The 288,358-nt window shown below is 39.2% G+C and overlaps 2 protein-coding genes, 1 non-coding gene and 2 pseudogenes across 28 annotated transcripts, besides 10 other annotated features; 3 read left to right on the top strand and 2 right to left on the bottom strand.

Moving 5' to 3' along the window:
- Window positions 14,761–14,810: a silencer, noted in NCBI's record as "silent region_18016". NCBI's record gives its function as "represses an Ori minimal core promoter by ATAC-STARR-seq in GM12878 lymphoblastoid cells {active_cell/tissue: GM12878}" and the evidence as "EXISTENCE:reporter gene assay evidence [ECO:0000049][PMID:35858748]".
- Window positions 34,428–34,980: an enhancer, noted in NCBI's record as "OCT4-NANOG hESC enhancer chr7:23958471-23959023 (GRCh37/hg19 assembly coordinates)". NCBI's record gives its function as "activates a minimal SCP1, AML or CMV promoter by ChIP-STARR-seq in primed H9 embryonic stem cells {active_cell/tissue: H9 hESC(primed)}" and the evidence as "EXISTENCE:reporter gene assay evidence [ECO:0000049][PMID:30033119]".
- LOC124901835 (small nucleolar RNA U13) lies at window positions 58,698–58,804 on the top strand. Its single transcript, XR_007060671.1, has one exon. It is a non-coding gene; the product is annotated as a small nucleolar RNA U13 (small nucleolar RNA).
- Window positions 108,364–108,864: an enhancer, noted in NCBI's record as "H3K4me1 hESC enhancer chr7:23884587-23885087 (GRCh37/hg19 assembly coordinates)". NCBI's record gives its function as "activates a minimal SCP1, AML or CMV promoter by ChIP-STARR-seq in naive and primed H9 embryonic stem cells {active_cell/tissue: H9 hESC(naive and primed)}" and the evidence as "EXISTENCE:reporter gene assay evidence [ECO:0000049][PMID:30033119]".
- Window positions 108,865–109,365: an enhancer, noted in NCBI's record as "H3K4me1 hESC enhancer chr7:23884086-23884586 (GRCh37/hg19 assembly coordinates)". NCBI's record gives its function as "activates a minimal SCP1, AML or CMV promoter by ChIP-STARR-seq in naive and primed H9 embryonic stem cells {active_cell/tissue: H9 hESC(naive and primed)}" and the evidence as "EXISTENCE:reporter gene assay evidence [ECO:0000049][PMID:30033119]".
- STK31 (serine/threonine kinase 31) lies at window positions 121,319–243,750 on the bottom strand. Of its 9 annotated transcripts, none has more exons than NR_048542.2 (24): window positions 243,497–243,613; window positions 241,687–241,725; window positions 241,546–241,598; window positions 236,253–236,351; window positions 226,517–226,591; window positions 224,583–224,741; window positions 217,936–218,294; window positions 216,754–216,928; window positions 201,000–201,115; window positions 199,358–199,517; window positions 190,909–191,031; window positions 184,658–184,837; window positions 184,076–184,192; window positions 182,708–182,827; window positions 181,554–181,685; window positions 172,312–172,413; window positions 170,169–170,249; window positions 168,229–168,354; window positions 167,199–167,324; window positions 166,908–166,994; window positions 165,703–165,852; window positions 162,886–163,008; window positions 138,620–138,688; window positions 121,319–121,696 (listed from the first exon to the last, which is right to left on the bottom strand). NR_048542.2 is itself a non-coding variant. In XM_011515449.4 (24 exons), exons 1-24 carry the CDS (start codon window positions 243,655–243,657, stop codon window positions 121,466–121,468), a joined length of 3,072 nt encoding a protein of 1,023 aa, XP_011513751.2. In that variant the 5' UTR covers window positions 243,658–243,687; the 3' UTR covers window positions 121,319–121,465. The 9 variants fall into 9 exon arrangements, 8 of the variants coding, with proteins under 8 accessions (XP_011513751.2, NP_001247433.1, NP_116562.2 ...); XM_011515449.4 differs by having other exon boundaries at window positions 241,687–241,733; window positions 243,596–243,687; NM_001260504.2 differs by having other exon boundaries at window positions 241,687–241,733; window positions 243,062–243,613.
- Window positions 125,439–125,939: an enhancer, noted in NCBI's record as "H3K4me1 hESC enhancer chr7:23867512-23868012 (GRCh37/hg19 assembly coordinates)". NCBI's record gives its function as "activates a minimal SCP1, AML or CMV promoter by ChIP-STARR-seq in naive H9 embryonic stem cells {active_cell/tissue: H9 hESC(naive)}" and the evidence as "EXISTENCE:reporter gene assay evidence [ECO:0000049][PMID:30033119]".
- On the top strand, window positions 142,190–142,593 carry TPT1P7 (TPT1 pseudogene 7; annotated as a pseudogene).
- Window positions 158,315–158,515: a silencer, noted in NCBI's record as "peak6439 fragment used in MPRA reporter construct". NCBI's record gives its function as "represses an SCP1 promoter by STARR-seq MPRAs in K562 erythroleukemia cells {active_cell/tissue: K562}" and the evidence as "EXISTENCE:reporter gene assay evidence [ECO:0000049][PMID:32103011]".
- Window positions 229,241–229,768: an enhancer, noted in NCBI's record as "OCT4-NANOG hESC enhancer chr7:23763683-23764210 (GRCh37/hg19 assembly coordinates)". NCBI's record gives its function as "activates a minimal SCP1, AML or CMV promoter by ChIP-STARR-seq in primed H9 embryonic stem cells {active_cell/tissue: H9 hESC(primed)}" and the evidence as "EXISTENCE:reporter gene assay evidence [ECO:0000049][PMID:30033119]".
- Window positions 229,769–230,296: an enhancer, noted in NCBI's record as "NANOG hESC enhancer chr7:23763155-23763682 (GRCh37/hg19 assembly coordinates)". NCBI's record gives its function as "activates a minimal SCP1, AML or CMV promoter by ChIP-STARR-seq in primed H9 embryonic stem cells {active_cell/tissue: H9 hESC(primed)}" and the evidence as "EXISTENCE:reporter gene assay evidence [ECO:0000049][PMID:30033119]".
- PCMTD1P3 (protein-L-isoaspartate (D-aspartate) O-methyltransferase domain containing 1 pseudogene 3) lies at window positions 232,023–232,722 on the top strand (annotated as a pseudogene).
- Window positions 243,751–250,582: 6,832 nt separating the features above from the next.
- On the bottom strand, window positions 250,583–273,633 carry FAM221A (family with sequence similarity 221 member A). Of its 18 annotated transcripts, none has more exons than XR_428081.4 (8): window positions 273,549–273,633; window positions 269,160–269,333; window positions 264,373–264,563; window positions 262,236–262,442; window positions 255,533–255,640; window positions 252,964–253,046; window positions 251,611–251,736; window positions 250,583–251,138 (listed from the first exon to the last, which is right to left on the bottom strand). XR_428081.4 is itself a non-coding variant. In XM_011515369.3 (8 exons), exons 1-7 carry the CDS (start codon window positions 273,611–273,613, stop codon window positions 251,668–251,670), a joined length of 897 nt encoding a protein of 298 aa, XP_011513671.1. In that variant the 5' UTR covers window positions 273,614–273,633; the 3' UTR covers window positions 250,583–251,138; window positions 251,636–251,667. The 18 variants fall into 18 exon arrangements, 13 of the variants coding, with proteins under 13 accessions (XP_011513671.1, XP_016867623.1, NP_954587.2 ...); XR_002956430.2 differs by having other exon boundaries at window positions 252,964–253,043; XM_011515369.3 differs by having other exon boundaries at window positions 251,636–251,736.
- Window positions 272,830–273,079: an enhancer, noted in NCBI's record as "active region_25739". NCBI's record gives its function as "activates an Ori minimal core promoter by ATAC-STARR-seq in GM12878 lymphoblastoid cells {active_cell/tissue: GM12878}" and the evidence as "EXISTENCE:reporter gene assay evidence [ECO:0000049][PMID:35858748]".
- Window positions 273,410–273,699: a silencer, noted in NCBI's record as "silent region_18015". NCBI's record gives its function as "represses an Ori minimal core promoter by ATAC-STARR-seq in GM12878 lymphoblastoid cells {active_cell/tissue: GM12878}" and the evidence as "EXISTENCE:reporter gene assay evidence [ECO:0000049][PMID:35858748]".

Here is a 288,358-nt window from a genome sequence, read left to right as displayed (position 1 = left end):
TGTTGGATTTGGTTTGCTGGTACTTTTTTGATGATTTTTGTGTTAATGTTCATCAGAGATACTGGCCTGAAGTGCTTTTGTTTTTGTGTTTTGTCTTTATCTGGCTTTAGTATGAGGGTGATACTGGCCTCATAGGATGAGGTGGAGAGAATTCCCTCCTCTTAGACTTTTTTGGAATCATTTTAAGAGAATGGTATTTTTCTTCTTTGTGTGTTTAGTAGAATTCAACTGTGAATCCATCCAGTCCTGAGCTTTTCTTCGTTTGGAGACTTTTTGTTACTGATTGAATCTTGCTACTCAACATTGGTTTGTTCAAGTATCTATTTGTTCCTGATTACATCTTTGTAGGTTGTATGCTTCTAGGAATTCATCTATTTCCTCTAAGTTTTCCAGTTTCTCAGCGTATAATTGTTCATAATAGTCTCTGATGATCTTCTGTATTTTTCAGGTATGAGAAAAAGGGTATGTTTCCTTTTTCATTTTGTTTATTTGGGTCTTCTCTCCTCTTTTTTTATTTTATTATTATTATACTTTAAGTTTTAGGGTATATCTGCACAATGTGCAGGTTAGTTACATATGTATACATGCGCCATGCTGGTGTGCTGCACCCATTAACTCGTCATTTAGCATTAGGTATATCTCCTAATGCTATCCCTCCCCCCTCCCCCACCCCACAACAGTCCCCAGAGTGTGATGTTCCCCTTCCTGTGTCCATGTGTTCTCATTGTTCAATTCCCACCTATGAGTGAGAATATGCAGTGTTTGGTTTTTTGTTCTTGCGATAGTTTACTGAGAATGATGATTTCCAATTTCATCCATGTCCCTACAAAGGACATGAACTCATCATTTTTTATGGCTGCATAGTATTCCATGGTGTATATGTGCCACATATTCTTAATCCAGTCTATCATTGTTGGACATTTGGGTTGGTTCCAAGTCTTTGCTATTGTGAATAGTGCCACAATAAACATACGTGTGCATGTGTCTTTATAGCAGCATGATTTATAGTCCTTTGGGTATATACCCAGTAATGGGATGGCTGGGTCAAATGGTATTTCTAGTTCTAGATCCCTGAGGAATCGCCACACTGACTTCCACAATGGTTGAACTAGTTTACAGTCCCACCAACAGTGTAAAAGTGTTCCTATTTCTCCACATCCTCTCCAGCACCTGTTGTTTCCTGACTTTTTAATGATTGCCATTCTAACTGGTGTGAGATGGTATCTCATTGTGGTTTTGATGTGCATTTATCTGATGGCCAGTGATGGTGAGCATTTTTTCATGTGTTTTTTGGCTGCATAAATGTCTTCTTTTGAGAAGTGTCTGTTCATGTCCTTCGCCCACTTTTTGATGGGGTTGTTTTTTTCTTCTAAATTTGTTTGAGTTCATTGTAGATTCTGGATATTAGCCCTTTGTCAGATGAGTAGGTTGGGAAAATTTTCTCCCATTTTGTAGGGTGCCTGTTCACTCTGATGGTAGTTTCTTTTGCTGTGCAGAAGCTCTTTAGTTTAATTAGATCCCATTTGTCAATTTTGGCTTTTGTTGCCATTGCTTTTGGTGTTTTAGTCATGAAGTCCTTGCCCATGCCTATGTCCTGAATGGTAATGCCTAGGTTTTCTTCTAGGGTTTTTATGGTTTTAGGTCTAACGTTTAAGTCTTTAATACATCTTGAATTCATTTTTGTATAAGGTGTAAGGAAGGGATCCAGTTTCAGCTTTCTACATATGGCTAGCCAGTGGTCCCAGCAACATTTATTAAATAGGGAATCCTTTCCCCATTGCTTGATTTTCTCAGGTTTGTCAAAGATCAGATAGCTGTAGAAATGCGGCGTTATTTCTGAGTGCTCTGTTCTGTTCTGTTGATCTATATCTCTGTTTTGGTACCAGTACCATGCTGTTTTGGTTACTGTAGCCTTGTAGTATAGTTTGAAGTCAGGTAGTGTGATGCCTCCAGCTTTGTTCTTTTGGCTTAGGATTGACTTGCTGATGCGGGCTCTTTTTTGGTTCCATATGAACTTTAAGGTAGTTTTTTCCAATTCTGTGAAGAAACTCATTGGTAGCTTGATGAGGATGGCATTGAATCTGTAAATTACCTTGGGCAGTATGGCCATTTTCACGATATTGATTCTTCCTACCCATGAGCATGGAATGTTCTTCCGTTTCTTTGTATCCTCTTTTATTTCATTGAGCAGTGGTTTGTAGTTCTCCTTGAAGAGGTCCTTCACGTCCCTTGTAAGTTGGATTCCTAGGTATTTTATTCTCTTTGAAGCAATTGTGAATGGGAGTTCACTCATGATTTGGCTCTCTGTTTGTTTGTTATTGGTGTATAAGAATGCTTGTGATTTTTGTACATTGATTTTGTATCCTGAGACTTTGCTGAAGTTGCTTATCACCTTAAGGAGATTTTGGGCTGAGACGATGGGGTTTTCTAGATATACAATCATGTCATCTGCAAACAGGGACAATTGGACTTCCTCTTTTCCTAATTGAATACCCTTTATTTCCTTCTCCTGCCTAATTGCCCTGGCCAGAACTTCCAACACTATGTTGAATAGGAGTGGTGAGAGAGGGCATCCCTGTCTTGTGCCAGTTTTCAAAGGGAATGCTTCCAGTTTCTGCCCATTCAGTATGATATTGGCTGTGGGTTTGTCATAGATAGCTCTTATTATTTTGAGATACGTCCCATCAATACCTAATTTATTGAGAGTTTTTAGCATGAAGCGTTGTTGAATTTTGTCAAAGGCCTTTTCTGCATCTATTGAGATAATCATGTGGTTTTTGTCTTTGGTTCTGTTTATATGCTGGATTACATTTATTGATTTGCATATATTGAACCAGTCTTGCATCCCAGGGATGAAGCCCACTTGATCATGGTGGATAAGCTTTTTGATGTGCTGCTGGATTCATTTTGCCAGTATTTTATTGAGGATTTTTGCATCAATATTCATCAAGGATATTGGTCTAAAATTCTCTTTTTTGGTTGTGTCTCTGCCCGGCTTTGGTATCAGGATGATGCTGGCCTCATAAAATGAGTTAGGGAGGATTCCCTCTTTTTCTATTGATTGGAATAGTTTCAGAAGGAATGGTACCAGTTCCTCCTTGTACCTCTGGTAGAATTCGGCTGTGAATCCATCTGGTCCTGGACTCTTTTTAGTTGGTAAGCTATTGATTATTGCCACAACTTCAGAGCCTGTTATTGGTCTATTCAGAGATTCAACTTCTTCCTGGTTTAGTCTTGGGAGGGTGTATGTGTCGAGCAATTTATCCATTCTTCTAGATTTTCTAGTTTATTTGCAAGGAAGTGTTTGTAGTATTCTCTGATGGTAGTTTGTATTTCTGTGGGATCGGTGGTAATATCCCTTTTGTCATTTTTTATTGCATCTATTTGATTCTTCTCTCTTTTCTTCTTTATTAGCCTTGCTAGCGGTCTATCAATTCTGTTGATCCTTTCAAAAAACCAGCTCCTGGATTCATTAATTTTTTGAAGGGTTTTTTGTGTCTCTATTTCCTTGAGTTCTGCTCTGATTTTAGTCATTTCTTGCCTTCTGCTAACTTTTGAATGTGTTTGCTCTTGCTCCTCTAGTTCTTTTAATTGTGATGTTAGGGTGTCAATTTTGGATCTTTCCTGCTTTCTCTTGTGGGCATTTAGTGCTATAAATTTTCCTGTACGCACGGCTTTGAATGTGTCCCAGAGATTCTGGTATGTTGTGTCTTTGTTCTCGTTGGTTTCAAAGAACATCTTTATTTCTGCCTTCATTTCGTTACGTACCCAGTAGTCATTCAGGAGCAGGTTGTTCAGTTTCCATGTAGTTGAGCAGTTTTGAGTGAGTTTCTTAATCCTGAGTTCTAGTTTGATTGCACTGTGGTCTGAGAGACAGTTTGTTATAATTTCTGTTCTTTTACATTTGCTGAGGAGAGCTTTACTTCCAAGTATGTGGTCAATTTTGGAATAGGTGTGGTGTGGTGCTGAAAAAAATGTATATTCTGTTGATTTGGGGTGGAGAGTTCTGTAGATGTCTGTTAGGTCCTCTTGGTGCGAAGCTGAGTTCAATTCCTGAGTATCCTTGTTAACTTTCTGTCTCGTTGATCTGTCCAATGTTGACAGTGGGGTGTTAAAGTCTCCCATTATTATTGTGTGGGAGTCTAAGTCTCTTTGTAGGTCACTCAGGACTTGCTTTATGAATCTGGGTCCTCCTGTATTGGGTGCATATATATTTAGGATAGTTAGCTCTTCTTGCTGCATTGATACCTTTGCCATTATGTAATGGCCTTCTTTGTCTCTTCATCTTTGTTGGTTTAAAGTCTGTTTTATCAGAGACTAGGATTGCAACCCCTGCCTTTTTTTTGTTTTCCATTTGCTTGGCAGATCTTCCTCCATCCTTTTATTCTGAGCCTATGTGTGTCTCTGCACGTGAGATGGGTTTCCTGAATACAGCACACTGATGGGTCTTGACTCTTTATCCAATTTGCCCGTCTGTGTCTTTTAATTGGAGCATTTAGTCCATTTACATTTAAAGTTAATATTGTTATGTGTGAATTTGATCCTGTCATTATGATGTTAGCTGGTTATTTTGCTCGTTAGTTGATGCAGTTTCTTCCTAGCCTCGATGGTCTTTACAATTTGGCATGATTTTGCAGCGGCTGGTACTGGTTGTTCCTTTCCATGTTTAGTGCTTCCTTCAGGAGCTCTTTTAGGGCAGGCCTGGTGGTGACAAAATCTCTCAGCGTTTGCTTGTCTGTAAAGTATTTTATTTCTCCTTCACTTATGAAGCTTAGTTTGGCTGGATATGAAATTCTGGGTTGAAAATTCTTTTCTTTAAGAATGTTGAATATTGGCCCCCACTCTCTTCTGGCTTGTAGAGTTTCTGCCGAGAGATCTGCTGTTAGTCTGATGGGCTTCCCTTTGTGGGTAACCTGACCTTTCTCTCTGGCTGCCCTTAATATTTTTTCCTTCATTTCAACCTTGGTGAATCTGACAATTATGTTTCTTGGAGTTGCTCTTCTCGAGGAGTATCTTTGTGGCGTTCTCTGTATTTCCTGAATCTGAATGTTGGCCTGCCTTGCTAGATAGGGGAAGTTCTCTTGGATAATATCCTGCAGAGTGTTTTCCAACTTGGTTCCATTCTCCCCGTCACTTTCAGGTACACCAGTCTGACGTAGATTTGGTCTTTTCACATAGTCCCATATTTCTTGGAGGCTTTGTTCGTTTCTTTTTATTCTTTTTTCTCTAAACTTCCCTTCTCGCTTCATTTCATTCATTTCATCTTCCATCACTGATATCCTTTCTTCCTGTTGATCACATCGGCTCCTGAGGCTTCTGCATTCTTCACATAGTTCTCGAGCCTTGGCTTTCAGCTACATCAGCTCCTTTGAGCACTTCTCTGTATTGGTTATTCTAGTTATACATTCGTCTAAATTTTTTTCAAAGTTTTTAACTTCTTTGCCTTTGGTTTGAATTTCCTCCTGTAGCTCGGAGTAGTTTGATCGTCTGAAGCCTTCTTCTCTCAACTCGTCAAAGTCATTCTCCGTCCAGCTTTGTTCCGTTGCTGGTGAGGAACTGCATTCCTTTGGAGGAGGAGAGGCGCTCTGCTTTTTAGAGTTTCCAGTTTTTCTGCTCTGTTTTTTCCCCATCTTTGTGGTTTTATCTACTTTTGGTCTTTGATGATGGTGATGTACAGATGGGTTTTTGGTGTGGATGTCCTTTCTGTTTCTTAGTTTTCCTTCTAATAGACAGGACCCTCAGCTACAGGTCTGTTGGAGTTTGCTAGAGGTCCACTCCAGACGCTGTTTGCCTGGGTATCAGCAGCGGTGGCTGCAGATCAGCAGATTATCGTGAACCGCAAATGCTGCTGTCTGATCATTCCTCTGGAAGTTTTGTCTCAGAGGAGTACCCGGCCGTGTGAGGTGTCAGTCTGCCCCTACTCGGGCGTGTCTCCCAGTTAGGCTGCTCGGGGGGTCAGGGGTTAGCGACCCACTTGAGGAGGCAGTCTGCCCGTTCTCAGATCTTCAGCTGTGTGCTGGGAGAACAACTGCTCTCTTCAAAGCTGTCAGACAGGGACATTTAAGTCTGCAGAGGTTATTGCTGTCTTTTTGTTTGTCTGTGCCCTGCCCCCAGAGGTGGAGCCTACAGAGGCAGGCAGGCCTCCTTGAGCTGTGGTGGGCTCCACCCAGTTCGAGCTACCCGGCTGCTTTGTTTACCTAAGCAAGCCTGGGCAATGGCGGGCGCCCCTCCCCCAGCCTCACTGCCACCTTGCAGTTTGATCTCAGACTGCTGTGCTAGCAATCAGTGAGACTCTGTGGGCGTAGGACCCTCCAAGCCAGGTGCGGGATATAATCTCCTGGTGCACCGTTTTTTAAGCCCGTCAGAAAAGTGCAGTATTAGGGTGGGAGTGACCCGATTTTCCAGGTGTCGTCTGTCACCACTTTCTTTGACTAGGAAAGGGAACTCCCTAGCCCCTTGTGCTTCGCAAGTGAGGCAATGCCTCGCCCTGCTTTGGCTCACGCACGGTGCGCTGCACCCACTGTCCTGAGCCCACTGTCTGGCACTCCCTAGTGAGATGAACCCGGTACCTCAGATGGAAATGCAGAAATCACCCGTCTTCTGTGTCACTCACACTGGGAGCTGTAGAACAGAGTTGTTCCTATTTGGCCATCTTGGCTCGAACCCCCTTCTCTCCTCTTTTATTTGTTACTTTAGCTAGCGGTTTATCAATTTTGTTTATCTTTTCAAAGAACTAACTTTTGTTTTGTTGATGCTTTGTGACGTTTTTAGTCTCATTTCATTTAGTTCTGCTCTGATCTCTATTACTTCTTTTCTTCTGCTAATTTTGGATTTGGTTTGTTCTTGCTTTTCTACTTCCTTAATATGCACTGTTATATTGTTAGTTTGTAATCTTTCTACCTTTTCAGTGTAGGCATTTATTGCTATAAATGTCCCTCTTAGCACTGCTTTTGCTATGTCCCACAGGTTTTGGTATGTTATGTTTCCATTTTCATTTGTTTCAAGAAAATTTTTAATGTCCATACTAATATCTTCATTGAACCAGTGATCATTCAGGGGCAAGTTGTTTAATTTCCACTTATTTGGACAGTTTCCAAAGTTCCTTTTTGTGTTAATTTCTAGTTTTATTCCATTGTGGTCCAAGAAAATAACTGATATGATTTTGATATTTTTAAATTTGTTGACACTTGTTTTGTGGACTATGTATCACATGATCTGTCCTACAGATTATTCCATGTGCTGATGAAAAGAATGTATATTCTGCAGTTGTTGAATAAAATATTCTGTAAGTGTCTATTAGGACCATTTTGTCTAAAGTTCAGTTTGAACCCAATATTTCTTTGTTGGTTTTCTGTGTTGATGATCTATCTAATGCTAAGAATGGGGTATTGGAGGCTCCCATTGTTACTGTATTGCAGTCTATCTGTCTCTTTAGATTTAGTAATATTTGCTTTATGATAATGGGTACTCTAGTGTTGTATGCATATATTTAGAATTGTTATGGCCTCCTGCTAGATTGATCCCTTTGTCATTACATAATGACCTTATTGGTCCTTTTTTTACTGTTCTTGATTTAAAGACCTTTTTATCTGATATAACTATAGCTACTCCTGCCTGGTTTTGCTTTCCATTTGTGTGGAATATATTTTTCTATCCCTTTACTTTTAGTCTATATGTGTCTTTACTATTAAGGTTAGTTTCTTGTAAGCAGCATATAGTCAGATGATGAGGTTTTTTTTGTTTTTTTTTTTAATTTTATCCATTCAGCCATTCTGTGTCTTTTAAGTGGAGAATTTATTTACATTAGAGGTTATTATTGATATGTGAGGCTGTTCTTTCCTGTCTTATTATTGTTTTCTGGTTGTTTCATATATTATTTGTTCCTTTCCTTTTTCTTACTATTGTCATTGTGGTTTAGTCGATTTCTGTAGAGGCATCATTTGAGTCCTTTCTTGTCCTCCTTTGTGTAATTGCTTTACTAGTGAGTTTTATACTTTCATGTGTTTTCATGATGGTAAATGTACTTCACTTCCAGGTTTAGGAATCCTTTGTGCATTTCTTGTAGGACTGCTCTAGTGGTAATGAATTCATTCCATACTTGTTGTCTAGGAAGGATTTTATTTCTCCTTCATTTGAGAAGGATAATTTTGCTTGGCTGGCAGTTTCTTTCTTTTAGCACTTTGAATATACCATGCCATTCTCTTCTGTCCTGTAAGGTTTATACTGAGAAATCCAAAGTTAGTCAAATTGATTTTCCTTTATAGGTAAGTAGATACTTTTCTCTTGCTGTTTTGTAGAATTTGGTCTTTGTCTTTGACTTTGAACAGTGACTAAGATGTGCCATGGAGAAGACCTTTTTGTATTATATCTGCCTGGAATACTTAGCCTTCTGTATCTTGATGTCTAAATCTCTTGTTAGACTTGAGAAGTTTTCTTCTGTTATTTCATTAAATGGGTCTTCTACTTCTTTGTCTCTTCAATCTCAGTAATACCAATCATTAAAATATTCAATCAGTTTATGTTGTTCCAAATGTGATTAGTGTTTTGCTGACTTTTTTTATTCTTTTTAAAAAAAGTTTTGTCTGACTGGATTACTTCAAAAAACTTTCAAAAGGTGTGGGACCCAAGACTTATATTCAAGTTCTGCGATTCCTTCTTCTGCCTGATCTACTTTATTGCTGAAGATTTCAATGTATTTTGTATTTTTTTCAATCAATTCTTCCGTTCCAGAATTTTTATTTTGGTTCTTTTTAAAAATATGTATCTCTTTTGTAAATTTCTCATTCATACCCTGAATTGTTTTCCTAATTTATTTGTATTGTTTTTCAGAATTCCCTTATATCTCACTGAGCTTCTTTAAAATCAATATTTTGAATTCTTTATCAGGGACTTTGAAAACTTGTTTTGATTCAAAATCAAATTACTGGAGAATTATTGTGTTCCTTTGGAAGTGTCATATGTCTTTGCTTCTTCATATGTCTTGTGCCCTTATGTTAATATCTGTGCATATGGTGTAATAGTTGTTTCTTCCTATTTTTGAATTTGTTTGGCAGGGCATAACTTTTTCCTGAAGATATATCTATGGCATCAGTTATACAGGGCACACTGACTTTGATTCTTCATGCATGCAGTAGTGTAGTCTCTGTATGATTTCTTTGGCTCTAAACATTGTCAGTGGTGTCTGTGATATCCTCAGTAGGTTAGGGCATGGTTATTAGTGGAGGCTGTAGTGAAGTTTTGCTGATGACTGAAATGCCAGGTGGGCCAATCTTCAATCTCTGGTGGTGGTAGTGGTGGGATGAGTATGCCTATCTTTGTGCCCCAGGGTAGTGTACACTGGCACCTGTGTTTACAGTTGCTGGCAGGCCAGGTCTTGAGCTTTCAGGTGGCTTGCTTGGATGTCAGCAGTGGCAGTGGTGGACTGGGTAGGTGGGCAGGTGCTTAGGCCTCTGTGCAGCCAGTGTGGGATGAGGAATGGCCACAGCAGTGGCGGGACAATTTTCTGGGTCCTGAATGGTGTCTATTGATGTTGGCAGAGGCTGCGATGAGCTGAGTAGACCAGTCCCCAGGTCCTCAGGTGGTGCTTGCAAGTAGGTGCAAGCTGAGGTGATAGCAGCCAAGAGTTTAGTCCCAACCTTAGGCCCCTAGGAGAAGTGCCCAGGTGCCCAAAGTTGTGGATGGGGCTGGCAATCCCCAGGACCCGGGGCTATATGCTCTGTCTGAGAGGGGATAAAACTGGGCTGGACAGGCTTGTGCTCAGGCCCCCCAATGGTGGCAGCAGGCACCAGTCATCGTTGGCAGGGGTGGAGCAATCCTCGGGCCCTAGGCAGAGTGCTCAGGTGAGGGGTGGTAGCAGCTGCACTGAAGCCCTGCCACTGGGAGGATGGGGCTGCCCTTGGTGGCCACAGCCTGGGCCACTGGGTAGGGAACATGTGTCTCTTTCACACACTAGTCCCAGAAGGGCTTGCCCCCACCCTAGTGGTGGTACTTCATGCCTAGCTCATACATCAACCCCAGCTGCAGGAGCTTCCACCAAGCTGACAACCAAATTCCAGGGGCAACTCACACTCTGCTCGCTTCCTGGCACCAGCAGCTGCAGCCCATACCTCACTCATTTCTTAGCCCTGCCTATGGTAGAACTCCCAGCATGCTCCCCAGCCTCAGGAACAACAGCTCACGTTTCTGTAATGCCTCAGTTCTGGCACCATTGGGCCCCAGAACAGTGTGCAGTCTGCCAAAGACTAGGTTTAAAAATGGCATCTTGCTGTATTATCTGTTAAGGTCTCAGAAAAGGTGTGGGACCCAGCAGTGGGAACTGGAGAAGTTACATCCCATGGTCTTCCAGCAGCTCACTGGGTTCGTTTCAGGGGTTGGGAGGGTCATGTGGTTCTCCTATGGCCAGAACTGTACAGTTCCATGGTGGGACTGTGGGCTACTGGAAGAGTCTCTCACTCACCCTTTCCCCACATTACGAAGTTGCTCTAAACCAACAAATGTTTAGGGGGATTAAATTGCCCATTCACATTTCAGTTACATTCATGGAAAATATACAAATTAGGGAACTGAAGACTCTACTCCATGGGCTCCATTTTCTTAATAAGTAAATTAAGGTAACTGGATTAGATACGGGATGACAAGCCCTTCTGGTTTAAACAAAAGTTTAAAACCTTCACAGACCTTATATTCTAGCAAAGAACACAGATAGTAAGCAAATAATCACAAATGTGGTGAGTATTTACACAAGACTTATAAGTATATAACACATGGGCTTAACTTGGCGGGGGGGTATGTAGTTACAGTTGAACAATACTCGCCTTTGAAAGAGATATTTTAAATATTCGTGCCAAGACCTGAAGTAGCTGGGAAAGAGGGGGGTCAGGGAAAAGGAGTTGGAAGAGTCCATTCCCAGCAGAAGGGGCAGTGTGTGTGAAGCCCCAGGGTGGGAGAGAGTCTATGTTAGATCCAGAGGGCAGCAGGTAGAGCAAGAGGGCTAGGCAGGGCTGGATTATATAAGGTCTTGTTGCTTATGGCAAAAATATAGGGTATTACCCTATAGGCAATTGGAAGCCTCTGCAGGGATTAAACAGGGGAATGTCATTAAAAGATCATCTGCCTGCAGAAGAGAGAGAGAATGGATGGGAAGAGGGTGACACTGAGATCAGCAGACCAGTTGGGTGGTTAAGGTGATAATCCAGGAGTAAGACCAGGGTCACAGCAATGGGATGCAGAGAAGCAGGGAGATTCAAGAAAGATATATGTAAAGAAGAATGAACAAGACTTGGTGAGATTGACAGGCTATAGCAGGTAAAGAGAACAGAGGGGCCAAGGAAGACTTGACCTTTCTTCTTTGTGTAACACAGTAGATGTTGATATTTACTGAGATCAGATACTGGGAGAAGAAAACAGACTTGAAGGAACATACGGTGAACTCTATTTTGGCCAGATTTTGGCCAGATTTGTAAGGCATCCATACAGAGAAGCCAAATAGATAGTTGGATAGATAGGCCTAGATCTCAGAATAAAGGTCTAGGCTCTGTTGTTTACTAAATGGCAAGATTAATAGATTCTAGAAGTGCGTAAGAGCCAATATTATTCCAACAGTCAGCAAATTGACCTTTAGTTCAAGGTGGGAGATGCCATAAGCTCTCCCAGAAGCAAAGAGACTTAAGGGCAGTGACAGGTAATTCCATGTGCCTAATGCCAACTAGACAATGATCTAACCTTGGTTCTCTAACAGTAGAACATGCTCATCTAAACCAAAGACTCAAGAGTCATTGGAGAATTGAATTATGGCAGCTTACATTTATTAAACCAATACTACATAACAAGCCCTACATATTACCTTATTTATTACTGTGGGGATAATCATTGTAAATAGTTGTTGATATAGCCCTGAGTTCATATTATCTATCTTATCTTTTTGTTGGGTTGTTATCTGTTATCTCACTCAATCCTCAAAACAACTCTATGAGGTAGGCATTATCATCATCCCCATTTTATACATGAAGAAACTAAGTTTCAAAATTATGAATGACTAACCCAAGACACTTGACAAGGGAGTGCAAATGCCATGATGCAAACCCAGACCTGTCTGACTCCATAGCTCTCCTCCTAATCTCTAGGCAACAAGCTTCCAGAAAGTTAACCTAGCAGATGGATTTTTTCTTTCCCTGAGGTTTAAGAAACAAGCTCCGAAGCAAAACAACTAGTCATTCTGCTAAGCCTCCAAGTGTCCTGTCCATACTGTCATCTCCTATTAAGAAATACAGTCAGGAAAGATGCTACTAGCAGGAAAAGGTCTACTTTACAGTTACAGAATGAAATTGCCAAAAATCCAATTTTTCCAGCCCACTACAGCATATGGTCCTAGGGAGCCCAGGGCCAAAAACAAGTCGGTATTGCTTATTTTTCAAACCTCCCCACACCTAGAAGTATTGCAGGCCATCAGACAACAGTCACGTATCTCAATGTAGCAGTGGGAGAAGTCACTTCCTCGGTATGTGACCTTGGACAGGAGACTTAATTTGAACTTTAGTTTTCTAATGTGTTCAATGGGGCTAATGGTGGTGTTACTTTATTTCAATAATGGCTAGCCATACCATAGGGCTTAATACAGACGAGGCACTGCTCTAAACACATTGCATATATTAATTATTTCATTTTTCCCTAACCCCACAGGATACACTGAGTATTATTATTATTAATCTATTATTATCCCCACTTTACAGATGAGTGAACGAGGGAAGGAAGTTCAGTAATTTGCCTAAGTTTGCTAGCAGTCAAGTTGCTTAACAGAACTAAGACTCGACCCCAAGCAATCTGAGAATGACTCGCCACCAAACTACACAGCTTCTTCATGCTGTGAGGATTAAATGAGATGATGTATGTAAAATATTCTAGCACATACTATATGCTTTATTAACACTATCCCATTATTTTTATTATAATTATTATGATTTAAAAACTGAAGCACAGGATGGTATTTAAGACTGAGGCATAACAGCACAATTTCAGAGTAGACTTCCAACCTTTCTTAAGTTGCGTGAAAAAAAGAAACATTATTTACAAGCAAGACTCTTAAAACCCATCCTGGAGGAATGGTACATTTTTAAGCATCCCATTTAGAAAAGCAGTTCAGTAAATGCCAAGGGAGCTGAATGGCACTGTGGACCAACTGCTGAGGGAATTCCCCAAACAACTATCTGGAACACTGTCTTCAGGGGATCATCAATGCACTCATCCTTGCAGTCTCTGCCTCCCTACCTGACAAACTTGAGAAATTGTCACACTCTTTTTTTGAAGGAGAAGAAAATAAAACTAATTAGAAAAGCCTTCTATTGCAATGTGAAGCCTACTTTTAATCCTAAACTTAGAAGAGGTAAGGCAGGACTGTGACTGTGTGTAGAGGCTTTTATGTTCTTCCCACAGCAGGCTCCTCCTAAAAATGTAATGATATCCCCTGAGAGTAGTGTCCTCTGATAACCACATTTAAAGCAGACTCCTCAACTTATCCTCCTTTATTCCATCGTATAACACAATCCCTAATTACATCATTTAACTTCTGTTTCTCATCTATTTATCCCAACACACACCTCTATAGAAAAGCAAGTCCCCTAGTCTGTTCAGTCTGCAAGGGTTCTGTCTTGTTCACCAACATATCCCCAGTACCTAATACATTTCAGTAAAGGAATAGAAATTCCAATCTCTATGAACATCTTTGAAAAACATTTAAAGACGTCCAAATGTACAACCCACAGCAATCACTACAAAAATACCCTTTCTTTTCCTACTCTCAAGCACAGTGTTGTCCAATAGAAATACACCACTAGGTACCAATGTAATTTTAAATTTTTGGTAGCCACATTTTATTATTTATTTATTTATTTATTTATTTATTTATTTATTTATTTTGAGACAGGGTCTCACTCTGTTACCCAGGCTGGAGTGCAGTGGTGTGGTCCCAGCTCACTGCAACCTTGACCTTGACCTGCCAGGTTCAAGTGATCCTCTTACCTCAGCCTCCCAAGTAGCTGGGACTACAGGAACATACCACCACGCCCAGCTAATTTTAGTAATTTTTGTAGAGATGGGGTTTTGCCATGTTGCCCAGGCTGGTTTTGAACTCCTGGGCTCAAGCAATCCACCCACCTCAGCCTCCCAAAGTGCTGGGATTATAGGTGTGAGCCACCATGCCTGGCTATAGCCACATTTTAAAAAATAAAAGTAGAGTGACATCAGCAAGATGCCTGGCATCTCTACTCCCTCCCACAAGAAAGGACCAAGGCAATGAAAACACAGCTAAGATTTGACTGGCATGTCTAAGGGAGAGTGCTGGAGTGCAGCAGTAGAGTAGAGGCACACTTGTAGTGATTGGAAGTCCAGGAGAGCAACATGGAGGCACGCAGCCTCTGTAGCCCCATCTCCTCCACTCAGATCAGATCAGCCTGGAGATAGGAGGGACATTTGTGGGGAAAAGGTAAGCAGAAGATCCCTACCAGCTCTCATTGTCACTGCAAACACCTATAGTCCTTACTACAGGAGAATCCCACAGTCCTCACAAGCCCTGAGTCCAGTTTGGAGAACTTTCAGGAATTCACATGGCTGCATGGTCCTGGATTAGGAGCACAGGGTGTGTACTCCCTATCCACCCCTGACCGTGAACCAAGCTGCATATGCCCTCAACCTGAGAAATAGCTCAGTGAGCCCTCTCCTGGCAAAGCTGCAACACTGTCACCACAAACTCTGTCACCCTAGGCCTCTGAGAAACTCACAAATGCCACTAGTATGGATTACAGCTGAGGAAACTATACGGAGACTACAACACTGCATCCATCTAGAAGCAAGGCCAACACAACCCAGTGAAATGACAGGCCAACACCCATTCCAACGAATAAGGACTTCCCCACAAAACCTACTCCAGAAATTTGGAAGAAGCAAATATCCAGCTACATAAAAATCCATGTAGGAACACAATCATGAAAAAGCAAAGAAACATGTCACTTCCAAAGGAAAAAATTATTCTCAAGTAACAGACCCCAATCATAAGGAAATATATAAAACGCCAGAAAAATAATTCCAAATAATAATCTTAAGGGAACTCAGTAATAAGAATAATAAAAATAATTCCAAATAATAATCTTAAGGGAACTTTCTTACAAGAGAAAACAGAAAGACAATTCAATGATATTGGGAGGAAATTATTATCTGAATCAGAAATTCAACAAAGAGATAGATATCATTTTTAAAAAGCAGAAATTCTAGAGCTGACGAATTCAAGGAATGAAATTTAAAAACACAATCAAGAGCTTCAAGAAATGAAAAAACACAATCTAGTATAGAACAGAATACACCAAGCAGAAGAATGTCTGAACTTGAAGACAAGGGTTTTGAAATAACACAGTCAGACCAAAAAAAAGAAAAAAGAATGAAGAAAGCCTACAGGATATATGACACACCATTAAACAAACAAATATTTGTATTATAACATTCCACAAAGAGAATAGACATGAAAAAGTGAGGAAAACTCAAAATAGATTCAACTTAAGCAGGTCCCCTCCAAGGCACATTATAGTCAAATTGTCAAAAGACAAAGATTTTTAAAAGCAGAAGAAAAAAGTATTAAGTCACATATAAGGGATCCCCACTAGACTGGCAGGAGATTTCTCAGCAAAAATCTTACAGGCCAGGATAGAATGGGATGATATATTTAAAGTACTAAAAGAAAAAAAAATTGTCACCCAAGAATATTGTACCCAGGAAAGCTATCCTTCAGAAATGAAGAAGAAATAAAATCTTTCACAAAAAAATAAATAAATACTAAGGGAATTCATCACCATTAGACTGGCCTTAGAAGAAATGGGAGTCTTACACATAGAAGTGAAAAGAGGGTAACTAGCATCATGAAAACATGGAAAACTATAAAACTCATTGGTAGAGCCAATACACAAAGGAGAAAAAGAAAGAAATCAAACCTTAACATTACAGAAAATCACAGGCAGACAAAAAAAGAAACAATGAGAGAGGAAGTAAGAAAGAAAGATACACAAAACAATCAGAAAACAATCATTAAAAATAACAGGTGTTAAGTCCTCACATTTCAATAAAAAATTTAAGTGCAAATGAATTAAATTCATCATCTAGAAGAGATATACTGACTGAATAGATAAAAAACAAGACAAAGCTATTAGGCTGGTGCAAAAGTAATCACAGTCTTGTCATTTTTAAAAAAGTAATTTAAAAAACTACAATTTCTTTTGCACCAAACTAATATATGCTGCCTACGAGAAATTCATGCCTCCTGTAAAGACACACATGCACTGATAATGAAGGAGTGAAAAAGATATTCCATGCAAGTAGAAATCAAAAGTGAGCAGGAGTAGCTATACTTATGTCAGACAAAACAGACTTCAAATTAAAAACTGTAAAAACAAAGAAGGACATTATATAATAATAAAAAGATCGATTAAGCAAGAGAATATAGAATTGTAAATATATATGCACCCAACACCAGAGCACCCAGATATCTAAAGCAAATATTATTTGATTAAAGGGAGAGATAGACTCCAATACAATAATATAATAGTTGAGAACTTCAACACCCTACTCTCAGCATTAGACAGATCATCTCAACTTAAAAGCAACAAAGAAACATTAAATTCAAACTTCACCATAGTCCAAATGACCCGACAGATATTTATACAACATTTCAACCAACTGCTGAAGAATTCACTTTTTTCATAAGCACATAGGACATTCTCCAGAATTGACCATATGATAGGACACAAAACAAGCCTCAAAAAATTTAGAAATATTGAAATCATATTATGTATTTTATCTGACTACAACAAAATCCTTCACATCAACAACAAGAAGAACACTTGAAACTATATAAATGCATGGAAATTAAACAGCTTTCAAACGATCAATGGGTGGAGGAAGGCACTAAGAGTAAAATTTTAAAATTTCTTGAAACAAATGAAAACGGAAACACAACCTACCAAAATTTATGGGACACAGAAAAAAACAGAATTAAGAGGCAAATTTATGGCAATAAATGCCTATATCAGAAAACTAGAAGGATTTCAAATAAACAACCTAATGATGCACCTCAAGCAACAAGGAAAGCAAGAACAAACCCAACTCAAAATTAGTAGAATGAAAGAAATAGTAAAGATCAGAACAGAAATAAATAAAATTGAGATTAAAAAAAAAGATTGGCTGGGTGCAGTGGCTCATGCCTTTAATCCTAGCACTTTGGGAGGCCAAGGCAGGCATATGGCTTGAGTTTGAGACCAGCCTGGGCAACATGGTGAAACCCTGTCACTACAAAAAAGTATAAAAATTAGCCAGGTGTGGTGGCATGCACATGTGGCATGCACAAAAAAAAAAAAAAAAATCAACAAAACAAAAAACAAGGTTTTTTTTTGAAAAGATGAACAAAATCAACAAAACGTTAGCTAAATCAACTTTTGAAAAAAGAGAAAGACCCAGATAAATAAAATCAGAAATAAAAAAGAAGACATCACAATGGATACCACAGAAATACAAAGGATCTTTAGAGACTACTATGAACAGCTATGTGCCAATAAATTTGAAAAGATAGAAGAAATGGACAAATTTCTTGATGCCAACAATCTACCAAGATTGAACCAAGAAGAAAGAAAAAACCTGAACATAACAACAACCAGTAAAAAGTCTTTGACAAAGAAAAGTCTAGGACTGGATGGCTTTACCACTGAATTCTACCAAATCTTTAAAGAAGAATTAATACCAATTCTTCTCAAACTATTCCAAAAAATTGAAGCAGAAGGAATTCTCCTTAACTCATTCTACGAGGTCAGCATAACCCATTACCAAAACCAGACAAGGATATAACAAAAAAGAAAACTACAGGCCAATATCCCTGATGAACATAGACACAAAACTCTCAACAAAATACAAATTTGGTTTAGCAAACCAAACCCACCAACATGCGAAAAAGATAATACACCATGATCAAGCGGATTTATCCCAAGAATGGTTCAACATATACAAATCAATAAATGCCATATATAACATCAATAGAACGAAGGACAAAAACCATATGATTATCTCACTAGATGCAGAAAAAGCTTTTGATAAAATCCAGTGTCCCTTCATGATTTAGAAACATCTTAATAAATCAGGTAGACAAGGAAAGTACCTCAACATAATAAAGGCCATATATTGATAAACCACAGCTAACATCTTACTGTCCAGGGAAAAGCTAAAAGCTTACACTCTAAGAACTGGAACAAGATAAGGATGCCCACTCTCACTGCTTTTATTTGACATAGTATTGGAAGTCCTAGCCAGAACAATTACGAAAGGGGAAAAAAAAAAGTCATCCAAATTGGAAAGAAGGAACTCAAATTGTCCCTGTTTACACATGACATGATCTTATATGTACATAATCTGAAAGACTCTATCAAAAAAACTCTTAGAACTGATAGACAAATTCAGTAAAGTTGCAAAATACAAAATTAATATACAAAGATTAGTAGCACTTCTATACACAAACAATAAACTAGCTAAGAAATTAAAGACAATAAAAAAACTACAAAATACTGATGAAAGAAATTGAAGAAGATACAAACAAATGGAAAGACATCCCATGCTTATGAATCAGCAGAATAAATATTGCTAAAATGACAATACTATCTAATCTACAGATTCAATGCAATCCTTATCAAAATATCAATGACATTCTTCACAGAAAGAGAAAAATATCCTAAAATTTGCAAGAAATCCCACAAAAGATCCAAATAACCAAAGCAATCCTGAGCAAAAAGAACAAAGTTGGAGGTATCACACTATTAGACCCCAAAATATACTACAGAGCTGTAGTAACTCAAACAGCATGGTGCTGGCATAAAAAGAGACATATAGACCAATGGAACAGAATAGAGAACCCAGAAATTAATCCACATGTCTACAGGCAACTGATTTTTGACTAAGGTGCCAAGAACACTCATTGGAGAAAGAACAGCCTCTTCAATAAATGATTCCAGAAAAACTTGATATCCATTTGCAGAAGAATAAAACTAGACTATTCACTTCTTACCCTATACAAAAATAAATTCAAAGTGGATCAAAGACCTAAATGTAATGCCTGAAACAATGAAGCTACCAGAAGAAAACACAAGAAAAACACTTCAGGACATTAGTCTGGGAAAAGATTTTATAAATAATTCAAAATCACAGTTAACCAAAGCAAAAATAAACAAATGGAATTATATCAAACTGAAAAGCTTCTGCACAGCAAAAGAAACAACAAAGTAAAAAGATAACCTACAGAGAGGAAGAAAATATTTGCAAACCACACATGCAATGGGATTAATATCTAGAATATAAAAGGAACTCAGTCATCTCAACAGCAAAAAAAAAAAAAATCCAATTTTAAAATGGGCAAATAATTTGAACAGATATTTCTCAAAATAAGACATACAAATGGCCAAAGAATGTATGTAAAATGCTCAACATCATCAGGGAAATGCAAATAAAAACTACAATGAGGTATCATCTCACTCCAGTTAGGATGACTTTTTTTTTTTTTCCAGACAGTCTCACTCTGTCTCCCAGGCTGGAGTGCAGTGGCACAATCTCAGCTCACTGCAACCTCCGCCTCCTGAGTTCAAGTGATTCTCCTGCCTCAGCCTCCTAAGTAGCTGGGATTACAGGCACCCGCCACCACGTCCGGCTAATTTTTGTATTTTTAGTAGAGATGGGGATTCACCATGTTGGCCAGGATGGTCTCAAACTCCTGACCCAGGTAATCCCACCTCGGCCTCCCAAAGTGCTGGGATTACAGGCGTCAGCCACCACAGCCTGCCAGGATGACTATTATTAAAAAGAAAAAATAACAAATGCAGGTGAGAATATGAAGAAAAGGAACTCTTACATGCTGTTGGTGGGAAAAGTACAACCACTATGGAGAATAGCATGGAGGTTCTTTAAAAACAAAATACTAAAAACAGAACTACCATATGATCCTGCAATCCAACTACTGAGAATTTATCTAAAAGAAAGGAAATGATTATATCAAAGAGACTTGGGCACCATCATGTTTATTACAATGCTATTCACAATAGCCAAGATACAGAATCAAACTAGGTGTCCAGCAACAGATGAAGGATAAAGAAAATGTGGTATATATATACAATGGAATACTAGTCAGCCAGAAAAAAAAGAATGAAATCCTGTCATTCATGGCAACATGGATGGAACTGGAGGACATGATGTTCAGTGAAATAAGCCAGGAACAGAAAGTTAAACACTTCATGTTCTCACTCACATGTGGAAGGTGATAAAAGTTGATCTCATAGAAGTAAAAACTAGAACAGAGGATACTAGAAGCTGGGAAGGGTAGCAGGAAGGAAGGGACAAGAAGAGATGTGTTAACTTTAACACATCTTTAATCCAGATAGATAGGAGGGTAAGTTCCAGTGTTCTATACCACTGTAGCTTGACTCTAGTTAACAATAATATATAAATAGCTAAAAGGAAGATACTGAATGCTCCCAATACAAAGAAATGATAAATGTGTGAGATGATGGATATGTTAATTACCCTAATCTGATCTCCATACATTACATGTATCAAAATATCAAAATGTATCCCATGAATATGTACAATTATTTTTTGTCAATAATACAATTTCTTATAAAGTAGATAAACAAAATTAATTTTAATAATGCATTTAATTTAATCTAATATATCCAAATTATTGTCAACATATAATCAATTTTTTAGTTATTAATGAGATCATCTCATTGGGCCAGCCACACTTCAGGTGTTCAGTAGGCACATGTAGCTAGTGATTACATATTGAACAGCACAGGTCTAGCACCTTAAAACTTCCAAGAACCTCTCTCTCTTTCACATCTTAGGAAAGCTCTCTGTGTACTTGCTGTTTCTTCTGCCTAAAATTTCCACTCCTTTCTCAAGAGGCATCTCCTCATTGCTTAGGTATCCAAACTGCATTATTTATTGCATATCTGCTGTTTAAGAGCTGTCACTCTCCATTAGAACATAACCCCCCTGAGGCAGAGACCCCCAGGGTCTAGCACAGTGCCTGGCATACAGTGGCCCTTAATAATTATTTTTGAATGAATGGATAAATGAATCCATTAGATACCATCCCTTTCCTCCCTTGCATCTGCCTTCCTAGAGGGCACAGACACACTCCAATTTAGTGCTACCCTGGGGAGTGTGAATCATATTAGGCCGTCCCTGGCTGCTTTTGTGCAGGGTTTTGATCATTCGTGGTCACCGAACCCCTTTGACAGTTTGTGTTATCTATGGACTCCTTCTCAAAATAATGTTTTTTAATGCATAAAATAAAATTCACAGGATTACAAAGAAAACTGATTAATTATATGTAATTATAGTTGGTAATTTTTCTTAAAAATTGTGGTATAGTAATATTACTTTTTATTAATGCATTAAATAACAGGACCCTGCAATGAGTCTAACAGCTTCCCTAATTTTGCAGTAGTGGTGAGGATACATAATATCTTGAGATATCTGTCAAACTATTATATAATATGATATGAAAACATTTCTAACTCTTATGGGTGACAAAATCTTAAGTGCTACTAATATTACTCTACTCATAATTGAAGGAAATGGTACAATTCAGTTAGGAAAAATAAAGAGGATTTTTTTCCCATACGAGTTCACAGATTTTCTTGGATTCTATCCCCTTCTTGGCATCCATGGACCCCAGGTTAAGAATCCCTACTTTATTGTGAGAATACAACCCCTCAATTTTGTCCTTTTTCTGCTCAAAGATTGGGAAATTAAATAGAAAATGCCTCAGTGCTCCTTTCCACTGCAGTCTGGGAGTGCGGGTTAGCTGATGCATGAAAAGTAAAAACATTCTGTCCAGGTAGCATACATACTGGTCAAAAGCATGAATTTTAGACTCACACTAGCCTGGCTCTGTCACACCCTAGCTCTTTGCCCTGGGGCAAATATCAGCCTCTCTGAACCTCAGCTGCTTTACCTGTAAGATGAGACAAGACTTTCTACTCACAAGATGGGCAGCAGGATGATATACAACAATGAATGTACCAACAGCTGGGGACTACACACGCACTTAGCAGATGTTCCCTGGTAGTGTTGTTGCTGCTTCTGTCAGCCCAACCCTGCTTCACCCCCTTCCTCTGATAACAGCTCCAGTATCTAGCAGGTTCTCCACACTGAATTCCTGAAGTTTTCTAACTGGCATCACTTGCCATCTTTGGTCTGCACTTAGGTAGGCTCCTTCATTGGCTCCCATCAGACCTCATGCCATGGCGGAAAGCAATTGGAGTTATCCAGGCCGGAGCTGGCATCCGGGAAGTCTATAGGTAGGTGAGGTTGGTCAAGTTATTTTACCCCTCAGGGCCTCATATTAACACTATTAAAAACAGGCCTCCCTCGCAGTGCTACCATGAGAATTAAGTGAACATACCATTTTGTACAATAAATGCTAATTATGTCTTTTAGATATTTCTTCAAATAGAAATAAATTACTAAAGGAAGCACTCAGGTATAGCAAAAGTTGTTGACAGAAGGGAACAATAAGAAAACAGGCTTTGTCACAAAAACTTCATTTCATTTTCATTAATTTAATGTTTTTCTGACTTCAAGTTTCCTAGCCACAACCTCCAACCAAACACCTATGGAAAGATAAGACTCCCCAGTAAGAAGATGGAAAGCCCCCTATCCCTACCCCAATTATGATGAGGGCTAGACTGTGCTGCTGGCAAGTGAAATGTTAGTTTTGCTTTGGGGGCAAAGGGAAAAGTCAAATTTCTCTCAGGGTGGCGAGAACACCTCCATGAGCAATGTGATTCACCCTGAGCTGTCCTGTAACTCAGGGTGGTTTTGTTTTTTTGTTTTTTGTTTTTTTTTTTTTTGTTTTTTTTTGTTGTTGTTGTTGTTTTTAATGGTTTCTAGGTAGATGGGAAAATATTAATAAAAGCTAGCTCTCAGGGGCTAGTCTCAATACTGTGAACACATAACCATCATCTCCCTAACCCACCTCCTCTGTCCCCAAACTACAGGGAAAGACCATGCATTTTGGAAACAAATGTGGGCTTAGAGTCAGACAGATCTGGATTTATGTCCCAGCTCAGTCACTTACCACCTGGATAGATTTCAACAAGTTCATTTTTTCTGAGCCTCAATTTTCCACATCTGCAAAAGAGAAAACACTGTTGTTATGGAGATATTCTGGGGACTAAAGTTTCCATAGATAAAGCACCTGGCACACAGAAGGTATTCGGTAAACAGCAAATAATACTACATCACATGAACCACAAGAGTTGAAAAGCAGGGCACAGTGACACAAAAGAAAGAAGGTGACAAATCATGGTACAAGGAAGGATGGCAAGAAATCAAAATGAGAGACTGGATTGCCAAAGGAATTTCAGTTTATTCAGTGCTGCTGTGAAATAGAAAAGAATGTAGAGATGATTAGAAGGTAATTTTATGTAACACAAAAACAACTTATTCATTAGCACAGGACAGAGCAAGAGACGAGAAGTGACCTGCACAGGAGGACGATTACAGATCTCACCCACAGCATCTGAACAGGCATCTCATCACACATCACATCTCACAACAGCCCTGTCCAGCCCTCCCTGTGCACGTCCTTGCTCACCAAGAGGCTTGGAAGGGAAAGGCAAAGTAATGGCAACAATTAAAATGCTAGAAAAGAGTAACTGAATTGTCACTATTTTTTTGTTAATCAGGTTATTTTTAATTGTTCAATTTCCCTTCCCTGACCTTTGGGACCCTAATAAACAGTGACAGTCTAAAGCCCTAAGCATACACGAAATCTATTAATTTTTCATTATTTAATTCTATTTCCAGTCCTCTTTTCCCTTGCAGATATAAATAGGAAGATATTAGTGCCCAACAGCAAATAAGAGGTTTCTTTTTGCTGTCATATTCTAACCGGAGTCCCGGGAAGCTCTATTCTTGATGAATACTTCTTTTTTCTACCCTTTTTTGCCTACTCCCTGCATCCTCTTCCTGTCTGCAGTCACACTCCCTACTCTCTTCCCTAGACAGCTATGTTGCCTAAAGGACTGTGAGGAGAGCCAGGCCTGAGACCCACAATGACAAAAGAAGGAAGATGAAGAGGTGACAATGGCTCTTGCCATGTGCAGGGCATTATTCTAGATCCTGCAGGGGAAGACAGGGATGGCCCACCAGACACTTACATTCTCCTTATCCTACACAATGAAGTCAAACGTCCTTGCTTCACCAATACACAGAGGCTCCACAATGTGCCCTCAACCATCAATTCCAGCCCCATCTCTCCCCTCTTTTGCTACCAACACACAGACTAGAATCCAGAACTAACTCTGGGTCCTGGTTCTTTGCATGGAGCTGTGCTACATCTGAAAATGTGGGACAAAGTGAAGCTTGACTCCAACACTACCTCTTACAGGCTGTCTTCTTGGGCCAATTTATTGACCTCCCTGGGCCTCAGTTTCCTCATTTGCAAAATGTGGCTAATACTTTCACAGGACCACATGAAGATGACATGAGATGACACGCCAAGTGCCTCATATGTGAATGAGGAAAAACTCCTACTAGAGGCTCACAGCTCCCTGCTGGGTTAGATGCGGGTAGGACAAAGGGAGGGGGAAAGAAGCTCCCTATTAAAAAACATTTTTCTCCCATATTAGTAAGCCAATAAGAGATTCAATTGTGTCAACAATCTCTTATTACAAATGCAAATCACCCCTGTGTTAAGCTTATCAATTCCCACCTTTGTATAAATTATTTAAATCAAATCAGTACCTTCCAGAGTTTGAGATTTCAGTGTTGTGATTATGATGCAGAAGAGCAAGGTTATTTTTAAAACCTTTTTAGGAGGTTGCCTCAGTGCTCCTTTCCACTGCAGTCTGGGGGCGGGGGTTAGCCGATGCATGAAAAGGAAAGACATCCTGTCCAGGTAGCATACATACTGGTCAAAAGCATGAACTTTGGACATTCAGAGCACAGCAACTAGGTGGCTGGAAGTCAGGGCTGGGTTGGGGAAAAGAAAATAGTAGAGGGTAGAGGAAGGACGAGAATCCTGAAAGTGAAGCAGAAGGCCATGACATACCAATTTGTCCCACTTTGTCACTGTGCCTTGGGCTCAGATGGCAGCTGGAATGCTACTGACAATCTCCAGGCCTGCTGCCTTTGGCTCACCAGCAGTGGATTGAAACATCCGGATGCATTTGTCAGGCTGTCCTGTCAGCTTCCTCATGCAGCCAGACTTCTTAGTATAGGCTCTTTCAACTCCCACCAGCCCAGGTGCCTCCCACATAAAACCCTTCCCTGTCCCTTACAGAGATGACATTAAAAGTATGGAAAGAGAAGTGAGGGAAAGGACGGAGAGCAATGAGCACACATAAAAGTAGGTCAGAATCCCCCTCCGCACTCCTCCTTCACAATCCGTGCAATATTTCCAAACCAAAGGACTGTAGGAATGCATCCCCCACATTGCACACATGCTCCTCAGCATCTTGCATGTATATGGCATTTCATATGTTTTCAAACCATTTGATTTGAAATAACAGACGTGCGAGCAGATTGTGAGCAGAGCAGGTAGGACTATCCCCATTTAAAATAATGAGGAGATTATGGTTCAAAAATGTTGGCCCTTCCCCAAATTCCAACTGCTAATTAGAAAGTAGGCCATTTTGGGACCCAAGTCTCTTGATGCTTCACTGCAAGATAGCGGGATTCAAATTTTATATGAGGCCTTTAAATGACTACATCTCAGGGACCTGGATGGGAAGTCTCTACCTGCATGAGGCTATGTGCAGGAACTACAGGTTTCAAACCCTGCCTCTGCCAGTGACTACTCATGAAATGTTTAAGAACTTTCTCTGTGATCATTGACTTTCTCATCTGTCAAATGAAGTGGGTGTGGACAATCTTCTGACTTTAAAGCACACATGTGTGTATGTTTGCATAATGTGGGGGCAGCAAGAAGTGCTGGGAAGGGAAAAAACAGAAAGGGTATAGAATAGATACTTGACACTTGTGACTCTGCATAATCTCATTCACCCACTATATTCAATATTCTGTCAAATGTTCTGAGTCTCTGCAAGACCTGAAATAGACTCAAATACTGGCAGCATTGCCAGCAACCCACGGTGAGGCTCATCACCCTTCTCTTCCCATTCAGGACTCTGTCTCACAGATACCACTGACCCCCATCCCTAAAGAGCAAACAAGGTAGGACTTGGCCACCCTCAGTCCTAGTGCCTTGGCCATCAGATACCAGCAGATACTCTTGGCCACCCTCAGTCCTAGTGCTAAGCAAGCAGATACCAGCAGCATTGGTTAACCAGAGGGAAGAGACCCTAGAAGTGAGCTCAGGACTTACAGGCAGAAAAGCCGGGGCCTCAGATATCACAACAAGGTCTAGAAGAGAGGCGTGTTCTAGGCGGGTGCATCCATTTGGCCCTGTGAGGAGAAGTGTTGCATGGGGGCCAGAATGGGGCCTCTAAAGCATAGGCTCAGGACAGCAGCCCCATGGCTATGGTCTAAGGGTAGCGTTGCCCATTGCTATTTGCTCTTCTCCATCTCCAAATATCTTCTCCCAGTTCCTGTTGCTGGCAAAGTTCATTCATTAAGACTTCTTCAAGTATAATGCAGATAAAGAAATTGCTTTGTCCTATCCAATCACCCAATGATTCCTAGTCTTGCTTTCATGCAAATATCTTCCATTATCTTGAAAAGGAAGGCAAGGAATTCTCAAAAATCATTTTTACCATAATTTAAATTAATCTTAATTTAAAAGGTAAAGTGCAAATTTATAAGAGGCAAAAGGTGGAAACAATCCAAATGTCCCTCACCAGATGAACTGATAAACAAAATGTAGTATTATATATACACACAACAAAATATTGACGCATAGAAAGGAATGAAATTGTGATACATGCTACAACATGGATAAGCCTTGAGGACATTATGGTAAGTGAAATATGTCAGACACAAAAGACAAGTATCGCATGATTCTACTTACACGAGGTACCTACAACGGGCAAATTCATCAAGAAGGAAAGTAGAAGAGTGGTTACAAGGGACTGGAGAGAGAGGGGGATGTAGAACATTGTGTAATGGGTGCAGAGTTTCTGCTTGGGACGATGAAACAGCTCTAGAAAAGGGCAGTGTTGATGGTTGCATCACAGTGTGAATGTACTTAATGCCACTGAATTGGACACTTAAAAATGGTTCAAATGATAAATACTGTGTTATGCATATTTTGCCACAGTAAAAAAAAAAAAAGATAAAATGCTACACAGTACCCTCAAGGTTTTCTGGAGAAGAATGACAAAGAAGAGAAGACTCACGCCTGTAATCCCAGCACTTTGGGAGGCCAAGGTGGGCGGATCACAAGGTCAGGAGTTCGAGACCATCCTGGCTAACACGGTGAAACCCCATCTCTACTAAAAATACGAAAACAAAAAATTAGCCGGGCATGGTGGCGGGCGCCTATAGTCCCAGCTACTGGGGAGGCCGAGGCAGGAGAATGGCATGAACCCGGGAGGCAGAGCTTGCAGTGACTAACTGAGATCGCGCCACTGCACTCCAGCCTGGGTGACAGAGAGAGACTCCATCTCAAAAAAAAAAAAAAAAGAAGAGAAGCGACAGCTCAAAATCAATTTTCCAAAAACAGTGTCACCTCCAAAAAGACTGGGGGTGCTTCTTGCTATGGTCTGAATTTGTTTCCCCAAAACTCATATGTTGAAAATCACCAATGTGATAGTATTAATAGGGGGAGCCTGAAGGGGGTGATTAAGTTACAGGGAAGAACGCTGATGAATGTGGTAGTGCCCTCATAAAAGAGGTTGAAGGGAGCCGCTTTGCTCTTTCCTCATGTGAGGACACAGCAGCAAGGCACTATTTTGAAGCTGGAAGCAAGCCCTCACCAGACACTGAACCTGCTGGCACCTTGATCTTGGACCCCCCAGGCTCGAGAAGGGTAAGCAATAAATGTATAGTATTTATAAATTATTCAGTCTAAGATATTTTGTTATAGCAGCCCTAACAGACTGAGACACCTTGGGAAGTCGTATAATATTTCAGCATCACCCAAGTGTCACATCATTCTTTTGCTCTCTTTATTTGTACCTTGTCCATTATCCCAAAAGTCTGCATTTATATAAGTTGGTTCTTCCTCTTTTGCTGTTCTGCACCACAATATCTTCAGTAGAAAGCAAACACCAAATTAAAAACCACACTCAGACCAATGCTAAACTCAACTTTGTTGCTAAATCAGTCCTAGATTACAGAGCTAAAACCTTCACCAACACCTAGCATTAGAATTAGCCATGGTTTGGGGTTTCTTTTTAATTTTCAGCTTTTATGGCTTTTCGAATTAAATGAACCCTCTGCACCCACACTCATTCTCAATAGGTACAGAAATTTCCACTGGCACTCAGAAAATGATGACACATTACAGATGTAACTGCTGAAGCAATTATCTCTTTGTTATTTTAAAATGGCCACACGCCATTTTTAGCCAGGTCTTAACTGCCACAGCGGGAAATGAGGCCATCGTCTAATTAATTTTTATCTCAATTATCTGGGCAGCTGCCTGAATCCTGATCTTCCGTTTGTCAGTGGAAATATGACATGATTGGAAGAGGTATATACATGAAAGAATATGGGCTCAAAAAAACTTTAATAAAACTGCCTAACTTCTCCCTTCAGTAATCCCTTCTATGCTCATCTCTACTCCATATTTACCTTCTTAAACTTGTTCCTCAAAGCGTGGTCCATGGACCTCCAACACCAGCATCACCCAGGAGCATTGGAAATGCAGCAGCATCTAGGGCACCACCCCAGACCCACTGAATAAGAATCCCAGTTGCATCCTGTTCCCTAGGGGATTCCTGTGTACAGTACCGTTTGAAGAGCCCTGTATTAGCTTCCTGTGGCTGCTGTAACAGATTACCACGAACTTGATGGCTTAAAACAACAGAAATTTAATCCCTCACAGTTCTTTCTGGAAGCCAGATGTTCAAAATTTGTTTTTTTGTTTTGTTTTGTTTTGACCAAAATAAAACAAGATGTTGGCAGGCACACATTCCCTCTGCTGGCTTGAGGAGAGAATTTGCTCCTTGCCTCTTTCAGCTTGTGATGGCTGCTGGTATTCCTGGGTTTCCAGCCCAATCTCTGTCCCTATCTTCACATCACTTTCTCCTCTATATGCATCTCAGCTCTTTCTCTGCTCCGTCTCTTATAAGGATGTTTGTGATGGAATCTAGGGCCCACTTGGTTAATCCAAAATAATCTCATCTAAAGATCTTTAATTTAAATCATATCTGCAAAGACTCTTTTTGTAAATAAAGTAACATTTACAGTTTCTAGGGATTAGAATGTGGATATCTTCTGGGGAGCCATTTTTCTGCCTATCACAGTCATGCGTCTGGAAAGTTTTACTTTCACATGCCAGTCAGAATATAATGACACTACATAAATGATCTGTATAAATCACTTGTATAAATATCATCTCCAAACATAAATTTAGTAAATTTAACAAAAGGCCATCCTTCAAAACCTATTGTCAGCAAAGAAGCATTGAAGTTTCAAAGACTGCTCTGTGAACCAAATACAAGGCCTCTGAAGTTTCATTCTATTTGCAGCTCATAAACATATCCCTTACTTGCCTGGAATGCCTGTCAAACATTCTGATTTCTATGTCCCAACCCAGGCCTCCCAAATCAAAGTCACCAAGAAAGGGCCTGGGAATTTGCATTTTAAAAAGGCACTCTAAGGTGATTCTACCCATCCGTTTGAGAAACCCTGCTTAAACCAACACTTCTCATCCTGCACTGCACGTTTAGGAAATGTCTTAAAAATACTGAGGCCCAGATCCATCCAGACCAATTCAAGCTGATTCTCTTGAGGCGAGTATTTTCCAAAGCTCCCCAGAGATTTTAACTTGCAGCCTGGCTTGAGACCCACTGATTTTACCTCTCTGCGCCCAGTTACGAGTTAGAGGTGACTTAACAGACCCAGGCAAACCACTCATGAAACTATCTGGGCTGCTGCCCTTTTCAGAATACATGTTGAAGGGCCCTTCTTCACAGGATGGGTCACGCCTATGACAAGGCAATTATGAAAGTGCTTAGGAAAATCAGCCCTGCAGGAGTTCTCACCCCAGCCATGAGAAGCCATGGACAAATAACATTCACCACCCACTCATAAGCATCCTGCACCAGAGAATAAAGCCGTGCCCAAGCAATCCTTTCACCCAACCCAAATTCCATCCTACTTTATGAAGAGGAACTTATTTCTCTTCTTCTTCACCTCCCTCCCCAATCTCCACCACGCCACATACACTTTCTTCTAGCCCCACAATACCAAAGTCATCAAGGTTTTAAAATTTTTAATGTTTTATTTAATACATTGAAATGTTCCCTACTTTCATGTAAAGATGAAAAGTTTATGTCTTTGGTCTTTCCCACAGAGTGTTATTGTCTAGCTGAGGAGCACATTGGCCAAACGATAACAATTGAAGTCAAAAGTTCTGCAAGGAACTAGCAGAAATCAGCAGAACAAGGAAAAGGGTGTGAGAAGGAGAGAGTAGTAGCTCCTGTTGCTATAGGGAAGAATTTGTGTTCAGTGGAAAATTATGCATTATCTACAACTCACTCTTCCATGTTATCTGATTCTGAGACTACAGAGGCTATTCATCAACTCTAAATTATGGATAACTGATAGTAATGCAAAATAATCTTTGTCTATAAACAGGAAAATTCTGTCCTATACAGTAAAGAAAAAAAAATTTCAGTTGAATTGAATTTTTGAAGTGAGGACTTCCCTCCCCACTCAATGGGGGGGAAAATTGCCTTGATTTGCATGTTCACATCAATTTTTCTTTATTCCATACAAATTTGTTCTTTTTATAATTTTTCCTTTGAACCAGTTATAATATCATGATAAATACATCCTTAATGAATGTTTATTTTTATAGTTGCATAAAAGTTACGATTTTACCCTTTTTTGAAAATTCTCTTTTAACATTGATCATGACCACTTTAGATGCCAAAGAGGACAAGACCCACAATGACTGCTCAAGCTTATAGATAAACCCTAAAACAATCAGATGAAGGTAAAGAGATCTTGCCTCTGGGAATGAGTCTTTTAGACTATCCCAGGCCTCTAGCCCCAAACTTGTTTTCTCCTGGCTCCTTCATTTCTAGCCAAGGGAGCAATCACCACCTAGGACCACAAACTGTTCTCCACCTGTGAAGCTGAATGCAGGTACAGAATGTATCAGAGCAAGGGATTCTTCTCCCTGGGACCTTGTTTGAGAAGAAGTCTTGACTGTTTAAATCAGCTCTCTCCCACAAGGGGCTGTGGTGCTGTTTATAGGTGCCCACAAAAACCTGGAGGTTTAGAAACAATATCAGGAACAATGGCCAGTGGTGTTTTCTCCAAGCCCACAAGGATAGTAAAGGTAATGTGAGAGGGTAGGAAGTTTCCCAAAACGAAAAGAAAAAACTAGCTGTGGGGAAAATTACAGAATTAACCTAACTGCATGACATCACCTAGGTTAGTTATATTTAAAGCATGATTCTATTTATCTCATGACGATCAAAATTACAAATATTTCATCAAGAAAATTTTAAGCCACTATTACCTCATTCAAATAATTTGTGCCACACATACACAATATTTTAGTTATGATATATGTATGGTTGCTTTGATCTAAATTTTCCCAAGGTCTCTGAAATTAGTCTTACTCTTCGATCATATGATTCTCTACCCAAGGCCTCATCATCACCCCAGATTTGTTTATCTCCAAAGTCAGTATTTCAACCATGTAGCTCTTCAATCACAATCTTTTTGTTTTCCAGCTGGTTAAGATGATCCCACAACTTTTTCTTCAACTTTGTTGGTGTACCTACCATCGAGCCCTCCACTTTCTCCCTATCCACTGGGGTATCTCTCTACTTCTCCTTATCAATTACCTCCTTCCTGTCTTCTCTTCTGTCCCTCTCTAGCTTTGATTTCATTATTATTTTAAGTCATATTTTACAAATATCCTATACTCCCTTGCCCCTCTGCCTCTAAATCCCACTTCTCTAGCAAAATCTGTAACTCAGATGAACCCAACTACCATTTTCTTCAAAACTGTACCTGGGGATCTAAGGGATGCTGGGAAAATCTCATAGCTGGGTTAGTTGGTGGCACTGTACATTATATTGAAGGCCAATCTCAACCAGATCCTCAACTTGACTTCATAACCTCATCACATGGCTACAGACAATTCCCTGCCCACTCGCACACCTATCTCAAATGTTCTCTCTTCTCCTATTACCTGTGACTCCATCAAATCCCTCCCTTGCTCTCAGCAAACAATGCAAGGTCACAGGGAAGCAGGAGTCTTCAGATGCAGAGGCCATCGATATGCTGATGACTCCCTAATTCAAGCCTCCAGCCCTGGCCTCCGTATAAGCTCCAACCCCAAAATCAAACTCTTGATCATCCCCCTTAAAAAACTGTGGTCCTCTTTCAGTTCCCCATCTCAATGACTGGCACCACAATCAATTTCATTGGACAAAGCAGACATTTTCAAGCCATCCCTTTTACATCCTTCCCCCCAGCCTGAAAATTCATTTCCTCACCAAGTCCTGCATTTTGCTTCCTCTTTACATGTCAAATGAATCCACATCTTTCCATCTGTATTGCCATCTCTGAATTGCCATCCCTAAGCTGTTATCTTGCCTTGCCTAGGCTCTTGTTTGATAACCAACCACTACCTACAATGCAAGTGGCTCGTGGGCAGGCACTTTCACAGTAAATCACTCAAATACACAAGGCCTGGAAGAAACAAGACTTGCTGGATTGGCCACTGTAAAAGAGCTTATTTATTCAACAAATACTTTTTGCATTTCTACTCTGGTCTAGACATTATATTAGATAATGGAGAAAATATGATCTAAGAGTTCCTCCTCAAAAAAACTCACCATCTAGAAGGTAGTGGGAGCACTCAGTCAACAACAATAATATAAAGCAGAATACAAACATTCTGTAAGCAAAATGCTGGGGCAGGGAGGATGGCAGGTACAATTTAAAGAAAGAACAAATCCCAGACAAATGGATGTTTAAGAAAAACTTCATGAAGGAGATGGTGTCAACACACAAAGACAGGGTAGATGGACAATGAACACATTATAGGAGAAGTTGAGTTTCTAAGCAAAGAAGTAAAAGCCAGAAAGTACAGGGGAAAAAATTCAACCCGGTGATCACGGACTAATGAGAGATGGAGTTAGAATGGAAGAGTTGTTGGAAATCCACTGGGAGAAATTCAATGGGGCATGGGAAAAACTTCAAACAGAGGGTTTCTCTCTTTAAGTGGCTTTGCTTTAGGTGTAATTAACATTTTGAGTGACTTAGCTAAAATGAGGGAATGCTTTAAGTCTATGCCACTCCATGCAGACTTGGGAATGAATTAAGAAGAGCCCTGTTGATGACATCTATGCACTTGGTACTTGTATTGGTCATACCTGAGACTGGGCAATTTATAAAGAAAAGAGGTTTAATCGGCTCACGATTCCACAGGCTGTACAGGAGGCATGATGCTGGCATCTGCTCAGCTTCTGAGAGGCCCCAGGAAACTTACAATCATGGCAGAAGCTGAATGGGAAGCACACATATTACATGGCTAGAGCAGGAGCAAGAGAGGGGAAAGGGGAGGTGCTCACACTTTTAAATGACCAGATCTCACGAGAGCTCACTCGCTATTGTGAGGACAGCACCAATGGGGAAATCTGCCTCCACAATCCAATCACCTCCCACCACACCCCACCTCCAACATTGGGGGTCACACTTTGACATGAGATGTGGGCAATGACACAGATCCAAACCATATCAGTACTCCATAGTTTCTCACAGCAGATGTAAAGAGGAGATGTGCCTGCAATTTCTACATTCTTAGATCTTCACAGTATTTAGATTGGCACCTAAGAATCCAACTGTAGTGCCTAACAGATCAACGTTGTCCATTCCTTCACATAATAACTGTGACTGGCCTGTTCTACTGTTCTTTCTCAGAGGGAAGAAAACACATTAAACTTCTCTATCAAAGAAGCCATAGGCACATGGGCTTGTGTAGTTGCCTGAGTTACCCACAATCAGAGCCGAAGAGATACCCACAGCAAGATCAGGACAGAAGAGAGTAGCACTTAAGCTTCACAGGTGGTATTTCTTATTCTTTTTATCCCTGGTGCAAAAAAGCAGAATGCAAAGAAGCAAATTATGGCACAGTGTTGGGGAAAGGGTGGGACATGGGAAGTAACTAGACAGCAATATGCCACCACATCTTCTCCCTCACTGCTGGCAGATGTCACCAGTCAATCAAAACATCTTTTCCCACAGAGTCTAGCAATGGCCTCGAACCATTTCTGAACTTACCACTCCAGAAAACCACTGCCAATCAGTCAAAGTTGGCCCACAAGAACAAATGTTTTTTCCGTTCTTAGAATAACAGAAAGAAAATCACAATCTGTAGATCTGTGTTCAAACCCATTCAGACTGTTCCTAGCTATGTGGCCATGGGCAAATTCCCAATTCTCTAAGCCACAACTTTCCCACAGCTTTGAATGGAGATAACAACTTTGCCCTTACCACCTGCCAGAGTTGTGGCAAAACTCAAATGTGACAGTGCATGGAAGAATGCTTTGAAAACAGCAGGGCTCTATAGAGGTTAGATGTTCTCCAGATGGGAGGCATTACTACTTGTCACTTCCAGAACATTCCATGTGCCCTGCCCAGAGCACATTCCTTAGCCTTGGTTAGCTGCCTGCAGGGTCACATGTGAAAAGAAGCCAGCAGGAGGAATTCAGCAACTCTCTGCTGTCCTTTGCACCTTTTCATCTGTTCTTCCTCATCCAAAGCAGACAGCATGTGGACCAGCCAGACTGCCATCTTTACTACAATTCTCCTGGCAGCACAGAATGGCCCGTGCCCAAGGAGCTGAACTTGAACTCAGCTGACTGGCTGAAGCCAGTCAGTGCTTAAGGGTTTGTAACAAATGCAAAATGCAACCACAGCTGTAGCTAAAGAAAACAATTTATAGCAGATTAAACAATTAACTTTTGAATAATAATTTCATATGAATTTATTTTGCATTTTGTGATGGTACAAGGTGCTCTGTGCAGATGCTTTCCTAAATTAATGAGGCACAGGGATTATCTAAAAAGAACCATTTGGCTGGAGGTTCTGGAGTTTTCCTCAGCAGGCTAAAGTTGGATGCCAGTGAAACTAAAAGTTGGAATGATTATGTCCTTGCAGAGAAAGTAACACCATGAAGAATGCTGCCAAGAGCATCCAAGGAGCAGCACCAAGACTGCAGGAGCCCTGTTCATGTTCCCAGCATGCACAGTGCACAGCTTCCTGCCATTTTTATTCTGAGATGTGGAGAATGAATTATAGGGGCAAGTGCAGAGGCAGATAGATAGACTTAGGAGACTATTGGAACAATGCAGATAAAGATGATGGCAGTGCAGGGGGAAAGGGGACTGAATCAGGGAGGAGGATTGACCAGATGTATTAATGGATCAGATGGAGGAGATGAATGAAAGGGATGAATTGAGAATGGCTCTAATGTTTTTAGCTTGAATAACTGGATGGATGGAGGTGGCATTTACTGAAACAGGGAAAACACAAAGGAGGTGTGGCTGAGAATCCAGTTTTATCTTGAGCATTGAGAGGGTTTTTCCTCCTGACATCAAATACATGGTCTTTTCCCACACCACTTCTCCAATTTTCCAACACCAACGAAGTGTCCTATAATTCAATTCAATTCAGATGCTAACTACCTAGAGTTTAGCTTCAGACTCCGCAGTTTAAGGGCTCAATCCCAACAGACTGCCCTCACTTCATATGCCAGGCACAAGTATCAGGTCACCTGTACTTGACCTGATACTTACTAAATTGGAGGTTCCCACGACCCCCTCCTAGTTTTAATAATTTGCTAGAATGGTTCACAGAACTCAGGAAGCCACTTTACTTATGTTTATGAATTTATTATAAAGATACAGCCAGGTACACAGGGCAAGGTCTAAAAGGGTCCTAAGAACAGTGTCTTTTGTCCCTTGTGGAATTGGGGTATATCACTCTCCTGGCACGTGGATGCGTTCACCCACTCAGAAGCTCTCTGAACTCTGTTTTCAGGGGATTTTATGGAATTTTAATTATGTAGTAATGATTGATTAAATATTGGCCATGGGTGATTGACTGAATCTCTAGCCCCTCTCACTTCCCTAAAGGTTACATGCATACATAAAAGTTCCAAGGTTCTAATCAAGGTTGGTCTTTCTGGTGACCAGCCCCCATCCTGAAACTATCCAGGGGCTTGCCAAGAGTCACCTCATTAGTACACAAGATGTTCTGTAACCCTTATCATGCAGGAGCTCTGGGTTCTAGGAGCTCTGTGCCAGGAACCAAAGACAAAGACCAAATATCTTTCTATGATACCACAGGGATGTAAGTTTCAGATGCTGTCTCTACTATTCTATATAACAGGTAGTCATATATGAAGCTGGGGCTCAGGGAGAAATCAGAGGCTAGATTCAAATTCTATCTCTGCTGCTTATTAGCATCTGTGACTATTAATAGGTACTTAACCTCTCCACATCTTAGCTGCTTCATTTCTAAAATGTAAATAATAACCAGCTTGCAGGGTTCTATAAAACTAAGAAAGAGAGCATGTAAAGCTACTGTTCATTCAAAAAATATGTGTTGAGCCCCTGCTATGTTCCAGGAACTATTCTAGGTGCTGGAAATAGAACATGGGACAAAACAAACCAAAGCCCAACCCTCATAAATTTACATGCCACTGGAGAAGATCGACAATACAAAAATAAATAAGAAAGTATGCACCATGAAGTTGGTGGTAAGTGCTACAGAGAAAAATGGGGGGAAGAGGAATGTCATCATCTCAAATAGAATGGCCTGACTGAGAAGAGCACAGGTGAGCAGACACCTGAGCAGGTGAGGGAGAGAGCCATGAAAATATCTGTAGAAGAGCATCCAGGCAATGAGAAAAGCAAGACAAAGAGACCTGAGGTGGAAGCCAGTGAGGCCAGAGGTGGCCCACTCAGAAGGGATGGCCGCTGCTCAGAATTCCAATAGTGTTCATTGTCAGGATGGCCCATGTGACATGCATCCTAGGCTACTGCTTTCCAGAGGTACATTGCTGTAACTCCCAACTTCATTGTAATCATTTACCTGCTCTTTAACTCATTAAAGAAGAGCCCAGAATATTTTTATACTGCCATTCCTGTCCCCCAGCCAAGTGCCTCAGACATGGAAGAGCAATTGTCATCTGGAACCTGACCAAACACATAAACACACACACACAAACAAGCAAATTGCCGACTCATCCTACTTACTGAAATATTAGTCTCTTCGCTTAAGTTTCCTCGTCTCCACCAGAAACTAAGTTATTTTGAATTTATTTGCATTAAGGAGTATTCACTCTTGGGGAATACACTTTTAACATGGCATTCTCCAGCAAGCCTGGCTTTCCTGAAACTCCTACGACAAGGACGACTGCCTATATTAGCTGCATCAGCAGCTAACCTAACCCTGGAAAGAATGAACCTAAGTCCCACACACCTGAATGCTTTAGCGTGCAGGATGCTTTATTAGCAACACGTTTTCTCTGCTGATCATAAACATCTGCTGTTCCAAGGACCATAATTTGAGGAGCAAGCTTCTAGAGAACTAGAAATGCCTGTGGAGAAAGTTAAAATAATAACCAGTCTTCAAAATGCTCTGTGAGCAAAGAATAGGCACTCCAGTGACAATAGTCACTACCATTTATTGAGCACTTACTATCAGCCAGGAACTGTGCTTAATGCTTTACTTACCCCAGCTAATTAAGTTAAATCTTCACCATACCCTTGGCAAGGTAGATATTTGCCCCATGCTACAGAGGAAGAAGTGACATCTCAGAGGGAGGTTAAGAAACGCCAACCTCAGTGAGGTGTAGTTACTGGCCCAATGTCAGGCTACTGAAGGGTAGAAGTAGGATTTGAACCCAGATCAACTAGTATTGAAAATAGCATATCAAATGTATATGCAACAAAGATCCAACAAGGGATCTCATTCTAAAAGTCAAGCGAAGTTCTTTTTGCAGAAATGAAAGGCTTGTCCTTACTGGTAGCCATGAAAAGCTAGAGCTGAGTACCTGGTCTGATTGAGACCAATGCCCAGGACAGGAGGGAGAGGCATGCTGAGAGCCTGGCCCCCTTCCACAGGAGTGAACTGACAGACGAGTTGGACTTTGGTGCAAAGCACTGGAGTTTTTCCCCATGAATTAGCCATGGGTGCTCGATGCTGATGACTGAGAACAATTATACTGCTCACAGCAGATGGAAGCATATGGTGCCAACCACAATGAATCAATGCGTCACAGCAGCCAGGCTCTCAGATACGATTTAGAAAATGTTGCCAAACAATGATTACGATATTAACAGGGGGATGGGGCCAGCAATTAACATCTTTCAGTCAATCACTTACAGCACTTTTTAAAAACCTTTATCCAATAGCTATTGCCACGGCTTCAGTTTATAGACAGAAAAACAGAGGTACAAAGCAGTTTGCCTCAATTTACAGAGTAAGTCATTGACAGAATTTGTGGGGTTTTTTGGGAGCCTAATACGTAGATTTCCTCTTCTGCCTGGGTCTTGAACTAATCAAGAAATAAAATGGCAGAGGCAGAGATGGAGCACCAAATACCATCTTTATTACAGATAAAGCTAGGCTGGAAGACAAATGGCCTGGCTGACTCCCTTATAACCAACTTGGAGGGGCCACCTGAGGGGAAGGTAAAGCTCCCAGGGTCATTGGCCCCATGGTCTGGATGGATGAGAAAGGAGAAATCCCCTGCTCTCAAGACCTTGGTTAGATAGATTAACTCCCCAAGTGAAAAACATGGCTCAAACAAAGGCTGTTGCCAAACAGGTAACTCACTTAATCTGCTTAAGAAGTTTGTCTATTTAGGGGTGTCACTCTTTTTGTGATTTTTCTCTTCAGGGTCTTTGAGTCAATTATATTGCTGTAATTGGGAGAGGGGCTTCCATTAAAGGGAATGAATATTATAATACCACTGCCAATCATCCCAAGAACAGGTTGACCCTGGCAGGAAATTAGGATTCAGGGAGACAAGCCCAAGATTGAGATGAGGATAAAATCTCTTCTCTCAGGCAAGAGATAATATCCAAGCAGAAGATCCTGTCCCAGTGTATTAGTCCGTTCTCATGCTGCTACAAGGACATACTCACGACTGGGTAATTTATAAAGGAAAGAGGTTTAATTGACTCAAAGTTCTGCAGGGCAGGGGAGGCTTCAGGTAACTTATAATTGTGACAGAAAGGGAAGCAAAAATGTCGTTCTTCACAAGGCAGCAGGAGAGAGAAGAATGAAAGCTGAGTGAAGGGGGAAGCCCCTTATAAAACCGTCAGCTCTCAGGAGAACTTACTGTGATGAGAATAGCAGCATGGGAGTAAGTGTCCCCATGATTCAATTACCTCCCACCCGCTCCCTCCCACCACACATGGGGATTATGGGAACTATAATTCAAGATGAGATTCAGGTGGGGACACAGCAAACCACATCATTCTGCCCCTGGCTCCTCCAAAATCTCATGTCCTCACATTTCAAAACCAATCATGCCTTTCCAACAGTCCCCCAAAGTCTTATTCCACCATTAACCCAAAAGTTCAAGTCCAAAGTCTTATCTGAGACAAAGCAGGTCCCTTGTGCCTATGAGCCTGGAAAATGAAAAGCAAGTTAGTTGCTTCCTAGATACAATGGGAGTACAGGCATTGGGTAAATACTCCTGCTCTAAACGGGAGGAATTGGCCAAAACAAAGGGGCCACAGGCCCCATACAAGTCCAAAATCCAATAGGGCAGTCATTAAACCTTAAAGTTCCAAAATGATCTCCTTTGACTCCATGTCTCACATCCAGGCCACATGGATTCAAGAGGTGGTCTCCCATGGCCTTGGGCAGCTCCACCACCCCTGTGGCTTTGCAGGATACAGACCCCCTCCATGCTGCTTTCACGGGCTGGCACTGAGTGTCTGTGGCTCTTCCAGGCACATGGTGCAAGCCGTCAGGTGATCTACCATTCTGGGGTCTGGAGGACAGTGGCCCTCTTCTCACAGCTCCACTAGGCAGTGCCTCAGCAGGGACTCTGTATGGAGGCTCCAACCCCACATTTCCCTTCTGCACTGCCCTGGAGAGGTTTTCTATGACAGCTCTACTCCTGCAGCAAACTTCTGCCTAAACATCCAGGCATTTCCGTATATCCTCTGAAATCTAGGCAGAGGTTCCCAAACCTTGATTCTTGTCTTCTGTGCACCCCCAGGACCAACACCACATGGAAGCTGCCAAGGCCTGGGGCTTGCATCCTCTGAAGCAATGGCCAGAGCTGTGCCTTGGCCCCTTTTAGCCATGGCTGGAGCTCAAACAGCTGGGACACAGGGCACCATGTCCCAAGGCCACATAGAGAAGGGGGACTCTGGGCCCGGCCCATGAAACCATTTTTCCCTCCTCAGCCTCTCAGCCTGTGATGGGAGGGGCTGCTGTGAAGGTCTCTGACATGCCCTGCAGACATGCCCTGTAGCATCATTAGGCTACAAATTTTCCAAATTTTTATGCTGTGCTTCCTCTTGAACGCTTTGCCACTTAGAAATTTCTTCCAACAGATGCCCTAAATCATCTCTCTCAAGTTCAAAGTCCCACAGATTTCTAGGGCAGAGGCAAAATGCCACAAGTCTCTTTGCATAGCAGAGTGACTTTTACTCCAGTTCCCAAAAAGTTCCCCATCTACATCCAAGACCACCTCAGCCTGCACTTCATTGTCCATATCACTATTGGCATTTTGGTCAAAGCCATTCAACAGGTCTCTAGGAAGTTCCAAACTTTCCCACATTTTCCTGTCTTCTTCTGAGCCCTCCAAACTGTTCCAACCTCTCCCTGTTACCCAGTTCCAAAGTCGTTTCCACATTTTCAGGTATATTTATGGCAGCACCCCACTCTCTGTGGTACCAATTTACTGTATTAGTCCATTTTCACACTGCTATGAAGAAATACCTGAGACTGGGTAATTTGTACAGGAAGGAGTTTTAATTGACTCACAGTTCTGCATGGCTGGGGAGGTCTCAAGAAACTTACAATCATGGTGGAAGGGGAAGCAAACACATCCTTCTTCACAAGGCAGCAGGAGACAGAAGAATGCATCAGATCTCATGAGAACTTACTATCACAAGAATAGCAGCAAGGGGGTAACCACCCCCATGATTCAATTACCTCCCACTGGGTCCCTCCTAACACACATGGGGATTATGGGAACTACAATTCAAGATGAGATTTGGGTGGGGCCACAGCCAAACCATATCACCCAGGAATGACAGAAAAGGAAGTATACATGTTTCTGCCTGCTCACTCTTGAGATTTGTTTCCAGGGCACTATCAATGCTGTCTGGTCCGACTCTTTGTCAATGCTGTCTCAGCAACCAAGCAAGAAGAGTAAACAAAATCTCACTGAGAGCTGGACACCACAAAAGCCATTACAGCACTGAGCAGATACCATCAGCCTGAATGTCAAATACAGCCGCACCAAGTCCATAGACCAAGCCTCACTAACTCTGAGCATCACCTTCTCTCTTTAGCCCCTGACCTGCAGCCTGTTACTAAGTCCCCTACTAAGAGAATTCCAGAATTCCTTAAGGGAAAAAAAAATCTTATGCCCCACTTCCAACTGAAATATTCCTCTATTCCACCCAACTGAAGATAACTTTCACAGTTTACTGCAGACATGTACTTTAAACAGAAGCAGTTTAGCTTCTGGTTGCATTAAACCTTTGTTCTCCAGAATAGTTTCTTGCGTTTATCTTTACATAACCAGAAGGCCTACTGAAGTGTTGCTGTTGTTGTTATAGGAGTAATCTGCCCCCAAAAGTCAAGTCAGACTTCCATCTCTAGGAAAACAAAAAGGGTACAATCTTTAAATAACTATTGCTAACCTGCATCCAAGCCTTTGCTTCTACCCCACAAGGTTTCAAAGAATATTAACGATTCCATCTAATTCCATTACAGAAGGCCTAGTCCTATCTCAAAGTCGAGTACAGACACAGACATTTTTCTGTTTCCCTCTGACCCTAATAGAATGTTTATATATTTGGAGCACTCTCTGTCAACATATTTTTATGCCTCAATATCTCCAGGAAAACAATAAACTCTGTTAGTAACAGCACCTCACAGACTCCAACAGAGTTTCATTTTGGAGAATATATAAGGTCTGCAATACACAGACCTTACAAAGACAAAGCAGAATTTTGAGAGGTGAATATTTTCATAGCTGAATTGTGTCTTAGTCTGTTCAGGCTGCTATAACAGAATACCTTAGACTGGGTAATTTATAAACAATATTAGTTCATTCCTCACAGTTCTAGAGGCTTGGAAGTTTAAAATCAAGATGCCAGCAAATTCAGTATCTGGAGAGGACACATTCCTCATACATGGCAGCTTCTATCTGCCTTCATATGGCAGAAGGGGTGAACAAGTTCCCATGAGCCTCTCTTCTTCTCCAAGGCCCCACTTCTTACTAATGTTGCATTGGAGATTAGGTTTCAACAAATGAACATGGGGAGGAACACAAACATTCAGAACATTCCACCTTGGCCCCCAAAATCCATATCCTTCCCACATGCAAAATACATTTATTCCATCCCAATGGTCCCCAAAGTCTTAACTGGTTCCAGCATTAACTAAAATCTAAGTCCAAAGTCTCATCTAAATATCATCTAAATTAGATTTGGGTGAGACTCAAGGTATGATTCATCCTGAGGCAAATTTCTCTCCAGCTGTGAATCTGTGAAATCAGAAGTTATACGCTTACAAAATACAATGGTGGGACAGGCACAGGATAGATATTCCCATTCCAAAAGATAGAAATAGGAAGGAAGAAAGGGGTGGCTCATCCCAAGTAAGTTCAAAACCCAACAGGATGAACAATCTTAAACCTTAAAGATGCCCCACTTCCGGACACACTGGGGAAAAGGTTAGGTCTCCAAGGCTCTGGGCAGCCCCACCCCTCATGGCTTTGCTGGGCACAGCACACACAACTTTCCCAGGTTGGAGTCTCCTGCCTGTGGTTCTCCCAGCCTGGAGTAGCAGTGGTTCTACCATTCTGGGGTCTCAGGGATGGCCCCACTCCCATGGCTTTATGAGCTATTGTCATAGTAGGGTCTCTGCAATATCTTCTCCCCTGTACCATTTCTCTGCCTGGGCTCTGAGGCTGTCCAGAGCATCCTATGAAATCTAGGTGGAGGTAGCCATGACCCCACAGCTCATGCGCTCTGAGCATCCATGGTGATGACACCTCACAAACACCGCCAAGGTTTACTGCCTGTGTCCTCGAAGGGACAGCCACTGTGGACTGCACCACACTTGGGCCCACTGGAGCCACACCTGGGCTAGCTGAGAAGCACTGCACCAGAATGCAGGGAACAAAGACTTGAGGCAATACTGTGCTGTGAGGTCCCACAGACTCTAGAGGCCCCTCTTTTGACATGTCATGCACAAGACATTTCAGTCAATGACAAACTATACACAATGGTGGTCCCATTAGATTATAACACTATATTTTTACTGTACCCTTTCTTTTTTAATTTTTAATTTTTATGGATACATAGTATGTATATATATTTATGGAGTACACATGATGTTTTGATACAGCCACATATTGTGTAATAAACACATCAGAGTAACTGGAGTATCCATCAACTCAAGCATTTATCACTTCTCTGTGTTAGGAACATTGGACTTTTTCTATATTTAAATATGTTTAGAAACACAAACACTTACTGTTGTGGTACAGCTCCCTACTTATTCAGTACAGTAATATGCTGTACAGGTTAGTAGCCTAAAGCAATAGGCTATACCATATAGTCAAGGTGTAGCAGGCTGTACCATCAAGGTTTGTGTAAATACATTCTATGATGTCCATACAATGATAAAATCACCTAATGACCCATTTCTCAGAATGTATCCCTGTCATTAAGGGATGCATCACTGTAGTTGATCTAGTCTGTCCCCCAGTCCCTTGGCCCCCTGGGCTTTTGAGTAGAGTGGCAGCCCAGATGATCTCTCTGAAATGCCCCAGGGGTCATTCTTCATTGCCTTGATGAATAACACCTGGCTTCTAGTCTGACCACGTCTTACTAGTCTCTTTATGAAATAGTCACTTGGCCACACTGTTTCATTTTTTCAAAAGAATGAAAAGCATTCTTTTTCATTTTTTAAAACATGGCCAGGTTGACAATTTTCCAAATATTTAAGTTCTTCTTTCCTTTTGATTATAAATTTCATTTTTAATTTGTTTCTCCCTTCTCACATTTTACTTTATTAACATAGAGAAGCCATGCCACACCCTCAACACTTTGCTTAGGTATTTCTCCTACCAAACATCCTTTCTTCTCACTCAGAAGTTCTACCTTCCACAAAATACTAGAATACAAACTCAATTCAGCCAAGTTCTCAGCCACTTTATAAAAAAGATTGCCTTTCTTCCAATTTCCAATAAGATGTTCCTCATTTCCATCTGAGACCTCATCAGAATGGCCTTTGCCATCCATATTTCTACCAGCATTCTGTGCATGATCTCTTAGGTAATCTCTAAGAAGACGGAGGCTTTCTCTACATATCTCTTCTGAGCCCTTATAAGAATCACCCTTACTGCCCTGTTCACTTCAATGTAGGTTTTTTCTAGCATGCAAACTCCAAACTCTTCCAGCCCCTCCCCACTACCCAGTTCCAAAGCTGCTTCCACACATGTAGGTATTTGTTATAGCAACACCCCACTTCTTGGTACAAATTTCTGTCTTAGTCTGTTCAGGCTGCTATAACAAAATACATTACAGTGGATAATTTATAAACAACAGAAATGTATTGCTCACAGTTGTGGAGGCTGTGAAGTTCAAAATCAAGATGCCACCAGATTCAGTGTCAGCTAAGGACCCATTCCTCATACATGGCAGCTTCTTAGTGTCCTCACATAGCAGAAGGGGTGAATAAGCCCCCTTGGGCTCTTTTATAAGGGAACTAATCTCACTCACGAGGGTTCTGCCCTCATGACATAATCACCTCCTAAAGGCCCCACCTCTTAATACTATTGCATTGGAGATTAGATTTCAACATGAATTTTGGGGAGACACAACATTCAGACCATAGCATCCCTCCACTTTCAACCCTCACCTTCCCCAAAATAAGAATAAGTTCTTGGGAGGCTCTAACTTACTGACTTTCCCCCTCTCAATATTTAATCAGCTTCATGTGTTTATTTCAAACTTTATCACTTCAAAAGTTCAAGTCCTTCTGTTACATTAATGTCTGGTTTCATTTTTCTTTATTCTCTGTTCAAACAAGTTGTTAAAGTCTATAGTTAAAGAGGAGCCATATAGAGAAGGCTAATGCTCATTTCATTAGAAAGAACTAAATTTTACATTTGTAGAGTAGAAACACTGCCTCAAAACATAGTGATCTCTGATTCCTTCTACATTCTCCTTAGCTTACAGATATCCTGAAAATGATACGCATTTGGTAAGCAAGGAAGAGTGCTATCCTACCAAATTTACTACAAATTTGAAGACTTCTTCTGGTTTTTCACGTTTAATTTTCTGTTTTTTTTGTTTTTTGTTTTTGTTTTTGTTTTTGTTTTTGAGACAGAGTTTCACTCTTGTTGCCCAGGCTGGAGTGCAATGGCGCAATCTTGGCTCACCGCAACCTCCACCTCCCAGGTTGAAGCAATTCTCCTGCCTCAGCCTCCCAAGTAGCTGGGATTACAGGCATGAGCCACCATGCCCAGCTAATTTTGTAATTTTAGTAGAGACAGGGTTTCTCCATGTTGGTCAGGCTGGTCTCGAACTCCCGACCTCAGGTGATCCACCCTCCTCGGCCTCCCAAAGTGCTGGGATTACAGGCATGGGCCACCACACCCAGCCTTCACTTTTAACTTTCAAAATGAAACAGTTGTATCAGGAATACTCCTCCGATAAACAAGACCAATATATGGAAATTGTATTATATAAAAGAAAAATAAATGCATATTCACTTTGTAAAATAACTTATCCAGTGAATTTCTTTACTAGCAAGTTTCCCCAGTACTTCAAAAAAATGACACAATATATTTTGAATTTTGATTTTTACACATGGGAGGACAGACTTATATAAAATGAGGTACAACTACAGCCGTAAAGAAAATTCTTCCCCACCAATTCACCAACCCTTCTCTATACATTAATATATTTACGTACATACTCGTTCTAATCATGTGTATCCTAATGTATATAGAATATGAGTAACTGCACAAGTATACAGTTGCTATCTGCTATTTGGATAATTGCTGCAACACAACCTGTTTTCCATATCACACTAGAAGAGACTGAGCTGAAATGTCAGTTTTCAGAATAAACACTTTTAAGCATCTTACTTGGTGAGTTAGGAGTTCAGTATCTCAGGTGCCAAAGGGCTCTGACCTAACATTTGCTCATTCCTAGAGAAAACAGTTATGTTGAGTCACAGGCAGAAAGATAAGGAAAACACTTTTAGTTCTCAAATTAAGTTAGTCACTCGTTTTGCAACTGCATTCACGTCTGACAGCCTTGATAGACAAATATTTCAGGAGAAACTTATATAAAGAAAATAAATTGCCATTTGGCACTTTTCATGCCTGGCACCCTCAAGGAGAAGAAGACCCCATCTTTATTCCACAAGCAGCACTTCCTGCTGCTTTGTTCTTTATTTAGTTCTCTTTAAAGTTCAGCAGCATTTTAATTCTTTTTCAAATTCTCCAAAATTCTAAACCATTCCATACGTGACAGAATTTTAAATAAATCCTCATAGTTTCAAAAGTATAAATAAAGTCCTGAGCCACCACTGAAAGCAGCAACCAGTGTCTTTGTCAGGTACCCTTGCCTTCAGGCCCATCTTGATGTCCTTGGCTAGCACCATCTCTCCCTTCCCTCAGGCCACAGCCACCTGCTGCCTTCCACACACTTGGGGCTCCTAGTTTCATCCGCTATGTCTGCCTGCTACAGACTGCATCTCTCAGCACTGAATGCATTGCGTTGCATACTCTCATCCACCTTTCCTTTTTCCTAACAGGATCCTTACCTTTTTTTTCCCCAAAAATTCACTCCTGCTCCACACAGTCATGTTCTTCAGGGAAGCTAACTCCATTCCCAGCTTTCAAGCGGTGGATCTGATTAGTGTGAGTAAATCAGTACCTAGCAGTCTCCCGGTGACTATCATGACTTAAGTTGGCCCAATCAAACTGAAGGGAAAGACAGTTGGAAAAGCAGTTTTTTTCTCACTCTCCCTTCCCTCTTCCGGACGTGAATAAGGAAGCATGAGGCCCTACTTGTCAGTGGCAGCCCTCTTGTGACCATAAAAAGAACCATCTTCAGTTTGAAATTGATGTGGAAATATCTGGGATGAATTCTTGATGTCATTGTTGAGCCACTAATCATACTCCTCTGAAGCTCACCTGACTACTGAACTTCTTTCTTGTAGCACTTCTCAGAGGCTTTACCATTCCAAAATACACTGTGGCCCTTCAAGAGGGAAGTGTGGTAGTCTGCCCTTCCCAACCAGATTTGATCACGCAGCCCTGTCTCTCTCAAGGACTAGTGTTCCACGGAACTCAGCTTGGGGAACACCACACTGTGGTCATTTTAGGATTATCTGGGGCCAAAATTTCTCCTGACATGCTGTCAATCACCAGCTACTAAAGAGCTGGGGGTAAAGAACACACAACGTAAATCCTTAAACCCAAAATGTCCTGCTTGAGATATACACTATGTGTTAATAGTTTGGACACAATCCAAATTCCACAATCACCTAATAATTTCTTTTTCTAAACCAAGTCAATACTAATTTATTAAATTATATATTTATTTTATTCACAAATATTTGGCATGATTCCTCTGCCCCAAATATTAAAATATCAACAAAAACAAGGCTTACTTCTGCCTAACATTCAAAGCCATCCTGATCTGACCCTTCCCTTATTAGCTGTTTGTCACAACTCCCCAGCCCAGTCTTCACCTTAGACTCATTACTCTCTCCCATCTCTTGAGTCCTCAGCTCAGATCCCAAATGCAGCAGCCTCATCCTTTCCAATTTTTTTTTCAGGTCTGGAATTGCAAATTAATTTTAATTATACATTTAGTTATATAAGCAATACATTAATACATGCTCCTTATAAAAATCTAAATGCTAGGCTAACATCCCCTTTGATAGCCCCAATTGTGGTTCTTTTCCTGCCTCTACAAAAGTAACCACTGTTATCAGCTTTATGTGTAACCTTCCAGACCTTTTTCTGGGCATTTATACACACATATATGGACCCACAGAACACATGCAGGCATCTTCCATTCTATTTCTGCTCACTGTCCTCACCTTGGTTATGGACAGCTTTAAGGTCCCGGAAGCCAGGAGAGGTATTGAGAGGTGACAGCATGCTGGCAGCCCTCGTGGCCCTCACTCGCTCTCGGTGCCTCCTCGGCCTCGGCACCCATTCTGGCCGTGCTTGAGGAGCCCTTCAGCCCGCCGCTGGACCATGGGAGCCCTTCTCTGGGCTGGCCGAGGCCGGAGCCGGCTCCCTCGGCTTGCGGGGAGGCATGGAGGAAAAGGCACGGGCGGAACCAGGGCTGCGCGTGGCGCTTGCGGGCCAGCTAGAGTTCCGGGTGGGCGTGGGCTTGGCGGCCCCGCACTTGGAGCCGCCGGCCCGCCGGCCCCACCGGCCCCGGGCAGTGAGGGGCTTAGCACCTGGGCCAGCAGCTGCAGAGGGTACACCAGGTCCCCCAGCAGTGCTGGCCCACTGGCTGTGTGCTCGATTTCTCACTGGGCCTTAGCTGCCTCCCCGAGGGGCAGGGCTCAGGACCTATAGCCCGCCACGCCTGGGTCTCACCAGCCCAATCCCCCCCACAACTCCCCCCAACACCCCAATCCCCCCGCCCCCACGCCGCCACGCCACACTGTGGAAGCTTTGTTCTTTCGCTCTTTGCAATAAATCTTGCTGCTGCTCACTCTTTGGGTCCACACTGCCTTTATGAGCTGTAACACTCACTGCGAAGGTCTGCAGCTTCACTCCTGAAGCCAGTGAGACCACCCACCCGGAGGAACAAACAACTTCAGACGCGCGGCCTTAAGAGCTGTAACACTCACAGCGAAGGTCTGCAGCTTCACTCCTGAAGCCAGTGAGACCACGAACCCACCCGGAGGAACAAACAACTTCAGACGCGCCGCCTTAAGAGCTGTAACACTCACAGCGAAGGTCCGCAGCTTCACTCCTGAGCCAGCGAGACCACGAACCCCACCAGAAGGAAGAAACTCTGAACACATCCGAACATCAGAAGGAACAAACTCCGGACACGCCGCCTTTAAGAACTGTAACACTCACCGCGAGGGTCCACGGCGTCATTCTTGAAGTCAGTGAGACCAAGAACCCACCAATTCTGGACACAGTATTAGCTCCTAGAAACTGGGATCAAGGAAAAGAGAAGTACAACTTAGTCCCTCTGGAAAAATGGATAATACACAGCATCCACTGTTACACCAAAAATGTCATATTCTCAGAGGGCAAGAACCGGACAGCAAAGCCCTCTCACAGTAATGCATGGAGGAGAGAAGAGGAGCTATGGGGTGTTAGGAGCAAGGCTGTCAGGATCCCTGAAGAAGCATTATGATGTGGTTTGGATTTGTGTCCCCACATCTCATGTTTAATTGTAATCTCCCATGTTGGAGGAGGGGCCTGGTGGGAGATGATTGGATCATGGGGGTGCATGTCCCCTTTGCTGTTCTTGTGATAGTGAGTTCTCACCAGATCTGGTTGTTTTAAAAGTGTGTGGCACCTCCCCCCCACGCCCTCTCTCTTCTGCTCTGGTCACGTAAGATATGTCTGCTTCCCCTTCACCTTCCACCAAGATTGAAAGCTTCCTGAGACCTCCCCAGCCATGCTACCTGTGCAGCCTGTGGAACCATGAGCCAATTACACCTCTTTTCTTTATAAATTACCCAGTCTCAGCTATTTCTTTATAGCAGTGGGGGAATGAACGAACATAACTTACAACCTGGATCGGATGTCACAGGGCAGCAATGGTTTGACGTAGGCAACACTCCAACCCTCATCAACATTGTGCAGTCCAGCTCTTCCCTGGGATCTTCTTCACAAGCCACACTCCACTCCCCCAGCCCCTCTCTACTTCCCACCCCTTCCGTCTGGAAAGCTGGGAGAGCTGCCATTTTGGATTTGGACAGCTACTTCCCAAATGTCCAACCAAGGGAAAGTGGGGAAAGAAAAGAAGGCCCACCCATGTTTAAAGTGGGTTTGCCTGTTCCTTGCCCACTCTTCATCGTTACAGCCAAAACCGTTCTCTCCTGAGTTTGACAGAAACACTCTTAGGACAAATGTGCTAATAGTGGCATGTTTTCCCCCAGGATCAGAGAGAGAGCACAACTGGGGGTGAGGTGGAAGGGACCCCCTGATGAAGTGGCAGTACAAGGGGAAAAGGGTGCTGAGCAAGAGTCAGACACACATCTGCACTGGCTCCCATCACCTCCCTCCCCACGCACTCCACCTTCCCCCTCATTTCCTGCACTGAGCCTTTGGTTATGAAACCTCTTTTGTTAATATCCACTAGATGTATTTGAATAAAATAACAAAATAGCCAAGTATAAATGTAAAGTTTCCATTGAAGATGACCTCACTAGATTCACAACTCCTTCAGAACAGCAAAGCCCTGTGTGAAGCCAGCAGAGTGGGTGAGTGGGAGCTTCACCTGGGTTCAGGCAATGCTTTTAATTGACTACAATCCTCAATTCGGGCTCATGTCCCAGAATACAAGGCAAGGCTGCTCTCTTCTGGTCATCTAAGACCTCTGCCTTTTCTTTTTTTTCTTTTGAGACGGAGTCTCGCTCTGTCGCCCAGGCTGGAGTGCAGTGGTGCGATCTCTGCTCCCTGCAACCTCCACCTCCCAGGTTCAAGTGATTCTCCTGTCTCAGCCTCCAGAGTAGCTGGGCTTACAGGTGCCTGCCATCACACCGGGCTAATTTTTGTATTTTTAGTAGAGATGGGGTGTCGCCATGTTGGCCAGGCTGGTCTTGAACTCCTGACCTCAGGTGATCCGCCTGCCTTGGCCTCCCAAAGTGCTGGGATTACAGGCGTGAGCCACTGTGCCCGGCCTGACCGCTGCCTTTTCATAAAGAAAATCCAACAGCAAAAAAGAATACATATATATTTGGAATTCTGCCCAGCATAATAATTTCTGCCTTCCTCCCTGACTTCATGTCCTCCCTCTGTCTCCTCCCCCACTCTGTCCCTCACTGTCCCACTCACAGGTGATGCTCCTTCCTGGTTTAGGCCTTTGCACACGCTGTTCCTCCTGCCTAGAGTGCTGCTCCTCCTGGTCTCTGCATGACTATTTCTTACTTGCCATTCACACTAAATGTCTTGTCTTACTCTAAATGTCATCTCTCAGGCCTTTTCTGGATTTCTGCTCCAATATAGTCACTTTTTTATATCTATTTTAGCTTTCTGCATAGAACCTAGCAATATCTGATGTTTTTCTTTTTTCTTTTTGCTGTTGCTGATGTTGTTTTTTAATTGTTTGACTTCTAGACTAGAATGGGAATGGGAATTTGCCTTGTTCATCCCAGCATCCCAGACATCTGAAAACAGAGCCTAGCATAAATAAGTATTGAATGAGTGCATCTTTGGACCTGCAACTTCACATGTAAGCCCTTGCCTAATCCTCCTTCTATCTCAAAGCTTGTTTCTCATCCTTCCCTCCAACTCATGCTTTCCTCCAACCAGACTCATTTATTTAAAGTTCTCCTTTCATGCATGCTGTGTTGTCTTCCATTCTTTTCCACATACAGTCATGGGCCACATAACAATGTTTCACTCAATCATGGGCCACATATATGACAGTGGTCCCATAAGATTATAGTACTGCATTTTGACTGTACCTTGTTAATGTTTAGATGTATTTAAATCCATTGTGTTACAATTGTATTGCCATTGTGTTACAATTGCCTACAATATTCAGTACAGTGGTATGCTATACAGAGTTGTAGCCTAGACACAATAGGCTATACCATATAGCCTAGGTGTGTAGTAGGCCATGTCATCTAGGTTTGTGTCAGTACACTCCGTGATGTTTACACATTGATGAAATTGCCTATCAACACATCCCTCAGCATATATGCCCTTTGTTAATCGACATGTGACTGTACTGTTCTCTCCCTTTTCTGTTCCCCCACTTGCCTGAAACCCTAGCTTCTCCACCTAGCTGAATCCTTCCTGTCTTTTAGCTGTTAGATCAAACATCACCTTCTTCAAAAACAGTCCCCATCTACCTCCTTCCATCCTCAGCCAGGCTACAAGTTTCTCCTCTGTGTTGGGAATTCTCTGCTTGCATGTACCAAATTATTTATGTCATTGTTCTGGTTATGTGTCTATTTACTCCTATTTACTCTCCTAGAGATTGAGATCATGAATGGGGATCATGTTAGTTTCCATACATCTGCAGCCCACTGACAGGTGAGTACTCAATAAATGGCTGCTGAATGAATAAATAGAAAACATGTAAATATTTGAAAGAAAAGAAAGAAGAGCAATAGAAAGAGGCTCTGCATGGTGGCTCACACCTGTAATCCCAGCACTTTGGGAGGCCGGGGCAGGTGGATCACTTGAGGTTAGGAGTTTGAGACCAGCCTGGCCACCATGGTGAAACCCCATCTCTACCACAAATACAAAAAATTAGCTGGGTGTGGTGGTACCCGCCTGTAGTCCCAGTTACTTGGGAGGCTGAGGCAGGAGAATCGTTTGAACCTAGGAGGCAGAGAGTGCAGTGAGCCAAGATCATGCCACTGCACTCCAGCCTGGAGTGCAGACAGAGTGAGACTGTGTCTCTAAATAAATAAAGGGAGGGAGGGAGGGAGGAAGGAAGGAAGGAAGGAAGGAAGGAAGGAAGGAAGGAAGGGAATTACTGAAATGCAAGAGAAAAGACTTCATCTAAATCTTTTAGATTTAGAAAAAAAATCCTGAATGAGACCTGAGAAACATCATATCAAAGTTAGGGGGATCTAAGACCTGCAGTGACCCTCCTTCATCTATTCCACTGGTTTTGATGCAATGATGTAGAAACCTACTAGATGTAGCCTTTTCAAACTATTTCTATTTATTATAAAATTATTGAACACAGCAAAAGATAATCCAGTATAAAATTACCTGACATCTAAACTAGGCCTTCCTGTTAATATACATACACCATGTCTTTGGGGTAGGAGTAGAAGGCCACAGTAGTAACCTATAGGTGGGATCCATGATTGTGCACTATCACCCTGTAGGTATGGATGTGTGCCCTCACCAATCCACAGGTGCCTAGGCTCTCACTGGGGGTTGGATTCAGTAGGAGGGCTCTCATTAGAGCAAAATCAAAAATCTTTCTCCAGAGGCTCACCCTCCCAGCTCAGGCAAGGGGATGGAAACAATGTATCCCTGCAGCAGGAGCAAGTATCATGAAGGTATGAACGTTTGAGATCTTATAATTAATGGACACCTCTTGGTTGTCCTGGTTCTGTATATATATACTGTTTCTGTTACCCCAACCATATGATTGTAAATCTTATGTATATGTAAACTAAGCAACCCCAAAGGATTGGTTTTAGCTGTAGTTTTTATGTATATACAAATTAGACAACCCAATGTCAATTCTAGATATGGTTAAGCAGACTTCCAGAGTAGGCTTATTCGATACCCCCATGCATGTGGCTAGAGTTTTACATATTCACGAGTTAGGCAACCCTAGTATGTAGCTCCTAATAAGATGTGGTATTTCCTTTCACTGGACACAAGCAGCTCTTATAGGTTAGTATGATAAGATAATGAGACCAGGAAGGGCGCGGTGGCTCACGCCTGTAATCCCAGCACTTTGGGAGGCAGAGGCGGGCAGATCACAAGGTCAGGAGATTGAGACCATCCTGGTTAAGACAGCGAAACCCCGTCTCTACTAAAAATACAAAAAATTAGCCGGGTGTGGTGGCCGGCGCCTGTAGTCCCAGCTACTCGGGAGGCTGAGGCAGGAGAATGGCGTGAACCCGGGAGGCGGAGCTTGCAGTGAGCCGAGATTGTGCCACTGCACTCTAGCCTGGGCGACAGAGCGAGACTCTGTCTCAAAAAAAAAAAAAAAGATAATGAGACCAGAACTAGGACTATGTAATCACACACATACTCTATGCAGCGGAGGCTGTAACATACACCACATAGTCTTCCTTCTCTTATAGAGAGAAGTACACATATGATCTATTTCATTCTGCTCATAAAAGTGATAAAGGGAGCCAAAGGACTCGAGGCTCCTTCCCAGGTCTATGATACCTTGCATCGATCCTCAACAAAGTAGTTTCCTTTCTATCCTCCTTTATTTCCTGGTGGTACCAAGGGTATGAACTGGGATAGACAGAAAGGGTTTCTCAATGACAAATTCTGCTTCCATGACATAAGTTCTCTGCCCTTGACCACCTAAAACTTCTAATTGGCCAATTTCTCTCCTTGATGTCTTAAGAGAAAAAAAGAAAAGTAATAAAAATTACAAGTCAGAAGGTTTATGGCCCATGTCAAGCAACATCTTTCTAAGAAGATGGAATCAATACTGATGCAACCCATAGCCATATAATATAAAGCAAAGAGATGGATTTCCCCAAGATTCATGTAGGCCTATTAGTTTCATTTCTGTAGTTGGGCCTCATATGTGAAAAGTCTCCAACAGGGAGAACTAATCATCTAGAGATATAATATCCTAACTTTTCAAATACAGTCATGCATCATTTAATGATGGGGATATGTTCTATAAAATGTATCACTAGATGATTTCATCATTGTGCAAACATTATAGAGTGCTCATACACAAACAGATGGCAGAGCCTACCACACACTGAGGTTATATGGTATAGCCTAGTGTACCTGGCTACAACCCTGTTGAGCATGTTACTGTACTGAATACTGTAGGCAACTGTAACACAATGGTAAGGATTTGTGTATCTAAACATAGCTAAATGTAGAAAAGGTACAGGGAAAATATGGTATAAAAGATTTAAAAATGATACATTTGTATAAGGCACTCACTGTGAATGAAGCTTGTAGGACTGGAAGTTGCTCTAGATAAGTCAGTGAGTTAGTGGAGAGTGAATGTGAAGGCATAGGGCATTACTATAGTACTGTACTACAGTAGAACACTACTCCAGACTTTATAAACACTGTACTCTCAGGCTACGTTAAATTTATAAAAATATTTTTCTTTCTTCAATAATAAATTAACTTTAGCTAACTGTAGTTTTTTGACTTTATAAACTTTTTAATTTTTTAATTTTCAATTCATTTGTAATAACATTTAGCTTAAAACACAAGCACATTGTACAGTTACACAAAAATATTTTCTTTTTTTTTTTTTTTTTTTTTTGGAGACAGGGTCTTACTCTGTCACTCAGGCTGGGTGCAGTAGTGCAATCACAGCTCACTGCAGCCTCAACCTCCTGGGCTCAGCTGATCCTCCCACCTCAGCCTCCCAGGTAGCTGAGACCACAAGTGTGCACCACCATGCCTGGCTAACTTTTGTATTTTCTGTAGATACGGGGTTTTGTCATGTTGCCCAGACTGGTCTTGAACCCCCGGGCTCAAGCAATCTGCCCACCTCAGCCTCCCAAAGTGCTGGGATTATAGGTATGAACCAGTGCACCAGGCCTATTTTCTTTTTTATAGCCTTATTCTATAAGCTTTTATCTATTTTTAATTTTGTTTTTAACTTTTTAAACTTATTTGTTAAAAACTAAGATACAAACACGCACATTCATCTAGGCCTCCACAGGGTCAAGATCATCAATACCAGTGTCTTTCACCTCCACATCCTGTCCCACTGGAAAGCCTTCAGGGGCAATAACACTCATGGCGCTATCATCTCCTATGAGAACAATGCCTTCTTCGAGAATACCTCCTAAAGGACCTGCCCGAGGGTGTTTTCATAAGTAAAAGGTGTACACAGTAAAATAATAAGAGGTATAGTAAATACATAAATCCATAACATAGTCATTTATTATCATCAAGTGTCATGTACTGTACATAATTGTATGTGGTAGACGTTCACGTATCTGGTAGCACAATAGGTTTGTTAATACCAAGGGTCACCACAAACACAGGAGTGATGCATTGTGCTTTGAGGATACAATGGCTATGACATCACTAGGCGATAGGAATTTTTCAGCCTGATTATAATCTTCTGGAACTACCTTTGTATGTGAGGCCATTATTGACTGAAACAGCCTTCTGCAGTGTATGACTGTACCTGCATTTACTACGGTAGGAAAATACACCGTGCCCTGGGAATCCTGGGCCCACACTCCCCAAGAGCTACATGGTTGTGGGGCCGTGTGGAGTGAAGAGGTCAGGAGGAGAACCAAGTCAAGGTATAAACATGGCACATCTTCCTAAAGCTCAATTTTCTTCAGAGATTTAGAGAGGAAAATTATGTATATGTATGGTATAAAAACAAAGTTGAACATAAAGCTGCCCTTGCCTGAAGGTATTTGACGTGCCTTTTTTTTTTTTTTTTTTTTTTTTTTGAGACGGAGTCTTGCTCTGTTGCCCAGGCTGGAATGCAGTGGCGCTATCTCGGCTCACTGTAAGCTCCGCCTCCCGGGTTCACGCCATTCTCCTGTCTCAGCCTCCGGAGTAGCTGGGACTACAGGCGCGCGCCACCATGCCCAGCTAAATTTTTTTTGTATTTTTAGTAGAGATGGGGTTTCACCGTGTTAGCCAGGATGGTCTGGATCTCCTGACCTCGTGATCCGCCCACCTCGGCCTCCCAAAGTGCTGGGATTACAGGCGTGAGCCACCGCGCCTGGCTAACATGCTTATTTTTTATGAATGAAACGTCAACATCTAGTCTGGCTAGTAAAGAGATTCAGGAAGGAGAGGGTCATTATTGATGATGGAATGAATTATTAATGGATGTAGTTCATCATAATGTTTAATGCAACATGTTCATGAATTTTAAAGATTAAATGAAGCATTTTTATTTATGTATTTATTTTAGAGACAGGGTCTTGCTCTCCTGAGCTCAGACTGGAGTGCAGTGGCGCAATCACAGTTCTCTGCATCCGCAAGTTCCTGGGCTCAAGGAATCCTCCGGCCTCAGCATCCCGAGTATCTGGGACTACATCTGCAGGCCGACACAGCTGGCTAATTTTTTTGTAAAGACTAGATTTTGCCATGTTGCCTAGGCTGGTCTCAAACTTCTGGGCTCAAGCAATCCTACCGCCTCTACCTCCCAAAGTGCTAAAATTAAAATCGCATGCATCTAGCCATTGTGGGTGTGCTGCAGACAATTTCAGGTTTTGACCCCAGCCCCTACTTTTCCCAACCCCAGTCAGGCTGGTGGTCACTCCCCTTTGCCTTGGGGTATTTTGCAGTGGAAAAGTTTAAGAAGTATTGAATGCCTGTGGATTTTCATAAACATTGAATGAGGGCTGAAACCAAAAGGGATATTTGTGTATACTTTAAATGTAGAGAAAATTTAACTAATCAGAACATAGCATCTCTCCATTCTAGAGTCTGTCCTTCCTTCTTTCTGCTACACCACAGTCTCTCCCCAGCAACTCCTGCAAAAAGAAACCCACACGCCTCCAAACATTCTGAGTCAGCAAAGCTTTATTTGCACTGATGATAATGTGCACCATACATGGACATATCCATCTACCCCGACGTCTAACAAACCGGGCTGGGCACCTCTGAGGATACAAAGATGAGTGTGGTGTTATCCCTACCCTAGAGAAATTCACAGGCATGTAAGGAATCCAGCTATCAATTTTTAAAAGATTTTATAATGTGATAAATTCATTAAAAAGCCACAAAGTGCTGCAGGAGCAGAGAGGGGAAAAAAAATTCCCTGCTCTACAAGGGCAGGATAGTCAGGGACGATTTCTCAGATGAATCAGCATTGGGGGCTCCACACTTCCGGGGTTTTTGCAGCAGCAAAGTGAGCCTCCTGGGTGGAATCAGATGTGCCCTAGAAATTCGTCTGCCAAGCTGATTCTTCCTCACAGCCCTCCCTCACTCCAGTCCTAAGTGCTCCCATTGCCTACACTTCCCTCACAGCCTATTTTTCTAACTTTTAAATTATATTATCATTGCACAAGTATTTGTTGAACATCTTCCCTGTGAAAGGCTCACCTTGCATAGCTTTTAGTCTAACATTTAATACTCCCAAGAAACATATTTTCTACTCCTACTTTACTCATTGAGGCCGACAGAGGATAAATTACTTGCCCAAAGTCATGGCCAGGATGTGGCTGTGCTGGGTTTCAGACCCAGATCAGTCTCCACTCTTTCCATTGCACCCACTGTTTCCCTTGGTTATAAAGCTGCCCTTGCCTGTAGGCATTTGACATGCTTACTTTTATAAATGAAATGCCAGCATCTAGTCAACATCTAATAAAAAGATTCAGGAAGGAGAGGGTCATTTTTTATATTAGAATGGATTTTTTAAATTTTTTCTTTCTACTTTTACATGTTTCAAAAAAATTTCATCTCCATCCTTTTGTGGTTCAAGAGCGTGATGATTGGGTTTTCACGCTCATGTGTGAGAAGTGCCTCCCTCGAATCTTGTTATGACTCCATGTTGGCAAATTATGTCTGAAGTGAAAAAAAATTTATCTTAGTTTGAGAATGTATTATTTATAAATTGGAAGTTGTGCATTATTTATTTATTTCTACTGAAAGAAGCAGTGCCATGCATAAGGAGATAACAGAGAAACCCAAATTAGGAGATGGGTAGGGAGGGAGCAGTGCAGAGTACGAGGAAAAAAAAAAGCCAGAGATATAAAGTGAGTATAGAGTGAGGCAGCTTAGCGGAAAAGCTCACACGGCCCAATCTTGATGTCCTTTGAAATTTAAAAGACTCAGAAACAGTATCTAGAAAATGCTGATCTAAAGCCACAGGGGCATCCGACCACAAACCACATCTGGGAAATGTCAGAGAAGCAAGGTCCTCAAACCCTGAGTGTAAATGGCTCAACCAAGCAACCCCTGGGCGAGTGAAACTCTGAGTTCACAATACACAGTCATGCTCAAAAGAGTGCCCAGCAGCACGGTTCTGCCCTTCCATGAGGTGGAGAAAGAGCTTTCACTTGTGTCTGTGGCCCTGTCAGCTCCTCCAAGCTTGGATGCAAAGCCGAAGCTGGTAACATGCTGCCCCACCCCCCTATACCCACCAGGCCCAGGGTGACACTAACGCTGCCTCAGAGCGAGGGTGTGTGACCGGCCAAAAGGGGATGACAAAAGTCAACAATCCAGGGGTCCAAACATGAAAACATCCTCCCCTTGTGAAATCTCTGCCTTCTGTTATGTGCCTGAGGATGATCAGAGGCAGCACTTCCACTGCCACTTTGTCAGAGAACATTTCTCAGGGAAGGTCTGCCAGGGCTTTCTGCCAGATGCCTCCTGCTCTGACTGAGGTGGCTCAAGAAGCCATCTCAAGCTAAAGACCTGCCCACAGGGAAGTTAATATGACGTTTTCAACTCCTATTTGATTTCTACTCTATTTCTGTGAGGTCCTTTTCAAACCTATGTGGGTTCATTAAATGCTCCCATAGACCTACGTGAGGAGGAAAAAACTAGTAAGCCAAACAGGCCACGTCATTCTTTCTTCCATAGCTGCCATATCAAAGGGCTGGTGGATGTGGTCATAGTTGCCATTTCCCAGGAGCTGATATCACAGAGGAAAAGAATTTTATTTAAGGCAAAAAAATAAAAAAAAAGCCAGCAAATTTACAATTTTATGTTTCCAGGAAGCAGCAAATGCCAGGGGCTAGATGCAGATAAGATGATCTGAAACTAAAAGTGCAGCAGGGATAGCCTATCTCCCGGTCCATTTCTAAAATTCCATCTACTGATAAAGAATTGTCAGGTGAAGAAAACCTCAGACTTGCACCTGTGCAAAAGGGAAAGGGAGCCAGTAGTCAGACTGAAAATCAGATCAGAAAGTATCAGCAACATTCCAGGAAAAAAGTTGAGAGAAAAAGAAAATGTTACACACACACATACACACACACACACACACACACTGCATCAGGGAGTAGTCCTGCTGGTCAAAACAGATGCATAGCTCTGAGGTATGATTAATCCTTGCTTCTGTAACCTCAGCAACACAAAGGCTGTTTTCCACCCAAACCCTGGAGAGCCTGTCAAAATGAGTTAGACTGGATCTCCTGATCCAGTTCTCCTGTTACACAGTTGAGAAAAGTGACATGCCACAAATGCAGAGTGCTCAGGGCACTGACAAGAGCCCTCCACATGTGGCAGCTTCTGTCCCTGCTCGGTGGCAGTTACAAGCAAACATTTTCATATTTCTAGGAATGCTTCTTACACAGAAGGTGAAATCCATCCCTCTCAACAGTCATGACCCTGAGAAAATGAGCCTAAGCTGTCAGATCCGCCCGTGACCTGAAGTCCATAGGGACTATCTTCGCGCTCTCACTCTGCCCGAGGGTCTCACATGCAGCCTGTCTCTCTTCTTACTCTCTAAGTGATGTTCCTCATAGTAATGACTGTTTCTCAGGAAGAGTCCATTGTCTTCTCTTCTTATTTTCTGTGTGCTTCTCTTCCATCTAGCTCACTTTCCCATAGTAGACGCACTACAGGAAAGCAGTAGTATGAAAAAACACCTCACCACAACACAGCGTTTCCCCAAGACGGGGTTATCCAAGAGCACAGGGAGGGCCCACAACAGAGGAGATATCGTTTTAAAATTGTACCTGTGTTAATTCAAATAGGCCTATCACGGGGTCTGAAATTCTACCATTAATGATGATTTCTAGAATACAACAGAGTCAAATGTGCCCTTATAAAATAAAATACTACAAATAGAAAACACTGAAAGTAGTTATTAGTGCAAAGCAATTAATTTTCTCAGCTATTGGATGACTGTGTGGGAATCTGATAGAGGAAAGAACAGGCTAGACATTGGAGACCCGGAAGGGTGGGAGGTAGGGAGGAGGTGAGGGATGAGAAAGTACTTCATAGGTAAAATGTACATTTGATTCAGGTGATGGATACACTGAATGCCCAGACCTCACGACTGTGCAATATATTCGTGTAACAAAACTGCACTTGTATCCTTTAACTTAATACAAATAATTTTTTTTTAAGAACAAAAAAACACTCTTAGAACTTCTACAGCAACCCAGGAAATCCCTGCTCCAGCCCAGCTCTTCCCAACTGTTCTGCCCTGGTGCTCGGGGGTTCATGAGATGAGGCTGAAAGTACCCTGATAGGCAGCATCAGCTTTGCATAGGTTTTATGCTTAAATACAACACTAAACTCTCCTCAGCCTGGCAGGCCTATTGTTGCTCATCACTGGCCTTTAGCTCCTGGCCATTTCCCAGTTAAAATCAGTAGTGCCCTTCCTGGAAAACTTCATTTTCCTTCCAGCCACTCCCTGACAAATATCTTTTATCTCCTTTCTCTCTCTCCTGCCTTCCTCCCTCCTCTCCCCTCCTTCCTTCTACTAACCATTCTCCAAACTTCCTCTCCTTTATTAGGCAGAAATGGGATGAGTTACACCATCAAACATACCACATGAAGCATCGTCTCAAATGGATTTCCAGTGAATTAAGAAAAACTTGGATATAATATTTCTTGTATTTCCACTGAGCTCATAAAAGCCCAGGTTTTAGTCTGAAAACATTGCAGATAGTAAGACAGTTGGAACTGAACTGACTGCCTAAGGATTGCACCGAGCTCTGCCAGTACGGGCACAGGGTGGAAAATGCATGCACTTCAGAGGCTGCTGGCCTAGGGAGTCAGAAACAACTGGACTCAAATCCCAGCTCCACCTTAATAGCTATACAACTTTGGAGAAGTTGTTCAGTCTTTCTGAACCTCAGTTTTCTCATCTCTAAAATGGAATAACAATTCTTCAGAGTTGTACTAAATGAGTCAATAAACGTAAAAGAATATATTAAATGAATGTAAATAGAGTCTTTTAAAAAAAAATTGCTTTCCTCTCTTCTTCCTGGTCAAGGTATCATTGGTTTCTTTTGATTTTGAGAGCAGAGAGCTGGTCCCAGTTCCATTTTTATAATCCTGGGACTTCAATCAAAAGTATGTGGCTTCTTATACTGGCACTGGATACCTTGGGCTGTAGTAAGATGAAACCAATGTCAAATAAAGGACATGGTTTCATCAGATGAAAACTCCTGCTCAAGCTCCATATCACACCTCTCCCTATCTTTACTTCTTTAAAAAAAAAAAAAAAAAAAAAAGGTCTATTTCAACGAATAAAACCAGCCTAAAATCACCTCCTCTCTAAAGCTATGTTTGATCCATTCTTCCCACTGATTGATTCATTCAAAACTAGCATCCCTCTATATATACAAAAGATTGGTTCCAGCCCCTCTACCCCTGCCAACCTCATATATACCAAAATTCTCACATACTCAAGTCCCACCGTTGGCCCTGTGGAGCCCGAGTACAGAAAAAAAACAGCCTGCAGCCATAAAAAAGAATGAGATCTACCAGGTGCAGTGGCTCACACCTGTAATCCCAGCTCTTTGGGAGGCTGAGGTGGGCAGATTGCCTGAGGTCTGGAGTTCGAGACCAGTCTAGCCAACATGGTGAAACCCCATCTCTACTAAAAATCCAAAAATTTAGCCAGGCGTGGTGGCATGCACCCGTAATCCAGCTACTTGAGAGGCTGAGGCAGGGGAATTGCTTGAGGCAGGGAGGTGGAGGTTGCAGTGAGCTGAGATCGTGCCACTGCACTCCAGCTTGGGCAACAGAGTGAGACTCCATCACACACAAAAAAAGAAAGAATGAGATTGTGTCCTTTGCAGGGACATGGATAAAGCTGGAGGCCATTATATTTAGCAAATTAACACAGGAACAGAAAACCAAATACCACATGTTCTCACAAGTGGGAGCTAAATGATAAGAACACATGGACACATAGAGGGGAACAACACACACTGGCATCTTTCAGAGAGTGGAGGTTGGGGGAAGGAGAGGATCAGGAAAAATAACTAATGGATACTAGGCTTAATACCTGGGTGTTGAAATAATCCATACCCCCAAAAAAAAACCCATAACACAAGTTTACCTATATAGTAACAAACCTGCACTTGTCCTCCTGAACTTAAAAGTTAAATAAAATAAATAAAAAGAAAAAAGAAGCCATCCATATTCTTGGGTTTTGAGATGAAGAGTTTATGGATGCTTATATTCAAGCATAGTATCTACTTTTTTTAATTCCATGAATACTGTCTTCCATCTGCATGTGGTTGAAAAAAATCCATGTAGAAGCGGACCCACACTGTTGAAATCCATGTTGTTCAAGGGTCAACTGTAATTGAATGCCCTCTGTCCCTATTAGACAATGTGGATTAAATGGTGAGAAAAAAAGAGAGACATGAGCCCTGCCTTTCAGGAGTAATTACACATTTACAGATAGATCTCTTCCACTAGACTCCAGAGTCAGGGCCCAGCATTCTATATTCCAAGCTTGGCATACAGTGGTCAAAGAAAAATTCTGAATGAATGAATGATTGGTTGATTTCAACATTTCATGAAAGTCGTGCTTTTCTAAAAAGGAGAAATCAGATCTGGTTTAACTATGTTTTTACTTTTAAAAATCAGTATCTTTATTTCTGGTACATTTTTAGTTGATTGGCTTCCATCTTAGTCTACTTAGGCTGCAATAACTAAATACCACAGGGATTTATTTCTCACAGCTCTGGAGGCTGAGAAATACAAAATCAAAGTCCCAGCCAATTCAGACTCTTTCTGTTTTACAGATAGATGCATTCTTTCTTGCTGTATCCTCGCATATGGACAGACAGAGCTCTGGCTTCTCCTTTTCTTCTTATCAGGACACTAATTCCATCATAGGGGCCCCACCCTCATGATCTCATCTAAACTTAATTACCTTCCAAAGGCCCCATGGCCAAATGCCATCACATTGGGGGTTGCAGCTCCAACATATGAATTTGAGGAAACTTAGACATTCAGTACATAACAGCTACAATCTTTCTTTACACAACACAGGGAAACTAGAAGTTTCCAGGGGAGATTTTCAAACAATAATTAGTTTGTTTAAAATAAATTTTAAAAGAAAAGAGAGGTTTCCAGGGACAAAAACTATGTTTCATGGAAAAATCAGAGCCAGGAGTGGTGGATTCTGACACTAGCTCTGCAACAAGCTATGTTAGACTTTGGTCAAGTTACTTTACTTCCTTATTCCTGAAAGAGGAGCTGGACTGATGATCCTTGGGCTCCTCTCCAGTTCTGCCATGCTAGGGTTCTCATGGGTATCTACCCTTAAAGATTATTTTTTAATTTGAGGGTCCCTATTGTTACCTTTCCTCACTAATCTCTGATACAAATTGAAAAGAATCCCACAAACAATAATGATGGCTGTTTTCATTCAAGATGGCCCCATCCATCAGGGAAACAACAGCCCTCCACTCCCCCCACCCCACCCACATGTGTTACCACCAACATGTGTTGCCACCCCACCAACATGTGTTTAGTTGGAAAGAAAAAAACAGAAACCAAATCGAAGCTCTTTCAGAAGGTACTTTGAACTAGAAAAAAATACCTAATTCCACTTATATAGGAGATACTTCTTAAGAGTTTACAGATGCTTATATTCAAGCATAGTATCTATTTTTTTAACTCAACACCAAAACCATACAACTCAATTTTTAAAAAGACTGAGACTGATGTAGTGCTGTAATTGACATACACTTTTTTTATTTTGAATTCTGCAAATGTGTAATTGCAGTCAAGAAAAATATACCCACAGAATCTTCAAAGAACAGAAAGCCCCTGGTTGAAGACCTACTACATAAAATATTCATGTTACTAGTTCAGGTTTCCTCTCTGTGTTTCTCCAAGATAGCCTTAATCTCAACTGGAGATTTTAATAGAGGTAGATTGGCAATAAAAATTAAAAGGACTCCTCTCTGTCCCCCTGCTGTTTTCTATTAGCAAAGTGCATTACATCGTATTATTTTCCAATGTTTACTTAAAAGAGCTAATAAATATTAGATGGATACCTCAGCTAACAAGAATGGTGACCACAAAATATTGAACAGCTGAAGATTAGAATTTGAACAAAAAAAGTTTACATAAGCCATACTTCCGTGCATGTAGGCATCCCAGCCCCCATTGATTACAGTATATACTGTGAAATCACATAGGAAAGCAAAGCAGATTTATTCTCTTTTGCATTGAACCCTACAGTTATTTCCTTTTTGCTGGTAGATTGTGACTCTGAAGTTATAAGTGTGAACTGTGAAATCAATAATAAAATTACAAATCAGCAGGCAAAGTGCATATCAATAAAATTGTCCATTCTTGAGCATCTACCACCTGGCAGACCCAGGGCCAGAACCTTGCACATGCACTGCCTCATACAAGTCTCACAGCACTGTAAAAAGGCAGCATTATCTCCATTTTACAGGTGAGAGATCTAAGAGAGGTCAGGCAACTTCTCCAAGGTCACACAGTTGGTAAATAATAGACACCCAGTTCTGGTGGATTCCTAAACTCATATTTGCCCCTGTAAACTATGAACAGGGAACACAGGTGCCATCGAAGACACTGAGGGATAGAAAGACACCCTCTCCTATGGATTGAATTGTGCCCCTTCAAAATTCATATAGTGAAGGCCCAACATGATTGTATTTGGAGATAGGGCCTCTTTGGAGGTAATTAAGATTAAATGAGGTCGTGGGGTGGGGCTCTAACCCAATAGGATCAGCGTCCTAATAAGGAAAACCAGAGTTTCCTCTCTTATCTCTTCAGGGAACCCACAAAGAAGAGGTCATGTGGGCACACAGTGAGATGGCAGAAGATTACACACTTGAATTGTGGCTAGTGAAACTGAGATTGCTGTTAAGTGTAAACACTAGAGTTCAGTCTTGGTATTAAAAAAAGAATATAAAATACTTTATTAATAATATTTATATTGATTACATGTTAAAATAATTTTTTTTTTTTTTGAGAAGGAGTCTCGCTCTGTCGCCCAGGCTGGAGTGCAGTGGTGCGATTTCGGCTCACTGCAAGCTCCACCTCCCAGGTTCACACCATTCTCCTGCCTCAGCCTCCCAAGTAGCTGGGACTACAGGCAACCACCACCATGCCCGGCTAATTTTTTGTATTTTTAGTAGAGACGGGGTTTCACTGTATTAGCCAGGATGGTCTCGATCTCCTGACCTCGTGATCTGCCCACCTCAGCCTCCCAAAGTGCTGGGATTACAGGCGTGAGCCACCGCGCCCGGCCTAAAATAATATTTTTAATATATGAGGTTAAATAAAATGTATTATTATATTTAGTTTCACCTATTTTTTTTAATGTAGCTACTAGAAAATTTAGAATTACATATGTGGCTCCCATTATATGCAGATTGGACAGCACTAATCGAGAATACATAGTTAACAGGAAGAAAAATAGATTTCAGAATGACCTAAGTACAGAAGCTCCTCTATTTATAAGCAGATCAGATTCTGAAAGGCTGGTTCTAAGTCCATGTGTTGTGACTTCTAAGTGAGGTTGTCAATTGGTCCTCCTGGAAACAGATGCCAAGAAGGTGTTAGAAATACAAAAGATGTATTGGACATAATGCCAGCGAAAGATAAAAGAAAACCTTCAGTCTATGATGTAGGGCTGAGTCCTATACAAGGAGAAGGGAGGGGAAAGAGAAGAGGGTAGCAGGAGGCTCAGACTACAGTGCAGCTCTTAGGAAATTCTGGCCAGCCCAGTAGGGAGCTCTGGCAAGCCCTTTCATCACTCCTGATGCTGCCTGGAAATCAGATGGACAAAACTCTAAATCTGAATCAGATATTGAAGGCATCTGCAACTACGGGCTATCAACTTACTGCACTCCTTGTGGCCAGTTCTCTTAAAGAGAGATCTGATAGGCACACCTCCACAGTCACCACAATGAGCAAGTGGGCTTTCACTTTGCACTCCTCGGATATTTTCCAATAAATAGGAAATATCTGCCCCATCCCCAAAATTTCCTGTCTCAATATACCTCCATTCATCCAGTGGGTTGTTACTCTGACTAAAAACTAGGAGTCATCTCTGATTCCTTTCCTTTGCCCGCACTAATCATCTTCAGTAAGTCCTGTCCCCACTGCATTCAAAATGTATCCTGAATCTTACCAATACCACCTTCATCACAGTAACTCTAGTTCAAGTCATTTTCTCTCTCACTTGAGTTACTCAGTAAACTCCTAATTGGTTACTTATTTTAATGCTTGAAATCAACAGTCTGTTCTCCACAGAATAGCCAGAGCAATATTTTTAAACCATAGATAAGATTATGTCACTTCTCTACTTAAAATCCCCCAGTGTCCTCCTGAATGACATAAAATTCAGACTCCGTGCCATCTAATACCTTGCCACATTACCAGGGAGCTCGTTAGAAAGACATCATCTTGGACCCCACCCCAGACCTAAAGAATCAGAGGAGAGCCCCAGATGACTGATGTGCACATGCAAGTTTGAGAAGCATCCTCTCCTACCAACCCCGTCCTCAGTCATTACACATTAGCCACATGATCCCCCAGCTGTTCCTTGAACACACTAAGTACGTCCTATCTCTAGGCCCTTCCACTTGCTGTTCCTCCTGCTTGGAATACTCTTCCCCAAGATCTTCACACTCCTATTTACTGTCATCATTCAGTTCTTTTCTCAAATGTTACCTGCTCAAAGAAAATGTCTCTAATTACCCAAAATAATCCTCCCTCCATCTCAAGACATACTGTATCCCCTTTATCTGCTTTATTTTTTTCATGATATCTATAAGCACCTGAAATTTTTGTCTACTTATGTATTGCCTGTCTCTCACATTAGGATGTAAGCTCCATATGAGTAACAACTTATTTTGTTCACTGTTATAATCCTGGTGCTTTAAAAGGTGATTGGGACGTGGTAGGTGCTTAATTAATATTATTTGAATGAATTAGTAAAAAACTGAGTGCAGGCCAGGCTTGGTGGCTCATACCTGGAACTCCCAACACTTTGGGAGGCCAAGGCGGGAGGATTGCTTGAGCCCAGTAGTTCAAGGCCAGCCTGGGCAACATGGAAAGATCCCATCTCTACAAAAAAAATACAAAAATTAGGGGGGCAAGGTGATGCACACCTGTAGCCCCAGCTAATCAGGAGGCTGAGATGGGAGGATCACTTGAGCCCAGGAGGTCAAGGCTGCAGTGAGCTTTGTTTGTGCCCCTGCATTCCAGCCTGGGCAACAGAGCAAGACCCTGTCTCAAAAGAAAATAAGAAAGAAGGAAGGAAGGAGAAAAGAAGGGAAGAAAGAAGGAAAATGAGTGCATATGTGAATGTGCCTCTCTTTACTACGGATATGTGCTTTGTCAAAAATGTGGAAAATTGTTGAAACAAGTTTCTGCCTAATCTTTTTTTTTTTTTTTTTTTTTTGAGACTCACTCATGGAGTCTTACTCTGCCGCCCAGGCTGGAGTGCAGTGGCGCAATCTCAGCTCGCTGCAACCTCTGCCTCCCGGGTTCAAGTGATTTTCCTGCTTCAGTCTCCCGAGTAGCTGGGATTACAGGCATGCACTACCACACCTGGCTAATTTTTGTATTTTCAGTAGAGGTGGGGCTTCACCATGTTGGCCAGGCTGGTCTCAAACTCCTGACCTCAAGTGATCACCCGCCTCAGCCTCCCAAAGTGCTATCATCTGCCTAGTCTTTAACTATCTCTGCGAATGTAGTATACGATGCCTTAGCCACTATAGAACCCAAATTTTTCATTTCACTACTCACTTTAATAGACAGTATATCCAAAAAGGCTTTAAATCTATGGGATAATTCATGATTTATGAGGCTAAAGTCTCAGAAGAACTGTTATATGTTGAGCCTCTAAATTCCTCAACAAAATCCCAGCCTTCACCTGATTTAATATTATGCTAATATGCATCCAACATGGATGTTGGCCTCTGGTCACAGGTAAGTTTTTCCATTTTTCCAGCCCTTAATGATTATTTTATTATTGAACAGTATTATAGCTGAAAATCTTAAAGACACAAAAGGCCTTACAGTGAAAAGGCCTTCTCCTTCCCAATTTTGTCCTCCCTATTGCCCTCCCCAACTGCACCTAATGCTACCTATTTCTCATAGAGATATTCTACACATATAAAAGAGAATCTTTTTGTATATATTTTTATTCTTTTTCTTACAGAAATGATAATATATTATTAATGTTCTGCATCTTGATCTTGCTTAGCTTAACAAATTAACATGAAGGCTATTCAATATCAATACATAAAGAGCATCCTTGTTTTTTCAGATGTTCGTAGTTTTCATCATATGGATCTATCATCATTATTTATCTGGTCCCCTTTTGTTGGGCAATTTGTTTGTTTGTAGGCTTTTTATCTATTACAGAGAAAGCCACAGTGAATAGCTTTGTGCATGAATTATTTCATACAGGCCTACTTACCTACTTTTGTCCACTGCACAGGCATGACATTTGTATGTTGCAGAATTTGTTCTTGGACCTTCAAAATCAATCCTACCATTAAACAGTAATCTTATGTACCTCTTTTCTTACCATTTCATTATTTTTCTTCTTTGCTTTCATCTTCACCCTAATTGCATTCCTCTATTAACTAGAACTGTCAACATTCTTTCTGTTTTGCACTTAAGAAACATGACAGCCAGGTGTGGTGGCTCATGCCTGTAATCCCAGCACTTTGGGAAGCCAAGGCAGGTGGATCGCCAGAGATCAGGAGTTCAAGACCAGGCTGGGCAACGTGGGGAAACCCCGTCTCTACTAAAATACAAAAATTAGCCAGGCATGGTGGCGTGCGCCTGTAATTCCAGCTACTGGGGAGGCTGAGGTAGGAGAATCGCTTGAACCTGGGAGACAGAGATTGCAGTAAGCTGAGTCACACCATTGCACTCCATCCTGGGCAACAAGAGTGAAACTAGGAAGGAAGGGAGGAAGGAAGGAAGGAAGGAAGGAAGGAAGGAAGGAAGGAAGGAAGGAAGGAAGGAGCGAGCTAATAATATTCATATTCAACTTCAAAACCAGGTAAAAAGACCAGCACACATGCTGAACACTGATAAGTAATGTAGTGACTACACACAACAACTGCTTCATCATCTATCTGTTGAAGGAGGTCATGGATTATATACTTTGGCTCTGGAGTGCAGCTATGTTCCTAATCTGTGATATTCAAGTAAAACTATGGGTAAAGGAGCTTCTATAGCAATAATAAGGACCACATCTTCTTCATAGTAAAGCCCCTAAATTCTCAGAGCCTGTCTATGATTGGTTTATAGGCAACTCTAATGAGTAACATTCTCTGAGTTTTCTCACCAGAAAATTAAGAGTAGCATGTAATAAAGCTAGAATCATACACTGATAACAGCCAGAAGTGATGCTTTACAGCGAAGGTGAAGCATCTAAACCATGAAAACATAAAATAACTCTAAGACCATTTACTATAGAAGAAATAGCCCTATGCAAGTAAAATGCTCCTGAGGGTGCTACTTACCATATTATAGCGCAGTAGCTGATGAACCAGAGACACTAAGACACTAAATTATGCTTACTCTTTTCAAGAAGGCACAAAAAAACAGCATGAACAACGAAACACAAAACACAAAACAAGAAACACAAAAGTATTTTGTCTACTTCCAAAAAATAGAAAATACCTTGAGAAGGCTTTTCATATTATATTATTTCATTCAATCACCAATCACTTTGGATAGACATTATAGTTCTCATGTTATAGACATGATTCAGAGAACTTAATGATTCCAACGTCCTCACTTTTTACCACAATAGCACACTGATATGGTTTGGATCTGTGTCCCCGCCCAAATCTCATGATCAATTGTAATCCCCAGTGTTGGAGGTGGGACCTGGTGAGAGGTGATTGGATCAGGGAAGCAGTTTCTTATGGTTTAACACTGCCCCCCTTGGTGCTGTCATCACGATAGCGAGTTCTCACAAAATCTGGCTGTTTAAAAGTGTATGGCACTTCCCTCCACCTTCCTCCTGCTCTGGGCATGTGGGGTGCTTGCTCCCTGATTCCCTTTCGCCATGATTGTAAGTTTCCTGAGGCCTCCTTAGAAGCTGAACAGATGCCAGCATCATGCTTCCTATACAGCCTGCAGAACCATGAGCTAATTAAATCTCTTTTTTAAATAAATCACTTAGTCTCAGGTATTTCTTCATAGCAGCATGAGAATACAAAAAATTGATACTGAACAGTGGAGCACTGCTGTAAAGATACCTGAAAAGGTGAACGTGGCTTTGCAACTGGACAACAGGCAGAAGTTGGAAGAGTGTGGAGGTCTTAGAAGACAGGAAGATGAGGGGAAATTTGGAACTTACTACAGACTTGTTATAATAAATTGTCGTGACCAAGATGCTGATAGTGATATGGACAATGAAGTCCAGGCTGAGGAGGTCACAGATGAAAAAACAATAGATTTTGGAGGGGACAGGGCAGAATAATACGGTTTGGATCTGTGTCCCCACTCAAATCTCATGTTAAATTGTAGTCCCCAATGTTGGAGGTGGGCCTGGTGGAAGGTGACTGTATCATGGGGGTGGATCCTTCATGAATAGTTTAGCACCATCTTCTTGGTGCTGTTCTTGTGACAGTGAGTGAGTTTTCCAAGATCTGGTTGTTTAAAAGTGTGTGGCACTTCCAACCCTGCCCCCCTTCCTCCTGCTCTGGCCATGTGAGATGCTCACTCCTCCCTTGCTTTCTGCCATGAATGTAAGTTTCCTGAGGCCTCTCCAGACTCTGAGCAGATGCCACCATCATGCTTCCTGTACAGTCTGCAGAACCATGAGACTATTAAACTTCTTCTCTTTATAAATCACCCAGTCTCAGGTATTTCTTTAGAGCAGTGCAAGAACAGACTAATACACATACATTGTCTCTCTTGCCATGCTCACTGCTACATTGTGGATGAAACTGCTATGAATTGACCCAGGAACTTAAATCCCTGTTTATAACACCATTTCTGTGGGGAAAATGGTGACCCTGGTCAAATAACCTACACGCGAACTTTAAAAGCCCAGCTTATTCACCCCTTGTGTTCCTCCTGTGGTACATTTGTTACTCCTTAAAGATCTACCTAGCACAATGCAGGTAAAAGAAAAGGCTCCACAAATAAGGGTTTATAGCTACTTTCCCATGTCTTATTACCATCCATTTACTGCCATGTTACTATCCATTTAAACTCCTGTTTGGGGCAGATCCTTATAATTTTCTAATATTTGGTGTAAATGTTCTTTTTATGGACATAAGATATCTTCATCAACTATGTGTTATATATACAATGGATAAAAGCATTTTCTTTCTTAGATTTACTGGCAGAAGTTTTTCACCTAAAATAGTGTCAGACACACAGTAAATGCTTTAACGATTGCCAATCAGTGAACGCATAAATTAATGAGTATACAGTGTGGCTTACAAAAGGCAACTCAACTTTGGCAAACTGGTTAGCATGGGAGATCAGAATCTGGACATAGACCAATTCACTGAAAATCAATTCACTGAATGGGCAATTTGTCAACGTTATGCCCAAACTGAAACAAATTGTTGAATTAACCATCTGACAAATTAATCATTTGGTAAACAGATGTTGACAAACTAGTTAATAGATAAATTGGCCACTTGAAAAATCAGCCACTGTTTTTAAAGCACTTCTTGAGCAACAACTGAGGCTTGCCTTTTAAAAGCAGGGATTTAGCCTGGACTGCCTCTGTGGAAATGTCCATCTGATCAAGGATATATCAAAGTCCATCTATTTAAGTTCTCCTCTCCTCCACCTAGATGACCCTTCTCTTCCCTATTTTGTGTTCTTCCACTCCTCTAGCTACTGCCTCCTGTCATAATTAATCTCCCATTCTCTTATCTCTAGTATATGCCTCCATCATTCCTGTCAGGTCTACACCTCTGGGCACAAAATGTTGAATGTTTATGTCCTTTCTGCTGTCACTTCTACTTACCCTAGTTCTGCCAAAACCCACCTTCTACATTGTGAATTTTTTGAGGCAAACATCTGTAGAGAGGGAAAAAAAAGTATGTCTCAATAAAATGCTACGCATTGTCCAGAGGATATACCTCCAGGTCATCTGATTCTAGCCTTTCATTCCTGAGTACTGTCTGCATACATCACACTGTGCTAGATTATCTGATTCTAGCCTTGTTCATTATCTTTGAGTTGTTTTCCAACTATGTATAAGTATGTCTACTCTTTGAATTCTCTTCCAACTAGTTATAACATCTGCCTAGTCCCTTCATTGAATGAGCTAAGTAAAGTCTTCAACACATGTTCATTTTCATATCTGTATAAGAATCATTTTACCCTTTTTTGAAAATTATCTTTTAACACATTCCTTTTTCCTACAGCCTACTTATATTTGCACAGTATTAAGAGCATTATCACAGTCTATAGTCTTGAATTACAAGCCAGGGTACCTTGGCTCACTGGTGACCTTTGACCAATTGCTCCCAGTGCTTATGGTTTCTTCTTTGCCTTCATTTTTATTATAATTTATTATAATGAAAATATTTACAAATAGTTGACTCTCTTAGCTATTTTTAAAAGCTTTATTGACATATAATTTATACACCATACAGTGTACCATCTAATGGTTTTTAGCATAGAGCTGTATAACCACAGATACAAATCAATTTTAGTACATTCTCCTCACTCCAAAAAGAAACCCCATATGGATTAGCAATAATTCTTCATTTACCCCTGTCCCCCAGTTCCCTGGCAACCACTAATATACTTTCCATTTCTATGAATTTACCTATTCTGGATATTTCATATGAATGAAATTATACTATCTGTGGTCTTTGTAACTGGCTTCTTTCACTTAGCATGTTTTCAAGGTTATTCCATGTTGTAGCATGTATCAGTACTTGATTTATTTTTATGACCAAATTATATTCCATTATATGGATAGACCACATTTTATTTATTCATTTGTCAGTTGATGGACATGTAGATTGGTCTACTTTTTAGCTATTATGAATAATTCTGATATGAATGAGCATTCACAGACAAGTTTGTGTGCGTGTGTATGTGTGTGCCTGTGTGTGTGTGTGTGCGTGTGTGTGTGTGTGTGTGTGCTTTTATTTATCTTGGGTGTATACCATGAGCTGGGTCACATGGTACATTTCACCTTTTTGGGAACTGTCAGACTGTTTTCCAAGACAACTGCACCATTTTACATTCCCTCCAGAAATGTGTGAGGGTTCTCATTTCTCCACGTCTTTGCCAACACTTGTCTATCTTTTTTATTGTAGCCATTTTGGTAGATGTGTCATAACTTAGGCTTTAAAGTTTACATGATTGACTTAATTTTCTTTAATTTTCACGATTTTTTCATTGTTAATTATTTTCATTGCAACCACAAGTTTCTAAATACCCTGTAGAAAGTTTTTTGAGGGAAAGGTAGAATGTACATCCCATGGAAATCATTAGTGACTACTCATCCTACCTTTCTTACTCCTTTCCTGACTATCCATGAAGATATTATCATTCTCTATTACCATTATCTATAGAGGCTCCATGTCATCTAACTTAATGTAAGAGGGTGAGAGAAGCTGGTCTTATGCTCATTCCTAACACCATTTTTGAACCATGTAATTGACACATATATCTCATTTCTTGACACAGAAACCATTCTTATATATGCTTCTCCTCAAATGACTGTTGCTACTGCTTATCACCATGTGGAAAATACTATTAGTTATCCTCCAGGACTCATTCTCTCCTACTTCCCTTATTAATAGAATACTCAGTTTCATCTGGCCACACAGTTACCCAGGTAAAAAACACAATCTCAGTCTCTCTTGCACATGACCACTCACCTGTCCTCCTATGGCCACATGACTGGAGATTATGTGTACAATGTCTGAAACATTGTCTTACAAGGAAAAAATATATCTTTCCCTTTTTTTTCTTCTTTAACAAATGTAGACACAAAGATGGTGAGCCATCTTTGACCATGCAGATGAGGGCACAAGATGCAGATGGCTGGGCAGCAAGAGAGGAGTTTCAGTCCCTGACACCTTGAAACTTCCTTGCATCTTTATTTACTTATGTTCAGATTGCTATATGAAAGAGAATAAACCTCTGTCCAATTTAAGTCACTGTTATTTTGGGTCTATGTTATGGCAGCCAAATCTGGGCCCGAGTAATACATCCTGTCACCATAACTACCCCCACACACACTTCCTAGCTACTTTCAAACTTCCCAGATAATGGTTTTGCTCACCACTCCATCTTTTACAGACCGCTTTAGTGATCACATACCCACCTCTGTTGGTGAGGTCCTTTACTCTTGATATTTCTCAGCCTCTCTTATTCAACAGATTCTGCACTTCCATTTCATATCAGTACAGTACCAGCATATGCCAACCTTAATCAGCTCCTTATCACTTCTTGTAGTGTTTATATTTACCTTTTATGTAGCACATTCCTGAAAATATCATTTCCCCTTTTGAGTTAGGGCTGTTTTCTTTCATTTCCCTCTTGAACTTTTCAAAAGAGCAACCCACAAATGATATCCCTCACTTTTCTCCATATACTTCCTGTATTAATCATGATTCTTCAGAGAAATAACCCAAAAATATAAATATAGAAATAGATACAGATATACATCTATCTAGATCTACAGAGAGAAAGATTGATTTTAAGGAATTAGCTCACATGATTGTGAAGGCTACAAAGTCCAAAACTGAAGGATAGGCTGGCAGGCTAGAGACAGACTGCAGTTAAAGTCTGAAGGCAATTCAACGGGCAAAATCCCCTCTTCTCGTCTTTTTTTTTTTTTTAATAAGGTTGGTCTTCAACTGATCAGATGAGGCCTACTCACATTATGGATGGTAATCTGCATTACTTAAAGTCTTCTAATTTAAGTGTTAAACTTATCTAAAGGATACTTTCAAAGAAACATCTAAAATAAAGTTTGATCAATTATCTGGAGACCATGGCCTGAGCTGACCATCATACTCTCCCCCTTTAATTCCATTAAATCTCATTTCTGTTCCTTCGGTGCTACAGAAATTGTACACAACCCCACAATTACCAGAATTAAGCTGGAGATTATAAAACCCTAAATGAATCCAAAATTTTAAATGTTTGGTATATAACCTTTTTTCTGGGGAAAGAGTCCATCAAATTCTCCACAGATTAAAAATCATCATCCTAATAACTGAACCCAGTAGTCTTTCCCATCATCCTCCTCCTTAACCCATCCGTGACCTCTTGTACTCCCTCTGGTTGTTTAAGAAGCCAATAAGAAGAGCTTTTGCACAGCAAAAGAAGCTATCATCAGAGTGAACAGGCAACCTACAAAATGGGAGAAAATTTTTGCAATCTATCCCTCTGGCAAAGGGCTAATATCCAGAATCTACAAAGAACTTAAACAAATTTACAAGAAAAAAACAAACAACCCCATTAAAAAGTGGGGGAAGGATATAAATAGACACTTCTCAAAAGAAGACATTTATGCAGCCAACAAACATGAAAAAAAAAGCTTACCGCTGGTCATTAGAGAAATGAAAATCAAAACCACAATGAGATACTATCTCATGCCAGTTAGAATGGCAATCATTAAAAAGTCAGGAAACAACAGATGGTGGAGAGGATGTGGAGAAATAGGAACACTTTTACACTGTTGGTGGGAGTGTAAACTAGTTCAACCATTGTGGAAGACAGTGTGGCAATTCCTCAAGGATCTAGAACCAGAAATACCATTTGACCCTGCAATCTCATTACTGGGTATATACCCAAAGGGTTATAAATCATTCTACTATAAAGACACATGCACACGTATGTTTACTGTGGCATTGTTCACAACAGCAAAGAATTGGAACCAATCCAACTGCCCATCAATGATAAACTGGATAAAAAAATGTGGCACATATACACCATGGAATACTATGCAGCCATAAAAAAGGATGAGTTCATGTCCTTTGCAGGGACACGGATGAGGCTAGAAACCATAATTCTGAGCAAACTAACACAAGAACAGAAAACCAAACACCACATGTTCTCACTTGTAAGTGGGAGTTAAACAATGAGAACACATGGACACAGGGAGGGGAACATCACACACTGGGGCCTGTCGGGGAGTGGGGGACTAGGGGAGGGATAGCATTAGGAGAAATACCTAATGAAGATGATGGGTTGATGGGTGCAGCAAACCACCATGGCACGTGTACACATTTGTAACAAACCTGCACGTTCAGTACATGTATCCTGGAACTTAAAGTATAATTAAAAAGGTGTTTTTTTTAAAAAAGCCAATAAGGTCCAATTAATTGTTCATATCACTTCAATTTGATTTCTGTCACTGGCAACCAAAGGAGTCCTGACTAACCCTCCTAGGGTTAGTTTCTTAGTCCACTGATCCTCTTGCTATACATTTTCTCTGGGAGGTTTTTTTCCTGCTCTCATAGCTTTAATTCTACCTCTGAGACAATAGTTTAGAAAGATCTTGGGTGTTGGAGCATTTTGACCTCAGTTTATATTCCAGCTCTGCCACTTTGCACCTGAGCAAGTTTACTTAATCTCTGAGTCCCTAATCTTCATCTATGAAGTGGAGTCAATAAAATCTACTTTATAGAACAAATCATGTTTCTCTCTCCACCTTCCTTTTCTAAGCAGACGACTCCTAGGACAAGGCCTTCAGCTTTCACTTATCTATCCACACTCAAGTTCAGCCTTTCTCTCTGCCTGCCAACTATTTCCATTCAGACCTTATGCCATTACATGTTTAGCCTGCCTAAAGGTAAGGCTATGACCTCCTCAAAATCACTTCCTCCTCCTCCTACTGTTTCTCTCCATGGTGTCACTGTCCTCCAAAGCAAATCTTCTTTGACTCCTGTCTCTCCCTCAACTTCCTTACTCAACCAGGCACCATGCCCCCTCATTCCATCCTTTGGGATGTGTCCCTTTCTTTTCATTTCCATGACACCATTATAATCTACGTCCTAATTACTTCAAGCCTAAACTGTTGTCTCTTGAGCCCTTTCCATGCCTCTACAATCTATCCAATACCAGGTTAAGGATCAGAAAACACTTTCTTTGACCATGTTGTTTCTCTTTTAAAGTGGGACCTCAAAGACTGCAAGATAAAAAACAGACTCTCTAGCCTGGTATTCGAGGCTGTGCATGATCTGATTCCAACTCATGATCTTCCTTCACAAACCTCCTACTTTAATCAAATTAGTTTTTAACTTATCCAAAACACACCTGGTGCCCACCCCTTCACATCATAATACGGTTCGTCATCCCACCCTCTATGAACACTTGCCACTCCTCTCTAACTACTCTACCCCTTTCTATCTTTTGAGATCCATCCAAATTACCATCTACTCTGTAAAGCCATTCTTGATGATCCAGCCTAAAGCAAACTCTTAATCCTCTGAAGGCAATTTAGCCTCAACATAATTGTATTAGTCAGGGTCCCAGCAGGAAACAGATGATATACTATAATTAGGATAATTAGAGGAGAGTTTAATAAAGGACATTTTATAAAGGTGTGAGCAAGAAAACCAATCAACCATCAAGAGTCAAGGCCTTCTGTGTGAGGGATATAGGCAGTCACCAGCAACCATGCAGAGAGGAAAACTGGTAGTTAAGTAACCCAACTTTGCTTACCTTCCTCCCTCTTATTTCTTACCAGTATTCTCTATTAAATCCAACCAGGCACCAGAGGTTAGAGAAACCCATTGATGTAATCAACTACCACAGCACAGAACAAAGAGTGGAGGAGTAGAACATGGATCTAAAGGAATAAAGATACTTAGCATAGTAGACTACAGTACAAGTTCTCTAGTCCCTCCTATGAAATTATATCAAAAGTATTTTTAAACAATTTATTCTTAAATCCATCAAAAACAAAATGGATTAGAGAGTGGATAGATAAAGCAAATATGATAAAGCAAGTACGGTAACATGTCAATCATAGAATTTAGAGCTGGGTATATTGGTGTTTACTACAAAATTCAACTTTATAATACAATTAAAATTTTTCATAATTTAATACTTGGGAAAATGTGTTTTTAAAAAGCAGTGAATACTTTGCTGTGAAGCATGTTTCAAAAAGTATAAAAACTTTTTAAAAGAAGCAGTGAAACTTTCCTATCTACACTATCTTTTCCTCCATACTCTTTATATCTTAAATGTAGCTTCATATCTGTTTGTCATAACCAGGCTACTGAAACCTCACAAGTAAAGTTATTTGGAAAGGACCAGGAAACAAAATATTTAACATGTAGTAGTTGTCGTTTAACATCTTTTAAATATGTAAATGCTTCTTCCACAATAGATATCCTAGTTCCATTATATCAGCTTTCCTCTAGTCCTAAAACCTCAGGAAAGATAGAGATAATAGAGATAGAGAGATAGAGATAGAGATAGAGATAGAGATGGAGACAGAGATAGAGGTAGAGATGACAGAGATAGAAAAAGAGACAGTGAGATCATTTTTAAAAGAGTGGCCTGAGGGCGAACAAGAATTCGAAGATAGACTACCCATAAGATGGAACTTGGCAGTATAAGTGAGCTTTCACCCTCAGTGTTTCCAAAGCTATTACCATCAAAAATCAATTATGAAATACTTGTATGCCTCCTAAAAGCCAGAATGTAGAAAAGACTGATGGTCTATAAAAGTCCAATGGCTACCTCCTACTGGATAGATATCCATTTTGCAATTCCAAGTACTACCATAGGAAGAATTCTGGGGGAAAATGTGACAAACTTTAATTACATTTAAAAAGAGATCACTCACTCCCTGCCGTCTTCTCTCATCTCAGTGGCAGTGCAAAACAGATCACTGATTTTTCATAATACTGTGGTCACATTTACATCCCTAATGAGGAACTAATCTTACCTGTTATGACATGTCTGTCCTCTCCTATGAGGGCAGTAATAGAACACAATTGTGTTCTATCCTGTGTTCCCAGTATCTGGCATACTGCTAGGCACATGGTTTAGAAATGACTTACAAATCTTTGGGGATGTATTTTGAATTTACAATACCACAAAGATGTGGGGAGGCAGCATGGTGCAATAGAGGATGGAGAAATTAAGGAGAAAAGCTCACTAGGCATGTGCAGGGAATAGTGTGCCTCCTGTGAGGCCAGCTGTCTTCCAAGCCAGCTGCCCAGGCAGCATTCTCTCCATAGCGGGCTAACTTCCTTTCAGTTTGACACATCAGGTTTTAAGACAGAATAAAACAGTCAATCAAATTATAGTTATGTGACCATAGGAAAGGACATTTCTGAGTTTTCTTTCTTCATTGGTAAGGTGAGGAGTTCATGGTTTGTATGGTAAGTGTATGTGTAACATTATAAGAAACTGCCACTCCATTTTTTAAAGTGGCTGCAGTATTGTACATTCCCAGAAGCTCCAATTTCTTGCCAACATGTAGCATTGTGAGCCTTTTGGGTTCAATTAGAATCCTTTCTAATTGATGTATAATTTATCTATCCTCTTTGTGAAATGTCTTTTAAAATGTTTTGCCCCTTTAAAAAATATTTTGGGTTGTTTATCTTAATACTGAGTTGTAAATGTTCTTTGTATATTTTGAGTATGAGTTGTTTGTCAACTAGGTGTACTGTGAATATTTTCTGCTAGTCTATGGTGTGTATGCCCTTTCATTTTTGTAACACTGTCTTTTGAAGGACAGATGTTTTTAATGTAATAAAGTTTATTTTATCAATTTTTTAATGGTTCATGCTTTTTGTGTTCTAAGAAATATTTGCCTATCCCAAGGTCACAAAAACAAAGACTTTTTTTAATGTTGTCCACCAGAAGTTTTAGAGTTTTTATGTTCACATTTAAGTCTATCATTCCTTTAAAGTTAATTTTGGTGTATGGTAAGAGATAATCACTAAGGTTCATTTTTTCCCCAAATGACATTCAAGTGTTCAGCACCATTTTCTGAAAAGACTGCCTTTCCTGATAGGGTTATATGGGCATTTTTATCAAAAGACAATTGACTAAGCTGGGTGTGGTAGACAGCACCTATAGTCCCAGCTACTTGGGAGACAGAAGCTGAAGTGGGAGGATTGCCTGAGCCCAGGAGTTCAAGGCCAGCCTCAGCAATATAGCAAGACCCTTTCTCTTAACAAACAAGAAAAAGAGGCAACTGACCAAAATGTGTGAATCTAGACTCTTTATTCTCTTCTGCTGATCTGCATGTTTCTATCCTAATGCTAATACCACACTCTTGATTACTATAAATTTACAGTAAGTCTTGAAATCAGGTAAGTCCTCCAACTTTTATCTTTTCTTTCAAAATTATTTTGGCTGTTGTTAATCCTTTCCTTTTCCATGTAAATTTTAGACTCAGATTATCAATTTCTGCAAAAATATATCTTGCAATTTTAATATAATTAAAATCAATTTGAAGACAACGGACATCTTAAGAATACTGAGTCTTTAAATACATGACATTATTTAGGTCTTTTAAAAAATTATCTACTCGATGTGTAGTTTTCAGCATACAGGTTCTACAAGTATTTTGTTAAGTTTATTCTAAGTATTGCACATTTTTGGATGCCATTATTAGTATTGTTTGCTTAATTTGAATTTCCTATTGTTGATAGTATATAGAAATACCATTGATTTTTATGTGCTGACCTTGGATCCTGTAACCTTAATAAAAAACTCACTTATTATTCTAATAGCCTTTTTTGGAGATGCCATCAGATTTTCTACACAGACAATTATGTCGTCTCTAATTAAAGACTACATTATTTCTTTTTTTCCAATATTTATACCTTCTATATCTCTTTCTTATTTCACTGGCTAGAACCTCCAGTGTAAAGTAAAATAGAAGTGGTGAGAGTAGGCCAGGCACGGTAGCTTATGCTTGTAATCCCAGCACTTTGGGAGGCTGAAGCGGGCAGATCACTTGAGGTCAGGAGTTTGAGATCAGCCTGGCCAACGTGGCCAAAACCCCATCTCTACTAAAAATAAAAAAATTAATTGGGTGTGGTGGCACATGCCTATAATCCCAGCTACTTGGGAGACTGAGGCATGAGAATTGCTTGAATGTAGGAGACAGAGGTTGGAGTGAACCAAGATTGCACCACTGCACTCCAGCCTAGGCAACAGAGCGAGACTCCGTCTCAAAAAAAAAAAAAAAAGGAAGTGGTGAAAGTAGTCTTATTCCCAATTTTAGAGGCAAAGTATTCATTCTTTCACCATGAGAAATGATGTTTTTCATAAATGTCCTTAATCTGATTGAAGAAGTTCCTTCCTATTCCTAGCATACTGAAAACTGAAATCATGAATGGACGTTGAATTTGGTGAAAGATTTTTTTTTCTGCATCTACTGAGATGATCATATAGTTTTCCCCTTTTAGTCTGTTAATATGGTAAATTTTATTGATAGATTTTCAAGTATTGAGCCAACCTAGATTTCCTGTGATAACCTCCATTAGAGTGTGACATATTATCCTTTTTAGGTATTGCTGGAATTGATTTGCTAATATCTTTGTTAAAGATTTTTGAATCTATGCTCCTGAGAGTTCTTGATCTGTAGTTTTCTTGTCTTGTAATGTCTTTTTCTGGTTCAGGCATTAACATAATTGTGCCCAACCTCATTAAATTAGTTGGGAAGAGTTACTTTTTCTTCTATTTTCTGAAAGATATTTGTGTGCGATTGACATTATATCAACATTAGATATTTGATAGAATTCCTCTGTGAAGTTATTTGTGTTGAGTTTTCTTTGGTGAAATGCTTTGAATTATGAGCTCAATTTGTTTAACTGATAAAGAGCTATTCTAGTTTTCTATTTCTTCCTGAGGGAGTTTTGGCAATTTGTGTCTATCAAGGAATTTGTCCATGTTAGCTTTTCACGTATTCAATGGTTAGGTTTAAATTTACTAGCATAAAGCTGTTCATAATACAATCCTGTAAACCTTTTAATTTTCATAGTATTTTAGTGATGTTCCTATTTTCATTTCTAATATTGGTAACTTGTAACTTCTCTTTTTCTCTTTATCAGTCTAGCTAAAAATTTATTAATTGTATTGATCTTGTCAAAGAACCAGTCTTGGGCTTCACTCACATTTTTATATTGTGCTTTCTTTTTCATTTTATTGATTTCCACTCCTTATTACATCCATCCTTCTACTTCCTTTGGGGTTAATTTGCTCTTCTTTTCCTAGTTTCTTAAAGTGGAAAATTAGATCATTGATTTTAGACCTTCCTTCTTTTCTACTATAGGTATTTAAAGCTGTAGATTTCCCTGTGAGCATTGCTTTAGCTTTTTTCTGAAAATTTAGATCTTATGTCTTCATTTCCATTCAATTCAAAATACTTCCTAATTTCTCTTGTTGTTTCTTCTTTGCCTTGTGGTTTGTTTGAAAGTATATTGATTTCTCAATGTTGAGCGTTATTTTCCCAGATCCCTGTCAATGTCCCTGAAGCATGGAGCATTACAGTTTTTGTTAATCTTGTCCCGAACCTGTTTATCAGCTTAAGGAGTTTTGGGGCTGAGACGATGGGGTTTTCTAAATATACAATCATGTCATCTGCAAACAGAGACAACTTGACTTCCTCTCTTTCTATTTGAATACTCTTTATTTCTTTCTCTTGCCTGATTGCTCTGGCCAGAACTTCCACTATGTTGAATAGGAGTGGTGAGAGAGGGCATTCTTGTCTGGTGCCAGTTTTCAAAGGGAATGCTTCCAGCCTTTGCCCATTCAGTATGATATTGGCTGTGAGTTTGTCATAAATAGCTCTTATTATTTTGGGATATGTTCCAAAGCATTCCTATACACCAATAATAGACAAGTAGAGAGCCAAATCATGGGTGAACTCCCATTCACAACTGCTACAAAGAACATAAAATACCTAGGAATACAACTTACAAGAGACATGAAGGGCCTCTTCAAGGAGAACTACAAACCACTGCTCAAGGAAATAAGAGAGGACACAAACAAATGGAAAATAATTCCATGCTCACGGATAGGAAGAATCAATATCATGAAAATGGTTATACTGCCCAAAGCAGTTTGTAGATTCAATGCCATTCCCATCAAACTACCATTGACTTTCTTCACAGAACTATTTTAAAAAACTACTTTAAATTTCATATGGAACCAAAAACGAGCCTGTATAGCCAAGACAATCCTAAGCAAAAAGAACAAAGCTGAAGGCATCATGCTACCTGACTTACCTGACTTCAAACTATACAGTAACCAAAACAATATGGTACTGGTGCCAAAACAGATATATAGACCAATGGAACAGAACAGAGGCCTCAGAAATAACACCACACATCTACAACCATCTGATCTTCGACAAACCTGACAAAAACAAGCAATGGGGAAAGGATTCACTATTTAATAAATGGTGCTGGAAAAACTGTCTAGCCATATGCAGAAAACAGAAACTGGACCCCTTCCTTACACCTTATACAAAAATTAACTCAAGATGGATTAAAGAGTTACACATAAAACCTAAAACCATAAAAACCCTAGTAGAAAACCTAGGCAATACTATTCAGGGCATAAGCATGGGCAAAGACTTCATGAGTAAAAGACCAAAAGCAATGGCAACAAAAGCCATAACTGACAAATGGGATCTAATTAAATGAAAGAGCTTCTTCTCATCAAAAGAAACTATCATCAGAATGAACAGGCAACCTACAGAATGGGAGAAAATTTTTGCAATCTATCCCTCTGACAAAGGGCTAATATCCAGAATCTACAAGGAACTTAAGCAAATTTATAAGAAAAAAAAACAACTCCCATCAAAAAGTGGACAAAGGATATGAACACACACTTCTCAAAAGAAGACATTTATGCAGCCAACAAACGTATGAAAAAAAAGTTCATCATCACTGGTCATTAGAGAAATGCAAATCAAAACCACAACGAGATACTATCTCATGCCAGTTAGAATGGTGATCATTAAAAAGTCCGGAAATAACAGATGCTGGCAAGGATGCAGAGAAATAAGAATGCTTTTACACTGTTGGTGGGAGTGTAAATTAGTTCAACCATTGTGGAAGACAGTGTGGCGACTCCTCAAGGATCTAGAGCCAGAAATACCATTAGACCCAGCAATTCCATTACTGGGTATATACACAAAGGATTATAAATCATTCTACTGTAAAGACACATGCACACATATGTTTATTGCAGCTCTATTTACAATAGCAAAGACTTGGAACCCATCAATGATAGACTGAATAAAGAAAATGTGGCACATATACATTATGGAATACTATGCAGCCATAAAAAAGGATGAGTTCACGTCCTTTGCAGGGACATGGATGAAGCTGGAAACCATCATTCTGAGCAAACTAACACAAGAACAGAAAACCAAACACTGCATATTCTCACTCATAAGTGGGAGTTAAACAATGAGAACACATGGACACAGGGAGGGGAATATCACACACCAGGGCATGTTAGGGGGTTGGGGGGAAGGGGAGAGAGAGCATTAGGACAAATACCTAATGCATGCGGGGCTTAAAACCAAGATGATGGGTTGATAGGTGCAGCAAACCAACATGGCATATATATATCTATGTAACAAACCTGCAGGTTCAACACATGTATCCCAGAACTTAAAGTAAAATAAAATAAAATTAAAAATCAAAAAAAGAAAAAAATCTTGTCCTTAACCTTGATCTTTAGGTTGCTTCTAAATTCTGTTAATTTGGGGAACTTTAATTATTAACTTAAGTTTGGAATCCAGACTCCTGTTCCACCCTCTCCTACAGCCAGGTCACCCAACTAACCTAACCCTGCTATTGCCTCCTAGCTTCCAGAGTAACTAAACAAACAATATTCATGAAATTAAGTGACCTATGGCATATTTACTTAAAGTAGTACCTTTAAACCCATTTTTAAAAGACTTATGCAGACTTTATAATATGAAAAAATAGCTATAATATAGGCTCAACCAAAAAGAATTACATATACAATATCATAACAACAGGGTATTTAAAAAAAAAAAAAAAAAGAAAAGCTATGCATAGAGAAACAATGGAAAGGAAAACACCAAAATGTGAAAAAATAATTTTTAGGCGATTGAAATGTGGTATTTTATTTTCTCTTATTCCCACTCTTTTAAGTTTTTCTATATATATATATACACTTTTAATAATTAAAAAAGCATCCAAAATATAACTTTAAGAAACAAAAAAGTCTAAGGAATAACTTAATACCATTTGTGTATTAATTTTTTAAAAGCAATACAGACATAATCAAATATTCCTTTGTCACCTCAGTCAAAATCCTTACATTGTCAAAAGTTCTACCCAGAAGTTGATTTTCAACTTCCAGGGTGCTATAGTCTTCAAAGGCCTCAGTTTCTTTATTACTAGAGGCCAGCTGTCCCTTTGTCTCAGCACCCATTGCTCTCTTTACTCCTTGCTGTATAGGATTATGTTAACATAGGCAACAACTCATCAGTGTACCACCAACCCTTCACAGGGGAGCCATCACACATGCAAAATTTATTTTTGCTACAAGTAAGGATATAAAGATACATACTGCTACAAGGTATATTAGACTTATAGGTTATGCAAGAGATTAATTCAGAGAAGATACAACTTGCTTCAAGTTAGCTATAAGAAACATGATGCAGCATCTGGCCAGTAATCAAAACAGTTCATGATTTACTAGAAAATGTGACAACCGAATGCCTCTGAGAATGCAGGAAAATGTAGACAAATGGTCAACAGCCTTAAACGGTAATCATGAAATATACAGTAACTGTAATATGTATTTTCTATTTCCCAAAACTTTAAGATAAAAATTATATCCATCCTCTAAGTCCCTCAAATGATCTGCAAAAATTCTACTCTGCAAAAGTGTATAACAAATACAAAGTTTGGGAACGCTGAGGGTAACCCTTCTTTTGAATCCCACCACGTTATGGTGCCTCTGTCAATTACAATGTCTCCCTTTCTCCCAAACTTTGATAATAAAGAGTGAAAGCAAAAACCATCGAGCATATCTACTGTGTCTGTTTTCCCCCAAATTGGTGTAATTAGTTCACTTGAATATTTTACTCAAGCTAGAACTGACAATTTCACATTCTATATTGAAGTTACTAGCTCTACAGAGATGGTCCCTAGAAATGACTTTAGCCTGAAAAATTAGCTTCAATTACAGACCGTTTCTATTAAAGAGACAATATTCCTACAACAGAACATTTTGATAAAAAATTAAACATGCACAGAGGTAAAAATGTATTTCTTTACAAGTGTATAATCTACCAGTCATTCAAGAAAATGGTCTGTAAACTTGAAAATAACAAGCTTCTAAGTTACCAAATTAGTTAAGTAATATATGGCTTGATATCTAGGGTAAGAACATTTCCTGTACAGAAGCTATCCTATGCCACATCAAGAAAACAATAAGGGAGAATAATCTACATTTTAACTCTCTCAAAAATGTAAGGGCAGTGAACAGATTCACAAAAATAGTAGAGCTGTACTTCATTTTATACTCCTCTTCTAAGATAGAGAGTCTTCGATAGGTTTGCTGACCCTATGATTGCTGGAAGATATACCATTTTAGGATTAGTGGCACTTAGAAAGTGATTCTTGTCTCTTTTTTTTTTTTCCCACAGATATGCCTTGCCTCAACAACCATACTGAAGACTCTCTAGGACAAAGACTTATAACTCTTAGTGCCTTCAGCATCTATCCAGTGTTCTACACATAATTTCAATTATGATCAATGTGATTCTTGCCAAGAACCTAGTCTCTTGTGCCTCACTTTCCTTCCTCCTATGTAAAAGAGGAATAACAGTTACACTTTAAAGGGTTGTTGTGAAGATTAAATTAGATAATGCAGGTGAAATGCCTGGTACCCAGTCCACCTCATGCACTGTGCTAATTGATTCTACACGGCCTTTAATTATGAAACAAAATAACATTTCCACACTCTATAAATTTTTAAAGAAGGTGAGAATTGAAAGTAATAGATTCAACTGACAGCCAAAGTGTGCTTTTAAATCAACTGTTGTATCAGGGTCTGAGAGTTTACTTGGTAACATCAAAGTTATCTATGGCTACTCGGGTTCAGACTTTCACTCTAAATGTGCTCATGTTATAATAAACCACATCCCTTCCCAATGTGCAAAAATACAATGAAACAATTTTGTCAAGCACATTACTTAGTAATTTATTTTAAAATAACCTTTAAGCACAACTTTAAACACACTATGAAATAGGGGGAAGGTGATCATTTAGTAGGGAATAAAGTTTGTTTGTTTTAAAGAAAAAGAAAAAAAGCTTGAAAATTTTTATAGCAGCCCAAAAGAAATTATCTAGGTTTTGCTCTGAAACAAATTTTCATCACATATTTATCTGCTATGTCTGACGCTTATGTGGGGGGTTAAAAAGGATGTAGTGAAATAAAATTTTGTGAATCATAGATCGGATGGCAGAAGATGATGCAAGCCATGACTCAGGCAAGTACAATAATCATGATCAAAATTATACTTGCAATTTGTCATAGCAATTGTAATTTGCAAATACCAGTTGTTTGCCATAAATGGAGCTGATATCAGATAAAAATGAATCATGACGTTCAAGGAAAAGCAAATAAATGTCAAAACATTAATCTGCATAATATTTTTGGGGCAGTTATGAAAACATGATGGTAAGAGCTTGGTACCTTAACTTTCTCAAGAAATATTTCATGTTTCCAGAATATCAGCAATTTAAACTAACTTTTAACTAGTAATGGAAAAATGGGGGGCAAGGAGAAAAAAGAGGGGAAAGAGGAGGGAGGAAAGAAAGGAAGAAAGCGAAGGTACACAAAACAGGTATGCAATATAGACATTACTTACCTTTCAAGGAAATGAAGGGGAGAAAAGAGCATCAAAGTCCCAGCCCTTAAATATATAATGATTCTTCCTTATAAATAAGTATAATTTGAAAGATGACATGTAAAAGCAGAACACAATTATAAAAATAGTAAGTCAATAATTTAATTCTTGAGCTAGGTAAATTTGTGATCTTGTTTCTCTGGAATCTTCCCTTTCCTGTAAATAAATAGGAGTCCTTCTAAAAACAACAGCTCTAATATTGTTCATCTTCTCCTTTGATGAATCTTTCCACCATCCTATCAGATATTCAAAAGCATGACACTAAATTCTTTGAGAGAGACATCTCCTTTATTTACACTAAAATTCTCCCAGGACCTTTTACTCTAAATAGCGTCATTTTATTTAAAAACCTACTGTTTCAAATATAGCTTATTAAATATCTCCTTTAAAAAAATACTATAAATTGGAGAAAATTCTTTCATCTGGTTATTCCAGTCGTTTACTTGGCCATATTACTGGATTTTTGCCTCTATGATTTTATTTTCTGGTAGGTAGAAACAAATTGGCAGTTGATGACACCCTGCATAGAAAGAAACCCAGGATTCCTTAAAGGGGAAGAAAAAGAAAAGATCTTGTTGGTTAAAATTGATTATAAAAATCTATTTTAAGTAGTTTAAGGCTCTACTTTCCTTTAAAAATAGCTATTTTTCACAAATAAAACCAGAAAAATATTTTCATGTTGGAGCAATTTTAAAACTGTAAAGATTATTTAAAATTGATCCTGTTATTAAAAGAAAATTTAAAAATGGAACAAGCACATTCTTAAGGAGTAGACTTACCAATTGTTACAAAATAGCCTTCAGTCAATTTCAAATCATTCTTTCCATTTATTCATTCACAAATATTTACTGAATGCCTGGAATTGTTCTACATACATTTTCAAACCTTATGGAGTTTATGTTTAAAAAGATATAGACATCAATCAAACAATCACACTAAAGAAAAATTCGAGTTGTGATGAGGTTTTGTTATACAAAAGAAGTCTGAATATTTGAATGTCCATGACTAACTTAAATATTTCTAAAATTAACCTTTCAAACAGCTGCTGACATAAACATGTTTGCTGCATAAGCCAAAACTTATTACCTTGAGGCTGTGGAGTAAGAAAGTCACACTCCAGGTAAGAGAAAACGTGGTGGAAGCTTTTGAACAATAAAGAAAATATATAACCTAAATCAAATCCTTGAAATCCTTCAAGGAAGCAGGTTTTGATTCTATATCAAGGTTTATATAATTACTTTACATCTTAATGAAGGTTAAATTTATTGTACTCTCCCTCACCCAAATAAACAAATCAAGTTTGATTTCATTTAGAAGTTGCCTTTCCTAAAACCCTCCCTGCAGATGCTTATCACTGAATGCTGTGGTCCAGAGCTACACCTGGTGGCCATACACAAACTTACAAGAAACCATTCTGATCCTCAACAGAAGTTTAAAAATTACCCCTCTGTTAATCAAAAATCTCTCAAGACAGCAACAGGTTATTTCTTGATAGCTGGGGAAAGTTGAACTTTTAATGGAAAAAAATGGAAAAATGTTAAGGTAGATAGTTATAATAAAGTATAACACCATGTTAATGGTAGAATGTAAGTGATGGGTATATGGATATTCACCAAATTATTTTAACTTTCCAGTATGTTGGGAAATAGTCATTATAAAATATTGAAAAGTAAGGATTTAAATTAAGAATTTTGCACCCATTTTTTTAACCAGAAATACCTTTTAGATATTGTTTCCTTTATGTACTAGCATAATGTGTGTCTTCATAGTTCATGCTGTGTAATAGTCTATTATATTGCTGTACAATATTTTATGAAAAAATTCACTCATTCCACATTTATTCAATTTCCAATTGGACATTTACACATGTGTATTTTTGTTTCTATTAAGTCATGTTCCTAAAACAAACTTCTAAGAATTATGTCATTGGGATCAAAGGAGATCATCATTTTTATGGCTTTTGAGACATATGACCAAGCTACTTTCTACCAAGTTCACACTGTTATCACAAATGGAAACATACACCAATTTTAACCAATATTATAGGACCTAGACATTTTTAGATTTTACTGCTTTACTAAGCATGAAATACAATCCAAAGGTTAATTTGTACTTCTTGGAATTAAAAAAAAAATTACATATTTATTTTTGTACTTATCTACTGGAATCTCAATAATTTCCTTGTAAATTTGAATAATCACTTTATGTGCTTTAACTATTAACCTTTGTCTCCTAAACTCATGTAAGTTTTCCTGGTCAACTGCCATACTTTAGTTATTTTCACTATGGTGACTTTTATATACTCTAATCTGTCAATCTTAACCTTTGTGATACCATTCAAAGCTAGGAAATATACTATCACTCCATGAATGTGACAAACACTCTAAAAATTTTTTTGTTTTAATTAGTCAATGTCAGAGAGCAAAGCTCCCTTTAAGAAGATAATGGGGAAATAATAATATGGCTGGTAAAATTGAGAGCACATTGTCTCAGAGCACTGTATTTCTAAATGTGGTTCCCCCATATTAGCTCATTTATGCCTAGTGTTCCATTATTGGAACGCTAAGCTTGGAGTTATTTCATATCCTACTGAGAGGTGAAGCCAGCTGGACTTCCTGGGTCAAGTGGGGACTTGGAGAATTTTTCTGTCTAGCTAAAGGTTTGTAAACGCACCAATCAGCACTCTGTAAAAACGGACCAATCAACACTCTGTAAAACGGACCAATCAGTGCTCTGTAAAATGGACCAATCAGCACTCTGTAAAACAGACCAATCAGCAGGATGTGGACAGGGCCAAAAAAGGGAATAAAAGCTGGCCACCTGAGCCAGCAGTGGCAACCCGCTCAGGTCCCCTTCCACGCTGTGGAAGTTTGTTCTTTTGCTCTTCATAATAAATCTTGCTGCTGCTCACTCTTTGAGTCCACACTACCTTTAAGAGCTGTAACACTCACTGTGAAGGTCTGTGGCTTCACTCCTCAAGTCAAGCGAGACCACAAACCCACCAGAAGGAAGAAACTCCGGACACATCTGAACATCTGAAGGAACAAACTCCGGACACCCCATCTTTAAGAACTGTAACACTCACCATGAGGGTCCGCAGCTTCATTCTTGAAGTCAGCAAGACCAAGAACCCACTGGAAGGAACCCATTCCAGACACATTTTGGCAACCACGAAGGGACTACCACCAAGCAGTGAGTACCATCGGACCCCTTTTGCTTGCTATTCTGTCCTATTTTTCCTTAGAATTCGGAGGCTAAATACCGGGCACCTGTCAGTCAGTTAAAAGTGACTAGCACAGCCGCCAGACTAAAGACATGGGTGTCAGGCTTTCTGGTAAAGGACTCTATAACAACCCCCAACTATTTGGAGTTGGGAGCGTTGGTGTGCCTGGAACAAGCTTCTGCTTTTCCTGTACTTCTGGGCTGAGCTGAGGGTCAACAGAGAGGAAAGCCATTCAGCTCCCAGGTCCTAACAAGTTGGTTGACCCTGCGGCCAAGAGCAGAACTCTCAAAGTCATGTCGCCCAAGTGAGACTCGACCATCTAACCTATCTATGCTGACCCTTGCCTCCTGGGTCCTAATGCCTCTCAGACAAACTTCCTCTCACCTCTCTTCTCCAAGGCTAGTCCTGCTTCTAAAAACCACTCCCTGTCTCTTGTGCTTTTCTAGTTTCTCCTGTAAGAATGATTTCCAGTATAAACCTCAGGACTCTGTTCCCTTCTTTAGGCACCCAGGCTCACCAATCAGAAAGGCATAATTTTTGCCCAAAGCCCCATTATAGGGGGGACTATCTGGAATTTTAGGATCCCTCCTCAGACTAGCAGGCCTAACAAAAGCTATTCTTGAAGCTAGGATGTGGGGAGCTTCAGAAATGGTATCTTTCCTATTCACATAAGTGAGAACAAAAGGTATCACTCTTTCAACCCTGGAGATCCCTTCCCTCCCTCTGGGTATGACCCTCCACTTCATTTTTTGGAAATAACATCTTTATAGGTCAGTGGTAAGGTCCCAATACTAACAGGAAAATGCTTAGGACTCTAACAGGTTTTTGAGAATGTGTCAGTAAGGGCCACTAAATCCAACCTTCCTTGGGCCTCCTTGGGGTCTAGGAGGAAAAACTAGTGTTTCTGCTGCTGTGTCGGTGAGTGCAACTATTCTGATCAGCAGGGTCCAGGGACCATTGCAGGTTCTTAGGCAAGAGGTGTTTCTGCTGCTGCATCGGTGAGCACAACTATTCCAATCAGCAGGGTCCAGGGGCTGCACCATTGTGGGTTATTGGGCAAGAGGTGTTTCTGCTGCTTCATTGGTGAGTGCAACTATTCTGATCAGCAGGGTCCAGGGACCATTGCGGGTTCTTAGGCAGGGGGAGAAACAAACAAACCAAAACCGTGGGCAGTTTTGTCTTTCAGATGGGAAACACTCAGGCATCAACAGCTCACCCTTGAAATGCATCCTAAGCCATTGGGACCAATTTGACCTGCAAATCCTGAAAAAGAGGCAGCTCATTTTTTTCTGCACTATGGCTTGGCCCCAGTATTCTCTCTGATGGGGAAAAATGGCCACCTGAGGGAAGTATAAATTACAACACTATCCTGCAGTCTGACGTTTTCTGTAAGAGGGAAGGCAAATGGAGTGAAATACCTTATGTCCAAGCTTTCTTTTCATTGAAGGAGAATCCACAACTATGCAAAGCTTGTAATTTACATCCACAGGAGGACCTCTCAGCTTACCCCCATATCCTAGCCTCCCTATAGCTCCCCTTCCTATTAATGATAAGCCTCCTCTAATCTCCCCTGCCCAGAAGGAAACAAGCAAAGAAATCTCCAAAGGACTAGAAAAACCCCTGGGCTATCAGTTATGTCCCCTTCAAGTTGTAGGAGGAGGGGAACTTGGCCCAACCCAGGTACATGTCCCCTTCTCCCGCTCTAATTTAAAGCAGGCAGACCTAGGGCAGTTTTCAGATGATCCTGATAGGTACAGAGATGTGCTACAGGGTCTAGGGCAAACCTTCAATCTCATTTGGAGAGATGTCATGCTATTGTTAGATCAAACCCTGGCCTTTAATGAAAAGAATGCGGCTTTAGCTGCAGCCCAAAAGTTTGGAGATACCTGGTATCTTAGTCAAGTAAATGACAAAATGACAGCCGAAAAAAGGGAAAATTCCCTACCGGTCAGCAAGCCATCTCCATACTGGGACCTCAACTCAGATCATGAGGACTGGAGTCGTAAACATCTGTTGACCTGTGTTCTAGAAGGACTAAGGAGAATTGGGGAAAACCCATGAAATACTCAATGATGACTACCATAACTCAGGGAAAGCAAGAAAATCCTTCTGCCTTCCTCGAGCTGCTACAGGAGGCCTTAAGAAAATATACTCCCCTGTCACCCGACTCACTCGAGGGTCAGTTGATTCTAAAAGATAAGTTTATTACCCAATCAGCCGCAGACATCAGGAGAAAGCTCCAAAAGTGAGCCCTGGGCCCTGAACAAAATCTGGAGGCATTATTAAACCTGGCAACCTTGGTGTTCTATAATAGGGACTAAGAGGAATGGCCCAAAAGGAAAAGCGAGATCAGAGAAAGGCCACGGCCTTAGTCATGGCCCTCAGACAAACAAACCTTGGTGGTTCAGAGAGGACAGAAAATGGAGCAGGCCAATCACCCGGTATGGCTTATCAGTGTGGGTTACAAGGACACTATAAAAAAGATTGTCCAATGAGAAACAAGCCACACCCTTGTCCATGTCCGCTATGCCAAGGCAATCACTGGAAGGTGCACTGCCCCAGAGTGCAATGATTCTCTGGGCCAGAAGCCCCCAACCAGATGATCCAACAACAGGACTGAGGGTGCCCAGGGCAAGCACCAGCTCATGTCATCACCCTCACTGAGCCCCAGGTATGTTTAACCATTGAGGGCCAGGAAATTGACTTCCTCCTGGACACTGGCACGGCCTTCTCAGTGTTAATCTCCTATCCTGGACAACTCTCCTCAAGGTCTGTTACCATCCGAGGAATCCTGGGACAGCCTGTAACCAGGTATTTCTCCCACCTTCTCAGTTGTAATTGGGAGACTTTGCTCTTTTCACATGCCTTTCTTGTTATGCCTGAAAGTCCCACACCCTTATTAGGGAGGAATATATTAGCCAAAGCTGGAGCTATTATTACATGAATATAGGGAACAAGTTACCCATTTGTTGTCCCCTACTTGAGGAGGGAATCAACCCTAAAGTCTGGGCATTGGAAGGACAATTTGGAAGGGAAAAAATGCCCGCCCAGTCCAAATCAGGCTAAAAGATCCCACCACTTTTCTTTATCAAAGGAAATATCCCTTAAGGCCTGAAGCTCATAAAGGATTACAGAATATTGTTAAACATTTAAAAGCTCAAGGCTTAGTAAGGAAATGCGGCAGTCCCTGCAACACCCCAATTCTAGGAGTACAAAAACCGAACAGTCAGTGGAGACTAGTGTAGGATCTTAGACTCATCAATGAGGCAGTAATTCCTCTATATCCAATTGTACCCAACCCCTATACCTTTCTCTCTCAAATACCAGAGGAAGCAGAATGGTTCACTGTTCTGAACCTCAAGGATGCCTTCTTCTGTATTCCCCTGCACTCTGACTCCCAGTTTCTCTTTGCCTTTGAGGATCCCACAGACCACATGTCCCAACTTATGTGGACGGCTTGCCCCAAGGGTTTAGGGATAGCCCTCATCTGTTTGGTCAGGCACTAGCCCAAGATCTAGGCCACTTCTCAAGTCCAGGCACTCTGGTCCTTCAGTATGTGGATGATTTACTTTTGGCTACCAGTTCGGAAGCCTCATGCCAGCAGGCTACTCTAGCTCTCTTGAACTTTCTAGCTAATCAAGGGTACAAGCGTCTAGATCGAAGGCCCAGCTTTGCCTACAGCAGGTCAAATATCTATGCCTAATCTTAGCCAGAGGGACCAGGGCCCTCATCAAGGAATGAATACAGCCTATACTGGCTTATCCTCACCTTAAGACATTTAAACAGCTGCAGAGGTTCCTTGGAATCACCAGCTTTTGCTGACTATGGATCCCTGGATACAGCGAGATAGCCAGGCCTCTCTATACTCTAATCAAGAAGACCCAGAGGGCAAATACTCATCTAGTGGAATGGGAACCAGAGGCAGAAACAGCCTTCAAAACTTTAAAGCAGGCCCTAGTACAAGCTCCAGCTTTAAGCCTTCCCACAGGACAAAACTTCTCTTTATATGTCACAGAGAGAGCAGGGATAGCTCTTGGAGTCCTTTCTCAGACTCGCGGGACAACTCCACAACCAGTGACATAACCTAAGTAAGGAAACTGATGTAGTAGCAAAAGGCTGGCCTCACTGTTTACAGGTAGTTGCAGCTGTGGCCGTCTTAGTGTCAGAGGCTATCAAAATAATACAAGGAAAGGATCTCACTGTCTGGACTACTCACGATGTAAATGGCATACTAGGTGCCAAAGGAAGTTTATGGCTATCAGACAACCACCTGCTTAGATATCAGGCGCTATTCCTTGAGGGACTGGTGCTTCACATACACATATGTGCAGCCCTCAACCCTGCCACTTTTCTCCCAGAGGATGGGGAACCAATTGAGCATAACTGCCAACAAATTATAGTCCAGACTTATGCCACCCGAGATGATCTCTTAGAAGTCCCCTTAGCTAATCCTGACCTTAACCTATATACTGACGAAAATTCATTTGTAGAGAATGGGATACAATGGGCAGTTTATGCCATAGTTAGTGATGTAACCATACTTGAAAGTAAGCCCCTTCCCCCAGGGACCAGTGCCCAGTTAGCAGAACTAGTGGAACTTACCTGAGCCTTAGAACTGGGAAAGGGAAGAAGAATAAACGTGTATAGAGATAGCAAGTATGCTTATCTAATCCTACATGCCCATGCTGCAATATGGAAAGAAAGGGAGTTCCTAACCTCTGGGGGAACCCCCATTAAATACCACAAGGAAATCATGGAGTTATTGCATGTGGTGCAAAAACCCAAGGAGGAGGTGGCAGTCTCACACTGCTGAAGCCATCAAAAAGGGGAAGGAGAGGAGAAAACAGCAGCATAAGTGGCTGGCAGAGGCTGGGAAAGACCAGCAGAAAGGAAAGACAGAAAGAGACAGAAAGAGAGAAAGAGGAAGAGACAGAGACAAAGGAGGAAAAAAGAGAGAGGAAGAGACAGACAGACAGAAAGTCAAAGACAGAAGGAGAGAGAGAGAGGAAGAGACAAAGAGGGAGTCAGAGAGAGAGAAAGAGAGAGACAGAAAGTCAAAGACAGAGGAAGAGACAGACAAAGGGGAGTCAGAGAGAGATAAAGAAGTCAAAGAGAAACAAAGATGGAAGTAGTAAAGAAAAAACAGTGTACCGTATTCCTTTGACAGCCAGGGTAAACTTAAAACCTGTAATTCATAATTGAAGGTCTTCTCTGTGACCCTATAACACTCCAATACCACCTTGTTGTCAGTGTAAACAAGGGCATAGCCCAAAAGCACTGAGGCCACTGACAACCTGTAGCCTTCCTATCAAAAATCCTTAACCTAGCAGGTTTCCTAACAGGGGATCTAAATCTTAATTAATTACCATACAAAGGTCCAACCAGACCTAGGAGGAACTGTCTTCAGGACAGGACTATAGATGCTTCCTCCCAGGCGATTAAGGGAAAAAGACACAATGGGTATTCAGTAAGTGATAAGGAAACTCTTGTAGAAGCAGAGTTAGGAAAATTGCCTAATAATTGGTCTGCTCAAATGTGCGAGCTGTTTGCACTCAGCCAAACCTTAAAAGTATTTACAGAATCAGGAAGAAGCCATCTATACCAATTCTAAGTTAATATGGACTGAACGAGAACTTATTAATAGCAAAGAATAATTGAAATCCCAAACTTACAAGGTTTTCAACAAAAGCACAGTTTGCTAAAAGTTAACTGTGTAACATGTATTATCCTACTACCACAAACTCTCAAATGATTTCTCAGACAGTTTGCAAGAAACAATGAAACCTATCCTTACTCTACAATCCCAAATAGACTCTTTGGCAGCAGTGACTCTCCAAAACCACCAAGGCCTAGACCTCCTCACTGCTGAGAAAGGAGGACTCTGCACCTTCTTAGGGGAAGATTGTTGTTTTTACACTAACCAGTCAGGGATAGTGTGAGATGCCACCCAGCGTTTACAGGAAAAGGCTTCTGAAATCAGACAATGCTTTTCAAACTCTTATAGCAACCTCTGGAGTTCGGCGACATGGCTTTTCCCCTTTCTAGGTCCTGTGACAGCCATCTTGCTATTACTCGCCTTCGGGCCCTGTATTTTTAACCTCCTCGTCAAATTTGTTTCCTCTAGGATCGAGGCCATCAAGCTACAGATGGTCTTACAAATGGAACCCCAAATGAGCTCGACTAACAACTTCTACTGAGGACCCCTGGACCGACCCACTGGCCCTTTAACTGGCTTAAAGAGTTTCCCTCTGGAGGACACTACAACTGCAGGGCCCCTTCTTTGCCCCATCCACTAGGAAGTAGCTAGAGCAGTCATCACCCAATTCCCAACAGCAGTTGGGGTGTCCTGTTTAGAAGGGGGATTAAGAGGTGAAGCCAGCTGGACTTCCTGGGTTGAGTGGGGACTTGGAGAACTTTTCTGTCTAGCTAAAGGTTTGTAAACACACCAACCAGCACTCTGTAAAAATGCACCAAGCAGCACTCTGTGTCTAGCTAAAGGTTTGTAAATGCACCAATCAGCACTCTGTAAAAACAGACCAATCAGCACTCTGTAAAATGAACCGATCAGTGCTCTGTAAAATGGACCAATCAGCAGGATGTGGGCAGGGCCAAATAAGGGAATAAAAGCTGGCCACCGGAGCCAGCAGCAGCAACTCACTCGGGTCCCCTTCCACACTGTGGAAGCTTTGCTCTTTCGCTCTTCATAATAAATCTTGCTGCTGCCCACTCTTTGGGTCTGCACTACCTTTAAGAGCTGTAACACTCACTGCGAAGGTCTGTGGCTTCACTCCTGAAGTCAAGCAAGACCACGAACCCACCGGAAGGAAGACACTCCAGACACATCTGAACATCTGAAGGAACTCCAGACACACCATCTTTAAGAACTGTAACACTCACCACGAGGGTCTGCAGCTTCATTCTTGAAGTCAGCAAGAGCAAGAACCCACCGGAAGGAACCAATTCCGGACACACTACAGCTCAAGGTCATCACCAAGATCTGGTTTTTCACAAAAAACATTTGCAACTTCTGGCACAAATGGGTTAGCTACATCAGAGATACTTAAGGTACTTGTTATACATATAGATTCCCAAGTCCTATCTCTGATGTACTGAGGCAGAATCTCTAGGTAGAGACAATAGGGAGCTGCATTTTTAATAAGATAGTCAGGTGACTCTTACATAGATTTAGGCTTGAAAATCACAAACCAGAAGATTCCATGTGAGTCACACACAGTGGGATTAATGGAAAATAAGGAAACAACATAGATGCCTGATAATCAGGAGTCACTCAAATATTTATTGAAATAACACATACATATGACTTTTCCTTACATAACAGCTTTTCACAATCTAAGTCACTTACCATAAAATTTGCCCTTTTAAAAAAATAAATAGTTCAGTGACTTTTAGTCTATTCAGAGTTGTGAAATGATCACCACTATATAACTAGAGAACATTCCTATCTCACACACACACACAAAAAGATCCTATGCCCATTAGCAGTCATTCCCTCTATTCTCTCCCATCCCCAATCACCAAGCTACTTTCTGTCTGTACAGATTTTTCTTCTGTGTGCCTTGGCCATCATTTCCCAGAAAACTTTTGTCTAGCCCAAGGTCACAAAGATTTATGACTCTATATATTCTTCTAAAAGTTTCATAGTATTAGCTTTACATTTATGTTTACTAATCATTTTGAATTAATTTTTGCCTATAGTGTGAGATGGGATTTCAACTTCATTCTTTTACATGTTGATATGCAGTTGTCCCAACACTATTTGTTGAAAAGACTTTTTTCCTTATTGAATTGTACTGGTACCTTTGTCAAAAATCAACTAACCAGATATATAAGAGTTTATTTACATATATGTAAATAGAAACAGAAACTCTCAATCCTATTCCATGGATCTATATGTCTATCCTTATACCAGTACCACACTGTCTCAATTATCTTTGCTTTGCAGTAAGTTTTGAAATTAGAAGTGTTATTCCTCCTACTTAGTTATCCTTTTTCAATATCATTCTGTCTATCCTAGGTCCACTTGTAACCAACTCAAGTCTGGCTGCTCACTGCTCAGAAGTCAAAGCAGGAGAAGCAAGCTGTGGTAAAAGGAAAGTAGCTTTTCTTGATCATGCTAGCAGATGGGAGAATGGCCAAGCTCAAGCCTCAGAGGAACCATATCAGCCTTTTGGGATAAGTAGGGGGGTTTCAGAAGGAAAACTTGGTGTGGAAAATATGCAGGAGTGGTGCAGGAGGGTACAGGTTTGCATATCTTGGCTATTTTAAGTAATTGCTTGTCTGAAGGTCCAGACTGCATCATCTTGACTTCGCCCAGTGGTGGTGGACTAATCGTTCATAACTCCCCCTAAGTGGGAGGATTCCACAGCTGTGTCTCTATGCCTGCTTTGTTTCAAAATTAGCCTCTGAAATTTCTAAGTGAGCACATAATTAGATAAGTGAGCACTGTGCACAGAGTGCCTGGTGGAAAAGGGAGAGAAATTAAGAGTTTTAAAGTACAAGGCTACATTTAAAGTACAGGGTTATATTCTGAGATTAGAAAAGAAGGGGAAAAAAGTTTCAAAATGCATTTTCAATCTAAGCTACTCAGTTACACATTCAATTTCCACATGAATTTTAGGATACGCTTGCCAATTTCTGTAAAAACAGAAGCAGAGATTTTTACAGAGACTGCACTGGATCTCTAGATAATTGAAGAGTATTGCCATCTAGTATCTTCCAATCCACTAACATTTCTTTCAGTTTATTTAGGTCTTCTTTACTTTATTTCAACATGTTTTGCAGTTTTAATGTGCAAGTCTTATACTTCTTTTGCCAAATTTATACGTACACTTTTTCCTTTTTGATGCTATTATAAGTCAAATTTTTAAATGTCATTTTCATATTGTTCTAGTTCACTTTCATATTGTTGCATTTCTATAGAAATGAATTTTTGTATACTGATTTTATAAACTACAAGCATGCTGAACGTATGAGTTCCAAAGTTTTTTGTGTATTCCTTAAGATTTTCTATATACAAGATCATGTCACCTGCAAATAGCAACAGTTTTACTTCTTCCTTTCCAATCTGGATGCCATTTATTCCTTTTTCTTGTCTAATTGCCCTGGATAGAAACAACACTACAATGTTGAATAGAAATGGCAGGAGTGGACATTCTTTTCTTGTTCTTTATCTTATGGGCAAGCATCCAGTTTTTTACCATGAAGTATAATGTTAGCTATGAATTCTTCGGCTATTTTTAGTTTGTTTAGTGCTAGCTGTGGGTTCCTTGCTATTTTTCATTTGTTGAGTGTTTCCATCATAACAGGGTGATGGATTTTAAGTGCATTTTCTGCATTTATTGAGATGATCATAGGTTTTTGTCTTTATTCCATTAATATAGTGTAAATACAGTGATTGGTTTTCAAATACTAAACCAGCCTTGCATTCCTGAGACAAATGCTACATGTTCATGGTGTATATTCCTTTTTAAATGTTGCTAGATTCAGTTTGCTAGTATTCTGTTAAGGATTTCTGCACCTGTATTCATAAGACATTTTTGTAGTTTCCTCTTCTCGCGATTTGTCTACCATTGGTATCAGGGTAATATTGGCCTTATAGGATGAGCTGGAAAGTGTTCCTCCTCTTCTGTTTTTCAGAAGAGCTTGTGAAGGAATAGTAGTAGCTCTTCTTTACATGTTTGGTAGAATTCACCATGTAGTCATCTTGGCCTGTGTTTTTCTTTGTAAGAATTTTCTAATTACTTATTCCCTCTCTTTCCATGTTACAGGTCTCTTTATATTTCCTACTTCTTGTATCAGTTTTATAGGAATATAACCTTTCTAGGAATTTGTCCATTTCATCGAGGTTCTCTACTTTGTTGGCATGCCATTGTTCATAATATTCCCACATTATCCTTCTTATCCCAATAAGTGTGTTAGGCTGTACTTGCATTGCTATAAAGAAATACTTGAGACTAGGTAATTTATAAAGAAAAGAGATTTAATTGGCTTGAAGTTCTGGAGGCTGCACAGGAAGCATGGTGCTCGCATCTGCTTGGCTTCTTGGGGAGCCTCAGGGAGCTTTCAATCATGGCAGAAGGCAGAGAGTAGAGCCAGCATCTTACATAGTGGGAGCAGGAGCAATGAGCAGGACAACACCCAGAGGATGGTGCTATATCATGCAGAAGAAATCTGCCCCCATGATCCAATCACCTCCCACTAGACCACACCAATATTGGGGACTACAATTCAACATGAGATTTGGCAGAGACTATATACTCAGAGTCACAATACCCCCTATTTGGAAGATCAATATTCCTTATATATCACTTAGGTTTATAGATAAGCCCTTTCTTTCATTCTTCATTTTAATAATTGGAGGGTCTTGTCTTTTTTTTCTTAGTCTAGCTAAACTTTTCCCAATTTTGCTGATGTCTTCAAACAACCAACTTTTGGTTTTACAGATTCATCTCTATTTTTTTATTCTTTATTTCATGTGTTTCCTCTCTCATCCTTATTATTTTCTTCTTTCTGCTCACTTTGAGTTTAGTTTGCTCTTATTTTTCTAGTTTCTTTTTTTATTATTATACTTTAAGTTCTAGGGTACATGTGTACAACGTGCAGGTTTGATACATAGGTATACATGTGCCATTGTGGTTTGCTGCACCCATCAAACCGTCATTTACATTAGGTATTTCTCCTAATGCTGTCTATCCCTCTCACAGCCCCCTACCCCCCGACAGGCCATGGTGTGTGATGTTCCCCACCCTGTGTCCAAGTGATCTCATTGTTCAATTCCCACCTATGAGTGAGAACATGCAGTGTTTGGTTTTCTATGCTTGTGAGAGTTTGCTCAGAATGATGGCTTCCAGCTTCATCTATGTCCCTGCAAAGGACATGAACTCATCCTTTTCTATGGCTGCATAGTATTCCATGGTGTATATGTGCCACATTTTCTTAATCCAGTCTGTCATTGGTGGACATGTGGGTTGGTTCCAAGTCTTTGCTATTGTTAATAGTGCCACAATAAACATATGTGTGCATGTGTCTTTATAGAAGCATAATTTATAATCCTTTGGGTATATACCCAGTAATGGGATTGCTGGGTCAAATGGTAATTCTAGTTCTAGATCCTTCAGAAATAGCCACACTGTCTTCCACAATTGTTGAATTAATTTACAATCCCACCAACAGTGTAAAAGCATTCCTACTTCTCCACATCCTCGCCAGCATCTGTTGTTTCCTGACTTTTCAATGATTGCCATTCTAAATGGCATGAGATGGTATCACATTGTGGTTTTGATCTGCATTTCTCTGATGACCAGTGATGATGAGTTTTCATATGTTTGTTGGCTGCATAGATGTCTTCTTTTGAGAATTGTCTGTTCATATCCTTTGCCCACTTTTTGATGGGTTTTTTTTTCTTCTAAATTTGTTTGAGTTCTTGGTAGATTCTGGGTATTAGCCCTAGTCAGATGGGTAAATTGCAAAAATTTTCTCCCTATCTGTAGGTTGCCTGTTCACTCTGACGGTAGTTTCTTTTGCTGTGCAGAGGCTCTTTAGTTTAATTAGATCCCATTTGTCTATTTTGGCTCTTGTTCCCATTGCTTTTGGTGTTTTAGTTATGAAGTCCTTGCCCATGCCTATGTCCTGAATGGTATTGCCTAGGTTTTCTTCTAGGGTTTTTATGGTTTTAGGTCTAACATTTAACATCTTGAATTAATTTTTGTATAAGGTGTAAAGAAGGGATCCAGCTTCAGCTTTCTACATATGGCTAGCCAGTTTTCCCAGCACCATTTATTAAATAGGGAATCCTTTCCCAATTGCTTGTTTTTGTCAGTTCTGTCAAATATCAGATGGTTGTAGATGTGTGGTGTTATTTCTGAGGCCTCTGTTCTGTTCCATTGATCTATATATCTGTTTTGGTACCAGTACCATGCTGTTTTGGTTACTGTAGCCTTGTAGTATAGTTTGAAGCCAGGTAACATGATGCCTCCAGCTTTGTTCTTCTTGCTTAGGACCGTCTTGGCAATGCAGGCGTTTTTGGTTCCATGTGAACTTTAAAGTAGTTTTTTCCAATTCTGTGAAGAGTCATGGGTAGCTTGATGGGGATGGCATTGAATCTGTAGATTACTTTGGGCAGTATGGCCATTTTCATGATATTGTTTCTTCCTATCCATGAGCATGGAATATTCTTCCATTTGTTTGTGTTCTCTTTTATTTTGTTAAGCAGTGGTTTGTAGTTCTCCTTGAAGAGGTCCTTTACATCCCTTGTAAGTTGGATTCCTAGGTATTTTATTCTCTTTGTAGCAATTGTGCATGGGAGTTCACTCATGATTTGGCTCTCTGTTTGTCTGTTAATGATGTATAGGAAAGCTTATGATTTTTGAACATTGATTTTGTATCCTGAGACTTTGCTGAAGTTGCTTATCAGCTTAAGGAGATTTGGGGTTCAGACGATGGGGTTTTCTAAATATGCAATCATGTCCTCTGCAAACAGGGACAATTTGACTTCCTCATTTCCTAATTGAATACCATTTATTTCTTTCTTTTGCCTGACTGCCCTGGGCAGAACCCCCAACACTATTTTGAATAGGAGTGGTGAGAGAAGGCATCCTTGGCTTGTGCTGGTTTTCAAAGAGAATGCTTCCAGTTTTTGTCCATTCCGTATGATATTGGCTGTGGGTTTGTCATAAATAGCTCTTATTATTTTGAGATTCCTTCCATCAATACTTAGTTTACTGAGTGTTTTTAGCATGAAGGGCTGCTGAATTTTGTCAAAGGCCTTTTCTGCATCTATTGAGATAATCATGTGGTTTTTGTCATTGTTTCTGTTTATGTGATGGATTATGTTTATTGATATGGGTATGTTGAACCAGCCTTGCATACCAGGGATGAAGCCAACTTAATCATGGTGGATAAGCCGTTTGATGTGCTGCTGGATTTGGTTTGCCAGTATTTTATTGAGGATTTTTTCATCGATGTTCATCAGGGATATTGTTCTAAAATTCTCTTTTTTTGTTGTGTCTCTTCCAGGCTTTGGTATCAGGATGATGTTGGTTTCATAAAATGAGTTAGGGATGACTCCCTCTTTTTCTATTGATTGAAATAGTTTCAGAAGGAATGGTACTAGCTCCTCTTTGTACCTCTGGTAGAATTTGGCTATGAATCCGTCTGGTCACGGACTTTTTTTGGTTGGTAGGCTATTAATTATTGCCTCCATTTCAGAGTCTGTTATTGATCTCTTCAGAGATTCGACTTATTCCTGGTTTAGTCTTGGGAGGATATATGTGTCCAGAAATTTATCCATTTCTTCTAGATTTTCTAGTTTATTTGCGTAGAGGTGTTTATAGTATTCTCTGATGGTAGTGTGTATTTCTGTGGGATTGGTGATGATATCCCTTTATCATTTTTTATTGAATTTATTTGATTCTTCTCTCTTTTCATTAGTCTTGCTAGTGGTCTATCAATTTTGTTGATCTTTTCAAAAAACCAGCTCCTGGATTCATTGATTTTTTTGAGGAGTTTTTTGTATCTCTATCTCTTTCAGTTCTGCCCTGATCTTAGTTATTTCTTGCCTTCTGCTAGCTTTTGAATTTGTTTACTCTTGCTTCTCTAGTTCTTTTCATTGTGATGTTAGGGTGTCAATTTTAGATCTTGCCTGCTTTCTCTTGTGGGCATTCAGTGCTACAAATTTCCTTCTACACACTGCTTTAAATGTGTCCCAGAGATTCTGGCACATTGTGTCTTTGTTCTCATTGGTTTCAAAGAACATCTTTATTTCTGCCTTCATTTCATTATTTACCCAGTAGTCATTCAGGAGCACATTGTTTAATTTCCATGCAGTTGTGCGGTTTTGAGTGTGTTTTTTTTTTTTTTCAAAGGAGACTCACTCTGTTGCCCAGGCTGGAGTGCAGTGGCATGATCTTGGCTCACTGCAAGCTCCAGCTCCCAGGTTCACACCATTCTCCTGCCTCAGCCTCCCAGGTGGCTGGGACTACAGGCACCCACCATCACACCTGGCTGATTTTTTGTATTTTTAGTAGAGACAGGTTTTCACTGTGTTAGCCAGGATGGTCTCGATCTCCTGACCTTGTGATCTGCCTGCCTCAGCCCCCCAAAGTTCTGGGATTACAGGCGTGAGCCACCATACCCAGCCTTGAGTGAGTTTCTTAATCCTGAGTTCTAATTTGATTGCACTGTGGTCTGACAGTTTGTTGTGGTTTCTGTTCTTTTACATTTGCTGAGGAGTGCTTTACTTCCAATTATTTGGTCAATTCTACAGTAAGTGAGATGTGGTGCTGAGAAGAATGTATATTCTGTTGATTTGGGGTGGAGGATTCTGTAGGTGTCTATTAGGTCTGCTTAGTGCAGAGCTGAGTTCAGGTCCTGGATATCCTTGTTAACCTTCTGTCTCGTTGATCTAATATTGACAGTGGGGCGTTAAAGTCTCCCACTATGGTGTGGGAGTCTAAGTCTCTTTGTAGGTCTCTAAGGACTTGCTTTATGAATCTGGGTTCTCCTGTATTGGGTGCATATATATTTAGCATAGTTAGCTCTTCTTGTTGAATTGATGCCTTTACCATTATGTAATGGCTTTGTCTCTTAAGGTCTTTGCTGGTTTAAAGTCTGTTTTATCAGACTAGGATTGCAACCCTTGCTTTTTTTTGTTTGTCTGTTTTCCATTTGCTTGGTAGATCTTCCTCCATCCCTTTATTTTGAGCCTATGTGCGTTTCTGCACGTGAGATGGGTCTCCTGAGTACAGCACACTGATGGGTCTTGACTCTTTATCCAATTTTCCAGTCTGTGTCTTTTAATTGGGGCATTTAGTCCATTTACATTTAAGGTTAATAGTGTTATGTGTGAATTTGATCCTGTCATTATGATGTTTGCTGGTTATTTTGCCCATTAATTGATGCAGTTTCTTCATAGCATCGATGGTCTTTACAATTTGGCATGTTTTTGCAGTGGCTGGTACCAGTTGTTTCTTTCCATGTTTAGTGCTTCCTTCAGGAGCTCTTGTAAGGCAGGCCTGGTGGTGACAAAATCTCTCGGCATTTGCTTGTCTGTAAAGGATTTTATTTCTCCTTCACTTATGAAGGTTAGTTTGGCTGGATATGAAATTCTGGGTTAAAAATTCTTTTCTTTAAGAATGTTGAGTATTGGCCCCCTCTCTTTTCTGGCTTGTAGGTCTAGGGTTTCTGACGAGAGATCTGCTGTTAGTCTGATGGGCTTCCCTTTGTGGGCAACTCGACCTTTCTCTCTGGCTGCCCTTAACACTTGTTCTTTCATTTCAACCTTGGTGAATCTGACAATTATGTGTCTTGGAGTTGCTCTTCTCAAGGAGTATGTTTGTGGCATTCTCTGTATTTCCTGAATTTGAATGTTGGCCTGCTTTGCTAGGTTGGGGAATTTCTCCTGGATAATATGCTGAAGAGTGTTTGCCAACTTGGTTCCATTCTCCCCATCACTTTCAGGTATACCAATCAAATGTAGATTTGGTCTTTTCACATAGTCCCATATTTCTTGGAGGCTTTGTTCATTTCTTTTTACTCTTTTTTCTCTAACCTTGTTTTCTTGCTTCATTTCATTAATTTGATCTTCAATCACTGATACCCTTTCTTCCACTTGATCGAATCAGCTATTGAAGCTTGTGCATGTGTCATGAAGTTTTCGTGCCATGGTTTTCAGCTCCATCAGGTCATTTAATGTCTTCTCTACACTGTTTATTCTAGTTAGCCATTTGTATAATCTTTTTTCAAGGTTTTTAGCTTCCTTGCGATGGGTTTGAACATCCTTCTTTAGCTTGAAGAAACTTGTTATTACCGATCTTCTGAAGCCTACATCTGTCAACTCGTCAAAGTCATTCTCCATCCAGCTTTGTTCCATTGCTGGTGAGGAGCTGCAATCCTTTGCAGGAGAAGAGGCACTCTGGTTTTTAGAATTTTCAGCTTTTCTGCTCTGGTTTCTCCCCATCTTTGCGGTTTCATCTACCTTTGGTCTTTGATGTTGGTGGCCCACAGATGGGGTTTTGGTGTAGATGACCTTTTTGTTGATGTTGATGCTATTCTTGCTTGTTAGTTTTCCTTCTCACAGTCAGGATCCTCAGCTGTAGGTCTGTTGGAGTTTGCTGGAGGTCCACTCCAGACTGTTTGCCTGAATATCACCAGAAGAGGCTGCAGAACAGCAAATATTGCAGAACAGCAAATACTGCTGCCTGATCCTTCCTCTGGAAGCTTCGTCCCAGAGGAGCAGCTGCCCATATGAGGTGTCTGTCGGCCCCTACTGGGAGGTGTCTCCCAGTTAGGCTACAGGGGGTCAGGGACCCACTTGAGGAGGCAGTCTGTCCGTTCTCAGAGCTCAAATGCCATGCTGGGAGAACCACTGCTCTCTTCAGAGCTGTCAGACAGGAACGTTTAAGTCTGCAGAAGTTGTCTGTTGCCTTTTGTTCAGCTATCCCCTGCCCACTGAGGTGGAGTCTAGAGGCAGCAGGACTTGTTGAGCTGGGGTTGGCTCCGCCCAGTTCGAGCTTCCCAGCCACTCTGTTTACCTACTCAAGCCTCGGCAATAGCAGAGGCCCTTCCCCCAGCCAGGCTGCTGCCTCGCAGATCCATCTCTAGACTGCTGCACTAGCAGTGAGCAAGGCTCCATGGGCGTGGGACCTGCCGAGCCAGGCATGGGAGAGAATCACCTTGTCTGCTGGTTTCTAAGACTTTGGGAAAAGTGCAATATTTAGGCAGGAGTGACCCATTTTTCCAGGTAGTCTGTCACGGTTTCCCTTGGCTAGGAAAGGGAAATCCCCCAACCCCTTGCGCTTCCCAGATGAGGCAACATCTCGCCATGCTTCAACTTGCCCTTGTGGGCTGCACCCACTGTCCAACTGGTCCCAGTGAGATGAACCAGGTACCTCAGTTGGAAATGCAGAAATCACCTGTCTTCCACGTCGATCACGCTGGGAGCTGCAGACTGGAGCTGTTCCTATTCGGCCATCTTTTCATATTTTTCTAGTCTCTTGAGGTGAAAGGTTAGGTACTGATTGAGATCTTACTTTTTAACATAGGCTTTCTCTGTATGCACTGCTGTGGCTGCATAAGTTTTGATATGTTTTTGTTTTCATTCATCACAAACTATTTTATAATTTGCCTTATTTCTATCTATGACTTTTGATTATTTAGGAGTATGTAGTTTAATTTTCATATGAAAACTGTAAATTTTCTAAATTTCCTTACTGATTTCTAATTGCATCCCAAAGTGGCTAAAGGATATGCTTTTTATGATTTAAATCCTTTTAAATTTATTAAGGCTTTCTTTAGTCCAAGATAGTGGATAGGAGGCAGGACTAGCATGCCTCTCCCATTTGGACAGACAGAATAGTGCGTGAAGATTCAGATTGTGAACTTTTGTTCCTAGAACCAATGCAGGAATGTATCAGGAAAACTGAAAGAATTCACAGATCCTTTTAAAGAAGTGGCACACCACTGCAAACTCCATGAAATATGTGAAAAACTGAGTTCCCAACGTGTGAGAGAGGGAGAACTGGCTGGGCATGGTGGCTCACACCTGTAATCCCAGCACTTTGGGAAGCTGAGGCAAGATCACCTGAGGTCAGGAGTTCAAGACCAGCCTGGCCAACATGGTGAAACCCCATCTCTACTAAAAATATAAAAATTAGCTGGTCGCGGTGGCAGACGCTGTAATCCTAGCTACTTGGGAGGTTGAAATAGGAGAATCGCTTGAACCCAGGAGGCAGAGGTTGCAGTGAGCCAAGATCACGCCACTGCACTCCAGCAGCCTGGGCGACAGCACTCCAGCCTGTGTGACAGAGTGAGATTCTGTCTAAAAAGAAAAAAAAGAGAGAGAGAGAGAGAGAGAACCTACCTCTGAACATACATCCCCACTGGGGAATCTGAAAATCCAGATCACAGGAGAATGGTTTAACCTTACCTAGAGCTGGAATGGATTTAGGGAGTGGCACAAAAATAAAAATAGAAGCAGCAGCAGGAAGAGCCTTGTGGGCACTCCCAGTCTTCAGCTCGAGAACAAGGAAGCCATGCCTGACTATACCTCACAGGGACCTGTAGGGAAGGCAGGCAGCAGAATTAGGGAGAGGTCGCAGGGTGAAAGAAACTCCCAACTGAATTTTGTAATAATTTTGAGTGGGCACAAACCCCTTGAATGGAATCCGGGAGGGAAGGGAAACTGCAGCAAATGTGAACGTGAGTGTGGGGTGCCCAGCATTACCAGTAGACGGGGAGCGGCAGGGCTCAAAAACCATGCTTGCTTTCCCAGCAGGGAAGATTATGACCTGGGGCAGGTCTGAATTCTGTGCACAGGCTGCCTGGATCTAACTTGGGGCTGTTAGCAGGGCACTGCAGGAGTGAGACTGGCCTTGCCAACTGCATGGGAGTTGGGTGAGGCCTTTCACTACCAGCTAATCCCCACTCCCCTGGTGAGTTCTTCTGCACAGCAGAGGCAGCCATACTCCCTTCTGGAACATAACCCCACTGATCTGAGAACCACCTTCCCATCCCCTACAGGGCTGTGACAAGCCCCACCCAAGGAGAGTCTGAGCTCAGACCCACTTAACCATGCCCCAACCTGATGGTATTTCTCTACCCAGTCTGGTGGGCACAAAACACATAAACTCTTGGGAGCGTCATGGCCTCACCCATCACCTGAGAAACCAGAATACTTCCCCTGGCCAATGTAGGGCAAGCTCAAATCCCAATACTACTACTGCAGCTGGTGCTCTCTTGCAAGTGCTACCTCCCGGCTGGAGGCCAACTAATTCAGGCCATTATAGCAACTCTTGGCAGAATAACACTGCTCCCAGGAAGAAGAAAACAACAGCTAACATCACTGCCTGCAACAGCCTGGCTAGCCAGATGTCCTGAGTCTGTCCACATGGCAACTCCACAGCTAACACAGCCAACATTTGAGAAAGCCAGCAAACTAAGCCTATCTACAACCAAGGAATCTCACAGCCTACATCACTACGCTGCCACCTCCATCAGAGCAGGTGCTGGTATCCACAGCTGGGAGACCTGAAGACTAGCCACATCTTTGGACTCTTTGCAGACATTCCCTAGCACTAGTCCAGAGCCTGATAGCCCCACTGGATGGCTAGACCTAGAAGAGTAATAACGATCACTGCAGTCCAGCTCTCAGGAAACCCCATTCCTAGGAGAAGGAGGAGAGCACCCTATCAAAGAATCACCCCATAAGACAAAAGAATCTGAAAAGCAGGCCTTGAGTTCCAGATCTTTCTGCTGGTGAGAAGTTTCTCACAGCAGAGTCACAAGTACAGTGCTGGGTGCAGAAGGGAAAGTCTGCACCTCTACCTCAATAGGCAGGCAGCCTCTGTGACCAGGAAGGGCCTTAAAGAAGGGGTTCTTGTTCTCCCCTGGCACTCTACTACAGACGTAGCTTGGACTTCCCCACGGGAATGCAGCATCAAGGCACCTATAGACAGCCTTTGTGGAACAATCCAGGGTAAGCTCAGCCCCAAAAGAAGAGCACCCCCTAGATTCAACCCTACACGAGAGACAGAGACACAACTCCTCCCTACTTGGAACATCAACATTCCTATACATAAAAAGAGGTGCCTGTCTCATCTGAATAGCCGAAACACTAGGACAGAAGTGAGGCTGTGAGGGGAATAACTTTCCTGCTGGCCTGGCAGGGGAGCTCAGGTAGCTCCCACTCTTCATCCTGATAAAACCTCAGCACATCTAACTGAGAGCTTCCCCAGCTACCCTCATCAAGGCTGGGACCTCAGCCCACTGTTAGATATTACATCTATCTACCTGCCTTAGCTACAACCAGTGCTTACCCAGGGATACCTCCCCTATTGGCCTGAAGCCAGAATCAGCTCAGCAAATTAAAAACTGAGAAAAAATTAAATAAATAAATAAAACATACACCATGAGAGAACAATATAAGCTCCAAGAGATCCCTGTCATTCCAACTCCATAGGAGACAGTGAACCTGCCCACACACCAAGAACATAACTACTACAACCAGCATCAGGGAAAGCCAGCACACAAAGACTCTCCATAACTAGAGAACTCATACAGTGTCTTCACCCCTACAAGCACCAAGAATCAAATTAGGCTAAAACAAACATTAAAGTCCAATCCTTAAGGGAAAATATGAAATTCTTAAACACACACACACACACACACACACACACACAGTTCCATCAAAAATTTCAAGAACAATCTGAAGAAACAGGCTACCCAAAAGAAAAGGATCCAGAAAAGTAATTCTGGTAATATGACAAAACAGGGTTCTATAACACCCCCAGAAGATCATATTAGCTCTCCAGCAATGGATCCAAACTAAGAAGAAATCTCTGAATTGCCAGAAAAAAAAAATTCAGAAGGTTGATTATTAAGCTACTGAAGGAGGTACCAGAGAAAGGTGAAAACCAACCTAAAGAAATTAAGAAACAATACCAGATATGGATGAAAAAAATTCCAGACAAGTAGATTATCATAAAGAAAAAACAATCACAACTTCCAGAAATAAAAGACATACTTGGGAAAATCCAAAATACAGTGGAAAGTTTCAAAAATAGACTAGAACAAGTACAAGAAAGAACTTCAGAGCTCAAAAACAAGGCTTTCAAATTAACCCAATCAGACAAAGACCAAGAAAAAAGGATTAAAAAATGAACAAAGTCTCCAAGAAATATGGGATTATGATAAACGGCCAAACCTAAGACTACTCAGTGTTCCTGAAGAAGAGAAATCTAAAAGTTCGAAAAATTTATTTAAGGGAATAACTGAGGGAAACTTCCCTGGCCTCGCTAAAGACCTAAACATCCAAATACAAGAAACTCAAAGAATTCCTGGGAAATTCATCACGAAAAGATCACCAAGACGTGTAGTCATCAGGTTATCCAAAGTCAAGATGAAGGAAAGAATCTTAAGCTGTGAGACAAAGCATCAGGTAACATACAAAGGAAAACCTATCGGATTAACAGCAGATCTCTCAGCAGAAACCTTACAAGCCAGAGGGACTGGGGTCCTATCTTTAGCCTCCTTTATCAGAGTAACTCTCAGTCAAGAATTTTGTATCCAGCAAAACTAAGCTTCATAAATGGAGAGATAAAGTCTTTTTCAGACAAACAAATGCTGAGAGAATTTGCCACTACCAAATCAGCACTACAAGAAATGCTAAAAAGAATTCTAAATCTTGAAACAAAACCTCAAAATACTCCAAAATAGAATATACAATTATGCCAACAACTAAGACATGGTAAAGCTTATCATTTGCTGAGATAAAAGAGAGATGCTAACAAGAAATGTAATAAATGTTGGCATTAAATACACACTAAAATGACTTGGCACTGATAGGAATTGGACCAGAGGAGGATTCCCATAAGTTTGAGGGAAAGTTTATACTTCTTTAAAACTGCAAAAGGACAGTTTAATTAGAAGAATAATGAGCCTACAAAATTGAGTCCATTCTATTGGGACAATAAAACTGGAGGAAAAATCTTTCCCACATGTAAATGGGAACTTGTGGTTTTAAGAAACCACATCAGGTCCTCAAGTTTACTTTCATTACTAATTTTTTTTTTTTACTGGATGAATTTTTTTTTTTCTTGCCAACTTTCATTTTAGATTCAGGAATACATGTGCATGTTTGTTACGTGGGAAAATTGCATGTCATGGGGGTTTAGTGTACAGATTATTTCATCACCTGGGTAAGGAGCATAGTACCTGATGAGTAGTTTTTCAATATTCACCCTCCACCCACTCTCCACCTTCAACTAGGCCCCAGTGTCTTCTGTTCCCTACTTATATACTCAATATTAACTCCCACTTATAAGTGAGAACATGAAGTTTTTGGGTTTCTGTTCCTGTGTCACTTTGCTTAGGATAATGGCCTCCAGCTCCATCCATGTTGCTGTAAAGTACATTATTTCATTCTTTTTATGGCTGTTTAGTATTATACGCTGTATATGCACCACATTTTCTTTATCCAGTCCACCACTGATGGGCATCTAGGTTGAGTCCATGTCTTAGCTATTGTGAATCTTAATATTCATAATACTTGTGCAAATACCTCATCCTTCTCTTCCTTTCTTTTGGTGACATAGGTTATTGCTCTTATTATAGCTTATTACATGCTGCATCACTCAAATACTGCCTACAGGGCAGTGAACATCACTGTCTGCCTTTGCATTGGCTTTATGCTTATGTTCCATGATGATAAACATGCATGTGCCCTTATGGTAGAGCAACTTAATTTGGGCATATACCCAGTAATGGGATTGCTGGGTCAAATGGTAGTTCTAAATTATTTGAGAAATCTCCAAACTGCTTTCTAGAGTGGCTGAACTAATTTACATTCCTACCAGCAGTGTATAATAAGCATTCCATTTTCTCTGCAGTCTTGCCAGCATCTGGAAGTTTGTGTTGCTTTTTTTTTTTTTTTTCTGACTTTTTGGTAATATCTATTGTGACTGGTGTGAGATGGTATCTCATTGTGGTTTTGATTTGCATTTCTCTAATGATTAGTGATGCTGAACATTTTTTAATATGCTTGTTGAACATGTGTTATGTTTTCTTCTGAGAAGTGTCTGTTCATGTCCTTTCCCCATTTTTTAATGGGGTTGTTTTCTGCTTGTTAATTTAACTTCCTTACAAATTCTGGATATTAGAATTTTGTCAGATGCATAGTTTGCAAATATTTTCTCCCATTCTGTAGGCTGTTTATTCTGTTTTCTTTTGTTGTGCAGAAGCTCATTAATTAGGTAACATTTTTCAATTTTTGGCTTTGTTGAAATTGCTTTGGGAGTATTATACGAAGACGTATAATATCTTTGCCAGGGGCTACATCCAGAATAGTATTTCCTTAGTTTTCTTCTAGGGTTTTTATAGTTGTAAATTTTACAGTTAAGTCTTTAATTCCTAAAGTTGATTTTTTAACATGGTAAAAGAAAGGGCTCCAGTTTTAATCTTCTGCATATGGCTAGCCAGTTATCCCAGCACCACTTATTGAATAGGAAGTCCTTTCCCCATTGCTTTTGTCGACTTTGTCAAAGATCAGATGGTTGTAGGTGTGCAGCTTTATTTCTGAGCTCTCTAACCTGTTCCCTTCAGTCTCTGTGTCTCTTTTTGTACTAATACCACACAGTTTTGGCTACTGTAGCCTTGTAGTGTAATTTGAAGTGAGGTAGTGTGATCCCTCCAGCTTTGTTCTTTTTGCTTAGCATTACTTGAGCTATTTGTGCTCAGTCTTGGTTCCACATGAATTTTAGAATACCTTTTTCTAATTCTGTGAAAAATGTCACTGGTAGTTTGACAGGAATAGCATTAAACCTGTATTGCTTTTGGCAGTATGGCCACTTTAACAATATTGATTCTTCCTATCCATGAGCATGGAATGCTTTTCCATTTGTTTGTGTCATCTCTGATTTCCTTGAGCAGGGTATTGCAACTCTCATGGTAGATATCTTTCACCTCCCAGATTAGTTGTATTCCTAGGTATTTTATTCTTTTTGTGGCTAATTTTACCTCTCTCAAATCCACCCACTGAACTTCCTTACTTTTCTTGGCCTGAAATGCCCCTCTTCCAGTTTCAAACAAGCATATATCTACTGTCTTCCTCCAAAATGAGTCAACTGTCTATTCCTCAACCTCATCATCTTTCTTTTCCCTTCCTCTTCTTTTGGTGACATACGTCATTGCTGTTACTATAGAATATTGCATGCTGCATCACTCAAAGACTGCCTACAGGGCAGTGAATACATTTGCCTGCCTTTGCATTGGCTTTATGCATATATACACGTATTTCAAGAGACATTTATTTCATTACACAGATACATGTAATTTGTCTCTTCTCACCACCCATTAGTATTTTCATTTTAAGACATAAAATTTTAAAAAAAATTACCTTATCCCACAAAATCTGATCCTCACACTAGTTTTATAAGAGAGAGGTTGCTACGTATTATGTGGGGGAAAGGGGAGTTATCACTGTATATTTGGCAAACACTGGGCTAAATAAAACTAATCAGGTTTCTTTCCTATAGGACTTTTTAGAAACTTTACTGTCTAACATGCATGACCAATCTGTAACAGCCCAACAGGTTCTTCTTGCCCATTGCCTAGATAGAGCTGACTTATCAAGACAGGGGAACTGCAATAGAGAAAGAGTTTAATACACATAGAAGCAGCTAAATGGGAGTCAAAAGTTTTATTATTACTCTAATCAGCCTCCCTGGAATTTCAGAGGCTAGGGTTATTTAAAAATAGTTTGCTGAACAGGGGGCTATGGAATGAGAAATGCTGATTGGTTGGTAGGGGATAAAATCATAGGGAGTCTAAGCTGTCCTCTTGCACTGAATCAGTTCCTGGATGGGGGACCACAAGACCAGATGAGCCAGCTTACTGGTCTGGTGGCACCAGCAAATCCATCAGAATGCAGGATCTGAAAAAATATCTCATATACCAATCTTAGGTTTTACAGTAGTAATGTTATCCATAGGAGCAATTAGGGAGGTTAGGAACCTTGTAGCCTCTGGCTGCATGACTCCTGAGCCATAATTTCTCATCTTGTGGCTAATTTGTTAGTTTTACAAAGTCAGTCTGTACCCCAAGCATGGGAGGGGTTTGTTTTGGAGAAGGGGGTTATCATCTTTGTTTCAGAGAGAAACTATAAACTAAATTCCTCCCAAAGTTAGTTCGGCCTATGCCCAGGAATGAACAAGGGCAGTCTGGAGATTAAAGGCAAGATAGAATTGCTTAGGTCAGATCTCTTTGACTGTCATGTTTTCTGACTTGTATAACTTCTGCAAAGGTGGTTTCAAATCTCCAACTTAGCGTTCATTTCATAAACAACAAATCACAGAACTCATTTTTGTGCTGAGACTCCCCAAAAGCTAGTCTTCAGAAAACACTTAGAAAATATAGCTCTAATACTTTATTTAAAATAGTGAATGTTAAAAAAAAAAAAAGGAGTTTATCCTTGTTCCCGTTAATTATCCAAGTTTGCTTTAAATCTACTGCTGTGCTTTTACTACTGAGTCAACTGAAATTAAATTCTACTATAAAACAGAAAAGCTGAAAGGCTGCAAAGACTTGAATATGTGGCAATATTTCCCTTTAGTATTCACAGAATGACTTAAAGGGCTTATTAAAACACAGATTGTTGGCTCTACCCCTCACCCTGAGATTCTTACTTAGTAGGTCTGCAGTGGAGCCAAAAATTTGCATTTCTAACAACTTCCCAGGTGATGCTGAAGCGGCTGATACAGGAACCACATTTTGTTTATTCTCTCAACATAAAATCTCAAGGCTAGTACAGAGGCTCCAGAATGATGACCAGCTCCTTCTAACTTGCTGTTCCGCCAACCTAGCTCATGGCTTGCATCCTCAAAATCACCTCATGATCCAAGGGAGCTCCTCCAATTCTAGCCATCGTGTTAGCTTCAGGGTAGTAGTAAAGGAGTGAAGGCAAAGGGAACATCTCCCAGCCTCGTCACCTCCTTTTTAGGAGCCTTATTTGCAAAAACTTAGTCAAAAGGCCTCATTACAGAGAAAATGGCAAAGATACTCTTGCTGAGTACATCAACAGTCCAAATAATACTAGGGATCTATAACTAAGGAAGACTGGATATTGAATAGGTAACAAAAAAACTCTGCCATACTACTTAAGTCTACATATACTCCAATTACCAAGTCCTACTGATTTTGCCTCCCAATTATTTTGTAAGTTTGTCCTGTAGGTTTCATCTCTAATTCTACTTCTCTAGATCTTGCTTTAATCATCTCTCCCCTACTTTATCATAATTGCCATCTAACTAGTCTCCCTACCTACTATCCTGATGATAGGTAGAAGATGGATTTCGAGCGAGCTAAATCTGCTTATAATTCTTCAATAACTCCATATTTCCTATAAAATAATTAGGTATAAGCATTTTATTATTTCATATGAAGCCCTCATCTACCTATTCCCTGCCTTTTACTTCATACTACTTAAGACAACAAACTGTTTCTCCCTTTAGTGATTTCATGATGTTTTCTCTGCTATTAAGATACTCTTGTGCCTGTAATCCTTCTACTTGGGAGGCTGAGGTGAAAGAACTGCTTGAGCCCAGGAGTTCAGGATTACAGTGAGCCATGAGTTCACCACTGCAACTCAACCCTGAGTGACAGAGCAAGCCCCTGTCTCGAAAAAAGAAAAAAGAAAAAGATACTGCTGCTACTCTCTTTACCATTTCAACTAATCCTCTAAGATTTAACCAATATACTACCTTCTCCAGAAAGATTTCCTTGACAACCCTCCTCCATAGGAAGAGTACTACTGTATAATCTCATCAAGCCCAGAGCTGTCACTGGATATTCCATGTTGTATTATAATCTGTTTGTATCTCTGGATTTCTCAATAGATGGTAGTCTTCATAAGTGTAAGGACCAGTTTTATGTATTTTTATATTTCCAGAACTGGATACAAAGCAGATTACAACTATTATTTGTTGAATAAAAGCATGAGCCTTCATATCCAGCTAGCCAGTACACTGAAAATCTGCATAGGACTTGTCAAGCAATGCAATATCTTTTCCTATCACAAGTATCACATTCTAATTACTCAATTTCAAAAGATAATTAGAATCAGAATATCCTTCTTTAATAACTCTATATTAGTCTGTTCTCATGCTTCTGATGAAGACATACCCAAGACTGAGTAATTTATGAAGGAAAGAGGTTAAATGGACTCACAGTTCCACATGGCTGAGGAGGCCCCACAATCATGGCAGAAGACAAAGGAAGAACAAAGGAACATCTTACATGGTGGCAGGCAAGAGGTCTTGTGCAAGGAACTCCCATTTATAAAACCATCAGATCTCATGAGACTTATTCACTACCACAAGAATGGTATGGGGAAAACTGTCCCCATGATTAAATTATCTGCACCTGGGCCCACCCTTGACACATAGGGATTATAACAATTCAAGGTAAAATTTGAGTGGGGAGACAGCCAAACCATGTAATTCCATCCCTGGCCCTTCCCAAATCTCACGTCCTCACATTTCAAAACCAATCATGCCTTCTCAACAGTCCCCCAAAATCTTAACTCATTTCAGCATTAACTCAAAAGTCCAGAGTCCAAAGTCTCATCTGCGACAAGGCAAGTCCCTTCTGCCTGTGAGCCTGTAAAATCAAAAGCAAGTTAGTTACTTCCTAGATACAATGGGGGTACAGGCATTGGTTAAATACACCTGTTCCAAATGGGAGAAATTGGCCAAAATAAAGGGACTACATACAAGTTTGAAATCCAGTGCTCCATGCAAGTTCAAAAGCCAGCAAGGCAGACAAATCTTAAAGCTCCAAAATGACCTCCTTTGACTCATATCCAGGTCACACTGATGCAAGAGTTGGGTTCCCATGGCCTTGGGCAGCTCTGCCCCTGTAGCTTTGCAGGGTACAGCAACCACCCCCCACCCCAGCTGCTTTCACAAGCTGGTGTTGTCTGCAGCTTTTCCAGGTGCAAAGTGCAAGCTGTCAGTGGATCTACCATTCTGGGGCCTGGAGGGCCGTGGCCTTCTCCTCACAGTTCCACTAGGCAATGCCCCAGTACGGACTCTGTGTGGGGCCTTTGACTCCACGTTTCCCTTCCACACTGCCCTAGCAGGGGTTCTCCATGAAGGTCCCACCTCTGCAGAAAACTTCTGCCTGGACATCCAGGTGGTTCCAAAGATCCCCTGAAATGTAGGTGGAGGTTCCCAAACCTCCATTCTTACTTCTGTGCACCTGCAGGCTCAATGCCACGTGGAAGTTGGAAGTTGCTAAAGAGTTGGAGCTTGCACCCTCTGAAGCCATGGGCCGAGCTGTACCTTGGACCCTTTTAGCCACAGCTGGAGCAGCCAGGATGCAGGGCACCAAGTCTCTAGGCTGCACACAGCAGGGGGACCCTGGGCCCAGCCCATGAAACCATTTTTTCCTCCTAGGCCTCTGGGCCTATAATAGGAGAGCCTGCCACAAAGGTCTCTGATATGCCCTGGAGACATTTTCCCCATTCTCTTAGTGATTAACATTTGGCCCCTCATTACTTATGCAAATTTCTACAGCTGGCTTCAATTTCTCCTCAGAAAATAGGTTCTTCTTTTCTATCGCATCATCAGGCTGCAAATTTTCTGAACTTTTATGCTCTGCTTTTAAACATAAGTTCCAATTCCAAACCATATCTTTGTGAATACATAAGACTGAATGCTTTTAACAACACCCAGGTCACATCTTGAATGCTTTGCTACTTAGAAATTTCTTCCACCAGATGCCCTAAATCTCTCTCTCTCAAGTTCAAAGTTGCACAAATCTCTAGGGCAAAAATGCTCCCAGTCTCTTTCCTAAAACATTGCAAGAGTCACCTTTATTCCAGTTTCCAACAAGTTCCTCATCTCCATCTGAAACCACCTCAACCTGGACTTCATTGGCCATATCACTATCAGCATTTTGGTCAAAGCCATTCAACAAGTCTCTAGGACGTTCCACACTTTCCCACATCTTCCTGTCCTCTTCTGAGCCCTCCAAACTGTTCCAACCTCCGCCTGTTACCCAGTTCCAAAGTCACTTCCACATTTTTGGGTATCTTTACAGCAGCACCCCACTCATAGTACCAATTTACTTTATTAGTCTGTTCTCATGCTGCTAACAGACAAACGTGAGACTGGATAATTTATAAAGGGAAGAGGTTTAATGGACTCACCGTTGCTCACATGGCTGGGGAGGCCTCACAATTGTGGTGGAAGGTGAAGGAAGAGTAACAGCATGTCTTACTGGTAACAGGCAAAAAGCTTGTGTAGGGCAATTCCCCTTTATAAAACCATCAGATCTCATGAGACTTGCTCACTACCATGAGAACAGTATGGGAAAAACCTGCCCCCATGATTCAATTACCTCCCACCAGGTCCCTCTCACAACACGTGGGGATTATGGGAATTACAATTCAAAATGAAATGTGAGTGGGGACACAGCCAAACCATATCAAACTCCAAGTAAACTAAAGTTCAAAGCATACAAACTATTTTGTGCATAGCCAAACATCTTTATTTTTCACAACCTGAATACTAAAGATACAACTCAACTAGTCCCAGAACATTTCTAGATATTTCTGTGTATTAACCAAACCAAAGTTTTTAAAAAGAACCTCTGCAACAACAACAATAATAATTTAACAATCAAAGTTGGCTTCACCATTTCTTGTCTTCTCCATACATTTATCCAAGTTCTCCGTCTTTATTTCTTCTTCCTTTTTATATAGGGTGTATTCAGTATCTTTTTCTGGGTTTGGAACTGATTGCTCCTTTGGCATCAAGAAACATTCAGCATTTAAAACTTGTTCAGCAGTCATTGAACTTCTATAACATATCAAGCTACAGAGGAGGGATTTGACTTTATCATCCTGCAAGGAAAAACAGGTGTTACAAAACAAAGGAACAAAAGGACAAATCTGTAATGAAGAAGGAAGTGGACTTATTTTTTCAATAAATACAGTCAGGAAGGAGGGGTTTCAAGATGACTGACGAGGTATCTGGTACTCCCCTCAACAAAAAAAAACACCAAAATAATGAGCCGATAATCACACTGCAAATAGATCATCTGGCTGGGCACAGTGGCTTATGCCTGTAATCCCAGCACTTTGGGAGGCCGTGGTGGGGGGAATCACCTGAGGTCACCTGCGGTCAGGAGTTCAAGACTAGCCTGGCCAACACAGTGAAACCCCGTCTCTACTAAGAGAGTTGTATACTTGGAAGTGAAAGAACAATATCTACCATTACAAAACACATATAAACTCCACTGGTAAAACAAACACACAAATAAAAGAAATAATTCAAGTGTTACCACGACAGAAAACCACCAAACCACAATGAATAAGAGAGAAAATAAGAAACAAAAGATACACAAAACAACCAGAATCAATTAATACAATGACAGAAATTAACCCTCATGCATGTATCAATGACAGCCTTGAATGTAAACCAGTTAAACTTTCCACCTAAAAGATATAGACTGGTTGAAAGGAGTTTTTCTTTTTTTTAAATGACCCAATTGTATGCTGCAAAAAGATGGGAAAAGATGTTCCATACAAAAGGAAACCAAAAGCAAGCAGGTGTAACTATACTTGTATCAGGTAAGACAGACTTTAAGTCAAAAAGAGCAAAAAGTGACAAAGAAGGTCATTATATAATAATAAAGGGATCAATTCAGCAAGAGAATGTAACAATTCTAAACATATACATGGATCCAACAACAGAGCACCCAGATATATAAATCAAATATTATTAGATCTAAAGGGAGAAACAGACTCCACCCAACTCTCACCACTAGACAGATAATCTAGAGAGAAAATTAATTTTAAAAAAACTGATTTTACACTGCACTTAAAAACCAAATTAACCTAACAGATATTTACAGAACACTTTACCCAACAGCAACAGAATACACATACTTCTCATAAGCATATGGAACATTCTATAGGAAACGACCATATCTTAAGCCACAAAACAAAGCTCAAAAAATGTTTTAAAATTAAAATCATATCCAGTATCATCTCAGACCACAATGGAAAACTAAAAATCAACAAGAGAAACTGAAAACTATACAAACGCATGGAAATTGGCCAGGCACGGTGGCTCATGCCTATAATCCCAGCTCTTTGGGAGGTGGAGGCAGGTGGATCACTTAAGGTCAGGAGTTTGAGACCAGCCTGGCTGACATGGTGAAACCTCGTCTCTACTAAAAATACAAACATTAGATGAGTGTGGTGGCAGACACCTATAATCTCAGCTACTCAAGAGGCTGAGGCAGGAGAATTGCTTGTACCCATGAGGCAGAAGTTGCAGTGAGATGAGATCACACCACTGCACTCCAGCCTGGGCAACAGAGTGAGACCCCCAGCTCAAAAACAACACACACACACACACACACACACACACACACACACAACATGGAAATTAAACAACGTGCTGCTGAATGACCACTGGGTCAAGGAAGAAATTAAAGAGGGAATTAGAAAATGTCTTCGAGCAATCACTGGTTCAAGGAAGAAGTTAAAGAGGGAATAAGAAAATGTCTTAGAACAATTGAAAATCAAAGCAACATAACAAAACTGATGAGATATAGCAAAAGCAGTGAGAAAAGAGAAGTTTATAGCAATAAATTCTTCTATCAAAAAAGGAGTAAGATTACAAATAAACAACCTGATACATATTAGTAGAAAACGAAGAATAACGATGGGAGCAGAACTAAGTGAAATACACTAAAAAAAATACAAAGGATCCACAAAAAAAATTTTTTTAAAAGATAAACAAAATCAATAAACTGCTAGCTGTACTAAAACTTTAAAAAAGCTGCAATAAACACAATCAGAAATGAAAAAGAAGACACTATGCCTGATATCACAAAAATACAAAACATAAAATTAGCTAGGCGTTGTGGCGGGCGCCTGTAGTCCCAGCTACGTGGAAGGCTGAGGCAGGAGAATGGCATGAACCCGGGAGGCGGAGCTTGCAGTGAGCCAAGATTGCACCACTGTACTCCAGCCTGGGCAACAGAGGGAGACTCTGTCTCAAAACAAACAAACAAAAAAATACAAAACATAAAGACTATTATGAATAACTATACATGAACAACTGGAAAACCTAGAGGAAATATATAAATTCCTGGACACATACAACCTACCAGGTTTGAATCAGTAAGAAATAGAAAACATGAACAGACCAGTAACAAGTAACGGGATTTGGTCAGTAAGAGAAAGTCTCCCAACATAGAAAAGTCCAGGACCACAGAGCTTCACTGCTGAATTCTACTGAACTTTCAAAGAACTAACATCAATTATCCTCAAACTACTGCAAAGGTTCAAGAGGCGAGAATTCTCCCTAACTTGTTCTACAAGGCCCAGCCCACCATTACCTTGATACCAAAACCAGACAAGGACACAACAACAACAAAAAACTATAGACCAGTATCCCTGATGAACACAGATGCAAAATTTTTCAACAAAATACTACCAATCCGAATCCAACAGCACATCAAAAACATAATACACCATGATTAATTAGCATTTATCCCAGGGATGCTAGGATGGTTCAACACACCCAAATCAGCGACATGATCCATCACATCAACTGAACAAAGAGCAAAAACCATATGGCAAACGATCTCAATAGACACAGAAAAAGTATTTCATAGATTAAAACATCCCTTTATGATAAAAGCTCTCAACAAACTAGGTATATAAGTAACACACCTCAACAAAATAAAGCCTATCTGTAACAAAGCCACAGCTAACATCATTACTAAATGGGGAAAAGAAAAGCAATCCTCTAGTGAGACACAGTGGCTCACGCCTGTAATCCCATCACTTTGGGAGGCCGAGGTGGGCACATCACGTGAGGTCAGGAGTTCAAGATCAGCCTGACCAACACAGTGAAACCTCGTCTCTACTAAAAAATACAAAAAAAAAAAAAATTTGCTGGGCATCATGGCGGGCGCCTGTAATCCCAGCTACTTGGCAAGGCTGAGGCAAGAGAACTGCTTGAACCCAGGAGGTGGAGGTTGCAGCGCGCTGAGATCACGCCACTGCACTCCAGCTGGGCAACACGAACGAAACTCCATCTCAAAAAAAAAGAAAAACAAAAAAAAAGAAAGAAAAAGAAAAACATTCCTCTAAAGAACTGGAACAAGACAAGGATCTCCACTTTCACCACTTCTCTTCAACACAGTCCTGGAAGTCCTAGTCAGAACAATCAGGCAAGAAAAATAAAAGGAATCCAAATTGAAAAAGAACAAGTCAGGGGGTGGAGCCAAGATGGCCGAATAGGAACAGCTCCAGTCTACAGCTCCCAGCGTGAGCGACGCAGAAGACGGGTGATTTCTGCATTTCCAACTGAGGTAACGGGTTCATCTCACTGGGGAGTGCCGGACAGTGGGTGCAGGACAGTGGGTGCAGCGCACCATGCGTGAGCTGAAGCAGGGCGAGGCATCGCCTCACCCGGGAAGCGCAAGGGGTCAGGGAATTCCCTTTCCTAGTCAAAGAAAGGGGCGACAGATGGCACCTGGAAAATCGGGTCACTCCCACCCTAATACTGCGCTTTTCCAATGGGCTTAACAAACGGCACACCAGGAGATTATATCCGGCACATGGCTCGGAAGGTCCTACGCCCAAGGAGCCTCGCTCATTGCTAGCACAGCAATCTCAGATCAAACTGCAAGGCGGCAGCGAGGCTGGGGGAGGGGTGCCTGCCATTGCTCAGGCTTGAGTAGGTAAACAAAGTGGCTGGGAAGCTCAAACTGGGTGGAGCCCACCACAGCTCAAAGAGGCCTCCCTGCCTCTGTAGGCTCCACCTCTGGGGGCAGGGCACAGACAAACAAAAGACAGCAATAACCTCTGCAGACTTAAGTGTCCCTGTCTGACAGCTTTGAAGAGAGTAGTGGTTCTCCCAGCACACAGCTGGAGATCTGAGAACAGGCAGACTGCCTCCTCAAGTGGGTCCCTGACTCCCGAGTAGCCTAACTGGGAGGCACCCCCCAGTACGGGTGGACTGACACCTCACACAGCCGGGTACTCCTCTGAGACAAAACTCCCAGAGGAACGATCAGGCAGCAGCATTTGTGGTTCACCAGTATCCACTGTTCTGCAGCCACCACTGCTGATACCTAGACAAACAGGGTCTGGAGTGGACCTCCAGTAAACTACAACAGACCTGCAGCAGAGGGTCCTGACTGTTAGAAGGAAAACTAACAAACAGAAAGGACATCCACACCAAAAACCCATCTGTACGTCACCATCATCAAAGACCAAAGGTAGATAAAACCACAAAGATGGGGAAAAAACAGAGCAGAAAAACCGGAAACTCTAAAAATCAGAGCCTCTCCTCCGACAAAGGAACGCAGCTCCTCACCAGCAACTGAACAAAGCTGGACAGAGAATGACTTTGACGAGTTGAGAGAGGAAGGCTTCAGAAGATCAAACTACTCCAAGCTAAAGGAGGAAGTTCGAACCAATGGCAAAGAAGTTAAAAACTTTGAAAAAAATAAGACAAATGGATAACTAGAATAACCAATGCAGAGAAGTCCTTAAAGGACCTCATGGAGCTGAAAACCATGGCACGAGAAATACATGACGAATGCACAAGACTCAGTAACCGACGCGATCAACTGGAAGAAAGGGTATCAGTGACGGAAGATGAAATGAATGAAATGAAGTGTGAAGAGAAGTTTAGAGAAAAAAGAATAAAAAGAAATGAACAAAGCCTCCAAGAAATATGGGACTACGTGAAAAGACCAAATCTACGTCTAATTGGTGTACCTCAAAGTGACGAAGAGAATGGAACCAAGTTGGAAAACACTCTTCAGCATATTATCCAGGAGAACTTCCCCAACCTAGCAAGGCAGGCCAACATTCAAATTCAGGAAATACAGAGAATGCCACAAAGATACTCCTCAAGAAGAGCAACTCCAAGACACATAATTGTCAGATTCACCAAAGTTGAAATGAAGGAAAAAATGTTAACGGCAGCCAGAGTTTAGAAAGGTCGGGTAACCCACAAAGGGAAGCCCATCAGACTAACAGTGAATCTCTCAGCAGAAACTCTACAAGCCAGAAGAGAGTGGGGGCCAATATTCAACATTCTTAAAGAAAAGAATTTTCAACCCAGAATTTCATATCCAGCCAAACTAAGCTTCATAAATGAAGGAGAAATAAAATACTTTACAGACAAGCAAATGCTGAGAGATTTTGTCACCACCAGACCTGCCCTAAAAGAGCTCGTGAAGGAAGCACTAAACATGGAACAACAGGTACCAGCCACTGCAAAAACATGCCAAATTGTAAAGACCATCAAGGCTAGGAAGAAACTGCATCAACTAACAAGCAAAATAACCAGCTAACATCATAATGACAGGATCAAATTCACACATAACAATATTAATCTTAAATGTAAATGGGCTAAATGCTTCAATTAAAAGGCACAGACTGGCAAACTGGATAAAGAGTCAAGACCCATCAGTGTGCTGTATTCAGGAAACCCATCTCACGTGCAGAGACACACATAGGCTCAAAATAAAGGGATGGAGGAAGATCTGCCAAGCAAATGGAAAACAAAAAAAGGCAGGGGTTGCAATCCTAGTCTCAGATAAAACAGACTTTAAACCAACAAAGATCAAAAGAGACAAAGAAGGCCATTACATAATGTTAAAGGGATCAATTCAACAAGAAGAACTAACTATCCTAAATATATATGCACCCAATACAGGAGGACCCAGATTCATAAAGCAAGTCCTGAGTGACCTACAAAGAGACTTAGGCTCCCACACAATAATAATGGGAGACTTTAACACCCCACTGTCAACATTAGGCAGACCAACAAGACAGAAAGTTAACAAGGATATCCAGGAATTGAACTCAGCTCTGCACCAAGAGGACCTAATAGACATCTACAGAACTCTCCACCCCAAATCAACAGAATATACATTCTTTTCAGCACCACACCACACCTATTCCAAAATTGACCACATACTTGGAAGTAAAGCTCTCCTCAGCAAATGTAAAAGAACATAAATTATAACAAACTGTCTCTCAGACCACAGTGCAATGAACTAGAACTCAGGATTAAGAAACTCACTCAAAACCACTCAACTACATGGAAACTGAACAACCTGCTCCTGAATGACTACTGAGCACATAACGAAATGAAGGCAGAAATAAAGATGTTCTTTGAAACCAACGAGAACAAAGACACAACATACCAGAATCTCTGGGACACATTCAAAGCAGTGTGTAGAGGGAAATGTATAGCACTAAATGCCCATAAGAGAAAGCAGGAAAGATCTAAAATTGACACCCTAACATCACAATTAAAAGAACTAGAGGAGCAAGAGCAAACACCTTCAAAAGCTAGCAGAAGGCAAGAAATAACTAAGATTAGAGCAGAACTGAAGTACATATAGACACAAAAAACCCTTCAAAAAATCAATGAATCCAGGAGCTGGTTTTTTGAAAAGATCAACAAAATTGATAAACTGCTAGCAAGACTAATAAAGAAGAAAAGAGAGAAGAATCAAATAGATGCAATAAAAAATGACAAAGGGGATATCACCAGTGATCCCACAGAAATACAAACTACCATCAGAGAATACTATAAACACCTCTACGCAAATAAACTAGAAAATCTAGAAGAAATGGTTGAATTCCTCGACACATACACACTCCCAAGACTAAGCCAGGAAGAAGTTGAATCTCTGAATAGACCAATAACAGGCTCTGAAATTGAGGCAATAATTAACAGCTTACCAACCAAAAAAAGTCCAGGACCAGATGGATTCACAGCTAAATTCTACCAGAGGTAAAAGGAGGAGCTGGTACCATTCCTTCTGAAACTATTCCAATCAATAGAAAAAGAGGGAATCCTCCCTAACTCATTTTATGAGGCCAGCATCATCCTGATACCAAAGCCGGGCAGAGACACAACCAAAAAAGACAATTTTAGACCAATATTCTTGATGAACATTGATGCAAAAATCCTCAATAAAATACTGGCAAACCGAATCCAGCAACACATCAAAAAGCTTACCCACCATGATCAAGTGGGCTTCATCCCTGGGATGCAAGGCTGGTTCAACATATGAAAATCAATAAACGTAATCCAGCATATAAACAGAACCAAAGACAAAAACCACATGATTATCTCAATAGATGCAGAAAAGGCCTTTGACAAAATTCAACAACGCTTCATGCTAAAGACTCTCAATAAATTAGGTATTGATGGGATGTATCTTAAAATAATAAGAGGTATCTATGACAAACCCACAGCCAATATCATACTGAATGTACAAAAACTGGAAGCATTCCCTTTGAAAACTGGCACAAGACAGGGATGCCCTCTCTCACCACTCCTATTCAACATAGTGTTGGAAGTTCTGGCCAGGGCAATCAGGCAGGAGAAGGAAGAAAGGGCATTCAATTAGGAAAAGAGGAAGTCCAATTGTCCCTGTTTGCAGATGACATGATTGTATATCTAGAAAACCCCATCATCTCAGCCCAAAATCTCCTTAAGCTGATAAGCAACTTCAGCAAAGTCTCAGGATACAAAATCAATGTGCAAAAATCACAAGCATTCTTATACACCAATAACAAACAAACAGAGAGTCAAATCATCAGTGAACTCCCATTCACAATTGCTTCAAAGAGAATAAAATACCTAAGAATCCAACTTACAAGGGATGTGAAGGACCTCTCCAAGGAGAACTACAAACCACTGCTCAATGAAGTAAAAGAGGATACAAAGAAATGGAAGAACATTCCATGCTCATGGGTAGGAAGAATCAATATCGAGAAAATGGCCATACTGCCCAAGGTAATTTATAGATTCAATGCCATCCCCATCGAGCTACCAATGACTTTCTTCACAGAATTGGAAAAAACTACTTTAAAGTTCATATGGAACCAACAAAGAGCCCGCATTGCCAAGTCAATCCTAAGCCAAAAGAACAAAGCTGGAGGCATCACGCTACCTGACTTCAAACTATACTACAAGGCTACAGTAACCAAAATAGCATGATACTGGTACCAAAACAGAGACATAGACCAATGGAACAGAACAGAGGCCTCAGAAATAATACCACACACCTACAACTACCTGATCTTTGACAAACCTGACAAAAACAAGCAATGGGGAAAGGATTCCCTATTTAATAAATGGTGCTGGGACCACTGGCTAGCCGTATATAGAAAGCTGAAACTGGATCCCTTCCTTACACCTTATACAAAAATTAATTCAAGATGGATTAAAGACTTACATGTTAGACCTAAAACTATAAAAACCCTAGAAGAATAACTAGGCAATACCATTCAGGACATAGGCATGGACAAGGACTTCATGTCTAAAACACCAAAAGCAATGGCAACAAAAGTCAAAATTGACAAATGGGATCTAATTAAACTAAAGAGCTTCTGCACAGCAAAAGAAACCACCATCAGAGTGAACAAGCAACCTACAAAATGGGAGAAAATTTTTGCAACCTACTCATCTGACAAAGGGCTAATATCCAGAATCTACAATGAACTCAAACAAATTTACAAGAAAAAAACAAACAACCCCATCAAAAAGTGGATGAAGGATATGAACAGACACTTCTCAAAAGAAGACATTTATGCAGCCAAAAAACACATGAAAAAATGCTCATCATCACTGGCCATCAGAGAAATGCAAATCAAAACCACAATGAGATACCATCTCACACCAGTTAGAATGGTGATCATTAAAAAGTCAGGAAACAACAGGTGCTGGAGATGATGTGGAGAAACAGGAACACTTTTACACTGTTGGTGGGACTGTAAACTAGTTCAACCATTGTGGAAGTCGGTGTGGCAATTCCTCAGGGATCTAGAACTAGAAATACCATTTGACCCAGCCATCCCATTACTGGGTATATACCCAAATGATTATAAATCATGCTGCTATAAAGACACATGCACACATACGTTTATTGCGGCACTATTCACAATAGCAAAGACTTGAAACCAACCCAAATGTCCAACAATGATAGGCTGGATTAAGAAAATGTGGCACATATACACCATGGAATACTATGCAGCCATAAAAAAGGATGAGTTCATGTCCTTTGTAGGGACATGGATGAAGCTGGAAACCATCATTCTCAGCAAACTATCGCAAGGACAAAAAACCGAACACCACATATTCTCACTCACAGGTGGGAACTGAACAATGAGAACACATGGACACAGGAAGGGGAACATCACATACCGGGGACTGTTGTGGGGTGGTGGGAGGGACAGCATTAGGAGATACACCTAATGCTAAATGACGAGTTAATGGGTGCAGCACACCAACATGGCACATGTGTACATATGTAACAAACCTGCACGTTGTGCACATGTATCCTAAAACTTAAAGTATAATAATAATAAAAAAAGAAAAAGAAAAAGTCAAACTGTCCCTCTTTGCAGATGACATAATCTTCTATCTAGAAAAACCTAAAGACTCCACCAAAAAGCTTTTAGATCTGATTAATATAGTAAATCGCAGGATATAGAATCAACATGTAAAAATCAGTAGCATTTCTATAAACCAATAATGAACTAGCTAAGAAAGACATCAAGAAAGTAATCCCATTTACAACAGCTACAAAATAAATATATTACCTAGGAAGAAATTTAAACAGAGAGGTGGAAGATATCTACAAAGAAAGCTACAAAACACTGATGAAAGAAACTGAAAAGGACACTAACAAATGGAAAGACACTCCATGCTCCTGGATCAGAAGATTAGTATTGTTAAAATGCCCATACTACCCAAAGAAATCTACAGATTCAAAGCAATCCCTATCAAAATAGCAATGTAATTTTTCACATAAATAGAAAAAAATCCTAAATTTCATGTAGAACTAAAAAAGAGCACAAATAGTCAAAACAGTTATCAGCAAAAAGAACAAAGGTGGAGGCATCACACTGACTTCAAAATATCTTACAAGGCTATAGTAACCAACACAGCGTTTTATTAGTATAGAAATAGATATATGCACCTATAGAATAGAATTGAAACCCCAGAAATAAACAGCCAACCAATTTCCCACAAAGGCACCAAGAACATATACTGGGGAAAAGACACCCACTTCAATAAATGGTGCTGGGAAAACTGGATAGCCATACGCAAAAGAGTAAGAGTAGACCCTCACCTCTCACCATATATAAAAATCAATTCAAGATTGATTAAAGACTTAAATGTAAAACCCAAGACTATAAAAATACTAGAAGAAAACATAAGGGAAACACTTCATGACATTGGCCTAGGCAAAGATTTTTATGGCTAAGACCTCAAAAGCACAGGCAACAAAAACAAAAAGAGACAAATGGGACTATACTTAACTAAAATGCTTCTGCACAGCAAAGGAAATAATCAACAGAGTGTAAGAGACAATTTGTTGAATTGAAGGAAAAATTTGCAAACTATTCATCCAACACAGGACTAATATCCAGAATATACAAGAAACTCGACAGGGAAAACAATTCCATTAAAAAGTGGGCAAAGGACATAAATAGACATTTCTCAAAAGAAGGCATACAAATGACCAATAAGTATATGAAAAATGCTCAACATCACTAATCATCAGAGAAATGCAAATCAAAACCACAATGAAGTATCATTTTACATCAGCTAGAATGCCACTATTTTAAAAAATGACAAAAAATAGCCAAATACTATTTTGAAAAATCTCCACAAAGATGTGGAGAACAGGAAACTGTTATACATTGTTAGTGGAAATGTAAATTAGTATAGCCACTATGGAAAATAGTACAAATATTTTCCAAAAAACTAAAAATGGAACTATCATACAATCCAGTAATCCCACTACTTGATAGTTATCAAAATAAAAAGGAAATCAGTATATGAAACCTGCATCCCCATGTTTATTGCAGCACTATTCACAATTACAAAGGTAAGGACTCAACCTAAGTGTCAAAATATTTGATATTCATCAAAATAAAAAGGAAATCAGTATATGAAACCTGCACCCCCATGTTTACTGCAGCACTATTCACAATTACAAAGGTAAGGACTCCAACCTAAGCGTCCATCAATGGACAAATGGAAAAAGACAATGTGGAACACTATTAAAGAAATATAAAGAAAATGTGGAATACTGTTCAACCATAAAAAAGGAATTAAATTCTGTCATTTTCAGCAACAAGGATGGAACAGTCATTCTGTAAAGTGAAATAAGCCAGGCACAGAAAGACAAATATCAAATGTTCTCACTCATATGTCGGAGCTATAACAGTTGATCTCATAGAGGTAGAGTTGAATGACAGATACCAGAGACTAAGAGAATGTGGGTGAGGTGGAAGGGGGTGAAGAGAGTTGTTTAATGGGTACAAACAACCAGGTTGACAGAAGAAATAAGTACTAGTGATTGATAGCAGAGTAGGATGACTCCAGTTAACAATGTATTAAATATTTCAAAATAGCCAGAAGAGAGGACTTGATATGTTCCCAAAACATAGAAATAATAAATAAGATAATGGATACCCTAAATACCGACTGTCATTAACACATTCCATACAAGTTACAAAATATCACATATACCCCATAAATATGTACAAATATTATGTATCAATATGAAATAAGTAAGTACAGTCAGCACTCCCTATCTGCAGTTTCCACATCTGCAACCAAACAGATCAAAAACACAGTATTCTCAGGACTCAACACCCACAGATACAAAGGGCTGATTTTTCATATGCATAGGTTCCACTGGGCCAACTGTAGGACTTGGGTATGCGTAGATTTTATCTGTACCAATCCCCTGTGTATACAGAGGGACGACTGTACTTTTTGGTGAAATGGAATGCCTCCAATACTGAAACAATGGAATTGAATTATGGGGAAAAAGTGTAAAAGGAAAAAAATCATAGCTGAAATCTCTCAAAAACAAGTGAAATACGAACAAATAAATTTTATTACTTCCTTCTCCCTCTTTTAACAAGGTACTGGTCAGAATTTGACACTATTAAAATGTCACACTGAAGCTTCTCTGTCTGGAAGGGTAAATTTCTTCATCTAGTCAACTATTTCTGGTTTTGGTTTTTAAGTGATCACTCTCTAGGATCACCTCTACTGCTGCTATCATTATCACCATCATTATGGGAGCTAGAATTTATTATATCCCTCCATTTCAAAGGACATTATTTGTATTAGAACATGTAAATGATCCTGTAATGTTGCTATTCCATTATTTGACACCTTAGTATACCTTTTATTTGCCTCTTATGATTACTCCAACCAAAGCACATATCAGACTGAATAAAAATAATCTGTTTAACTGCTGGTCAGGCAGGCACTTTGGGAGGCCAAGGCAAGTGGATCATTGAGGCCAGGAGTTTAAGATCAGCCTGGCCAACATGGCAAAACTCTGTCTCAACCAAAAATACAAAAATTAGCTGGGCATGGTGGCGCATGCCAGTAATCCCAGCTACTCAAGCTGCTGAGGCAGGAGAATCGCTTGAACCTGGGAGGCAGAGGTTGCAGTGGCTGAGATCGTGCCCCTGCACTTCAGCCTTGGCAACCAAGCAAGACTGTCTCAAAAAAAAAAAAAAAGGAAAGAAATCATCTGTTTACTGCTAGTGTCTGCATTACACTCTAAGATCCTTAAGATTTGAAATTTTAGTTTGTCACTTCATCTCCAGAAAGTAGCAAAAAACAGTATCTGAATATAGCAGACATTCAGTAAATATTTGATAAATGAATGAATGCCAATGTCTGTACTCTACAGAATATGTTTTTAAGAACATTTAAAGATAGTTACCTTCCCTAGGTGCAAACAATTAAATATTACAAAATCCAAATGAGAAAAAATAACACATGCTCCTGAAAACCACAAAAGTAGATCAGGAACAAAAGTCTTATTATGGTCTTCAACAAAAATGACTCTCATAACAAATGGGACAATTTTCCCTAAGTTGACTTAAAAAGTTTATATTAATCCAATAAAAATATAATTTTTTTCCTTGAGACCAAACAAGTTAATTATAAAGATGTCTTAGAAGAATGACAACCAAGAATAGCCATGAAAGCTGATTTTAAAAATAGCAATGAGGGCCAGCAGTGGCTCACACCTGTAATCCCAGAACTTTGGGAGGCTGAGGCAGGTGGATCACTTGAGGTCAAGAGTTCAAGACCAACCTGGCCAAAATGGCAAAACCCCATCTCTACTAAAAATACAAAAATTAGCCAGGTGTGGTGGCATGTGACTGTAGTACCAGCTACTCGGGAGGCTGAGGCACGAGAATCACTTGAACCTGGGAGGCAGAGGCTGCAGTGAGCTGAGATCGTGCCACTGCACTCCAACCTGGGACTTCGGACTTTATTTTTTTGTTGCTTTTTGTTGTTTTTTTTTTTAACAAAACAAAAAAGCAGTGAAGAAGGAACTAGCCCTATAAGTATTAAAAAGCTACTATAAAGTCTATTTTAGTTAAATGAGTGAGGCACTGGGATATGAATAAACAAACCAATGGGATAGAAAAACTAAAAATATACCCCTGTACATACAAAATTTTCTGCCTGAACACACTGATCAATCTTACTGTGACAATCAAACACCAAATGATCCCCCTCATATGACACAATAATATAAAATATACTGCCTGTAAAAACTGAATGTAAATTTAATTAACCTCTGTATCTACCACTTTTTTCAACTGGGGAAAAGAGAACTATGAAATAATACCATAAGGATGCAATCAGCCAACTCCAAAGTATGGAAAATGAAATCATTTTTTTCACATAATACATGGCATGGAGAAAAAGAGTTGTGGGGGAACTTTATAGCTCAACAGAGATTAAGAGATATATTAACCCAATACAGGTAGATCTTGTTGATATGCTAATTTCAAAAAAGCAACCATTTAAAAATATATTTAAGACAATTAGGGAAATTTAAATATAATATTACAATTTGTTAATTTTATAAGGTGTGATAACTGTGTAATATATGTTGTAAACTAAATCTAAAGCAAGCAGAAGGATAGAAATAATAAAGATTAGAAAGTAAGAAAATAGACAACAGAAAAACAATACAGAAAAATTAATAAAACCAAAAGCTAGGTATTTAAACTTATTTGGACTAACGAAGAAAAAAAAGAGAGAAGACTGAAACTGCCAGAATCTGAAATGAAAAAGGGGACACTACTGAACTTAGAGAAATAAAAATAATTATAAAGAAAATATGTACAACTGTATGCCAACAAGCTAGATAACTTAAATGGAATGGACCAACTTTTAGACACAAACTACCAAAATCAGCATTACTCTACTTAAGCAGAGGCTGAAGGCCATCTCTTGGGGATATTATTGGAGGGATTCTGAAGGATGAGAAGGGTGTATTAATTATCCTCTAATAACTCTCTCAACTACATGGTTCCATACATTTATATTCTTCTCCATTTGTGGTATGGTATCTGTAAGGTGCTGACTACAGAGCCTTGACTTGTTTTGCAGCTATGTGTGAACACAAAATGTAGGTAAAGGTAATTCCATTCCCAGCACTAATAACTGACTCAGATCACAGAAGCAAATACTATACAAGCCAAGATTTTTATAATTTGAACTTGCTTATTACTCAATTTATAAATCTTGCTTACTTGTTCAAATTTCTAAATTATTAATCTCATTTTCAATGCCACAATCCTTGAATCCATGAGTAGCTACCCACATTAAACGGGGACTGTGTATTTACATTTACTTTCATTATACATATACCTAGCTGCATGCCTAGCAAGGCATGATTACTTGCAGATTACAGGCAGATTATTATTATTATTTTTTTTTTTTTGAGACAAAGTCTTGTTCTGTCGCCCAGGCTGGAGTGCAATGGCACAATCTCGGCTCACTGCAACCTCTGCCTCCCAGGTTCAAGTGATTCTCCTGCCTCAGATTCCCAAGTAGCTGGGACTACAGGCACCCGCCAGCACATCCAGCTAATTTTTTTGTATTTTTAGTACAGACAGGGTTTCACCATGTTGGGCAGGCTGGTCCTGAACTTCTGACCTCAGTTGATCTGCCCACCTCGGCCTCCCAAAGTGCTGGGATTACAGGCGTGAGCCACCATGCCTGGCCAGATTACATTTTAGAGTAAGCAGACTTCTAAGATTGCCCCAAGACCCCAACCTTCTGTTATTCATAACTTTACATAATTCTTTCCTCTTGGACCTAGAGAATTGCTTTAGAGAGAATACTATCAAAAACTATGGGATATCACTTATATGATTTTGCTATGAAAAACTGTGACTTCTGTCTTAGTGAACAGAGTCTACTGCCTTCTCTGCGTATACATTTCAATGAAACACGCTGCCATGATGGAAACAGGGCAAAGGATTGAGGGCAACCTCTGGCCAACAACTAGAGAACAACTGAGGTCCTCATTCTAATAAACTGAAAGAAACAGAATCCTATGAACAAACATGTGAGGTTAGAGGCATATTCATCTCCAATCGAGCTTTAAGATGACTGTAGCCCAGCCAACATCTTAACTGCAACCTTAAATTAACTGAAGCAGAAATCCCAAATAAGCTGTGTCCAGATTCCTGACTCACGAAACTGTAATATAAGTTTTAAGTTTAAACTAAATTTCAGGATAACTTGGTACAAGGTAATTTTTCTATCAAACCTGAAAGCAAGGGTTCTGGATGTGCACTTTTGGTGAAGTTGTAACCTCTAATACAGAATTTCTGGTATTTTTCTATCTAATAGCAATAAATTTTTATCATAGCCTTTTCAAAACTGTAAACCATAGTCAACCTTCTTTGTTATCCCCTTCCACAGAGATAATCAGGAAGTGTAACACAAAGTTTTATAATCTCACAAAAGTTGTCTGAAATGCTTTTTACTGCTACCCAAGAAGTGTGGCAAAGCTCCTTAATATCATTTCTAAGGTATGTTTTTTTAAAATGATTTCGTGGGACATTAGAAGGTATTATACAATATTTGTGTGGTCAAATAAGGAACTACTGAGTTTAACAAAATTATATGTACTCTTTCATTGTAATCTTAACTCAAAATAGCTAAGAACTTCCAGAGTCTGATCATTATACTCTTATAGACTCATTTACTGCCATATTTATCCTCTTTATATCTAGTCATACTGAATTCCCCCTTTCTTTGCAGAACTAAAAATCAGCTTCCCCCCAAGTACTTTTTTTAGGGGCTTCATTATTTTTAAATCTTTATGGGCATACTTATGAAGTACATGAGATATTTTAATACAAGCATATGATGTGTAATAATCAAATCAGGGTAAATGGAGTACCCCCAAAGTACTTGCTAATTACTCAACTTATAGATGTTAATCACTTACTTGTTCACATTTCTAAATTATTCATTTCATTCTCAATGCCACAATCCTTGTAATCCTAGCACCTGGTTCAATTCCTATCACAGAAATAGCTACTCAAAATATGTTGGCTGAATACATATGTGAATGACAAAGATATAGTTAGGTACTTACAAAAAACTAAGTTATAATAAAACATTATTTTACTATAATATGATCTTGAAACACATAGTAAACAATATTCTTCCCTAATTGTTAGATTATTTATATAATCTGTGTGACAAACAACCCAGCAGAGTAACCCTGGTGTATTAATTAAGTGGTGTTAAGTAGGGCACCTGAATTTTTTTCAATACTTCATTTATTGCAAATGTTAATTTGGATTCTTAGAAAAACTGGAGGACAACTTTCAGTCAGATATCTAAGTTTATATTACTGCATGTGTTTCAAACCAGTAAATGTCAAAAAGGTCACATACCAGATGAAACTGATCCACTTTGGGGATTCCATCTTTATTTATCTCAAACTCCTGATTTTGAACAGAAAGCTGTGAAAGAAAGTAAGAATGAATAAATGTCCAATGTATTAATACGCCAATCTATAGAAGAGTCAACTCTGGAACTTCAGATCCTGGTGACTAGAAAAGAGCTTACTTAAAGAAAGCACATTAACTCTCTTACAGGGTAAAAGCACTTTCATTCTAATTACAAGCAACCAAATGGTTCCTGGGGCTCCTAAAGTACCGATCAGAGGGGATGTACACACTATAAACACTTTAATATTTCCTCACCTTATAAGAAAACGTGTTAGAACTTGGTAGCCTATATTATGTTAGCCTCACCAATACTCAAAAATTAGGTACAAAGAAAATAAATCAGGCAAGTTTCTTTCTACCATAATATCTAAACTTTGTTCAAGAAATATAAGCTAAACTTAAAAAAAAACTTCAGAAATCAGGGGGATGCAAAAAATAAATTAATTAAATTTAATTTAAAAACATGGAGAATTTTTTACATACACAAAGGTATTCTGAGTCCCACATATTCATCCCCTAGCCCTAACAACCATCAGCCAATGACCACTCTTACCCTATGAACAAACGCATATATATTATCTTTGAGGCAAATCCTATGTATTTCATAATTTCACCTATAAATATCTTAGTACATATCTCTAAGAGACAGTCTTTTATTTTTACACAATCATATCATTATAGGAAAAATACTTTTATACAAAATACCTAGCTTTCAAAATTTGAGTAATCTCATATCAAATTAGTTTACTTTTTTAGTTTATTTAAATCCAGATCCAAATAAGTTCCACCCATTGCAATTAAAAAATGAGCAAAAGGGCTTTTGGTCTCTTCCTGTTCCTCTCCATTAAGTACAATTATAAAACCTGAAAATACCATAAAATATAACCAAAGGAAAACACTGAAAGGTTTAAAAAAGGAAGAAAAACTAGTTGAAGACCCCAGGACTAGAGGAACAACATAGTAACAGGTTGTCTTATAACCCTCCCAACTGAAAAAAAAAAAAAAATAAGTGAGCCAGATCTGATGTTTCCCAACTCCTAAGCCTGCAACAGAAAGCAGCCCAGGTAGATTCATTCTTCTCTTGAATTTAATAGGATTGCCATCAACACCACCATGTGAGGCCAGAAGAAACAGCAAGAAGGTTCAACTGGAAACCTCCCTGTCAATAAGCAGCCAGGGGAAGCATTCACCATCCTCAGCAGCAGCACCACCTGAGACACCAACGAGGCCACAGGCACCAACAAAGGAAAACCACACCACAAGCAGCTGGTCCAGTAAATACACTCTGACACCCATAAGTAGGGGGATCCCACCATAACAAGGGATGGTTCTGGAGGTATTCTGCATCGGTCATAGGAAAGGAGAGATCCTGCCACAACTAGCACCCAGCTCAAGAAGCTTCATCCCATAGACCAGGGTCTCCATTCCCATACTTAGAAGCACCAGGCAGTTCAGCCTTGAAAAGTTCCTTTCATTCCCTCAAACACCATCAGCAGGGACCACTGGAGGCCCAGCAGCACGCAACAACTCAAGCAGATCAAAATATAACTGAAAAGTTTCTGAAAATTAGATTGTCGTTAAAACCACAGTTCAAAAAGTAGTCCAGGACCTCTGTTTAAACCTAAACAAGGTGACTGCCTGCTAAAATAAAATTTTCAGTAGGACCCAGAATCTATTAAAATAGTATCCAAAATGTCCAAGATAAAATTAAAAATCACTTGTCATACAAAGTACCAGGAAAACCACAACTTCAACGAGAAACTGCAATCAACACCACAATGAATCACATAATTATCTGACAAGAACTTTCAAGCAATGGTCATAAAATGCTTCAACAAACAATTATAATTTCTCTAAGGTAAATAAAAAGAAATTTCAGCAAAGAAAAAAGTTATTAAAAAGAATCACATGAAAGTTACAGAACTACAAAGTACAATAACCGAAATCTTAAAACTGGATGGGATAAATTGAAATGACAGAAATGACAGAAGACAAAATCAGTGAACTTCAGAACAGATCAATACAATCTGCTCAGCCTGATCAGAGAGAAAACAGACAAAAAAAAAAAAAAAAAAAAGAACAGAGAGCCTCAAGGACCTGTGAGACAATAACAAAAGATCCAACTTTCAGAGTCTCAGAAGAAAAGGAAAAAAATAATGGGGCTAAAGGAGTATTTTAAAATAGTGACTACAGATGAGTGAGTAAAGAAACGGTGGTGTGTATGTATGTGTGTGAGTACACATATACACATACATACATATGTACACACACATGCATACAACAGAATATTCAGCAATAAAAAAGAATAAAATCATATCTTTTGCAGCAACATGGATGGAATCGGAAGCCATTATCTTAAGTGAAACAACTCAAAATCAGAAAGCCCAATACTGCATTTTCTCACTTATAAGTAGGAGCTAAATAAAATGTGCATATGGACACAGAATGTCGAATAAAAGTCACTGAAGATTCGAAAAGGTGGGAGGGTGGGAAAGGGGTGGGGTATGAGAAATTACTTAATGAGTACAATGTACACTGTTCAAAATTACACTAAAAGCCCAGACTTCACCATTAAACAATATACCTGTGTAACAAAACTGCACTTGTTCTCCCTAAATCTAGAGAAATTTAATAAAAAAAAGTTTAAGAAAATAATGGTTGAAAAGTTCCCAAATTTTGAAGAAGATTAAAGAAGATGTGCAAACCCCAAATAGAAAAAAATCTTAAAAAAAAAAAAAAAAAGGAAAGGAATGAAAAAAGATGTTTGGGAAAACTAAAGACAAAGAAAAAATCTTGAAAGCAACCACAGAGAAATAAAACACTACCTATAAGAAATACTACCTTGTATGATAAACGTTTATCATATGAAATTATGGAGACCGAAGGAAGTAGCACATTTTTCAACTTTTAAAAGAAAATAACTCTCAACCACCACAAATTCTATGTCCAGTAAAACTATCCATCAGTAATGAAAGTGAAATCAAGATGTTCTCAAATAAGGGAAAACGAAAGGAATTTGTCACTAGACACAATCTTAAAGAGTGGCTAAAGGAAGTACTTCAAACAAAAAGAAAATAATTTTTTAAAGGAGTCTTGGAGCATCAGGAAGGAAGAAATAACAATGGAAAAAAACAGAAATATGACTAATACCACAGACTATCCTTCTCATCATGAGTTTTCTAATCATATATGATGATCCAAACCAAAATTACACCACCATCTGATACTCAAGACAATGATATTTAAAAGTGGGGAGAATAAAGGAACCTCAAAGGAAGTGAGGTTTCTATACTTCACTCAAAATGGTGAAATGCTGACATCACTAGAATGTAATAAGCCACATATGTATATTGTAATACCCAAACCAACCACTAGGAAAACTGTAAGAGGCAATACACTCAAAAACACAATATACTTTTCTGGATGCTTCCTATTCCCTGGAGTGCCTTTCCAACTGCACCATACTTGCTCCAAGCTCCAGGCTTCTGCTATAAGCGAGCACTGCTATCATCTACCTCCAGCCACCATCATGATTATCTCTGACAATTACAAGATCTGAGATACTGCAAACAGGCTGTGCCTGGAGGGGGAGAGGAAGATGGTCAGTAAGACATAGGGTAATATTGATGACTTGCTCATTGGTGGAAATGCCTCTACTGAAGGACCCAAGGGTGAAGGTACTGAAAGCACAGTAATCACTGGTATTGATATTGTCATGAACCATCACTTGCAGCAAGCTGGCTTCATAAAAGAAGCCTACAAGATGTATATGAAAGATTACATTAAATCAATCAAAGGCAAACTTGAAGAATGAAGACCAGAAAGAGTAAAACCTTTTATGGCAGAAGCTGCAGAACAAATCAAGCACATACTTGCTAATTTCAAAAACTACCAGTCCTTTACTGGTGAAAACATCAATCTAGATGGCACAGTTGCTCTGCTAAACTACTGTAAGGATGATGTGACCCTATATGTGATTTTCTTTATGGATGATTTAGAAATGGAAAAAAATTAACAAATCTGGCAATTACTTTGGATCTATCACCTGTCATCATAAATGGCAGGTGCTTATCATCTACACAACACCCGGCCTTTAGACAAATGGGAATAATGTCATCTTGAGTTTTTCATTTATTTTGACCATATTTATCTGGAGTACAGGTGTTGTTTAAAAAAAATAAGACATCATGTAGGTGTGTGTGTGTGTGTGTGTGTATATACACACACACATATATACATATATTTTATGTATATTTATATATAAATATATATTATACATATTTATATATAATATATATTTATACATATTTATATACAAATATATATTTATACATATTTATATACAAATATATATACATATTTATATATTTATATATAATATATATTTATATATTATATATTATATATATCTATTTTATATATATCTATTTTATATATATCTATTTTATATATATCTATTTTATATATAATATCTATTTTATATATATTATATATTTTTATATATATAATTTATATATTTTATATCTATTATATATATTATATATATATATATATAAAAAGATGGACTCTTAAAATTTTTTCAAGTAATGCACAGGAAGGGAAAAAAAGAAAAAGAAACAAGAAACAAACAAAACCAGTAATACAATGGTAGAAAATTTTTTCAAGTAATGCACAGGAAGGGAAAAAAAGAAAAAGAAACAAGAAACAAACAAAACCAGTAATACAATGGTAGATTTAAGCCCTAAAATATCAATAATTACCCTAAATGTAAATGGCCTAAAAACCCCAATTAAAAGACAGAGATCAGCAAGAGTAAATAAAAAACAATGCAACTATATGTTATTTACAAGAAACTTACTCCAAATTCAACAATGTAGGTACCTTTGGAGTAAACGGATGGCAGAAGATATACCATGCAAACATTAATGTTGAAACACAAGAATGGCTGTAATATCAGACAAAGTAGACATTAGAGCAAAGAAAATTACTACAGAAAAAGAAGGATATTACATAATGATAAAAGTATCAATCTACTAAGAGGACATAACAATCCTAAATATGTACATATTATACAAGATGACCTTAAACCACAAGATAGAGTTGAAAGGAGAAATAGGCAAGTCTACAATTATAGCCAGGGACTTCAACTCTCAGTAACTGACAAAACAACAGTCGTGCTGTTTAACAGCAGGAATACATAACAGGAATATATTCTCAGAAATGCATCATGAGGCAATTTCATCCTTGTGTGAACATCATAACAAATGTACTTACACAAACCTAGATGATATATCCTACCACACACCTAGGCTATACATGTAGCCTACCGCTCCAAGGTTACAACCCCATATTGTATGTTACGGTACTGAATTACTTGCACTGGGGAAGGAGCACTTTAATTCTCTGAAATAGGAGGCAAAGATAGAAGACTGGGTAAACAGATAATGTAGTCCCTTGAACAATGTAGATTTGAACTGTGTTGGCCCACTAACATGCAGATTTTTTTCAACCAAACATGGATGGAAAAATACACTATTAATAAGACATAAAGCCTGCATATATAAAAGGTCCACTTTTCGTATTAGCAGGTTCCACAATACTCACAGTGGGACTTTGCGCAGATTTTGGCATATGTGGGGGTCCCGAAACCAATTCCCTGTGTATACTGAGGGATGACTGTAATTTGTAAGTGCTCAAATTTGATGAAAAGCACATAACATGATCTCAAGTTTTTCAGTAAAATAAGAAGTAAGATCATCTGAGAAGAATGAGGATAGGATTTAAGTGGAGAATTGATGAAAAGGTTTAAAATAATTGTTGAGAGGAATGTGAGAATGAGGTGGCTGTGAGGAGGTCAAAGAACCAAAAGAAAGCACCAAGGGCTCAATTAAAGTAATGCAGTGCAACAGCATTCAGCTCCCAAGGTACAAGAGCATGCAAGGGGTTCCAGCCAAGGAGTAGTCACATTTCACATCAACCTTTCCTCTTAAAAAAAACAAACAACTCTAGCTATAATACAACACAGGAAAACCCTAAAAGATGGAAAGAAGAAGGTGAAGTAGCTAGGACCTTGCCACTTGAGGAACAATATAATGGTGAGTTCCCTGGGCTTTCTTTTTGCCCCCCTATATCTCTGATGGGGTCCTTGAGAAGTCTGCCACCCAGAAATGCCAACAGACACAGGCACACACACACACACACACACACACACAAAAGCTCCAAGAAAAGCCTGCTTCCTGTAGCCACAGGACTGGGAAGAGGGTGGCCTAGCAGAACAGAAAACTGTAATAGGTAATATACCCTATTCCAGTCACACACCAAACGAAAAACTGCCCCCTATCCCATCCGTAGTATTAGTAGTGCTGAGTGAGGAGCTGGACTTTCAGCCCTACCCAGCAGCAACAAGTCATGGGAAGTCATCCCTTTGCTTCCTCCACTAGCATGGTATCCATGAAGCCAAACAGGGAACTGAACTTCTACTTCCACCCATCAACAGAGGCAGAAGACAGCAGTGAGAAACAGCACTAGCTGTCACTCTACAGTCTGGGATACTGTCAGTGGGACTCAGAACAGGGCTTACTTCCACTCCCACCCAGCAGCCAAAAAAAGTGAAACAAAGCAGTGTGAAGTAGTACGAGTCAGCATTCAGTTTTTCATTGCCCACTCCCCACGGTGTTGGCAGGACCCACTGGGGAGTAAAACTTCCACTCTCACCAGGTAGCAACAAGGCACAAGAAGGTGGAATAAGGTGGTGGTGAAACAGTTATAGCTAACACTTTGCTCCTCCTGGTCTCCCGGTGTCAAAAGAACTCAATAAAGTGCTGAATTTACACTCCCATCTGTCAGCAGCAAGGAGAAGTAAGGCAGTACAACTGGGCATTCCACTTTTGCTGGGGTGATGTCAGCAGAGCCCAGTGGGGAACTACATATCTAACCCCATCTGGAACTGCATACTATACCTAAACAGGGTGGCTGCCTACAAAAAATATATATATATATATATATTAAAAAGGATTCATAGTCTCACAACATAATAACCCAAATGTTTAGGGTACAATAAAAAATCACTTTATATCAAGAACCAGAATAATCTCAACTTGACTGAGAAAAAGACAACCACCGGACACCAAATAGAACAGATGTTGTGATTATCTGAGAAGGATTTTAAAACGGCCATCATAAAAATGCTGCATAGAGCAATTACAAACACACTTAAATTTTTAAAATAGAAAGCAAAGAAACAGAAGACAGAAGATATAAAAAAGAATCAATTGGAAATTTTATAACAGAAAAACAGTAATCAAAAATGTTAAAACTCATTAGGTGGACTGAATGATAGAATAAATATGACAGGAAAGCACTAATGAATCTGAAGATGAAAAAATAGAAAATAACCCATTTGAACAACCATCATTACAAAAAAAAACACCCTGATAAACAGAGCCCCAAGAACCTGTGAGACAATAAAAGACAGAAAATTTGTATAATCAGAGTCCTAGAAAAAGAGGAGAAAGGGTGGGGGGCTAAAATGCATTTGAGTAAATAATTGCTGAACTTCCCACATTTGTTGAAAAACATAAGCCCACAGGCTGAAGAAGCTGAGAAAACCTCAAACAGAATAAACTTAAAGAAACACATGCCACTACATACCATAATAAACTTAAAACTAAAGAAAACAAAAATCTTGAAACTGGTTAGAGAGAAATGTAATATTACCTATAAAGGAAATGATTCAAATGACAGTGAATTTCTCATCAGAAACCATGGACACCTAAAGAAAGTAGCACAATCTTTTCCAAATGCTAAAAGAAAAAGAACTACCAATCCAGAATTCTATTCCCAGTGAAAATATTCTTCAGAAATAAAGGTGACATCAAGATGCTCTCAGATAAAGGACACTAAAAATTTGTCACCAGTAGACTTACCTTGAAAGAATGGCCAAAAGAAGTTATTAGGATAAAAATGATAAAAGGAGAAATGCTGAAACATTAGAAATTTTAAAAAGAATAAGAATAAAAATATGGGTAAATAGACTATCTTAAAAAACAAAAACAAAAACCTTGAAAGGTGAACCTCCTCCAAGTTCTCTGCATTTGGATCTGATAAGACAGGAATGACCAGTCTAAGGTTCTTGATTGGCTCTCAAAGCAGTTTCAGAAATATTAATACACGAAATTCCTGTACAGGGAAGGGTACTAAAGAGATTAGTGAGTCCGTCCATCCTGTATCTCTCTTTTTTTTTTTTTTTTTTTTTCTGAGACGGAGTCTTGCTCTGTCACCCAGGCTGGAGTGCAGTGGCGTGATCTCTGCTCACTGCAAGCTCCGCCTCCCGGGTTCACACCATTCTCCTGCCTCAGCCTCCCCAGTAGCTGGGACTACAGGTGCCAGCCAACACGCCCGGCTGATTTTTTGTACTTTTAGTAGAGACGGGGTTTCACCATGTTAACCAGGATGGTCTCTATCTCCTGACCTCGTGATCCACCCGCCTCGGCCTCCCAAAATGCTGGGATTACTGGCGTGAGCCACCGCGCCCGGCCCAACCTGTATCTCTTAATCCTCCTACATTCAATTCTACAATAATGAGTTCTATTCCCCAGTCTGCTTCATTATGATGTTAGAATCATAAAACCTCTAGATTTTAAGGGGCTGCTACCCATGTTCCTTTCTCTCCATTTATCTTAGTTAGCATATTCCTGAGAGGCACTGCTAAGGTTCAGAGAAGGTGGGAGAGCTTATCACAAGTCACGTGAGCTGGTCCTCAAGAAAGGACAGCATATGGAACATAACTTTCCCATTGTCTCTTATTTTTGGATTACACATGAAAACCAGGTATCACGTGTGAAAAGTGTACCTGTATTCCAAACAAAAGTATTAAATACATCCACGCAAGACTTTGTAAGCAGAGAACTTCTTAAAAAAACAGCACATAGGAGACAAGCCTAAAGATGCCTAAAAGGGGAATAATATGATACAAGGGACTTCATAGTGGTCAATGCCATGACATTTACTGGTAACTTATTTCCCAGCCCTGGGTTCCCTTCATCAGTTGTTCATCATTGGCTTCAGTGAAGACTGCCTTCCAGGCTTAATAATATGTGATGTGAAGGCAGAAGGTGGTCTTGCATGGAGCCTCGAGACACTAAAATTCTGAAATGGGGCATCACTCAGGTACTTCCTCTCTGACACACAAAATTCTCATATCTATACTTTGGATAATAACATACTCCCTCACATGCTTGTTAGGAGGGTGTAATGAGATAAAACTTTCTAAAGCAGTTAGTTCCAAACATGTTCTATGTGCTCTCACCAAGGGAGGATGTTACCACCATGTTATAAAGAGACATAATAATGTCCTTAAATTAACAAATATGGGCTGGGCACAGTGGCTCATGCCTGTAGTCCCACCATGTTGGCAGACAAAGGTGGACAAATTGCTTGAGCCCAGGAGTTTGAGACCAAGCTGGGCAACATGGTGAAACCCCATCTTTACAAAAAAAATTCAAAAATGAGTCAAGAGTGGTGATACAACCTGTAGTCCCAGCTACTCAGGGGGCTAAGGCAGGAGGATCACTTGAGCCCAACAGATTGAGGCTGCAATGAGCTGTATAGTGCCACTGCACTCCAGCCCAGGTGACAGAGCAAAACTCCATCTCCAAAAAATAAAAAAATAAAAAATAAAAACAAATATGTTTGGTCACACTCTGTTAAAGAAATAAAATGTAATGCCTTTAAAAAAGTTATTGACGCATAGAAATAAAACTTTTTAAAAAGGAGAAATGGGGCTGGGCGTGGTGGCTCACGCCTGTAATCCTAACACTTTGGGAGGCCGAGGCAGGTGGACTGCCTGTGCTCAGGAGTTCGAGACCAGCCTGAGCAAGATGGTGAAACCCCATCTCTACTAAAACACAAAAAATTAGCCAGGCATGGCAGCGTGCGCCTGTAATCCCAGCTACTCAGGAGGCTGAGACAGGAGAATCGCTTGAACCTAGGAGGCAGAGGTTGCAGTGAGCCGAGATCACACCACTGCACCCTAGCCTGGGCGACAGAGCAAGACTCCGTCTCAAAAAAAAAAAAGAGAGAGAGAGAAATGAGAAAGAATGTTTTACTCACAAATGGCAGGCCATAGCTTATCTAAAATTGAGTTTTTTCCAAAAAGACTAAACAGAAGAACAGGAGTAAATGGGAATATAAGGCATAGTCTGGGAATTGTATGATAGGGTCCAAGAATGAGTAAATAAAGAAAAAAGCTAGAAGGCTGCTGATAAACTGGAAGAAAAGAGAGACAGTAAATAAACCCACTGGAGATTTAAGATTAGCAGACACAGTAAATGAGAGGACAGGAAATCCTGTTAGGAGAAAAATATAATGGATTGGACTCTATTACTTTTGAAAAATAACAATTGTAGAGATTCACAAAATCCTGGTTTGGGGAAGTGACTGAAATTACATAAAGGTTTGGGTCTCACGTTATTAAGAAGGTCCAGAAATGCAAAGTTAGGTTCACTGGGTGATCAGTATGACCACTAACATCTCCTAGAAATATATTAAGAGTCGGAATAAAATCTTCATGCAAGGTTTTAAAGAATAAAATGATGTACATGGGGCCATAAATGAGAGGTAAGTAAATGAACTCAGGAAAAAAACATGGAACTATTTTTTAAAGCCTAATACTTCAGCATATAACTGTGGCTAAAATTTAAACATTCATTCAACTAATATTTGAGTGCCCACTTTGCACCAGGCACAGTTCTAGGCATTTGAGGATATAGTGGCAAACAAGATAGATAAGCTACTCCCAAAAAGCTTCCACTCGAGTGGTAGAAGCAGACAATAATAAAGATAAATAAGTGTATAATATGGTAACAGAAAAATAAAGCAGGAAAAAATGCATTTTAGGGAAAGCAACACTGAAAATGTGTCTCTGAATAAATAAAAGGGGGACAGACGTGGTAGTTCATGCCTGTAATCCCAGCACTTTGGGAGATCGAGGTGGGAAGATCGCTTGAGCTCAGGAGTTTGAGACCAGCCTGAGCAATATAGTGAGACCCCATCTCTTAAAAATAAATAAATAAATAAAAATAAACAAAGAAAGGGGGCCATTCTCTTCTTTATATTCAACTTCTTCACAGCAGTACTCCTCAACACACACAGAAACACAATTCTTTTTCAATGTAACATCAGACAGAACTGTTATACTTTTTAAAAACTGGCTTCTAGAAAACACCTTTAAGATTTCCATAATAACCTAAAAATATAGTGAAGAACCTTAATACAAATGGTGTCATGATAAAACTATAGTCCATGTATTTCAGTTAAAAGATATAGAAAACCAAATACTCTGTGTTCTCACTAAATGTTGAGAACTCATGAACACAAAGAAGGGAACAACAGACACGGGGCCTACTTAAGGGCAGAGGGTAGGAGGAAGGAGAGGGGCAGAAAAAATAACTATTGGGTACTAGGCTTAGTATCTGGGTGACAAAATAATCTGTACAACAAGCCCCTGTGGCACGAGTTTATCTATATAACAAACCTGCATATGTACCCCCAAACCTAATTTAAACGTTTAAAAAAAGATATGGTTTATTACTGAAGGTAATAACCCACAACACTTGAATTGTCCATTGTTTTGAATTTTCTGTAGGCAGTCTTCAGAACACTTCATTTAATCTGGATCTCATAAGAAAAATGATCTAAAACCACAGTATCTTTGATATGCCCAAAATATCTAGTTAGTATTCTAGAGCTTTGCTATCAAACTATTACTTTTTTATTATTGCTATTTCTAAAATTTTTTTAAAGACAAAGTGACAGTAATCCCTTCATGGCCTTGTAAATAAAATCTTTTGATAATGCTTCCAGTTTAACTCTGAATATTACCTTTTTAAGCACAGCCCTTGGATCTTGACTTTTTGCCCTTTTATATATTTTACACTATGTGCTTTCATAATAAATTGCCCAATTCTTTGAGGAGGAAGGTCAAAGTATACACAGCCTTTCGTACCAAACTAACTTTACTATCAAAAAAATACTGTTGTAAAAAAGAACTTGACCAACTAGAAAACAAAAATTTTTAAAAAACACAATAGCTTCCAAACATGAAATTCTTAGGTATAAATCTAACAACACATGTATAGAATCTGTAAGCCCAAAATAACAAAACGTTGATAAAAGAAACCAGAGAAAATTTAAATAAATGGAGTTCACAAATTAAAGGCTCAATGTAGTAAAGATGTCAATTCTCCCCATATTGATCTACAGATTTAATGCAATTCCAATCAAAATCACAGCAGGGCTTTTGTGCACACAGACAAGCTGTTTGTAAAATATACATGGAAAAGCAGCCAGGCGCAGTGGCTCACTCCTGTAATCCCAGCACTTTGAGAGGCCAAGGCAGGTGGATCACTTGAGGTCAGGAGTTCGAGACCAGCCTGGTCAACATAGTGAAACCTCATCTCTACTAAAAATACAAAAATTAGCCGAGTGTGGTGGCGGGTGCCTATAATCCCAGCTCCTCGGGAGGCTGAGGCACAAGAATCATTTGAACCCGGGAGGCAGAGGTTGCAGTGAGCCAAGATTGTGCCAGTACACTCCAGCCTGGGTGACAGAGTGAGACTGCGTCTTAAAGACAAACTGCCCCATAAAGCTTCTTGGCGCTCCCCTCAAACGTCTCCGTGCTGTCCACCCTTCCCCCAAGCCTCTTTACATTTCTAAGCCCTTATCTAGGCACCACAGTGAAGCCAGCAGACTTCACTTATCAGACCTTGCTGGATAAACAAACCCCAATTACGAACCATCTGGACCGCACAGCGGGAGGTCGTTGGAAGAATAAACAAACTTTACCTACACCTTCCTGAAAGTTCTGCTACCACAAATGTCACAAGGTGATATGTGACAAAATTAACCAGCAAACAACCCTGGAATGCGGCCACACCAAAGAACTCCCTCAAACTCCCTTCTCCAATATAAACCCCTCATTTTGTAAACTCAGGGCTGCCTCCTCTGAGTGAGGTGAAGCAGCCCCTCAGGTTCAATAAACTTACGCGCCTGACTTTAGGTCTATTTTTCCTTTCTCTCGGCTGACCTTACACGTCTCAATAAAATAAAATAAGGTAAGATGTAAAATATAAAATAAAATATATACAAAAAAGGAAAGATAGCTGAATAGCTAAAATCTGAAAAAGAATCATACTACCCAATTTTAAGACATACTATAAAGATACAGTAACCAAGACAGTATGATGTTGGTAAACGGATAGACACACAGATCAACAGCAGAAAGAGTCCACAAACAGACTCACACAAAAATGGCCGATTTATTTCTGACAAAGATACAAAGACAATTCAACAGAGAATAACACTCTCTTAAAAAAATGGTGTTGTAAAATTGGACATCCATATGCAAAAACATGAACCCTGACATAAACCTCCCACCTTACACAAAAATTACATCCAAAGAGATCTCAGCTCTAAATGTAAACCATACAACTATAGAGCTTTTAGAAGAAAATATAAGAAAAAATATTCAAGTCTTTGGGTTATGCGAAGAGTTCTTATACACAACACTAAAAGCATGATACATAAAAAGAAAACAATAATAAATTAAACTTCAAAATTAAAACCCTTTTCTCTGCAAAAGACACTGAAAAGAAAATAAAAAGAAAAGCTACAGGCCAGAAAAAAATCATTGCAAATGACATCTGATAAAGGACTTCTATCTAGAATGTATTTATGAATGCCCAAAACTCTACAGCAATAAAACAAAAATCCAATTAAAAAACAGGCAAAAGACAGACACTTCACCAAAGAAAATACAGAAAGCCAATAATAAACAAACTAAAAGATGCTCAACATCATTATCTATTAGAGAAATTAAAACCACAATGAAACACTACCACACACCTATGAGAATGGCTAAAATAGAAGATAATAACAATACGAGGTGCCGACAATGATGCTGAACTGAAACTTTCATAAATTGCAGGTGAAAATCAAAAACAGTACAGCCACTCTGGAAAACAGTTTGGCAGGTCCTTAAAGAATAATACATACGATTACAATCTGACCCAGAAATTTCACTCCTGGGTAATTACCATAGAGAAACAAAAACTTACGTTCACATAAAAACCTATACACACATGTTCACAGTAGCTTTATCTGCAATAGTCAGACACTGGAAACAATGCAAATGTTCTGCAACAGGTGAACAAACAAATTTGGTATGTACATACAACAGAGCACTATTCAGAAACAAAAAAGGGAAAAACTACATTAGACAACTTGAATGAATCACAAAAGATGATTCACATGCTGAATGAAAGAAGCTAGACTCACAAAATTATATACTGTATGATACCACTAATATGATATTATTTTTATTTATATTTTTTTCTATTTTTTCTTTTTTTTATATACTTTAAGTTCTGGGATACACGTGAAGAACGTGCAGGCTTGCTACATAGGTATACATGTGCCATGGTGGTTTGCTGCACCCATCAAACCATAATCTACATTAGGTATTTCTCCTAATGCTATCCCTCCCCTAGACCCCCACTCCCCAACAGGCCCCACTGTGTGATGTTCCCCTCCCTGTGTCCATATGTTCTCATTGTTCAACTTATGAGTGAGAACATGTTCACTTATGAGTGAGAACATGAGGTATTTGGTTTTCTGTTCCTGTGTTAGTTTGCTGAGAATGATGGCTTCCACCTTCACCCATGTCCCTGCAAAGGATATGAACTCATCATTTTTTTAAGGGTGCACAGTATTGCATGGTGTATATGTGCCACATTTTCTTTATCCAGTCTATCACTGATGGGTATTTGGGTTGGTTCCAAGTCTTTGCTATTGTGAACAATGCTGCAATAAACTTAAGTGTGCATGTCTTTATAGTACAATGATTTATAATCCTTTGGGTATATACCCAGTAATGCGATTGCTGGGTCAAATGGTATTTCTGGTTCTAGATGCCTGAGGAATCGCTACACTATTTTCCATAATGGCCGAACTAATTTACACTCCCACCAACAATGTAAAGCGTTCCTATTTCTCCACATCCTCTCCAGCATCTGTTGTTTCCTGACTTTTCAAAGAGTGCCATTCTAAGTGGCATGAGATGGTATCTCATCGTGGTTTTGATTTACATTTCTCTAATGACCAGTGATGATGAGCTTTTTTCATATGCTTGTTGGCCACATAAATGTCTTCTTTTGAGAAGTGTCGGTTTATATCCTTTGCCCACTTTTTGATGGGGTTGTTTTCTTTTTGTAAATGTGTTTCAGTTCTTTGTAGATTATGGATACTAGACCTTTGTCAGATGGGTAGATTGCAAAAATTTTCTCCCATTCTGTAGGTTACCTGTTCACTCTGATGTGTTCACTTCTGCTGTGCAGAAGCTCTTTAGTTTAATTAGATCCCATTTGTCAATTTTGGCATTTGTTGCCAGTGCTTTTGGTGTTTTAGTCATGAAGTCTTTGCCCATGCCTATGTCCTAAATGGTATTACCTAGGTTTTCTTCTAGGGCTTTTATGGTTTTAGGTCTTAAGTCTTTAATGCATCTTGAGTTAACTTTTGTATACGGTGTAAGGAAGGGGTCCAGTTTCAGTTTTCTGCATATGGCTAGCCAGTTTTCCCAACACCATTTATTAAATAGGGAATCCTTTCCCCATTGCTTGCTTCTGTCAGGTTTGTCAAAGATCAGATGGTTGTAGATACTTCTGAGGCATTACTTCTGTGGCCTCTGTTTTGTTCCATTGGTCTATATATCTATTTTGGTACCGGTACCATGCTATTTTGGTTACTGTAGCCTTGTACTATAGTTTGAAGTCAGGTAGCATGATGCCTCCAGCTTTGTTCTTTCTGCTTAGGATTGTCTTGGCTATACGGGCTTTTTGGTTCCACATGAAATTTAAAGTAGTTTTTTCTAATTCTGTGAAGAAAGTTAATGGTGGCTTGATGGGGATAGCACTGAATCTACATATTACTTTGAGTAGTATGGCCCTTTTCATGATACTGATTCTCCCTATCCATGAGCATGGAATTTGTTTTCCATTTTTTTGTGTCCTCTCTTATTTCCTTGAGCAGTGGTTTGTAATTCTTCTTGAAGAGGTCCTTCACATCCCTTGCTAGCTGTATTCCTAAGTATCTTACTCTCTTTGTAGCAATTGTGAATGGGAGTTCACTCATGATTTGGCTCTTTGTCTGTTACGGGTGTATAAGAATGTTTGTGAGTTTTGCACACTGATTTTGTATCCTGAGACTTTGCTGAAGTTGCTTATCAGCTTAAGGAGATTTTGGGCTGAGATGATGGGATTTTCTAAATATACAATCATGTCATCTGCACACAGACAGACTTTGACTGTCTCTCTTCCTATTTGAATACCCTTTCTTTCTCTTGCCTGATTGCCCTGATCAGAACTTGCAATAGTATGTTAAATAGGAGTGGTGAGAGAGGGCATCCCTGTCTTGTGCCAGTTTTCAAGGGAATGCTTCCAGTTTTTGCCCATTCAGTAAGATATTAGCTGTGGGTGTGTCATGAATACCTTTTATTATTTTGAAATACATTCCATCAATACCTAGTTTATTGAGAGTTTTTAGCATGAAGGGTGTTGAATTTTATCAAAGGCTTTTTCTTGCATCTATTGAGGTAATCATGTGGTTTTTGTTTTTGGTTCTGTTTATGTGATGCATTATGTTTACTGATTTGCATATGTTGAACCAGCCTTGCATCCCAGGGATGAAGCTGACTTGATTGTTGTGGATAAGCTTTTTGATGTGCTGCTGAATTCAGTTTGCCAGTATTTTATTGAGGATTTTTGCATCAATGTTCATCAGGGATATTGGCCTGAAATTTTCTTTTTTTGTTGTGTCTCTGGCACGTTTTGGTACCAGGATGATGCCGGCCTCATAAAATGAGTTAGGGAGGATTCCCTCTTTTTCTACTGTTTGGAACAGTTTCAGAAAGAATGGTACTAGCTCCTCTTTGTACCTCTGGTGGAATTCGACTGTGTATCTGTCTGGTCCTGGACTTTTTTTGGTTGGTAGGCTATTAATAACTGCCTCAATTTCAGAACTTATTGTTGGTCTATTCAGGGATTCGACTTCTTGCTGATTTAGTCTTGGGAGGGTGTATGTGTCCAGGAATTTTTCCATTTCTTCTAGATTTTCTAGTTGATTTGCATAGAGGTGTTTATTGCATTCTGTGACGGTAGCTTGGATTTCTGTGGGATCAGTGGTGATTTCTGCTTTATCATTTTTTATTGTGTCTATTTGATTCTTCTTTATTAGTCTGGCTAGTGGTCTATCTATTTTGTTAATCTTTTCAAGAAACCAGCTCCTGGATTCATTGATTTTTTGAAGGGTTTTTCATGTCTCCAGCTCCTGCAGTTCTGCCCTGATCTTAATTATTTCTTGTCTTCTACTAGCTTTTGAATTTGTTTGTTCTTGCTTCTGTAGATCTTTTAATTGTGATGTTAGGGTGTCGATTTTAGATCTTTCCCGCTTTCTCCTGTGGGCATTTAGTGCTATAAATTTCCCTCTAAACACTGCTTTAGCTGTGTCCCAGAGATTCTGGTACATTGTGTCTTTGTTCTCATTGGTTTCAAAGAACTTATTTATTTCTGCCTTAATTTTGTTAATTACCCAGTAGTCATTCAGGAGCAGGTTGTTCAGTTTCCATGTAGTTGTGCAGTTTTGAGTTAGTTTCTTAATCCTGAGTTCTAATTTGATTGCACTGTGGTCTGAGAGACCATTAAGATTTCCATTCTTTTGCATTTGCTGAGGAGTGTTTTACTTCCAATAATGTGGTCAATTTCTGAATAAGTGTTATGTGGTGCTGAAAAGAATGTATACGCTGTTGATTTGGGGTGGAGAGTTCTGTAGGTGTCTATTAGGTCCACTTGGTCCAGAGCTAAGTTCAAGTCCTGAATATCCTTGTTAATTTTCTGTCTCGTTGATCTGTCTAATATTGACGGTGGGGTGTTAAAGTCTCCCACTATTATTGTGTGGGAGTCTAAGTCTCTTTGTAGGTCTCTAAGATCTTGCTTTATGAATCTTGGTGCTCTTGTATTGGGTGCATATAATATTTAGGATAGTTAGCTCTTCTTGTTGCGTTGATCCCTTTTCCATTATGTAATGCCCTTCTTACACTTTCTTGATCTTTGTTGGTTAAAATTCTGTTTTATCAGAGACTAGGATTGCAATCCCTGCTTTTTTTTTTGCTTTCCATTATCTTGGTAAATATTCCTCCATCCCTTTATTTTGAGCCTATGTGTGTCTTTGTATGTGAGATGAGTCTCCTGAATACAGCACACTGATGGGTCTTGATTCTTTATCCAATTTGCCAGTCTGTGTCTTTTAATTGGGGCATTTAGCCCATTTACATTTAAGGTTCATATTGCTATGTGTGAGACATTCTTAAAAGCACAAAACACAGTGATAAAAGGTCAGTGGTTGCCAGCGTTTAAGGGTTGGGAGGAGGCTGTGACTACAAAGGGATGGCACACAGGAATTTTCAGGGTTATGGAACTGTTCTGCATCCTGGCTGTGGCAGTGGTTATTACACTAATCTATAGGTGTGTTAAAATTCATAGAATGTATACAAAAAAAAGTCCATTGTACAAGTTAATCTAAAAATAAAGTTTTTAAAGGACTTAATCAACAATACATAAGAGTAGAAAATCAGACAATATATTTACTCATGGAGCTTTTTACTATCATTTAAAGGAAATAGGTGGAATAAAAACTGCTATTACCACACTTATGGGATATCTTATGAGTCCTCCCAGAAACAAAAAAAAAAACTTGATATGTTTACTTTCACCCTTCTGATATAAAGAATAGATTACTGAAGCATTGATGAAAATCATGCTAGTTTATTTCCATGAGGGTGCTGGTTCAATGAAACCAGACAACTTTAAATATACATGCAGGCATAGGGCTAAAGTCATGAGAACAGTATGGGGGAACCACCCCGTAATTCAAATATCTCCACCTGGGCCTGCCCTTGACACACAGGAATTATTAAAATTCAAGGTGAGATTTGGGTGGGGACACAGCTAAACCATTATCATTCCACCCCAGGCCCCTTCCAAATCTCATGTCTTCACATTTCAAAAACAATCATGCCTTCTCAACAGTCCCCCAAAGTTTTAACTCATTTAAGCATTAAGTCAAAAGTCCACAGTCCAAAGTCTCATCTGAAATAAGGCAAGTTCCTTCTGCCTATGAGCCTGTAAAATCAACAGCAAGTTAGTTACTTCCTTGATACAATGGGGTACAGGCATTGGGTAAATACACCTGTTCCAAATGGGAGAAATTGGCCAAAACAAAGGGGCTACAGGCCTCATGCAAATTCAAAATCCAGCAGGGCAGTCAAATCTTAAAGCTCCAAAATGATCTCCTTTGACTCCATGTCTCACATCCAGGTCACACTGATGCAAGAGTGGGCTCCCACAGCCTTGGGCAGCTCTGCCCCAGTGGCTTTGCAGGCTACAGCCCCGCTTCTGGCTGCTTTCATGGGCTGGCATTGAGTGTCTGTTGCCTCTCCAGGCACACAGTGTGATCTGTCAGTGGATCTACCATTCTGGGGTCTGGAGGACTGTGGCCCTCTTCTCACAGCTCTACTAGGCAGTACACCAGTTGGGGCTCTGTGTGGGAGCCCCAACCCCTCATTTCCGTTTTGCACTGTCTTAGCAGAGTATCTTCATAAGGGCTCCACCCCTGCAGAAAACTTCTGCCTGGACATCCAGGCATTTCCATACATCCTCTGAAATCTAGGTGGAAGTTCCCAAACCACCATTCTTGACTTCTGTGCACCTTCAGGCTCAAACCACATGGAAGCTAACAAGGCTTGGGGCTTGCACCCTCTAAAGCCATGGCCTGAGCTGTACCTTGGCCCCTTTTAGCCATGACTGGAGCAGGTGGGACACAGGGCACCATGTCTGAAGGCTGCACACAGCAGGGGGACCGTGGGCCCAGCCCATGAAACCATTTTTTCCTCCTAGGCCTCTGTGCCTGTGATGGGAAGGGCTGCTGCGAAGCTTTCTGACATGCCCTGGAGATACTTTCCCCATTGTCCTAGCGATTAACATTCAGCTACTTGTTACTTATGCAAATTCCTGCAGCTGGCTTGAGTTTCTCCCAGGAAACGGGTTTTCTTTTCTACCACATCATCAGGCTCCAAATTTTCCTAACTTTTATGCTCTGCTTCCCTTTTAAACATAAGTTCCAATTCCAAACCATATCTTTGTGATTACACAAAACAATGCTTTTAAAAGCACCCAAGTCACCTCTTGAACACTTTGCTGCTTAGAAATTTCTTCCACCAGATGCTCTAAATCATCTCTCTCAAGCTCAAAGTTTCACCAATCTCTAGGACAGGGGCAAAATGCCACCAATCTCTTTGCTAAAACATCAAGAGTCGCGTTTATTCTAGTTCCAACAAGTCCCTCATCTCCAGGTGAGACCACCTCAACCTGGACTTCACTGGCCATATCACTATCAGCATTTTGCTCAAAGCCATTCAACAAGTCTCTAGGAAGTTCCAAACTTTCCCACATCTTCCTGTCCTCTTCTGAGCCCTCCAACCTCTGCCCATGACGCAGTTCCAAAGCTGCTTCCACATTTTCGGGTATCTTTACAGCAGCATTCCACTCTCTGTACCAATTTACTGTACTGGTCCCTTCTCACACCACTAATAAAAGACATCCCCAAGACTGGGTAATTTATAAAGGAAAGAGGTTTAATTGACTCACAGTTCAGCATGACTGGGGATTCCTCAGGAAACTTACAATCATGGCAGAAGGGGAAGTAAACACATTCTTCTTCACATGGGGGCAGCAAGAAGTGCCAAGCAAAAGGGAAAATGCCCCTTATGAAATCATCAGATCTTGTGAGACTTACTTCCACAAGAACTGCATGGGGGAAACTACCCCCATGATTCAATTATCTCCACCTGACCCCACCCTTGAAACATGGGGATTACAATTCAATGTGAGATTTGGGTGGAGACACAGCCAAACCTTATCATCTGGCTTCTTTCTCTTGGCAGAATTATTTTAAGACTCACCTATCTTACTGAGTTATATTTATAGTTCAATCGTTTTATTCCTGAGTAGTATTCCAATGGATAGACACATACATAGCAGACTGTTTTTCCATTCATCTGTTGATGGACTTTGAGTTGTTTCTAGTTTTCATCTATTACACATAAATTCTTTCAATATTTACATACAAATCTTTGTGTGGACATATGCTTTCATTTCTCTTGGCTAAATATCTAGAAGTGGAATTGCTGGGTCATAGGGTAGGAATATGTTCAACCTTTTAACAAACTGCCAAATGTTTTTCAAAGTGGTTGTTCCCTTTACATTCCCCTGGGCAATATATATGAGTTCTAGGTACAACAGATCTAAGCAACCGTTGGTACGATCTTTTTAATTTTATACATTATAGTGAGTAGTATAGTGGTATCTCATTTTGGTTTTAATCTGTAGTTCCCTAATGACAAATGGTGTTCAGAGCATCTTTCACATGCTTACATGCCATGTGGACACCTTCTTTGGTAAAGTACCTGTTCAAATATTTTGCCCATTTCTTAACTGGGCAGTCTTCTTAGTATTGATTGTAGGAGCTCTTGATAATCTGGATATAATATTTTTGTCAGATATATGTTTTGCAAATATTTTCTCCTAGTCTGTAGCTTGCCTTTCATTTTTGTGACAATGTCTTTAGAAGAGCAAGGTTTTCCATTTTGATGAAATCCAAATGATTTTTTTCTTTTAGAGTTGATGTTTTCTGTGTCCTACTTAAGAAATCTTTGCCAAATCGAAAGTCAAATATTTCATCCTATGTTTTCTTCTATAAGTTTTAGACTCACGTTTTACATTTAGGTCTGATACACATTTTGAGCTAATTTTTGTGCATGGTATAAGAAATGAATCAAAATTTATTCTCTACATATGGTATGAGTTGGCCTGTATCATTTTTGTTGAAGATTCTCCTTTTACCCAGAGAACTGCCTTGGCATCTTTGTCAAAAGCCAGTTATCATACATGTGCAGTCTATTTATATTGTCTCTATTCTGCTCCATTCATCTGGACATCTAACTTCACAGCAGTATCACTTGTGTTTTTAGAAACAGGGTCCTGCTCTGTAGCCTAGGCTGGAGTGCAGTGGAGCAGTCATAGCTTACTGTAGCCTTAAACTCCTGGACTCCAACAATCTTTCTGTCTCAGCCTACCAAGGAGCTAGAACCACAGACACGCCATTACACCCAGCTAATTTCTATTTTTTGTAGAGACAGGGGGTGCTCACTTGTGTTGCCTAGGCTAGTCTTCAACTCCTGGCATTAAGCAATCCTCCTGCATCAGCCTCCCTAAGTGCTGGGATTACAGTTTTGAACCACCACTCTAGGCCTACATTGTCTTAATTTCCTAGAATCTATTAAGTCATAAAATCAGGTAGTTTGGGTCCTTCAATTTTGTTCTTTTTCAAACTTGTTTTGGCTATCTCAGATCCTCTCCATTTTTATATTAATTGTAAAATCTAATTGTCAATTTCTGAAAAAATAAGCAAAATCTACCAGCAATTTTGTTGAAATTGCATCGAATCTATAAGCCAAGAACAACTGATATCCATACAATGTCTTCTAGTCCATGAGCATGGTGTATCGCTCCATTTATTTATGTCTTCTTGAGTTTCTCTGAACAATGCTTTGTAGTTTTAATAGTGTGCAACTCTTGCACATCTTTTACTAAATTTACCCCTACAAATTCCATATTTTAATACTTTTGTAAATGATTTTTAAATTTTAATTTCCTATTATTTGTTGCTTATATAAAAACACAATTATATTGAAATTAAAACTGCTATCTTTCTAAACTCATTTGTTCTAGTAGCTTTTATGTACATTCTCAAAGATTTTCTACATAATTAAGCATGTCATCTGCAAATAAAGACAGCTTTATTTCTTCATTTTCAAACTCTATGACTTTTATTTCTTTTTTTGACCTTATTACACTGATTGGAACAGAGATCAGCAAACTATATGGCCTCTGCACCAAACTGATTCCACTACTTGTTTTTGTACAGCTGCAAGCCAAGGGTAGTTTTCACATTTTTAAATGTTTAATAGCAAACTGAAGGAATACTATTTCATGCACATGCATACTACATGAAATTCAAATTTCAATATCCATAAATAAAGTACTACTGGAAAAGAGCCACACTGATTTGTTTACATACTGTCTATGGCTGCTTTCATGCTATAGCAGCAGAACTCAGTACTTGCAACAGAGACCATCTGGTCCTTTACAGAAAATGCTTGCTGGCCCCTGGGCTGATAAGAATAGTCTTCCTTCTCTTAATACTTAATCCCTCTTAACTCTTGTTTTTCTAACAAGGAGATTATTTTTATTTATGTGATCAACAAAGATAAGGTTTTGTCACACTCAAGACTTTGGAAAAAGAGGCATTCTCTACGTAAAATAGCAGTACAACATGAAACAAGCTTTTTATTTTTTTGTCTTCCAACTTTTATTTTAGGTTCAAGGGGTACATGTGCAGGTTTGTTACATGGGTAAACAGTGTGTCATGGGAGTTTGGTGTACAGATAATTTTGTCACCCAGGTAATCAGCCTAATACCTAACAGGTAGTTTTTCAATCCTTACCTTTCTCCCAACCTCCACCCTCAAGTAGACCCCAGTGTCCCTTCTTTGTGTCCATATGTACTCAGTGTTTAGCTCCCACTTATAAGTGAGAACATGCAGTATTTGGCTTTCTGATCCACAGTAAATTCGCTTAGGATAATGGTCTCCAGCTCCATCCAACTTCTTAATTCTTAAACTATGGATGAGAAACAGCTATTTGGTCTACACTGGAAGCAGGAATATACCCAAGGCTTATTTAACATTTATTTTCCATATATGCATGAACTGCTTTCAGATTAATGTAGGACAAAATCATCTTCACTGTTAATCTTGACTTCAACAGAACCAAGACAATAGCATGATACCTAAAATATACATCAAGCCAATTTGTAGAAAGTACACAATAGGTAATAGGAAGCATATCAATAGTTTTTGTTAAAACTTAAAGTTCTACTAAAAGTCTGCTGCTTTTTATTTTTAAGGAGAATCACTATAAAATCATCACTTTATATACTGAAATATATATATATATGATCTATTTCAACAAAAAAATAACATACCCATAATAAGAGGCAGCCATAAGCATATAAGTCTGAACCTGGAGAAGCAGGTTTTCCCATTTTCAACTCAGGTGACATCAAACTCAAGTCACCAACCATCATGTTCACCGAGGCTCGCTGACTCTGCAAAAACAATATTTTACATATTTCAGATACAACACAGTTGAGGTGACTTTCTGTGAAGTACTCTGCATTTAATCAATACAAAAAACAAATTCATTTTAAATATTTCATTCCCTTGCTTTCAAATATTTTTACCAATTTCTGCTATTATAAATTGCTCTTAAAATCAGTCTAATAAATTAACTATGGGACTTTTTTTTACATTCACTTTGTAGACTTGAACAGATTTAATACTAACAACCACTTATTCTGTGATTAAACATTTGATACTCTTTTTAAAAAATAAATTTCACAAGAGTGAGCAGCAGTGCCATGTTCTAATTCTGAAAATTCTAAATAATTCATTTAAGAACTGAAATCCTACAAAGCACTTTCCTTCCTTACTGATCATTCTCTAAATATACCATTTCTAACATGTCAAAGATGATCAGTGACAATAGCATGAATCCTATATTCAGGCAGATCTTGGTTACAATTCCCCACTCTCCTATTTATTTGCTGTGGGACCGAGGGCTTTAACCTCTTTTTTGTCCATTTTTAAAATTTATTTTTAATTTTTATGGGTACATAGTAGGTGTAAACCTCTTTGAGCCTGAATTAATTTGTAAAATGGAAATAATGTCTACCTTACAGAGATACAATGCCTAGCATGTGTCACTAAGTGCTATCTTTTTTCTAGCTACGATTTTGATCCTTGCTTCTCAAAGTATGGTCCAAGGGCCAGGAGCTACAGCATTAACTGGTAGCTTGTTAGAAATGCAGATGATCCACTGCAGAAATGCTGAATATTAATTTGCATTTTAACATGAACCCCAGGTGAGTTGTATGCACTATAAGGCCTGAAAAGCAATGATCTTGACCTCAGACTACTTTTCAAATTTATCTTCCTGATAACCACTTCAATCTGAAAATTGCATGGAAAATGTAGCAAAAGGTGAGTTTGATCAATATTTCAGAATAAATATTTTTAACTGAAAATTAAAAACAATGTTTTGGGGAATAATAACAGATGACGAATGACTAAAGAGTAATTATTGTAGTCATATCTATAATTATGCAAATAGTATGCTCAAAAGGTAAACTAACCAGAACCCCTGAAGGTTGAGATCTTTCAAAATTCATAATTTAGTTATATTTCTTAGGATATCTTAATTTTGTTAAACTAATGTAATAAAGTAAATATTTCAGAAAATCAATCTGTATAAATCCTGTACAATCCAGCTTTTGATTACAGTTGCAGTTTCATTTTCTCATCTTTTTGAGCTACCATATCAAAACCATTAAGACTATATATACTCCAGTAGCATTACACTATGACTTGCAGATGACCAAAGTATAAAAGCATTATAACATATACTAGTCAAAGGGAATTGCTCAGATAATAAAAAATATTGGCAAGGATGTAGAGAAAACAAAATCCCTATACATTACTGGGAAGAATATAAAATGATGTAGCCACTTTGGAAAACAGTTTGGCTCCTCAAAAAGTAAAACAATGTAACCCAGTAATTCCACTCCCAAGAGAAATGAAAACATGTCCACACAAAAAATATTGTATGCTAAAGCTCATAGCAGCATTATTCATATAACCAATAAGTATAAACAACCAAATGTCCAGCAACTGATGAATATATAAACAAAATGTGGTGCATCCATACAATGAAATATAATTTGGCAATAAAAAGGAATGACATTTTGATACAGTCAATAACGTGGATGAACTCTGAAAACACTATGCTAAGTGAAATTAGCATAAAAGGCCACATATTGTATCATTCCATTTACATGAGATGTCCAAATAGGCAAATCCATAGAGACAGAAAGTGTATTCGTAGTTTCCAGGCTTGAGAAGAAGTGGGAAATTTGAGTGACTGCTAATCAGTATGGATTTTCTTTTTGGGAATGTTAATAATGTTCTGGAATTCAATACTGGTTATCACTGCACGACTTTGTGAATGTACTACAAACTATTAATGAATTGTATACATTATGTGAATTGTATCTCAATAAAGCTGTAATGTTTAGAAAAATAATTACTGATTTGGCCACTCCACATTGTATACATACTTCAAAACATCATGTTGTATATGATAAATATATACAATTTTTATTTCTCAATTAAAATAGAGAATTGTTTCCATTATAACGACAAAAAAATCACAACATGCTCTTAAATTGTGTGATTTTGCTATCTCTACAAACTGCCTATTCTGAGGTAATATGACACTGAATTAACAGCCATTAGAGGTGAATCAGGATTTAAACTAAAAAGTCCAAGGTTCCCCGGTTTCTAAAAATGCACATTATTAATCAAAAAACAGCAAAGTACGTATATGTAAATTGTATCTATAGACGGAGGGACACCAGTGGAGAGAGGTTTAGGAGATGGCCACCTAGTTTCCTTACATGTTTCCTAGCAATTAAATGTTTCCTAATGATGACAAAATTATTAATGTTGTCAATGCCATTGAGTATATAATGTCAGGTAGCTCCTAAGACTTATGGTTAAAATACACAATACTCCTGCTGTTCTAGCATCTAGCTGAGGGCAAATAGTTGCTTATACTACATGACACAGTTTAACTGAAGACAAAGATCCTATAATAAAGTATTATATTATATATAAGTGCTGAACTACTGCTTAATAATATTAAATAAAGTCTAGAACCTATTTGTAAAACCATGATATCTTACCACAGATTTGGTGAAGTCAAAATCTCCAACAATTCCTTGTTCACGGTTTAAAGCAAATACATTGTTCTGATGAAGTGATCCATGAATTATGTCAGCCTTATGCAATGTATGCAGACCCTGGGCAACACCTTTCATGACCTTTAAAGTTTCCTATAGATAAGTACACATAAAAGAAGTGAGGAAGTAGGCAAATCATTTTAATCTTGAAACTGTTCTCTAATTAAAAGACTGCTCTAGAAGTGAGTAAAGTTTCCTCGAAATGAACCATTAATAAGAATACAGCATAGAGAAAGACCAGATGAAGGCTTGATTTTGTAATGGTGATACCATGTGTGCCTGTGTGTGTTTGTGTGTGTGTGTGTGTGTGTGTGTGTGTGTGTGTGTGTGTACAATCATACCTTTTGGGCACCAGGGACCGGTTTCATGAAAGACAATTTTTCCATGGATGCAGGGGGTTGGTTTCAGGATCAAACTGTTCCACCTCAGATCACAGGCATTAGATTCTTACAAGGAGTGCGCAACCTAGATCCCTCACATGCACAGTTCACAATAGAGTTTATGCTCCTATGAGAATCTAATGCCTCTACTGATCTTACAGGAAGTGGAGCTCAGGCAGTAATGCTTGCTCACCTGCCACTCACCTCCTGCTGTGCCGCCCTGTTCTTAACAGGCCACAGACTGGTACCAGTCTGCGACCTGGGGTCTGAGGACACCTGTTCTATCATCTCAAAGAAGACTTGGATTACAAATACCAACCATGTAAAGTAGCTATAAGAGACTGAAACAGTGTTACTCCATAAGAAGAATCAGGGCCTCCTTTACTGTTATTACTAATCCTAAACTTACAATGACAAAAATTAAAGCTGCCACTTAAGCACTTACAGTACCAAGTGCTATATTAGGCAGTTCACATACAGCACAGCTTAGCAGTTGTAAGTTTGGGCTTTGGAACCAGAAAGACTTAATTTCGAGTCCCAGCTCTACCTCTGGCTAACGGACCCTGTGCAAGTCACTTAATCTAATCCCTTTAACGCTTTTTCTCATCTATATAACACGATAACTTCTATCACAGGCTTGAGGTGACAAATAGAATACCATGAGTCAAAATTTTACAAAATACATAGCATGTAGTATGCCTGAATAAATATCAGGTGTTATTTTCTCATTTAATACATCCATGGAAATAAATAGTGCTTTTTACTTACTTCTGAATTTAAAGGCATGTTGGCTTGAACAGCATTCAGGTTTGCCCTAGGGTAGTATGGGACCATCAGATAAGCCATAGGATCAGACTAAGAAGCAAAACAGAGAATGTGACTCCAAGTAAAAACTTCTTCAACATATTTTTAGCATACATTGATTCTATGGGATAATTTTTCTTTTATGTTAAGGGGAATGAACTGCTGCTCTAAAACCTGGAGCTAAAATTTATTTTAAATAAAATAGTTTCTGCAAGATAAAATGGTTTCTGCAAGAGATTAGCATAAGAACTTTACCTTACATAAAAACAGGAATATCAATGGCAGTAACCCTGAGTCTCCTTCAGCTTCTCTCCAAGCTCTATGGTAGGTGGCTGCTCTCTCAATCACCTTGGCTTCTGTGTCAACATCCACAGAATAGCCCTTGTACCAAAGAAAGAGGCACTCGTAATTCCAAGATGAAAATCTCATTATAATTATACATCATTCCAATTTAAACATAATTCATTATTTTAAGTTAAATCAAATCTAATTTTATTTTTTAATTTTATAAGTACTTTTCTATCTTCTTTGAATGCTATAATTTGGAAAAGGAAAGTGCAATTCTACCTGTAGCCTGCTACACATTCTAGAATGTGTAGCAACTAAGGCCAAATTAATTATCTTATTATCATGATTAACAGTTTCCCAGATCAATGAGAAGAAGAAATTAAAGAGTAGAAGATTGTACTGATAACACAGCTGAGATTTCAAGGAGAAATGTAAGAAAATCAAGAATTTTAAAAAGATATTGGATGACTATAATAAGTTCACCCAAAAAAAAAGGAAAGTATATCCTATTAAGGACATATTCTATTTAGGGAAATGAGGGAAACTTTATTTTTTTTTCTTGTGAGACAAAGCTTTATTTAATGACTTTTATATACTTATTTTTATTATTATACTTTAAGTTCTAGGGTACATGTGCACAACGTGCAGGTTTGTTACATATGTATACATGTGCCATGTTGGTTTGCTGCACCCATTAACTCATCATTTACATTAGGTATTTCTCCTAATGCTATCCCTCCCCCTGCCCCCCACCCCATGACAGGCCCCCACGGGTGATGTTCCCCGCCCTGTGTCCAAGTGTTCTCATTGTTCAATTGAGGGAAACTTTAAAAGTGAAAATTAGTTCTGGCAACCAAACTACAAGCACAATTATCATGCCAGTCAACTTATACACTTTAGAAAACTAACAGTGAGGTTTTTTCTTTCTTGAAATGTAACAGCACCACTATCCTTTATGCTGCTGAATCTCCCACAAGTAAGAAGAAGTTAGACTTACCTTTAACAGAATTATCTGCCCATTAACCTCAGAACGTACCAAAGGACGCTTGCTGCTAAGTTCCTTCATGGGCTCAGCATCAAGAAGATCTCGTTCCAAGCTCATTGTAAGGAGACCACCAGAGTTCTAGGCACAAGTTTTTATCACAGTTAAAGAATCCAAACAATCCCAGCACTTAAAAATCATCAAAATAATTAGTTACACGATATTAAATGACTTGGACACCATCAACTGTACTGGAAAAACCAACAAAATTAAAATCTTTAAAACTGTGTACTTTCTCCAGTTCCTGGCTCTTAAACTCCTCCTACCCAAAGTGTAATCACCATACATTTAATTACTGCTATAATTTTAGAACAGATTCAGGAAATGACTAGAATCAACCAGACATGCATCCTAGGATCCCTAATGTTTACTTGAAAAACCACTTATGTTTCCTAAAAAATACTAAAGTAACAACTGATTGGGACGGGGGTGAGGAATGAGGGACTACATATTGGGTTAGTGTACACCACTCAGGTGATGGGTGCACTAAAATCTCAGAAATCACCACTAAAGAACTTATCCATGTAACCACAAAACACCTGTACCCCAAAAACTACTGAAATAAACATTTGTAAAAAAACAAAAAATAAATAAGGTAAAATAATGACAAAAATGTAGGTATCAAATGGGAAAGATTAGTCCAAAAATTATGACTACCATGAAGTAATTCTAACACCTCTGCCCCTGTTTGGAGTCCTCAAAAGTGAAAATGGCTTTCAATAACTAATTTTACTAGATATTTCTGCTACTTTTTAAAAGGAATAATTTTTCACACTAAAATATGATCATCAACATTTTAAACAAAGCTAAGTTTTACTGTGGTGCAGTTTCAGTAAGAGGCATTGTAGAATTGTTTTCTGGGTTTTTTTTTTAAGTCTTGTCGGTACATTTAAGTATTCTACAATACATAATCAACCTACAAAAAATTCCTAAGCATACATTACAGTTAAACATCAGAAAGCCATTAAAGACTTCAATAAACCATGAGTCAAACCTTTTATAATCTTCCATAATAAAGTAGATTAGCATATTTTTAAATATTAATTTTCAAGTCCCATGTGGCAGTACATACTTATTTGCCCACACTGCATAAGGTAATCACTAAGCTAAATAGTTGCAAGAAAAAACTCACATCATTTTAAAGTCTAGTCTAGAAAGAGTTTAGAGTAATTATTTAAGTTAGGGAACTTTAATCTTAAATATTTTTTAGAATAAACTCACATGTCTACACAAATATCCCTCTCTGTACCATATTTAAGCCATTATAATGGACTTCGTGACAATCTTAATGAATAAATACCTCATCTAGGCCCTCACTGTAGAAGGCAATATAAATCGCAGGACTAACAGATTCAGGACTAACAGATTAGTAAACCAGTGTTTACTAATCCTGCTCCCTATGGCCCCTATTTAATATGCTGATCTCCAGCTTTTGAATCCTGCCTACCTAGAAAACCATACCCACCTCAACATCTCTACCTTAACCAACCTCTCTAGAATTTTTTCCCAGACTGCTTTAACTTAAAAAACCCATTGTGCTCAAATCCCTCAGGGCTAGCAATATCTTGTTTTTATCCTAACTCTTGAAATAGCAGTTAAAATTTTATTTTGTCATTTCAAAAAGTAAACACCTATAATTCAAATAAGTGTCATGCAATGTACTGAATGAGGATGAGGAAAGCAGAAAAACGGATAATGCAAATTTACATAAAAATACAAATATATACCATGCAACTATTAAAGGGTCATAAGAAAAAGTTCTAATACCCATAAAATATTCATCAGGAGTATTTTTATTTAAAAGATACTATAAGTTTAACACTGACACAAATTTAATATTATCACTTTTCAACACCCTCTGAAGAGTAGTAATTCGCAAGGGAAACAAAGTTTACCATGTATTTGAGTAATCCTATTTCAGGATGAAGCAGAGGCAGCTCAGGGAACCATTTCTGTGCCAAACTAGTTAGCATCTCCTAAAGTTAAAAAAAAAAAGTTTTTAACTGTAGATCAATATATATTCAATTTTGACATGTTGCTCTTCAGGAAAATATATCAGCATCTACCTTATAACATATCCAGTAAGATACATAATCACTGATTTTGCCTTCTACTTCAAGAAATAACAAGTGAAAACCACGACTCACCTTGCATCTGCTAAAGCAAATTAAACATGGCCTGAGAAGGACTCCGTACTTCTATATTTGAGTCCTTGTGGATGAACTGCAACCTAGCTTAACAGGCAGACGAGACTGAAAATGTAACTTAGCAGTGTGGACCTATAACAATAGCTGAGTCTTGGCCAATCCCAGCCGCCATACTTCAACCACTTACAGACTGCTAAGTGTTCAAACTGTGTTCAAATAAGGCAAACACCAATCTGTAACCAATATAGCTGTTTCTGTACCTCGCTGCCAATTTCTGAAAGCCACTTTCCTTTTTTCGTCTATTAATTTGTTCTGACCACAAAGCATCCCCAGAGTCTCTCCGAATATGCTGTGATTCAGCTGCCCAATTTGCGAATTGTTCATTGCTCCTTTAAATTTAAGTTGGCTGAAGTTTTTTTTTTTAACCCATCTAAACTACCATCTTACTAATTGAAGAAAAATTTAATTACCAATTTTAAGCTTTGGATACATACATAAGCACAAATCTTGCAAGGTCAAAGTCCTCACCCACTTCCAAACTAAAATGAAAATGTCTGATAATATTTCAATTTGAGGCATAAAACTGTCATTATTTCTCAAAATATTAAGAACACAGTGACATTTTAAAATAACAGCTGTTTCGTTAAGAAAAATTTTTAAAGCCTAAGAGAAAAAACACATAGCTCTACATAAGTAACTTTGAAATAAATGTGAAAATTGAGTACCCTCACGAAAGAAAAGCCACTTATCACATATTTATTAAGCAAAACTTCTAAACACTTGTCAAATCATTGCAAGATCGCTATTTTAACCCAAGGTCCATAAGGTATTTACATATACGCAGATGAATTTGCTAAAGAAAGCATGACACTTACCTATTGTTTTCACAGTATTAATATTATTACTTTCTTTTCTTTTCTTTTTTTTTTTTTTTTTTTTTGAGACAGGGTCTTGCTCTGTTGCCCAGGCTGGAATGCAGAGGCATGATCATAGCTCAATGCAGCCTCAACCTCCTGGGTTCAAGCAATCCTCCTGCCTCAGCCTCCAAAGCAGCTGGGACTACAGGTACATGACACCATGACCAGCTAATTGTTGTATTTTTTGTAGAGATGGGGTCTCACCATGTGCCCAAGCTGGTCTCAAACTCCCGGGCTCAAGTGATCCGCCCGCCTCGGCCTCCCAAAGTGCTGGGACTACAGGTGTGAGCCGCCATGCCCGGTCAGTATTTTTACTTTCAAAGCACTGTTTCTTAACTAACTTCTTCCTGGTAACATCTCCCAGATATAAAATACAATATTCTTCCATTTTAAAGAAAAAATACAATGACTTATTTTCCCAAGCTCACAAAAATCAGTGGTAAAAATAGAGACTTAAAAGATGTAACTTCTCCTGCCCCCAAAACCAGGTAGACTTATTTTGTTACATTCTTCAACTAAATTATGTGCTCCATTAATGTTTTCACTGCAACATTATGGGAAAATGACGTTGATGTAAGGAAAAGGTCTTTAGGTTTTATGTTAAACAGAAAAAAGGCAATATGCAAAAGTGTGTCTGTGCTATAATCTCAATTCTAAAAACAAACAAAAAAATACTAAAAGAAAGTCAAAAGTTAACAGTGATTACTACTATTATCACTGAGTGGAAATATTACAAGTGATGTTTTTCCTTCTTTACAATTTTCAGTTATTTCCACACTGGTACAATGGTCAGAATATTTTGTCATGTGAAATTTATTTCTAAATTTACAAAAATCTTACCAGGTCAATATATATATAAACTTTCTATATAATACCTCTAGCCTTGTGATTACAGTCCACTTCATAAAACGGGTATTTAAATTCAATTTCTAGAGTAAAACCTAATGTAAAACTTCAAAGAACCAAATACTTACATATTCCTCTCTCTCATGATAAATTTCCTGAAAGACATTATTGCGCAGCTGAGTTATTTCTTCTTTTATTTTCTCAATTTGAGAGCCATCAGGATCATCTGACTTGAATCAGAAAGAAAAAGTGTTTTTTATTAACATAGAGAAAACAAGTCTTCTTTTAAGAATTCAAGTTCTATAGTAAATTACTCTGTGTGGTTTCTATGTATCCTTCAGTACCTAGCACATAAAAGACCCTTCTAATACTTGCTGAATTAACTTAGGTCAATTTATTCTAACAATGACTTTTCTGAAACCTAGAAAAAGGAATTACAAAAAGTAAAGACATAAAATCAATTATACAGATTTTTCTTGTCTCTTCATCTGCTGTAGATTTTCTCTAAGATAAAGATGGCCAACTGCCATTCGAACAAAAGAAATGTTAATAATAGCAACCAGAATACACCTGAATTCCCTAGAATTGTCTTCTACATGATATTTAGTTAAAAACAAAACAAAAGGATGAGTAAATGTGTGAACTGTCTCCAATGATAATACATAAGCCACCTTAAAAAGTATGTATGCTTTTGTGAAAGGAAAATAAATCTTGTGAACTTTAAATCACTAAGCCAAAGGAAAAAGTCAAGCTGGGAACTGTGTCAGGCAAACCAGCTTCTCATTTTATTCCTAAATAAGATAGCTACAACCATAAAAACCCTGCACACCTCTCTCACAATTTGCTCAGTAGGAAATTCCTTATGGGTCTCAGGATCTTCACCCTAAAACAGTTCTGTTGAATTTTACCCTGACAAGGTAAATTGATGGCTTATTTTCTCAGGTGCAGGACAAAGGACAGAACTCTAAGTCATCATCCCTTTGCTCAACTGAGACAAATGCATATCTGATTCCTTCCTCTGATGTAAAAATGCAGATTCACTGAGCTAGTGACTATTCCTCTACCCCTCTCTCAAATGTAAATAGTGTATTTGCTGAAAGGTGATCAAGGATTAAAGAATTCAAACCATCTGTCTCTTATCTACTCACATCTTTTTAAAATTTCTTCCTCTTTCCCCAGTATCCATCCTTTCCCTTTTAAATATTTAAGCCCTCAAAATCATCTCTGAGAAAGGCACAGACCTGCCTCCCAGGCATGCATCCTTAACCTTGGCAAAACAAACTTTCTAAATTGATTGATACCTGCCTCAGATAGTTTGGTTTACACTTTAAAAGTCAGATTTCAAGGATCCAGATACTAAGATGGCCAAATAGTAACAGCTCCGGTCTGCAGCTCCCAGCGAGATCAACAGACAAGGTGAGTGATTTCTGCATTTCAAACTGAGGTACCCGGCTTATCTCACTGGGACTAGTTAGACAGTGGGTGCAGCCTACAGAGGGCAAGCAAAAGCAGGGTGGGGAGTCACCTCACCCAGGAAGTGCAAGGGGCTGGGGAACTCGCTCTCCTAGCCAAGGGAAGCCATGAGGGACTGTGCCATCAGGAACGGTTCATTCTGGCCCAGATACTATGCTTTTCCAACAGTCTTCACAACCCACAGAGCAGGAGATTCCCTCAGATGCATACATCACCAGTGCCCTGGGTTTCAAGCACAAAACTGGGCAGACGTTTGGGCAGACACCGAGCTAGCTGCTGGAATATTTATTCATACCCCCCTTGCACCTGGAATGCCAGCAAGACAGAACCGTTGACTCCCCTGAAAAGAGGGTTGAAGCCAGGGAGCCAAGTGGTCCTGCTCAGCAGATCCCACCCCCATGGGGCCCAGCAAGCTAAGATCCACTAGCTTGAAATTCTCACTGCCAGCATGGCAGTCTGAAGTCAACCTGGGTCACTCCAGCTTGGTTGGGGGAGGGGCCTCTGTCATTACTGAGGCTTGAGTAGGCAGTTTTCCCCTCACAGTGTAAACAAAGCCACCAGGAAGTTCAGACTCCACGGAGCTCACCGCAGCCCAGCAAAGCCTCTGTAGCCAGACCGCCTCTCTAGATTCCTTTCTGGGCAGGGCATCTCTGAATGAAAGATAGAAGCCCCAGTCAGGGGCTTATAGATAAAACTCCCATCCTCCTGGGACAGAGCACCTGGGGGAAGGGGCGGCTGTGGGCATAGCTTCAGCAGACTTTAATGTTTCTGCCTGCCAGCTCTGAAGAGAGCAGCGGATCTCCCAGCACAGTGCTCGAGCTCTGCTAAGGGACAGACTGCCTCCTCAAGTGGGTCCCTGACCCCCATCCTCCTGACTGGAAGACACCTCCCAGCAGGGGACGACAGACACCTCATACAGGATAGCTCTGGCTAGCATCTGGCAGGTGCCCCTCTGGGATGAAGCTTCCAGAGGAAGGGACATGTAGCAATCTTTGCTGTTCTGCAGTCTCCACTGGTGATACCCAGGCAAACAGGGTCTGCAATGGACTTCCAGCAAACTCCAGCAAACCTGCAGCAGAGGGGACTGACTGTTAGAAGGAAAACTAACAAACAGAAAGGAATAGCATCAGCATAAACAAAAAGGACGTCCACACAAAAAAAAACACATCCAAAGGTCACCAACATCAAAGACCAAAGGTAGATAAATCCAAGAAGATGAGAAAAAACCAGCACAAAAAGGGTGAAAATTTCAAAAACCAGAACATCTTTTCTCCTCCAAAGGATCACAAGTCCTCGCCAGCAACGGAACAAAACTGGATGGAGAATGAGTTTGATGAATTGACAGAAGTAGGCTTCAGAAGGTGGGTAATAACAAACTCCTCCGAGCTAAAGGAGCATGTTCTAACCCAATGGAAGGAAGCTAAGAACCTTGAAAAAAGGTTAGACGAATTGCTAACTAGAATAACCTGTTTAGAGAAGAACATAAATGACTTCATGGAGCTGAAAAACAAAGTATGAGAACTTCATGAAGCATACACAAGTATCAATAGCCAAATCAATCAAGCAGAAGAAAGGATATCAGACATTGAAGATCAACTTAATGAAATAAAGCATGAAGACAAGATTAAAGAAAAAAAATGAAAAAGAACAAAGCCTTGAAGAAATATTCGACTATGTGAAAAGACCAAACCTACGTTTGACTGGTGTACCTGAAAGTGACAGGGAAAAGGGAACCAAGTTGGAAAACACACTTAAGCATATTATCCAGGAGAACTTCCCCAACCTAGCAGGACAGGTCAACATTCAAATTCAGGAAATACAGAGAACACCAAAAACCTACTCCTCAAAAACAGCAACCCCAAGACACATAATTGTCAGATTCACCAAGGTTGAAATGAAGGAAAAAATGTTAAGGGAAGCCAGAGAGAAAGGTTGGGTTACTCACAAAGGGAAGCCCATCAAACTAACAGCAATTTCTCTGCAGAAACTGTACAATGCCAGAAGAGAGTGGGGGCCAATATTCAACATTCTTAAAGAAAAGAATTTTCAGACCAGAATTTCATATCCAGCCAAACTAAGCTTCACAAGCAAAGGAGAACTAAAATCCTTTATAGACAAGCAAATGCTGAGAGACTTTGTCACAATCAGACCTGCCTTATAAGAGCTCCTAAAGGAAGCACTAAATATGGAAAGGAACAACTGGTTCCAGCCAATGCAAAAACATACCAAATTGTAAAGACCGTCGACACTATGAAGAAACTACATCAACTAATGGGCAAAATAACCAGTTAGTATCATAATGACAGGATCAAATTCACAAATAACAATATTGACCTGAAATGTAAACAGGTGAAATGCCCCAATTAAAAGACAAGGACTGGCAAATTGGATAAAGAGTCAAGACCCATTGGTGTGCTATATTCAGGAGACCCATCTGACGTGCAAAGACACACCATAGGCTCAAAATAAAGGGATGGAGGAAGATTTACCAAGCAGATGGAAAGCAAAAAAAAGCAGGGATTGCAATCCTGGTATCTGATAAAACAGACTTTAAACCAACGAAGATAAAAAAAAATAAAAATAAAGAAGGGCATTACATAATGGTAAAGGGATCAGTGCAACAAGAAGAGTTAACTGTCTTAAATATATATGCACCCAATACAGGAGCACCCAGATTCATAAAGCAAGATCTTAGAGACCTACAAAGAGAATTAGACTCCCACACAATAATAGTGGGAGACTTTAACACCCTACTGTCAGTATTAGACTAGACAGATCAATGAGATGGAAAATTAACAAGGATATTCAGGACTTGAACTCAACTCTGGACCAAGTGGACCTAATAAACACCTACAGAACTCTCCACCCCAAATCAACAGAATATACATTCTTTTCAGCACCACATCACACTTATTCTAAAACTGACCACACAGTTGGAAGTAAAACACTTCCTGGCAAATGGAAAAGAACAGAAATCATAACAAACAAGTCTCTCAGATCACAGTGCAATCAAAGTAGAACTTAAGATTGAGAAACTCTCTGAAAACCACACAACTACATGGAAATTGAACAACCTGCTCCTGAATGACTACTGGGTAATTAACAAAATTAAGGCAGAAATAAATAAGTTCTTTGAAACCAATGAGAACAAAGACACAATGTACCAGAATCTCTGGGACACAGCTAAAGCAGTGTTTAGAGGGAAATTTATAGCACTAAATGCCCACAGGTGAAAGCGGAAAAGATCTAAAATCGACACCCTAACATCACAATTAGAAGAGCTACAGAAGCAAGAACAAACTAATTCAAAAGCTAGTAGAAGACAAGAAATAACTAAGATCAGGGCAGAACTGGAGGAGATAGAGACATGAAAAACCCTTCAAAAAAAAATCAATGAATCCAGGAGTTGGTTTTTTGAAAAGATCAACAAAATAGATAGACCACTAGCCAGACTAATAAAGAAGAATCAAATAGACACAATAAAAAATGATAAAGGGGATATCACCACTGATCCCACAGAAATCCAAGCTACTATCACAGAATACAATAAACACCTCTATGCAAATCGACTAGAAAATCTAGAAGAAATGGAAAAATTCCTGGACACATACACCCTCCCAAGACTAAATCAGGAAGAAGTCGAATCCCTGAATAGACCAACAATAAGTTCTGAAATTGAGGCAGTTATTAATAGCCTACCAACCAAAAAAAGTCCAGGACCAGACAGATACACAGGTGAATTCCACCAGAGGTACAAAGAAGAGCTAGTACCATTCTTTCTGAAACAATTCCAAACAACAGAAAAAGAGGGAATCCTCCCTAACTCATTTTATGAGGCCAGCATCATCCTCGTACAAAAACCTGGCAGAGACACAACAAAAAAAAAGAAAATTTCAGGCCAATATCCCTGACGAACATTGATGCAAAAATCCTCAATAAAATACTGGCAAACTGAATTCAGCAGCACATCAAAAAGCTTATCCACCAAAATCAAGTCAGCTTCATCCCTGGGATGCAACGCTGGTTCAAAATATGCAAATAAGTAAACAGAATGCATCACATAAACAGAACCAATGACAAAAACCACACGACTATCTCAACAGATGCAGAAAAAGCCTTTGATAAAATTTGACACACTTCTTGCTAAAAATTCTCAACTAACTAGGTACTGATGGAATGCATCTCAAAATATTAAGAGCCATTTATGACAAACCCACAGCCAATATCATACTGAATGGGAAAATCTGGAAGCATCCCTTTGACAACTGTCACCAGGACAAGCATGCCCACTCTCACCACTCCTATTTAACACAGTATTGGAAGTTCTGGACAGGGCAATCAAGCAAGAGAAAGAAATAAAAGGTATTCACATAAGAAGACAGGAAGTCAAATTGTCTCTGTTTGCAGATGACATGATTGTATATTTAGAAAACCCCATCGTCTCAGCCCAAAATCTCCTTAAGCTGATAAGCAACTTCAGCAAAGTCTCAGGATACAAAATCAATGTGCAAAAATCACAAGCATTCCTATACACCAATAATAGGCAAACAGAGAGCCAAATCATGAGTGAACTCCCATTCACAATTGCTACAAAGGGAATAAGGTATCTAGGAATACAGCTAACAAGGTATGTGAAGGACCTCTTCAAGGAGAACTACAAACCACTGCTCAACGAAATAAGAGAGGACACAAACAAATGGAAAAAATTTTCATGCTCATGGATAGGAAGAATGAACATCATGAAAATGGCCATACTGCCCAAAGTAATTTATAAATTCAATGCTATTCCCATCAAGCCACCACTGAATTTCTGCACAGAATTTTTTTAAAACTACTTTAAATTTCATATGGAACTAAAAAAGAGCCCAGATAGCCAAGACAATCCTAAGCAAAAAGAACAAAGCTGGAGGCATCATGCTACCTGACTTTAACTATACTACAAGGCTACAGTAACCAAAACAGCATGGTACTGGTGCCAAAACAGATATACAGACCAATGGAACACAAAGAGGCCTCAGAAATAATGTCACACATCTACAACCATCTGATCTTTGACAAACCTGACAGAAGCAAGCAATGGGGAAAGGATTCCCTATTTAATAAATGTTATTGGGAAAACTGGGAAAGCAATGGGGAAAGGATTCCCTACTTAATAAATGGTGTTGGGAAAACGGGCTAGCCATATGTAGAAAGCTGAAACTGGATACCTTCCTTACACCTTATACAAAAATTAATTCAAGGTGGATTAAAGACTTAAATATTAGACCTAAAACCATAACAACTCTAGAAGAAAACCTAGGCAATACCATTCAGGACATAGGCATGGGCAAGGACTTCATGTCCAAAACACCAAAAGCAATGGCAACAAAAGACAAAATTGACAAATGGGATCTAATTAAACTAAAGAGCTTCTGCACAGCAAAAGAAACTACTATCAGAGTGAACAGGCAACCTACAAAATGGAGAAAATTTTTGCAATCTACCCATCTGACAAAGGTTTAATATCCAGAATCTACCACGACTTAAACAAATTTACAAGAAAAAAACAATCCCATCAAAAAGTGGGCAAAGGATATGAACAGACACTTCTCAAAAGAAGACATTTATGCAGCCAACAGACACATGAAAAAATGCTCATCATCACTGGTCATCAGAGAAATGCAAATCAAAACCACAGTGAGATACGATCTCATACCAGTTAGAATGGTGATCATTAAAAAGTCAGGAAACAACAGACAGTGGGGAGGATGTGGAGAAATAGGAACACTTTTACACTGTTGGTGGGACTGTAAACTAGTTCAACCATTGTGGAAGACAGTGTGGCAATTCCTCAAGGATCTAGAACTAGAAATACCATTTGACCCAGCCATCCCATTACTGGGTATATACCCAAAGGATTATAAATCATGCTACTATAAAGACACATGCACACGTATGTTTAGTGTGGCACTATTCACAATAGCAAAGACTTGGAACAAACCCAGTTGCCCATCAATAATAGACTGGATTAAGAATATGTGGCACATATACACCATGGAATACTATGCAGCCATAAAAAAGGATGATTTCATGTCCTTTGCAGGGACATGGATGCAACTGGAAGCCATCATTCTCAGCAAACTATCACAAGGACAGAAAACCAAACACCACATGTTCTCACTCATAGGTGGGAACTGAACAATGGGAACACTTGAACACAGGAAGGGGACCATCACACCCCGGGGTCTGTTGTGGGGTGGGGGGTGGCAGGGAGAGAGACAGCATTAGGAGAAATACCTAATGTAAATGACTAGTTAATGGGTGCAGCAAACCAACATGGCACATGTATACCTATGTAATAAACCTGCACGTTGTGCACATGTACTGTAGAACTTAAAGTATAATAATGAAAAAAAAAACAACATAGGCAACATACAAATACACACACACACACACACACACTCACACACACACACACAAGTCAGGAAACCACAGATGCTGGAGAGGATGTGGAGAAATAGGAATACTTTTACACTGTTGGTGGGAGTGTAAATTAGTTCAACCATTGTGGAAGACAGTGTGGCAATTCCTGAAGGATCTAGAACCAGAAATACCATTTGACCCAGCAATACCATTACTGGGTATATACCCAAAGGATTATAAATCATTCTACTATAAAGACACATGCACATGTAGGTTTACTGCAGTACTGTTCACAATAGCAAAGACTTCGAACCAACCCAAATGCCCACCAATGATTGAGTGGATAAAGAAAATGTGGCACATATACACCATGGAATATTATGCAGCTATAAAAAAGGACGAGTTCGTGTTCTTTGCAGGGACAAGGATGAAACTGGAAACCATCAGTCTCAGCAAACTAACACAGGAACAGAAAACCAAACACCGCATGTTCTCACTCATAAGATGAGGTGAACAATGAGAAAATATGGACACAGGGAGGGGAACATCACACACTGGGCCTGTCAGGGGGTGGGGGTCTAGGGGAGGAATAGCATTAGGAGAAATACCTAATGTAGGTGACGGGTTGATGGGTGCAGCAAACCACCATGGCACGTGTATACCTATGTAACAAACCTGCACATTCTGCACATGTATCCCAGAACTTAAAGTATAACAAAAGTCAGATTTCTCCAAAAGTTGAAAAATCAGACTAAAAAAATCAACTTCCCCAAAGCCCAGAATAGAATAAAACTAGAAAGTTCTTCAACTATGATATTAGTTCTAGAATAGTCCTCCGCTCCACCCCCAATTCAGTGCTCAGAAGTAGAAGACAGATAATTCAAATTGGATTAAGGCATAATACAGATCCTTGTACATAAATCAAATCCTCAAAGGAACACAAAGTTTACTATCTTATTCACAAAGTTTCAAGCCTAAAGGAAGAAGTTAGTCCAGATTAGGGCATCCTAATCCTCTCCAGTTCTATTATCATATAAAAGCAACTTAAAATACTTGCAAGAAATATTACATCTATCCATAAAAAGGGAGTTAACAAAAGATACCATGATCTTAAAAATACTTTATGACAAAACGCTACCTTCGAGGGGGTACCCTGTCACCTGCATGTAGCAAGTTGGTATTACAATAAACATTCTAACAGTCCAAACTAAAAGAGCTTTTAAAATTATTCTAAAATGTTCATGTTACTAAGAACCAAGGCAGCCTAGGAAAATGTTTTTAAAGAATATTTAATGATATAGGAAAATTTTTACACTATTACTGTAATCTCAATTTTATTTATATACACAGAAAACAAGATAAAGTATATAAAACAAAATGTGAATGTAATGGCTCTCTTATTGTAAAGAGTGTATTTATGCATTATTTTTATGAAGCAGAGACCAAGTAAAATGAGATGCACATAAAGATCAGTAAGAAACAACTGTTTCCTTACCTCTTCCAAATTACTCTTTTCAACCAATTTCCATCTGAGTAGAGCTTTTAAGCTTTTCAATGTCTTCTTAATGGATAGCAAGTGATCCACACTGGGACTCTTATTTAAATATTCAATAAGCTGCTTTTTAAACTAAGTAAACAAAAGTTACGTATTTTCAAACACATAAGAAAAGTATTTATTGAACAGTGATCATTTATTATTTCTCTGTTAAGATTCAACTAGTATTTACTGAGTTCAGACTGAAATACCAAGAAAATCTATAATTTTCAACAAGACAATTCAATAGATTTCCTTTTTAATCCATGTTTCTATTTAGAAGAATATCAGTTCCAGCACTCAAAGTAACAAAGACAAAAGTAATATTTCAAACTGAGACATACAATAAAACACACATTGTTAGTATGGATGAAAAAGGAATTTCTAGTGAGGATGTAAACTGAAATCATCTTTCCCAAAAGTGGTTTGAAAATATGTATCAAGTTTTAATTAATAATGTCCATTCCTTTTAACTCAGTAATTATAGAATTTAGAAATCTGAGAAATAAAAACAAAAAATTATGCACAAACATATGTACAGTGTTATTTATGGTAGGAAAAATTGGAAGTAACCTTAATGTCCAACACACATGAAAGGTTAATGTTGTTGTACATCTACATAGGGATGAGGATTTAGTCACTCAAGATGACAGTATAGAAAAATCATATAGAAAAATGTTCATAATATACCATTAAATGAAGAAAGTATGTTTGAAGTAACTTAAAAAACAATGCAATGCATATATATATGCTCACAAACATACAGATGCACATCCAGTGAGTAAATACTCTAAAACTATCTCTTAGGCTAAGGGAATTATAAGCAATGTTTTATTTCTTATCTTTCTGTATATAGCAAATTATCTACAGTAGACTCATACAGGCAAAAAGAAAATGATGTTAAAAATTGTGGTTCTCATGGACATAATAAAATATTTAAAACAATAAAAAATTTGATATATTTATATCATCAAAAATCACCATTTCCAGTTGACAGTGAATTCTAGTAATAACAATTTACTGACACTGAGTATTAAACAACAATAGAAAAATTTAAGTACTGAAAAATTCAAATCATCAATTTATAAGATCAATAAGAGAAAGCACAATCAAACCTCAATACTGTCCTTGTACTTAGCTTGTACTGTGGCAATGAGCCTTTCCTCTGAATGAATCTTTTGCAGTACTTGACTATATGTATTTGAAATTATCTCCTTGTCTGCATCACCTTGATCCTAAATGAAATCACACACATAGAATTATACACAAAGGAATATCCAAAACAGCTAAGGCCTCCAATAACAATAGATAAACTTCAAAATTATGCCTTTAACAGATTTCCGCAGTGATTTCAAAACAGTTCTTAAACACAAATGTTTTCCTAGTCAGAAGATAGATAGATATCAAAGATGTTCATATGGCAGCCAGGCAACATAGTGAGACCAGTCCCTAAAAAAAAATTTTTAATTAGCTGAGCACAGTGGTATACACCTGTAGTCCTAGCTACAAGGGAGGCTGAGGCAGGGAGATTAAGGAGTTCAAGGCTGCAGTGAGCTAGGATCACATCAATGCACTCCAGCCTGGGCGACAGAGCAAGACACTGTCTCTCTAAAAAAAGCAAAGCCATTCATATGGGAAACTTTACCCGTATTACACCATTATTCCCAAAGCTGTGTAGAATAAGAGCATTAATGGAAATCAGGGATACTAATATGCTAAATATAAGAACTATAAACAATATATAGACCTTCAACACTTTACTTTTAGAAATCACCTGTTAACAACTACTACTAAAATCAAGTCTGACAAAACTATCTACATCAGGACTATTTAACAATATAAAACTTCTTAATGTATTTTTAATGCCAATATGAGTAAAATTATAAAAAGTAAAAAAAAGAAAAAACAAGTAAAATGAGAAGCCTAACCACTGAAACATTGGAAAGCAGCCTGAATAACTGGGAAGAGTCCCAATGAGCAATAATTAAAATTACAAAACACCCTTTGGAGTAGCTACACTAATTTTTACCTTGACACTGTAACAAAGAATATACACAATGGAGAAAGAAAGAGGATGACCACTCCATCTTGTGTGTCAACTTTCAGAGCTCTCTCAGATTTTAAGTTTTCACAAACTCTAAGGAGTCTCTTCTTATAGTCATTTGGTATGACGCATTCAAGAATCAAAATATAGACAAGATTGTCCACTCAAATTAAGAGCAGTTTTCTTAGAATTAAACAGATTTTTTATGTGAAATGTCCTATTAAAACAAAAATGTCACCTAAGAATAAGACTTTGCATGGTGTCTGGATTAGAACTAGACATTGTTACTCTTTCAACAAGCCTATTAGAAGAAAGCTAAGATCAGTCTTAATACTTTCTAACTAGCAAGAAAAACTCTATTATTGGTTAATACTTTCTAACCATGAAAGGAAACCACACTGCTTCAAAGGAGGCAATAATAAAGAATATCGATACTCACAACCAGAGCTATCTCCAGCTCTTTGCAGACACTTGACTCAGTCTTCTCTAGGATTTCATCAATATTATCCATTGCGTCTTCTGAAATCAGTGATCCTTCCACAGATAGGTCAAAAACCTCATTTGCAAAAATAAACACATGAAATATCTCATTTAATTCAATCAGCATTCATCGTGCCTTAATACCTGAAGCAGAGTATTAAGCTATACCCTGGGCAATGTAAAAGAACTAGGAATGCAGGAAAAAAAAGTGCCTACCCTCATAAAATTTATGCACTGAAAGGAAAAGGTACATACACATAGCATACTGTAAGAAAATAAATAAATGGTTAAAAGAGGAAAGAGGACAATCCTTAGGAAAAGCTGAGAAAAAGGAGGAACAAGACCGATATGATTTTTTTGAGACTAATAAAAGGAGCAATCTGACTAAAAGCTAATAAAGAACCTTGACTGGTAAGGTGGCAATTTTAAATCTGATACATAGTAGGTAGATGATGTCAGCTCTTGAACAAAGCGCGTGATTTTTAAAATATATATTCCCTGGTTTATGCTACAAACACAACCGGGCAGGAGCTTTTATTACCTTTAAGGTTCTTTGGAACCATGCTACAAGACGGTGCAGAGAAGCGTCTGTTTCACTTCTAACACTGGTGAACTCCTCTCTTTTATCACACTTCCAGTCATAAAATTTTTTAAGTATTTCATCAGAATTTGCTCCTTCTTTGGCTTGTCCATACACTGCTTCTAAAGAGACTGACAAATCCTGCAGAGAGATATACTTCTGTTTATTAAAGTTTATTAACTAATTCAGGATTCGAGCACTGTGTTAGGATCTAAGGGGTAGAAAAGCAGTATGCTGAATCCCCATTCTTGAGAATTTCATAAATACAACTTAGAATCATCAGATAGAGATGAAAACACAAAACTACCTAGAAGGTGGTTTATTTGGACCATAACAGTAAAGTTTATTAAGTGAATTAGTTACAAATAGAAAGCTTTATATCCTTATGGTTTTTAATTAAGTAGACATTACCCTGTTTTCCCTAACTTTTTGTATAAATTTATTAAGTACAAGAGTAATTTTGCTACATGGATATATTGTGTAGTGGTAAAGTCTGGGCTTTAGTGTATCTATCATCCAAATGTACATTGAACCCATTAAGTAATTTCTCAACATCCACCACTCTCCACCCCTAATCACCCTTCTGAGTCTCCTTTGTCTATCATAAGAATCACTACTGTTTGTCCTGGCATGAAAGTTTCTAAGACCGATTGCCAAATAAAAATAAACTACACGCTAAAATATACAAATAATTCTAATTAAGTAAAGACATTAAACATATATATGGACAATCATGCATCACTTAACAACACGGATATCTTCTAAGAAATGCATCGTGAGGCAATTTCATCATTATGCAAACATCATGGAGTGTACTGATGCAAACCTAGATGGTATAAATTTACTACACAACCAAACTACATGCTATAGCCTACTGCTCCTAGATATAGCATGTTACTGTGCTGAATAATGTAAGCAATTGTAACAATGATTGCCTATGTAAACACAGAAAAGGTACAGTTAAGTACTATAATTTTATGGCACCACCACCATATATGCAGTCCATCACTGACCAAACCATGCAGCCCTTGACTGTACTTAAAGGCATTTTTTTAATGAATTGGCCTGGCTGGGTTTGTCGGGGCAGGTGCACAAAAAAAAAATAACAGTAACAATAAAATTTTTTAATGTAATAAAGAATTGGAAAAGACAAGATAGGCACAGCCTGCTAGCTCTCTCCAGAAATCAAACCCTAGAAATTTTACAGAGATAAGAAAAAAAGCTTAAGAGATCTCAGAAGTTTTTAATCACAAAACTCTGAGAAATCTTAGGCAGAGGATGGTTGGTGTTTAGCATTGAATTAACAAAGTCCCTACAAGTGAAAGAAGGACTGTGTCACAGCACAGAATTACCTGTGGGAAAAGAAAACTTTTTTCATAGGCTCTTCTCTCTCCCTCACATCAGAAAGAAAAACAGCAGCACCATCAAGAGGCAACAGGTTTATGCAAGTACAGCACAAGAACACAGATGAGGCAAAAACTGATAACCAATACAGAAGAGCTGGCCAGCCCCTGACCATTCTCTTTCCTTCACTTCTCCCCTGAATATCTGGCAGCATTTACATCTAAGGGTGGTAGTGCCTGGAAAGGAGCAGTAGCTGAGGCAGAGGGAATAGAGGTTTGCTGAAGAGTAGGACAGACCACCCAGGAGAGAAGCAAAGAGGAAGTAGATAATCCCAGATGGCAACATCAGAAGCTAGACCCTTAAAAATAAAAATAACCCCATTCTATTCCCTAAACCTATCCAAAGTCTTAAAAGTTGTGGTCCAGACTTTCACTCTTCCCTAGGCCCTTCATATAACTACACAACAGCAAAGAACTAAGGTAGCTTATAGTTCCAAGGGAATATGAGATCTTGAGGAGAGATAAGAAGAGGATAAAATGGTGTGAACAGCACAAGCACTCTGAAAGAAGTATAAAAAACTAAGCCACTTTATAAAAAGGAAGCAAAATCAGTGTCAATGGCCCAGATAACAGTAAGAACTCAAAAATAAGCATAATAAATATTCTCAACAAAAGAAAGAATATTGGAAACACAAAAGCCAAGTACTTATAAATAAAAAATAACCAACTGAAGATATTAAATATAAAAGAAATAATCTTTGACATACAAAATGCAATGGATTGGCTAAATGGCAGAAGGGACACAGCTAGAGGATTAATTCATTAGCTACATGGTTAAGTCAAGGATCCCTCCAAAAAGACACCAACAAGATAAAAAGATTGTATTTATTTATTTAGTTTAACCCACCTCCTACATAAGATAAAAAGATTTTAAACAATAGATTAGCCATTAAAATATGTAGATAACAGAAATAGAAGCTGAAATATCTATCAGAAGTCTCAGAATAAGAGAAAAAATTAATGGGGGAGAGAAGTATCTCAATAAATAATTATCAAGTATTACCTACAATTAAAGAAATATATAAAACCTCAGACTGAACTGGCTCAGATTCAGTCAAAACATAAACATGTTCTGATGCAACTTAAGAACAAAGTCAAGAGAAAATTTTAAAACTTCCAGAGGGAAAAAAGATCACAGAAGAACAAAGATTAGACTGATAACAATTATGGAAATAAGAAGGCTGGGCACTTTGGCTCACACCTGTAATCCCAGCACTTTAGGAGGCCAAGAGAGGCGGATCACTCGAGGTCAGAAGTTCGAGACCAGCCCGGCCAACATCGTGAAACCCCATCTCTACTAAAATTAGCCGGGCACAGTGGTGCATGCCTGTAGTCCCAGCTACTCGGGAGGTTGAGGCATGAGAATTGCTTGAACCCAGGAGCCAGAGGTTGCAGTGAGCTGAGATGGCACCACTGCACTCCAGCCTGGGTGAAAGAGCAAGACTCTGTCTCAAATAAATAAAGAAATAAAATGATAGAAATGAAACAATAGATTATTATTGTCAAAGGTGTAAAGGAAACATGGCCTTTGAACTTGCTATTTTATAGTCAGCTAAACAACTATTTGTATTTGAGATTGAAATGAGATATCCTGAAATATCAAATAACTCGCAAAATCAAATACACAAAGATTTCTTTGAAAGCACTCTTAGAGAAAATATTCCAATATACAGAGAAAGCCAAGAGATAAACGACTTATGAAATAAGAATGGAAAAATAACTCTAAAGTCTATTTAACTGAGCTATCACACACAATATCTATAATAACCCGTGACTAAAATCCTAGACAATTGTGGTAGGTTCACTGGTTGGTTTGGGGAAGGAGGTAGAGAAAGAGAGGAAAGACACCAAAGGCAGATAAGAATGTTCTAAAGTATTAGAAGAGTGGCCGGGCACAGTGGCTCACGCCTGTAATCCCAACACTTTGGGAGGCTGAGGCGGGTGGATGACTTGAGGCCAGGAGTTCAAGACTAGCCTGGCCAACATGATGAAACCCCATCTCTATTAAAAACACAAAAATTAGCCAGGCCTGCCTGTAATCCTAGCCACTCATGAGGCTGAGGAAGGAGAATCACTTGAACCCAGGAGGCAGAAGTTGCAGTGAGCCAAGACTGTGCCACTGCACTCCAACCTGGGTAACAGAGTGAGACTCCATCTCAAAAAAAAAAAAAAAAGTATAAGAGGTGTAAGTTAGAAAAAGAGAGAAAAAGAAACGATGATAAACAGAAATAAGTTTTAATAAAACAGTAATTATAAATATGTAAATTAAGTTACCAACAAAAAAGATATACGTTGGGTGCTTTCAAAAATTAAATCCATTAGTGTGTTATCAAGAGGTTATTTCAAAACGTGAATACAAAAGGTTAAAAATAAAGGGAGAAGCCAGGTGCGGTGGCTCACACCTGTAAATCTAGCACTTTGGAGGCCAAGGTGGGTAGACTGCCTGAGCTCAGGAGTTCGAGCCCACCCTGGGCAACATCGTGAAACCCATCTCTACTAAAATACAAAAAATTAGACAGGCATGGTGGTGTGTGCCTGTAATCCCAGCTACTAGGTAGGCTGAGGCAGGAGAATCGCTTGAACCCGGGAGGCAGAGGTTGCAGTGAGCGGAGATCGGCCACTGCACTCCAGCCTAGGCGACAGAGCGAGACTCCATCTCAAGAAAAATAAAAATAAATAAAATAAAAATAGAAAAAAAGAAAAGATGTTGCAGTGTTAACCAAAAAGAAAGGTGGGATACGAACTTAAAAGGCAAACAAAAAAATTTTTATTTTTTAAAATCTAAGTGAAAAAATAAGATTACATAGTAGTTAAAAAGAAAACATTTTTATTATTATTTTTGACTTTTAGTTTAGGTTTGGAGGTACATGTGAAGGTCTGTTACATAGGTAAACATGTGTCATGGGGGGGATACACATTTTTAAATACATTACAATCATGAATACCTTAACACCCAACAATGTGGCGCTGAAATACTTTGAACAAGAACCAAAAGAACAATAGGGACAAATAGGGACAAACCTATCTATTTCAGATATATGTAACAAAAATATCTCAAAGACTGATATACTGAACCAACCAAAACCTAAGCAAGTTTTAGATATATCTAAAACTGTACACCAAGAAAACCGAGAATACAATTTCTTTTTGAACTTAAGAAGACCAGTCACAAAAAATCAAACATGTATTGTATGCCACAAAAGAAGTCTAAATAAAATGCTGAGGAAATCAGAAATCAAGAACTTTCATTTATTTGACCTTCATTATAGAAATATCTTTCTTGGATACTTGAAAAATATAAACTATTTCTCAGCAAAATAAAGAGAAGTTTAAAGAATATTTTGGTGACCTGAGGGAATACTAGAAGTGGAGACAAGCCAGTTAAGGCAAAAAGTCTTCTAGCATTGAACTTTTAAAAGAAAAGAGGTTTAAAGATGATCTTAATTACAGAACCTTAACCTACATTTACTAACAGTGAGAAGAAATAAACCTTTAAGGGACAAAGTAGAAGCTGCATTGTGGAAAGCTAAATTCTTACTATATTACTGCCCTTTTATATGCAAGGCTTACTTCAACATTCTGGAAGAACTTATACTATTTATGCAATTCCAATTAAGAAAATGTTTCAAACCAGGGCTCCAATGGTTCTTAAGCCATGTGGTGCATCATCAAAACTACATCTTCATCCAGCAGGACAGAAAGAAACAATGCCCAGATGTCCCTGAATATCTTCTTCTCCAAATTTCTAGCAAGCTTACTCCCTGCAGTCCACAACAAGATCGATATTAGCTACTGGTCAGCTTAGTACTAGGGTAACTGACCAAAGCAGTAAAAATTCAAAGATACATAAAAGGTAAAAGGACTAGAAGAGAAAAGATTAAAGAGTTATTGTTTTCAAATGAAAACACTTGAAAATGAAATGAAAACATTTGAAAATGAAAACATTTCAAATGAAAACATTAGAAAATGAAAACATTTCAAATGAAAACATTTGAAAACACAGAAAGCAGAGTATCAACAGACAAATGAGAACTAAAAGAGAGATCAGCAGAGTTATCAGAGAAACACCAGTACATAAAAATGAACAGTATTCCTCTATTCAATCAAAACTAGGAAATGACAAGATAATATTCATAAAAGCAATCAAAAGCATAAATAAATAAAAGTTAAATGAAGAAAAAAGCATGAGGACTTATAGAGAAAAATTTTAAACAATATTAAAGGACAAAAAAAGATCTGAATAAGTAGAGAGAAACACTATTATTAGGTGAAATTACTTAACACTGTCATGTTCATTCACCCCGAATTAAAGTCATTCCTGAGCTGGCAAGACAGAGCTGAAGACAAGATTCCACCATATCATATAGCTATATGTACTACAGTACTCTAGCCTCTGATCACATCAGGGAGAAACTTCCCTGGTCATGGAGCCTAAAAACCCTATAATTTATGGATCAGAGTTGATCCCTTCTCCCTGTAACATGTGGTCCTACTACATTTTCTGCTAGAATGCAATGGACGATAGGGACCCACATACCTGCTACTGCTCCTGTCTCCATTAATTTCCCCAGTGAATACTGGAGTCCCTAGCCATTTTACCTTGTTTGCAAGATAGATATGCATATAAACATAGCCACAAAATATATTAATATAAACTTTTAATCCCATTAAAAAGAAATCAGAATTCAGGAAACAGGAAAAACTTTTGCAACCATCACAGAACAATCTAAAGTCTTAAGGTAAATGCTAATTTCACTTCTTAAATAAACTTACAATTTAACGTATATTTAATATATTTTTAATTCCAACCTGCAATGTTTTTAAGCGTTTATTAAGAGATGACTCATCAACTTCCAGAATAAAATCTTCTACTGACATGTACAGCTTCTGCTGCATTTCATTTCTTTGGGCAATCAAAATATTCCCTTCACTCTGGAGGAAGAAAAAAAGAATAACCATCATTAATACATCAGGTCTTTTCCGCATATGACCTATATGAAAAAAAGTGATCTCCAAAATTAACTTTATATTCTCCAAACATTATAGCACTTAGGACATTTCTCTCCTTAGATCAACAAAATGACAAAAAAACTTCCTTTCTCTTAATTAAAAATAAAACATTTAAGTTCAACAACTCTGATCTAATTTTTATTTTTCCCATTATTTCTGCAACAATGAAATTTTTGTTTTTCTTACAGAAAATTATATAAGTTCCTACTAATTACATATGGCCTCTTTTCTATTCCCATCCCATTCTCAACTCCTTCAGCTACTCATCCTTCAAGATACACTTAAACACCAGGATAAACCCTCCAATTTGTCCAACAGGCTGTGTTTGGAAATACATATGTGAAAGATATCCAAGAACTCTATGCATTTTCTTTATTATAGCACTTACCATACTGTATTAAAACTATATATTAATATATCCATCCTGTACCCAAGAAAGAAAGAAAGGATATGTCTTTTAAAAATTTTTATCTCGGGGTGGAGGGAGGGGGGAGGGATAGCATTAGGAGATATACCTAATGCTAAATGACGAGTTAATGGGTGCAGCACAGCAGCATGGCACATGTATACATATGTAACTAACCTGCACATTGTGCACATGTACCCTAAAAGTAAAATAATAATAAAATGAAATAAAATAAAAAAGTTTTAATCTCTATTACCTATAACAGTGTCTGGCACATACACTTAAAAGCCTGAATTTTAGGATATTTTTTCTTGCATAAGCTCAACCAGATTATTTTAAAACTATAAATAAAACTATAAAATGTATTATAAAACTATAAAACTATAAAAGCCTGAATTTTAGGATATTTTTTCTTGCATAAGCTCAACCAGATTATTTTAAAACTATAAATAAAACTATAAAATACATTATAAAACTATAAAACTATAAAAGCCTGAATTTTAGGATATTTTTTCTTGCATAAGCTCAACCAGATTATTTTAAAACTATAAATAAAAAAGAAAAGACCTCAAGTAAAGCCTACTGTTTTCATCATTAAAAAAAAAAAACATCTGGGCACGGTGGCCCACGCCTGTAATCCCAGCACTTTGGGAGGCCGAGGCAGGCGGATCATGAGGTCAGGAGATCGAGACCATGGTGAAACCCCATCTCTACTAAAAATACAAAAAATTAGCTGGGCAGAGTGGCAGGCGCCTGTAGTCCCAGCAACTCGGGAGGCTGAGGCAGCAGAATGGCACGAACCCGGAAGGCAGAACTTGCAGTGAGCCGAGATCACACCACTGCACTCCGGCCTGGGCGACAGAGCGAGACTCCGTCTCAAAAAAAAAAAAAAAGCATATGGCCACATGGCAATCAAGTTAAAGAACTATGCAAAATACTTGAATAAAAGTTATCAATTCTAAACCAAAATAAGTACAATAAGGGAAATAAAATGACGATTTCATTTGAGTGGCTATTATGATTATATATTTAGCCAATAATCTACACTTCCATCTATCAAGTAAACTTTAAGTCCGGAAACACAAGCAGTAGTAGAAAAAAAAAATTCTGCTTTCAAAAAAAGTCACATCTGTACTCATAGGATAGTAAGTGCTAAAGCTCCATCCTGAATACTTTCACTATGCTCAAACCACAAAAACAAATAAGGCAGGTTTTTTTACATCTTTTCATCTTACATGAAAATACATTAAGAAGTATTTTAATATCAATAGTGTGGTTTCAATGGAAAAACAATAGGCTTTGCTGTCAGACATGTCTGGGTTCAAGTTCCATATTAACATTTAGAACTAGGGTACGGGCATGGTAGCTAACACTTGCAATCCCAGGACTTTGGGAGGCCAAGGCAGGAGGATTACTTGAGCCAAGGAGTTCAAAACCTGTCTGGACAACATGGTAAAACCCCGTCACTATAAAAAGTACAAAAAAATTAGCCAGGCATGGTTGGTAGTACACCGCCTGTAGTCCTAGCTACTTGGGAAGCTGAAGTGGAGAATCTCTTGTGCCCTGGAGGTTGAGGCTGCAGTGAGCTGTGATCGTGCCACTGCACTCCAGCCTGGGTGACAGAGTGAGACCATACCTCAAAAAAAAGAGTAATTTTTTAATTTTAAAAAATTACAACTAGGTAATCTTGAACAATTTCCTTACCCTTGTAAGCCTGTTTCCTCACTTATAAAATGGGAGCAAATATGCCCATTTTAAAAGTTAATGTAAGAAAATGTTTATAAACACACTGCCTGTGTTTCATAGAAATTAAAAAATTAATCATTCTGCTGTCATCTTCTTTCTCCCATAATCAGAAGTGATCAGTTAGAATCTAATACGTAAAATAACCAAAATCAAATCCCTTCTCCAAACTAAACATTCCTGGCATTTTCAAAAGCCTAGTTATCCTGCTCATACTTCTCATTCAGAGGCAGTCAGGCTGCCAACTGATCAACCTAGGTATGACTAGGGAGTAAGATTTACAGGGTATAATCCACAGAGGCAGAAACCACAAATATTTAAGATGGAACAAGTCCAAACACAACAAGTATAGAGCTCACAGGTGCTAGGGAAAGTTATGGTGGTTGTAGGGAATGGTTTACAAGAAAAACAGGAAGTTCTGTTCAGCCCAATACAATAAATTAAAGAAAACTGCAACAGGAAATAAATATACTTGTACCTAAGCTAATAAAGAATTTATGTAAAATATTTCATTTTCACACCCCTACTCACACACACAAACAACTACCTCCCAACAATAGGTGACTCAGACACTAATTAATAGTAAGGCAGAGTCTTACATGCATAAAACACACCACTCAGACCAGAAAAGTTCCACATTAGCATGTATGAAAGCCACTCTGGTTTACAAGCCTAATGTCCCTCAAAAGCCAGTATCTCTTGTAACAACTCCATAGGTATAGCTTCCAGGGTCCCTCAAGGGGCATGTTTAGTTACAAGAGTCCACATCAAGTATTTGTAGTTTGTAGTTTCTCCCAGTACAGATGCAGTTTGACAATCATAAGTTATACTTACCATAAATAATGTTGCCTAGTAACACAGTTGAAATATTTTATCACATTACCAAGGGAACAAAGAGAGGGAGTTAACCAAAGGTAAAGTTTTCATGCAAAAAGGGAAAAGATTTTGCTACCCCTTATCCACAATCACCAGTTGTCTATTACACCTTTCTTATAAGGCAATAAATGAAGGAAATTATTAATATGAAGATACTGTAAAAGTTAAAGGTTTTACACAAACTATCATTACAATATCTCCAGTTCCTTGTCTTTCTAGAAAGATAACATTTCCTGAGTTCTAATTTGATTACACTGTGATCTGAGAGACTGTTTGTTATGATTTCAGTTCTTTTGCATTTGCTGAAGAGTGTTTTACTTCCAATTATGTGGTCAATTTTAGAATAAGTGCCATGTGGCACTGAGAAGAATGTATATTCAGTTGATTTGGGGTAGAGAGTTCTGCAGACGTCTATCAGGTCCACTTGATAGAGAGCTAAGTTCAAGTCCTGAATATCCTTGTTAATTTTCTGTCTCGTTGATCTAATACTGACAGTGGGGTGTTAAAGTCTCCCATTATTATTGTGTGGGAATCTAAGTCTCTTTGTAGGTCTCTAAGAACTTGTTTTATGAATCTGGGTGCTCCTTGGGTGCATATATATTCAGAATAGTCACCTCTTCTTGTTGAACTGTTTCCTTTACCATTACGTAATGCCTTTGTCTTTTTTTATCTTTGTTGATTTAAAGTCTGTTTTATCAGAGACTAGGACTGCAACCTCTGCTTTCTTTTGCTTTCTATTTGTTTGGTAAATTTCCCTCCATCCCTTTCTTTTGAGCCTGTATGTGTTTTTGTGCGGAAGATGGGTCTCCTGAATACAGCACACAGATGAGTCTTGACCACTTAGCTAATTTGCCAGTCTGTGTCTTTTAATTGGGGCATTTGGCCCATTTACATTTAAGGTTAGTATTGCTCACTCAAAACCACACAATGTCATGGAAACTGAACAACTTGCTCCTGAATGGCTCCAGGGTAAATAATGAAATTAAGGCAGAAATCAAGAAGTGCTTTGAAACCAATGAGAACAAAGAGACAATGTACCAGAATCTCCAGGACACAGATAAAGTAGTGTTAAGAGAGGAATTTATAGCACTAAATACCCACATCAGAAAGCTAGAAAGATCTCATATCAACACCTTAACATCACAATTAAAAGAACTAGAAAGGCAAGAGCAAATGAACCCAAAAGCTAGCAGAAGACAAGAAATAAGATCAGAGAAGAATTGAAGGAGACAGAGACACACACACACAAAAAAAACACTCCAAAAAAAAATCAATGAATCTAGGGTCTGTTTTTTAAAAAAAGTAACAAAACAGACCACTAGCTAGACTAAGAAGAAGAGAGAGAAGAATCAAATAGACTCAACAAAAAATGTTAAAGGGGTATCACCACTGACCCCACAAAAATACCAACTACCATCACAGAATACTATAAACACCTCTACACAAATAAACTAGAAAATCTAGAAGAAATGAATAAACTCTTGGATGCCTACACCCTACCAAGACTAAACCAGGTAGTGTGGGGAAAAGAAAGGCAGATCAGACTGTTACTGTGTCAATGCAGAAAGAAGTAGACGTAAGAGACTCCATTTTGTTCTGTATTAAGAAAAATTATTCTGCCTTGAGATGCTGTTAATCTGCAACCCTACCCCCAACCCTGTGCTCCCTACGACATGTGCTGTGTCGACTCAAGGTTTCATGGATTTAGGGCTATGCAGGATGTGCTTTGTTAAACAAATGCTTGAAGGCAGTATGCTTGTTAAAAATCATCACCACTCCCTAATCTCAAGTACCCACGGACACAAAACACTGCAGAAGGCCGCAGGGACCTCTGCCTAGGAAAGCCAGGTCTTGTCCAAGGTTTCTCCCCATGTGACAGTCTGAAATACGGCTTCGTGGGAAGGGAAAGACCTGACCGTCCCCCAGCCCGACACCCATAAAGGGTCTGTGCTGAGGAGGATTAGTAAAAGAGGAAGGCCTCTTTGCAGTTGAGATAAGAGGAAGGCATCTGTCTCCTGCTCATCCCTGGGCAATGGAATGTCTCGGTGTAAAACCCGATTGTATGTTCTATCTACTGAGACAGGAGAAAACCACCTTAAGGCTGGAGGTGAGACATGCTGACGGCAATACTACTCTTTAATGCACCAGATATGTTTATGTATGTGCACATCAAAGCACAGCACATTTTCTAACCTTGTTTATGACACAGAGACATTTGTTCACATGTTTTCCTGCTGACTCTCTCCCCACTATTACCCTATTGTCCTGCCACATCCCCCTCTCCGAGATGGTAGAGATAATGATCAATAAATACTGAGGGAACTCAGAGACCTTTGCCGGCGGGCGCGGGTCCTCCACATGCTGAGCGCCGGTCCCTTGGGCCCACTTTTCTTTCTCTATACTTTGTCTCTGTGTCTCTTTCTTTTCTCAAGTCTCTCGTTCCACCTGACGAGAAACGCCCACAGGTGTGCAGGGGCTGGCCACCCCTTCTGGAAGAAGCTGAATCCCTGAATAGACCAATAACAAAAACTCTGAAATTGAGGTAGTAATTAACAGCCTACCGACCAAAAAAAGCCCAGGACCAGACAGATTCACAGCCGAATTCTACCAGAAATACAAAGAACAGCTGATACCATTCCTTTTGAAACTATTCCCAACAACTGAAAAGGACGGACTCCTCCCTAACTCATTTTATGAAGCCAGCATTATCCTGATACCCAAACCGGGAAAAGACACAACAAAAAAAGAAAACTTCAGGCCAATATCCCTGATGAACATCGATGCGAAAATCCTCAATAAAATACTGACAAACCGAATCCCGCAGCACATCAAAAAACTTACCCACCACGATCAAGTCCACTTCATCCCTGGGACGCAAGGCTGGTTCAACATACGCAAATCAATAAACGTAATCCATCACATAAACAGAACCAATGACAAAAACCACGTGACTATCTCAATAGATGCAGAAAGGGCTTCGATAAAATTCAACATGCCTTCATGTTAAAAACTCTCAGTAAACTAAGTATTGACGGAACATATCTCAAAATAGTAACAGTTATTTATGACAAACCCACAGCCTCAAATTGAATGGGCAAATGCTGGAAGCATTCCCTTTGAAAACTGGTACAAGACAACGATTCCCTCTCTCACCACTCCTATTCACCACAGTATTGGAAGTTCTCGACAGGGCAATCAGGCAAGAGAAAGAAATAAAGGGTATTCAAATAGGAAGAGAGGAAGACAAGTTGTCTGTTTGCAGACGACATGATTTTATATTTAGAAATCCCCATCGTCTCACCCCAAAAACGTCTTGAACTGATAGGCAACTGCAGCAAAGTCTCAGGATACAAAATAAATGTGCAAAAATCACAAGCATTCCTACACACCAACAAGAGGCAAGCAAAGAGCCAAATCATGAATGAACTCCCATTCACAATTGCTACAAACAGAATAAAATACCTAGGAATACAGCTAATAAGGGATGTGAAGGACCTCTTCAAGAAGAACTACAAACCACTGCTCAAGGAAATAAGAGAGGACACAAACAAATGGAAAAATATTCCATCCTCATGGATAGGAAGACTCAATATCATGAAAATGGCTATACTGGCCAAAAAATTTTATAGAACCAATGCTATTCCCATCAAGCTACCATTGACATTCTTCACAGAATTAGAAAAAACTATTTTAAATTTCATATGGATTCAAAGAAGACCCCATATAGCCAAGATAATCCTAAGCAAAAGGAACAATGCTGGAGGCATGATGCTACCTGACTTCAAACTATACTACAAGGCTACAGTAACCAAAACAGCATGCTACTGGTACCAAAACAGACATATAGACCAATGGAGCAGAACAGAAACCTCAGAAATAACATCACACATCTAAAACCATCTGATCTTCGACAAACCTGACAAAAACAAGCAATTGGGAAAGCATCTCCTATTCAGTAAATGGTGCTGGGAAAACTAGACATATGCAGAAAACTGAAACTGAACCCCTTCCTTACACTTTACACAAAAATTAACTCTAGATGGATTAAAGACTTAAATGTAAAACCTAAAACTATAAAAACCCTAGAAGAAAACCCAGGCAATAGCGTTCAGGACATAGGCATGGGCAAAGACTTCTTGACAAAAACAACAAAAGCAAATGCAACAAAAGTCAAAATTGACAAATGGGATCTAATTAAACTAAAGAGCTTCTGCACAGCAAAAGAAACTATCATCACAGTGAACAGGCAACCTGTTCTCCTGAACAGAAGAAAATTTTTGCAATCTACCCATCTGACAAAGATCTAATATCCAGAATCTACAAAGAACTTAAACATATTTACAGGAAAAAGACAACCCCATCAAAAAGTGGGCAAAGGATATGAAGAGGCACTTCTCAAAAGAAGACATTTATGTGGCCAACAAACATATGAAAAAAAGCTCAACATCACTAATCATCAGAGAAATGCAAATCAAAACCACAAGAAGATACCATCTCATACCAGTTAGAATGACGATCATTAAAGTCAGGAAACAATAGATGCTGGAGAGGATGTGGAGAAACAGGAACACTTTCACAGTGTTGGTGGGAACGTAAATTAGTTCAACCATTGTGGAAGACGATATGGCGATTCCTCAAGGATCTAGAACCAGAAATACCATTTGACCCAGCAATATCATTACTGGGTATATACCCAAAGGAATATAGATCATTCTACTATAAAGACACATGCACACGTATGTTTACTGCAGCACTGTTCACAATGGCAAAGACTTGGAACCAACCCAAATGCCCATCAACGATAGACTGGATAAAGAAAATGTGGTACATATACACCATGGAATACTATGCAGCCATAAAAAGGAACGAGTTTATGTCCTTTGCAACGACATGGATGAAGCTGGAAGCCATCATCTTCGGCAAACTAACACAAGAATAGAAAACCAAACACTACATGTTCTCACTCGTAAGTGGGAGTTGAACATTGAGAACACATGGACACAGGGAGGGAAACAATACACACCAGGGCTCGTTAGGAAATGGGGGGGTGAGGGAGGGAATTTAGAGGACAGGTGCAGCAAACTACCACGGCGCATGTATACCTATGTAACAAATCTGCACATTCTGCACATGTATCCTGTTATTTTTTTTAGAAGAAATTAAAAAAACACTTCCTTATGTTCAACAGATAAAAACCACAATAGAGAAAAATTCCCAACTCACCACATATTCACAAGTTTTAATATTCTCCTGAGCCAGACTGTATTCTGCCCATATTATCTCTAATCCATTCAAAGAAGCTGGAGTAGTAAAGCACCCTTCATCCAACACTTGTATAGCATCTGAAAGGTCTTTTCCGAAACGGACACTGATGTCGACATGCCTATTTTTAAAAACATCAAAAAGAAGAAGATCAATAAATTAGAAAGCTGGTGTGAGAAAAAGTTACACTTTAATAGTAATGGTCTAAAAGTTAGTGTTTACAGCACTGGCTTTGAAGGGGTACCTTTTAAAACTTTATATAAAATCATGTATAACTTATTTTTTTCAGTCCACATATTTTTATGCAGACATGCATAATTTAATATAAACTTTTAATTAAAAAACAACTGTGGATATACTAATTTCATGACATAAAAAATATGAAAAAATTAAAAATTTTTTAAACTATAAAAAAGGCAACTTCGAAAGTCTGCAGAATTTGAAATGGTATCAAATGAACCTTCAATTTTTGGTCTACAGATAATTTACAATGTCTAAGAGAAAAGACATATAAGAAACCCATAGTATCATAGGCTAATTGATCTAAACAAGAGTTAAGTTCCTATGGCATATTTTTAGTCACAAAAACAGCACTTCCAAATAAAGACCCAAAACATTTCTAATATTAAACACTAAAATATACGTGTCCTATACACACATTTAAGAAAAAGCAATAAAAACAACAAAGATAATTATTTACCCAAACTTTGGTGAATGAGTGGGTGACAGTAGGGTTAAATCAAGGAATAAATGTTTGCAAGCGAAAATTCTAAGAAGCGCCCCCTACCACCACAGGTTCAAAAACAAACAATAACAAACGTAGTGGGCTTGCTGAATGCTTTCATGTCACATCGCTTATTGCAAAGGCATCTGTATGATTCTTGCATACTTCACAAATTTTTATTTTATGATAATCTGTATATACTCATTCACTCATTCATTTTCCAACCCGCTTATTCCAATCCAGGGGTTGCAGGTGGCCACATCTATCTCAGCAGCTCAGAGCATTAAGGTAGGAACCAATCCTGGACATGACACCCTTGCATTGCAGGGCACACTCACCCTCATCCACACACTCACTCATACTGGGACAATACAGACACACCAATTCACCTAAGTGGGATGTGAGAGGAAACCACAGTATTCCAAGAAAACCACCCAAATATGGAGAGAATGTGCAAACTCCACACAGACAGTGGGGCTCCAGCTAGGAATTGATTTTCTTCTTCAATGTTATAATGAAATAATGTTGAATGAAAACACGTTATTCAAGGACATGCTGTACTCCTGAAAATAACCCCAAGCAAAATAACTGGATATGGTAGTTTCCCATCAAACTATCACTTAAAAGCTATGTTGCTGTTTTTTCAATTTCAGTCTCAGTTATAACCTTAGAACACTCTAGCTCCAAGCAGTGACAGTAGAAACCTGACAAAAACAGTATAAAATTCATCTCAGAAATAACTATCTTTCTCTCTTTGAAGTCATAAAAATACAAAGGTTAAATTTTAAAGCAAAAATGGCAAGCACACAATTTAAACAAAGCACCAATTGATTAAAAATTAGTTTAAAATATCCTTCTGAAAAATATGCTTTTACCTACCTCATTTCTTTCAGTATTTCCATCTTAGCTGCCAGATTTTTCATTCTGGTATCTATATAGGTCTTCAGAGTGTATTCTAAGTGGTTAGTCAAATCCACAGCAGCTGCCTTCTCTTGCTGAAACAAAGAATAAACACATTCTCGTGAGACCCAAATAGGAAACTGTATTTCTGCTATAATTTAAATAATTTTTGGCTGGGCACAGTGGCTCATGCCTGTAATTCCAACACTTTGGGAGGCCAAGGAGGACAGATGGTTTGAGCTCAGAAGTTTGAGACCAGCCTGGACAATGTGGCAAAACCCCGTCTCTACGAAAAAATACATGGGTGTGGTGGTGCATGCCTGTAGCTTAGCTACTTAGGAGGCTAAGGTGAGAGGATGGCTTGAGTTAGGGAGGCAGAGGTTGCAGCGAGGCGAGATTGTGCCACAGCACTCCAGCCTGGGCAACAAAGCCAGACTCTGTCTCAAAAAAAAAAAAAAAAATTCCAAATTTGAATAAAATATAATAGAATCTAGCTGCTGATTTTTATTTCAAATTAATATTTATTTTTAACTGCTTCAATTAAATAAAGAATGAAGGCTTCAATGATTCTAAACAAACTATACATTATCACTCCTGGCACAGCTTTTTGGAATTTATTCATTCATCATCTTTTTTTGGTGCTATGTCTTTTTTTAAATTGTGGTAAAATATACATAACATAAAATTTATCATTTTAACCATTTTAAAATGTATAGTTCTGTTGCATTAGGTACATTCATATTGTTGTGCAATCATCAGCACCATCCATCTCCAGAACTTTTTCATCTTTCCTAATTAAAACTCTATCTCTCAAACACTACTCCCTATCTCCCCTCCCCCTCCCCCAAGCCCCCAGAAACCACCATTCAACTTTGGGTCCCTACAGATTTGACTGCTCTAGGAACTTCGAATAAAAATACTATATGCAAATATGCCTGTATTAATGTCAAGCAACAACTCCCTTTGGCACAGGGAGTATTTTCTAAGCAATAAAGAGAGACATTTCATAAAGATAAATGGGTCAATTCATCAAAAAGATCCAACAATTCTAAATGTATATTTGCATAATAATAGAACTTTTTTTAAAAAAATCACAAAATCTAATAGAACAAAAGGGAATAAAACAGACAAAACTACAATAATATTTAGATTTCAGTACTTCTCTCTCAGTAGTTGATTGAATAAGTAGAGAAAGAATCTGTCAGGGTCTAAAAGACTTGAAGTCCACTATCAACCAATTCAGCCTAATATTTATAAAACACTTCACCCAACAGCTATAGGATACACATAACTTTTAAAAATGCATGAAACATTTCCAGGCAGACCATATGCTGGGTAATGAAACAAATGTCAATCAACTTAAAAGGACTGAAACCATTCAGAGTATGCTCTCTGATACCAATAAAATTAAATTAGAAATCAGTAACAAAATATATTGCAGGAACCACTGAGTATTTATCCAAAAGAAAGGAATTAACATGCACTCCTAAGTTTACTGCAGCACTATCACAACATCAAAGACATGGAATCAACCTAAGTGTCCATCAGTGGATCAAGAAAATGCAGTATATACAATGGGATACTATTCAGCCATAAAAAAAGAATGAAATCCTGTCATTTGCAGCAACATGGATGGAACTGGATGTCATTCTATTAAGTGAAATAAGCCAGGCACAGAAAGAAAATATTTTACATTCTTGTTAATATGTAGGAGCTAAAAAAAGTTGATCTCATGGAGGTAGAGAGTGGAATGATAGATACCAGAGGCTAGGAAGGATGTGGTAGGGATAGAAGAATAAAGAAAGTTTGGTTAATAAGTACAAACACGCAGTTAGATAGAAGGGATAAGTTCTAATGTTTGATAGCAGATGACTACAGTTAATGATGTATTGTATATTTCAAAATAGCTAGAAGAGAGGTCTTGAAATGTTCCCAACACACAGAAATGATAAATCCTTGAGGTGATCGATATCCTAAATACCTACACTTGATCATTACACATTCTAGGCATATGACAAAATATCACACATACACCAGTAAACATATACAAATACTATGTACCAAGAAAAAAATAAAATGTATATTGGGGAAATCTTCAAATTTGTGGAAATTAAGCAACATGCTTCTAAGTAGCTCATGGTTCAAACTAGGATTCACGAGGAAATGTTGTAAATATGCTTCACTAAATAATAAACAAAACATATCAAAATTTGTGGTTTGTAAATAAAGCAATGCTTAGAAAGAAATCTTTATCTCTAAAAGTATATTACAAAAGAACAAAAGATTTAAAACAATAATATGGGGACTTCAGGTTTTGGTTTCACATGTAAGGAGCCTGGAAGTCACTATGCCATCCTAACACATATTAAAAAGCTGAACAAAGTGGAAATCAACAACTTTTCTCAGATCTGTAAGAAAAGGTGAGATAGGTAGGGTCACTGGGAAAACTGCTACTCCTAAAATTAAACAGACAGACAGGGATACAGAGAATCACAACATACTGGAACAGAAATTTCTACAGGAAGCAGTGCCTAGATAGGAAAACCTGGACTGCTGACAAACTGCTGGAAACTAGGTGTGGGCACGACTGAGAGTTGAAAGCTCCAGGGGCATCCAGTCATGGGGGCCCCCATGCTTTTGTGAATTTTACCTCCAGGAGCTAGATCAGGTTCTCACAGTAAATACAGTATCATACATATCATCGCAGTAAAATCCCCTCATGTTTCCAGCAGTGGCGGGGGGGGAAACAAACCATTCTGAAATATCCCAGAGCACTCTGTACTTCTTAATAAGATCTACCCTGAAAAGAAACCAGTTAAGCAGAGCCTAACCTGCTGAGGTTTCATCAAAGCCTAACTGACCTGGGGGATGGAAATATCCAACTCCAGCCAGCTCTATCCTTCCACATGGGAGGAGGTAAATACCCAATTCCATCCTACTCTAGCCATCCTATCCCACCTAAAGGGGGAGGAAAAAATTGAGAAATGCTTGTGAATTCATGGGCCAGAGACATAGACTCACAAAAAGACTGAGACCTAATCACAGGACTATACAACACATCACTCCCGCGTACATCTTACAATTACATTATTAAAGACATATTTAAACCAATTGCTTTTTTACCTGATATATCATATACAGTTATCAAGAAAAAATTACAGCTAGGCACAGTGGCTAATGCCTATAATTCCAGCACTTTGGGAGGCTGAAGTGGGTCAACTGCTTGAGCCCAGGAGTTCAAGACCAGCCTGGGCAACAAGACAAAATGGTCTCTACCCCCAAAAAAAAAAAAAAAGCAAAAATTAGCCAGGCATGGTGGTGCACACCTGTAGTCCCAGTTACTCAGGAGGCTGAGGTGGGAGGATCACTTGAGTCCGGGAGGTGGAGGTTGCAGTGAGCCAAGATCACGCCACTGCATTCCAGACTAGACAACAGGGCAAGACCCTGTCTCAAAAAAAAAAAAAAAACAAGAAAAGAAAAGAAAAGAAAAAATTACAAGGCATACTCTAGGGCAAAAACTACAGTTTGAAGAAAGAAAACATTCAGAACCAGATGTAGACGGGATGTTGGAATTATCAGACAATGAATTTAAAACAATTATGATTAATATGCTACGCATCATAATGGAGAAAGTAGATAGCATGTAGTAACAACAGACGGGCAATGTAAGCAAAGAGATGGAAATCCTAAGAATGAACCAAAAAGAAATGTTAGATATCAAAACACTGTAACGGAAATCAAAAATGACTTCAACATCCCTCTATCAGAGGTGGACAGATCTAGCATGGAAAAATCAGTAAAGATACATTTGAACTCAACACCAATAAATTGGATATAATTAACATCTATAGTGTACAGTTGATAATTAACATCTACAGACTACAGCTGACTCTTGAACAAAGCAAGTGTTAGGGGTGCCAACCCCCAACAGTCTTGAAAATTTATGTATAACTTTAGATTCCACAGAAAGCTAATTACTAATAGCCTACTGTTGACCAGAAGCTTTATTGATAAGACAAGCCATCAGTTAGCAAGTATTCTGTATGTTATATGTATTATATACTGTATTCTCACAGTAAAGTAAGCCAAAAAAAAGAAAATGTTATTAGGAAAAGCATAAAGAGAAGATATATTTACTATTCATTAAATGGAAGTGGATCATCATTAAGGTCTTCATCCTCCCTCATCTTCACATTGAGCAGGCTGAGGACAGGGAGGAAGAGGAGAGGTTGGTATTCCTATCTCACCGATGGCAGAGAGGGAAGAAGTGGAAGGGGAGGCTGGAGAGGCAGGCATAACTGATGTAACTTTTATTTAAAATATCCACATATAAGTGGACCCATGTAGTTCAAACTCATGTTCAAGGGTGAACTATGCTTCATCCAATAACAGCAGAATATACATTCCTGTCAAGATCACATGGAAGATTCACCAAAATACGCCACCACATTCTGGGCCATAAAACACACCTTAACAGAGTTAAAAGAATAGAAACCGTACAATGTCTGCTCTCAGGCCACAGTAGAATAAGCTAAAAATCAATAACAGAAAGATAATTGAAAAAAATCTCAAAACATGTAAGGATTAACCAACATTACTAATAACACATGAGTCAAAGAAGAAATCTCATGACAAATTTAAAAATACTTTCAAGATAAAAATACAACTTACCAAAATTTGTAGAACGCAGCACAGGCAGTGCATTGACAAAAATTTACAGCATTGAAATGCGTATATATTAGAAGTGAAAAGAAACTAATATTAATAATCTAAGTTTGCTTCTTAGGAAATTAAATCTCCTTTAGCAAATTAAATCTTAATATGCAAAAATAGGAAAGTATAAATCAATCAATTTGAAAACAGGAAATCAGGAGAGAAAAACCAGCAAAACCAAAAGTTGATACTTTGAAAAGATGAATAAAATTGGTAACACTATAACCAGGCTAATAAAGGAAAAAAAGACAGAGGACACAAATTGCCAGTATCAGAAATGAAAGAGAGGGCATCAGTACAGATCCAATGGAAATTAAAACTTAAAAATATTATGAACAACTCAAGTCCCACAAATTTGATAACCTAGATTAAATGAACTAATTCTTTGAAAGACGTAATCTGCCAAAGCTCACACAAAAATAATCTGAACAGGCCGGGCATGGTGGCTCACACCTGTAATCCCAGCACTTTGGGAGGCCGAGGCGGGTGGATCACGAGGTCAGGAGATTGAGACCATCCTGGCTAACATAGTGAAACCCCGTCTCTACTAAAAATACAAAAATTAGCCGGGCATGGTGGCGGGCGCCTGTAGTCCCAGCTGCTTGGGAGGCTGAGGCAGGAGAATGGCGTGAACCCAGGAGGTGGGGCTTGCAGTGAGCAGACATCGCGCCACTGCACTCCAGCCTGGGCAACAGAGTGAGACTCCGTCTCCAAAAAAATAAAAATAAAAAAATAATCTGAACAGACTTATTTCTATTTTTAAAATTGAATCAACCATTAATAACCTTCCAAAACAGAAAATGTCAGGCCTATATAAGTTCACTGGTAAATTCTACCAAACATTTAAGGAAAAAACTATACCAATTCTCAGTCATTGAATAGAAGCAGAGGAAATACTTCCAAACTCATTCCATGAGGCCAGCATCACCCTAATACTGAAATCAGAAAACAACATTACACAAAAAGAAAGCCACAAACCAATATATGTCACGAACATATATGTAAAAACCCTCCAAAAAATTAGAAAACTGAATCCAACAATGTATGAAAAGAAACATAGTTGATGCCTGAACAACACAGGTTTGAACTGCACAGATCCACTTACAAACAGATTTTTCTCAAAAAGTTACACAAGGTGTGCCTGCCTGGTACACCTTGTATAACTTATTGAGAAAAAAAAGTAAAAAGTTTAATTTATTTTAAAATAATTTTAACTTATTTTTAAATAAGTTAGTAAGTTAAATAATTTTAACTTATTTTAAAATTAAATAATATTAAGTTAAAATTATTTAACTTATTTATCCCTCCACCTCTTCCATCTCTGTCACCTGTGAGACAAGACCAACCCATGCTCTTCCTCCTCAGCCTACTCAACATGAAGACAATGAGGATTAAGACTTAATAAAACGTAAATACATTTCTTCTTCCTTATGATTTTCTTAATAATATTTTCCCTTCTCTAGATTACTTAATTGTAAAGATACAGTATACAATAAATATAACACACAAAAACGTGTTTGTTAGATTACATTATTTCAGACAGGGGCTTCAAGATGACTCACTAGAGGCCACTGTTATTTGCCTCCCTCTGAGAAAAGAGCCAAAATAGCAAGTAGATAATCACACTTCAAATAGATCATCTAAGAGAGAAATGGGACTTCAACAGAGAAGTGACAGGAAACACATAAAGGAAGGAAGGAGAAAGAAGAGAAGCAGCCTTCTTGGCTGGGAGCCTGGACAGGCTCCTCAATGCATAGAAGGGGTAAATGAGAGACCCCAGTGGCCCATATTCTCACTGCAAACTCCTGCAATTCTAGCCACGAAAGGGACCTTTGATCCTCATGTGCTCTGAGACACAGAGAGCTGCCCAGAGACTACACAAGTATATTGCTCCATACAGGGAGCTCATGTTGGGTCCCATACACCCACCCCCCAATCCTAAGCAACTACAGCATGCTGCCATTTTGTGTGCCCAGCCCCAAGTAGACTGCATCATGGTCTAGGGCCCAACATCCCCTACAACTCCACAACCCTGGAGCAAAGCTGACATCTCCTGCCCACAGCCACCACTGCAGCTGGCTGCAAGTACCCGCGAAGAGGTAGGAGCCACTGGCAGCAACCCTGTTCCCTACGGCAGAGGAACAGCCATACATCTTGATGGCCCTGAGGAAATGCTATCCTGCTTGCAGCCACCACCACTACTGGCTGCTGCTGCCACAGAATCAAAACACAAGCCACTGGCAGCCACTCTACGCCCAAGAAGGGCAACCATGCATTTTCACGGACCCAGAGGAAAGGCTACCCCATCCCACAACCACCATTGTCACTAGCTGCTGCCACACCTGAGGCCAAACTGCAAGCCACTGGCAGGAACCCCAACCCCACCAGCAGAAGGGTAGCCATGCATCTTCACATGACCCAAGGGAGGGCTACCCAACCCAGAACCTGAGGCAATGCTAGCTGCTGCTGCCACCAGTGTCAAAGTGTGAGCCATTTACAGTGACCCCGCTGCCCTAAGCAGCAAAGCTGCTGCACATTTTCACACACCCAAAGGACAAACTTTCCCACCTGCAGCTGCTGCCCTTGCAAACTGCCTCCACTGGAGCAAATGTAAGAGCAAAGTACATGTTCACCAGCCACCTCCACACATCTGCTGCCAGTGAAAGCAACCTCACCCTCCCCAGTGACAGGGCTGCAAAGCAACCACTGCCACCCCCACTCAAGCATTCCACTGGAAACCTGGGCATCATCCTGCACCTGCCTACCGCAATCAGAGTCTGCACTCACCACCTGGACCTGAGGACAGGTCCACTCTACCCAGCTCCATAACCCCTCTCACCAGTGTCTGAGCACACCACCCAAGGCCCTGGGTATCACCCAGCCCAGTCCACCATTGGTACCTCAACACTCCTCCCAAGGGCCCAAGGTCAGGCCTACCCAACCTGCCACTACCAACACAGCTGGCATCCACTTGCACATGCTACCTGTGGGCCTGACTGACCCACTCAGCACATCACAGCCAGCACTAACACCAGTGTAGACCACTTGGAAAGCACAGGGTTGTCAAGCCATTGCTACTATCACCCACATCGTGCCCACTGCCTAAGAGCCCAAGAACACACTCACCTGTCTGGCCCACCACTGCTGCTACTAGCACCCAAGCAAGACTCCTGGAAACCCAAGCACTGGCCAACCTGGGCTTTCTAACAGTAGTGCCAGCATGTGCTGTCCTGGAAACCAAGGACAAGCATACTTGGCCTGGCATTGCCACCATTGGGGTCTGAGGACTGGCAAACATGGCATTCCTTTACCCAGCAAAACTTCTCCGCAGCCCCCACTAACAACCACACCCTAAGCCATTGAGGAAATCACAAACGCCACTGACTATTCACATCCAAAGGAATCATACAAAGACTATGCTACTGCATGAACCCAGAATTAAAGCCAAAGGGCCCTACCCAACCAACACCATGGGTACATCTTCAGGAAAAGATCCTCCCCTACAAAATTATTTCCAAAAAATTGGAAGAAGCAACTGTTACACCCAATGCACAAATATCAATGTAACAAAAGAAACATGAGAAGACAAGAAAATATAACTCCAAAGGAAGTTAGTAATTCTCCACCAACAGATCATAATCAAAAAGAAATTCTGAAATTCCAGATGAAAAATCCAAAATACTGATTTTAAATAAGTTCAGTGAGATAAAAGATAATTCTGAAAAATAATATAAAGAAATCAGAAAAACAATTCAGGTTATAAATGAGAAATTTACCAAATAGGTATCATTAAAAAAAAAAAAAGAAATCCTAGAACTAAAGGATTCACCGAATGAAATACAAAATACATTCCAAAGCTTCAACAATATACTAGATCTAGGCCTGGCATGATGGCTCACGCCTATAATCCCAGCACTTTGGGAGGCTGAGGCAGGAGGATCACTTGAGCTCAGGGGTTGAGAAGAGCCTGGTCAACATAACAAGACCTCATCTCTAATAAAAATTTAAAATATTAGCTCAGCATGGTGGCATGCACCTGTAGTCCCAGCTACTCAGGAAGCTGAGGCAGGAGCACTGATTGAGCACAGAAGTTGGAGGCTGCAGTGAGCTGTGATTGTGCCACTGCACTCTATCCTGGGCAACAAAACAAAACCCTGCCTCAAAACAAAACAAACAACAACAAAAAATACTAGATCAAACAGAAGAAAGAATTTCAGAACTTAAGACAAGACTTTTGAACTAACCCAGTCAATCAAAAATTTAAAAAAAGAACAAAAAAGAATGAAAAAAGCCTACAAGACATATGAGACACCACACTGCAAACAAGTATTTGAATTTTCAATGTCACAGAAAAAGAGAAAAAAAGGGATCAAAAACTTCTTATATTTAATAAAATAGCTGAAAACTTCCCAAGTCTAGCAAGAGATTTAGACATTCAAATAAAAGAAGTTCAGAGATGCCTAAACAGATAAAATTCATAAAGGTCTTCTCCACAGCATATTACAGTCAACCTGTCAAAAGTCAAAGACAAAGATATTTCTAAAAACAGAAGGAAAAAGGCGTGTCATCAATTATAAGGAAACCCCCATCAGATTAACTGTAAATTTCTCAGTAAAATCCTTACAGGAGAGAATGAAACAATATATTCAAAGCGCTGAAAGGAAACTGCTAGTCAAGAATACTATATCCAGCAAAGTTGTCTTTCATGAATGAAGAAGTAGTAGTCTTTCCCAGGCAAGCAAAAGCTGAGGGAATTCATCAGCACTAGACCATCCCTACAAGAGATGCTTAAGGGAGGGCAATACACAATCTGTGATCATAAAAACACATGAAAGTTAAAAACCCAGCTGGACGCAGTGGCTCACGCCTGTAATCCCAGCACTTTGGGAGGCCGAAGTGGGCAGATCACCTGAGGTCAGGAATTCAAGACCAGCCTGGCCAACATGGTGAAACCCCGTTTCTACTAAAAAGTACAAAAATTAACTGGGCATGGTGGCAGGTCCTTATAATCCCAGCTACTCAGGGGGCTGAAGTAGGAGAACTGCTTGAACTTGGGAGGTGGAGGTTGCAGAGAGCCAAGACCGTGCCATTGCACTCCAGCCTGGGCGACAGAGCAAGACTCTGTCTCAAAAAAAAAAAAAAAAAAGTATAAAACCCACAGAGTAAAGCAAACACACAAGTAAAACAAGAAAGGAATCAAATGTTCCCACTACAGAAACACACCAAACCACAATGATAAACAATGAGTGAGAGAGAAAATAATCAAGATGGCCAACTAGATAGTGTGTGCCTTTTCCACAGGGAAGAATCAGAAATAGTTAAGTAGACACATTTTGAACAGACTAAGAATGAATATTTGGATTCACCAGAGAAGAGAGAGAAAGCCCCAGAAGTAAGAAAGGAGAGGGTTTGAGGAAGCATGCCTAGCCAGAAACCAGCTGAGAGCTGGGAAAGGCTACTGTACGCAGGGAAACAGTAAGAGAAAAATCCCCAGAGCTCTGAAACAAGCATTTACAACATTGGCTATAGGAGAAACCCTCGATCCACTAGGGCCTCACACCTCACATATGGAGCTGCCTAAAGATCACACAAAGACATTGTTCCAGAAAAGGAATCCACACAGAATCCCACAGGCACCCAAGTCTGGAGCAGCCTCAGCAGGGAGCCACTTTAAGAGTTTAGATACCAGGGACCTATAGACATGGCTGCAGCCACTGTACTGCTCCAAAAAAGGAGAGGGAGAACAAGCATGCCCATGCACCCCCAGGAGGATACTTGTCACCCTGCTACAAGCTGCTGTTGAGACTGAGACATAAGTAGATCATACTCCATACACCTTCTTGCTCATGCTGCTTGGCTGGGTGGTGACTCATTCTCTCTAGCCCCATGCCCAAGGCACCATTTTCTGAGTTCAATGCTGGGCTGAGTCCTGCCCTTGGCCTGAGTTTGGGCTGACACAGCCCCAGTCACTGCCCAGCAAAGGACCAACAGGGAAACCAGGCTACCCCACACATATCTATAGAATACCCACAGCCCTGCAATGGGCTGCTGTGAAACTGAGACACAATCAGACTACACTTCCCACAGCTTTTTGCCCATGCTGTTCACCAGGGTGGTGCCCCAGTATCCCAGGGCACAGGCCAAAAGTGTCACTTGGAGAGTTTAATTCTGAGCTGTGGCCCAACTTTGGCCTGACTTTAGGCTGACATGACTGCAGCTGCTGCCCAGCCAAGAAGGGGCAGAAAAGCCAGGCTCTCCTATGCACACCTGGGACAACACCCAAAGCTCTGCTATAGGCTGCTGTGAGACTTACACTTGAGTAGAACACACTCCCCACTGCTTCATATCCACACTGCTCACCTGAGAGGGGCCCCACCCTCTCTAGTTACAATACTACAGATGGCACCCTTATGAGAGTTTAGAGACATTGTTTGATGCCTGGCAGCAGTAGCCACAGCAGACATTCTAGTCTCTGGTCAGAGACTGGGGCACCTGCTCTGGAACAAAGGAGTCTCTTTGTTACCTGTGTCCCTGAAATTATTGGTAGAGCTTGATACTAGGTGAAATATCTGATTAATGATAGTTTCATCAGCCAATCTTGATGAGGGTGATTCAGGTTACATGAGAGTATACATACGTCAAAATTTATCAAGTTCTACACAGTATTTGTGCATTTTTACTATATGTAAATGATATCTCAATATAGCATTAGAAAATAATATTTCCTAACCCTATCAATTAGACATTCTATAACCTAGAAGCAAAGACTAAAGCAATAGCTATATATATCCCTAGCACCCAAAGTCTGGTATCTAAATACCTCTTGCCACTAAAAAGAACTATAGCTTGGAGAAATAACTTTTCCAGGATTAGGGTAGGAAATGCAGATGAGTATGGAACATCTTGTGACACCAGAAAACAAGGAAGCTATCAGACTACTGGAATCACATCAAAAGGACAGAGCAACAACTTAAAGAGACTTCCAAAGAGTATAAGATGGGCATCAAAAAGAATAATGGCTGCAGTGAATTAAAACACTCAAATATGTTTAAAATTCATTAGTTCATAATAATACTTAAGGAGAACAAATAACCCTTGCTGGTCAACACTGGACAATCCTAGGGAATAAACTTATTTTTCTGAAAACATGTACATATAAAGGGAATGAATAAAGTATTTATCTTGCCTTTACTGAACAAACTAGGCTTCAGCATGACTAAATAGTTGAAATTTTCCAGCTAAGAAATACAGCACCTGGCCAAAAAAAATGATGAGTTAATGTCCTTTGTAGGGACATGGATGAAGCTGGAAACCATCATTCTCAGCAAACTATCGCAAGGACAAAAAACCAAACACCGCATGTTCTCACTCATAGGTGGGAATTGAACAATGAGAACACATGGACACAGGAAGGGGAACATCACACATCAGGGACTGTTGTGGGGTGGGGGGAGTGGTGAAGGATAGCATTAGGAGATATACCTAATGCTAAATGACGAGTTAATGGGTGCAGCACACCAACATGGCACATGTATACGTATGTAACAAACCTGCACGTTGTGCACATGTACCCTAAAACTTAAAGTATAATAATAAAAACAAAAAAAAGAAATACAGCACCTGATGAAAACATGCTTGCAGACAACAACCATCGATGGCTGCAAAAATCATTAGGTCACAGATTAATGAAAAACTTAATAATGGTGATTTATCCATTATGAATATCAGCTGTTATGATGTCAAAAGGACACAGAAGCTAATTTAAAAAGACTTCAAAGGGGATAATGTGTGCATCAAAAAGAAAAAAAATGGCTTCAGTGGATTAAAACATGTCAAATGTGTTTAAAGTTCATTAATTTAGCAAGGCATGGTGGCTCGCCTGTAGTCCCAGCAACTCTGGAGCCAAAAGAGGAAGGATTGCTTGAGCCCAGAAGTTTGAGACCAGCCTAAGCAACACAGCAAACCCTGACTGTACAGAAAATACAATTCCATGCTCGTGGACAGGAAGAATCAATACCATGAAAATGGCCACACTGCCCAAAGTAATTGATAGATTCAATTCTATTCCCATCAAACTACCACTGACTTTCTTCACAGAACTAGAAAAAACTACTTTAAATTTCATATGGAACCAAAAAGAGCCCGTATAGCCAAGACAAACCTAAGCAAAATGAACAAACCTGGAGACATCACGCTATCTGACTTCAAACTATACTACAAGGCTACAGTAACCAAAACAGCATGCTACTGGTACCAAAACAGATATAAAGATCAATGGAACAGAACAAAGGCCTCAGAAATAACACCACACATCTACAACCATCTGATCTTCGACAAACCTGACAAAAACAAGCAATGGGGAAAGGATTCCCTATTTTATAAACGGTGTTGGGAAAACTGGCTAGCCATATGAAGAAAACTGAAACTGGACCCCTTCCTTACACCTTATACAAAAATTAACTCAAGATGGATTAAAGACTTAAATGTAAAACCCCAAACAGTAAAAACCCTAGAAGAACACCTAGGCAATACCATTCAGGACATAGGCATGGGCAAGGACTTCATAACTAAAACACCAAAAGCAATGGGAACAAGAGCCAAAATAGACAAATGGGATCTAATTAAACTAAAGAGCCTCTGCACAGCAAAAGAAACTACCATCAGAGTGTACAGGCAACCTACAGAATGGGAGAAAATTTTTGCAATCTGTCCATCTGACAAAGGGCTAATATCCAGAATCTACAAGGAACTTAAAATAAATTTATAAGAAAAAAACAACACCATCAAAAAGTGGGCAAAGAATATGAACAGGCACTTCTCAAAAGAAGACATTTATGCGGCCAAAAAACTATGACAAAAAGCCCATCATCACTGGTCATTAGAGAAATGCAAATCAAAACCACAATGAGATACCATCTCACTCCAGTTATAATGGCGATCATTAAAAAGTCAGGAAACAACAGATGCTGGAGACGATGTGGAGAAATAGGAACACTTCTACACTGTTGGTGGGAGTATGAATTAGTTCAACCATTGCGGAAGACAGTGTGGCAATTCCTCAAGGATCTAGAACAAGAAATACCATTTGACCCAGCAATACCATTACTGGGTATATACCCAAAGGATTATAAATCATTCTACTATAAAGACATATGCACACATATGTTTATTGCAGCACTATTTACAATGGCAAAGACTTGGAACCAACCCAAATGCCCATCAATGATAGACTGGATAAAGAAAATGTGGGCTGGGCACAGTGGCTCATGCCTGTAATCCCAGCACTTTGGGAGGCAGAGGTGGGTGGATCACCTGAGGAGTTCGAAACCAGCCTGGCCAACATGGTGAAACCCCGTCTCTACTAAAAATACAAAAATTAGCCAGACATGGCGGCGGGTGCCTGTAATGCCAGCTATCAGGAGGCTGAGGCAGGAGAATCGCTTGAACCTGGGAAGCAGAGGTTGCAGTGAGCCGAGATCATGCCATTGGGGATATAAATAAGGCAAGTTTGAGTTTAAAAAAAAAAAGAAAAGAAAACACAAAAATTAGCCAGGAATGGGGCACATACCTATAGTCCGAGCTAGGCAGGAGACTGAAGTGAGTGGATTGCTTGAGTCCGGGAGGCAGAAGTTGCAGTGAGCAGAAATTACACCACTGCACTCCAGCCTAAGCAACAGAGCAAGATGTTGCAAGACTGTCTCAAAACAAACAAACAAACAAAACCAAAATACTCTGAATGAGATTTGGGGAGCTTCTGGGTTGATAAACACATCCATGACCTGGGAGGGTGGCACACTCAGAAAGGGCATGGAAGCTCTGTACCTCCTGCCCCAGTACCTTGCCTTATATATATCTTCCATTTATTTGGCTGTTTCTGAGTTATATCCTTAATAATAAAACTGTAAGTATAGCACTTCCGTGAGTTCTGTGAGTAGTTCTAGTGAATTATCTAACCTGAGGGAGGGTCATGGGAAACCCCGAATTTATAGTGGGGGGGTAGATATGCAAGTAGCCTGGGGACCCCATTTGTGGCTGGCATCTAAAGTAGAGGCAGCTTTATGGAACTGAGTCCTTAACTTGTAGGGTATATGCTAAGTACAGGTAATGTAGTGTCAGAATGGAGCTGAATTATTAGACACCCAGTTGGTGTCAGAGAATTGGAGGAACTAGTGCAGGAACAACAGATTTGGTGTTAAACACACATACACACACACACACACACACACACACACACACACTTATCAACCACACTGTATCCCTGGGGGGGAAAATTTCTGAACTAAAATCTGAGCAAATCTGGAGACGTGATTACCATAAAAGAAGACACACGTGGAGATCAAGAATCCAGTTAAGCAACACAAGGAAACACATTAAAGCAATTTAAGAGAAATATCAACCAAAATGCAATGTATGTGCCTAACTGGGATCCTGATTGGAGAAAACTACAATCAACATGCCTACAATCATGTGGCATTCATGACACAATATGGCAAATTTGAATACTGCCTGGATATAAATAATATTAAGGAATTATTGTTTACTTTTAAGTATGAATAGTATTATTATTACGGTTTTTTAAAGTCCTTTTCTATTAGTCATACATACTGAAGACTATGAAATAATATGAATGGGACTTCTTCTAAAATAATCCAGGAAGTGTAAATTTTTAAAAAGATTGGCCATGTGTTATAATTGTATAAACTGGGTGATGGGCACATGAGAATTAATTATTCAAGTCTCTCTCCTTTTAGAATGTTTGAAAATTGCCTTAGTTGAAAAGTTTTTAGAACATAAAGGGAAATGTAAATGAGAAATTATTAAATTTGCAAACATCCAATGAAATCCAAAGATGATTAGTCTGGAGTATATGAAAAAAAATTCACCTATAAACAAATACAGGGATTAGCAAAGGAGAGAATGAGGTGGGGAAGGAAAGGAAAGTGACAGAAAAATAAATAGCAGCAGATGAGTACACAGATTTCCCAGTTGGACACTCTTCACCTTAAGCCACTGAACATACCTGCAGCTCCTGGGCAATCTGCTCTACTTTCAATTCTAACGCCTTATAACTTTCAAGAAGAGCGTCCTTCTCTGTTTTAAGTTTTTCATTTTCTTCAATCAGTTTCTGGTCCTGCTTAATTTTTTCCAGGCTGACGTTAGACCCTAAATTAAAGTCACCAACAGCCAAACTTTCCCTATAAAAACAAATTCATTTATTTTGACAAACAAACTGTATAAGGCTGACACAGAAAACAAATCTAAGTTATCTTGGTCCTTTTATGCCACAATATATCTGAAAGTTAATTTTGAAAACTAAAATATTTACCTAGTTCATAATATTAAAAAATAATTTAATGCAAACAAGATTTTATAACTGAAGTCGTAATTCAATAATGCCTCTAATTCTCAAAAAAAAATATTCCAACTTCTTCATAGCACTATCAACTACAGAGAACAAAGTAAAAAGCATTTCTGTATTAGTTTTTTTCCAGTCCCTCCTGTGATCCCCCCCCCGTGATCCCCCCGTCCTGTGATCCCCTGTGATCCCCCCGTCCACCGCCTCCCACCCCCATTTGACAGTTTAGCTCCTAAAGCACTGATGAGATCCCATCAAACAGCTATGTCATCCAAGATACAGCATCATGGCTTGGACCATGATATAGAAGACTGTTTTGATACATATAAATATCAAATCTGGATTTCTGCTTCAAGTTGATAATTTAAAATTATCTAAAAAGTAAAGTATTCGGAATAATCAAACTCCATCACAAGTTTTCACAAGAAGAAGAAAGAGCCTCACTTTTATTAAAAAAGTAAAGGCAATTTCCTGAAACTCTTTAAAATATTCCTAAAGCCATAGGAAGAACTTCAAATCTTATCTGAAATTCTGACTTTGCCTGAATAATTCAGATTTAGGAGCAGATTTTTATTTTTGATAAGTGTATTCCAAATAGTTGGCATGAAAAGTTGGTATGTAAACTTTAAAATAATTCAGGAGTTATTTTTCTTTCAAAATAGCTTTTAATGAAAATATCCCTGCTAAAGCAGAGAGGAATACATTTGAGAAAAACAGAAATATCAGCATCAGCCCTTAAAATCACTGACACAGTAAAGGATTCCAAAAGCATAAGCCTTAACTTCTATTCTACTATGACAGGGACCTCTACCATCAATTAGAAATTAGTGAAGACTAAATTCTTACTTTGGAAATGTTATAAGATTGCCTGCATCATTTTCATCCTTCAAGTCAAGAGTCATTTTCTCACTTAAGTGCCCCTTGGGCCTGCTGAAGGTTGACTGGTTTGATCTATGCCCCCACAAAGGAATGGGGCTTTTGAGGTTCCTGAGAACAAGTTGACCAGGATCCAATTTTTTTTCCTCACAGATGTCAGTTCTGGAAGCAAGTCTGCATTTCTCTGCAAATCCTTTCTTAAGCACCTCTTCCCCTATATCCACACTGCCATACTCAGCCTGAGCAATAACTGTTCCATCTTCAGAGGTTGCTTTAATTCTCATTTTTATTTCCTTTTCAAAAATCAAGCTCCCCAAAAAGGTTGTGCCCTAAGAAAGAAGAAAACATAAACCAGCTACACCAACATGTTTCTCTTCCCTTATTTTGTTCCTACCCATTTTTTCCAAGCATCATATTTCTTCATTCTAAAATCTCTATATTACTTTGCTGTTGGCTATAATATGCAAATATGCATCTCCACGTATATGAATGTATTCCAATTACACACTTGCTAAAATCAAGTAGAGCTAAATACTTGTACAGGCAGCCACCTTTATAAATCTAAAAATGTATACTAAGTAAATATCCTAGAATAGTTTTTTTTAACCCAGCAGATTACATTGATTACTTTGGCCCCAACTAAATATAATGGTCTCCTGAAAAGCAATAGCGCATAAAAATGAATCTCTGATATCTAGAAAAGGTACTCGATTTTACAAAACTTTGAAAGTTTTAGAGGCAGAGTCAGGAACTCTGGTTTTAAAGTAAGACGAGCAGAAGCAAAAAAAGCCACAAACCGAAAGCACAAAATACGAACAAATTCTTTAAAAATCAACAAACTGAAATTATAAAATGTGAGGTGTCACAAATACATATTCAAAACTTTGTTTTTCTTCTTTTTTGAGACAGAATCTCACTCTGTCGCACAGGCTGGAGTGCAGTGGCACAATCTCGGCTCATTGCAACCTCTGCCTCCCCGGTTCAAGCGATTCTCCTGCCTCAGCCTCCCCAGTAACCGGGACTACTGGCACACACCACCACACCTGCCTAATTTTTCTATTTTTAGTAGAGATGGGGTTTCACCGTGTCAGTTGAGCTGGTCTCAAACTCCTAACCTCAAGTGATCCGCCCACCTCGGCCTCCCAAAGTGCTGGGATTACAGGGGTGAGCCACCTCGCCTGGCCTTCTACATTCAAAACTCTCTTAAATAGACTTTTGCTTAAGAGGGCTACAACTGTACAACTGGCATATGAGAAATTAGGTGCTTGCTAACTTTGAGCTACTGAATATCTATCAATAGAACTAAGCAAAGATACACCTAAAACATATTTGGGATTGGAACATATTGAGACTTAATTTTAATAAGAACTTATCTACTCCTCCATAAAACTGTAATTACTAAAATTACTTTGACACAATCTAACTGCTCTTCCCAAATTTCTCTAGGTTATTTTCCTGAATTTCACCCTGTGCGTACTATAAAGGAAATTAAAAGTAAGTATTCTTTTTCGGAATATATAAAGCATAAACTTAAAACACAAAATGGGTAGGTACAGCTCAAATTTACTGGTTCACAACTTCCTTGAAATAGGGACATCATCTGATGAAACGTATCTCTCTTAGAAGGTGGAGCTGTATTTTTAGCTACATTCCCACTCTATAAATACAAAAAACAATATAGTTTATGCAAACAAAGCAAACCGAACAGGACATCATACCCGTAATAATCAGACAAACAAGAGTGTAAAAACACACTAAAAACCACAAAATACAAACCGGTCACATTTTTAAAAGAAATAGGGGGTGTGGGGAAGTCAAGGTCCAAGAAACTAAATAACATTTTTAAGAACTATTTTCTCTTCAACTACACAGTAGTATAGAGGGTAAAATTGAGACCGATGTAGGAATTCTTAACCTTTTTGTGGCCATGGGGCTCCTTTATCAGTCAGGTGAAATCTTTGGACTTTTTCTCAGAATGTTTTTAAATGTATGAAATACATAGGATTACAAAAAAAATTATTTCATTGGGACACATTTTTTTTTTATTTTTTTATTTTTTGAATGGAGTCTGGCTTTGTCGCCCAGGTGGGAGTGCAGTGGCGCTATCTCGGCTCACTGCAAGCTCCATCTCCCAGGTTCACACCATTCTCCTGCCTCAGCCTCCCAAGTAGCTGGGACTACAGGCACCCACCACCATGACCAGCTAATTTTTTGTATTTTGTAGTAGAGATGGGGTTTCACCATGTTAGCCAGGATGGTCTCGATCTCCTGACCTCGTGATCCGCCCACCTCAGTCTCCCAAAGAGCTGGGATTACAGGCGTGAGACACCGCACCCAGCTGACACATTTATTTTAACAACAGGTTGAGGATACCTGGGCCTACAAGGATGCATCTGAAGGGGCAGAGAAGGAGACTCAAACTACATATGCTCAAGAATCACCAACTATCACTACCCAAAAAAAAAAAAAAAAAGAATTTTTTAGATGGGGTCTTGCTATGTTTGCTCAAGCTGGTCTTGAACTCCTGGGCCCAAGCAATCCTCCCACTTCAGCCTCCTAAGTAGCTGTGATTACAGGCACACACCCTGTGCCTAGCTGAAAAAATAATTTTTTAAATCCACAAAACACGAAAATACTTTAGGTTAACAAACACACAGGTTTTATAAATTTTTCAAGGCATAAAATTCCTATAATACTTTAGGTTAACAAAAACACAGGTTTTATAAATTTTCCAAGGCATAAAATTCAGAAATACACACATTATATCAAGAGGTTTGAATTCACCAAGAATTCAATATATTATATCAATATATTATATCAATTATATCAGTATAAATAACAAATACAGTCCAGAAGTTATCACCAATCAAATGGGATCAAGCAGGCAAAGCTAACAACCTCAAAATATAACTAACTGAAATATATGTTAGGATTTTAATCAATTAGATGTAGTTTTCCAGTTAACCTCTTTCACATAAAAACCCTTGCTTTCAACTCTTATTATCAAAAGTCTATCTAAAATTCAAGAACAACTTCTGCCCCTAGGAAGTCTTTGAAAATTATTGCTGGTATATGTGGAATTATTAATATTTCAAGAAACCCTGTCTTTGGGCAATACGTGAATTCAAATGGAAATAACCTATTGTCTACAAAAGTTTCAATTACCTAAAGCTGAATGTTCTAAAGGTCCATTACTCCTTGCATAGAATTTTTATGCAGAAATCTAATTTTAGATTTCTCTCTGAATTCAAATTCATTTTAGTTACAGTCACCAATCACAATTAGTATGAAGTGGTTCAAACAGATTCTCCCTGAATCATATATAATCATAAACACAGAACCCTGAACTTGAAATAAAATCTGAGTCTTCCTCAGTTCCAACTAACAAAAAGAATGACAGAGTATATGATACATGGGTGTTTTAATACTATACCAAAAATATGTATGTTTTCTCTTTATATATAATACATATAAACATTTAATTTTTATCATAAGAAATATATTTTCCACTAACCCTTATGAGCTGGAGATATATACCTGCACTTAAAAAATATATTTAGGCATTTAAAAGGTATAAAACTTAACTTTTATCTTTTTTTTTTCAGACAGGGTCTCACAGCCTTGACCCCTCAAGCTCAAGCAATCCTCCCACCTCAGCCTCCTGAGTAGCGGGGACTACAGGCATGCGCCACCATGCCCAGCTAATTTTTTTGTATTTTTTATACAGACAGGGTTTTCCCATGTTGCCCAAGCTGGTCTCAAACTCCTGGACTCAAGCCATCCACCCACTTCAGCCTCCGAAAGTGCTGGGCTTACAGGCATGAGCCACCGCACTGGACAAAACTTAACTTTTTAAAATAAATCTGGTCACTGGTTTAGAACATAAGGCTTTCAATCATTAAAAAAGATGAATGTCACTTTTTAGAAATATATTTCATTCTGTTTTCCAAACTGGTAAGCTTCATTCAGAAACAAGAAAGGATCACTTGCTTTCTACTTTATTCCTCTGAATTCTGCCTGTATATATTAGAAAACAAGCTAAAAGGCCTTTAAATTGTTAAACACAAATTCCAAGCTCTAGCTCTCATTCCCTTACCCTACATATAATTTTTAAAGTCAGGCATGTAGGACTAGTAATGTAATATTCTCTCGATCTTCAGCAAACTACCATTCTGAGCATCAATTCTGACTGTGCTGCAGCATAGCGTGAAAGTGTTAGTTAAAAAAATGTGAAGGAATTTCAGTGCCCAGGACACCTTCTGGAAAAGGGGAAGGAAGGAGGTATTTGTGTTGTTACTGAATCCCTGCTGTTCATCTATTTATTCAAATGTTAGATAAACTAATGCTCATCTAACACCTACCTGGCAGGGAAATTAGGCACAGAAAAGTGAATACTTATCTCTACCAAACTCACTAAGCTTGTAGGGGAGGAAAAAATTACAACTTTATAGGCTTTATATACGGAGTGACTAAAACACCACAGAGGACCGGGTAAGTGGGTATTAGCAAAGACTTCATATAGAAGATTAGAGTTGAGCTTTGGGCTGAGAATTAATAACTAAACACGGACTTTCTAAGCAGAGCTATTCAAGAATAGCTCATTTTTTTCCAGAAAACATTGTGTGCCAATTAGCTTAACTCTAATCAATGATCTTTTTACTGAACTAAGCATCCAAATACAAATGTTTAGCCGGGTGGCTCATGCCTGTAATCCCAGCACTTTGGAAGGCAGAGACAGGGGGATCTCTTGAAGTCAGGAGTTCAAGACCAGCCTGGCCAACATGGTGAAACCCCACCTCTACTAAAAATACAAAAATTAGCCATGCGTGGTGGCGGGTGCCTGTAATTCCAGCTATCAGGAGACTGAGGCAGGAGAATCGCTTGAACCCAAGAGGCGGAGGTTGCAGTGAGCCGAGATCATGCCATTGCACTCCAGCCTGGGCAACAGAGCAAGACTTCAACCCCCAACCAAAAAAAAAAAAAAAAAATATATATATATATATATATATAAATGTTTATATACAGTACCATATATAAAGAATCTTTGAAACATACAAAAACATTCTCAGCTGCAGTTTATTAATTCAGTTCTAAAATTAACTTTTTTTAATGTCTTTTTCCCCCTTGATTCATGTGTGTTTCAATCAACACAAATCTGTGCATTTTACTATGAAAAGAACAACAGACTTGAGTTCTAGGCCTAGCTCTTCCCTAGTTAGCTTCACGACTTGAAGTCATTTAATTATTCTAGACTACAATTTCCCTATATGTAAAACAAAGTGAGAGCAGATAATATTCTAAGGTCCGTAAACAAGATTTTAGAGTTTTATGCATGCAAGAAATCCAAAACAAGCCTCCCCAACCTTGGTCAAAGCATTTATATTAAAGAAGAAAGTAACAAACTTTAGATTTTAAACCAGAAACTTGGGGTGTAATTTTATAATATCTATATTTCATGTTTATGAAAGCCTGAGTTTCATGTACAGAAATGTTTTTTATAAGTAACTACATAGCAGACAAAACTATACCCAACACACCTACAAGATTCTCAAAGAAAAATAGAGGCAATTTTAATTAATTTCTTTATAATGCTTACAATGATTAAACTGTTTTCCACATGAGCTACTTGAGCTGCTATTATAAATAAGAATTACAAATCTGATTACTTTCCAATGTAATATCTCTCACCAGCATTACCATTTACCAAAAGAATCATCTTTGTATAACAGATTTTAAAAGAGGTAGAATTCCTGTAAGACTACCCCTGAAATTATCGAACGTCTTCCAGAATTAGGTTACCAACCCAAAATTCAATGGAAAGTAATATAAACTAGAATCCACATAAGCAAAACATCCACTGCCAATTATTACATCAAACAGTATGAGCCTCTGCCAAAATAATACAATCTGATTAATTATAACCCCATTAATTTCAAATTTGTGGTATTTATGGCCAGGACTAGGTAAAGATCACTTTTATTTAATAAATACTTTCCCAAAACAATTATAGAAATAACTGTATTCATTATTTTCTCCATCATATAAGAGACTATCCTTGGCTGGGCGCAGTGGCTCATGCTTGTAATCCCAGCACTTTGGAAGGCCAAGGTGGGTGGATCACCTGGGGTCAGGAGTTCGAGACCAGCCTGGCCAACATGGTAAAACCCCAACTCTACCAAAAATACAAAAATTAGCTGGACATGGTGGCACAGGCCTGTAATCCAGCTATTCGGGAGGCTGAGGCAGAAGAATTGCTTGAACCTGGGAGGCAGAGGTTGCAGTGAGCCGAGATCACGCTACTGCACTCCAGCCTGGGCAACAGAGTCAGACTCTGTCTCAAAAAAAAAAAAAAAAACAAAAAGAGACTATCCTTTTAAACATTTACATCAGAAGGAAACTATTTACATATATTATATATGTGTATGTCATTCTTATCTGTTCAATGTTTACCTAGCAAAGATGAGCATAAATATATAATTGCTTTCTAATTATAATTCCTATTTTTCACTAATTTATACAGACTTTTATATTAAAGTAAGATTTAACTATACCTACATTTTGTTTCAAGCACATAGTTTTACTTTCATTAGCAAAAATATTTAAAATACGTGACTTGCCTGATCAAACTGGGTAACTTCTTGATCAGAAGGAATGTGTAGTCCCCAAAGTTTATACTTTTTGGCAACACTAGAAAACTGCAGCTCCAAAGGAATTTCAACTATATCAGATCGATTTAGAATTTCAGTATTTCCATAGTCAATGTACCTCACCAGACACTGGAAAAAATAAGAGACAAATACGAATACTGACCCCAGATTAAATGTTTCCAAAGAAACCACCAATTTGCTGCTCTCTGTTAATGACCTGTATATCAAAATAGCATTCTTACCTCAAAATGACAAAATACATTCAGAAACAGATTTCTAATATCTTCAAAATAAAAAAAAAATCCACAGTCCATGAAATTACAGTGATTTCTTTACTTGTTACTAGTTAAATTCCAACAGTACCATTTCTCATTAGGGTGCTTTTTGTTTTTAGACAATTGATATTTTAAATAAACATCAGCCTATGAAGCTTACAGCCCTCTCCTGTTTCTCCTAATGTTAAAATCAATCAACATTCAATTCAATTTCAAGTTGGAAAGAATAAAATCTGAAAAGAAAGGCAAAGTTATCAAACTTCCTTTGACACAATTAAACTCACTCCAGGTAGACCATGTAAACTAATCAGATTCACCACCCTTACCTCCAGCTCTACATCTGTTTAAAAAGTAAAAAAGAAAAATAGTTATTACAAGGTCAAACATCATGCTGCCCTTTAATTTAAAAAATTAAAGCCAACTGAAAAACATATGTAAAATATCATCTCCAGTTGTCAAATTATGGGAGAAAGGTCAATTAGAAAGTTCCATTCCACTAAAATAAACCATTTTCTATGACAGCAAAAAATGAAATTTTTTTAAACCAAGCTATTCAGAATATTAATCAAATTGTCACATCTTAGCATCTTATCACACCAAAGAAAATATTTCTGAAACATACATATTTTTAACTTTTTCTCTTTTATCCTGAACCACTTTCCCTGGTTCAGTAAAAACATACATATTATAATTTAAGTACAGAAAGGAGGTGTAGAAAAAACACCAAAGGAAATCTTACAGAGGTGCTTTCACCCAGCCTGCAATATGCAACTGTCACCAAACAGCTATTCAGAATTCTGTCTCCCTAAATCCTCTTAAAAATCCTCCACAAATTCACAATGTCAAAAAAAAAAAAAAAAAAAAAAAAAAAAGCTTAACACAAAGAAAACTCACCACATTTAACCCAGGCATAAGAAAGTGGCAAGCCAATCATTATTATTAACAATATTCACATCAACTAAATAAAAGATATACCTAACTTCAGAAGAATCAATCAAAATGTTCTTCTCCTACTTATAAAGCTTAATAAAATGAACATTTAAAAGTTACTCAAGAACCAAATATAATTATTAAGATCTGAGGCAGGCTGGGCACAGTGGCTCACTCCTGTAATCCCAGCACTTTCGGAGGCTGAGGCGGACGGATCACCTGAGGTCAGAAGTTCGACCAGCCTGACAAACATGGTGAAACCCCGTCTCTACTAAAAATACAAAAATTAGCCAGTGTGTTGGTGGGCGCCTGTAATCCCAGCTACTTGGGAGGCTGAGGCAGGAGAATAGCTTGAACCTAGGAGGCAGAGTTTGCAGTGAGCCAAGATCGTACCACTGCACTCCAGCCTGGGCGACACAGAAAGACTCCATCTCAAAAAAAAAAAAAAAAAAAAAAAAGAACTGAGGTAAAAATAACTAGTCACCAAAAATAACCTACATATTATATAATCTATTCTTGAATAATCTGAGGTGATTATAAAACAACATGTTTTTTAGCAATTAATTTCTTCTGTGTTTTAATCACTGAACCAGGTATCAGTACTACGAATAAGCAATGAAGGGCTAAATAAGCATCAAATTTTTGAACCACAATAAATATTTCTTAAAGCAAAAAAAAACTGAACACTTAATTTCCTGCCTTTTCAACGCTGATGATTTTCAGTACTTTGCATCTGTACCAACACTGATCTTCAGAAAATAATCCACCATAAATCTACAAAGAGAAAAGAAAGCAAAATTACTTGGCATTTAAAGCATGGTGAACAGATCAGAATAAAGGTTAGCATTTAAGCTCTTCCTATATGTCAATAAGTACTTTATATATAACTCATTTAATTCTCACAATCCTATCAGGCAGGTACTTTGTTTATGCCACTATGTATCCAAAGACATAAACTAGTAAACTGCAGAACCAAGATTCAAACTTCTGACTTCAGAGTTCATTATGCTATTCTGCATCTCCAAAATGAGGAGGGAGGGGTATAAAAAGCAAAAAAAAAAATTTTTTAAGGCACAAGCATCAAACACTTAAAATCACACTATTATAATATCTGAGGCGATAATTGGTACAATTTTTTTTAACATAAACATGGCAAGTACATGCCACGTAAGTCTAACTCTCAACTATAGTGGAATTCATATTTCCTACCAAGCAAGAAAGATTTCATACTTTTTACTTTACGTATAAGGACATTAGTCCTATTAAGTAGATAAAACTAAATTAGATAATATCTTTAATACTGTACTTTATTTTATATCTCAATTGAATGATGTTTAATAAAAGAATAAAGAGAAAATTTATGTACTTTCAATCATTTTCTTTTCTTTTTTTTTTTTTGAGACAGGGTCTCATTCTGTCGCCAGGCCTGGAGTGCAGTGCAGCAGTCATGGCTCTCTGCTGACTCAACCTCTCCAAGCTCAAGTGATCCTCCCACCTCAGTCCCCACGGTAGCTGGGAACATGGGCACGCACCACCACGCCTGGGCTAAGTTTTGTATTTTTTTTTTTTTTTTTTTTTTTTTTTTGTAGAGGCAAGGTCTCACCATGTTGCCCAGGCTGGCTTTCATTTTCTCGAACTTCAAAGTAGCCTTAGCACTACTGGCACTTGGGACCAGATGAGTCTGTGTTGAGTGGCAGAGTGGGGCTGTCCTCTGTCCTGTGCATTGTAAGATATTTACCAACATCCCTTCTGGCCTCTAGACACTAGATGCCAGTAGCACCACTTCCAGTTGTGACAAGCAAAAACGTCTCCAAACACTGTCAAATGTCTCCTGAAGGTGTCTATGATTTAGATGGATATCATTTGGATATCATCCACCAAATCTCATGTTAAAATCTGATTCCCAATGTTGGAGGGGGGCCTGGTAGGAGGTGATTGGATAGTAGAGGCAGATCCCTAAAAACGGCTTGGTGCCATTCTCGTGGAAGTGAATGAGTTTTCACTCATAGTTCCTAAGAGAACTGGTTGTTGAAAAGAGCCTGGCACCTCTTCCTCCCTTTGCTTCCTCTCTCACCATGTAATCTACAGACACTGGCTCCTCTTCACCTTCTAATATTTGTGGAAGCACCCTGAGTCCCTTGTTAGAGTTGTATAAAAAGCAAAAAGACTTTTTTTAGAAGACACAGGCATCAAACACTTAAAATCATACTATTTTAATGTCTGAAGACATAATTGGTATAATTTTTTTAAAACATAAACATGCGAAGTACATGCCACTTAAGTCTAACTCTCAACTATACTATGTTGGAGTTATGCTTTTTGTACAGCCTACAGAACCATGAGCCAAATAAACCTCTTTTCTTTATAAATTACCCAGTCTCAGGTATTTCTTTACAGTAACAAAAATGAAGTAAGCCATGATTGGATTGGGAAGGATACAAAAATCACTGCAGGCTGATAACTACTTTTTTTGAGATAAGGTTTTACTCTGTTGTCCAGGCTGGAGTGCAGTGGCATGATCATAGCTCACTGTAGCCTCAAACTTCTGGGCTCACACAATCCTCCCGCTTCAGCCTCCCAAATATCTGGGGTTACAGGCACACATACCATACCTAGCTTTTTTTTTTTTTTTTTTTTTTTTTGTAGAAACAGGGTCTCACTATGTTGCCCAAGACTGGTTTTGAACTCCTGGCCTCAACCAATCCTCCTGCCTCGGCCTCCCAAAGTGCTGGGATTACGGGCATGAGCCCCCATGCCTGGCCTTAACAGCTTTAAATCATACATTCTCAACTGGGGCAATATCCCTAAGGGGAATAAAAGTGGTCCTTATGGAGAGTTGGAAATCTTAAACACTACAATGGTCTGTAGCCCTCCAAAGTTCAACCCTACTGATAACATAGTTATTATATACTGTATATCTGTAGTATTAAAATATCTGAAGGGGAGAAGGCCCATTAGGCCATTAGGGAGAAAACAGGTCTAAAAATGCTCCTTAGGAGGGAATAATGAGAAAAATGGCTGAAGAATACTGCTTTAAGTTATGGATTATAAAATTAATTTCAATGTATCACTCTGAACTAGGACAAATCCACAGATTTATTTTATGAAACCTAAACACCAAACCTATTCACCAAAACAATAAAGAACACATAAATTCAGACAAACAAATAAATAAATAACAATTCAAAAGCTACAAAGGATAAGTGTATTCAATTCATAATTAACTCCGGTTTCTTCAGCTAACATTAAACAACTAAAGGGCAAGAGAGAGCAGTAATAGTACGGTACTCTCTCTCAACCCTGGTAAGAAGACAGGGGTAAGTAGCAAAAATAGCTGACAATCAACAGTCCTAACCAATTTCAATCCCTGCAAAAGACTGCATCATCTTTAATTAAGGCTTTGTAATAACATCACAATATGATTAATAATTTGGTATAAGGTAAGCGACAGATATGCAATGGTTTATTGCAAACCAGGTGAGGCAGGGCTGGGAACACTTGTGTCCAAGAATAGAGCTGGTACTGTAATGCCTAACCTTGTTTTTACTCTAACTCGCTACTTTAAATTTTGTCCTGTTTGTCTCTTTAATCACCTAGCCTTGCTTCTCAAGTAAGACTCTCTCTAGCTGGGAAAGCCGGACAAACTCCAATTGACCCCTTAATTTACAAGACACTAAGGGCTCCTTACCCAACCTCCTTCCGCAAGGAGTTGACCTGTGTAAGCAGATCCTCAGCATTTCAAAGGAGCCCAATTAACTGATAAGGTACTGGCACAAACAATGTATGAAGTTCCCAGGATTTTTTTCAAAGAGATAACAACATAAAGCCTTGAGTTCCTGTCCGGCATAGCATTTATATCTAATTATAATGAAGGATTTAGAGCCCTGCACCTGGTACCTTGCTTTTTGTAACCATTTGTCTTTTAAATTGTTTATCTCTCTGTAACCATTTGCTTCTTTTGATTCTTGCATGTTTTTACTTCTGTAGAATTACTGCATTTGAGTTCCCCTCCCCTTCCTAAACCAAGGTATGAAAGTTAATCAAGCCCCTTCCTCCGGGCCGAGAGAATTTTGAGCATTAGCCGTCTCTTTGGCCGCCAGCTTAAATAAAGGACTCTTAATTCGTCTCAGAGTGTGGCGTTTCTCTAACTCGCCTAGGTATAACAGTACTCAACAAAGTGAAGAATCTGAAGTTCGTGGCTCTGTTAGTGTAATACAACCACCAAAACATGTAAATCTATCCCAGATAGACTTATCTGTTCTCATGACATAGTGAAAACTATATATTCACTCTCATTGTGCCTGGGCCCAATCTTCTCCTCCCACAACTCCACTATTCATAGCCTATGACCCTTCTACATGGTGGCAGAGGGAGAGAACCATTTAGATCACTAAGGAAAACTGACAAAGTATAATCCATTTATGAACAATCAGAAGTAGCTGATTAATCACTTAATTACTGACACTTGTTTAAATTTTTGATAAGGTAATTAATTTTATATTCAATAGAAGAAAAGGAGTATGTCTTAATTTATAACAATATTAAACACAGTCATAGGTCAGGCACAGTGGCTCACACCTGTAATCCCCCCATAAAAAAAATTTTAAAAATTGAGGAATGAGTTGGCTCCAATGATGGGTCTCAGATGGGCTAATTTTTATAGACATAGTCTCTGAAAGAAATCTGTCAAGGAATCATATAGAGACACTTATCTGCATGCTCATTCTCCATTAATATAGAAAGGAGAATTGGCATTAGACTGTTTCAGCAAATAAAAGTAAAATCAAGATTTATAAAGAAAAGAGGAGAGAGAGGTTCCAAGATGGCCGAATAGGAACAGCTCCAGTCTGAAGCTCCCAGTGTGAGCGACGCAGAAGACGGGTGATTTCTGCATTTCCAACTGAGGTACCGGGTTCATCTCACTGGGGCTTGTCAGACAGTGGGTGCAGCCCACGGAGCAGGGCAGGTATCGCCTCACCCAGGAAGTGCAAGGGGTCAGAGAATTCCCTTTCCTAGCAAAGGGAAGCCATGACAGATGGTACCGGGAAATTCGGGACACTCTCACCCTAATACTGCACTTTTCCAATAGCCTTAGCCAACAGCACACGAGGAGATTATATCCCACGCCTGGCTCCGAGGGTCCCATGCCCACGGAGCCTCGCTCACTGCTAGCACAGCAGTCTCAGATGAACTGCAAGGCGGCGGCGAGGCTGGGGGAGGGGCGTCCGCCACTGCTGAGGCTTGAGTAGGTAAACAAAGCCACCGGGAAGCTTGAACTGGGTGGGGCCCACCACAGCTCAAGGAGGCCTGCCTGCCTCTGTAGACTCCACCTCTGGAGGCAGGGCATAGCTGAACAAAAGGCAGCAGAAACTTCTGCAGACTTAAACGTCCCTGTCTGACAGCTTTGAAGAGAGTAGTGGTTCTCCCAGCATAGACTTTGAGATCTGAGAACAGACAGACTGTATCCTCAAGTGGGTCCCTGACCCCCGAGTAGCCTAACTGGGAGGCACCCCCCAGTAGGGGCAGACTGACACCTCATACAGCCGGGTGCCCCTCTGAGACGAAGCTTCCAGAAGAACGATCAGGCAGCAACATCTGCCATTCCGCAATATTTGCTGTTCTGCAGCCTCCGCTGGTGATACCCAGGCAAACAGGGTCTGGAGTGGACCTCCAGCAAACTCCAACAGACCTGCAGCTGAGGACGTGAAGGTCCTGACTGTTAGAAGGAAAACTAACAAACAGAAAGGACATCCACACCAAAACCCCATCTGTACGTCACCATCATCAAAGACAAAAAGTAGATAAAACCACAAAGATGGGGAGAGACCAAAGCAGAAAAGCCGAAAATTCTAAAAATCAGAGCGCCTCTTCTCCAAAAGAACGCAGCTCCTCGCCAGCAACGGAACAAAGCTGGATGGAGAATGACTTTGATGAGTTGAGAGAAGAAGGCTTCAGACGATTGGTAATAACAAACTTCTCCAAGCTAAAGGAGGATGTTCAAACCCACTGCAAAGAAGCTAAAAACCTTGAAAAAAATTAGACGAATGGCTAACTAGAATAAACAGTGTAGAGAAGTCCTTAATGACCTGATGGAGCTGAGAACCATGGCACGAGAACTACGTGACGCATGCACAAGCTTCAGTAGCTGATTTGATCAAGTGGAAGAAAGGGTATCACTGATTGAAGATCAAATGAATGTAGAGGATCATGCCTGTAGAGGATCAGTTAACGCAGAACTGGACAAAACACTTGGGAAAGGAAAAATATCCTTATTGTGTCATTTGCTCCACTTGTGCAGCCAAGTAAGAATGATAATGGTAAACCAGATTCTGTGGGACTCCCTCCCTGTGCTGTCAGGAATCCACAGGGCTTGGCTTGTATTTACATTCGACGCACACTTAGAAATTTCATAAATGATGAGATGCAGGCCAAGGGGATTCCGCAAAGGGCTCCACCCAAAAGGAAAAAAAAAAAGAGAGTTAAACAGAGAACTAACACATACATATTTGTGGGTAATCAGCTTATTCCTCAGCCTCTGGACAGAGAGGAGGATGAAAAAATGGAAGATAACAAAGAAGAGGAAGAAAAAGATCACAGTGAAGCAATGAAGCCAGAGGAGCCACCTCAAAATTTACTGAGAAAAAAATCACAACGCTGCCCCTTCCTGAATCTTTAAAAGCTTACTTGACATATTTTAGAGACAAATAGTTTAGATCAAGGAGAAAGAATGCCACCAGTAATTCCCTTAGTCTTGAAAATGTAGCGTTTGTTAGGAGTTAAGAGAGAGAATTATTTCTTTCATCAGAGCGAATTATAGTGGAAAAAAGCAAAACTTGTTTCTGTCAGTAACAATAATAATGTAAAAGAATCCCTTTTATAAAATCTATTTTTCTTTAAATCTTGGAAGAATGCTGTTTTAGCTCAGAGTGATATCAAAGTGGAATGAAACAGTAATCAAGACTTGTGTACTATAAATCCTTTTCTGATTCCTTACAGATTTGTAGTGGTAAGGGTTAGATTTAATTTTATATAAGGTTTAAATAATCATCAAGCTTATATAATGTGATCTGAATTGCAGTTGTTTGCATTTCCTCTATAAAAACTTTCTCTAATAAGGAAATCAAATGCTTTGTAGACCTATTTACCTTACTTTTGTTGCAGTCACTGTTGCTGGGATGCTGTACATATATTCCGGGGTAATATATGGGTACAAAACTGTACAAGATATTGAATAATTTAGCTTTAAAAAATCCCACAAATTTTATGAAATTTTACAGTCCTGCTACTTCTGCTTTTGAATCTCTTGCCAGAAGACATGGGTAAAATATCTGCTTCTCTCATTTTAAGAGCACAGCCAAGTGAATTATTAAAATAGAAAGTATACACTTAATACAGCTCTTAGTTTGTATGGACCCTTTACATTTTCAGTATTTTTTCTTTAATGAGGTTATCTTAACTCTCTAGCATTTTAAAAGTGTATTTAGAATTGTTTTTCCTGTAGTTCACTATATAAAGCATTTGGTTTGAAAAAAAAATTGTTACGTGTGACTCTTGATAAGACACAGAAAGAGTGAAAGAGCATGAGTGATGGCCACCTTCCTGGCTGTCTCTAAGTAGCAGGGTAGATATGATCCCAGATGCACTTTAGCAAACGGAACTTCCAACTTATCTGAGTATTTATCTTTGACAAGGTAGGGCTAAGCTTGCCTAGATTTGCTTTGGATCTTTCTAGTATAAGAAATATTCACAGAAATTGTTTGTTTTCAAAATCCTGTTCTGAAACATATCGTAATCTTTGGGACCCATGCCATGTTCATTTCACTTCTTCCCATATTTTTCGTGTTTCTTTTGGTAAAATTATAATGGCTTTCATTTTGTACTTAATATCACACACGTAAACCATCCATCATTTGAGCTTTATTGTAGCTTATCAGTGATAAAAACAGGCAGTAACTGCCATTGTTTGTTTGTTTTCCTAGTAAGGCCTGAAAACAGACATTCTTTGTTAAGAAGGTGTACAATGTAACATATTTACTAGTATTACATGGATTATATATTTCTTAAAGGGAAAAAATTTGAGAGTATCATGGACTACCACCAGCATTGTTATTACAGTAGTTGCTCAGATTTGGTTAAGGAAGCCCAATCAATGTATAGTGAAAGTATTATTATATCTCTGCTAAGATTCAGATATTGTTTCAAAAATCTCAGCTCCAATAATTCCACACACCTAAAAACAAGTGTTTATACTCATCTAAGCATGAAATTGTCCCAAGTAAGTGAGGATATTTCAGTAATGTGAAAGATACTTTCATGGAAGGTATCTGTTTTATACCAGTGGGTGGGGTGGTAGAATTGGGAGTATTTCTACAGTTATTCTTAGATGATTACTGAAATGCCCCATCTCATTTCTATTTAGGAAAGGAAAAATCAGTTTCATACTACTGTTGTCACCTGTCAGAAATGTTCACTTTATTTTGAGTTAAATGTTGCTTTAGAAGTTTAATCTTGAATTCCTGGTGACCACATGTTTATATCTGGAAAACTTGTGGAGAGTTATCATCTGCCCTTTCCCCCACTTTTTTTTTGGTTAGAGCTTCTGTTTAGATGTGTAAAGACAAATATTCTTAAATGATAATTTTACTATTTAGGAGGGAGTTTTTGTTGAGGATATATTTGAAGATTGGCTTTTTCATATTGTCTTTCATTCTTTGGCCTTGGCAAAGTGTACAGTAGATTTTCATGATCATTGCATACTTTTTGTCATTGAAATATATCTTTTATTTTTTAAATGCATTCATTTTACAGTTGTGACTTTATCATTGACTTTAAGAGGTAGAAACAAAAATGAAAATTAAAGTGAAAAAAACATACAGAATGCCTACAAATCAATCAAGACAAATAACCTAATTTAAAAATGGGGAAAAGATGTGAATAGGTACTTCACAAGACCCCTTCCAAAGGGCTAATAAAAATATTAAAACACAACCTCAGTACACTAGCAAAGCAGGGGGCTGGTGAGGATATCGAGGAACTATAACTCTCATAAATTGCTGATAAGAATGTAAATTGGTTCAACACTTTTGCAAAGCTGTTTGGCAGTATCTACTTTGGCAGAAACATGTCTACCCTACAATTTAGCAATTCTACTCTAGATATATGTGCAAAAGAAATGAGTCAATACATCCAGCAGAAGACTTATATAAGGATTTCACGGCAGTTTCATTCAGAGTAGTTAAAAACTGCAAAAAATCCAAATGCCCATCAAAGGAGAACAGATCGATAAATTGTGTTATATTTATACAATGAATGTTAAATAGCTTAAAAAAGAACAGACTACCAATACACTAATACACACAACAATATAAATGAATCTCAGAAATTATGTTGAACAAAAGAAGCCAGATACATACAATAAACTACATACTCCATGATTTAAGAACAGACATACGAATCTATGGTGATAGTATCAAAATGAGGGTTATACCTCTGATGGAGAAACTACTGACTAAGAATTGACTGAGAAGGGGCCCGAAGGAATTTTCTGAAATGATAGAACCATATGTTGATCTGGATGGTGGTTACATGGATACATACACACGTAAAAACTCACCAAGCTATATACTTAGGATCTTAAGAGATATATACCTTACTGTATACAAGTTATAACTCAGTAAAAAAGAAAAAAGCCAAATTGCTCTGCATAAAGATGCATCTTACAAATTTTTTGTGAATCAAAGTCAAATGCAAGGAATCTAGTTTGTTCACCACTGCATACTTACTTAATGCTTAATACAGTGCCAGGTACATGGCAGACAGTACATACGTTTTCTTCACTTTTGTTTTTTTGGCTAGAATAGTGTAGCTTTTAATTCTACTTTTCCTATTTTTAACTGTAGTAAACTATACATAACATAAAATTGACTATCTTGACCATTGTTAAGTATACAGTTCAGTGGCATTAAGTACATTCATACTGTTCTGCAACCTTCGCCACCATTCATCATCCATCTCCATAGCTCTTTTCATGTTGTAAAACTGAAACTCTACACCCATTAATCAATAACTCCTCATCCTCAATCTTCCCCCAGTCCCTGATAACCATCACTCACTTTTTCTGTCTCTATGATTTTGACTACTCTAAGTACTTCATACAAGTAGAACCATAACAGTATTTGTCCTCTTGTGACTGGCTTATTTAGCTAATGTCCTGAAGATTCATCCATGTTGTAGCTTACGTCAAATTTCAAGACTGAGTAATATTCAGTCCATAAGTATTTTTGAATTAATAAATATACCATAACAGTAGTTTATACAAATTCCAAAAATCAGCCTCTTCTTTTCAAATATACCAGGAACTCCAAAAACTAAATATCTAAGACACAGGAAAGCTGACAGGAGGAATGAAATAATTATATTCAAGAATATGGCTCACCTTGTTTGGGTCAAGATTCCCCAAAACTGAACTGGCCTGGGGGCAAACTTCAGACAGTGAGCAACCAATCTTCATGATATCCTTATTTCTATTGATACTCTAGAAAGATTAGATATAGTATAAGATACAGTAAAATATTATTTTACAGTGTTACACGCTTGAGGGTTCTAAGCATGATAAACTTAAAAGATTTTAGGCCATTAGAAATTAAATCAACTTCTTATGCCTGTATTTTTTCATAATTTAAATGAGTTATTTATAAGAAATGAGACTAGGCCATAGAAAAAGTTTACTTCCCAATGTGTTCAAATTAGGTAGAATTCAAACAAGATACCAAATATAATTAAATCATATGGAAAGGATTCCTTAAAGATTGATTTGATTGCAGAGCTCAAACTGGGAAATAAAAGATGATCCTGGGACATTTGATGGTGCCAGAAAGTAAAGAAATGCTAAAAAAAAAAAAAAAAAAAAAAAAAAAAGCAGGTTGCGATGGCTCACACCTGTAATCCCATCACTTTGGAGGGCCGAGGTGGGAGGATCATTTTTGAGCCCAGGAGTTTGAGACTAGCTTGGCAATGTGGTGAAATCCTGTCTCTACAAAAATAATACAAAAGATTAGCCGGGCATGGTAGTGTGCACCTATAGTTCCAACTACACAGGAAGATGAGGTGGGAGGATTGCTTGAGCCCAGAAGTTCGAGACTGCAATGAGCCATGAGCACACTACTGCACTCTAGCCTTGGTGACGGAGACCCTGTCTTGAAAAAAAAAAAAAAAAAAGTGCTCAAAAAAAGAATAGGAGACGTTTAAGGACAAGTACCAATCTGTATTCTTTGGTGAACTTTGTCCCAATGGCCAAGGCTGAATAATTTAAACAACAAAATAAATTATGATAGCATAGGATTATAACCCACGGAATAAATATCCTTGAGTTTATATTAATATAAATAATTGAATAAATAAATGGCAGAGAAGAGACAGCTCTTCCTTACAGAAGAATTCCAATTAATAAATGTGGAAGGAATGAGGGGAATAGAAAATCATCATTAGGCAAGCACTAGAGCAATAAACAATAAAATTCGTGGGTGAAAAGTTGAACAGAAACTGGATTAGACAGCCACAATAAGTCTCCTAAAACATTAATTAATTACAAAAGAAAAGAGTAACTTTACAGCGAAAAAACCTGGAAGTTGCCACCTTACCCAAGTGAATCAAGGTTATCATCAATAAGAAGGTATATCACATCATGAAACCCCAATATGATATACTGAGAGGACTACAATATCACTTCTGTGGAACTCTTGCTAATCTATTCATAAGAAATCATCAAACAAACCCAAATTAAAAGATACTCTACAAAATAACTAATATTCATCAGAAGTGTCAAAAGTCTTGAAATACAAGGAAAAACTGAGGAACATTCAGAGGTTAAAGGAAACCAAGGATACACAACTAAATACAATTTGGGATTCTGTATTGGATCCTGGAACACAAAAAGACAAAAAACTGCTAAAATTTAAATAAGGGCTGTAGTTTAGTTAATAGCATTGTACTAATGTTAATTCCCTGGCTTTGATCACTGTACTGTGGTTATATAACACATTAGCATTAAAGGAAGCTGGGTGAAGAGTATACAGAGCCACATTCTAGCCTCTGTACTAATTTTGCAACATTCCTGTAAGTCAAAGTTTCTTCAAAATAAAATGTTAAATATATATATATGTTCTAAAGAAATATACCAACAAAATATTCAATAATGCTAGAAAGAACATGATTATCCGTGATGACTGAAAAAAAACTCTGAAAGAGCAGTTCAAAGAACATCATGATGAATATCAAAGTCTCAGCATAGAACAGGAACTGAATTTAAACTGACCCTGAGAAACAAGAGAAGCAGCCTTTGTGAACAAACCCCTGGAATCAAAATATTCCATATAACTATATTTTTTCACTATACAGACTAAAACAAATAGGAGCTCTTTGTTTGTTTGTTTGTTTGGTGCAATCTCAGCTCACTGCAGTCTCAATCTCCTGGGCCCAGGCAATCTTCCCACCCTCAGCCTCCCACATAGCTGGGAACACAAGCATGCACCACCATGCCTGGCTAATTTTTTTTTTTTTTTTTGTAGCGACAAGGTCTTACTGTTGCCAAGGCTGGTCTCAAACTCCTGGGCTCAGGCGATCCTCTCACATAGGTCTCCCAAAGTGTTGGGATTACAGGCATGAGCCACCATGCCTGACCAGAAGCTTGTTCTTTCAAAGAAACAGGTGGAGTCAAATACGTCAGATTCCTTCAGCTGCCACTCATCCAATCTGAAGTGTTTGCTTATAAGTGGTTTATAAGGCAGAAGCCCACAGGGCAAAAAAAAATGGAGAATACACGTGAGCAGATTTTCATCCTAATCTGCCTACGCGTATTTCCAAATCTCTAGTCTTCTCTATGCCTATATCCCACCATAACCCCAACCAAATTTGCCAATTTGCTTATTGAAATAACCACTACATTCATTTATATACCATTAGTAGTTTTAATGTTTAATCTTTTCATGCGCATGTTTCCTGTTTTAAACGTTCTTCTACAAGAGCCTCAACTTCATGGTTTAACTCAGAGGTTGGCAAATTACAGCCGCCTGTTTTAGTAAATAAAGTTTACTGCATCACAGCTACACACACTCATTCACATTATGTCTATGGCTGCTTTGCACTATGTTGGCAGAATTGAATAGCTGCAAAACAAACTGTATGGCCTAAAAATGGTAAAATACTCATCATCTGATCCTTTACAAAAAAAAAACTGCTGACTCTTGAATTTGCTCCAAATTCAATCAACATATTCACAAATAAAGTAAACTGAAATCAAAGTCTAGAGCTGCACTAGTGAATACAATAGCCAATACCCACTTGAAATATGGCTAGTCTAAGGAGATATGCTGTAAGTCTAATATACACACTGGATTTCAAAGACAATATTAAAAAGGAAATATAAACTATCCTGTTCACATTTTTATGCTAATTATATTTTGAAACAATATTTTGGATATATTGAGTTAAATAAAATGTACTTATTAAAATGTCACCTGCTATTTTTAGTTTCTTCAATGTGGCTGCCAAAAATGTTTTAAAATTACTTACATGGCTCATATATTTCTACTAGACAGCACTAGTCTAGAAAATCTTTTTACACTGATAAATGATGTTTCTGTATAATAAGCTTAAATATAATTTATCATCCACCCTGGGACACTGTTGAGAGTGATGCAGTTGTCACTAATACAGAGACAATGGGCATGGAACCAGAACGTGTGAGCAACCTTTAGAGAATATGCATAAGCAGAAACAAATTTGCCAAATATATGTGCATAAGCAGACACACGAATTTGCCCCAAGTTTTCTATAACATCACCCTTCTACAATTTTTTTTTACATGCAGCCATGCCCCACATAGTGACATTGTGGTCAAAGAATGAACCACACACACTACAGTAGTCCCGTAAGATTATAATGAAGCTGAAAAATTCCTATTGCCTAGTGTAGTCCTAGCCATTGTAACATCATAGAACAATGCATTACTCACATATTTGTGGTGATGCTGGTGTAAACCTACCGTGCCCCAGTCTCACAAAAGCACAGCACATACAATTATGTACAGTACATAATACTTGGTAATGAAAATAACTATGTCACTGGTGTGTGTGTATATATATATTTTTTTTTACTATAATTTTTCTTATTTTAGTGTACTCCTACTTATTTAAAAAAGTTAACTGTACAGCCGCCTCAAGTCCTTCTGAAGGTATTCCAAAAGGGCATTTTTATTACAGAAGATGACAGCTCCATGCACATTACTGACCCTGAAGACCTTCTAGTAGGACAAGAAGCGGAAGTGAAAGACAGTGATATTGAAGATCTTGTCTTCGTTTTTAACCAAAAAGTTTTTAAAGTAAAAAAAAATTAAAAGTTTAAAAAGAGAAGAAAGCTTTAGAATAAGGACGTAAAGAATATTTTTGCACAGCTCTACAATGTTTGTTTTAAGCTGTGTTACTACAAATGAGTCAAAAGTTTATTAAAAGTTACAGTAAGCTAAGGTTTATTGAAGAAAAATATTTTTATAAATTTAGTGTAGCCTAAGTGTATGGTATTTATAAAGTATACAGTAGTGTACAGTAATGTCCCAGGACTTCACATTCCTCACTACTCACTCAATGACTCACCCAAAGCAATTTCTAATCCTGCAAGCTCCATTCATGGTGAGTGCCCTATACAGGTGTACCACTTTTTAATCTTTTATAATATGTTTTTACTGTACCTTCATGTTTAGATACATAAAGACTTAATATTGTGTTACAATTGTCTGCAGCATTCAGTACAGTAACATGAGGTACAGGTACACCACATGGCCTAGGTATGTGGTAGGCTATATCATCCAGGTTTCTCTAAGTACATTCTATGATGTTCATACAGCGACGCAGTTGCCTAATGATGCATTTCTCTGTATGTATCCCAGTCATTAAGTGATGCATGACTATATATTTAAGAACTCTGGGTTAATCATATTCTTCTAGAACTTTCTTCTCATATATTCTCCTTATTTCCCACATTACGAGTTCACCTCACCCCCCACCAAAAGGAGTTCCCATGCTGTAGGGAGTATAGAGAAACGTAATTTCTTTCCCTTCCGTATCATGTATAGTTTACAAAACCAAAAATTAGCAGGTCGTTCTGTGCATCAGAGGAATTTACCTTCTTAAATTGTGGAACACAGCCCTTCAGTGCTTGCTTTGTATTTAAAACTGAGTAACCTTACCTAACTGACACCCTCCCAACAGAAAATCAGAAATGTTTCATTCATGCTTCCAATTCTATAATGAGAAAAATACCACATCTCAAATTTAAGCCATTAGAAAAAACGACCGAGATTTTTAACTTATCCTCCTTCAAGAAACAATCTTATAAAAGACCCCTAGATGGGGCTATAACTTCACAAATACAACAGGCTCTCAGAATCCAGCAAAAGCAGCCTAGAATTGAGTGGAATTCTGAAATCACAATCTTGCCAATTTTCTTTTTTCAAACTTGGTGTATTATGGGCATAACACTTGACTCATAATGAGTCAAGTAACATCACAGCTGTCAACATTTGTCTCCTAATAATGCCTGGTGATAAATAATTCAATAAATATTAGGCAATGAGAATGACAAATGTATTTATTCCTGGGTTTTATTTTTGTTTTTGTTGGGGAGGAACTGGATTGGGGGAGGTGAGGGGGGATATCAACCAGTTTGCTATTTACCTGGGCCCAAAATGTTACTGCATCTTCTATGTGACTTCCAACCACATCTTCCACTAAAATCAAATCACAATACAAGGAAAATTAGAAATTAATCAGTATCATCTAGCTCTTACACCCCAAAATAATTTTTAGTGTCAGTACCTTTATCGTAATGTGTATCTTCATCCATTTGAACAATTCCTGAAAAACTAGAACAATACCTTAAATTAGATTACAATAATCCACCATTAATAATGAATGAAGACTAAACTACATCATGTTCAATTCTTACAAATGTTTTGTCCTAAATGCAGTTATCAAAATTCAAACTCTATATTAAAAATGAGCTCAATATTTCCTTCACTAACTAATTCTTTTGAGTATTTTGTAGTAGATGCAATTTTATCATATATAATCTCTATCCTTAAAATTATCTCTAGCCAAACTTTTACAAACTTATACTGAACTCATATACATTTTGATCACTTACATAAATCAATACTTTGAAACAATGTACATATTCTTTTTTTAGAAAATATCCTCCCATAAAAAGGACTTCCACAATGTAAACAAAGAGAAACATTACAAGTAATAGAACAAATGCTTTAAACTGGTAGTCTATTTTATGTAAAAGGCACGGTGGTTACTATTTTTGAAGATTCCGTGGGATTAAAGACTGCAAAAATACCTAAAATTTTGCCTATTACTTCAAAAATAATTTTAATTACATAATATTATACTTTATCAAATGCAAAAATATTCCAAAATAAATGTACACTATGTAATTTTATCTGTAATATACTAAAATACTGCACTTTCCATTCATAAGTGTTGAAGGAAAATTAAAACACAGATTTTTTATGGGTTTTTTTTTTTTTCCCCCCAAACGAAGTCTTGCTCTGTCGCTCAGGCTGGAGATCTTAGCTCACTGCAACCTCCACCCCCCGGGTTCAAGCAATTCTCCTGCCTCACCCTCCCAAGTAGCTGAGATTACCGGCGCGTGACACCACGTCCAGCTAATTTTTGTATTTTTAGTAGAGACGGGGTTTCACCATGTTGGCCAGGCTGGTCTTGAACTCCTGACCTTGTGATTTGCCCACCTCGGCCTCTCAAAGTGCCGGGATTACAGGCCTAAGCCACCGCAATTTTTTAAGAGCTTTAAAAGTTGTCTAGGAACACCACTATACTAAAGTTTCAAATGCTCTCTCATTATGAAAAGGAAAACATTAACTCCTCATCACAGAAAAATAAAATTTTAAAAATGGATTACTTTGTCACAACTTAATTTTTTAAAAAAATTTTTCGTAAGTGGCATGAAAATGTCTCCAAAGCAAGGGTTCTTTTCTACTGGTCAAAAAGCAGTTTTTAAATTCAACTGACTGAAAAGCTGTAATAACTTTTAGGGAGACTATATATTCCCACGGAAAGCATTAAGGCTTAAATTCAGTAAAAGTTAAAATTACTTTGGAAATCTCTCCACACACTCCAAGAAGCTACTTCTAGAGTAGTTTTTAAATCTTATTTTAAAATGACTTGCCCTGATTATGAAGGCACTGATGCCGTACCCACTTTCTGCAAACAGAGATCACAAAATAGTACGTCCAAATCTCCACTTCGTGATGAAAATTTGGAAGAAACGGGTACACGTAGCTCTCTGACACTTATTTTATAAGGGATTTTGAAACTTAAATGGCACAGAATTTTCGAGAAGGGGAAGAGAGTGTGGAGGCTGCGTGACCGCGTCTTCATGGAGATCATTCAGGCCGGAGGTCTTTTCGAGCCACTTTCGCCTGCCTGCATGCACTCAAAAACTGGGGCATCTGGCACCCCTCTGGGGTGGCGGGCGGCTAGAAGGTGACAGAAAACCCTGAAATGGGCCTCGTCCCAGGATTGGAGACTTAAAACGCAAGCAGCGACGAAAATAGTCCTTGAAGCGGCCACCACTGCACGTACCACAAAAACTACTACTGACCTCACACTTTCCGTTGCGGAAGCTCTAGAAGAGTGACCCTGGACCCACATACTGGACTTTCGGCCCTCCGCCCGCCGTAGCACACGTGCAGCGGCTTACCGCGTGAGCTTCGACCGCAAGGGCCCCACACTGCGCCTGCGTGCACAGCGCTGCGCCATCATCCGGTGTTAGCGGGAGTCACGTGGCAGCCACGGCCTGCCGCCTAGGAAGAAGCGTGCGGGAGCCGCCTGACGCTGGCTGCTGCCGACCCCCAGGCACTGAGGCTGCGCCCTGGTGATTTATAGGCCGGGGTGGGGTCTAGGGCCAGTTCCTTTCGCAAGGCTTCAAGCTGTGACTTTAGAGGTGACGTAGGATTTCGTGGTCTTTCCTAATCTGTTCACGTGGATTTAAATTTTAGAAACACCCAAATTAGAAGAACCCCGACATTCTATTTACACGATGGAAGAGAGAAAATAACTTTGGTAACTGAAAATGTGTTTTTCAGATTGGTAGCTTTACAAGCGTTGGTCAACTAATCCTTAGATTCCACAGCTCTCTGTAGTATTACAACTTTTTCCACAATCTTAAGAAGAAAAAATTAGTTGTCTGCTTCTTTGCAGATATTACACTTTGTGGCAAACCTTACACAACAATTGAAAATTATCTCCGGTTAATTTTTAACAGCTTGAAGGTTAAAGTACAATAAACTGCAGATATCAAAAGTGCATAATTTGTTAAGGGTGAACATATGTATACACTGTTGAAATCACCTCCACAATTAAGATAAACTTTTCCATCACCTCAAAGTTTCCTCATGCCCGGTTGTAATACCTGACTCCTCCCAGCTCCCGTTCTGCTTTCTGTCACCATATATTAGTTTGCATTTTCTAGAATTTTACGATAATAGAATCATACAGTATGAACATTTAATCTAGCTTCTTTCCAATAGCATAATTATTTTGATTGATAAATTTCGTCCTATGTGTCAAGAGTTTGTTGGGTTTTATTGCTGTTACTATTCCACTGCATGAATATAACACAATTTGTTTATCTACCTTTTAATAGGTGTTTGGACTGCTTCCAGTTTTGAATTGTTTCAAATAAAGCTGCTATTGTGTGCAAGTCTTTGTATGGACATATGTTTTCATATCTCATGGGTTAGTACCTAGGAGTGGAATGGCCAAGTCATAGAATTGTATATGTGCTTAAAAAATTGCCGCATAGTTTTACACAGTTGTACTATTTTATATTCCCACCAGCGGGTTTCAGAGTTCTAGTTGCTCTATATCCTCACCATCATTTGATATGGTTTGTGTTTTTAAGTTTAAACATTCATGTATAAATGTTTAAAGTGGTATCTCCTTGTGATTTTAATTTGCATTTATTTCTCTACTAACTAAAAATGTTGAGAAACTTTTCTTATGTTTATTTTCCATCCAGATCTTCCTAAATGAGGTGTCCAAGCTTTTTCCTGTTTTCTAACTGAATTTATTATTGAGTTTTGACAGTTCTTTATATACTGTGGATAAAACTCCTTCAGGTTTGAAAATATTTTCTCCCAGTCTACAGCTGTCTTTTTGTTTTCTAAAAAGGGTACTTCAAAGAACAAAAGTTTTTAATTTCAATAAAGTCTAATTTATCGGTTTTGTCTTATGGTTCATGCTTTTGTGTTGTATGTAAGGAATCTCCGACTAGCCTGGTTCACAAAAGTTTTCTTCTATATTTTCTTCCAGAAATTTTACATGTTCAAGCTTTACATTTTGATATATAGTCCTTTTTGAGTTTATTTTTATAACATGTGAAACAATCAAATTTTATTTTATTGCATATGGATATCTAATTTTTCCAGCATCATTTGTTTAAAACACTGTCATTTGTCTATTGAATTGTCTTTGCACTATTGTCAGAGATCAATTAACCATACATACGCAAGTCTATTTCTGGATTCTCTGTTCTGTTACACTGATCTATTTGCTTTCTTTAGACTAATACCACACTGTCTTAATTACGGTAGTTTTATTTCATGCGATCGTAGAAGCAATTTGTCAGCATCTACACACACACACACACACACACACACACACACAGAGCCTGCTGTGATTTTGATTGGGATCACATTGAATGTATACACCAATTTGAGGAGAATGGACATCTTAGCTATATTGAGTCTTCTGATCCATGAGCACAGTATATTTATTTAGGTCTTATTTTATCTCGCTGAGTGATGTTTTATGCTTTTCATTATAAAAGTTTTACTTTTGTCTGATTTATCCCTAAGAATTTCATTTTTCATGCCGTTGTAAATTGTATTATTTTCTTAATTTCAACTTGTTTGTTTTGTTGCTAGTATATAGAAATATAACTTTAGTATATTGTGTATTATTTCTGTGATAGTTTTTTTGTGGGTGGGTGTGTGTGTGTAAGACAGGGTCTCGCTCTGTCACCCAGATGAGAGAGCTGCGGTGCTATCACAGGTCATTGCAGCCTTGAGCTCCCGGGCTTAAGCAAGCCTCCTGCCTCAGTCTCCCAAAGTGCCGGTATTAGACACTGAGTCTAGCCTATTTCTAGTGATAGTTTTTAAAATAAATTTAACAGGATTATCTACATAGATGATCATGTCTTATGCAAATAAAGGCTGTTTTTACTTTCTCCTTTACAATCTGGAAGTCTTTTATTTATTTTTATCTTGCCGTATTGCAGTGGCTAGATCCTTCAGTGTAATGCTGAAAATAAGTGCTGAGAGCAGACACCCTTGCCATGTTCCTATTCTTAAGAGGAAAGCATTTTCCTTTCACCATTAAGTATGATGTTTGCTGTGGGTTTATAGTAGATACCTTTAATAGATTAAGGAAGTTACTTTCTATCCTGAGTTTGCTGAAAATTTTTATCATGAATGTGTGTTGAATTTTGTCAAATACTTCTTTTCATATCTATTGAAATGATCATGTGGTTCTTTTTTAGTTTATTAATATGATGAATTACATCAATTAATTTTCAAATGTTATACCAACCTTACATTTCTTGGATAAAATTCACTTGGTCATGATGTATTATCCTTTTTATATATTGTCTTATTAGGTTTGCTAAAATTGTTAAGAATTTTTGCATCTATGTTCAAGAGGAATATTGGTCTGAAATTTTCTCTTCTCATAATGGCTTTGTCTGGTTTTGATATCAGAGTGATGCTGGCCATATAGAATAAGTTGCAAAGAATTCCCAACTTCAGTTTTCTGGAAGAGTCTTATAGAATTGATATTCTTTGTTCCTTTAAGGCTTGGTGAAATTCACTGTGCGGCCATCTAGCCATCTAGGCATCATTTCCTCTAGTGCACATTCTAGCCATCTAGAATTTTCTTTGTGGTAAGGTTTTTAACTACAAATTCAATTTCTTTAATAGATATAGGGCTAATCATGTTACCCATTTAGTATTTAATGAGCTTGATAGTTGTGTCTATATTGTAATTTTTTTAACTTTATATTTTCCTGGTGCCTCAATATCCCCACAAATAGGCTATAACCACCCTGCCCAAGTGACCAGGTGTACCAGGGTGATAGGCTATTTCCTGCCACGTCCCGACTGTGACCTAATGACATTCAAAAAGCACCAATGAAATCCCTTCCCAGGTTTTCTTGTGTACTCTGCTCTGACCCCCAGTAAAGGCACTTGCCCATGGGTCCTCACTCTCTCTAAGCTCGAGCATGCTCCCTTGGCGTTCAAACCTTATATGTAGCCCCCATGTGGCATGTCATGCCTCCCTTTTCTAGAACAAATGAGTATAATGACGTCTTTAATTTTATATGCCTCTCTGGAATTTCCATGGCCAAACTGGAATGATCTTTAAATATCCCACAAAGGGGACTTACAACACAGTGTTTTTTTAAGGAATTTGTCCATTTCATCTGAGTTGTCAAAGTAATTGGCATAGTTATTTATAGTATTCCCTTAGTATCCTTTTAATGTCTGTAGAGTCTATAGTGATGTCACCACTCTCATTCCTAACATGGATAATTTGTGCCTTCTCTCTCTATCTCTCTCTTTCTCTCCCTCTCTCTCGTATTAGTCAGGCTAGAGGTTTATAAATTTTATTGGTTTTATTGATTTTCTCTCTTGCTTTTGTTTTCTATTTCAATTTATACTCTGGTCTTATTTTCCCTTTTCTATCTATTATAGTTTCATTTTCTCTTATTTTTCTAGTTACTTAAGGTAAGGGCTGATTTGAGATTTTTCTTCATTACTGATGAAGGCATTTTGGTGCTATAAATTTTCCTCTACATACTGCTTTAGCTGCATCCCACAAATATGATGTTGTGTTTTCATTGCCTTTCAATTACAAGTGCTTTTATTCCCATTTTGACTTTTTTTCTTTGGCCCATGGATCATTTACATGTGTTATATAATTTTCAAACATTTGAGATTTTTCCATGTATCTTTGTTATAGATTTATAATTTAATTCCACTGTGGTCAGGGGATATACTTTAAGATCTAAATCATCTTAAGAATATTGAGCCTTGTTTTATGGCCTAAAATATGGTCAATCTTAGTAAATGTTCCATTTGCACTAAAAAAAAAAAAGAATGTGTTTTCTGCTGTTCTTGGTTAGTGTGTTCTATAAATGTCAATTAGGTGAAGTTGGTTAATACTGTTGTTCAAGTCTTCTATATCCTTACTGACTTTATGTCGACATGACCCATTGGTCAAGGGAAGCATCTAGGTCATTAAGTCTGTCCTACAGCATCTAAGAAGCCCTGGGACAAGAAGCAAGAGCCATCAGTGTAGGTCCAAGGGCTCTGTCAGCCTCAAAGTATGTCTATCTCAATTATGTATATATAGGGAGAGTAGAAGTAAAGAGTGGGACCAGACCCATTTTACCTTCTGTGAGATTAACTTTGGCCAGGACGCCATTTGTCACTGAGCTTCCCTACTCTAACCAGTGAACCACAATGGTATTTTGGGTCTTCTGGAATCCATGTCAGGTCAGGCACTGTATCCAACAGTCATTGGTTGAAAAAAAAAATCTGACTATTCCTTTTTATCCATTGCACAGTTACCTTGGTAAATGATGGTACGTGACTGCCCCTTGGAGAAAGGATTAGGGGGATATTTACCAAATATATTGGATGATCCTTCCTCGAGGGGATCTGGGCCTTCCCTTGCATCATGAGCTTTAGATCTGGAAACTGGATGGGGAACTATGGTTTTTCATTACCAAGATTGATGTCAGCCTTCTCCTTGCCAATTCTCAATTTTCTTTTTTGAGGGGTGAGAGGAGTCAAATAATACAAGTCAATCAACATCATTATATAACAAGTCAATTATACAACTCAAATAACATCCTAATCAGCTGTCCTTCTGTCTTGCCCCTTGGAACATCATGAACTTTACCTTGTTCACAGATTCATGCCTAGGTGCCCATTAAGTTAATTAGGTCCACTGGGCCCCTGACAGTTAAGTTCTGCAACTTGGCCTTCAAAATTTCAGCATCCCATCATCTATCTACATTGATACCACAGAGCCCATTGTCATGACAGCATCTTCCATCATCAGTTCTAGCCTGTAGAGGTCAATCAACCATTGCCAAGCTTTTCAAAGTTTCCAGTATGCTCTTCACCATTACATTTCTCTTTGTTGTTGTTTGAGACAGGATCTCACTCTGTCACCCAGGCTAGTGTATTGGCATGATCAAGGATCACTGCAGCCTCAACCTCCTGGCTCAAGCAGTCCTCCCACCTCAGCCTCCCAAGAAGCTAGGACTACAGGCATGCACCACCATGCCCACCGTGTGTGTGTGTGTGTGTGTCTGTATAGACGAGCTCTCACTATGTTGCCCAGGCTGGTCTTGAACTCCTGGGCTCAAGCAATCCTCTCACTTCAGCCTCCCAAAGTGCTGGGATTACAGGTGTGATCCACTGCACCTGACTACCATTATATATTTTTTTGCCTTAGTTATGAATATCATCTGGACCCTCCCAGGGAAAAGTCGGGTGATAACTTCTCCAGTTTCAAACAACAAATACATCCCTGAGCTTTCTGACCGCTTCCTCAATACTATGTCAGATAACTGCTAGCATGCCTATCATATCTTCTATATGCCATCCTTGCATTGTGTTAGGAGCAACTCCAGAGATTCTTGCCAGGGAATTAAATCATGCATCATGAGTGAGCGCTCCCATGTCACTCTCTCCTATCAAGCCTTATATTCCACCTCCACCCCACCCCTTGACTCAATATCCTCAAGATCTACTCTCAGACATGTTTCCTGGGTTCCTCCCAATACATTTTAACCAGAATCTGCAGTTGATTCAGAGTGAAACCTATCCTCCTAGAGGAAGGACTGTATTCCCCAACTTAGGGTTTGCTAAGACCTGATCCTAGTTATTACTTTGGAGTCAATGAGAGGAAACAAGGGTGGATCTTGAGGAGGATAAGTGTTACCTTGTGATGCAACTGCCTCAGATAAAGCCTTTACAGAATCTCAAGGTAAGGGCAGGCTATTCTCCACTAGAAAATTGGAGGACACGGCTTGTGCCAGCTCAGAGTTCATGGAAACCTGAGGATTCAAGATTCTCAGGCTCACCAACACAAATGTCCCATCCTGTGATTTAGGGTTCCACTGTTTTTGTGTCAGCACTGACTTTGCTGGGGACTAGCAAGGCTGTGCATTCTGTCTCCTCTGCAGCCCTGCCACCTTTACTATTAGATTTGGGCCTCATTGGCAGCACAGTCTGCCCTGCATCTGCAGATGAGTTTCCTGAAAGTGCTACAGAGGGACTCTGGCTTTCACAGCATTCCTTGAGTTAAATGGCTATCATGAGCCTGTGTCATTTTCTTTTTCAAAGCTCCTAAAGCATTTCACAGTAGCAAGTGAATACTTAATCTTTATAATTTCCACTAGTCCCATTTCACTGTAGTGGCACAGCGACTGCATAACCTAGCACTTCACCTGCCACCTGCACTTCATCCAAATCCACTGCAGTAACTGATCCAGTCACAGGATACTATCCTGAGTCTTTGCTGTCAAAGGCCATTCCTGGTACTAACCATCTTAGCCTGAGTTTATCCCTTGCCCAAAAGCAAAGCCTAAGACAAATGTTCTTATACCTGTAAGTGTTGTTATACAAGTAGTTTATTTGGGAAGTGATCTGAGGGAACTAGAGGGAGGGGTAGAGGAGTGGAAAAGGAAAAAAGAAAGATAAGGATATATTATTATTGAGTTGGCCACTGCTATGGGTGACTGGAGCTCAACGATAGGACTTTCTGAGGAAGTTTATGAAATGCATTTCAGAATTGTCTTCCCAACAGACGGGAGAGCACTTATGTATTGGGCTTCCACCTCCCATTAATCAAGAGTGGCCCCAAAGTCACTAGCTCCCCAACATCTTTGGGCTGCATATGTATCATACAGTGGGGTTCTAGTGGGCATCCCAAGCCACAGTGTCAGAAGATCCCTGCAGAAGGAAGCAAGAGAGCCATGACATGCGCCCAAGACAAGGTGCCATCAAATGGCTTCCGCTATCAGAAGCCTGCTGGAAAGTGTTCCACAGCAGTAATGGAGTAAGAAACGGGGCCAAGAGGATTTGCAGTGGCACACAAGATGTGTCCAGTACAGTCATAGACAATGGGTGGTTGACAACACAACGTAAAAATCAGTAGATATCTTCAGCCTGAGAAAGATTGAAAAAAAAAATCAGTAATATCACTAGAAAATGGTTGTAAAATTTTGAGATAGTTTTTATTTGAAAACATAACATTACAAAGTTTGAAAAATAAAAAAATTAATGATTTTAACTATTTTTTTCTTTTGTTCTCTTGTTTTTAACTTACTATTTTGAATGACAAAAAAATGGCTCATATGTTTGTCCAAAACCCTTGATAATATCTTTAATTTTTTAAATACCTGAAACAGTTAAATTATTATGTACTAAAAACATTTACTGTACTCTCAGACAGACTCATATAAAATAACCTCATTTGTCAGGAGAAAGAAAGGTACATACAAAGTAGTAAATTATGAGTTTTGACAAAAGTAATAGGCATTTTTAGTTATTTAAATAAATTAAGGAAACATCCCAAAAGACATTTATACAGTAAAAAAAAAAAGTAAATAATTTCAGGAAAAATAAACTGTATTATTACATTTAAATAAACATGAAAAAGATACTTGGATGATGGTTTTAATTTCTCCAATAGTCTTCATGAAGGTTTTGTAGCTGATGGCAATGGAGCTTTTCCTTTCCACTTAGCAGCCTTTTCCATTTTCATCTGTAAATTTAACATATTTATTGATATAATAACTTGTAAACCATTCTAAAGAAAAAAAACTTGCAGAAAACTCATTCAGATTCATGTCACAGCCATTCCACAGTTATTAAGCTGCTAAATACTAAAGCCAAAATCTGTTAAAGGGACATAATTACACATTTTCAGATGGTTTTATTTTAATTTTACAGAAGCATTTTAATAAAAGTAATATATGAATATTGCTTTAGAGAAAACAATTTCAATTGCCACTAAAATTACAAGTGCTTAAAATGACTAAACTTACATCCAGCCTATGCACATTCCCTACAGAGTTACATAATGCACCTAATCCAGCTGGATTCTCTCTGGAACGTGGACTGCTTTAAGGATAGTTTTCTATAATTCTGGTTTCTATATTCCCACAGTTACCTTTCTGAAAGTCTTTTCCTCCTCCATTGTAGTTAAAGCAAAAAAGCAGCCACTGTGCCCAGATGTGTATTGGGTAATTTTAACGAGTCTGGATACACCTAAAAGCCTCTAAGAAGAATAAATAATACATATTAAGAATTCAAAATAGGCACCAGGCGCGGTGGCTCATGCCTGTAATCCCAGCACTTTGCGAGGCCGAGGCGGGTGGATCACGAGGTCAGGAGATCCAGACCATCCTGGCTAACACAGTGAAACCCCGTCTCTACTAAAAATACAAAAAATTAGCTGGGCATGGTGGTGGGCGCCTGTGGTCCCAGCTACTCGGGAGGCTGAAGCAGGAGAATGGCGTGAACCCGGGAGGCGGAGCTTGCAGTGAGCCGAGATCGCGCCACTGCACTCCAGCCTGGGCGACAGACCAAGACTCCGTCTCAAAAAAAAAAAAAAAAAAAGAGAATTCAAAATATATTCAATCTTTATTTGGCAAATATTTTTAAATAAAAAATAAAGGTACATGTATAAAAAAAGAATTCAAGATACATATAATTTACAAATCTGCTGATATTGATGTTTATTACTGACAATTTTATCTGCGTATTTATCCAATCTTTATGGCCTTCATAAATCAACCAGTGTATTAAATATCATGTTATTCTTTAGCCCTGTTTCTGTGTATTCTAATAAGCCTCAAGGCCTAACACCAACTGTAAGTAAAGACTTTATAAATTATTTTCAAGGATGTTCCACATTCAATGTATAATCATTCTAGTGCTTTTGCTACAAGTAAATGCTTAGTGCAACTGAATTTCCTCAAAAACCTACCCTTTCCTGGTATCGTCTTTCAAAGAAAGCCATATCATCCTCTTCAGGTCTCCTTAATGAAGAAACTTGACTACTTGTACCTACTAACAAGGAAAAAAAATCTAAGTAATGTATTTATATCATTACATATTCCCCTGAAATAAAAGAAAGAAAAGTTTTCTCCTGCTCGGTGATAATGTTTTATTTTTCAAACCAAAAATGGCCTAAATGAATAATTGGTCCTACTACCTCATTCTCTTTTAGAGAGAATGGCATCACAGGACAAAAGTGTTTTTCACTAGCAAACATTCTCCAAATATTCCACAGTTCATATTAAATAGCACCATATAGCTATTCCGTATAAGAGTACACTTAGTTTTGTCCAACTACTTTTTACATTTTATAACTAGAAATCCATGTTACACTTTGAGATAATGCACAAAAGTAATTATTGAGGCTTGGTATAGGCAACCATAAGTAATGATAGTACCTGCTTCAAAATCTTTCAAAACTGAACTATTTTATCCATTTTTTACGGTAATCACTTTGTCAAATGGATCAAGCACTAATTTATATGCTGAAAGGAACTTTTGAAATTGCTTCAGTAGGAAAACATCTGGTTTTCTTGGCAGGTAGCCAAGAGCCTAATTGCATAGAAAAGTACACCTTCATTGCGAGTGAAGGTCTTCACTGGGTCCCTTCATTTCCAAAGCAGACTAGCAACCTGAACACTTGCGCTTCTAGTTTCTAAAGCATATGAATTCACCCTCAATCAGCAACATGTAACTCCAGACAATCACCACAGAGTATAGCTACAGTCTGTCGATTATCTTTGACAAAAGTTTTATTGAGAAGAGTAAGAAGGGATTCTTATTTGAATAAGTGTTATCCACCCATTCCTCTGGAAACTCTGGGTCTATCCCTGGATCATGTGGGACCATTTGAGCCCAGCCTCTTCCAGACTCATCTACATTGAGTTGCATTATAATGGCATATTACCATTTATCTAGTAAAATGGTATATCACAACTCTTCAAAGGTGACTATCAGGCCAGGTGCACTGATTCACGCCTGTAGTCCCAGCACTTTGGGAGGTGGAGGCAGGTGGATTGCTTGAACTCAAGAGTTCGAGACCAGCCTGGGCAACATGGCAAAACCCTGTCTCTACAAAAAATTCAAAATTTAGCTGGACATGGTGGTGCATCCCTATAGTCCCAGCTACTCAGGTGGCTGAGGTGGGAGATCACTTGAGCCAGGTAGGTGGAGGTTGCAGTAAGCCAAGATCACACCACTATACTCCAGCCTGGGTAACAGATCAAGACTCTGTCTCAAAAAAAAAAAAAAAAAAAAAAAAAGGAAAAGGTGACTATCAGAAACAAGCAACTGTCTGCTGTATTTGCTGAAAAAAAGCTTTTACCTTGGTCACTAATCACTGAGGGTCACTATACTGACTTAAAATCCAGCATGCCAGGCCAGGAGCAGTGACACATAGCTATAATCCTAGTGCTTTGGGAAGCTGAGGCAGGAGGCTAGCTTGAGGCCAGGAGTTTGAGACCAGCCTAGTCAACATAGCAAGACCCTGCTGCTGCAAAAAAAAAGTTTTTTTAATTACCCAGGTGTGGGGGCACACCTGTACTCCTAGCTATGTGGAAGGCTGAGGCAGGAAGATCACTTGAGCCCTGGAGTTCAAGGTAACAGTGAGCCATGATCACACCACTGCACACCAGCTTGGACAACAGAGAGAGAACTTGTCTCAAAAAAAAAAAAAAAAAAAATTCCAGCATTGGTGTAACATTCATTAGCACTGAGGAACTCGGGCTTCCTCCTGTCTAATAAAGAAAGCATTTAATTGACTGCACTTTCCTCTGTGTCTTGGCTGCCACTAAACTCAGTCAAAACTGAAGTTTAAACAAAGCAATTACATCAACCTTGAAAGCTGCCACAGCTGTGTCCTTTTCTTGGCTTCTTACTTGTATATATATTTTATCATTATGTACTAAGTTGTATGTTTTAAGGCAAGCAGCCTTAAAATTCCTTGTGGGGAACGTCTAGGTGTATGAAAATACAGATAAAGAAAATTCTCATTTTAAAATATTCTAAAATACTAAATTTTAAATACCTAATAAGTCATACAAATTCATTCTTCCTGTTTTCAGTAAGGAAAATACAGAATACTGGTGCTTAAAAATGAATTCTACTTGCTCTTAATTTATAAATGATAAAACCCTGCTAACCTATGGTTATCACTGGATTACGCCTCTTTGGGAAAACCCAAAGGCAATTAGGCCGCCAGAAGGCCCTCTTATTCAAACACCAGAGCAACAGCATGTACCAGAACAAGGTTTAAAACTTCAAATTATAGTAGTATCAGAATCCTCGACATTCTCGGAGTTAGCTATTTTTCCCAATACAAAATGAAGTTGCTTGCTTTTTCTCAGTGTGTGGCTTACATAAAAGAAAGTAAAATGATAGCTTAACTTGAAGTTAAATTATCGTAATAATGAAAAAAAGAGAGATGCCTAGAAAACAAATCAAAGCTCCATATTCCAATTTACTACATCCAAAAACAGTTCTAAACTTCATTTCATTACCATCTGTTAACGTTTCTGGAGAAGAACTAGATGATGCTTGAAATGCTTTTAGGAATGGGCTGTCTACTGCCGTAATGGGAGATTCTAAAAATTCAACTGAAGGTACACCTGAGAAAACAATACATGGAGAATAAAAATTAAATATTTACAGGGATACAAACAAGTTATTACTTCTAATGTAAAATAAATTGGAACCTCAGCAGAATTATTAGAAATTCTTTCTATAAAAAAAAAATTTTAGACTGGGTGTAATGGCTCATGCCTGTAATGCCAACACTTTGGAAAGCCAAAGCAAGAGGATTACTTGAGGCCAGGAGTTCAAGACCAGTCTTGGTAACATAGGGAGACCCCATCTCTACCAAAAAAAAAAAAATACATAAATTAGTTGGACATGGTGGTGTGTGCCTGTAGCCCTACCTACTTGGAAGGGTAAAGCAGGAAGATCATTTGAGCCCAGGAATTTGAGGCTGCAGTGAGCTATGATCACATCACTTCACTGGATCCGGCCTGGGCAACACTGTGAGACTCTTTTTATTTAGATTTTTGTCTGACATATAAAGTAAAAGCAAATGGGTAAAAGTATTCTTCTGCACATTTCTGAGAACTTTTTCACAGAAAAAAAGAATATTATGTACCTATGTTAGCATAGAAGTTCAAAACCCTAATATATAATAGTTATAAAACACTATCAAAAGCAAGACATTCACAATAAGGAACCTCTGGCTGAAAAGGGTAGAATAAGTGTATTTTTACTCTATTCCTTACTAGGAAACCATCTAAAAACAAAGTATGAAAAATAAAGAAGAAAGCACCCTCTTCAATGAAATGAGGAAACATCCACAACTCCAAACCATAAACTACAAAGACTAATTGCTAAATATATTGACTTTTGGACCAAAAGGAAGGAAGCTGCAGAGAAAATGTGTAGCTGCTCTATCTTCTTCACAAACCACCACCTTTCCCCTACACTGCTATCTCTACACCACAGGTGGTCCTAATTGGGTTAGAAGTTAGCCCCATCTTATAACATAAACAGTGTGGGACGATTGCTCAGTCTCTCCCCGCTCCTGGCCCCAGTGGCTTCCATGGGGCATGTGGGAACATGGGAGAAGGGGCTCTGGCCCACGCACGTCCTTGTGCTGCCCTCTGGCGGCTGCATGTGCTACTGATCTCAAATGCTCAACTTGTATTTAATAAGTTGGTCTCTCAGCTTGATAGGGCCTGGTAGCCTCATGCTTGCTCCGACTATAAGTACAGACTCCCTCAATACCTGTCACTTCCTCTATTGAGTCCCCGAGCTTAGGGAACCCACCTCCAGCTCTGCCCCCTGCTATGATAGATGCATGACTGGCCCACTGACTCACAGGTCAGCTGCCTTCCCACACCCCCAGAGAGCTGGGAATTATGGGCTCCTTCCACATCAAAAAGGAACCAAATTCCAGCAAGAGGTTTCCTCGGTCTAGGTATCCACATGGCTAAAAATCTGGAGTCCCTCTGTCCCTAGGTTCCTCTATACCTGAAATCAGAACAAAAACATCTTATATTTCCTCTCCTTACTCTCACCTTTCTTCACTCCACCTTCTTTCATTGACCAAAAGGAAGAGGCTTTCTTTCCCTATGAAATCATGTGTTACATAAGGCATTTTGGTCAACAATGGACTGCATATACAATGGTGGCCACATAAGATTGTAACAGAGCTGCCCTATAAAAGTGTAACATTTTATTTATTTACTTTGAGGCAGGGTGTTACTCTGTCACCCAGGCTGGAGGGCAATGGTGCCATCACAGCTCATTGCAACCTCTGCATCCAAAGCTCAGGTGATCCTCTCACCTCAGCCCTCACCAAGTAGCTGGGATTACAGGCACACACACAATACCAGGCCCAGCTAATTTTTTGTATTTTTGTAGAGACAGGGTTTCGCCATGTTGCCTAGGCTGGTCTCAAACTCCTGGGCTCAAGCGATCTGCCTGCCTCAGCCTCCCAAATGCTGGGATTACAGGCATAAGCCACTGCACACGGCCCATTTTATTTTTTATGCCATATTTTTACTGTACCTTTTCTATATTTAGAAAAATTTAGATATACAAATGCTCACTATTGTGTTACAATTGTCTACAGCATTCAGTACAGTAGCATGATGAACAAGTTTGTTGCCTAGGAACAAAAGGCTATACCATGTAGCTAGGTGTGTAGTATGCTCTACCATCTAGGTTTATGTAAGTACACTCTATGATGTTCACATAACGAACATCAACTAACAATGCATTTTCCAGAATGTATCCCCATCATTTAGTGGCACATGACTATACCTTGAAGATACTTAGTGTTAAAATACTAGACGTCACTAAAGGGCAAAGATGCCAGCTACCACCATTATTTAGCATTGTTCTGGAAGTACTAGCCATTTTGACTAGTCAAGAATAAGAAGAGTCACAAATATTGGAAAGGAAGAGGAAAAAACATTATTTTTATAAAATAAACTAAAAATTGAGTAAAAACTCTAAGTAATAAGAATGGTAACAAAAGCAATGAAACACTTTTGCTTTTTTATAAACAAATAATAATCAGTAAGAAGATATAATAGAAGAAAAAATATCTCATGTATGATACCAATGAAAAAAAATTGGCCAGGAATAGTGGCTTACACCTGTAATCCCAGCTCTTTGGGAGGCCGAGGCGGGCAGATCACCTGAGGTCAGGAGTTCAAGACCAGCCTGGCCAACATGGTGAAACCATGCCTCTACTAAAAATACAAAAATTAGCCAGGCATGGTGGCATGCGCCTGTAATCCCAGCTACTCAGGAGGCTGAGGCAGGAGAATCACTTGAACCCAGGAGGCAGAGATTGCAGTGAGCCAAGGCACTCCAGCCTGGGAGACAGAGCAAGATTCCATCTCAAAAAAAGTTAAATACCTAGAAATAAACTTAATAAGATTGTGCAAGACTTCTGGGAAAACAACTTCAGAATTCCACTTAGTTGCACAGATGACAAATAAATGAAAAGACAATACTGAAAAATATCAATTCTACATGGTGGCTCACACCTGTAGTCCCAGCTACTCAGGAGTCTGAGGTGGGAGGATTACTTGACCTTCGGAGTTTGACACCAACCTGAGCAACATAGTAAGACTCTGTCTCTAAAAAAAATATAAAATGTAAAATATTAGCCAGGCATACTGGCATGCGCCCACAGGCACAGCTACTCGGGAGGTTGGGTGGGAGGACTGCTTAAGCCCAGGAGTTCAAGGCTGCGGTGAGCTATAATCATACTACCGCAGTCCAGCCTGGAAAACAAAGCAAAACCCCATCTTTAAAAAAAAAATTATTTCTACATTCATCTACATATTCAATGTGATCTCAATTAAAATAACAGAGTTTATAATACCTTAACAAAATGATGCCAAAGTTCTGAAAGAATTAAAACATAAGAACAGGTCAGGAAAATTCTGAAGCAATAAAATGAAGTCATAAATATTAACTAATTTATTTATGATAAAGCTGCAGTAATGAAAACAACATAGTGGCTGTACACAAATAGCCAACAATGTGGCAGACTAGAGAGCCCACAGAAATCTTCAGGTTGAACCCAACCCTGCTACTTCCTAGTTGAATAACACTGAGCAACTTATTTTACTTCTCTGTGCTGCGTATCCTCATCTGTAAAATAGGAATAATAATCTAACTCACAGAGTTGTTGTGAGGATTAAGTGATGTGGTTCAAACAACTGCTGGTAGTACAAAGCTGCCGTCATCAAACATGATCATCATCATCATTATGTTTTGACACTGGTAGTTGGGTTTTCTTTAGCTGTTGCTTGAGCCTAACACAATTATGCACCCATAAAACTGCAGAAGAATTTACTTATGAAATTTAACAAGCTAGTTATAAAATTACCTAGAAGAGAAAATGCACAAAAATATCAAGACAATCTTGAAAACAATCACAAACAGGAGGAATTTACCATATCAAATATCATGACACACCAGGAAGCTATCATAAAAAATATATATTACATAAATATATAATATTGGCACAGGATAGACAAATGGGCCAGTGGTACAAAATGGAGAATATGACAGAATATGGTAGTTTCCACAGAATACTATGCAGCCATAAAAAAGAATGAGTTCATGTATTTTGCAGGGACATGGATGAGGCTGGAAGCCATCATTCTCAGCAAACTAATGCAGGAACAGAAAACTAAACACTGCATGTTCTCACTCACAAGTGGGAGTTGAACAGTGAGAACACATGGACACAAGGAGGGCAACATCACACACAGGGGCCTGTCAGAGGGTGGGAGGCGAGTGGAGGGAGGGCATTAGGACAAATAGCTAATGCATGCAGGGCTTAAAACCTAGATGATGGGTTGATAGGTGCAACAGATCACCATGGCACATGTATACCTATGTAACAAACCTGCATGTTCTGCACATGTATCCCAGAACTTAAAGTAAAATAAAAATAAAGAATATGGTAGAGTTTCAAATGATTTGGGCAAGAATGGTGCTTGAATAACTGGCCATCAATTTAGACAAAAACTGAAGTTAGAAACATCTACCTCACACTTTCACAAAAAATAAATTACAGATATATGAAAAAGCTAAACATAAAAAAGTATTAAAATAAAACGCAGGAGAATATATTTATAAAACTGAAATAGGAAAGGACTGTCTCCAAAATTTCTAAACTGTAAAGAAAAAAAAAATTAAGAGACAAATGATAGCTTGGGAGAAAATGTTTGCAAAATAAATAACAAAAAAATATACAGAATATATAAAAAGACTTCCTATAAGTCAATGACAAAAGATAAAAACAAAAAAAAAATGAGCAAGGGATATGAATAGGCAATTCACAGAAAGTGAAATGGCCAATAAATATGAAAAGATCCCTATCTCACTAATAACCAGGGAAATCAAATTGAAACAACAATAACAATTTTACATGTCAGACTGGCAAAAAAAATCAAGTTTAATAATATCAATGATTAGCCTAAATGTGAGGAAACAGGCAAGCTAAAGCATCAGTAGAGGATGTAAAAACAAGCAGAGCATTTTTGGAGGACATTCTGGCAGAATGTATTAGAATTTTACAGGTTAACACGCTCCAATAGTTTTACTTCTCTGTATCTACCTTAGAGTCAAATTCATGCAAGGATACAGGCAGACAAATTCAAAGATGGAAATCTAAATGCCATGAACAAGGAAATGGTTAGATAAACTGCTTTATCTACAGTGTGGAATACCATACAGCAGTTAAAAAGAATGAAGTAGACTTGTGTGTCCTGACACAATAGGCCTTCACATTTTTCTAAGTTGAAAAAAAAGTAAAGCCAGGTATGGTGATGCATGCCTGTAATCCCAGCTACTAGGAAGACTGAGACTGGAGGATCGCTTGAACCCAGGAGTTCAAACCTAGCCTACCACCATAGCAAGACCCTATCTCTTAAACAATAAATACAAATAATTTTTAAAAATTAAAAAGTAAATAGTAAAATTGTATGTTAAAGAGAAAAATTAATTGATGATAGCAAATTACCCTCGGGGAAAGAATTAGACAAAGAGAAGTATTCAAGGGTGTTTTGCACTTAATTTCTTTCTTTTTCCACTTAATTTCTATTGTTTGAATCTTTTACAAGAAAATATATACTCGTATGGGCCTGGCGTGGTGGCTGAAGCCTGTAATCCCAGCACTTTGGGAGGCTGAGGCAGGCAGATCACCTGAGGTCAGGAGTTCGAGACCAGCCTGACCAACATGGAGAAACCCCCATCTCTACTAAAAATACAAAATTAGCCGGGCGTGGTGGTGCATGCCTGTAATCCCAGCTAGTCGGGAGGCTGAGGCAGGAGAATTGCTTGAACCCGGGAGGCGGAGGTTGCGGTGAGCCGAGATCGCGCCATTGCACTCCAGCCTGGGCAAGAAGAGCAAAACTCCGTCTCAAAAAAAAAAAAAGAAAAGAAAAGAAAATATACACTTGTATTTATGTAATTTTTAAATGAAAAAATACATGCTTGTTGTAAAAAAGAAAAAAAAAACTTACACACCTGTGTTTCAAGTAGACAGGGAACACATTCTGCTCCCCAGTCCCGCTCAGCTCTCAGAAGGATCCATCTACCTTTAATAGTTTAGAATAGATCCTATTAAACTTTCCCTACATTATTTACAACATATATGTATGCAAGAAGATATATGTGTGTGCACATACATATATACATATTTTACTACAGAAGTGATTACATGTATATACACGTATGTTCATATACACACATGAACATAAACCTATTGTTTCCAAAATGAAATGGATATAATAGCTTAAGTTACATACAGTAGAGTAACAGGTAAACTATATCATATCAAATAAAATAAATATTATTCAGCTATTACAAACAGTGGAGATGCAGATTCAAATTTGAGTACAAGTATTGGGATGGAAATGATCTCTGCCACTTGCTTTCTAAATTCTATAATGACAATACATTGTATAGTAGCAATAAAACCTCTTTTATGGATACTAAATAGGTCTGAAAAAATAAAAAATAAAATAAAAATTTTAAAAACCTCTTTTAAAAAATAAAAATCAAACGAGAGAATGTTTTCTGAAAGAAAAATACTATAAATTGCTTAACAAATATAAGGCTTCACTATTGTTAGCACACATAAAAACAATACAATGGGCTCACATTTCATATAGTATCACTTACCAATCCCACTGTCATCTAACCGCATGTAGCCTTCCGCCAGCGAGCTGAAACCAGTTAATCCTCCCATGGCTGCATAAGGAATGTCCTGTCCCACTGGTTTTTCCTGAGCCAATCTTTCTTGCTTAGTTTCCACTACTGTGTCATGGGCATATGCAGGCTGACCACAAGCACAAGTGAAGCAGCTATGGAATCCTGAACACTTGGAACCTGAATCAAGATGTAAAGGGAGTTAAATTCTTAAAGGTACTATGTTGTCTACCCTAAAGACACTTAGCCTGGCAAAAGCCAGCTGAACCTAGATCCTCTGGCCCCTGTAACTCTTACCTCCAGCCACCGAACTCCTTCCTAGCCACTGTTCTTACTTCTAAAACATGCCGAAGTAGTAACCAGATACAACACAGAAAAAAAAAAAACTGCAAAACACAACAAGGACTAAAAGAAATTGAAGAGCCAGGTAATGCAGACCCTCTCCTCAAAAACTGAATTATAAGCAGGCATGGCGGGGAGAGCCCAGTGGCCAGGACCAGGTGAAGAGATAATGTAGAAATCTTCCTACAGATCAACTCCCCATAAAAGCCAAATTAGAAGGCCAACCTGTAGACACAGAAAGGGTGTAGTGTAATCTTGCTCAGCAATAAAAAGGAAAGAAGTATTGATATAGGCTACATGGATGAATCATGAAAACATCATGCTAAATGAAAGAAGCCAGTCACAAAAGACCACATATTCTATGATTCTATTTATATAAAATGTCCAGAATAGGCAAATCCAGAAACAGAAAGTAGATTATGGGTTGCCTAGGGCTGGGGAGAGAGAAAAGTAAGGAAGGACTCCTAGTGAATATGGAGTTTCTTTTTGGGGTGAGAAAAATGTTCTGAAATGTATTGTGCTGGTGGTTACACAACATTCATGCTGATTATATATTAAAAATCATTAAACTGCACATTTTAAATAGGTTAATTGTATGACATGTGAATTGCATCTTAGAAAAGTCGTTGTATAAAAAAATCAAGCCACATTGTAATGGAGGCCAGAATATACTATTAACAAAATCTTTACCCATTCACACCTCTGACAAACATATATGGGAACAGCTAGGCACAGTGGCTCACGCCTGGAATCCCAGCACTTTGGGAGGCCAAGGTGGGCAGATCACTTGAGGTCAGGGGTTTGAGAACAGCCTGACCAACATGGCAAAACCCCGTCTCTACTAAAAATACAAAAATTAGCCGGGCGTGGTGGCGGGCACCTATAATCTCAGCTACTTGGGAGGCTGAGGCAGGAGCATCACTTGAACCCTGGAGGCAGAGGCTGCAGTGAGCCAAGATCATACCACTGCACTCCTGGTGACAAGAGCCTGGGTGACAAGAGCAAAACTCTATTAAAAAAAAAAAAAATATATATATATATATATATATATATATATGAACCAAGGCATATAAATAAATCAGTTTTCTCCAACTACTTCCATATTCAGCCAATGAAAGATTTATTCCTGCCACTGTCATTAAAAATGTTTTATTACACACTTCACCATAAGATTTCAACTCAAACTACTATAACAACAACTGGATTGACTATCTCCTGAAGGAAACTAATGGACTAGCACTCTACCTAGTTGAATGGATGATCCAGTGTAAGGGCAAAGGGGGTAGAGGTTGGAATTTGGGTACAGGTATTAAGGTAAGGGTATTACTGCATACAAAGCATTAAAATGATCATGCTATGTTAATCTATCAGCAAACCATAAAAGTTTTTTGACTTATAAAATGCTTTTTTAAAATCTATGAATAGAATTTAGTTGATTCAACTCCCATATTCAAAAATTTGAATCAGATCACATCTGGCAATTCTTTAAAATCCATTACTATTACTTAAATTATCTGAACTATATGAGATGAGGGTTTATGATTATCAAGCATACCATTAACTCTGAGTTCTTCCACAAAAATGAAATCTTAGAGTATCTATCCAATGAATTCTACTTAGTTGTTTAATATTAACGCCATAACTGAATATTAACTCTACAACTAATACAACTGAATATTAACTCTACAACCAGTAAAAAAGCACGTTAAATATTCAAGGAAGACATATAAACATTCTGAGTTTATGTGTTTATAATAATATAACTCACATGTATTGCATGTAAAGCCAGGCGCAGCACTGTGCTGATCAGCAAAGTGTTTGCACCTGCAGCGAATGGGCTGGCTACCATTCAAGGGGACATAAAGGTAAGCCCTGCACTGGCAGCCAGTCACTTGGCAGGGCAGATCAATGGGGCACTGCTGAGGAATCGCTTCCAAGTCAGTTTTATGTTGTTTATACCTAAAAAAGGAGAAAGAGAGAGAAATATAAACACAATACAGGTATTATCAAAAATTACAATTTCTATTATATTAAAGGCAGATATGATTTTTTAATTATTATTGCTTTATTATTCTTCATAGTAAGGTGAAAATAAACTCTCCTACATATAGTACTTGTATCACCTATGTTGCTTTGGTCAGAGGAAATCTTTACTCTTTTAGATTTCTATTTTTAGTTATTTAAGAAGCTGTTTCACAGCAATACAAAGAATAATTATATAATTTCCTTAAAACACTTACCTCTACAGATTCCTTAATAGAGAAGCACAGCCTAAGAGTATGAAAAAGTTCAGGCCGGGCGCAGTGGCTCATGCCTGTAATCCCAGCACTTTGGGAGGCTGAGGCGGGCGGATCACCTGAGGTCGGGAGTTCGAGACCAGCCTGACCAATATAGAGAAACCCCGTCTCTACTAAAAATAAAAAATTAGCTGGCCGTTGTGGCACATGCCTGTAACCCCAGCTACTCAGGAGGCTGAGGCAGGAGAACTGCTTGAACCCAGGAGGCAGAGGTTGCGGTGAGCCCAGATCGTACCATTGCACTCCACCCTGGGCAACAAGAGCGAAACTCCATCTCAAAAAAAAAAAAAAGAAAAGAAAAAGTTCTTTACCAATGTTATTTTTGTCACAGTGCATTACTTAAATTTATTTGCATGTTTGCTACTTAAAATAGAAATATATTCAATAAACATGTGTTGATGTAATTTATTTTAATATGACTTTTGACTTCAAAATAAATTATCAATATTTTTGAAAGCCAAAGCTCCTTCTTATAGTATTGTAATTTTCTTAAATAGATCACTCACTTTCTTCTCATAGGTGATATTCAGTAAAATAATACTAAATTTATTATTCTCAATATTAATCAAAGAAATGCAAATTAAAGGCCGGTTGCGGTGGCTCACACCTGTAATCCCAGCACTTTGGGAGGCTGAGGCGGGCAGATCACAAGGTCAGGAGATCCAGACCATCCTGGCTAACACGGTGAAACCCTCCGTCTCTACTAAAAATACAAAAAATTAGCCGAGCGTGGTGGTGGGCACCTGTAGTCCCAGCTACTTGGGAGGCTGAAGCAGGAGAATGGTGTGAACCCGGGAGGCGGAGCTTGCAGTGAGCCGAGATCACGCCACTGCACTCCAGCCTGGGCAACAGAGAAAGACTCCGTCTCAAAAGAAAAAAAAAAGAAATGCAAATTAAAATGAGATACCATTTTAACTTAGCAAAAAGAGTCAAAGTTTTTAAAAACTATATGTAATACACAATGCTATCAAGAGTGTTACGAAAGGGCCAGGAGCCTGTGGCACATGCCTGTAATCCCAGCACTTTGGGAGGCCAAGGCAGGTGGATCACTTGAGCTCAGGAGTTCAAGACCAACCTGGGCAACATGATGAAAACCCCATCTCTACTAAAAATACAAAAATTAGCCCAGCATGGTGGTGTATGCCTGTAGTCCCAGCTACTCGGGAGGCTGAGGCAGGAGAATCCCTTGAACCCAGGAGGCAGAGGTTGCAGTGAGCTGAGATGGCACCACTGTACTCCAGCCTGGGCAACAGGCGAGGCTCTGTCTCAAAAAAAAAAAAAAAAAAAAGAGTGTTACAAAAGAACAAATTCTATTTAATAATGTTTCAAGAAACTTGAAAAGGTCCATTCTTTGAACCAGAAATTTCATTTTTGGAAAATATACCCTAAGAAAATAATTCCATATATAGAAAAAGCTTTATGCATACCAATAATATTAGCAATAGTACTTACATCAGCTACATTATACACACACCCACACGACATAAGAGAACCAGTAAGTAAATTACTAGACAACAGTTTTCAAACATTTTAGCAGTGAAACCCTTTTGTCAAATAAAATCTTTTATAGAACCAGAATACATAAAACAAATGCAGAATTGGTTAAAGCGAAAGGAAGAACAGAATAGAGTTTCCCCTTCTAACCTGCCCTTCCACCTGGCACACCCCCAAGGCTCCCTCACAGCTCCGGAGAACACAGATAAACACCACTGGACTAGCTGGACTAGCTGGCAGGTATTAAAAATCTTGTTTTTGATCAGCACATAACAATGTGGAAACATATTTCTATGATTCTGTCATTAAAAAGTGGCTCAGTATTTTATGCACACACATACTTCACAACAGTTAAATGGCACAGTGGCTCATGCCTGTAATCCCAGCACTGTGGGAGGCCAAGGCAGGTGGATCACCTGAGGCTGGGAGTTCGAGCCCAGCCTGACCAACATGGAGAAATCCCGTCTCTGCTAAAAATACAAAATTAGCAGGGCATGGTGGTGCATGCCTGTAATCCCAGCTACTCAGGAGGCTGAGGCAGGAGAATCGCTTGAACCCACGAGGCAGAGGTTGTAGTGAGCTGAGGTCGCGCCACTGCACTCCAGCCTGGGCAACAAGAGTGAAACTCCGTCTCAAAAAAAAAAGAAAAAGTCATACAGATATTGTAAAAAAAAAAAACTAGCAGCTGGCTTTGGGTAGTGAGCTGCTTCTATATATTGTATATAGAATATATTCTATGTTTCTATATATCCCCCATTTTCCTTGATAATCATATACCACTTTAATAGTGGGGTGAAAAAGTTTGGAAGAAATCTCACTGAGTGGATCAGTACTAAATATAATAACTTCTCCATCAAAGTTGAGTTGGGTCAGCTGAGCATGGTGGCGCACACGTGTAATCTGAGTACTTTGGAAAGCCCGAGGTAGACAGATAACTTAAGCCCAGGAGTTCCAGACCAGTCTGGGTAACAAAGCCAAACCACTTCTCTACAAAAAAATACAAAAATTAGCTGGATGTGGTGGCAGACGCCTGTGGTCCCAGCTACTTGGGAGGCTGAGGTCGAAGGATCGCTTGAGCCCAGGAGGTCGAGGCTGCAATGAGCCAAGATCGTGCCACTGCACTCCAACCTGAGTGACAGAGTAAGACCCTGTCTCAAAAAAAAAAAAAAGTTGAGTTGGATCAATTCTGACGTTCAAGTCCATGCTGTATAAGTTATACAGAGATTAGAAAGTGGCACTAAATTTGTGTAAGAATAAATTATAAAACTATCACAAACTTACCAAACCCCTCTTTAATTCTGAAAGATATCAACACATCCCTTATCCTCCATTCCTCCTCAGTGTTTTTAGTTGGAGTTGCTAAATAAATTTATAATCAATCTATATACAACATTACTCATCCTAGCAACTGCCTAACAAACTTTGGCAAACTGCAACTCTGTAAATAGCAACTATACAAAGAGTCTCTGTGAAAGAGCCCCAGAAATTGCTATCAGAATAGGGTGGTTCCTCTTGGAACCGAAAGTTAAAGTTGCTGCCTGAAAACATGGAACAGGTTCAGAGACTTTTCTGTGAAGCAGCTTAGGTATTCTGAACTTTATTTACAACTGTGAGACGGTAGCAAAATTTAAAGTAGAGCATACACACAGCAAAACGCAAACTTCAGATACAGACAACTCAAGCCAAAAACTGAAGCCTCACTTATTTCCTTTCCTTTAGGCACTTTTCTTGGAACATGACCATTTGTAATGCAAAGCAGTGTGCTTGTTTGTTTAAAGAAAGGTATCGACACAGCAGATCCTTAAGGTATAAAAGGCAATTAGTAAATTTGAGGAGAAATGTTTATACTTATAGATGGACAGCATGATCAGTGTGGGTCAATTCAAGCAACGCTTAAAGTAGTTCCTCAATCTGATGACCCATTCTCTACTTTCTCCAATGATGTGAGATGTAGGTAGACTGCTCCCCAGTCAAACTGAAAGACCCCTGGCAAAGCCACAGGGCCACCAAACATTTTTACCAATGGCAAGAGAACTGCTTAAGGTGACAGACTCCATGATGAGCACTAATAAGATATGATGGAAAATTTTTAATTATAGCTTTAAAAACCTTTAGATAATTTTTGTGGGGTTTTGTTTTGTTTTGTTTTGTTTTGTTTTGTTTTGTTTTGTTTTGTTTTGCTTTGTTTTGAGACAGAGTCTCACACTGCCACTCAGGCTGGTGTGCAGTGGCGTGATCTCAGCTCACTGCAACCTCACCTCCCAGGTTCAAGCGATTCTCCTGCCTCAGCCTCCCAAGTAGCTAGGATTACAGGCGTGTGCCACCACGCCCGGCTAATTTTTTGTATTTTTAGTAGAGACAGGGTTTCACTATGTTGGCCAGACTGGTCTCAAACTCCTGACCTCGTGATCCACCCACCTCGGCCTCCCAAAGTGCTGGAATTACAGGCGTCAGCCACTGAGCTCGGCCAATTTTTGTTTTTTAAGAGACAAGGTTTCACTCTCTGTCACCCAGGCTTGAATGCAGTTGCACAATCATAGCTCACTGCAGACTAAACTCCTGGGCTCAAGCAGTCCTCCGGCCTCGGCCTCCCAAAGTTCTGGGATAACACAGATGTGAGCCACCATCCCCAGCTGATAATTTCTACTCTACTATATAAAGGACAATTGTTAAATGTTTCTCAATCATTACGATTTGTAGAAGTAAGATATGCTTAGCTTTTTATTTTCTAATTATCAAAAAACTTTGCAATAAAGTATCTTACCTATGTGTACAAAAACACAGTGTCTCTGGGCCCACAAGTTTACAATCCATCCCTGTTGGTGACCGCCAGCTCACAAATAATCTGTTTTGTAAGCGCAGAGGTAAAACTTTTCTTTTGTATTCTTCATATTCTTCAGGAGTAAAAAGTTTCCCTCCATCATCCTCACCAACAATTCTACAACAAAAATATATATTTCTCTTAAGCTTTGAGTATTTATTTTCTGGGTGAGCTATGACCAGGCCACTGCAAATATTAAATAAATTTGTAAGCTTTTATTTTGTAAATCTGTCTTTTCTTACAGATGTGGCAGGCCGGGTCTCTGTAACAACTGTTTCAGCACTGACTGAGTGGTTAAGTTAAATATTAAAAGCTAATAGAACCAGGGTCCTTATACAAAGGCTGGAATGTAACAAAAGCCCACCGAGCGTTTGCCCAGGCCTTTCCTGGGCCTCGAAGCATGACAACATAACGAAGGAATTCTTAAAGGACCCGTTTGGGACTAAACAAGTTTTACTGGGGGTCTGAAGAAACTCCCCAGACCTCCACAAACAAGTTTACTGGGGGTCTGAAGGAACTCCCCAAACCTCCATGATTCAGCAGGAGACAAGACCAGAGTAATCACCCCAGCACCTGGACCCATTTAGATTAACTAAATTTACTGAGGCTCCAGAGGAAGGTCTTCAGGACTCAGATCTTAGTTATAGATTAGAAGTTAATCATTTATGTCTTTAGATAAATGCACACTTACACATAAACATATATATACTTATAAACATATGTAATTTTGAATTGGTCTGGCGATATCTTCCAGGCCTTCTCCCTATAACCAGTTACAGAAATAATCTCCCTTCTTTCCCAGTTCATCTGAATCACATTACTGGGCCACGAGAATAGGCAGCCCAACTATCGGTTTGATCCAGAAACATAGGTGTCTCAGCCATGAACCTAGTGATGGGTGAGAAAAGAAATCTTTTCTCCCCTCCACTTCCTATATAAGAGGGTTATAAATAGGAAAGACAATGAATTCATAATGCAACTTTACTGATCCAGGTTTATCAACAGAGGATTACCACATATTCGTCTCAGCTTTTCCTTTGATATTGAAGCAAAGATGTTCATTCCTCTCATTAAAGGTAGAGCCTTAACTGCTCAAAATTCTAACATTTACCTCCTTTGAAAATGTATCCCAAAAGAGTACAAAAAACATCAAAGCAGAAGCCAACATGACTAATTTCCATACCTGTCTCCAAACCCTGGCCAGGGGTTTAAACTAATGCGGAACCTAAATACACACTTGGCTCAGCACAAGCTCCAACCACATCTGTGTGTTAGGTAATCAAGTTTATCATGGGTTAATTTCAGAAGTAAGAACCCAAAATATTATGGGAAAACATAAAGCCCCCACTATTTCTATGAAAAGAAATTAAGAGTTGGCCTCCCTGGAGGAAAAGAAAGCACGACTAAAAGAAGTTTTTCCAAAACTGAAGACATTTCTCCCTGAAAATACTCCCCTTGAAAAGTCACAAAAAGTGATGTTTGTGGAATGCTACATACTTTTTTGTGCAATACATGCTTTTTTCCATACTTTGAAGCCTTTAGCTGCGGTAGAAAATAAAAACCATTGCTCTATGTACTTGCCATTAGAAAAAAAGAAAAACCAATTTATAAGCTATGAAATAATCAAAACCGCCTTCTTTACATAAACAATCTAGATACATAATAGTAAAGAAACAAAGGGCATTTAATTCTGAGATAAATTTTGGGCCATTTCATTTTCTTGTAGCTATCAAGAATACCAACAGGTATTAAGATCTTAAGATAAATACGGATCTTTAAAAGATCTTTTAAAAGTAAGATGTCATTGGTATTTAAGTTCTAGACCAGTGCAACTCAAATTTTATTGTACTTACAGAATCCCCAGGGGATCTTGCTCAAATGCAGATTAAGACTCACAGCACAGTGGCTCATGCCTGTAATCCCAGGACTTTGGGAGGCGGAAGCAGGAGGATCACTTGAGGTCAGGAGTTCGAGCCCAGCCTGGCCAATATAGCAAAACCCTGTCTCTACCAATAATACAAAAATTAGTATTTTGGTGGGCACCTATAATCCCAACTACTCTGGAAACTGAGGCACTGAGAATCACTTCCACGGAGGCAGAGGTTACAGTGAGCTGAGATAGCGCCACTGCACTCCAGCCTGGGCAGCAGAGCAAGACTCTATCTAAAAAAAAAAATAATAATAATAATAATAATAATAATAAATATATATATACATACACACACACACACACACACACACACATGATAAAGCCAGATGTGGTGGCTCACACCTGTAATACCAGCACTTTGGGAGGCTGAGGTGGGAGGATTGCTTGAGGCCAGGATCTCAAGATGAGCCTGGGCATCCTAGTGAGATCCCATCTCTACAAAAAATTTTAAAATTAGCTGGGTGCGGAGATGCATGCCTGTAGTCCTAGCTAGTTAGGAGGCTGAGAAGAGAGAGTCGCTTCAGCTCAGGAGGTCAAGGTTGCAGTCAGCCATTATAGTGCCACTGCACTCCAGCCTGGGTGACAGAGCGAGACTCTAAATAATAATAATAATAATAGGTCTGCAGTGGGCCTGAGATTCTGCTTTTCTAACAAGCTAACAGGTGATGCCAGGACACTGGTCAGGGCCTCCCACAGTGTGAGTAACAAGGCTGCATGCTTCCCCTCCCAACCGACTCCCACCGAAGTACCTAGGCAAGAGCAAATCCAGGAAAACTCTTCGGAAGGAAAGTTTGTTTCCTTCTAAACTCATATTTTGACTCATCTTCCCACCCCACCTTCCCAGCCCACCTTTTCATATCTAGGTACTCAAGTCCTGTTTTCCCCACTTTTCTAAAATTCTGACGTCAGTAAAGGACCTGATAATCTCTTTCAGAGGGAAGTGTTGCAAGTTATTTACGATTGCAAAAATAATTTCCCAGCCGGGCGCGGTGGCCCAGGCCTGTAATCCCAACACTTTAGGAGGCCGAGGCAGGTGGATAGCTTGAGTCCAGGAGTTCAAGACCAGCCTGGGCAACGTGGTGAAATCCCGTCTCTACAGAAAATACAAAAATTAGCTGGCCGCCTGTAGTCCCAGCTACTCGGGAGGCTGAGGCAGGAGAATCACTTGAACCCAGGAAGCGGAGATTGCGGTGAGCCGAGATCGCGCCACTGCACTCCAGCCTGGGAAAGAGTCAGACCCCGTCTCAATAAAATAAATAACTAAATAATTTCTCAATAAAATAAATAACTACATACATAGGTCTGCCCTAACATGTTCGGAGCTAGGCAAGAGTCAACTGGAGGCCCACAATTCACATATCTAAATATCCAAGTTATCAGTCAACACCAGCTCCAGCAACTTGCTCCCAGGCAAAAGCTCTGGAGAACTGGAGGCTAAAGGAGCCGGCTCTGCTCTGGGAGAGGACGGGATGGTGGTTGTTCTGACCCTGAACCGGGCGTGGGAACTGACCCCATCAAGCTCCTAGCCCTTATTCTTCTGGCTCAGAATATCCAGGCAGTTCTAAGGGTTACCCAAAACTACACAAACAGGGCAGTCAGAGCAGGGGAGAACAGTCAGCTGGGGGGCCGTCTGCGCGCACACCTCTGGGTCATCTGGGCCACCCACGATGCCGCAGAGGAGCCCCTGTCGCTCGCTCCGGCCTCCCTGGCGGAGCCTGGAGCGTCTCCCCTCCGCTTGTACACACACATCCTCCCGCCCCAACTCCGCGTCCTCAGGCGGTCCTCTCCAGGACTTCCCATCCGCCCAGATTCCGGACGATCAAAAACCCCAGGAAGCGGAAAAAGAGCGCGTCGCTGCAGGTGCACCAGCCTCGGTCAGGATCCAGGACAATGAACCGCGTCCTCAGGCCAAAGGAGCGACTCCGTTTCCAGTTTCGGAAGGGGTTTCTCCAGAATACCAAACACCAGTCGGTGCCTTTCTCCTAAAACCAGCACCTCGGGGTGGGGAGCGCGTTCAGAAGTTCACGGTTGACTCAATTACTGGGTTAATTTGATGTATGCTAACTTCTATAGCCCCGAGTACTCGATGTGCCTGTTTTCAATGGCCATTTAAAAAACAGCTGGACCTCTGTATCAATCTAGAGTTAGTCATCCTTCTTGGAAGGGAGCAGAGGGGCCTCTTAAATGTTATTGGAAGACTCATCACTGCATAGAACCGCGTGGCCCTACAATATTTAATTAGGCAAAGACTAAACTGGAATTCATCTAGGCCTCCCCCAACAGCCCAGGCACAGATTCCGGGAACCCCCGCGGACGCCCGCCGGGCCCCTGCTCGCGCCCCCAGCCCAGGGATCCTGGCCCCTCGGAGCGGCGGGGGGGCAGGCCCGGAGCCACAGCCTCACCTCCGGTACTCCAGGTACTCGTCCACCGCCGCCGCGCCGCCGAGAGGCAACGTCAACCGCTCCATTGCCGGTGGGGAAGCCAAAGGCTTCCCTGCGGACCAGCTGACCTCGAAGCCCGACCCGCCCCGTTCCCTCCCGGTACCGCGCCCCCTCCCGCCCGCCTCCTGATTGGCCCGGCCTGAAGCCCGAGGAGGCCGCGCGCGGCAACTGCGCAGGACGCGCGCCCCTACTGGCTGCCGGCGCCAGGCACCAGAACCCGGATCTCCGCAAGCGCAGCCTCGCGCCACATGGAGTGCAGTTTGCCGCCCTCCACAAACCTTGCACCTATTCCCCTCTCCCTTCCCTGGACCGGCGAGTCTTCTTGTAAATTAACAAGTGACAAGGGAGTGCAGTGCCTTGCATATAACAGGCGCATAGAAAATGGCTTATTTCTTTGTACAGCTCTTTTCGCTTAATCCATCTCTTGAAATATAAGTAGTTTTGAGAAGGTTCTGCTTTAGTTTGAGGCCTGCCTCTCCTTAACTGTCGGCCTGTTTCCAGTATTGGCGTTTTCAAAAACTCTGATGTAACAATCAGTAGTCCTGGGTATCTGGGTTCACTTTGGGGGTTGCTAAAGCTACATGTTCTTCAAAGGAACCGAATAACTGATTTAAGGTGAAGCAAGTAAAAACAATTTAGGTGAAGTTTTGTTGTTGTTTTTTAACTTTTGGAAACACTCTGCAAAATATATTTAGAAGCTGAATTACCATGCGATTGGTAATTTGGCCATAATTTGACTTAGCACGTTGTGGAAAAGAATAGGAAATCTTCAGGCGAAGTCATTAAACTCTGAAGCTCCCAGGGGATCAGCTTTAGCGCCCTCTGTAAAGTATCTGGGAGGGAGAATATGCAAACAATAAGAAAAATAATTAAACTTCAGTACAGTACTTTAGTTTCAAAGTACTGTTCTACATATTTCAGGTCCATAAAACATTATGTAAACAAATTGTTTGGGTACCACCCACCTCCCTTCTCGGTACCCTTTCAACAAACCCCACCCTCTCCCCAAAGTCTTCCTCCTGTTCAGAGGCGTTCTTGACAGTCAGATAAATGAGTGATCCTGAAATCGGATTCATATTTTAGGAAACTGATCTCAGCTCAGTATTCTCTCCTATCACACGTGTGGTTTGCTGCTGTCCATTTTACCTCTTCCACCCGACACCTCCCAGATGGGGTCTTGCTCCGTCTCCAAGGCTGGAGTGCAGTGGCGGGATCTCGACTCACTGCAATCTCTGCCTCCTAGGTTCAAGCAATTCTCCTGCCTCAGCCTCCTGAGTAGCTGGGATTACAGGCACTAGCCACCACGCCTGGCTTTTGTGTGTGTGTGTGTGTGTGTATTTTTAGTAGAGACAGGGTTTCACCATGTTGGCCAGGCTGGTCTTGATCTCCTGACCTCGTGATTTGCCCGCCTCAGCCTCCCAAAGTGCTGGGATTACAGGCGTGAGCCACCACGCCCAGCCCCATTCTACCTCTATGAGAGCCTAGTCTTGCTTTTAGGCAGCAACTGAACTAACAAAGAAAAATAGAAGAAAATGCCAGGCTCTGCAGGCTTACAGAAAAGTGGCAGGGGAATGTCTGTGTAGGCAAGTACAATTTAAAAATCTAGAGGGAAATGGTTAAAATAGATTTAGCCCAATTGTGGACTCTTCCAGGAAGATGCTGGAGCAGTAAACTCTTCTGGCCAAAGAAGTCAACAAAAATATTGAGCGTGACGAATAAGAGTATGGAACAAACTAGAAAATGTTATCCTGACCTTACATAAAGCTGACAGATTTGCAAATTAAAATACTGTATATGGTACTCACCTCTGCTTTAATAAAAAGGTATAATCAAACTATAACTTCCTCCCAATGTGTAGCTAAATTGATCTAGGAAGTAGGGTGGACAGAGGAACATGTAAATTGCCTAGGCAAGTGTTAGGCATTTTATTTATTCAATCCTCATGAAAGTTTATGAGATAGGATTTGCCAGCATTTTGCTGTGATGTATAGGTTAAGAATGCTTTCTTCTGAAAATAACAGAATAATTCAACTAACAGTGGCTTAATTAAACATAAATTTTATTTTTTATTGCTTTAAAGAAGAGTGGGGGTAGGTAGTTGCTCACATTGGTTTAGAGCATTTTCCTCATGGTTGCAAGAGCTGTTACAACTCCAGAAATCATACCCAAATTCAAGAAAGGAAAAAGGAGGGCCACCAACATCATTTGTTTCTTTTATCAAAGAGTTTTCCTAGAGGCCTCTGCAAAAAAATTTTCATTTATGTCTCACATGGCCACACCTTGGTATAGAGAAAACTGGGAAAGCCAATCCAGTACTTAGTTTTCCAGGCTCTATGATGGCAATTGTCAAGGAGAGGGTTAGAAATGTGTGTTGGGGCAGGGCACGGTGGCTCATGTCTGTAATCCCAGCACTTTGGGAGGCCAAGGCAGGTGGGTCACCTGAGGTCAGGAGTACATGACCAGCCTGGCCAACATGGTGAAACACCATCTCCACTAAAAATACAAAAATTAGCCAGGTGTGGTGGCTCATGCCTGTAATTCCCGCTACTGGGGTGGCTGAGGCAGGAGAATTGCTTGAACCCAGGAGGCAGAGGTTCCAGTGAGCTGAGATGGCGCCATTGCACTCCAGCCTGGGTGATAAGAGTGAAACTCCATCTCAAAAAAAAGAAAAAAAGAAATGTGTGTTGGGTTAAAAATGTGTTTAGTTCACCAAGAAACATGGTTGGTGACAGCTTATCCTTAAACTGATTAATATCCATGCATGCCCTTCTTCCCATGCAGGCATTGCACACTAAAGGCATTCATCAGACCTCTAAGTAAGGCAGTCCCAAAATCTCAACCAGCTACTGCACCCAGCTTAAAGTCTAAGTCTCTGCAATCTTCTCTCAGTCATTCTTAATCCTGATCAGCCTGATTCTTATTGTCTTAATGGTTTGACAGTTGATAGCTACAAGACAAGAAAGATAATTATTCAGTATGTATCTCCAACAGATAACTTGTTTTTTCGTTTTTTGTTTTTTGGGTTTTTTTTTTTTTTGAGATGGAGTCTCGCTCTGTCACCAGGCTGGAGTGCAGTGGCATGATCTCAGCTCACTGCAGACTCCACCTCCTGAGTTCAAGCGATTCTCCTGCCTCAGCCTCCTGAGTAGCTGGGACTACAGACGCGCACCACCACGCCCAGCTAATTTTTGTATTTTTGGCAGAGACGGGGTTTCACCATGTCGGCCAGGATGGTCTCAATCTCTTGACCTCATGATCTGCCCGCTTCGGTCTCCCAAAGTGTTAGGATTACAGGCATGAGCTACCACGCCCGGCCAATAACTTGTTTTAAAATCCACAATGCCATTATCACACCTAACAAATTAAACAATAATTCCTTGATATCATCTAAGAATACCCAGCCTAGATATCATCTATTAGATATCATCTAATAAACCTAATTTATTAGATGATAATTAGTGTCATCTAATTTTATACTAATTAGAATTCAACCAAGGCCTATACTACCTTTGGTTTATATGCGTTTAATATATTACGAGTCTTTTGTAATTTTAGACAGTTCCCTTTCTCCTATCCCAATTTTTTGTGCCATTAATTTGTTGAAGAATTTGGATCACTTTTCCTGTAGAATATCTTTCTGAATTTGGTTGTTTACAGAAAGACATCACTTACTATGTTCTTTATCCCCTGTATTTCCTGTAAATTTGTACATCAGTCTTGAGACTTGAGTAGGTATTTAGAGTCAGGAGCAGGTCTTCTCAGAAGAGCACTTTATTGATAGTGCTATGTCCTGAATTCATAAATTGAAATTTTGTGAACAGCCCAGGTGAAATGAATTGGGGCTGCAAATTCCCATAAGGGCCGTGTATTAGTCCATTTTCATGCTGCCGATAAAGACATACCCGAGACTGAGCAATTTACAAAAGAAAGAGGTTTGATTGGACTTACAGTTATCCCTTGGTGATAAAAACTTTCAACAAATTAGGCACAGAAGGAACATACCTGAACTTAATAAAGAGTGTTTATGAAAAACCCACAGCTAACATCATACTAAATGGGGAAAAGATGACAGACAGCCTTTCATCTAGGAACTGGAACAAGACATGGATGCCCACTTACACCACTCTTATTCAACATAGTGCTGAAAGTCCTAGCCAGAGCAATCAGACAAGAGAAATAAACAAAAGGTACTCAAATTGGAAATAAAGGAAGTCAAATTGTCCTTCTGTGCAAAGGACATGATCTTATATAGGGAAAAACCTAGACTCCATCATAAAAACTGTTAGAACTGATAAACAAATTCAGTAAAGTTGCAGTATACAAAATCAACATACAAAAACAAATAAAGTTTCTATACACCAATAATGAACTAGCTGAAAAAGAAATCAAGAAAGCAATCTCATTTACAATAGCTACCAAAAACACATTAAATACCTAGTAATAAATTTAACCAAGGAGGAGAAAGAATTCCCTGAGGAAAGCTACAAAACACTGACAAAAAACATTGAAGAGAACACAAACAAATGGAAAGACATCCCATGTTAATGGATTAATTAATATTGTTAAAATGACCACACTACCCAAAGCAATCTACAGAGTCAATGCAATATCTGTCAAAATGCCAATGACATTCTTTATGTAAATAGAAAAACAATCCTAAAATTTATGTGGGCCCACAAAAAACCCTGAATAGCCAAAGCAATACTGAATAAAAAGAACAAAGGTGGAAGCATCACACTACCTGACTTCAAAACGTACTACAAAGCTATGGTAACCAAAACAGCATGGTACTGGTATAAAAACAGGCATATAGACCAATGGAAGAGAATAGAGAACCCAGAAGCAAACCTACATATTTACAGCCAACTGATTTTTGACAAAGGTGCCAAGAATATACATTGGATAAAGGACAGTGTCTTCAACAAATGATATATTGGGAAAACTGTATAACCATAGGCAGAAGAATGAAATTAGACTCCTATTGCTCACCACATACAAAAACGAACTTGTAGATTAAAGACTTAAAGTAAGACCTGAAGCTATGAAACTACTAGAAGAAAACATAGGGAAATGCTTCAGGACATTGGTCCAGGCAAAGATTTTATAGCTAAGACTTCAAAAGCACAGGCAACGAAACCAAAAATAGACAAATAGGACTAAACTAAAAAGCTTCTGCACTGCCAAGGAAACAATCAACAAATTGAAGAGACAGCCTGTAGAATGAGGGAAAATATTTGCAAACTATTCATCCAATATACAGAAAATACAAGGAACTCAACCCAACAATAAAAATCCACATAATCCCATTGAAAAGTGGGCAGACAAAAGACATGAATAGACATTTCTCAAAAGAAGACATACAAGTGGCCAAGAGGTATATGACAAAATGTAAACCATGGCATACCATCTTACCCCTGTTAGACTGGCTATCATTAAAAAGACTAAAAATAACAAATGCTGGCAAGGATGCAGAGAACAGAGGAACTCTTATACACTGTTGGTGGGAATGTACATTAGTACAGTCATTATGCAAAACAATATGAAGGTGTCTCAAAAAACTAAAAATAGAACTACCGTAGGATCCAGCAATCCCTTTACTGGGTATTTATCCAAAGGAAAAGAAATCACTATATCAAAATGATACCTATACTTGCATGTTTATTGTAGCATTATTCACAATAGCCAAGATTTGAAATCAACCTAAATGTTCATCAATAGACAAATGAATAAAGAAAAATATGGTATATGTACACAATATTGTTCAGCTGTAAAAAAAAAATGAAATCCTGTCATTTGCAGCAACATGATGGAACTGTAGGTCACTATTTTATGTGAAATAAGCCAGGCACAGAAAGAGAAATATCAAATGTTCTGTCTCATATGTGAAAGCTAAAAAAGTTGATCTCATAGAGGTAGAGAGTAGAATGATGGTTACCAGAGGCTGGGAAGAAGAGGGTCGGGAGAAAGAAAAGTTGGTTAATGGGTACAAAAATACAATTAGACAGAAGGAGTAAGTTCTAGTGTTCAGTAACATGGTAGGGTAACTTTACTTGACAGTAATTTATTGTATATTTTGAAATAGCTGGAAGGGAAGATTTGAAATCTTCCCAACACAAAGAAATTATAAATGTTTGAGTTGATGGATATCCTAAATAACCTTATTTGACCAATACACCTGTATGTATGCCTCGAAATATCACATGTACCTCATAAATATGTACAATTAATACGTATCAATTAAAAAAAATTTTAGGCCAGGCACAGTGGCTCATGCCTGCAATCGCAGCGGTTTGCGAAGCCAAAGCAAGAGGATCACTTGAGACTTGAGGCCAGGAGTTCAAGACCAGCCTGGGCAACATTACAACACCCTACCTCTACAAAAAAATTTTTACATTAGCCTAGCATGGAGGTACTTGCCTGTAGTCCTAGCTACTCAGGAGGCTGAGGCAGGAGGATCACTTAAGCCCAGGAGTTCTAGGTTGCAGTGAGCTATGGTAGCACCACTTCACTCCAGCTTGGGTGACAGAATAAGACCCTGTCTCTAAAATAATAAATAATTAAATAATTTTTTAAAAGATTGGTCACTGAGATGAGTTGTTGCCAGCCCAATCCATATGTCCTCTAATTTCTCTTTTCATCTAGTTACTTCCTTCAGTTTTTGCTTTATATATTTTGAAGACTAAACTTGTATTTGGCCAGGCATGGTGTCTCACGCCTATAATCCCAGCACTTTGGGAGGCCGAGGCGGGTGGATCATTTGAAGTCAGGAGTTCGAGACCAGCCTGGCCACTGTGGCAAAACACATTCTGTACTAAAAATACAAAAATTAGCCAGGCATGGTGGCAGGTGCCTGTAATCCCAGCTACTCAGAAGGCTGAGGCACGAGAATTGCTTGAACCCAGGAGGCAGACATTGCAGTTAGTTGAGATCACATCACTGCACTCTAGCCTAGGGAATAGAATGAGTCTCCATTTCAAAAAATAAATAAATAAGTAAACTTGTATTTAAATACAAGTATTCAAAACTTGTATTAGACAGTGTTAAGTTTAGAATTGTTAAAATGCTACATTTTCTTGGTGCATTAAGCTGTATATCAACAAGAAATAAAACTTTCTGGTAATTTTTTTTGTTTTGAAGTCTATGTTACTTTATATTAATAAAATGACCCCCAACTTTATTTTGATTATGTATCTTTTCCTATCTCTTCAACCGCAAGTAATAGGTAACACACATTGAAAACCTGAGATTTTTCCAAACATTTTCCCTAAAACTATAGCCGTGCTGTTACTACATAGTCTTGGTCCCAAGATACAGTAGATAATAATTTGACCAATTTTTCCACTGTTACCACTAGCCTATAAAAGTTGTAGATCCTCAAACCCTGTGATCGTAACCCCTCTAGTCAGCCAGTTTCATATTTCAGAGTCTCTTACCTTTAGCGCTCCACTTATCATACTGAATTCTCCATAGCTAGGAATTCATTTTATAAAAATAACAGAAAACTCAACTTAAGTGTCCTAAACAAAATGTAGCCGGTTCAGTAGCTGGAAGACGTCATTGCTGACATCGCTGCAGTGTCCTCAGCCTTTCCTTCATTATCACAGAATGGTGGATGCAGCATCAGCCCTCCTCCATCACATTCTATTTATCAAACTCCTGTCCTCAACACTCAGCTCAAACTTCCTCTTTTCTGGAAAGAGAATAACTTTCTTTCCCAGCCCTGCAGTATTAGGCCCTTTCAAAACATATTGAAATTGCTAAGAGTATAATGTGAAATGTTTTGACTAAGATTCAGATGATTTCAGATTTCTGAATCTTTGGTTATGCAGGCTGTATTCCTGCAACACTCGTCTTTCTGCTCCCTTGTCCACTATGCAAGCTCCTCCTCAACTTTAAAATTCAGTACAAGCAACTTGTCTTCTTTGAGACCTTCCTTGATTCCCACTTCCCAACAACAATTTTTTCTCTAAACTCTCTTTTTTAGAACTTGGCACTTTACTTTGTATGACTCATCTCTCCCCTCTAGACAGCAGATAAAAAGTCCTTCGAGATCCCAGAGATAGCCCCAGCAGTTCTTCATGAGAATAAAAGAAGATGAACTTTGTGTCTATGGCCACAGTAGAAGTCTCAAACTGGTCCATCCGTGAGTTATTGGATGCCACTGATCTCTGGCCTTCTGAACCAGCTCCCTGGAACAGGAGGGTCTTTACTAAATAAGAGCTCCAGTGTGCCTATAAACTTACCTTCATTCCAGAAAGAATCAAGTAGAAAAACTTCCAGACAAGGCTTGATCAGTGTGAACACATTGTGCTATTATTTGGATTATATATTGCCTTCACTTGTTCCAGCATTTATGGCCAGTGTCTTGGAGGACTTAAGGCTGACATGGTTATTGGTCACATAAACTCTATCCCACTACAGTCTTTTCAACCCAACGTGTCATGAATCTCTGATGGTTTATGGAAGCATCATCTCCAAGCCAAACCTAAAAAAACATGTTTTTGAGACCCACAAGGTAAAGTTCCTGAGCCACCTCTACTTAGTAGAGGGTTCCAAAGAATGTAACAACAGTTCTATAGTAGGCCAGGCACGGTGGCTCAGGCCTGTAATCCCAGCACTTTGGAAAGCCAACATGGGCAGATTGCTTGAGCCCAGGAGTTCGAGACAAGCCTGGGCAACATGGCAAAACCTCGTCTCTACAAAAAATACAAACATTATCCAGGTGTGGTGATGTGTGCCTGTAGTCCCAGCTACTCAGGAGGCTGAGGTGGGAGGATTGCTTGAGGCTGGGAGTTTGAGGCTGCAGTGAGCCAAGATGGCACCACTGCACTCCCGCGTGGGTAACAGAATGAGACACTGTCTTAAAAAAAGAAAAGAAAAGAAAAAGAGTTCTAATTCTATGGTGAAACCTTCCTTCTCTCTAGTCTATCAGGGACATTTAGCAATTCTTAGAGTTCCTTGACTATTCCAAAGTCCTTCCACAGCTTAGGAACCCAAGTCACATTCTACCCAAGGGAGTTAGTGGAGTAGAGCATAGTAGTTCTTCAAACAGGTCACCCTGAGTATATTATCAAAAAGATCTTAGCTTAATGTCTAGCACTTCTGGGATTCTTTCCCGATTCTATCTTCTCCCCACCCTGAACCACTAGCTGTAAGCTGTACATGGGCAGGAAGAAACTCAGGAGTAAGATAATGATTGTGGGAGACAGAAGTAACCTAATCAATAGTGAATATGTCTTTATTATGGTGTAGGAATATCTCACTGGCCTTTACCAGAGCTTGGAATAAATACTCTGTGCCTATTTCCTCCAAACAACTTTCTGAATCAAAATTTATCTTAGGTATCTTAACATTTAAAAAGTACTATGCTAGGAGACTGGGGCATCATTAGAAAGGAACAAAGTTTATTCTGAATGAACAAAATAGCTTTCTGTTTAAATACCAGTCTCAAGTAATACTAGTAACTAACACTTATGTAGAGTTTCCTAGGTACCAGGCTCTGTTCTCAGAGCTTTATCTATATTGACTCCTTTTATTCTTGTAATAGTCTTATGATAAATTAGATTCTGTTGCTGTTCTCATTTTGTGAATGAAGATACTAAATCATAAAAATGTTAGGTAATTTTTTAAAAGTCACATTCACTGGTAATTAATGACAGAGCTGAGATTTAAACTCAGGCAGTTTGGCACAGAATCTATTTTCCTAACCTCTGTGCTATTCGGTATGGAATCTGCCTGACTGACCTGCAAAGGTAAGGCCCGAGCCTAGGACATGAAGTTCTAACCAATATACTGATCCTAACAAGACCTGACAGCACTACAGGCCCCCAGCAATAACTCAAGCAGATGATCCTTCATTGCCCAAAATGTGTGTTACATAATGAATAACTCAAAGACTGATGGAAAAGTTTTCATTAATGCTCAAATCATTTCAGATTTTAGTGCCTTTGCATGTGGTAGCAATAATTTCCACTCTTTTTCTCCACTCTGCAAACACCTACCCCTGTCAAATTCAGGACAAGCATCTTGTCCTCTGGAAGGCCTTCCCTCATTGCCACCCCTAAAGGCAATCCTTCTGCACTCTCTATTGTAGCATTTGGCACCTTCTATTAAGTTTATGCTTGTTCTCATCTCTCGAGGTGGTGAACTCTTTGAAAGCAAAACTCTTTGAAAAGTCTTTGTCTCCTCATTTGTGTATTGAGAATAATAAAATTACCTCTCCTATGAGAATTGACTGAGAAAATCCTTGCAAAGAATTTACTTGACATTGTTAGCTCTCGGTAAAGGATAGCTACTATAAAAGTATAATTTTTTATCCTTGGGTAGTTGGCACAGTGTTAGCATACAAGATACATTTAATAAATGTTTTTTAAATGAGTACAAAATAATATATCCAAAAAGCCCACTGGAGATATACTTTAAAAGTATTAGTTAAAAGTCTTTAATGTACTGCTAGCCTTGATTTGTCAATTTCATCTATTTACATGTCACAGTCTGGCCAGGCATAGTGGCTTACACCTGTAATCTCAGTACTTTGGGAGGCTGAGGTGAGAGGATCGCTTGGACCCAGGAGTTTGAGACCAGCCTGGGCAACCTAGGGAAACCCTGTCTCTACAAAAACTTTAAAGATTAGCTGGGCATGGTGGTGCACACCTGTGGTCCCAGCTGCTTGGGAGGCTGAGGTGGGAGGATCACTTGAGCCCAGGAGGTAGAGGCTGCAATCAGCTGTGTTCATGCCATGGCACTCCAGCCTGGGCAACAGAGCAAGACCTTGACTCAAAAATAAATTTCGCAGTCCAAATTGTTATATATCATGTCGGTGTCATTTCATTTTTCCAGTTACATTTGAAGGGGATGCTGTGCTCAAGACTGAAATTGAAATAGAAAAGCATTAGTTTGGTGCAAAAGTAATTGCGTTTTTTGCCATAAAAGTAATAAAAAAGCAATTACTTTTGTACCAACCTAATAAATATATTCAGGACAAGATCCCTTTGCTTTTATTTCATTAAGACCTTTAGTCATCTTACCATTTATTTATTTATTCATTTGGAGACAGAGTCTTGCTCTGTTGCCCAGGCTCTAATGCAGTGGTGTAATCTCGGCTCACTGCAACATCTGTCTACCGGATTCAAGCAATTCTCCTGCCTCAGCCTCCCAAGTAGCAGGGACTACAGGCATGTGCCACCACGCCCGGCTAATTTTTTGTATTTTAGTAGCGACAGGGTTTCACCATGTTGCCCAGGCTGGTTTCAAACTCTTGAGCTCAGGCAGTCCACGCACCTCAGCCTCCCAAAGTGCTGGGATTACAGGTGTGAGCCACCGCACCTAGTCATAGTCATCTTACATTTAAAAAATTAGGACAAAGTTAAAAATAGTCCTCATTTTTCCCTTTTTTGTTCCTTTTCCTGCCTCATCATTTAAGCTTTGAATAAAGAATAATGACTGCTTTCAAAAATTTATTTTATAACCAGATTGTTTTGTTAATAATTACCAGCACAACAAAAATTTCAGTGTATCCCAAAAATTTCTAAGCTCCTTAACATTGTCCAATTTACTGGATTACTATTAATACAATAAAAAATGCCAGAGCAACAAAAGAATTTGAAAAATTCCTTTGAGAAATGGGATTTTACCTATGGGGAAAAAGTCGTTTCTGACTCTTACGTATCTCTTGATCTGTATTTCATTTACTTTCTTGAATTCCTCACCAGTATCTCTAAAACTCTCCATGCTACTAATTACAAATACATATAAAGATTGAGTAGTACTAAGTTGTTTATTTTACCTTAATTCCTTTGAAAGGAATAAAACAGGCATTCATTCCATCTTATTTTACAAAGCTTTTTTTTTTTTTTTTTTTTTTTTTGGAGACAGGGTCTAACTCTGTCACTCAGGATGGAATGCAGTGGCATAATCACAGTTTACTGCACCTTCAACTTCCCAGGCACGGGTGAGTGATCCTCCCACCTCAGTCTCCCAAATAGCTGGGACTACAGGCATGCACTACCAAACTCAGCTAAATTTTTATTTTATTTTTTTGGTAGAGATGGGGTTTCACCATGTTGCCCAGGCTGGTCTCAGACTCCTGGGCTCAAGCGATCCTCCAGCCTCAGCCTCCTAAAGTGCTCAGATTACAGATGTGAGCCACCATGCCTGGCCTGTTTTCTTATTTAGGGAATTTCATGTAGTTATAAGTAATTTAGAGTTTATTTTACTCTTTATATATTTAGGGAACCTGAACTTTATTGCAGAAGAAGTCAATATTGAACTTGAGATAAAATCTTCACAATCTATAGCTATTCATTTCACAATTTGTTAGTAAATGCCTATTCTGTATCAAGCATTATACTAAGTAGTCAGGATACAGGACTACAGATAAAAGCATCATGACCGAGCACGGTGATTCACGCCTGTAATCCCAACACCTTGGAAGGCCAAGGCAGGCAGATCACTTGAGGTCAAGAGTTTGAGACCAGCCTGGCCAGCATGGTGGAACACTGTACCTACTAAAATACAAAAATATTAGCCAGACATGGTGGCGCATGGCTGTAATCCCAGCTACTCGGGAGACTGAGGAGGGAGGGTTGCTTGAACCCAGGAGGTGGAGGTTGCAGTGAGTCAAAATCGCGCCACTGCACTCCAACCTGGACGAAAGGGTGAGACCCCATCTCAAAAAAAAAAAAAAAAAAAGCATCAGTGGTGATAAGTATTATAAAGAAAAAGGGCCAGGTGCGGTGGCTCACACAGCACTTTGGGAGGCTAAGGCGGGCAGATCATGAGGACAGGAGATCGAGACCATCCTGGTCAACATGGTGAAACCCCGTCCCTACCAAAAATACAAGAATCAGCTGGGTGTGGTGGCACGTGCCTGTAATCCCAGCTACTCGGGAGGCTGAGGCATGAGAATCACTTGAACCCGGGAGACGGAGGTTGCAGTGAACTGAGATCACACCACTGCACTCCAGCCTGGCGACAGAGCGAGACTTCGTCTGAAAAAAAAAAAAAAGGAAAGAAAAGAAAAGAAAAAGAAAAAGAACGCAGATTAAGGACAGTAGAGAGTGAAGGTGATGGGATGTTCTAGAGATCAGGTAAGTATCTCTCAAAAGGTAGGTGACTTGAGCAGAATCCTGAAGGAAGCGAGGGAGTGAGTCACACAGACACCGAGAAAGAGCTCCAGGCAGACACATTAGCAAGTGCAAAGGACATGAGGCAGAAATGTATTTTGCCTGTTCTAAGCAATGAAATTAGTGTGGTTGAAATGGTGTGAATAAAGATGAGAAAAATGGTAGGAGATGCAGTCAGAGAGGAAGCAGGGTCCGGAACACAGAGGGCCTGATAGATCCAACGGAAAGATGACATGAGCCACATAGGTAATTTTTAATTTTCTAGTAGCCATATTTAAAAAGTGAAAAGAAGCAAGTGAAATTAATTTTAATAACACATTTTAATTGACCTTATATAACCAAAATATTATCATCTCCGCATGTAATCAATATAACAAAATATTAATGAGATCTTTTACTTTTTTCTTTCTTACTAAGTCTTTAAAGTCCAGCATGTATCTTATACTCACAGCACATCTCAATACAGACTAGTCACGTTTCAAGTACTCAATAGCTACATATGGTAGCTACCATATTGGACTATGCAGGCATAGAAAATTGTAAAGCATTGAAAATTGTAAAGGGAAAAATACACAAAAATAAAGAGAACAGCATAATGAACTCAATGTTGCCCTCACCAAATTTCAGTAATTAGCAATACATGGCCAATCTTTTTCTTTTTCTTTCCTTTTTTTTTTTTTTTTTTTTGAGACAGAGTCTTGCTATGTTGCCCTGGCTAGAGTGCAGTGGCATGATCTCAGCTCACTGCAACCTCCATCTCCCGGGTTCAAGAGATTCTCCTGCCTCAGCCTCCTGAGTAGCTGGGATTACAGGCACATGCCACCACACCTGGCTGTTTTTTGTATTTTTAGTAGAGACAGGGTTTTGCCATGTTGGCCAGGCTGATCTCGAACACGTGACCCCAAGTGATCTGCCTGCCCCTCAGCCTCCCAAAGTGCTAAGATTACAGGCATGAGCCGCTGTGCCCAGCCAATACATGGCCAATCTTAATTCACCTGTACCTCCACCCACTCTCCCCAAACCCTGAATATTTTGAAGGAGAAGCATGGATGGAAACCCGAAGACCTGTTACAAGGCTATCACAATAATCCAGGCAAACCAGTGGCAACTTAGACTGGGGTGATGGCAGTGGAGTTGGTGAGAAATGGAAGGTTGATTGGATCCTTGGCATATTTCAAAGGTAGAAGCTGACAAGATATACTGATGGATATATGCGATTTGAGAGAGAAGAATCAGGAATAACTTCAAGGTATTATGCCTGAACAAAATAATGCAGTTGCCTTTTACTGAAACAGGGGACGCTGCCAAAGGAACAGTTGGGTGGCAATCAAGAGTTCATTTTTGGACACGTTAAATTTAAACAACCTAGTAGACACCCAAGTGGAGATGATAAATAAAGAGCTGGCTATCTAGGTCTGCAATTCAGGAAAGAAGTCCAGGCAGGAGACATAAACTGAAAGCCAGAAAGTCAGAAAATCATTGGTATTTAAAACCATGAAACAAGATGAGTTTAGTAGGAGGTGAATGCGAATAGAGTAGAACAGAGGTCCTCGGACACTTCCAAGTTTAGAGCAGGAAAAGGAGGAGCCAGGAAAAGAGACTGAGTAGAAGCATCCAGCAAGATAAAAAAGAGAATGAAACACAAGA

This window comes from Homo sapiens, chromosome 7, assembly GCF_000001405.40.
Source record: "Homo sapiens chromosome 7, GRCh38.p14 Primary Assembly".
Taxonomy (NCBI): Eukaryota; Metazoa; Chordata; class Mammalia; order Primates; family Hominidae; genus Homo; species Homo sapiens.
The sequence above is the reverse complement of the archived record's forward strand: the minus strand, read 5'-3'. Positions and strand labels throughout refer to the sequence as shown.

Coding starts and splice junctions, on each gene's coding strand:
- FAM221A (XM_011515369.3), bottom strand. CDS start 273,613: ATGGAGCGGTTGACGTTGCCTCTCGGCGGCGCGGCGGCGGTGGACGAG. Junction 253,047..255,532: donor TCCAGAAACGTTAACAGATG/GTAATGAAATGA, acceptor TTTCCTTGTTAG/TAGGTACAAGTAGTCAAGTT. Junction 251,737..252,963: donor AAAGACGATACCAGGAAAGG/GTAGGTTTTTGA, acceptor TTAAATTTACAG/ATGAAAATGGAAAAGGCTGC.
- STK31 (XM_011515449.4), bottom strand. CDS start 243,657: ATGATGGCGCAGCGCTGTGCACGCAGGCGCAGTGTGGGGCCCTTGCGG. Junction 224,742..226,516: donor AAATCATCAGCGTTGAAAAG/GCAGGAAATTAA, acceptor TATTTTTTCCAG/TGTCTGGTGAGGTACATTGA. Junction 201,116..216,753: donor AGATTGCCCAGGAGCTGCAG/GTATGTTCAGTG, acceptor TCTTTGTTTCAG/CAAGAGAAGGCAGCTGCTGT.